The sequence below is a fragment of the Zalophus californianus genome, chromosome 5 (genome assembly GCF_009762305.2).
Source record: "Zalophus californianus isolate mZalCal1 chromosome 5, mZalCal1.pri.v2, whole genome shotgun sequence".
Taxonomy (NCBI): domain Eukaryota; kingdom Metazoa; phylum Chordata; class Mammalia; order Carnivora; family Otariidae; genus Zalophus; species Zalophus californianus.
In genome coordinates this window covers 21,398,504-21,686,861 of record NC_045599.1, presented here as the reverse complement: position 1 = coordinate 21,686,861, position 288,358 = coordinate 21,398,504, and the positions used below count along the sequence as shown (strand labels likewise).

Below are 288,358 nucleotides of genomic sequence, written 5' to 3'. Positions count from 1 at the left end.
GGGCCTGCCACGCTGTTACTCAGGCAACCCTGTTTGGGCGGAGTTGCCCTGCCCCCCTGTGGTGGGGGATGGGCTCAGTGGGAATCAGTTTTGGGGGCTTTTGTTCTCTGGCAGCTTTGCCTGGCGGCTTTCCGCGTCTCTTCCGTGAGTCAGAGCAGAAGAGACCGTTTCCAACCCTCTGCCTCAGGGCAGAGAGATCACAGTCTGTTCTTCAGTGAGCTCTCCAGGCCACACTGTCTCTGTTTCTGTCCGTGCTGCTATAAACTGCAGCGTCCCGGGCTGTGCGCCCCTCCGCAGCGCTCCCAGTCCTGCCTCCAGGTCGGGGCACGTCTCTGCCCTTTGTGCTTCTAAAACCGCCAGCTGCTCCCAGTTCACATGCGCGACAACCCCCTCCCCCCCCGGCTCTGGGTTTCTGCGCTGGGGGCTGCCCTAAAGTCCTTGCCCCGCCGCTACAGGTCTGCAAGTCTGTGCCCCGTCCCCAGCGCGCGAGGCTGTCGCTCACCGGCGGTGTAGGATCCCCACGGCCAGGCACCCTCCCGCTGCCGTTTATCCGATGTCTGCCCACGGAATCACAGCTCCCTGCTCTGTACCTCAAAACCAACTGCCTGTGATACTCTGTAGAGATCCAGATCTTCTTACATCTCGGGCTGGTTTCGTGGGTGCTCAGAGTGGTCTGGAAGATATCCAGCTCAATTCCGGGGACCAGCTGAAATAGGGTCCCCTACTCCTCCATCTTTCCTCTCCCCCTTCATGGACATCTTTACCTATACACTGTCTACTTCATTAGGTGTCTGAGGTTCTAATGTTTGATCAGTTGATTTTTGTGTTGATTTTCCAGCACATATATATTCTAATCAGCTAACAGTTAACAGCATGGTAGCTATTTCTAGCAAACACATTTCAATTCTATTGAAATCCTTTTTTCTCCTTTAATATGTTCATGTTTGAACTGCGTAAATTGGTGAGCTATTGCTTGAACCATCAGGCCGTTTCTGGGATAAACCAATCTTGGCCAGGCTGTTCTGTTCGTGATATTGTGATTTACAATTAAAAATACATACAACTGACCCTTGAACAATGTAGAGGTTAGGGAGAGTGACCACCTGGTGTAGTTGAAAATCCACACTATAACTTCTGACTCCCCCAAAACTTAATTACTAATAGCCTGCTGCTGACCAAAAGCCTTAGCGATAAGTCAATTAACACCCCCTTCGTATATGTATTATATACCATATTCTTAAAGTCAGCAAAGCTACAGAAAAAATGTTAGGAAAATCAAAGAGAGAAACTCAACTCCGCGACAGGAAGAGAGGCTGCAAGTTGATTAAATAACCAATGATGAATGACTGAATCGATCGTGACTATACAATGAAGCCTCCAAAAAAACCCCAAAAGGATGGAGTTGGGAGAGGTTCTGGGTTGGTGAACATGTGGAGGTTCAGGCAGAGTGGCAGGCTAGGACAGACACGGAAGTTCTGCACCCTTTCCTGGGACCCTGCCCTCCGCATCTCTTCCATCTGGCTGTTCCCAAGTTCTAGCTTTTCATAATAAGCAACCTAGGGAGTAGAGAGCCTTCCGGAGGAGGAGGGGGTTGTCAGAACCAGTCTGTAGAACCAGTTTATCACCTGGACTTGTCACTGGCATCTGCGATGGGGAGGGGGCAGTCTTGTAGGACGGAGTCCTTATTCTGTGGGATTGGATACTATCTCCAGGTGTAGAGTCAGAATTGAGATGAAATGTCTGACGCCAGCTGGTATCCTAAAATTCCTTGGTGGTGTGGAAAAACCCCTCCCATACATAGGAATTGGGTCCGAAACCTCAATAGTTGGTGTCAGAAGAGGTATTTGGCTAGACCAGCCCTGGCTCATTGAAAGGTGTAGCTTAGGAAGAGCAGGGAGGAAAGGATGAGGGCTGAAGAACCTTTGGTTGCTGGGTGGTCACTGCTGGAATGGAGCAGCATCGGGGCTGCACTCTGTCACTAAAGGTAAAGTTAACAATGGAAATCAGAGATGGAGCCATCTCTTGGAAAGTTGGTTTACTGAATACATAAAGAAATGCACACTATTAAGAAAAAAGGCAAAACAGTCCAACACTTGGTTGTTGTTATCTACCATAGCTAAAGTAAAAGTAAAAGACAATGCTGGTATGCTAGCAGGGACTAATTTTCTGGGCCATTGCCCCATGTGGAGCTTAACTGAGGAGTATGGCAAAAATCCGAGTGTGCCTGGTGACCTCTACTGGGGCTTGGGAGTAGAATATTTCCATCTGGAGGGCATTTACTAGTAGACATTATTAAAACTACCCCTTTCACTGAAGGACATAAAATGATTTTGAGATGTGAAATACCCATAATGTCTAGGATGCTGTTGGAGAAACATCCTAACAGGGATGGCAGTGGTTTATGTAGAGGGTCATGATGCCTAGGGAGACAATCATGAACAAGGCACCTCTTTTTCCTCTAGGACTCACTTTGAGGCCATGGGAAAAGCTGTAAGAACCAACTGCCATGTAGACAGTGCCCTGTGAACAACTCTCAACAACGCAGAGCTAGCTGCTCGGTTTGTGGACAGCAATTCCAAGGTGAGCGGACAACAGTGTATCTGGAAGGCCACCACCCTGATGGAGAAAGGTTAAAAATAATCAGCTCTGCATGCTGAAATGCACCCTATTTTCTCAGCAGTGACAGAGAAAATGCCCCATGTTTCGGTTTTTACTGACTCAGAGGCAGCGGCCAATGGTGTGGCCACACGGTGAGGCAGGAAGGTGTAATGGGAACATAACGTATTTAAACGATGCCCCTATGGGGCACAGGCCTCTGGAAATCACTCTGAGAATGTGAGGGTACAGGGAAGTAGGAGACGGTCCCACTGGCACTTCCGGGGTTGGAAGGGGAGCAGGACGGACAGGCCAATATCCCTGCCTGAGGTGGCCACCTGGCGCCACAATAAAAGAACCCAAATAGAAGGTGATATTGTACCAATTTGGATGGCTGAGCATCCTCTCTTCAGAGCAAGGAATACACCTGACAGCTCATTCTACTCTGACAGAGAATGGAACCGGGCAGTTGAAAGCCTGGTGGTCTAAAGTGGGGCCGAGAAAGGCATGAAGCTGCTGGCTTACATGACTTCAGGAGCGTGACACACAGCATGAGTGGGATGAAAAGGAGTGTCCCCACTGGACACACCCCTGTTTTCCTGTGGATCTGGGGCAGGGGGTGGTCAAGGATGATGGTAATGACTGTGCAATTCTGGCAAAGGGAGGAGGCCGCTGATAAAGTGACTTTTTTTTCCTTCCCCAGATCACGTCAACTTTTCATTCCCATGTGATGTTGCAAATCCAGATGTGGGAAACGGATGATTCCTAAGCAAGAAACGGTAAGTCTGTTTTTAACCTTTATGTTACACTTCCTAAGGGCCTGAGGGGCAGGATGTGCCTCTCTCTCTGGCAGAACTGGGGCCACAGCGCAGGTGGCGACACGGCCTGTGGCGGAGCTGGCTCACTACAGGCGTGCGTCCTTCCATCGCACCTTGCTTGAGTGGGCTTTGCAGAGACTGCATTTTTTACAGAGACCTGTGTCAACAGAGTTGCTACACACCTTTCCAACAGCATTTGTTCACTTCTGGTCATATCCAGGTTATTCTCAGAATATTTCAAACTTTTTCCTTATTACAGTGATCTGTGATTGGTAATTACAACTTGCTGAAAGCTCAGATGATGGTTAGAATTTTTAGCAATAACATTTTTTAATTAAAATGTGAACTTTTTAAAATATAATGCTATTTCAGATTTAACAGACTATAGTATAGTGTAAACATAACATATATGCACTGAGAAACCGAAAAACACACTTCATTGTGATACTGGCCTGATCTCCGCGGTTGGACCCAAACCTGCAGAGTCTGAGCTGTGCCTGCAGTTCGGCCAGAAGTGGACTGAGTGGGGAGGCACTTGCAGTCTAGACTAGTAGTGCTGCCTCCGGCAAGACCAACATAGACTAAAAGTAACGTGCGTCCAACAGGTAGAAAGTTTGGATATAGACTGAAAACAGGATAACCTGTAGCTGTGGGTAAAGGATTGAATTAATGGGTTATATAATGAGGGAAACGGAATGTTACGCTAACACCTCAAAAGAGACTCAGGATAAGAGATGACACAGTCTCTTCGCTCAATTACTCCACCTGTGTACAAGGGTGAAGCCATATCACTGATCCCACTCCTGTTTTAGGAACCTGACAAAATAGAACAGAAGGCTGCAAACCTGAGTGGCCTTTCCCTGGGACACATTCTGACAGGATGTGATGACAGTCTGGATAATTATCAATTACTGACTTAACGTGCAAGTTATCTTTTGACCTTTGTGATTATTCTGCTATAAGGAATCTGTTTGAAGACCAGGCCTGGTGTGTAATGCTATGGTTTATAGTAAGGAATACATATTTGATCCTGGACCCCAGTTTGTGGCACAGTACTCCTAACAACCTTGTAATTTTTTAAGCAGGAAGACAAAGGTGTCTTTTGTTAGAGATGACATCCTTAAGGATGAGTGCCAAGGAAGGCCACCATGTGATTAGAGGGCTAGAACTTTCTGTCTCATTCTCCCCAAGTCAGGGAGGGGTGTGCAAGAGAGGGTCTGGAGGTTGACCCAGTCAACAAATGCCACTGATTCAATCATGCCTATGTAACAAAGTCTCCATAAATCCCCAAAAGGATGGGGGATGGGTTTGGGAGAGCGTCTGAGTTAATGAACATGACAGATTTGCGAATAACGAAGGGGTCAGAGGGCATGGAAGCTCTGTCTCCCCTCCCCATACCTTGCCCTTTGCATCTCTTCCAATTGGCTATTATGAGCTGCTCTAGCAAATTAATTGAACCCAAGGAGAGAGGGTCATGAGAATTTCTGGTTTATAGCCAAACAGCTAACAACCTGAACTTATGATGTCTGAAGTGGGTGGCAGGGGAGACAGTCTTATACCTGTAGGATCGGATGCTATCTGTAGGTTAGGGTTAGAGATCCTACAGGTGTAAGACCGTTGAAATGCAGGACACCCAGCCAGTGTTGGAAAATTGCTTGGTGGCATTGGGGGGGGGCAACCCCCCATATTATAATTGGTTCTAGAACGCTTTGTAATGTTCTTGTAATACAATTTATAATTTTATCTATTAATTGTAGTATTAATTTTGACATTTAGGTCTGAAGTGATAGTATATTGTAATTTTTGGGGGGGGTAGTTTAGGCTAGTCTCATAAAATAAAATGGAAAACTTTGTCACTATTTTCAGAATGGAAGTAACTGACAGTATTTGCTGTCTCTGAAGTCAAAAAGTCAGTTTCATGTGGTTCATTCAACCTAATATTTGAATCAACTATGGCAATTTTTATTTTCCTAGAAAATCAGCCACTTCATCTAATTTCTTGATTTAACAGTCTGTATAGTATTCACTGAAAATCACCTTCATATTGGGATGAGTTTAATGTTACCATCTATAAATTTCTCTGAACTTTTGAAAGGAAATTAAGTAAGTAAAAGGTTCAGTAAAATTTAAAAATTCTTTGGCCTCATGAAAACTGTAAAGCCCTAAGAGAGCCACTGGTTGCTTTCAGGGATTCTATAAACATAAAAGCCAAATTTATACTTGAGAACATTCATGCATTTTCTTGGGAGAGAATCCAATAGCTTTTATCAGATTCTCAAATGCCTAAGACCCAAATCACTTTAAGAGACAGTTTTGAAATGACATTTAAGAACAAATGTGATGAAAATTTTATGAAATGGAAGGAAAACGTCAACAAAATGCCCTTTTACATGGAGTACTAAGTCTCCCACGTAAACCAATATTTACATTCTATTTTGTTCAAGAAAGGACGAAAGGTAAGGAACCAATCATTATACATCATGCTTCCATTCTTCTAAAATCTATGTGACAGGTAAACTAAGAGTTATGCTTTCAACAAACCTAAAGACACGTGCTTTTCACGTAAGGTTTCTAAACAGGTTTCCACTTGTTAACAAAAGACGAACAAATAGACAAAGACAAAAGATACGGAAGTAATGGGGGAACCAAAATGGTAGATAATGAAAAGTAAACAGACCACTAGCAGAAGACGTAAATCGTTTTTCTGCTCTTACAGTAGTGAACAGAATCATAAAAACAAGAGGAAAATAGTGATTAAGCCTGTCACATATTACCTTTTCAAAGACAGCTGGAAAAGAAAAGGAGGAAGGTAACAACATGAAAGAAATTGGAAACTGAAAAGCAAAGAGAAAAGGCTAAAAGTGAAAAGAAGCCGCAAAATCAAGAATACGTAAGGCCTATCTCACACAAACTTGTATTCTGAAAACAGTATTTCAAGTTTCTCTGGAGTATGATGTAAAAGGAGAAAACGAACCTGCTGTACAAATTCCAAAGGCACGGGTGTGGCCTGTGTAAAGGTCTCTAGGTGAATGCCATGGACGGGGTCCTCCACTATCAAACAGCCAATGTCAAACCACCTGCAACAGAATGATGAGGACTGAGTTGTTTACGTGCCAAATAAAGGTTACGGTGACCAAACAACAACTAGTATCATTCAGATAAAACATTGGAGTTCAAAAAGGAAGGGTTTTTTCTAATCAGTTTTCAAGAGGATAATCCATAAAAAGTATATATAAAATGACCTGCTGGCTTAATTCCAAGAGGAGGGAGGACAACAAAGAAAAAGCACCTGAAACTTATCCACGTAAAGTTTTCCTCGCTGAGACTAAGGGAGGATGGAAAGAGGAGGATTCAAAAAAGCAACAGACAGTCACTCATCTGAATATGCAAATACTTGATCATGGGTAACTTTTTAAAAATGTCACTTGCTAAAATACAGGAAATTTTATTTTACCATCTCTATGGTTACTATGTAGCCCACTTGCAAAGTTACTAGCAAGTTAAATAAGCTCATTCAGAGGAAATAACAAATCTTTATTCCTGATAATCTGTCTTTGAAAACACTTCATGAAATCAAGAAAACTTTCTTCCATTTAAAGTTACTCACAAATTATAAAAATACATTTTATAATTGCCTTAAGTCATCTGTAACGCCACCAGCATTTTAGATAACCAGAATTATGCAACCACCAGATGCCATGAAATCATGAGTTTGGATAACAAGAGGATATATAGAGCAAAAAAGTTCAGTCTATTTTTAAAAATATGTAGATCTAATGAAATGTGATAAAATACGAAATGAATTAGGTAACTTCTATTTACATATTCAAAGAAAGAGCAAAGTAAAATATAGAATAACAGTTTTGCTGAGAATTAAAGTAAACGTCTGTAGTATTCCTATCCTAAAACTTGGTTTCAAATAAACAACATTAAATAAGGACATGAATTTTATTTGGCATACTAATCAGTCAGATGCAGATTGTAGAGAACAATCGTGGTGATTAAGCTGTCAGGCATGGACTTCCTGAAAAGCAGACTCACGGAAGGTAAAAGTTCCTTCTGTGATGCTGGTGAATACACATTAGAAGAACTCTAAGGTCCTCCTTGTTATCTGAAATTGTCGTGCTCTTGGCCATATGAACTGGAATATCCCACTTAGTAGCTACAACCGCAACCACGGTCATGCCCAAGAAAACCTCTACCATTTCTCTCACTAATGCTGCTGGCTGGGGAAACACTGGGCTCGGCTCTCCTCTCCTCGTTACTGTCCTTCAACTCCACAGGCACGCCCCACCCCACCCCACATTCATGGACAGTCACTAAGGCTCTGTCTCCCTCCCTTTCCCTCTCAAAGCAGCTGCTGAAAGAACTCTTGACGGATCCTACAGGGGTCACTTTGACTAAAAAAGGGCTTAAGAAGAATTGTGGTTCCAAGATGCTTGGATTTCATTTACCAGCAAAAATCTCATTAACAGAACGTGGGAACTGCCACTCTGTTTTACAAAAGATAGACCATCTACCACCATCGGTCAATTCTCAGGAAAAAAAGGACATTTTAACACACCATGCACACAACCTAAGATTTTTTCAACTTGGTGGGTTAACCTGAGAATAAGGATAGTCCATGCTTACACAGGCTTTTGTCCAGGTAAGGTACACGTCATGTTAGTTTTTCTCATATAGCAGAATCTGAGGCAGAATTCAAAGACAGGCAGGTCTGTCCTAGCTCTATTCTTTGTTAGGGCTAAACCCATTTTGGGATCTCTTCTTTTGAATGTCTGGCTCTTCCTGGATTAGTTTCTTCTCCGTAGTAAGCATGTTTTTGACTTTATCTTCTGTGCACTTATTTCCCACAGGACCACGGCAGACAGAAGAGCCAAAGCAGGAACGATCAAGAGGTATGGATTCTGGCTTTGCTCTCCATTCACATGGCCTCACTCTTGCTCCTCTGTACCTTCCCGTCACAGCCCTTCCATTCTCTCCTCTTTAATCCGCACTAGACACCAGGCATTTCCTAATACTAGAGTTTACCCCTGAACCATGTGGAGGTTTAGGGTTGCTGTGACCCCCTGGTGCAGTTAAAAATCTAACAAAATTTTGACTCTCCAAAAACTTCTCTAACAGCCTACTTTTAACCAGAATTCTTACTGATAACAGTCTATTAATACATATTTTGTATGTAACATATATAATATACCGTATTCTTACAATAAAGTGAGCTAGAGAAAAGAAAACCACAGGAAGAAAAATACATTTTTAGTACTGAACTGTACCAGAAAAACCCAGGTGAGTGGATCTGTGCAGTTCAAATCCATAATTTTCAAGAGTCAACTGTTTTTTACTATCCCTAATCTTCCTAATATACTACTGTATTTGTCAGAAGGCATTTGGTAGGAAAAATACCACATACCACATCTAGGTATGATGGGACAGTTTATGGCAGACCAATGCTCCCCCAATGAAAACCTGGATGAGGTACACAGTTCCTGCACCTAATGGTGTCAAAGAGCCAACTGGGGCAGGAGGACAAAATGGAGTAACACTGGGGATGGGGAAAAGCTTTCGGAGTGAGGTGAAGACCTTCAGCTGGACCTGAGTGCCACCCAGCCTGAACTCAGCAACTAGACGAGAAGTGAAGGAAACCTACCACTAACACCTCCCTAAAGGTAGGGAAATGGTTAGAATTTTCTCTGGGGTTGGAGGTGCTCAGGAGCACCATGATGTACGTTCTCTTTCCACTCTGACAATACAGACAGGAGCAGAGTCAGGCATTCTAGCCGGCCGGCTACTTAGTGATCCCTGTGCCCCCAGTGCGCACACACCAGCTCAAGTCAGCCTGCCATGGCAGCTCCAGCACTGGGCACAGCGGGACATGCCAAGGCTCATTTATACACATCGGCACAGGGAACATCCCTACGAAAGGTCACCCTTTCAAGACTGGGAGAGGTAAGTGTTTTACCTAAATCACAAAGTCAAAATGAGGAGACAGGAATATGCTTAAATGAAACAGAGATTCAGTCTACTGGATAGAGTGCATAAATTCAGAAAATATAAAAAAGAGCCAATCAGAGTTAAATACAATGAGTGAAATGACAAATACACTGGAGGGAAGCAGCAGCAGAGGAGAGGACATGGCAGAGCAGTGATCTGGAAGACAGGGTATCATAAAGCAGCCAAGCCGAAGAGCAAAAAGAAAACCAAATGAAGATAGGTCACATGGTCTCTGGGACAACCTTAACCATACTATACATATACTCACATTATAGGGGTCCCAGAAAAGAGAGAGAAAGGAGCTAAAAATTTCCCTAACCCACGGAAGCAAACAGAGATCCAGGTCCGAGAATCACAACCCAAAGAAAGATGAACCCAAGGAAGCAAACAGAAATCCAGGTCCAAGAATCACAACCCAAAGTAAGATGAACCCAAGGAGGTCCACACCAGGAAACATAAACAGAGTATCAAAAATTAAAGAGGACCTTAAAGCCATCAAGAGGGAAGCACCTAGTTATAGACAATACAAGGGAAACCCCATAAAGCTACCAGCAGATTTCTTAACACAAATTTTGCAGAACAGAAGGGACTGGAATGATCTAGTCAAAGTAGAAAGAAGAAAAAACCTACAATCAGGAATACTCTACCTGATGAAGAGGTAAGTAATTGATCACCGCTAAACCAACCTTTTAAGAAATGTTAAAAAGACTTTTCTAAGAAAAGAAAAGGCCATGCCTAGAGGTGAAAACTAGAAAAGGAAAAAATTTCACAGGTAAAAGCAAACACACAGTAAAGGAAGTAGATCAATCACTTACACAGCTATTATGAACATTAAAAGGCAAAAGTAGTAAAATCAGGGGGGCGGAGCAAGATGGCGGAGGAGTAGGAGATCTGGATTTCGTCTGGTCTCAGGAATTCAGCTGGATAGGGATCAAACCATTCTGAACACCTACGAACTCAACAGGAGATCGAAGAGGAGAGTACCAACAACTCTCTGAACAGAGAAGCGACCACTTACTGGAAGGTAGGAAGTGCGGAGAAGTGAATCCGAGGCGATATTCGGGAGGATAGACGGCGGGGGAGGGGCCTCCGCCGGCCGCTTCTGGCAAGTGATAGAGCCGCGGAGCACAAAATCGGACCCTTTAGAAGTCGGCTCTGCTGAGGGACGTCGCTCCAGTGGCTAAGCGGGGGGAGGAACCCTCGCGGGACAGTGTGGTCTCAGGACCCTCGGGGTCACAGAAAGACCGGGGGTGCCTGAGTGCGGCAGAGCTCCCAGGTATCAGAACGGGGAAGCCGGCTGCAGAGACGGAGCCAAGGCACGGGCTCTCAGCTCGGGGTTGCCATAAACCGTGATCCGTGGCCCAGTCGGACCACTGCTCCTCCAGCAGGGACCCAACAAGCGGCAGAGCTGGGGACACTCCCCTTCCTTCCTGGGGAGGGGCGGCGCGGGAGCGCACCGCACGGATCTGCTGGGTTTGGAAACTCCACACGGGGTCGGGTGCCAGAGATAGCAACGCTGGTCATAGGCCGGGTGAGCACGGAGTGCGGCCGGAGACCAGGGAAACGGGAGTGACTGCTTTTCTCTGGGGGCACACTGAGGAGCGGGGCCCCGAGTTCTCGGCTCCTCCGGGTGGAGATTGGGAGGCCACCATTTTCACTCTGGTCCTCCAAGGCTGTACCGAGAGCTTGCAGGGAACAAAAGCTCCTGAGAGCAAACCCGAGCAGCTTGCTTAGCCCGGACCGACAAGGGCGGGGCAATTCCGCCTCCAGCAAAGACATTTGGGAACCACAGCAACAGGCCCCTCCCCCAGAAGATCAGCATGAACAGCCAGCAAGCCAAGACCAAGTTTACCGATCAAGGAGAACGGGAGAACTCCAGCGCTAGGGGAATACTGCACATAGAATTCATGGCTTTTTTTTACCATGATTCATTAGTTCATCAAAGTTAATTTTTGTTAACTGCTTTTTTTAATTTTTCTTTTTCCCTTTTTCAACCATCTTATCAATCCCTTTTTTAAAAAAAAATTTTTTATTTTTCATTTTTAGAGTCATATTTTATCCCTTCATGGTAGTTACCCTTATTTTTGGCATATATATAAGTTGTTCTCTCTTTAAAATTGAGATACAGTTTCTTCTAACAGATCAAAATATACCCTAAATCACTAGTGTATGGCTTTGTTCTAGTCTCCTGCCTGATCACATTCTCTCCCTTTTTTTTTCTTAAATCTTTTTTTCAAACAACTTCTTATCAAGTCCTTTTATAAAATCTTTTATAATTTTCATCTTTACAGTCATCTTCCATCCCTTCATTGTATCAACCCTTATTTTGTACATATATGTCTTTCTTCCTTTAAAATTTTAGGAGGCACTTTTTTCTAACAGACCAAAATACGCCCAAAATCTACTGTGGCACTGATCTATGCACTAGCCTGATCATATTTGATCATATTCTGCTTTTTTTGTATTCTGTTTTTGTTTTTATCTTTTTTTTTTTTCTCTTTTTTCTTTCTTTCCCTTTCTTTTCCCCTGGTTTCAGGTCTTTTCTGATTTGTATACAGTATATTTGCTGGGGACATTGTAAACCTGTTAGCATTTTGTTCTCTCATTCATCTATTCTCCTCTGGACAAAATGACAAGACGAAAAAAAATACCTCAGCAAAAAGAACAAGAGGTAGTACCGTCAGCCAGGGACCTACTCAATACGGACATTAGTACGATGTCGGACCTAGAGTTCAGAATCATGACTTTAAAGATACTAGCTGGGCTTGAAAAAAGCGTGGAAGTTATTAGAGAAACCCTTTCTGGAGAAATAAAAGAACTAAAATCTAACCAAGTCGAAATCAAAAAGGCTACTGATGAGGTGCAATCAAAAATGGGGGCACTAAATGCTAGGATAAATGAGGCAGAAGAGAGAATCAGTGATATAGAAGACCAAATGATGGAAAATAAAGAGGCTGAGAAAAAGAGAGAAACAACTACAGGATCACGAGGGCAGAATTCGAGAGATAAGTGATACGATAAGACAAAACAACATTAGAATAATTGGGATCCCAGAAGAAGAAGAGAGAGTGAGGTGGGCAGAAGGTATATTGGAGCAAATAATAGCAGAGAACTTCCCTAATGTGAGGAAGGAAACAGGCAAAAAAATCCAGGAGGCACAGAGAACCCCTCTCAAAATCAATAATAATAGGTCAACACCCCGACATCTAATAGTAAAACTTACGAGTCTCAGAGACAAAGAGAAAATCCTGAAAGCAGCTCGGGAGAAGAGATATGTAACCTACAATGGTAGAAACATTAGATTGGCAACAGACCTATCCACAGAGACCTGGCAGGCCAGAAAGGACTGGCAAGATATCTTCAGAGCACTAAACGAGAAAAATATGCAGCCAAGAATACTATATCCAGCTAGGCTATCATTGAAAATAGAAGGAGAGATAAAAAGCTTCCAGAACAAACAAAAACTAAAGGAATTTGCAAACACGAAACCAGCCCTCCAAGAAATATTGAGAGGGGTCCTCTAAGCAAAGAGAGAACCTAAAAGCAGCAAAGAGCAGAAACAAACACAGACAACAGACAGTTAACAGTCACCTTACAGGTAATACAATGGCACTAAATTCATACGTTTCAATAGTTACCCTGAATGTAAATGGGCTAAATGTCCCAATCAAAAGACACAGGCTATCAGATTGGATTAAAAAACAAGACCCATCAATATGCTGTCTGCAAGAGACTCATTTTAGACCCAAAGACACCCCCAGATTGAAAGTGAGGGGGTGGAAAACCATTTACCATGCTAATGGACACCAAAAGAAAGCTGGGGTGGCAATCCTTATATCAGACAAACTAGATTTTAAAACAAAGACTGTAATAAGAGATGAGGAAGGACACTATATCCTACTTAAAGGGTCTATCCAACAAGAAGATATAACAATTGTAAATATCTATGCCCCGAACATGGGAGCAGCCAATTATATAAGGCAATTAATAACAAAAGCAAAGAAACACATTGACAACAATACAATAATAGTGGGGGACTTTAACACCCCTCTGACTGAAATGGACAGATCATCTAAGCAAAAGATCAACAAGGAAATAAAGACTTTAAATGACACACTGGACCAAATGGACTTCACAGACATATTCAGAACATTCCATCCCAAAGCAACGGAATACACATTCTTCTCTAGTGCCCATGGAACATTCTCCAGAATTGATCACATCCTAGGTCACAAATCAGGCCTCAACCGGTACCAAAAGATTGGGATCATTCCCTGCATATTTTCAGACCACAATGCTTTGAAACTAGAACTCAATCACAAGAGGAAAGTCAGAAAGAACTCAAATACATGGAGGTTAAAGAGCATCCTACTAAAGAATGAATGGGTCAACCAGGAAATTAAAGAAGAATTAAAAAAATTCATGGAAACCAATGAAAATGGAAACACAACTGTTCAAAATCTTTGGGATACAGCAAAGGCAGTCCTGAGAGGAAAGTATATAGCAATACAAGCCCTTCTCAAGAAACAAGAAAGGTCTCAAATACACAACCTAACCCTACACCTAAAGGAGCTGGAGAAAGAACAGCAAATAAAGCCTAAACCCAGCAGGAGAAGAGAAATCATAAAGATCAGAGCAGAAATCAATGAACTAGAAACCAAAAGAACAGTAGAACAGATCCACGAAACTAGGAGCTGGTTCTTTGAAAGAATTAACAAGATGGATAAACCCCTGGCCAGACTGATCAAAAAGAAAAGAGAAATGACCCAAATCAACAAAATCATGAATGAAAGAGGAGAGATCACAACCAACACCAAAGAAATACAAACAATTATAAGAACATATTATGAGCAACTCTATGCCAGCAAATTAGATAACCTGGAAGAAATGGGTGCATTCCTAGAGATGTATCAACTACCAAAATTGAACCAGGAAGAAATGGAAAACCTGAACAGACCTATAACCACTAAGGAAATTGAAGCAGTCATCAAAAATCTCCCAAGAAACAAAAGCCCAGGGCCAGATGGCTTCCCAGGGGAATTCTATCAGACATTTCAAGAAGAATTAATACCTATTCTCCTGAAACTGTTCCAAAAAATAGAAATGGAAGGAAAACTTCCAAACTCATTTTATGAGGCCAGCATTACCTTGATCCCAAAACCAGACAAAGACCTCATCAAAAAGGAGAATTACAGACCAATATCCTTGATGAACATGGATGCAAAAATTCTCACCAAAATACTAGCCAATAGGATCCAACAGTACATTAAAAGGATTATTCACCATGAACAAGTGGGATTTATCCCTGGGCTGCAAGGCTGGTTCAACATCCGCAAATCAATCAACGTGATACAATACATTAACAAAAGAAAGAACAAGAATCATATGATCCTCTCAACAGATGCAGAAAAAGCATTTGACAAAGTACAGCATCCTTTCTTGATCAAAACTCTTCAGAGTACAGGGTTAGAGGGTACATACCTCAATATCATAAAAGCCATCTATGAAAAACCTACAGCGAATATCATTCTCAATGGGGAAAGGCTGAGAGCTTTTCCCCTAAGGTCAGGAACACGGCAGGGATGTCCACTCTCACCACTGCTATTCAACATAGTATTAGAAGTCCTAGCCACAGCAATCAGAAAACAAAAAGAAATCAAAGGCATCCAAATCGGCAAAGAGGAACTCAAACTCTCACTCTTTGCAGATGATATGATACTGTATCTGGAAAACCCAAAAGACTCCACCCCAAAACTGCTAGAACTCATACAGGAATTCAGTAAAGTAGCAGGATATAAAATCAATGCACAGAAATCAGTGGCATTCCTATACACCAACAACAAGACAGAAGAGAGACAAATCAAGGAGTCGATCCCATTTACAATTGCACCCAAAACCATTAGATACCTAGGAATAAATCTAACCAAAGAGGCAAAGGATCTGTACTCAGAAAACTGTAAAATACTCATGAAAGAAATTGAAAAAGACACAAAGAAATGGAAAAACGTTCCATGCTCATGGATTGGGAGAACCAACATTGTGAAGATGTCAATGCTACCTAGAGCAATCTACACATTCAATGCAATCCCCATCAAAATACCATCCACTTTTTTCAAAGAAATGGAACAAGTAATCCTAAAATCTGTATGGAACCAGAAGAGACCCCGAATAGCCAGAGGAATCTTGAAAAAGAAAAGCAAAACTGGCGGCATCACAATTCCGGACTTCCAGCTCTATTACAAAGCTGTCATCATCAAGACAGTATGGGGCGCCTCAGTGGCTCAGATGGTTAAGCGTCTGCCTTCGGCTCGGGTCACGATCCCCTCGAGTCCCGCATCGGGCTCCCTGCTCCGCGGGAGGCCTGCTTCTCCCTCTGCTTCTCTCTCTCTCTCTCTCTCTCTGTCTCTCATGAATAAATAAATAAAACTTTAAAAAAAAAAAAAAAGACAGTATGGTACTGGCACAAAAATAGACACATAGATCAATGGAATAGAATCGAGAGCCCAGAAACAGACCCTCAACTCTATGGTCAACTTATCTTTGACAAAGCAGGAAAGAATGTCCAATGGAAAAAAGACAGTCTCTTCAACAAATGGTGTTGGGAAAATTGGACAGCCACATGCAGAAGAATGAAACTGGACCATTTCCTTACACCACACACAAAAATAGACTCCAAATGGTTGAAAGACCTAAACGTGAGACAGGAGTCCATCCAAATCCTAAAGGAGAACACAGGTAGCAACCTGTTCGACCTCAGCCACAGCAACTTCTTCCTAGAAACATCGCCAAAGGCACGGGAAGCCAGGGCAAAAATGAACTATTGGGATTTCATCAAGATAAAAAGCTTTTGCACAGCAAAAGAAACAGTCCACAAAACCAAAAGACAACCGACAGAATGGGAGAAAATATTTCCAAATGACATATCAGATAAAGGGCTAGTATCCAAAATCTATAAAGAACTTATCAAACTCAACACCCAAAGAACAAATAATCCAATCAAGCAATGGGCAGAAGACATGAACAGACATTTTTCCAAAGAAGACATCCAAATGGCCAACAGGCACATGAAAAAGTGCTCAACATCGCTCGGCATCAGGGAAATCCAAATCAAAACCTCAATGAGATACTACCTCACACCCGTCAGAATGGCTAAAATTAACAAGTCAGGGCACGACAGATGTTGGCGGGGATGTGGAGAAAGGGGAACCCTCCTACACTGTTGGTGGGAATGCAAGCTGGTGCAACCACTCTGGAAAACAGTATGGAGGTTCCTCAAACAGTTGAAATTAGAGCTACCGTTCGATCCAGCCATTGCACTACTGGGTATTTAACACAAAGATACAAATGTAGGGACCCGAAGGGGTACGTGCACCCCAATGTTTATAGCAGCAATGTCCACAATAGCCAAACTGTGGAAAGAGCCAAGATGTCCATCGACAGATGAATGGATAAAGAAGAGGTGGTATGTATACACAATGGAAGATTATGCAGCCATCAAAAGGAATGAGATCTTGCCATTTGCAACGACGTGGATGGAACTGGGGGGTGTTATGCTTAGTGAAATAAGTCAATCAGAGAAAGACATGTATCATACGACCTCACTGATATGAGGAATTCTTACTCTCAGGAAAGAAACTGAGTGTTACTGGAGTGGTTGGGGGTGGGAGGGATGGGGTGGCTGGGTGATAGACATTGGGGAGGGTATGTGCTACGGTGAGCGCTGTGAATTGTGCAAGACTGTTGAATCACAGATCTGTACTTCTGAAACAAATAACGCAACATATTTTAAGAAAAAAGAAAAAGAAGAAGATAACAGGAGAGGAAAAATGAAGGGGAGTAAGTCAGAGGGGGAGACGAACCATGAGAGATGATGTACTCTGAAAAACAAACTGAGGGTTCTAGAGGGGAGGAGGGTAGGGGGATGGGTTAGCCTGATGATGGGTATTAAAGAGGGCACATTCTGCATGGAGCACTGGGTGTTATGAACAAACAATGAATCATGGAACACTACATCAAAAACTAATGATGTAATATATGGTGATTAACATAACAATAAAAATTAAAATAAAATAAAAACAATAGTAAAATCAATCATATCTACACTAATTAAGAGATCCAGAGATTCACAAAATAAAAAGATACAAAATATGACATCATACACATAAAAGAGGAATGAGTAAAGTTCTTTCTAAATGTGTCTGAACTTAACAGATCAACTTCATAGACTACATAACTTAAAATGTTGTATAGGAATCTCATGATAACTACAAACCCAAAGCCTATTATAAATAAACAAAAAATAAAACTACAACATAATACTACAGAAAGCCATCAGTCACAATAAAAGAGAAGGGAACATGGCAGAACTACAGAAACTACAAAACAATGAAATGGTGGTGAAGTCTGCACCTATCAGTAATTACTTCAAATGTAAATGTCTAAATGCTCCAATCAAAAGACATAGGGTGACTGGATAAAAAACAAGACCCATCTATATGCAGCCTAAAGGAGACTCACTTTATACCTACAGACACATGGAGACTTTTAAGTGAAGGGATGGAAAAAGGTATTTCATGCAAATGGAAGCAAAAAAAACCAAGAACTGGGAAGCATGTCATGTATCAGAGCAAACAGATTTTGAAACAAAGACTGTAATAAAAGACGAAGAAGGCATTACATAATAGTAATGGGATCAATCCAACAAGAGAGTAGAATAATGGCAATTATCTGTGTACCCAACACTAGAACATCTAAATATGCAAAACAAGTATTAGCAGATCTCAAGGGAGAAAGTGACAGTAAAACAATAACACTAAGGGATTTTACCCCTCCCCCACTTATATCAATGATCATCCACACAGAAAATCAGTAAGAAAATGGTAGCTTCCAACCAGATGGATTTATTAACACATCTATATGCAACATTCCTTCCAAAACCAACTGAAGACATTCTTTTCAACAGCAAATGGAATGTTCCCAGGATAAATCATATGTTAGGCCAAAAACAAGTCTCAATAAATGTCAGAGAATAAAATCCTATCAAGCACCCTTTCCTACCATAAGGCTATCAAACTGGAAATCAATTACAAGGGAAAAAAAACTAGGAAAAACAGGAATACATGGAGGCCAAACAATATGCTACTTATTAAACCAAAGGGTCAACACAGAAATCAAAGAGGAACTGAAAAAATCCTTGGAAACAATTGAAAATGGAAACCCAATGGCTGAAAATCTTTGGGACACAGCAAAAAGCCTACCTCAACTAAAAAGTTCCACCTTATATATAACCTAACGGACCTAGGAAAAGAACTAAGCTCAAAGATCATACAAGGAAAAAAATAATAAAGATCAGAGTGGAAAGAAAAACCAAAAAAAAAAAAAAAAAAGTCAAGAGCTACTTCTTTGAAACCATAAACAAAATCAACCTTTAGCCAGACTAATCAAGAAAAAAAAGTCAAAAAATTTTAGAGATACTTGTGACTACTATGAAAAATTATATGCCACCAAATTAGACAACCTGGAAGAAATATATACATTCCAAAAAACATACAAGACTGAATCAGGAAGAAACAGAAAATGTGAACAGATTATTTACTAGTAACAAAACTAAGTAATCAAAAAGCCCCCAACAAACAAAATCCAGGACCAGGCAGTTTCACAAGAGAATTCTGAGTTATTTAGAGGTCTATCCAGAAAAACAGAAAAGGAAGGAAAACTTCCAAATTCCAAATTCATTCCACAAGGCCAGCATTACCCTGATAGCAAAATTAGACATGAACACTACAAAAAAGAAAGTTATAGGCCAATATCCCTGATGAACACAGATGCAAAAATCCTCAAAACATTAGCAAACCAAATTCAACAATACATTAAAATAATCACAACTGAGTGGGACTTATTCCAGGGATGCAAGACTGGTTCAACATTTGCAAATCAATGTGATATATCACATTAACAAAACCTGGGATAAAAACCGTATGATCATTTCAGTAATTGCAGAAAGAGCACTTGATAAAATTCAACATCCGTTCATGATAAGAATTCCCAATAAAGTGGGTTTAGAGGGAAAACACCTCAACATAATAAAGACCATATATGACAAACCCACAGGTAACATCATAATGGTGAAAAACTAAAAGATTTTCCCCTAAGACTGAGACAAAGATGTCCACTCTGACCACTTTTATTCAACAGAGCACTAAGTTCTAGCCACAGAAACCAGACAAGAAAAAATAAATAAAAGGCAACCAAATTGGGTAAGGAAAAAGTCAAACCATCAATAATGAAAGAGAATATGATACTATGTATAGGAAAACTTAAAGATGCCACCAAAAAACTAAACTAATAAACTCAGTGAAGTTGCAAGATATAAAATCAACACATGGAAATCTGGTATATCTCTGTATACTAATAACAAAGTAGCAGAAAGAGAAATTAAGAAAACAGTCCCATTTACAAGTGCATCAAATGAATAAAATACCTAGGAATATATTTAGCAAAGAAGGTGAAAGATGCCGTACTCTTAAAACTGTAAGACAATGAAGAAAAAGGGAAGGTGACACAAATGGAAAGATATTCCATGCTTACGTAGTAAAATCAATAGCATTAAAATGTCCACACTACCCAAAACAATCTACAGATTCAATGCATCCCTATCAAAATACTGGTAGTATTCTTCACAGAACTAGAGCAAATAATACCAAAATATGTATAAAGCCACAAAAGACCTTGAATAGCCAAAGCAATCTGGAGAAAGCAGCTTTTCACCCTACCATTCAAAGCTCTTCACACATCTGTCTCCAAACCACTTCTTGATTTCCTAAATCCAACAAATGATCAGCAAAGCTAATGTAACCACTGACCCCAGAATCCTCTTCATCATCTTAAAGCTTTTCTTCCACTCAGAATGTCCTATTCCTGCCACTTATCCAAATTTTACCTACTCTTCACAATCCCGCACAAGTCCCAATCACTCACGAATCTCATCTGACGCTACCTCTACACTCAGTTATTTTTCCTCGAATTGTATATAACATTTCCTATCAGCAAAAAATTACACATTATTTTATGCACTTAAAACTGTTCATCTGTGTACATATTTTCTCCCAACTGGCCAACAGTATAACCTCAGAGTTGGAGAACGTTTTTAATATACTATAGCCATAAAGTACCAGGCACAATGCTACTCAATACTAAATAAACAAAAAATGTAACAAAACCAAATGTGATTACAAAAGTGACCAATTTCAACAGCTGGGAAGCTCTTTCAGTATAAATAAATTCAGCATGTTAAAAATAATTTCTTCCATAAAAAAGCCATCTAAAGTACAAAGCCCTTCAAGACCATAACGAATCCTATTCTCTGAATATTCTCCAAACTAAGTAGATAAGCATCATTGCTAGATTTCAAACCTGGTGACTGCCACCGGGCCCTGTTGCACATTCCATTATGCCGAGTAGCTGTGTGAATGACTATGTTGGTTACTGGTGATCAATTACCTCTAAGCCAATACAGAATTGTATCCTCTCAAATTTAGTGCTATCATATTCAGTGATTGTACACACAATCTTACAATGCAGGCATTACTATCTTCAGTTTATAATTAAAAAGGAGAAACCTGGGTAGAAATGTAAGCTGAGCTTTAGAGATCACACAGCTAGTTAAATGATATAGCTAGACCAGAATATAATTTTCTCTAAAATAGGATACATTTTTTTACTAGGTATTCAGTGTCAGCCCCCCAGGACCGATTGTATTTTGCTCATAAGACAAAAGGGTAAGCCTCTTACTGAATAATTATATGCCACCAAACTAGACAACCTAGAATACATGGATACATTTCTAGAAACATACTACCTACCAAGACTGAATCATGAAGAAATCGAAAATCTGAACAGAGATTTCTAGTGAGGAAATTCGAGTTAGTAATCAAAAACTTCCCAACAAACAAAAGTCAGGACCAGACACCTTCACTGGTGAACTCTACCACACATTTAAAGAAAAATCACTACCAATGCTTCTCAAAGTCTTCCAAAACAATAAGATAAGGGACATTTCCAAACTCATTTTACAAGGCCAGCATTACAGCATATTAAAATCAGACAAGGACACAACAGAAAAGAGAATCAAAGGCCAATTTCCATGAGAAACATATAAGTAAAAATTTTCAACAGAATATTAAACCAAATTCAACAATATATTAAAAGGATCATACACATGATTTAGGATTTATTCTACAGAGATGTAGAGATGTTTCCACATCCACATATCAATGTGATACAACACATTAACAAAATCAAGGGCAAAAATCATACGATCATCTCAACAGATGCAGAAAAAGTACGTGATAAAATTCAACACAACTGTTAATGATAAAAACTCTCCAAACAGGTTTAGAAGGAATGTACTCACAACAGTAAAGGCCACATATGACAAGCCCATAGCTAGTATCATATGCAACAATGAAAAGCTGAAAGTGTTTCCCCTAAGATCAGGAACAAGACAAGGCTGCCCATTCTTTCCACTTCCATTATTCAATATGGTATTGAAAATCCTTACCAGAGCAATTAATTAAGCAAGGAAAGCAAATAAAAGGCATCCAAATTGGAAAGGAAGAAGGAAAACCGTTGCCTATTTTCAGATGATGCTACATACAGGAAAACACTAAAAACTAAAAAAAAAAAAAAAAAAAAACAAAACTCATAAATGAATTCAGTAAAGTTGCAGAATAAAAAATCAATATGCCAAAATCTGCTGCAATATCTATATACTAATAAACTATCAAAAAGAAAAAAATGAAACAATACCACTTACAATCGCATCCAAAAGAACAAAACACTGAGGAATAGATTTAACCAAGAAGGTGAAAGATCTCTACTCTGAAAACTATGAGACATTGATGAAAAAAACTGAAAACTCAAATATATGGAAAAATATTCCAGACTCAGGGATTGGAAGAATTAAAATTGTTAAAATGGCCACACTATTCATAAAGCAATCTACAGATTCAAAGCAATTTCTATCAAAATTTCAACGGCAGGGCGCCTGGGTGGCTCAGTCATTAAGCAGCTGCCTTCGGCTCAGGTCATGATCCCAGGGTCCTGGGATCGAGCTCCGCATCAGGCTCCCTGCTCAGTGGGAAGCCTGCTTCTCCCTCTCCCACTCCCCCTGCTTGTGTTCCCTCTCTCGTTGTCTCTCTGTCAAATAAATAAAATCTTAAAAAAAAAAATTCCAACGGCATTTTTCACAGAAATAGAACAACCCTAAAGTTTGTATGGAACCACAAGACCCTGAATAGCCAAAGCCATCTTGAGAAAGCAGCAGCATCACTCTTTGATTTCAATCTATATTACAAAGCTATGCTCATCAAAATAGTATGGTATTGGCCTAAAAACAGACACAAAGATCAATCCAACAGAATAGAGAGCTGAGGGATAAACCCACACATATATGTTCAATTAAAGGAGCCAGGAATATACAATGGGAAGACAGCCTGTACAATAAATGGTGTTGGGGAAATTGGACTACTTACACCATACACAAAAAGTAACTCGAACGGATTCAAGACTTGAACTTAAGACTGGAAACCATAAAACTCCTAGAGGACAAGAGGGAGTAAGCTGCTTGGTATCAGTCTTGGTGATCATTTTTTGGATTTGACACCAAAAGCAAAGGCAACAAAAGCAAAAATCAGTAAGTAAGACTACATCAAACTAAAAAGGTTCTACACAGCAAAAGAAACCCATCAACAAAATGAAAAGGCAACCTACTAAAGGGGAAAAAACATTAACAAATCACATTCCTCATAAGGTGTTTAACATCTAAAATAGATTAAAAAACTCAAAGAACTCAAGAAAAAACAATCCAATTAAAAAATGGGCAGAGGCTCTGAATAGTTTCCCAAAGACATACAGATGACCAACATGTACATGAAAAGATGCTCAACATCACTCATCATCAGGGATATGCAAATCAAAACCATAACGGGACATCACCTTACACCTGTTAGGATGGCTATTACCAAAAAGTCAAAAAAGTAAGTATTGGAAAAGATATGGAGATAAAGCAAGCCCTTGATGAGAATGTCAACTGGTACAAAACAATATGGAGGTTCCTCAAAAAATTAAATGAGCCATATTGATCCAGCAATTCCACTTCTGTGTATTTATCTGAGGGAAATGAGAAACTACCTTGAAGAGATATATGCACCCCCCCAATCCATGTTCACTGCAGCATTATTTACAATAACTAAGACATGGAAACAATCTAAGTATCTGTCAATGGAAGAATGAATAAAGAAAATGTGTGTACACACGTATACACACACACACACACACACACACAATTATTCAGCCATGGAAAAAGAAGAAAATCTTGCCATTTGCAACAATATGAGTGGACCTTCAGGGCATAATACTAAGGGAAATAAGTCACAGAAAAATACTGTATGATCCCACTTTTACACAGAATAAAAAAATATGAACTCACAGATACAAAGAACAGACTGATGGTTGGAAGGGCGGTGGGTGGGTGGGGCAAGTAAAACGAGTGAAGGGGGTTGTTAAAAGAAACTTTCAGTTATAAAGTCAGTCATGAGGATAAAATGTACAGCACAGTGACTACACTTTATACTGTACTGTATATCTGAAAATTGCTAAGAGTCATTACAAGAAAACCAACTTGTAATTATGTTAAAAAAAAAAAAAAAGCCTCTTACTTGTCAGGTAGCAATTCCGCAATGAAGTTTTCTACTGACACTGCAGTCTGCTTTTCATGGATCACTCCAGTTCGACGCAAGCTGTCTATCCGTTCCTGGGCACCCTGAATGACAACCATGTAGGTTAGAAACCATTTCTAATTATTCAGTATTAAATATACTAATATGGTTATACAAGTAATAAACAAATATATTTACACACAAACACCTATATACCCATTGTAAACATTCAAACAGTGCAGAAATATAAAGAGTAAACAGTACAAAAGTCCAATCATGTTCCCCTCAGTATTAACAGTTTATAGAGCATATTCCAAGTTATTCCCACATACACTATTATTTTGGTTGCTACTACGAAATGGATTTTTTTTATATTAATGTTCTACTTGGTTATTACTAATAAAATGAAACTATGTACTTCTTAATGTTGATCTGCCAAGGGGATATCTTACTGATAAAAATCTTTTTTCAGTCCTAGTAGTTTTTAATTAATTTTTCCTTGAGGTATCTAGGTAGGCAATCGTATCAAAGTGAATGTTTTTTTTCTCTTGCTTCTGACTTGATTTAAATATAGCCTTAAAATATGCACCAAAATGGCAGCTGATTTATATTTAACTGCAAATGTATACATTGCACCAAAACTTATTTACCATTTATGCAACAAAACTGAGGGGCTGAGAATACTGTATAGATAACTCAAAATCATCAATACATTTCTTATGGTAGAAAACTACAAGTTTTTAGTAAAGTTGCTATTTACTACTTTATCTGAATCACTTCATAAACAGTGATCATAAGAGAAGTGACAGTAAGTGTTCAAAAAGCAAGACAAAATGCATTCGGTTTTTGAATAAAACTACCATGGATAATACATTAGTGTACTTTTCCTATGGACAGCAGAGAGAAGTAGTGAATGAGAAAAAGTAGTCAATTCTCATCAAATGAAAAATTTAAAAGCTAGGACACTTCTAAAGACAACTAGACTTACTTCAGAGACAACAGAAATAAAGAAGAGAAGGTGACCAGTGCATGAAAATGGGTAAACCAATTTAAGACACTGGCTTATAAAAGATTAAGGATGAAAGAAGGTATGCATTAAGCTATACTAATATCGACTGTATTTTTGCTCATTCTTATCTCTCTAGTACCACGCACAACTGTCTAACCCTAGAGACATTCAGTAAGAAAATACTACATGAAAAAACGAAGAAGGGAAGAAATAAGGGCCTTCTTAAAAATTTTTATTACTCATGTTAAGAATCTGAATGATGTAAATCTACTAACAGTGAATGAGGAGGCAGCTGATGAATTTGAAAGAAAACGTAACAGGTAAGATGTTATACTGGATAATGTAAATTTGCCTAAATCATTTTCCTCCCAAGAGGAAATCAGTTATGGTTGAATTTTGATTATGAGTAAGTTTAAATAAATGTTAATTCAGTAAAAACTATTAGGGAGTTAGTGGGATATTTAAGAGATTCATCCCTAACTCTTTGAAGATATCTAAGCTAAGCACTACAACAAAATATTCCTAGATTTGTTTCCAGGAAACTAAGTTTGTTCATTTTTTTACTATACTACAACTTAGGACTTTATATTTCATAAGGAAAATGAAGAGGGGGTTATAATGTGCCTCTTCTCCTCTGATGTTAATTAAGTGTGGCATCTTTTGGAATCACAAAAATAGACACTTTAAGATCAGCCCCTACCAATGTTTTGAGAATAAAATTTTAACTTTATTTTCAGAAGTGTAAGGAATCAAGAATCAGGTAGTTTTGAGGCCACACTGAAGTAATTATCTCAAACAGAAGATACAGAAAGGCCCCCAGAGCTTATCCTGTACTCTGAGAGTTTATACTAAGCAATTTGGTTTAATCAAAATTCCATGCTTCTTCTTACCTGCATATAAATATTACCTACATCTTTGGTAAAGTAAGTTGTTTTTTTTAAGATTTTATTTATTTATTTGAGAGAGAGAGCACGAGAGGGAAGAGGGTCAGAGGGAGAAGCAGACTCCCCGCTGAGCAGGGAGCCCGATGTGGGACTCGCTCCTGGGACTCCAGGATCATGACCTGAGCCGAAGGCAGTCGCTCAACCAACTGAGCCACCCAGGCGCCCAAAGTAAGTTATAAATCAGTGGTCATAACTATGACTGGCTCTGCAATGAAATTAATGGTTGGCACATAAGTTTCAGAAGCTCCCTAATGTTACCTATGGCAGATTTATTTCTTTAAATCTAAGTTTTCCTTCAGTCATTTACTTCAAATAAAGTCTGATGGGGAGTAAAACATCTGGGTTCAAATTTTAATACTGTAGGATTCTACATTACTTTTCTTCTCATTAGCTCCCTCTACTGCTTCTGAAAAAAACAGCTGATAAATTTGTAAATGATTTTCCCATGCATGCATCAGTTTCAGTGAATTTTGATTTTAAGCTTTTATTAAAAATTATAGAAAAGAAACCCGAATATTTGAATTTGAAGGGCAAAAACCAACAGCAAAAATGAATCTGTCAAACACTAATAAAACCACCACATAAACTAAAGTATTAATATTACCTAGAAGATGAGGTTTTTCTTTTAGAAAAAAATCTCAATCAGCCTTTTAAGAACAGCACCTAATGATTTTAAGTTATCTTCTATGTAATAATATTTAATGTAACAAAATATTTAAGACACGTTTTAAAAACCATGAAAATTTTGAGTTATATTCCAAATATCACATGGTGATTTATCATCAAAAATTAATGACCTATCAACTGACAACTCTGTCTGGTCCCTTTTCAGTTTTGATGGGAACAAACAACTGGAAACCACATGACTTGCAAAAGGGTTTTACCCAGTCATTATGTTATTTGTATTCCCAACATCAAAAACAATTTTGAATTGTCCCTTCAGATGACACTCAGGAGTCTTTTATGTTCGGAGGCAGTGCATCACATGACTATTTGGTGGGTAAGAGGTATGTTTCATTTCCCAAAAGGAGAGAATAGGGCTTCCTAAGAGGGAGATGGGAAAGGAGAACAAGTTGCCTTAATCACAGGTACATATTCAGGCAGAAAATTTTTAGGCAAGAGTATACATATGGAAGCTGAAGAAGCTGGGTTCCTTAAAACTCTCTGGGTCTCCTTAGATCTTGTAAAATTTTTGTGTATCAACAGAGGTTCCTCTAGACCTGTTTGAAGACCACTGTTTGATTGTGGAGGTTCGATCAAGGTACTGTAACAGGTGGGTCGCTGGAGTGCTATTAAGTGAAAAATCTTTATTCTTCTCGTGAAACTGATAGGGTGTTAAACCAAAATTGAAAGCAGATCCTACAATGAAAATGTTTTCTGTATTAGACTGCTAACTTGAGGAAATAAATGATTAATTTTAAAAACATACCCTTACACTTTTAATTCTGATGTTTACAGTTTAGACATTTTGATAAAACTGCTAGATACTCATTCTAAAGGACATCTAAGAGTTCACATCTGTGAACCAAACCAAAATTCCTGCTCTTAAGGACCTTAATTCTTGTGGGAAAACACTATAAAACACAATGACAGAGTGTAGGAGAAGGTGCTGAGTACTACAGGAAAGAAAACAGAGGCACAGAAGGGTGATCTTGGTACACAAGTGTGGAATGCAATACTAAACAGGCAGTCAGGACAGGCCGCGCCGTGCAAGGAAGATTGAAGACTTAAAGAAGGTTTAAGAGAGCCAACCAAGTACACATTTGAGGGAGATGTCCCCGAGAGAAGAAAGAGCTAGTGCAAAGGCTAAGCGAGGGCATGCCAGTCAAGCAGGAAGAGCTAGAAGGGAGCCAACGTGCCTGGCGCGAGTGAGCAAGGGGAAGACCAGCCGGAGAGGCAGCCAGACAGGGAACAAGCGCCACGTCAGCCAGACTGTGTGGGGCCGTGGAAGCCACCGTCAGGAATGTGGGTTTACAATGGGTAAAATATAAAGTGCTGAAACACAAGTGACACGCTCTGACCTGTGACCTGAAAGGATCACCTGGCTACTCCATTCAGAAGGACCTAGAGGGCCATAAGGTTACCCTATCAGACAACCCTAAAATCGGAGGGCCTAGTAGAAGGCAATGGCAAGGTTCCACCAAGACAGTGCAGTGGCGGTGGGCATGTGAGAAGCAGTCAGATGCTGGACACACTGTGAACAAGTGTGGAGGACAAACAAGATTTCTTAATGAACTGGACATAGGTAAAGAGAGGAGTCAAGGGTGACTCCAAGGTTTCTCACCTGAGAAAACGGAAGGAGAGTTCTGCCATCAACGAACGGAGATGGACAAGGCCAGAGGAGCAGGCTTAGAGGAAATTAAAGTAGATGGATGCTAAACATGGTTAAGTTTGAGCCATTCACGTTAAGGGGTTGAGAAGGCAACTTTTACATAAATCTAGTTGACATGAGAGGCCTGTGCTGGAGATAGAAACTTGAAACTGTCCAGACACAGATGGTATTTAAAGCCACCAGACACTATCAACTCACGAGGGAGGCAATGTAAGGACAAGATCATTAGGGGGAACCAGCAAAGGAGGCACAGGGGAGTGAACAAAGAGTGAGGCAAGGAAAAAAACAAAAGTATGGCACTTCAGAAGTCAAGTGAAAGAAACATTAAAGAATAATAACTGTCTCAAAAGCCAGTGACAAGCAAAACAAGATGGGAAACACTGCTGGCCTGCACAGCATTCTCTGGGGAGTCAGGCTAAGCACCTGACTGGGCCGGGTGTAAGAGAATATGAAGGAAACAATTAGAGATAAAATGTTGGCAATTCTTTGGAGGAGTTTTGCTGCAAAAAGCAGCAAAAAAATTAAGGTGGTAGATGATGAGAAGAGGAGGTTAAAAAAAATCTGTTCAAAATTTCTTTCATTTGCTTTAAGTGGGAGAAATATTTGTATGCTGATGACCTGTTCACTGTTCACTTGTTCTTGCGTGTCTATATGCTGGTGGTAAAAAAAATGTATGAGAGGGGCGCCTGGGTGGCTCAGTTGGTTAAGCGACTGCCTTCGGCTCAGGTCATGATCCTGGAGTCCCGGGATCGAGTCCCGCATCGGGCTTCCTGCTCAGCAGGGAGTCTGCTTCTCCCTCTGACCCTCTTCCCTCTCGTGCTTTCTATCTCTCATTCTCTCTCTCTCTCAAATAAATAAATAAAATCTTTAAAAAAAAAAAAAAAATGTATGAGAGGACAGGGTTCTTGGAACTTTAACCTTCCCTGGCTTGAGGGGCCAGACCTAGTTCACCGGGAATGGAACTGGTTTCACGCAGATGTGTGACAAGTTTTTTAATAGGAACAGGCCAGAAGATAAACTGTAATATTGAAGTGGTGGTGTATGTGGGTTGTATGAAATTTCTCTTTAAAATAAGTTACCCTATCATCTGTCCCTGTCATGGAGGATCTATTATCTATAGGCTTGATCAGAAGATCCTCTTCTCTCACTATGGAAAAACTAAGGAAGCCTCTTCCTATTGATGTTATTATTGATAATATTTAACAGGTCTCTATTAAAAGAGACCTTGGCAAACTCTGGTTATATAGAGGTGTTATACATACCCGTAAGGTGCCAGGCAGTCAGGTCCTTAAGGCAAGGGAATTAAAAGGATGGAGAAGGGTAAGAATCAAAGCAAGGGAAAGCTTTCTGGATGAATGCTGAGTCCCTTCACCAAGTACAAGAGAAAAGGAGAGGGTCAATCTAGAACCTGCCTACTGGAACCCCATTACTACTCTGGAAACTTTCAAATACGTTAGAGTCCCCAAAACCATGAAGAAATACGTAAGTGTAAAGTATTATTAATAGTGATAGTAACAAAAAGCTTAGAAAATTCTAATGGTACTGTAATTTCAGTACAAAAAAAAATTTTTTTTTTTTAAAGATTTTATTTATTTGAGAGAGAGAATGAGACAGAGAGCACATGAGAGGGGGGAGGGTCAGAGGGAGAAGCAGACTCTCTGCCAAGCAGGGAGCCCGATGCGGGACTCAATCCAGGGACTCCAGGATCATGACCTGAGCCGAAGGCAGTCGCTTAACCAACTGAGCCACCCAGGCGCCCTCAGTACAAAATTTTTAAATTCAGTAGGACTTAAAGGTTAGCACTAGATTAAGATTTCTTTTAGGACTAACTACTCTCTCTGTGTTCTCTGCAAGTGTTTCCTCCCCTGCCCAAGCATCAAAACCTACCCTGAGTTTCTTTAAATTAAAACTCCACTGTATCTTCATTACACAACAGTTGTCTAAATAAAAACCGAGATGATCAATACCTCAGAATGTAAAAACCCATTAGCTCCATAAAGAGCAAAAGATTATCAGAATTATGAAAAAATTAACTGCCAGTTTCTTTATGCTGAAAAATGGTGTTGTATTACTCACTTTTAATCCAGCTGCATAGCCCACTGGCTGTGGGGCAATATTGGACTGTCCAGCTTCCCCTATGACCACAGCTAAGCCAAAGACCTCCTGGAAAGCATCTCGGACGGCAGCAACTTTTACTTCTTTATTTGAGGTCACTACAATATCCAGTTCACCTCCAGATTCTACAAAGATCAGAAGAAAATTTCAATTCCAAATTAATATAATGAAATTCTCATAAGCAATACCATATGCTAACATTTTATTACATAATGATTACTGACCTCACAAAATACAGCAAGATACAGATGATGAACTTTTTTATAGGCTGAGGAAACTAAGATTGATAAGGCCTTGCCGAAGGTAACACAGCTACTTACTTAGCAATGATGTCGGGACTCAAACCTAGGTCTGTCACATACCAGAATCTTCTTTTCACTATACAGCTGATCCATCACACACGTTTTCATCTCCTCATCTAACAGCATCTTATTCCAAGTGCTTAGACCCAAACCACCACTTTTCCTGACTTAAAAATGAGCACTTAATGCATTATCTGAGGGAGTCTCATCTGCAAGCAGAAGATAGCACATATTTTCTAATGGTTCTGAGTATCCAATCTGCCACAGACAGAACACAACAGTTTTTTTTCTATGGACTACTGTTCCGGAATGTATTAGTAGCCCCACCTTAAAACAGCATTTTGTGGTCAAACAAGCTTGGGAAATACTTTACACACTTCTTTCTTAGAAATTCACAATGAACATTAACATCAAGATTCTGAGAAAACCAAAAGTTAAAATTCCTGACTTTAACCCAGTACTTTCCATACTTAATGTGTTCATGGAATATGTTAACATCTAATAACCACTCCCAAAAAGTTTTCCATAGATGTCAATTTGGGAAATAATGTTCCAACAGCTATGAAAAAAAGTTTCATTTTCTACTATATCACTCTATTAATTTCACAGGATCTCATTTTCTAGTAAGGTTAAACTTTGGATAAAACATTGCATTTTTTAAGGCTGCAAATTAAGATGGTTTTTCTGCTGTTGGTTAATAAAGACACACATCCATTATACACAAACTTCTAATACCATGGGGATGCTGGAGTTCCTAGGCCTTCAACTATTGAGCTATCACAGAAATGAACTATGTGGCTTGTGAAATACAAGTTACACATTGAGGATACACTAGAGAAAATGAAAATGAAGACTGTTATTGATGATTACAAGTAATTTGTCAGAGTTGTAAAGAAGCCTGCACTAAATGAGGACTGCCATGAAATGTGTTTATCTAGAAAACAGTTTAAATGTGGGAGTCAACTTTATCATACAACCACATCATTAAAAAAAAAAAAACAGCAGATGCCACAAATGGGATATTTAGTTATAAATTATACAACTATTACTGTCCTAATATGCAAGCATATAAGGAAATGGAAATACCAACATATATAAAACTTGAAATTTAAAAAGGCTAAGATGTGAAATATTTTTTAAAACCTTTTTATTTTCAATTATTTTTAAAACCTATGTACCATGTAGACAAAGTAATTTGATCAAATACACCTAATTTTTAAAAAAATCTTTATCTAACATTTCGTGACATACTGAGTTCAAAGACCTAGTTCTAAGCATAGTGTATTTTGCTACTTAGTATTAATGGCTATCACTAGTAAATAGATTTATCCAGAAAGCTGTTTGTATGGTAAACCATTTTGCCCCAGAAACAATGCTATGCTTTTCCCTAATATGTTGTGGAACAGCTGATAGTATCTTCAAAATACATGGGCTTTTTATCAAGTATCTTTTTTCCTAACAGGATGATCTATAGATCCCATCTTTACTAGAATTTCATAAGTTACGAAAACCTAAAAGCCACTGAATCCCATGGGAGAGAAGAGAATACACTTTTTACTCATTTTTTCCTCCTTGTGGGACATGTCTCTTGACCCTGAGTACCGTTCCACTGCACTTCAGCTCAAAAGGCTTTTTCAGCCTTTTTGTAATAAGTAGTACCACCTTTAATGATGATGGGAAAAGTAATTCTAAGAACAGAGGAAGCTAAACTGTGTTAAAATGCATTTCTAACAGTTCTTGTGCTTTCTTGATACATCTGAAACTGTTATAGTGATTTCTAGAATATTTCTGTAAAAATACCTTAAGCTTTAATTCAAGTTTTGTTACATCAGAATAGTTTTGCTTTTGCTGCCTGTCAATAAGGTGTCAACTTTTTCACATCAGTTTTATTGCTTTTTATAGCTAACTGATTAAGACTATATATTGTTATGATTTCGCTAACAGACATTTCATTTTCTATCTTCCCCTATAACCCCATCCCCTTCGTCTTTTGCCTTTTTCTCGATGTCAGGCTGACTACTGGCCTGAGAATAAGCCTTGGGTTTGAGTCCTGACTTCATTAGCTCTGTTACCTTGGGGAAGTGAATGAACTTGTTTCTTCACAGTAAAGTATCTGCCACCTCACAGGGTTTGTTCTAAGGATTAAGTAACTGCTTTCACAGTCTAACACAGTACCCGTTAAAGTAGCAAGGACTCCAAAAATACTAATCCCTTTCTTTCCCTCATTCAAAATACAAGCTTGTGAAGAAAAGAATATATACGACACATTAATTATGTCAAATTCAATTACTATGAACATGATAAAGCCATATCTAGGGCAGGGTCCAGTTTCTAAATCCTCTGGTAGTTATGAACACAAAAAACAATTCAAATGACTTAATACTTGATTCAATTTTATACTTTCAGGGAAGAAAAGTGGCTAAGTGCAAAAACAAACTGAATATGGGCCCAGTCTAGCTCCACCAAGCTGTGTGGCCTAGGATAATCATCTCTCTGAACCCAGGGGTTCCTCACCTCAAACTTGAGAAAAATACTTACCGTGCAGAGTTCCTAAGTACTGCCTGGCAGAGCAAGAACTTAGTAAATGGTACTTCTTACTAAGGTCTTATTCTTTGACATTTACTAAACTGTAAACCACCAACAGCATCAAGACTCCTGAAAGCTACTGACTTTTTATTGCTACTGAAAATCTCTGTTCTAGTACCTCTATTCTAGTGCACAGCTTTGGCTTCCAAGTTGTTATCTTTAACAGAATGACTAATAATTGCTCATTGATCCTGCTAAGCAATTGTTTCTTCACACACTGGGACACGTACATTTAAAATTAAATGGCAGACAGCATGTATGTCTATGTCATCTGTCCGGAGAATTCTTGGGAAGGAGGATTCAAAGGTGGTTAAAATAGCTTCCCCACCAAACTTACTAATCAGATATTATTATAAATAGATTAACTTCCTCTAAAAATATTATTCCCAGGTTAAGCATAATCACACTTAATTAAAACAGATAACTGGACAATTATCAAAATCAAATATAAACAAAGCGTCATTTCAAGTGTCCTTAGTGAATAAAGTAAAATACACACAAAGCAACACTAACTGTATTTATAATTGAAATGTATTACTTACAACTGAAGTATACTAATTAGTATACTAATGCATATTGGTTTTACTCCTCCCAAAGTTCATTCTGTGGAGTTTTCAAAATTTATTTGTGACTAAGAAAAAGATTAATTAATAATACCAACACTAAGACTCACCATCAACTTACAACATAAAAGGACTTCCACTGATTACAAGACTATGGAATCACAGTGAGAGGCTGACAAAGGCAAATACTTTAAAAACATACAGGAGATGCTGCTCCATCTTAAGTACATACTGATATACGGAGCCATGCCAGGGTCCAGCGTTGTAATCATGCTTTCTACTGAATGTTTTGTTTTATCAAGCACAGATTTCACCATAGGATTTCCGGCCACACCCTGCACAAGACAAATTAACATATAAATGCCCATTCTAAGCAAAGAACACCTGATGGTGAGAGAAAACTTTTTTAAAGTTTCTGATACATCGCAGACCTGTAATTTGTTAAAATGTAAGAAAAACAAGGCTACAGCAATGTCAAATTGCTCTTAAGTTTTCAAAATGCTCACTCTCACCTTCTCTCCTCATAGACCCATGCAGTCAGTCTGCAGATCACACTGTGAGGAGCACTGACCTGGGAAGTAGGTATGCACACACATTATGTGTGTTCATTTTATGGATGTATATATTTATATGTATCCATTTTATACATGTATACATATGCATTTTATTTCTCTGTGTATTTTATTTTTTTATTTTTTTTAAAGATTTTATTTATTTGAGACAGAGAGAATGAGAGAGAGAGAGAGAGAGAGAGCACAAGAGGGGGGAGGGTCAGAGGGAGAAGCAGACGCTCTGCTAAGCAGGGAGCCCGATGTGGGACTTGATCCCAGGACCCCAGGATCATGACCTGAGCTGAAGGCAGTCGCTTAACCAACTGAGCCACCCAGACGCCCTTTCTCTGTGTATTTCAATTTCATTTCACATCTACTTATTTCTATGAAAGACCAGGTAAAACTTATCCATCAAGGTCCCAAATAAAAACTATAATTAGTCGTCTCCAAAGACTCATACCTGGTTCCTTAAGAAAAAAATAAAAATATTAATATTTCTCATCCTTATTCCCCAGAAGTTACCTATTAATATATATTACTCTATCTTCTACTAATGTTTCTTTTTTCCTACTTCATATTTGTTAATTCCCAAATTCTCTTTTAACGCAGATCTATTCCTCTGAATTCTTAAAACCATACCATTAAACAGAAGGAATCAGGTCTGAGTCTTCCCTTAACATGCTATATTTCTCCAGTGGTAAAAAGGACTTCAAGGGAGCCGTGCCCCGTGAGATGGCCTCTGGCTAACAGGCCACCATTCCACCTCTTCCAACCTACCACTGAACCAAGGTGAGTCAGAAAAAAGCAGAGTCCGTAACGCCGGTATTTAAAACTGTCAACCAGGGCGCCTGGGTGGTTCAGTTGGTTAAGTGACTGCCTTCAGCTCAGGTCATGATCCTGGAGTCCCGGGAGCGAGTCCCGCATCGGGCTCCCTGCTCGGCGGGGAGTCTGCTTCTCCCTCTGACCCTCTCCCCTCTCATGCTCTCTCTCTCTCTCATTCTCTCTCTCAAACAAATAAATAAAATCTTTAAAAAAAAAATAAAAATAAAAAAAATAAAACTGTCAAACAATCTTACACGGGATATTAGAAGAATGATTTACAAGACATGTAGAGTTGAGCTGGGTACAAGTGCTAATGGACACACTGACACATGCTCTTAACCAGAGAAATAAGGAATAATCCCTGTATGAAGAAAACTTTAAAAAGTACAGAAGGATTAAAAAAAAGGAATCTTAGAAAAATACCATCTTTGTGAAACATAAAGCTCAAATGTAGTAAATTAGTTAGCCACCTACCAATTTAAAAATATTTAATATATAATTAAGTTGTAGCCAAACCCTCAGAATATTGGGAGGAATGTGACAGAGTAATCCCAAAATTCATTAAGAGAAATAAACAGAAAAGACCAGTAAAGAAAAATTCTAAGTAAAGAGAAACTGGCAAACTTATAAAACTAAATACTGATATATCGTTATGAACGCAGAGACTTGGAACTGACCTTTCTTTCTTTACTCATCAATGCATATTCCCCATCCCCACCTGAGCAGAGTATACTTTCAATAAGTATTAGTATAATAATAAACAGAGTTAACAATAACTAAAATAGTAGGGCACTACTGCAGGGACAGGCCAAACAGCAGAACAGAACACAGAGTCCAGAAACTGACGTTAACACACAACTGCATAACTCCGATAAAGATGACATATCAAAACACTGCGATATGATGCTGGAACAGCTGGGTAAGTGGCTGGAAGAAAATTAAGTTTGACTTCTACCTTATGTAATAAAGTTAAGTGTCAGAAACATTAAATTGGTAGGTATCAAAAAAAATGAAACCATAGAAGAAATCACAGAACATTTACCACATACTGTGGTGGGAAAAGGCCATTCCTAACATAAAAAAATGGAAAGAAAAAAAAGACTGAAAAAAAGACTACTGAAAATTTAGAAGCTTTTGTGTCACAAAAGGGTAATAAAATTTAAATGTATGATAAAAGAGAAAACGTCAATAAATGACAGCGTGTAATAAAATATTACTACATGAGGAGCTCTTACAAATTCATTTAGAAAGGAAAATCATCCCAATTCAGAGATGGGCAAAGAACACGACTAGAGACTTCACAAAGAAAAAATACAAACGACAAAAAAATCATATGAAGAAATGTTCAGATTTAGTAACCAAAAAAAGCAAATTAAAACGAGGTTATGTTTTTTTGACTATCAAATTAGAAAACGTTCTATTTCAAATTCATAATCAGTGCTGGCAAGTGAAAAATGCTGGGACAGTCTATTTTGGTATAACCCTCCTGGAGAGTCTTTTTTATCAGTAATTTTTAAAATGTTCACTCTGACATTCATCAGGAATTGACCTCAATAAAACAGAGATGGGCATAAAGATCTGCATACAAGAGTGCTCATCATAGTTGTATTTGTAAGAATTACTATTAGAGGATGCTAAAGTACATTAGTAAAATATGGGAAATAAATGCCCCATGGCATGGAGGGCAAAAACAGCCATAAAGAAAAAAAAATTTTCTGAAGAATATTTATGACTGGGAAGATGTTCCTGATATATGCTAGACAAAGACAAACAAAAGATACAAAATAGTGTCCACATGTTACTACCCCATTTTGACTTATCAAAAAAATTACACCTACACAGATATGCACATAAAAAAGACTGAGGAGAACTATAGAAAAATAGTAATAAGAACAAAAAGAATTATTTTTTCATTATACCATTCTATATTTTCAAAATCATTGGAATGACCATCTAATAGTTTCAAAATTAAAAAGTTCCGTATAACTTTCAAACTAAATACTCCTTACCTTAATAAAACCCCAGAGTCCACCAGCAGATGCCTCATCCTGACCTCTACCAACTCGAGGATCTTCTTGCTCCTCTGGAAAAGTAATGGCTGATGTGGTTCCCGGTCCCTGGGCCAGAGATGTCAAACTGGCTTGCTGAGTAATGGGAGTCGGCAACATACCTAGTAAATGGCAAAAATTTCTAATATATGTAATTTATTTCATAAACTATTTTCTATAAAAAGATACACTTTAGGAGATGAGTAGCTCAAAATAGCTTTAGTAACGTAAATATATACTCAGGCATTTCAAGACTGAATTATGCACTCTAAGAATCACCTAAACCTTCATAAAATACAAATGAAACAAAATTCTGAAGAAATTTCTTGCCCTTTTTGTAGGCTTTTTAACCAAACATTCTGAAAATGGACAAAATATCAAAAAGTATTTCCTGTTGGTCCTATTTAGCACCTGGATGTGGGCAACTGTAATTCTAATACCTTTGATGCATAAAAATAATTGATGTGAGCACCCAAGCCCATCATGTAACAATTAGTACTTATTTCATATGCCCTACTTTGACTCAAAAAATAAAATTCACATATTCAAAGACAGAGACATAATGCTTGTACTATGCAAAATATTTTATCTGTAAAAGTAGATTAGCAAAGTTGGATAATAAAAATCGGAACAAAGTTGCTTCTTTTCCTAAAATGAGAAGTAACAGGCAAAAGATGACGAGGATGAAGTTTTTTTTTTTTAATTTATTTATTCATGAGAGACAGAGGAGGGGAGAGAGAGAGAGAGAGAAGCAGAGGGAGAAGCAGGCTCCCAAGGAGCAGGGAGCCCGATGTGGGACTCGATCCCAGGACCCTGGGATCATGACCTGAGCCGAAGGCAGACACTCAACCATCTGAGCCACCCAGGCGCCTGAGGATGAAGTTTTGATACTAGTGTCCAACAACCATTCCAGGAAAGCCAAGAAGGTAGGTGTAACCGACTTAGAAAAGATGGCCCATTACCATAAACTTAAGGCACACATGAGCTTTTATTTGGTTTTAAATTTTTACCTGGCTAAATAAAACTACTCCCTACTCCCTGGACCATTCTTGTCCAGATAACCTTTTAAGTAAAGCTTTAAAAAAAGATTCTCAAATATCACCCTGGTGTCTCTCTATTAAGTATACAAAATATTAAAACAAGTATTTGGAATTTTATCTGACACTACATACACTATACATACTCTACATTTTACAACACACAAAATTTATCATTTACTAGTAACATCAGCTTTATTTTGATAATATAAATGACAAAACATGAGAACAGAAAACTCCAGAGATCAAAGACATGAGTTAAAGGTAATGTAGCAAAAAAGAAAAAAAGTTAAAAAAAAAAGTAATGCAGAAATACTGAAACACTCAAACAGTACTGATGAGAAAGTGAAATGGTGCAACTGCTTTGGAAAACAGTCTAGCAGTTTCTTGAAAGTGAACAATTCCATGCTAGTTATATACCCAAGAGACATGAAAATATGTCCTCACAAAAACCTGTACACAAATGTTCATAAAAGCAGTATGTGTAATACCAAAAAGTAGAAACAACACAAAAGTTCATCAATGGATGAGATGAATCAACAAAATTGGAAGGAAAATCCATACTATGGAATACGGAGCCATAAAAAAGAATACAGTCCCATGCTACAGCGTGGATGACCTTAAAAATATACCGAGGGGACCCCGGGGGGCTCAGTCGGTTAAGCGTCTGCCTTCGGCTCAGGTCATGATCCCAGGGTCCTGGGATGGAGCCCTGCATCGGGCTCCCTGCTCAGTGGGGAGTCTGCTTCTCCCTCTCCTCCCTCTGCCCCACCCCACACTCATGTGTTCGCTCACTCACTCTCTCAAATAAATAAAATCTTCAAAAAAAAAAAAAAAATACTAACTGAAAGAAGTTTGTCACAAAAGACTGACCATCATATGGTATGATTCCATTTATATGAAAGATCCAAAATAGGTATATTCAGACACATAAAACAGATGAATGATTGTTTGGGGCTGTGAACATCGGGAGCAAGTAGGGAGTGACTAACAGGTAGAGGGCTTCTTTTTGGGGATGATTAAAAGGTTCTATAACTGATGAGAGTGATGATTGCACAATTCTGTAAATACCGTGACAACTACTGAATCGTATACTTTAAAGGGGTAAATTGTATGATACGTAAATTATTTACCAATAAAGCAGTTACTAAAAAATGTATTTAAACATTAGCTGTAGTCATTTATTTCAAAGTATCAGTAAGAGAGAATTACCTGTTACCGGAGGTGCAGAGAATGACGGCATCAGGGGCGTCTGGGGAGCTCTTCCTGCGTGTCCCCTTGTAATGTCGTAAGCTGCCCCAACGGAAAATCCCGACGTGGGAGGACCGGAAGAGGGTGCAGATAAAAGAGTGCTTGGGGCAGACGATGTAGCCGGGAAGTGGGACAGAGGAGGATTACTGAAGGCAGCAGCAGGTGGTGGAGAGACAGGAGGTGGGATGGAAGTAGCAAGGGCTGGAACAGAAGGGACCGGTGAAGGTGGCACGAAGGGCAAGGGTGCCGAGGGCCTCACAGGAGGGAGGGACGGCTGAGGGGTGGAGTACGCGTGTGGCGGCAAGGACTGTATGGACGACACATTCGGAGAAGAGAAAGAACTGGTTGCAGCTAGAAGATGGGAAGGAAAAAAACCCACAAAATTGGAAATGCTTTTCACTTAGTTTTCAAAGTATCTCATTACTTTTTTATTGCAAAATTTAAAAATTTAATAGACCATAACCCAATAACTATTTTTTAATGTGTTATTTAAAATATACAACACATACGACTAAGTGCAAATGACTTTCGACTCCCGTAAGTAAAAGTAGCAGTTACATAAAATTAAGTTATAGTCCTGTTCGTAAGCAGATCTTTTTGTTTTCACTCATTTTGCTATTTTTTAAGAAAATAGAGTGGTTTTTCACGCCTGCTGCCTTCAGCATAAAAACCTACACAGTGACTCAAAAATTTTGGTCAGAAGGCTAATCATCACAAAGTCTTCGAACACAAGACAAAACTAACATATGCTTTTTAGGGTATTTTTGTCCTAAGAAGATGATTTACAGTCAGTATGAATATAGAGAACAAAAGTTTACCCAAAGCAAAATATACTTTTAGGCTTAAATAAAAAAGGTCACTTCCCTTCATCCTGGCAAAAGATCAGAGATGTTTTCATCTATGTATTTTTTCTTTTAATTGACTCTGAAAAAAGTTAACAGTGTCGCTCCTACCCTCCAGACACAGGAGGTGCTGGCACCGCCACATACCTAAAGGCAGAGGGGTGGAAGCCACAGCGGCTGCGGCCAGTCCCGCAGGGTGCGGTGGAGGGGTCCCCGGGGGGGTTGTCTCTATTCCGCTCTCTTCCATCATTTTTCTTCAGTTACGGTTTACTGTAAAAATAGAAAAATGTAACATATATTGCACAGTAATCAAGTGTATTTTTAAAGAACAATTTTAGAAAGAAATCATCAAGACACAGAGGTCTATACGATTTATAATACCACTTATTTCTGGGTAAAGGATCTGTCAAAATTCCTAGGAAAACATTGTCGTGACAATGTTTAATATGCACGTAATATGCACATAACATTTTCATACACATACTTTTATAATTGGGAAATAATTTTATGTTAACTATTTGTAAATTTCAAACAGTAACTCACTAATATAATTTTCTGCCACATGAATATACTTAGACTTTCGTCTACATTCCAGTTACTATTACATTTCAAATAAAAATATATTAAGTTTTTTTTTTTTTACTTCTTCTTTCCCCATTAAACATTATATATATGGGCTATTTCTGTTAACATGAAAAAAAAAAACTGAAATGTGCTCAATTCCCAGTGTCCCTGGTTCACATTTAAAATCATACTTAGTAATGGCTAAATGATATGTCTCATTTTTTAGAAATGTTAACTTCAGCAAAAATGTTATATGGTAACTAAACAGCAGAGTCCTAAGATAAAAATGGATTATAAAATGTGGGAAAACGTCCTTAAAAATTACAAACTTTCAAGTGTGTCTCAAGTATAGAATCAAAACTTCTAAATAAAACTTCTGTTTTTGACTTTGATGTGTTTAGTCATTTAACAAATACTCAGTGAAAGTCAGTTGCTTGATAAGCACTGTACTGGTGCCTCTGGACATACAATGTAAGCAAAAACAAACAGGAAACTTACAGTCCAGTACAGGAGAGGATCAAGTAATACCACTAATGTACAATGAACCGTAGCCTTAATTATGTGCTCTGAGGGTAAGAACACCATCCTATTTGAGAAGAATACGATTTTCAGTTGAGTGCGGAAAGGAAGTCACATATAAACAGAGATCTGAAAGATGTACAGAATTTAATTAGGCAAGGAAAAAGAAGTAAATAGGGAAGATTTCAGAAAAAGTGAATATAGGCTATGTATACCAGCCCTGTAAGGCAGAGGGGTCAAGACACATTCAAGAAAACCCATGTGGCAAGGAACAGGAAAAAAAGAATGAAGACTGGAGACACAGTCTTCACAACAGTCTTATAAACCACGTCAAGGAGTTGGGTTTTTTAAGAACAGAAAGGCACCATACAGCTTTCAAGCTGGGGATGACATATTTGTCTTTTAACTTTTTTGAAGAAATTTTAGATTCGTAAAAAGATGCAAAAATAGACCAGAGTTCCTGAGTATCCTACACCCAGCTTCTCCCACCAACAGCATCTTACCTAACTGCAGTAGGGTGATCACACCCAGGAAATTAACACTGGTGCAATACTAGTAACTAATGATTTTATCTGGATTTTCACCTGTTTCTACGTGTGTATGTTTCTGTGTGTGTGTAGTTCTATAAAGTTTCATCATATACAAAGACTCATATAACCAACACCACAATCAGGATTCAGAACGGTCCCATCACCCTAAAGAAACTCTTTCATGGTGCCCCTCTGTCACAGCCTCCCACTAACCGCAAGCTGTGACAACGGACTATTCTCTATCATTTTCTCATTTAATGAATGTTACCTAAATAGAATCATACAGCATATAACATTTTAAGATCGGCTTTTTTTTTTTTTAGTCTGTACAGTGCTGAGACCTATCCAAGTTGTTGGATGTATCATTTTTTTTTTAATTGCTGAATAGTATTCCATTTTATTGATGTGCCACAGTTTACTGGTCTGGTGAAGGGCATTTAGGCTAATTCCAGCTTTTGGCAAGTCATATTTGTGTTCTGAAAACATTCCTTTGACCACAGTATGCAGGTTGGGACATAGGGCAGTCAGAATAAATGCAGAGAGACTATTAAGAAGGATAGAGGTAATTCATACAGGAACTGAGAACTCCCAAAACAAGTGCCTCTCAAGTGCTGGAGGGGAGAAGAGTGATCTTGCCTCCCAGGGGTCACTGGGCAACGTCTGAGACATTTCTGGTTGTCAGAACTAGAGTGACTACCGGTACCTAGTAGGTAAAGGCTAGGAATACCACTAAAAATTGCACAATTTACAGAAAAACCCTCACAAGAAAGAATTATCTGGCCCCACATAGCAATAGTGCCAAGAGTGAGCAGCTTTGCCCCAGACTAGTGTGATGACAGGGGAGAGAGGGAAGAATGAGTAGATTCAAAAACTGGATATGGGGCATGACTTGCACAACTAACTGTATAGATGGCTATGCATTCACTAAGACAGGGAATATGGGAAAAGGTCAAGATGTCTGATGTCTTCTTTTTTGGGAAGGGGTATTATGCACTGTTTAAAATTGGACATACTGAGTTTAAGCTCCTTGAAACACCCAAATAGAGATACTGACGTGGTCTGCGGTTTAGCAGTAAGTGTAGGTTTCTTCAGTTTACTGACAAGTCTCTAAAGTCATGTTCTGGGATAAGGTTATCTAAGAAGAGAACACCACGTGAAAAAGAAAAGATGACCCAACTGATCCTTGAAAAAGTGCCTGGCAAAAGATGAGCTTGCAGAGAAGAGTGAGATGACCAAAGAGGGGAAAACCAGGAGAATGTGGTGTCCAAAAGCCAAAGAAGTTCCAAGGTGGGAATGGGCAGCAGGGTCAAATGCTGCAGAAATGCCAAAATAGGGTGATATCTGAAAAAATGCAGTCGATTTTCCAAAGTGAAGATATGAACACAGTGAGAGCAGTTTCCATGCAAAGAGCAGGGCTGGAAGCCAGTTTCCCCTGGACTGAGTAGGGGGGAGGTGAGGTAGAAATACACAACACTTTCAAAGAGTTTAGTTGTGAATGTAGAGGAAACATCTATGGCATTTAAATAGAGACCAGGGATCAGGGAGGCACCATCTTTTCACTCAGTACCTCTACACCAAAAGGAGATAACCTGGAACACAAACAGGGGACTTCTGGGGACCTCACTGCTTCCTGCCAAAGCTACCTCTTTTCATCTCCCCATTTTCCTCCTTACAGATGCTACCAAATCCTTACACTGGCCACTGGAAGTCACATTTAAAGATAATCTTGATCCCTAAAATTAATGAATGTGTTGGCAAAATAGCCTGTGCAATAAAAACAACTTATAACCTGCAATAAAGGGTCAGTTTCTTTCAGTCTTTTAAAAAGACACACTAGGAAATGGCTTAATTGACGTTATCAGGCAAATTTTGTGTGCATAAACATTATGCCTTCTTACTGAAGGAAAGCTACAGTGATAACAGTGAAGTGTCAGCTGGTAAAGGTTTTAGTGCATACCGCTCGGCAGCATAAAAAGTGTTACTAACGTATCAACATTAAAGAAAGTGACGAAAATGGCTTAGAAAATTGAGTCCTCAGGCTCTGGCTGACCCTCCTCTTCCAACTTGCTTCCATTATGGTTTTTCTGGTACAAAGTAAATGGCTACTTATGAGAATACAATAAAGAAATGGAATAATGCAGCTTTGATCAAAGTAAAAGCATTAAAAGCAATTATTATTGATGTTCTAACAGATAACGAACGCCAAAGCAGGATGTGAGTTTTGTCTCTACATTCTCAGCTCTGATCCCAAAATAAACTTCCATAAATGTTAACTGAATGAAATAGTGGCGTAAAGGAAAAAGACCGGAACGCCAAAATGTCATGCTGGCAAGCAAGTACATGGTGTCACTCAAAAATACCTACTCTGAATGGCAGAAATGGTTATAAATTTTGCCAATCTAGGACAGGACCTATCTTGCAAATTTGCCGGAAACCGGTCCCAAGAACGAACAAAGAGCAGAATGCAAAAGCTGGGGGAACCTAGGGGAAAATAAGCTACTTCCCACGGCCGTTCCCGGTGTGTGGACCCAGGAGTCGGGAGAAGGCGGGAACAGCCGAAATCCCGTGCCAGGAGATAGCGGCCTCCCCGCAAGCTCTGCCACGTCTCCAGGCCGGGCCGGGCCGGGCTAAGGTCAGCGGGCGCCAGCCGCCCGTCCCTCTCCGGCCGCCAGCGCGCTGGAAGGCGGAGCCAAACGGCCAGGGGCGCCGGTCTGTGTCCGCGCCCCGGAGCAACGGGCCGGAACCAGACCCACGACCCGCACCCACAGCGCTAAGCGCGGCAGGGACTGCTCGTCTGGCCAAGGGCCCCCGTGCCCCGGCCGCAGCATGCACGCTCACACGGCCCGCGCGCGGGACTCGACGAGTGCGGGCCTCCGACGCGACCCTGACCATCCCGCGGCGCCGGCCGGCCAGCCCGCCCACCTGGCAGGGACTGCGCCCGTTGGCGCCCGCATCCCATCGCGCCGCCCGCCAGCACCCGCGTCGCTGCCAGGCCGACGCTCACCTGGAGGCCCGAGGGAGTGTCTGCGTGGGAGCTGCAAGGTGCGGGACAGAGAGCCCAGGGTGCTAAGACTACGGCTCCGAGAAGACCACGAAGATGCCGGCAGGAGCTCGCCGCCGCGCGTCCCCGCCTCCAAAATGGCCACCGGAGGCGCACGCCCCTGCGGCTGCCACGTCGACCGCGCGCCACCCCGCCCCGCCCCGCCCCGCCCCGCCCCGCCCCGCGCCTCGCCCCGCCCCGCGCCTCGCCCCGCCCCGCCCCCTGGGAGCCTTGTCGCGCCCCGCCCCTCCCGGGAACGCAGGTTAAACTCGTCTGAGTACTTGTGACCTGAAGTCCTGGGCCCCGGCCCCTTCAAGAACATTTCCAGTAGCACGGTCGTGCTTCCCTCTCCACGACCCTACACGCGGGAACGGCACCCTCGTTACCTCCTGTCTCCCTAACTCTATCTGTAAGATGAGAATATTATCTACCATCTATAAGTCAGACACGTAAGAGTCAAAATGAGGAGTATGAAAGCACTTTTTTAAACTGCTGAGTGTTAAACACATGAAAAATTGTTTTTGTTGCTTCCAAATTCCTTTAGGAACCCATTTACAGATTTCACATTAATAGAGCTCTTGGACTTGACAGTTGTGAGCATTCTAAAATGCCTCATTAAAAAGTTGACAGTATTTAACGCTGCCCTGACTTCAGATCTTCCTTTGCAACTACAGTGGGTTGTTTCTTTTGGTGGTGACTCTTAATCCATCCACAGAGAATGTGTGTAGGTAGTTATCTAGGTTACTTTTCTAAAAGCGCTGTTTGGGTGGGGCTGAAAGTAGTTACCATCCCCATCTTCTTTGGTCGACACCCTTAATAGCTATAAGGTTTACTGGTTTCTTCATTCATTCAACAAATATTTATTAGTGGCAGCAATGTACTGAGCATTAATACTGGAAATGTAGAATGAACAAGACAGACAATGTCCTGACACTCACAGGGAGAGAGAGGCTATGAACAGGAAAATTGACTGTTTACGACGGGCACTTTCAGGATAATCAATAAACCGATATGTTATGGACGGTAATTGGCCACTTTGGATCGGATGGATGAGCAAGGCTTCTCTGAGGAGGTGGGATTTGAGCAGAGACCTGTCAGGAAGCAGGCCTGTGGTTATCTGGCTAGAAGGAAGGTCACACAAAGGCTCTAAGGGAGGGTGCTTGGCACCTTTGCAGAACAACAAGGAAACTGAGACTGGGTGGTAAGAAATGAGGTCAGAGAGAGAGCAGGGCCAGATCATATCAGCGTTGCAGGCCTGGTAAGACCTTTGGGTTATATTCTGAGAGAAATGGGAAGTGGAAAGTTTTGAGCAGAGGACTGGCAAGATTTGACTTCAGTGTAAAATCACTCTCTGATTGCTGTGACTCTAGCCGACAAAAGGACTAAAACAGGATGGCCAATAATACCACGTTGGTGGCTTGTGTAGCTCACTGGGCAGGAGGAGGTGATGCATGGTCTAGATACATTCTGAAGGTTGAGTTGTCATGATTTACTGATGGATGGAACATGAGCTGTGTCAGTTTCCCAAGACTGCCCAACAAATCACAACTGGTTAGATAAAAATAACAGTCACTTTTCTTCTCTCACAGTTCTAGGGGCCAGAAGTCCAAAATCAAGGGTCAGTGGGAACTCTCCAAAGGCTCCAAAGGCTCTGGGAGAGAATCCTTTCATGTCTCTCTAGTTTCTGGTGGATCCCGATGTTCCTTGGCTTGTACCAGCAAAACTGTAATCTCTTTCTTCACATGGCCTTCTCCCTAGTATATCTGTGTCTCAAACCTCTCTTGATCTAAGCATACCTATCATTGTATTGAGGGTCCATCCTAAATCCAGAATGGTCTCATTTCAAGATCCCACTTCAAGATCTTTGGGTCTAAACCCACCCAGGTCTAAACCCGACTCCCAAATAAGCTCACAGTCACAAGTTCCGGGTAGATGTATCTTTTGGGGAGGCCACTATTCTGCCCACTACATGGGCCATGAGAGACAGGAGTCTAGCAAATAAGCAAGATCATCACTTTGAATTACATTTAAAACATTTCATGTTTTACTTGCCACTTCTCATTTAAACTTCAAAAGAACTTTGTGTGGCAGGTAGTATTATTGTCCCAATATTAGAAATAAGGAAACTAAGGCTCTGAGAATCGTGTATAGATCTGGAACCGAAACCCAGAATTCTTTAGCTGCACCCCAACTGCTTGCCTGCCTTGGGGTAGTAAGAAAATGTGGTCTTAGATGGAGGGCAATGAAGGGCACTGATAGAAAATCACAGCCTAATGGCAGAAAAATGATCTGCTTAGTTTTTTTGGTTACTGCAAACAGACCTCACCAGGTTTTTTCCTTATAGGAAGTCCCTCATATATAATAGAGTCCATTTTTGAGCAATAATGAGGGATTCGGTATTATGGTGGAATTTTGATTTTATCACACACAGGCAAACAGAACTATTTTCCCACATGAGTTGAGGCTTTTTTTCTAGCTTAATTCAAAGTCTTTTCTTAAATATTATCAAAACAGTCCATAATATGTATAATATTCATATGAATACTGAAGCATGTATTTTCAGGTGGGAAGGAGAAGAGGCTGGGACTCTGGGCATCTACAGCATTAACCAGGAGTAAAGGCAGAACTGAACCCGGTCAGAAATACCACGGGCTCTGCTGAGAAAATGGTCCACGAGCTGCACAACCATGAAGGACACTTTAGTGGATGTACCAAGAGTACTGGCCAAAACCCAGAGACCAGGAGCCCACACCCATGCAAACAGGATATATAATTTCTTTCAGCAACTAGGAAGGAGAAGTGTTGACCCAAACATTTCATGGGACATACTTGTACTGAACAATTATTCATTGTTTATCTGGAATTCAAATTTAGAAGGCAAGCAAGGTGTGACTTAGAGTCTGCAAGGCAATGCAGTGGAGTTTAGGACATAAGTCTTGGTACCAGCCAACCTGGATTTGAATCCTGGCTCTAGTACCTGCTAGGTCAACAGCTAGCCTTGGGCATGTCACTTAAACTCTGCCTTGATTTCTTCACCTATATAATGAGAACTTATATTAATACTGACCTTGTAGTTTTTTGCTTGGGGTTAAATGACTTCGTACGTGTAAAGTGCTGACAACTGTGAACAGTGCCCCACACAGTGTTCTCTCTGTGTTAGTTTGCGTTCCTTCACTTATAAATTGTCTCCTGACAGTGACTTTTAAATCAAAAAGAATTTTATATAGGTGAGGTTGAGTTGTAAATTCCAAAGAAAGGTTTTATCTGCTTGTTTGTTGTCAACTAAAATTTTCCTTTAGTTATAAATAGAGTGGCTCTCAATTTGGCCAGGACACCCCCAATTTCTGACTGCTGCCCTAATAGAATTATTAAAAGTTCCCACCTTTTGTTCTCCAGAGTGTTCCAGTTTGGGCAGTATGTCTTATGGTCATTCTAGTTACAGATATATTGAGAAGTTACTCTTCTTTAAAAAGAGAAGTTTCTCTTCTTGCACAAGTGGGTTACAGTGTCAACGTTTCAATACCGGCCTCTCAGCCATACACATGTAATGGTTGTTACCAGAGTCCATTTCTATTTGCTACAAAGAAGAACTAACTTCTCTTTCTAAAATATATATTTATAAAAACATTCGAGGACTCCTCATTGCCTGAATGATAAAATTTTAAAAATCCAACTTACCTTTACTTACTAGATACTTTCCTCTTTCTGATTCTTCCTCCATATTCCCCAGCCACCAGCTGCACACATCTGCCCCCTCCAGAAACCATATAGAACGCTTAGCTTCTATCAGTCCCTCTGCCTGAAATGCTTCCCCCCACCACCCCGCTTCTACCTTCGACTAATAGATCTACCTCATCTTTTAAGGATCTGCTCAAAGTTTTCTTCCATCATAAAACCTTTCACACTGCATCTTTGTTGGCTGTGCATGTCTATAGCCCATCTTTGTTTAGGAGCTCCTTGATGGTAATAACTTTGTCTGTAGAATCCCAATACATCCACATTGTTACATAGAGTACTCTGTGAACATTTTATTGAATTGATTTGAACTTCCGACGAGGACCGATATATAGTATACACCCTGCAAAAAGTCTTCATAATGCTTTTTCTCCTCTACATATGATTTTACAAAAAAAAAATAATCTTGTAGGAAACAGAACACTTGTGTCTCCTTTGGAAAATTAGAAAATTCACTTTGAACAAGGAACCCTGCAACCAAAATGAGTTCTCTGCCCAAGGAAACACTGTTAATATGCAATAACATATTACAAAGGATTTAAAATTCTTTTCCAGACTTTCACATTTTTATGAAGTTAAAAAGTTTGCATAACTTCAACCCACAGTTCCCAGTACAAAATAACTCCTAAATATTTGTATCTTGTGGGAGTGTTTCTCCAGTCTTTGAATTCATAGAACACTTCACTTTTTCCCTGTAGGTTTTCCATCGCTTTAGAAAAGAATAGGGACCATAACACAGATGTTCTCTAGGAGAGGAACCGATCCAATCCCTGAAATTCACATGTCATCCCAGCTGCTTGTGTGCAGGCATCCGGTGTCCTCCTTCCTGGGGTCCTACAGACCCGCTTCTGAGTAGGTCATCAGGGTAAAGTGGAAAACACACTGGCCTGGGAAACCAATACTATCGCTAGTTAACAATGCAACTCTGGGGTTACCTTCTCCGAACTTTCATTTCCTCCCCTGACGAGTGAAGGATAGATAGCTAAGGGATTTCTGCAGGGCATGTTCATTATGGTTGGCTTCCTAATGAGACGAGCAGAGAAAATGCTAAGACATTTGTACTTACCAACAGAGATGGAAAATCCTAGACGAAATCTTAGAACCTGGAATTGAGGACTGGATGAGCAGGGGGATGATATATATTGTGATTAAGGAGGTTTTTTCCCCCCCAGGAATGGAAGGGTGGTTTCACTTCAGAAAAATGTTTAACCTGAGAAAGGGCATCTACGGAATAACACGGCAAATATCATACTTAATGGCAAGATATTAGAAGCATTTTCCCACACTTAGAGTTCCAGCCATAACAACACTCCTGAACTCTACGATTCAGTAGCTTTACTTTGGTGTCTAGTCAGGAGACTAATTAAAACTCTCAATGTTTAAAAACAAAACAACACTGTCCCATCTGCACTTCCCTGGTCAGCAAATGACAATTCTGCTTTTCCAGTAGCTCTTATACAAAAACCCTTTGGCTCACAGTCAACACCCACAGCGATAAGTCATGTGGATAGACTCTGCCCCTAATTTGCTGTGAGGAAAATGGCACTCTCCTCTCCCAAACCCACAATTCTGGTGTAAGCATGAGAATAGAGATGAATTCTACCACCTATCTGTCCAGTGTTCCTCCAAACTGTCAAGGTCAACCCCAGTAAGGAAAACCTGAGACACACACAGCCAGGAGGACTCGAGGCAAGACTACCAAATGCAATGCCCACCAAGTAAGAGTAAGAAAAGGCTCTTTATTCAGAGCTGAAGGGGAGTCAGCCACCACCACTTGTGTTTGGCAGAGACTCAAAGGCAGGCAGCGGGCTGGGAAAGCTTTAGAGAGGCGAGAAGGGAAAGCTTCAGGTACACCCTGATTACAGGTTGCCGGAGGAGGAGGCTGCCGACAGGCCAGCTAGAAGCACGGCATTCTGTGTGGCTGACTAGGGCTGTGTAGGTGGCCTTCTCTGGTTGGCCCTAAATCGGAAGCTGTCAATTATTAATCCAACCCTGGCCACTCGGGGGCTGATTGCTACAAGGGTGGCTTGTCTATACAGTCTGGCCACTGCCCATGTGTACATTTGGTCTCTCAGGGGTATCCTGGTTGAGATCCTGGAACTGAAAAGGACGTGAGGTTAAAAACCAAGGAAATCTGAATGCAAGTATGGACTTTAGTTAATAAGGGAGCAACAGTGTTTCATTCACTATAACACACGTGCCACACTCACGTCAGAGGTTAATAACAGAGGAAACTAGGTGTAGGTATAAGGGAACTCTCTGGACGATCTCCTCCATCTTTCTGTGAATCTAAAGCTGGTGTGAAAAGTAAAGTCTATTTCTAAAATCACCGACCCTGCACTTTCTCTCACCCTCCACACCTAATCCTTGGGCACATCCTTCGTCAGGATTTGACCACAGCCCCCGCTGCTGTCACCTGAGCCCCGACTTCCTCATCTGTCACCTGGAAGTCTTCACTAGCACCCTACAGGGGCCCACCTGTCTCCACTCCTGCCTCTACGGTACTTTTCCACAGAGCTGCACAGTGTGCAGCAGGATCCAGCCTCTAGAACCTCTCTGCGTCACCACCCACCAAACTTCCCCTTGCTCATCTGCTCCCACACTGGCCGTGGGGCTGTTTCTCAAGGGCACCCACGCCGCTCACACCTTGGGCCCTCCGCTTCCTCTTCCTGAGCACTGCTTTGCTTCCTCATGTCGTTTGAGTCCCAGAGAGACCCTTGCTCAACCCCTCACTTTATTTTCCTTCCTAAAGCTTAGCACTTTCTGACATTACCATATAAATGGAAATATTTCTTTGCATCTTGTTCACCACCTGCATTATAAACGTAAGTGTCTGTGAACTCAAGAACAACTTTCTGTTTTGTCACCACTGTGTCCGCAGTGCTGCCCTCAAGAACTTCGTAGGCAAGCGACAGTTGTTAAACGAATGAATACATTACGGGGATGTATTGAGGGTCAGATGTAATGAGGCAGAGGGCTCTTCTTCTTTCCTAAAGTCTCACAATTTGGATTCCATCAAATTAAAACTCTTCTTGCAGAGATGAAGTTCTTTGTTTACTTAGATATAAAATACATTTTATTTAGTGTGGGTCCGTTAAACGTGGCTTCAGAAACTCCATCTGAGGTGGGAGATCAGTCAGATTCCTCACATAATCTGTCAGCATAGGCACGTGGCAATGTCCGTGGCTTAACTTTCTAGATGTCACAATTCCTGGAAGCTTTTGCAGATATTCACTCAACCAGTGTTTACTGACTGAAACACTATGCCAGAAACCATGGGCCAAAAATAACATGAACTAATTCCTGCACTGAAAGAGATCACAGTCGGTAGGAAAGATAATGTACCCAGAGCATGAAAACACAGGGAAGAAAACTGGGGGTCTTCTAACCACTCTGCACAAAATGCCAGGGAGACCACAAACCGTGGGACAGTAACTACATGGTACTGTGGGAAACACCTGATCTTTTCCATACAGCTTTGGGGATAGGAGTCCTTGCTGCTGGCCCTCAGGAGACGGGTCTCCACGGTTTTGTCATGCACCATTACTTTTGGGACTAGGCCGTTCTATTTGGAGACTCTCTGTTCCCTTGGATCCATTAACTGCACTAATTGCTTCTCCTACTCCCTCCAACTGCAACTTCTGTCTTATAAAACTTATTCTTTTGTTTTAGTCCTCCTGCCTTCTTCTTTGAGAAATACCTATTTTGCATGCAGCTCGTGCACTGGAGTCACCGAACAAAGGTTTAAATCCCGGCTCGGTCACATTTTGTTCCTGCTCTCCCCAGACACACACTCATGAGAGCCAAGGGAGACACTCCTCTCACATTCCTGCTATGGAGACGGGCAGGAAACAGCACGGAGTTGACAAATCCTCACTCTCTAGCTTGCTGGAGTCACTGGGTACCACCCCTCAGGGCCCTCACTCCCTCCATCTTCCTCTATAGCTCCCCCGCCCCCCACAACCAACACATTCCACTTTTTTAAAGTCTGCCAGCCCCATGTGTGCACTCCCTATGTGTAGACAAGAGAAAGAATCTACTCCAAGAGCTTTAACAGAAACCCTCAGTCCTGCATGTCTGTCTCCAATGCTTCTTTAAAACCTCAGTTCCCATTTCTAGCCACCTAGAAAACTCACCATCTTCTCAAATTCAATCAGCTAAAAGATAAACTCATCCTATCCATGAAACTTTTTTAAGATTTTGCCTTTTCCATTTCATGAATACTTATCACTATTATCCAATACTCAGAAAGACTGTTTGACAGGTCTCTCTCTTCCACCAAGCATATTCATCAGGTCCCAGACCTGCTAAAGCTTTGACCACGGTGAAGCTCCATGGGCCCATAGGAAGGTAGGAAGACTTCCAGGTGAGCCATGATGAGGTCGGGGCTAAGATGGGAGCAGTGGCACAGTGGACCCGTGCTCAAACACTGACCCTACGTAAGTCGGCAATTTGCTCTTTCCAGAGACTGCATCCTAAAAGCACAGATCTCCCTTATTTAGTAAGCATAAGTCCAGATTTTTGCTTCACATGTTAAGCACTTTTTCAAAGTTTGATTTGATTTGGTATTGTTTTCATAGGTAATATATGGACAGAGCATAAAAATCAAAGGTTCAGAAAACTGTGTAGTGTTAAGTTTCTCCCACCAGCCTGTTCTCCAACCTCCTAGTTCCCTTCCTCAGAGACAATCACTGCTCTGTGTATCCTAAGCACACAGGTATGCTATTCTTTCTCTTGGGTTTTCTACACGACTGGAAATATTATACCTTAGTGCTTGGGGTGTGTGTGTGTGTGTGTGTGTGTGTGTGTGTGTGTGTGTGTGTGTGTGTAAAATACCACATCTCTCTCTACACACACACACACACACACACACACACTTGCACACACATATATAGATCTTGGAGCTCATCCACTATCACTATGTTTACAGCTATTTCATTTTAAACAGCTACATACCCTTCCATTAAATGGACTACATTTGTCAACAATTTCTTTAACTTGCACCAATTCCTGAACATAGTTGATTCCGATCTTTTGCTAATACCAGCAAATCTATATTGAGTCTACTTAGTTATGTGTCATTTTACATACATACAAGCATTTCTGTTGAATGAATTCCCATAAGTAGAATTACTTGATCAAATGGTATTTATATCTAGAATTTTGATAAATACTTCCAAATTGCTCTGCATTGAGAATTTATTAATTTATACTCTCACTGGCTAGGTATGAGGCCTGCTTCTCTAACTCTTCTCCAACTATACTTCGTTATCTAGTGTTTGAGTCTTTGCTGATTTCCAAGTGGAAAATGTATCTCTTTGCATTTATCTTGCGAAGAGTGAGACTAAGTATTGTATGCGATTGAAAGTCATTTGTATTTCTTTTGTTGATCTTTATCTTACATTATATCATTGATTTTTAAAAATAGATTATAGGAGGTGTTTATGCCATAAAAGAATTAGACCTATTATGAGAAACATTACAAATATCTTGCCTTCTTTGTAATTTGGATTTTGACTCTGTGGGGTTTTATGTGTGTGTTGCCATATAGAAATTTCTGCTCTTTCTAGAGTCAAAGTTATTAACTTTTTACAGCCAATTCATCTATATTAAAGTAAAAGATGACATTTTCACTAGAACCCTGTGTTATAAATAGATTGTGTTCGAGAAAATTGACCTCTTTATGATGCTTTGTCTTCCTATCTAATGGTCTTTTTATATGCCCCGATAGTGTTTGATTTTTTACAAAATACAGAACTTTAGTATTTAACTTTTTCTTAGGTATTTTACCTTTCAGCTCGCTGTTGCCAATAGTCTTTTCTTCTACTGCATTTCCTAATTGAGTATTACTTACACATAGGAAGGGCTATTCATTCTATCACATCAATTTTGTAGCCATTCACCTCATAGAACTGGCTTGTTTCCAATAGCCAATGAATTGATTTGCTTTTATTTACTCATCCTTTACCATATTTACACTTCTTAAAGTATTTTTTAAAGATTTTATTTATTTGTCAGAGAGAGGGAGCACAAGCAGAGCAAGGGGCAGGCAGAGGGAGAAGCAGACTCCCCACTGAGCAAGGAGCCTGATGTGCGACTTGATCCAAGGACCCTGGCATCATGACCTGAGCCGAAGGCAGATGCTTAACAGACTGAGCCACCCAGACATCCCCATATTTACACTTATTATTTCTCTCATCTAACTTTCTTAAACTAACCAAGATTTTGTTTGTTTGTGTCCTACAATATGGTCCGTTAACTCCAATATTTTATGGGTGCATGAAAATAACGTGAAGGTATGATAACTTAATTCTATGCAAAGCCAGTATACCTATTACTTTCATTATTTATATATCCCATGGACAAACACTTCTTCTTCCCTTGCTATGTCATGAACTGAGATGCAGGAATTAAAATCTTCGATACCTAATAGGTCTCTATTTCCTCTTGTGTTTCCTGAAATTTTTCTTTAACTATGCTCCTACGAGGTTATTTGATTCATGGTTCTCCATAATGGTGAGATCACCAAAATGGATTGTACCCTTTACCGTTTTCTTCACATTTGCCTGACAGGCCTTTGCTCATTCTTTAATTTTCAATTTTTAGGAGTTATTTTATTTTAGGTCTATCTCTTGAATTTTGGAAATATAATTAAATTTTGCTTTATGATTCAAATGTTGATTTTTTTCTTTCCATGAGGAGTTAATCAACTTACTTTTACTTATATGACATATATGTTTACTTTTTGTCTGACATCATATTATCTTTTGTTATATTTTTATAATATTTTCTTATATTATCTATAATGTAGTATATGTGTGTGTATTATCTGATAATTTAGAAAGTTCATATTTTGTTTTAATGATTACCCTTATAATTACTACTTTATGCAATATATTTGACTGCCTATAAAGCGTCTATGGAAGATGAAACCAGAATATGCCCATGGCCTTGCCTTACGGCTACCCACCCATTTTAGCTAGTTATATATTTTTGGTAGTATCTCCCCATATGTATGTATGTTTGTTTGTTTATTTATTTATTTGAGAGAGAGACAGAGACAGAGAGCATGAGTAGGGTTGGGGCGGGGCAGAGGGAGAGGGAGAAGCAGATTGCCCGCTGAGCAGGGAGCCCGACTTCGGGCTCGATCCCAGAACCCTGAGATCATGACCTGAGCTGAAGGCAGATGCCCAACCAACTGAGCCACCCAGGTGCCCCATCTACCCTTATGTTTTTAAATCAAACACCTGTGCTATTTGATTTCTTGGTTTAAAACCGTTCCCAAGAGTCTTCTTCATCTTCCAGGCTGTAACGCCAACCTTAAACCCTTACCTCATCCGAGAAGCAAAACCAGAGACTAGGACAAGCCAAAAACCCAGTCCCTGCAGCAGAAAATCTGACAGGGCAAATGCAAAAGTCAAATCAGCGGCAATTGGCCATTCTGAGATCTTAGAGTTTCAGAAATCTGGAGAGAGAGGAGCAGGGAGGTATGAAGGGAAGCAATGCTTTTCAGTTATGTTTGGAGAAGTAAAATAAAATGGACTTTGCTTTTAAGACTATTCACGAAAATGAAGTGCTCTGTGCCATTTTTCAAGTGGGAGCCTGTGAAGGAGGTCAGGGAAGAAAGGTCACGTTTTGAGCATGCAGGTTTGGCTGCTACTATCTATAGAAGCGAGGGTGCTTCTAGCCATAAAGCTCAATCCTATAATTGAAGATTAAGAGGTAAAATGGGCTTTGCTTCTTGGTAGTGCCCAAGGTCGATCTCGTTAGATCATCTCCTGCAACTTCAGCTCTACTTTGGATTCTGCCCTGCTCCTGGCAAGGACTTGCCCCATCCTGTCCTCTGACATTTAATACCAAGTATTCACATCCACAAAGAAAAGGAAAGCTAGAGAAGTTAGTAAATGTGGAGTGCCTGATGTGTACCAGGCTCTCTCTGGAGCTTTTCAGGTGTTAGCTCATTCAAACCCCCTCCTGTTACTATGTTTCTATTCAGGGAGTCTCTAAAAGGTAAGAGCCAAAGCCCACACACATTATAAGCGGTAGGATTCAAATCTTTGCCAGATTTCAAAACTCTCTCTCTCTTTTCCTTGTTAATTACAACTCTGTATCTTAAAGCAGTTTTAGGTTTATAGAAAAATTGAGTAGAAAGTACAGAGAGTTCCCATATACCACCCCCTAACCAAAGTTTCTCCGTATTAATATTTTGCATTAATGTAGTATGTTTGTTACAAGTGGTGAGCCAGTATTGATGACACAGTTTCACTGTCCTACAATTCCCCAGTGCTTCACCTGTTCATCTGTCCCTCCCTCACCCTGATCCCCTGGCAACCACTTATCCTTTTAATGACTCCACCAATTTTGCCTTCTCCGGGACATCATACAGTGAGAATCATACAGTACTTAGCCTCTTCAGACTGGTTTCTTTTACTTAGTATTGTGCATTTCAGTTCTTCCTTGCCCTTCCGTGGCTCGACGACTCATCTCTTTTTATCACTGAATAATATCCCGTCGTATGGGTGTTCCACAGTTTGCTTATCTATTCACCTATTGAAGAATACCTTAGCTGTTTCCAAGTTTTGACAACTATGAACAATGCCTCTATAAGCATTCATTTTTGTGTGGACAAAAGTTTTCAGCTCATTTGGGCAAATACCATGATTGCTGAATTGTAAGGCAAGAGCATGGTTAGCTTTGCAGGAAACCACCCAATTGTCTTCCAAAGTGGCTGCCATTTTGCCGTCCCACCAGCAATGAATCAGAGCTGCTGTGTTCTTCCACATCTTTGTCAGCATTTGGTGGTGTCAGTGTTGTGGACTTTAGCCATTCTAAGAGGTGTGTTGTGTGTAATGGATGTTTTAATTTGCAACTCCCTAATAACATGTGATGTTGAGCATCTCGTCAGATGCTTATTTTCTATCCGTATATCTTCTTTGGTGGTGCGCCTGTTCAGATCTTTTGGCAATTTTATTTTGTTTTTATTTTTTTTTCAGATCTTTTGGCAATTTTAAATATCAGGTTGCTTGTTCTCTCATTCTTGAATTTAGGGTTTAGATTTTTAAGAGGTGAATTTGGTCTTTCAGGAATTGTTCTATATCACCTAGGTTATCAAGGTTGTGGGCATAGAGTTGTCCCTAATACTTCTTTATTATCCTTTTAATGTCCCCGAGACTGTGGTGATAACCTTTATTTCATTCTGACATTAGTAATTTGTGTCATCTTTTAATCTTAGTTAGCCTTGCTAGAAGTTTATCATTTTATTGATTTTTGTCAAGGAAACAGCTTTTGATTTCATTAATGTTCTCTATTAATTTCTTTTTTTTTAAATTTTATTATGTTATGTTAGTCACCATACAATGCATCATTAGTTTATGATGTGGTGATCCATGATCCATCGTTTCTCTATTAATTTCTTGATCTCAATTTTATTGATTTCGGTTCTAATCTCTATTTTCATTTTCATCTAGTTCAACATATTTTAAATGTTTCTTAAGATTTCCTTGACCCTTGTGTTACTTAGAAGTGTGCTGCTTAATCTCAAGCAGAGTGGGATTTTACAGCTTCCCTTCTGTTACCGCTTTATTGATTTCTAGTTGAATTTCACTATGGGCTGAGTGATACATTTTATGATTTCTCTTCTTTTGAATTTGTTAAAGTGACTTTTGAGGCCCCGAATGTGGTCAGTCTTGGTAAATGTTCCATGTGAGCTCAAGAAGAATGCATATTCTGCTGAAGTATTCTGTAAATGTCAATTAAATTAATTTGATTGATGGTGCCGTTCAGTTCAACGGGGTCCTTGCTGATCTCCTGCCTGCTGGATGTGCCAGTTTACTGATAGAGGGCTATTGAAGTCACTAATTGTAATAGTGGATTCATTTATTTCTCCTTGCAGTTTTATCAGTTTTTGCCTTATGTATTTTGATGCTCTGTTGTTAGTTGCACACAGTAAAAACTTGATGAAGTGAACTTTTCATCACTATGACCTCTTTATCCCTGATAAGTTTTCTTGCTCTCAAGTCTGCTTTCTCGGAAATTAATAGAGTTACTCCCACATCAAGTTACTGATAAAGGAAGCACAGCTGATCACAGAAACATCCTGTAAAATATCATTTTTTCACCAACCTCTCAGCTTTCATGGCTTCTTTTTAAAAAAGACTATCTCTCTCTACTAGACTATAAGCTCCTTAAGAACAGGGCCTTTGCAGGTGCCTGGGTGGCTCAGTTGGTTAAGCGACTGCCTTTGGCTCAGGTCATGATCCTGGAGTCCTGGGATCGAGTCCCGCATCGGGCTGTCTGCTTCTCCCTCTGACCCTCTTCCCTCTCATGCTTTCTATCTCTCATTCTCTCTCTCTCTCAAATAAATAAATAAAATCTTTAAAAAAAAAAAGAACAGGGCCTTTGCTTTATTGTTGTAACTCAAGGGTCCGGGTACTCAATATAATAGTTGATGATTTGAACTGAATGAGATCATGACATTTTAGCAATAATTACACATTTTAAGAACATTAAAAGCACAATTTAACTCATTTTTTAATGAAATATGTGCAAATTCAAAAAGCAACCTGAAAGAATTGAGAAACATGAAAGTGTTATTTAACAATAAATATTCGTCAGCATATACACATGGAGAAGACATTCTCTTCCTGTTGTAAGTAAGCTGTTACTTCTCAAGCACATAATGACAGACTGGACTAAACAGTATTGAGAGCCAGTGCTTTCTAAATTCTATAATTGTAATAATTTAATCTATTAACTTGAAAATATCTTTGTGTCATTTTTGTAAATACCCACTAGGGGGCGAGATAATGTGCCCCGTGAGTAACATGGGTGAAAAGAATGGGCTTTTACCACAGCATCAAGAGGGTGCACGTGAATCCTTCGCACCATGGACACTCCACTTAAAGTGAAGGAGCCATCTGAATACTTAAAAATTTAAATAAATCTTACGTGAAATCGATACTTAATTTGTCTGTTTCTGGGAATATTCTCTTTGAGCCAGAAGAGGGAGCTCAAAGCTTATTTTTTTTTTTTCTTTTTGACTTTAGCCCTTGACTGCCTAGACTCTTCATCTTTTAAGACCCTGAATTTTCCTAGACGTTTTAAAAGATCATTTGAAGTTCAGGTAATGTGCCCTTATATACCTACTTGGTTAAAAAAAAAATAAATTGCCGTTAAGGAATTACTTATTATAATAATATGAAAATAATATGAAAGTATCACAGTATTTAGAGAATAATTTACTTGTTACCATTTTAACCATGCAAAGGATAAGAAATCACTTTAGGAGCGCCTGGCTGGCTCAGTCAGTGGAGCGTGCGACTCTTGATCTCAGGGTTATGCGTTCGAACTCCACTTTGGGGGCAGAGATTATTCAAAAATAAAATCTTAAAAAAAACGAAAAAGAAATAACTTTAGAGATCCTCAAATATTAAAATGAAAAAATAAGAATGAATCATTTCTCAAAATAAGCACAAGGAGTATATATATATATATATGATCTAATAGAATAAAAGCTATAAGCAACATCCTACTGGCCACTTGGTAAAGGTTAAAATCTTTATATGGGTTAATTTTTTCCTAGCGTATACAGATTTGCCTTTTTCTTTAAATTCCATTTTAATGCACAAATTTGGATACACAGGGATTTTCATGGCAATTCTAATTATTTTCTAATTTCATTATTTGTCTTGGACAATGACTTGTTGAGAATTGTGTCATATTTTCCTATATATGTGGATTTTGTTCATGTTTTTATTTACTGATCTCTAATTTTATTGCACTGAGATACAAGAATGTTGTCCTCCATATCCTGCCACTTCTCTGATGTTGAATGCTGAAACTTGCATTTTGGGTTTTTCTTTTTTTTTAGATTTTATTTATTTATCTGTCAGAGAGAGAGAGCACAAGCAGGGCGAGCGGCAGACGGAGAGGGAGAAGCAGGCTTCCAGCCGAGCAGGGAGCCCGATGCGGGGCTCCATCCCAGGACCTTGGATCATGACCTGAGCTGGAGGCAGCCGCTTAACCGACTGAGCCACCCGGGCGCCCCTGCACTGTGGTTTTATCTAAGGGTTTATATTGTGGGTGCAGGGTGGTGTGTGTATGTGACGCAAGATGTGACTTCTTTTGTTGTCTTAGTGTTGCGGCAGAAGTCACAGAGCTTGTCCACGTACATCTTTGCTAGGCATTGTGAGAGAAGGGGAAACTGGTTTTACTACCTGTAGGTCGTCACTCACTTCGAGGGGGTATGTGACCAGCCTAGGGGACTGGTTATGCGTTGATAAAGGGTCAGAAAGGAAATGTTTCTTTCAAGAGAGTAGGAGAGCCTCGGTGTTTCTCCTCTCTGTCCAGATGTGGTACAAATGCACTCTCATTTTAATCAAGGAGCACATCTCAAAGAACCAGTCAGAGAGCTAGACAACTACTCCCTAGAAATTGCAGACACAGTAATTGACACCTGACTCATGAATTCAAAAGGTATGAGCCCGGCTAAAGCGTCCATCTGAAGATGGAATGTACTTTCACAGTCTATCAAGGCAAAAGCAGATGCATAATACCTATGCATGAAATCTTTCAAGATTTTATAGATGCTTGAGAGGGAGACACCCCCAAGAGCATGACCTGAGGGGATGAGGTGACTACAACAGAAGGGTGAACTGTTAGAAGCTAATGGCCAGGCTGGGGGTTTAGAAGCATGTTTAAGGTTTTCTCTTAAAAAAAAAACCAATAATCTCATAGAAGTGCCTCTTAAGAGAAAGCGCCGGAATATGGGTGTGGCATACAGGGCAAAGTTTCATACCGGACTTTCTTTCCAAGATTGCTCCTCTTTCCTTAATCCCATTTTTATGCTCCTTCTCTCCCTCACTGGCCACAAACACATCCAGGAAGTGAGCAAGGGCGTGTACTGGGGAAGAAGCAAGAAGCCAACAACCATGTCCTCTTTCTCCAAGGAAGGCTTTTGACCCCGTGACTGCTGAGCTGAGGAAGAGAATCATCTATAATTGGGCGAGACTGTGCACTTGGTCATATTGGACTGGAGATTTATTAAGTGACTGGAAGGTCCGAACTAGTCAAGGTTACACTTAGGAGAGAGTCCTTAGAGGTGGAAAGATGAGCTGGTTTCTCCTTGCACTTTACAACAAGCTCGATAGTTCAATAAATCATATATAAAGACAAAAATACATCTGTATCTTTATCCATTTCTGTACCTATATTTATACCTACATGCACATGCTCATTTATGTTCATCCAAGGTTGTTAATTATGCTTTTAAAACATGTTCTACTTTGCCAAACTTTGACATTTTTCACTTTTCCTTAAAATTCTTTCAATTTTTTCTTTGTATATTTGGGGCTATATATTTAGGCTCAGAGGGATTCACAATTATGGTTTCCAGCTATATTATTTTATCTGTATGTAAAAATTAGTGTCCCTAAGAAATCTTTTGCCTTACAGTCTATTTGATTTGATATTAATCTCCTGATAGCAACTTTCCTTTGGTATTTGTTTTGTGTATCTTTTTCCCATATTTGAAATGTCTACTTTCCTGCATCATTATGCTTTAAATATGTCTTTTAAATAGCAAAGGGCTGGGTTTTACTATTTCATATATGACTCTCTGACTTTTATCTGACACGTTTAATCCATTTTATTGTTTTAATTTATATTTTAGATTTACTTCTGTGGTCTTACTTTGTGCTTTTATTTTTATGATTTTTAAAAGCTCTCTCTCTTTTTTTAATTAGATTAATAAACATTTCCATAATTCCCTTTTTCCACTTCACAGACTGCTCCCCACACTGACTTTATTTCTATACTTTGTAGGAACACTTGATTGAAAAAGTTAATTTTCTTAAAATAATACAAGAAATTTAAAACCCAAAGCTCTTACGTCTAAGGCTTATTATGTAAAGGAGTAGGCTGAGCCTACCTATTCTTAAATCTCACTCTCCAGAAGCATCTCCTTTGAACACCTTTAAGTCTTTCTTCTAATAATAGTTGAATCTCTAAACAACATTTACATTTTTCAATTTTAGACACTATCTATTGAATTACTGTTATGGCTATTTTCCTAGGATTTTCTCTTTACACTTATCCTGGTACTTGTATTGGGTTTCCTGCCCCTAGACCCCATGACCGTCCTAGCTCTTAGTTCACCCGTCTGTTTTGAGACAATGTATCTTTCTGTAGATTACTTAGAAAGGAAGTGCCCAGGAAGCAATTTTTTTCTGAACCTGCATGTCTGAAATAAATATATTTATCCTGCACTCATATTGATTCTTTGGCTAGGCATTCAGGTATGGAATTCTAAATTGAAAATCATTTTCCCTTGGAACCTCAAAAGCATTGCATCTTACTTTCCAATATTTCTATTGGGAGGTATAATGTCATTCTCTCGCTGATTGTGTGATTTGTCCTGGAAACCTTCAAGTTTGTCTCTTAATATATTGGTCTGATATTTCACAATGACCAGCATTCCTAAGAAACTATTTTCCCCACTCATTCTACTGTGTACTCACTGGGGCATTTCCAGTCTGGATTCCCGTGACATTTCATCCTCCAAGTTCTCTGTATTATACCTTTGATGTTTTCCTTTTCTAGATTTTCTATTCTCTCCTTCTAAACCCCCTGTTATTTGGATATTAGAGCTCTCTAACTGGTTCCTTAATTTTCTTATCTGTTCTCTCCTATTGCCAATATGTGCTTTTCATTCTACTTTCCGGAATATGTTTTCAACTTTGTATACTAACTCTTCTGTTAAAATTTGTTTCGATAATTCTGTTTTCCCTTTCCAAAGTTTTTTTTTATTATCATTCTCCTTTTTCTTTTCTTTTTTTTTTTAAAGATTTTATTTATTTATTTGAGAGACAGAGAATGAGAAATAGAGAGCACGAGAAGGAAGAGGGTCAGAGGGAGAAGCAGACTCCCCGCTGAGCAGGGAGCCCGATGCGGGACTCGATCCCGGGACTCCAGGATCATGACCCGAGCCGAAGGCAGTCGCCCAACCAACTGAGCCACCCAGGCGCCCCATCATTCTCCTTTTTCAATGAAAATTCTTGTTATTATTTCGAGGTTGTAGTAACTTTGGTGTTTCACAGAATATTAATCATAGTTACACTGAAAGATCTGCTTAATCTTCCAGGTTCCTTTTTTTCTCTTCAATGATTTTTATTTCTCCTTTTTTTTTTTATGATGGGGGTTTCCCTTTAATGTGTAGCAATCATGAGCTGTCTATTCATATTTAAGAACAAGGCCCTTAAAAGCAAACTAGAATTTCTATCACTCTGTTGTCCTCCCCAAATGATACAGAATGCCCAGTTTTTGTTCTTTTGGGTTGGTTAGTTCCATTAAAGGGGAGTCTTTTTATCTTCCATCAGAGAGGGTCAGCCTGGGCGGCTGAGGACTGAGCTTGCAGACCTTTACGGAACTGCCTGCAGTCATGTTAGCCCCGCACCTCTGCTCGTAGACACGCCCAGGACCTGCAACTCTACAACTTTTCTAGTCCAGTTACTTCAGAGAATAAACTCTAGTTCCCGCGGCAGTGAGGGAAGAGGAGTCAGCCTGTTTGCAGCACAGAGGCGTTTTGAGGTTCAGACTCTCTTTGTGCTGTTCTTCCATCTATCCTCTTTTCACTCATCCTCCAAACCCAACTTCAGCAACACCTGTTGCCCCCACTGCTTCTGCCTTTCCTGATGCTGTGGCAGGGGTCAGATGCTTTCTTACGGGCTTCACCTGTTAGGTGCTCCTGAATTTCTATTTTCCCCGCTCTGATACACTCTTCTAGGTCCTACACTTTATGTTGCCAATCGATTTCTTAAACACAAGGCTCTGTGCTATCATCCCCGCTGGTCCCTTTTTACTTGTGGTTCTTTCTTTCTTACTCATTTGTTGCCATTTTAGTGGGTGTTGGGGAATAAGTGGTGCTAAACACATATGTACAAACTGGCATGTTTATTTATTTATTTTTAAAGATTTTATTTATTTATTTGAGAGAGAGAGAGAACAAGAGATAGAAAGCACGAGAGGGAAGAGGGTCAGAGGGAGAAGCAGACTCCCTGCTGAGCAGGAAGCCCGATGTGGGACTCGATCCCGGGACTCCAGGATCATGACCTGAGCCGAAGGCAGTCACTTAACCGACTGAGCCACCCAGGCGCCCCAAACTGGCATGTTTAGTAAGCAATCCTACCTTCACTTTTGTATGCCTACTGGACTTAGGAAGGATACATTTATTCAAATAGATCTGTCCTCTTCCTGAATAATAATAGGTCCATAGAATGATTTAACTGTACCTCTTTGTCCATCTGCCAAGTTATTATGGCCTAGGATTTTGGTTGATTTTAAATATCACACTAATTGGGGTGCCTGGGTGGCTCGGTCAATTAAGTGTTTACCTTTGGCTCAGGTCATGATCCTGGGGTCCTGAGATCAAGCCCCACATCAGGCTCTCTGCTCAGTGGGGAGCCTGCTTCTCCTTCTCTCTGCAGCTCCCTCTGCTTGTTCTCTCTCTGTCTCTCTCTCTCTCTCTCTGGCAAATAAGTAAACAAAATCTTAAAATAAAATAAACATCCCACTAATTATATCATGTGTTGTGGCTGTTTTTAAATTTAATTCTACATTTTAAAATATCCACATTTTATCACTATTGCTTCTAGGGCCCATTCCTTCATTTTGGGTTCACCGGTTTTTATTCCTGCACTACATTAGCGAGGGTCTATGAGTAAAATGTCTTGTTTATAATGTCTTATCTTTGCCCTCAGTTTTAGATGGGAGTTCATAGCATGGTCTTGCCTTCTAGATGATTATTCTCAGATTTATATTGCAGATCCTGTTCTGCCTTTGCTTGGGACCCATAAGAAGCAGCCATCAAGACAGGATTAGAATACAAGGCATCTACTGAGTGCAATGACAATGAAGAAAAAAGGGAGGTGCTGAAGGAGAGGGGAGTTGACAGACCGGGCAGGTCTAACCCCTGGGAAAGAGGGAGGGAAAGAGGGAGTGTTGAGTAAGCAGTGTCTTAAGTAGCCTGAGAAAGTTTCCGCTGTACCAGTAGGAAGCCTTGGCATCAATTGGAGTCTTGAGAATCACAGGGCAAGGTCTGCCTCAGTTTCCCTAGTACACTCAGGCCCTGGCTGGAACCAGGCTGTTGGAAGCCTCGTCTTGGCATGAACAAAAGTAATGGCAGATTCAGGGTAAAAGAACTAGGCCACCCAACCCTTATTCCCCCTACAGCAGATCTGAGTGGCACAAAATCATGGCTGCCTCAGATTTCTTGCTCAACTGTGTATCATCTGCTGTTCAACCCTGACAATTTCAAGGACACTATGCTTCATTTCTAGAAATTTCTTTTTATTCTTTCTGAAATGTTTTGTCTCGATGTCTTTGTTTTCCTTGTGGATTCCATTCCTTTGTTTATCCCTCTATTTAATAAAAGCATCATTACTTTGTTCTTTCAGATTGCTTTATTACCTCAACTTCTTGGAGGTATTACTCTTCTGTTTACTTTAGGCTTGCTGGTTTTCACTCAGGGTGTATCATTTCCTGATGTTTTCTAATACTTATTGTGAGCTCATCTTTAGTAGGAACTATTTTATCTTTGATAATCCTAAGTGGCCTGGGTTGTAGAAATGACATCCCTGAACAGTATTAATTTTTTACAATATCTGATACCGTAGGGTTATCACTGCCCTCACAATGATTTTATACCAAATTTTCATCTTGAAGATTGTTTTACCAAGGGAGTTATTTCCTGGAGATTTTTTTCTTGCACATTGCTCAGGACATTCTTTATCATCCTTGGTCCTGAAGACGTGATTTTTCTAGCTTCCTCTCATGGTGTGAGCCACCCTTCCTATCTTCATGCAGAATTCCAGCTCTTATCTTCATGGCAGATGAAAGCTTTGACTTCTCTTTCTGTGTGGACATTAGGTCTTGAGCTTCAAAGTGTCTAAAACCTAATTGTGGGTCTGATATCATACCTCCTGACCACAGCAGTATCAGTCTCTACTGCCCCCTTTGTTCTGACACCAGGAGGATTGCCCCCTCCACTTTTTTTTTTCTTTTGCATCATCAGTCATGTATTTACATTATTTAAAAAATTTTTTCCCCCAGAATCTTCAGGTGTTTGTGGCAGGAGAGGTACCACATTAGCTGTGTCTACCGTGTTTTGGAAACTAGAGAAAGCCTTTTTTGATTATCCTTCTACCTGGAACAGTCTTCTGCATCTTGGTTTTTGGTTTTTTTTTTTTTTTTTTAAGTCTATGTTCTATTCTTCCTTGGGTCTTGCTTCCCACACCCTACTCCTTCATCCAGAAATCATCACTCTCTTCTCTGAACAATACTACATTATTTAATATCCATCTTATGGCATAGCAGGTCCCCATTCAATAATAGCTATTGGATTACTTAGAATTTTGAGGAAAATGACATGTATCCACAGCCAACCACGTAACAGTATTATCTATAAACACAGTGTGTGGGGGGAAAAATGCTACTTTGAGTGTTACATACCTAAGTGCCTTAACTTCATTTTACTTATCTATAATATGAAATACCACACCCACTCTACTTGCTTTGCAGAGTTGTAAAAACTGTTTATATAGAAGGGCTTTATTAATTTCAGTGAATCATACAAATCTAAAATATGTTTTATTCCACACTGCATCAATATTTGTTGAATCAATAGAAAACATTGGAAAGGGTGTCCTTTTATGATTTCATGGAAATGCAGTAAAGAACATTTGGAGAAGATGTGACTTGCATGCCAATTAAAGTGAATATTTCACTTAAAGAGAAATAAACTTAATGATGAAAATAGCAAAACTAAATTGCATGTGATGTTCTGAGAGAATTATAAACTGCAAGTATGTCAGGCACATGCAGAAGAAACGATTCCCTGGTATTTAAACGAGCATAAGATATTTTAGAAGGTGAGTGAGAGTGCAGTCTAGCTGCCCCACCTGCTGAGTTATCAGATCTCACTCAACCCTTCACCAGTATTTTGGTCCTGGAATCTGTGAAAGTACTCAACACAGTCAGTTCTGTGAAATTAGTATTGCTTGAGTATGTATAGCTCAGTGGTTATGAACACAGCATCTGGAGCCAGACTGCCGGAATGTAAGTTTCTAGTAAGATGACCTTGGACTATTATTTAAACTGTTTTGTCATCTGTAAAATGGTGATAATATTTCTTAACGTTAATACTCCTTGTTGTGAGTATTAAATGAGTTAATACATGTAGGGCTTGGAGCAACACCTGGCTTATATGTAGTAGCTACAAAGACAAGCATCTCCTACTGGCCAGGCCACAGGTTAAGTATCGGAAATATGAAGTTGAACGGGGTACTTCTAACAAATATGTGGGAAACTCATCTTGAGCTAAATATTTGTCAGACAGCAGAGATTAACGGCTAGATAGGAACAGAAACTAAGGACAACTTGGCAAAAATCTTGATGTAAACCATCAAATTACCTTTGATGCATTTAAGGGAGGTACATTTAGCTCTCATTCCCTGGAGTGATAAAAAGGAGTGGTGGTATCAATAATCACAAACAGAAGATGATCTGACAACATTTCCATTTGGCTTTTTTTTTTTTAAAAGATTTTATTTATATATTTATTTGAGAGAGAGAATGAGAGAGAGCATGAGAGGCAGGAGGGTCAGAGGGAGAAGCAGACTCCCCACTGAGCAGGGAGCCCGATGTGGGGCTCGATCCCGGGACTCCGGGATCATGACCTGAGCCGAAGGCAGTCGCTGAACCAACTGAGCCACCCAGGCGCCCTTCCATTTGGCTTTAAAGAGCATCATGTTATCTGTAGGTGGTCAGTTTGTCTTAGGGTAGCTTACTGAAGTCAGCATTAAAACGATCTTTCATTTTATGAAGACAACAGTCTATCATAGAATCAGTACATAGCTTGGTAAGGGAAAGCCAATCTGGATCACTTGGTCATAGAGAATTCACCAAGTATGTAAAGCAGAGGGAGGAATATCAGCATCAGTGAATGTTCTCAAATGAAACGAATTCAACATCAGTGTAAAATCATTTTTATAGAGGGAGGGGTTAAATCTAAGAGCCTGTTCTACTATTACATGAAACCTAAATTCTTTTTTTTTTAAGATTTTATTTTTATTTATTTTGAAAGAGAGAGAGAGCGAACGAGCTGGCAGGAGGGGGGTGGGAGGGCAGAAGCAGAGGGAGAAGCAGACTCCCTGCTGAGCCGGGAGCCCAACGCAGGGCTGGATCCCAGGACCCTGAGATCATGACCTGAGCCAAAGGCAGACGCTTAACTGAATGAGCCAACCAGGCGCCCCTAAACTAAATTCTAATGTACATGAAGTTAAAATTTATTTTTAACACACACAGGTTTGGTTATATTCTTTGTATTGTTGGAATTCGCCTTCTCAGAAGGTAGTTGCAATGATAAAACGATGTTACAGTAACTTGGTTTTTTAACACCATCTAAACTCTAACCCACAGTGGAACACAGAAGGAGCAAGGAGCTATAGTTTCATGTTGAAAAGGAAGCTTTCTAATATTAGAAAGATCAGAAACAAAAATAAAGTGTGGAATAATGAATAATTCTCAGTTGAGTTTAATTGTCATTTTTACAACCTTCATTTTAAGTGACACACGTCTTTGGAAGTGTGGAATACACTGCTGATAAATTCGAAGCTTCATTCAGAAGATTTCGAAGTCCCTGTTTACTTTGTTTCCCTTTCTCTTTTGTCTTCTGTTGCGAACCGGTTGCTCAATAATGCTGAAACATTATGAATTGCCCGCTCTAAGGTTTTGCCACTTTTACCACCTATAAAGCGTAAAGGGGTCGTGGGAGAATCCATTTATCAGACAGTGGGATAATTTCCCTATTCACTGACTAGATCAATTCACAAAATTATTTTTCTTAGTAACAATTGAGAAAAGCTCCAGGGACAGAAAATAAAATCACTCTCAAACATTTCTAAGGAAGCAGGAAAGAAAGAGGCATGCAGAGACAAAAACCAATCAAGCATCTTTTTGCGAGGATGCAAAAATGCATTGACTTTGGAATTGCTAGTACATTTCAGAATTAAAGGCCTTGAAGCTCAACATGACATTTCCAAAACTTTTGAGGGTTATCTGTCAAATGGGGGCCTGCACACACAGTGCTTCTACCCTTATGTAAGTTATTCTGTTTCACACATTTAAACATTCCTTTTTTTCTGCCCCAAGCATGGGATTCTGAACTCCAGCAGACAATGAACAGAAACGCAAAGATCAGTGTGTCTCTAAAGGATTATATTGCTGCCTTTGCTTCCCAGACTATTTGTTTATCATGCGAAACTTAACTCCTTCAAGCTTTTCAGTAATTCACTCCTTTTGTCCATGTCAAGATGAAGTGGTCCCTTGTTTCTAACAATGGGCCACATCATCAAAGCCCCAGGAAATGCACAGAGCAAGGAGGCAGGTCACATTGTGCCAACGGCCACAGCACGGTCACCACTGTGTCACATGCCAGCAAAGCCATTGCCACAGGGGACAGAGAGCCATTGGGCGGGGCCGCTGCCCTGGATGGGAGAATTCACTTCCCATACAAACGCAGTCCATGACCCAACTCTTGGGACAAACTTTACTTACTGATAGCAGCAAACCATGAACATGATTCTCAACTCTGCCTGCAAGATGGCTAGAAGTAAAAGGCAGGAATGGGGAAAAATAATCAGAGAAGACGTTATCGAAGAATGATCCTTCCCCATGGTGAGAATGGCATATTCTATTCAGAGATAATTCCTCTTGGGTTTTGTTTGCATTTGCTTCCTTTGTTCATGAGAATCTGGCACAACAGAATTCCATGTTTCAGACTGGCAAATGAGGCCTCTTTTGCAAAGAAGTTGGACGCAAACAATCGAAGAAGGAAAAAAAGGGGGGTACCATTATGCAATACTTTCTCCTATTTTTTTTTTTTTAAGAAAGTAGCTACTGCAGTTAGGCACTTCCTCTCTGCTCCATCTGCGAATCTATTTTATCACTGTTCACACTGCGTTGTAATTTTAAAGCCAATGTCTTGTCTCCTTCAGTAGCCTATAAGCTCCTCATGGGCACTATGAGGTCCCTCTTGTTTCTTTTTTTCTATTCTTTTAAAATTTGCAAACCTAATATTTGGACATGGTTAAAAAAAAAATCAGAGTAGAAGTATATATAATGAAAAACAACTTTCCTCCCTACTCCAGAACAACTCTGTCTGTTCACTGGAAGCAACCGTGATTGGTTTTTCTATGCACGTCCTTCAAGAGATTTTCTGTGCACACACACGTTTGTAATAAGGTGGCACTGTTACAAAACTTATTCTGAGCATTATTTATTTCCCTTGAACAGTATTTTCAACAGAGTTTTCCACATGACCCTATGATTAACCTCCTCCTTCTGAATAACAGCATGACATTCCTTTTTCTAGATAGGACATATTTATTTCACTGATATCTTAGGAACAGACATTTACATTGTTTCTGTTTTTGTTATAAACAAAACCTCAATAAACATCCTACTTGTTCCTTTGAGCATATATTTGAGTTTACCTATATGTTAAATTTCCAAAATCCATCAACAGTGCATAATACTTTTCCCCCATCTTAGTGCTGTATACCGCTATACATGATGACCTTTTCCAATCTGATAAATGAAACACAGCATCTTGTCTAAATCTGTGTTTTTTGGGGGCGCCTGGGTGGCTCAGTGTGCCTTCCGCTCAGGTCATGATCTCAGGGTCCTGGGATGGAGCCCCGTGTTGGGCTCCCTGCTCAGTGGGGAGCCTGCTTCTCCCTCTCCATCTGCCTCTCCCCCCGCTCATGCTCATACTTTCTCTCGCTCTCTCTTTCTCTCTAATAAATAAATAAAATCCTTTAAAAATAAATTTGTGTTTTTAAAAACTATGGATAAATTTGACCATTTAAAACTATGTTGTCTCAGTCAGCCTGGGCTGCTATCACAGAAATAACATGGACAGGGTGGCTTTAACCACATACATTTATTTCTCACGGTTCTGTAGGCTGAGAAGTCCAAGATCAGGGTGCCCACTGGTATGGTACCTGGGGGAGAGCCGCTTTCCCAGTTAGCAGACCGTCAACTTCTTGGTATATCCTTATGTGGTGGAGAGAGAGATCACCCACATCTCTCATCTCTCTTCTTATAAAGGCACTCAAGCTGTTCAAGAGGGCTCTACTCTCAATGACTTAATCACCCCCAAAGGCCCCACCTCCAAGTACTATCATTTTGGGAATTAGGGCTTCAACATATGAGTTTTGGTGGGACACAAACACTCACACCACAGCATATATATATATATATATATATATATATAATCCACTTGTATTTTATAAGGCATTTTGTAGAATAGCAAATAATTTTGTAAAATATTACAGGGGTAGAATTTAAGGTATGTTCTCCGCTTTTAGAGTACAGAGTTCAACGTGTCTTCTTATTCATTAAGTTCTTTAGGTCCTTTCTCTCCTTACATATTTGTCTATTTGGTCTGTCACAGACTGACTTGAAGAGTAGTCTCCTACTAATATTGTGGTTTCTTCCTTTTTCTTCTTTTATTTCTTATCATTTTGACTTATGAATTTTGATTGTATATATGTTTTGATAGTTTGTGGAAGCAGTTATTGATATAAATTCTTTCTTATCTCATTTAATGCCTACTACCCTAAAATAAGCATTTTCTGATATTAACATCAAAATTCCTGATTTTTATAATTTTTCTTGATGCGTATTTTGCTCATCCTTTTACTTTGAACATTTTGGAGTTACTTATGGTTAATATGCATTATGCATATCAAACACAGCTGGATTTTATTTTTTATTTGGTCCTAAAGTTTTATGTTTAACAAATACTTTAGACTGTTTACATTTGTATATGACATATATATTCAATCTTTTTTTCTGCCATTTTGTTTTACATGTCTTATTTTTAATAGTTCTTTAGATTTTAGTCTTTTGCTCTATAGAATGTGTTTTGTTTACTTTTGTGGGTCTTTATTTCCCTTCTAATAATTGAGAATTTGCTTTTTTCTCCATTGAATCATAACTTTTATAATTGGATATAATTTACTTAAGTCTTTATTTCTTGATTTGTCCCCTTCAGGCAGCATCTGCTAACTTTCCACTATGAAAATGAAGAACAGATATTCTATTCTCAACCTCCACTGAGATGAGACATTCCCCCAACTGCACCATCTGATTTTTGCTCATTATGTTACTTTCAGTTCTTCTCCCTTTTATCTTCAACATTTTATAATATTCTTTTCTTGAGCTATCACCTAGAGACAGTATCTTTTTAACACATCCCTCACTGTGAAAGATGTGTCAATCAATATACTTAAAGTTATTATGTCTCCTCTTTTCCTTCTCATGCTACCAACTGGTATCTGTTAGATCACTACTTCTACGTTGTTGTGGTTTATAACATTTATATTCTATCCAAAGACTTTAATTCCAAATATCACAAGGCCACATATCTGAGAAACTCTTCACACTCAATTATCTACAGATTTAATGCAATCCCTATCATAATACCAATGGCATTTTCACAGAAATAGAACAAACAGTCCTAAAATTTGTATGCAACTACAAAAGACTGAATAGCCAAAGCCATCCTGAGAAAAAAGAACAAAGCTAGAGGCATCACACTGGCTGATTTCAAACTATATTACAAAGCTATCATCATCAAAACAGTGTGGTATTAGCATAAAAACAACAGACAGATTAATATAATAGAAAAGAGAGGCCAGAAAGAAACACACACGTATGGCCAATTAATTTACAACAAAGGAGCCAAGCGTATACAATGGGGAAAGGACAGCCTCTTCAACACATGGTTTCAGGAACACTGGACAGCCACATGCAAAACAATGAAACTGGACTATTTTCTTACACCATACACAAAAATTAACTCAAAACGGATTAAAGACTTGAATGTTAGACCTGAAACCATAAAACTCCTAGAAGAAAACACAGGCAATAAGCTGCTCTTGACACCGGTCTTGGCAATAATTCTTTGGATTTGACACCAAAAACAAAGGCAACAAAAACAAAAATAAACAAGTGGAACTCCATCAAACTACTATGCCTCCATAAAGCAAGGACACCCTAAGAAAATGAAAAGGCAACTTACCAAGCAGAATAAAAATTTTTAAATCATATATTTGATAAGATGTTAATATCCAAAGTATATCAAGAACCCATACAACTCAATAGCAAAAAAAACAAAAACAAAACTTGATTTAAAAGAATGGGCAGAGGATCTCAACAAATATTTTTCCAAAGATGACTTTTAAATGGTCGACAGATGCACAAAAAGGTGCTCGACATCACTAATCATCAAGAAAATGCAAATCAAAACTACAATGAGATATCACCTCCCATCTGTCAGAATGGCTATTATCCAAAAGATAAGAAGTAAGGGTAGGCAAGGATGTGGAGAAAAGGGAGCCCTTGTGCATTGTTGGTGGGAATGTAAATGGGTGCAGCCACTATGAAAAGAGTGGGGAGCTTGCCCAAAAAATTAAAAATAGAAATGTGCACCCCATATTCAATGCAGCATTGTTTACCAAAGCCAGAACATGGAAACAATCTAAGTGTCAATTGATGGATGAATGACTTTTAAAATGTGGTATATATTCACAATGGATTATTACTCAGCCATTAAAAGAATAAGTCTTGTCATGTGTAACAAATTGCATCGAGGGCATTATACTAAGTGAAATAAACCAGAAAGAGAAAAATAAAAACCACATGATCTCACTTATATGTGGAATCTAACCCTCCACCATCACCACAAAAAAAAAAACAAGCTCATAAATACAGACACTAGATTGGGGATTGCCAAAACGGGGTCAAAAGGTACAAACTCCCAGTTATAAAATAAATGAGTCATGAGGATCTAATGTACAGCACGGTGAACTAGAGTATTGGTGAACACTGTATTGTGTATGTGACAGTTAAGAGAGTAGATCTTAAAAGTTATTGTAAAAAGTGTGATGGATGTTAACTAGACTCGTTATAGTGATCATTTCACAACATATACACTGAGTCATTATGTTGTATACCTGAAACTAATAAAATGTTATATGTCAATTATACCTCAATGAAAGGAATCTGGGAGGAAAAATGATTATCAGTATACCCAAATTATTTTTTCATAGTTAAGCCTGTAACCTATAAAAGCTGTCAAAAGTATATCTGTGTATACCTGATGAAACATTATAATGAAATTGGAAATTAATCCCGATGTATTGAATGCAATAAAAAAATGATGCATTTTTAGTTATATTAGCATTCGGGGCACTAAGAGAATAAACCATTCATTACTGATATTTTCACAAAGCCAGACATCTAAGAAACTCTTCAGATGGAAACGTCTCTTTACAATCCATTCCAGTTCAACCGTACATGCTTGTAGCTAAGCCAAAATTGGCCTGCTCAGGGCAAACTGCCTTTTCCCTCTCTGACACATCCCTGACAGGGACATCCACACATGTGAATGTTTGCTGGGTTACAGAACACGCTTTAGAGTTTCACAGGCTACCTCAGCAAACTGGGTTACTTATCCATGTGGAGTTTCCCCTTTGAACGCAAGTCTGTGCAGGAGCTCAGGTGCTTCATTGCAAACTTGGAAGAATTCCTGCTCCTTCCTGAGTTTGTACTGAGGCAGACTCCGCTTCCTGTGGAACTCATTTGGTTTCTGACTAAAGCTTTGATCTAGGAGAACTCAAAGCCCTCTATGGAAAATGTCAAGTTATCAAGCACTTGGACTCTCTGCATTTTGTATGGGCTGCCTCACAGAAATTTTATGAAGCTAAGAAAAAACAGATAGCAAAGCCATGGGGTGTTCTAGCTGTGCAGATGTGATAATGCATCACACTCCAAGGGTAAGTTCTGAGATGTGGACTGCTCGTTTCAAAGCCGAGCCCCATTGCACAGATGTGCTGAAGGGTTATGAACAAATCTTTAGCTTTCAAAAGTGATAAATGGCCGTACTCCACTTTCATTTAAGCCATGGACATACTTTAAAAAAAAAAAAAAAACTTAGGATAGATCACATATGATGTGGAATCGGGACAAAACATTTTCTGATAGCAGGAACAGAGACGTAACAAGTATTGAAAAGTAATGAGACCACTGAACGAGGGATCTGAAAATAATTGCAAAGAAATAAAAGGTTAACCGCAGGACCCAACCCTTATTTCTTTTAGGTTTGTCTTAGCAATTTATGCAACTATTTGGGTGCCTTGATGAGAGATAAATGAAATCACTTATTGCTTAAAATAGAAAGTGATTTATTGCCTAGCAAGGTCTTGACAGGAAAGGATTCAGCCATTAATCCATACATGTTTGGATGAGAAAAGCAGAAGGAAAAACAACAACAACATAGAATTGGGCAGTTTGAATGAATTTTAGATGCTTTTGAGCAAATAGGCAGCAATCAGACACGAACAGCGCAGAAATGCCTGCTTACACTGACTTTAAAGACTATTTTAATACCATGAAACTTGTTCTTAGGATGCATAGTTACATTTTAATATTTTAGAACTTTTCATGGATTCTAAGACTGGCAAGTACTGACGAAAGCTCTTCATACTTCTCCTCCTGGCTTTGCCATCACTCATGAGAAGAGTTGGTACATACAAGGAAGAGAGTTCAGTTTGGACTGGAGGCTCCCAAAGGGTAACAGTGGATTTTTACCACACAATAGTCCACACTGCGCCCTCTATAGGAAAAAGCATGATAGGAAGAAAAATGGAACTCTCAAAATGCGCATGTCTTCTATTATTACAAGAAAACAGCTGACATGCTCATCGTTGACTATTTCCAGTAATACAAAGTAAGGCCATCTAAGTGCAGTTTTGAACCAGGAGGTCAACATCTTTTGCTTAATCAAGAAGAAAGCAAGAATTTGGTATGGATTCTACAGCGCAATTTTGCACTCCTAATTTTCAGAAGTCATCATTTACTTGAAATAAAAATGATAGTTCAGACTTACAGTTTTGAGTCCAGCGTGTAAAGAGGTGAGACATCCCCACTCCACCCTAACGACCACTGAAAAGCGGACACACTCAGATCAACTCTTCTGAGATCCATCAGAGGAGGGAGGTGACAGGGCAAAGCACTGCTCCCCAAGCCGACAAGATGGGTGGATAAATATATAATCACAACTTCCCAGCGCAGACACCTGTGCAGGAACCTGTGCCAAGGTAAACACACCTGGATGGCAATGAGGGAATTGCTGCAGGCTCGGTGTGGCCAAGTCTGAGAGTTAAAAACTCCAGGGGATCCAGGCACACACAGTCCCCAAGCTTTGGTGAGTTTCGCCTCCAGGAGCTCAAACCAGTTTCTCTCAGGGAGCCTCAGAGGCAAATCCTCTCCTACTTATAGCAAATGAGGGGAAAAGGAGCCATTTTGAAACGTGCCAGAACGCTTCTTCTTAACAAGACCTGACCTCAGGGGTAACTCTAGTTAACCAGAGTCTAACCGGCTGGGCTTTTATCAGAGACTAACTGACTTGGGGGAAGGGACATACCCAACTCCACCCCCTTCTAGCCATCCTATCCCACCTAAAAGGAGGGGCAAGGACACTGAGAAGCACCTGTGAAGTGCACAGACCAAGGACACAGGCTCATGAAAAGCTGAGACCAATCACAGGACCACAGAACGCTTCCCTCCCCCACACTTACCACTACATTACTGACGGCCTATTTACCCTAGTTCCTTTTACCTAATGCATCACTTGCACCTTTCAACAAAAAAAAACATAGGGCACAGTAGGGAGCAACAACCAAGTTTGAAAAGACTGAGCAAACATCGGAACTAGAGTCAGGGCACGCATTTTGGAATTAACGGACCAGAAATGAAAAAGCTATGATTAACATGCTAAGGGATTTAACAGAACAGTAGACAAGATGCAAGAACAGGGGGAGAATGTTAAGCCGAGAGATGGAAATTCTAAGAAAGAACAGAAAAGAGGTGGCAAAGACCAAGAACACTATAAAAGAAATGAAATATGCATTTGATGGGCTCATGGTAGACTGGAGAAAGCTAGAAGAGAATCTCTGAGCTTGAGGACTGGACTATAGAAAATCCTAAAACTGAAAAGCAAAGAGAAAAAAGAGATAAAAGCCACAACAGGATATCCAAGAACTGTGGGGGAACTGTGAAAGTTGTAAATACTCACAATGGGAACAGCGGAAGACAAGGAAAGGAGAAAAGGGAACAAAACAATAGTCAAGCAATAATGACTGAGAATTTCCCCCAAATTAATGTCACACACTAAACCACAGATAAAACAGAAAAAGTTAATGGGACAATAGACAAGTCAATTGGAACAGAATAGAGATACCAGAAATACCCCACATAAATAGTCAACTGATCTTTGACGAAGGAACAAAGGGCAATATAATGGAGCAAAAAGAGTCTTCAACAAATTCTACTGGAAAAACTAGACAGTCATGTAAAGAGAATAAACAAATCTAGACACAGACCATATGCTCTTCACCAACATTAATCCAAAATGGATCACAGACCCAAATACAGAATGCAAGACTATAAAACTCCTAGAAGGGAACATAGGACAAACCCTGCATGACCATGGATGTGGTGAAGACTTCTTACCTACATCATCACCGTCTAATCTGTGAAAGCGATCACTGATAAAACACACAGCGGGCAAAGAACTGTCCCTCAAAACATACAAAGAACTCTTAAAACTAAACAGTAAGAAAACAAATGATTAAAAAATGGACCAAAGATCTTTTATTTTTTTAAAGATTTTAATTTTTTATTTGACAGAGAGAGAGACCGCAAGAGAGGGAACACAAGCAGGGGGTGCGGGAGAGGGAGAAGCAGGCTTCCCGCTGAGCAGGGAGCCCAATGCGGGGCTCGATCCCAGGACCCTGCGATCCTGACCTGAGCCGAAGGTAGACGCTTAATGACTGAGCCACCCAGGCGCCCCTGGACCAAAGATCTTAACAGACACCTCACCAAAGAAGATATGCAGATGGCAAATACGTGGATGAAAAGATGTTCCAATGTTTAATTACAGATTAAAGCAACAACCAGATAATTCTTCCCACCTATTAGAACGGCCCAAATCTGGAACACTGACAACATCAAATACCGGTGAGGATGTGGAGTAACAGGGACGTTCATTCACTGTTGGTGACAATGCCAAATGGCACAGCCACTTTCGAAGATAGTTTGGCGGTTTCTTACAAACTGAAACATATTTGCCATACAGTCCTGCGATTGCACTCCTTGGCTTTTACCCAGATGAATCAGGAACTTATTTCCACACAACAACCTGCACCACGGATATTTATTCATAACTGACAAAACTTGGAAGCAACCAAGATGTTCTTCAGCCAGAGAGTGGATAAACTGTGGTACAACCAGACAATGGACTATGATTCCGCACTAAAAGGAAATGAGCTATCAAGCCATGAAAAGAAATCTTAAATTCATATTACTAAGTGAAAGAAGCCAATCTGAGAAAGCTACACGCAGTATCGTTCCAGCTATATGATATTAGGGAAAGGGCAAAATGATAGACATTAAAAGGATCAGTGGTTTCCAGGGGTTAGAGGTGAAGGAGGATGACTAGGCAGAGCACAGAGGATTTTTAGGGCAGTAAAACTATTCTGTACGATACTACAATGATGGATACGTGTCATTAAACACTAGTCAAAACCCATAGAATGTACAGCACCGAGAGTGGACCCTAATGTACTCTACGGACTTTAGGTCATACCGATGTGTCATTGTAAGTTTGTCGATTGTAACAAATAAATCACTTTGGTGTGGGATGTCGATATTGGGATTGTGCGTGTTGGGGGGCAGGGAGTATATGGGAACTCTCTGTACTTTCTGCTCAGTTTTGCTGTCAACATAAAATTGCTCTAAGAAATAAAGTTCATTATTTATTAAAAATAATATTTTACTTCCATGAGATTATTCCTGTATTAAAAAATATTTGCCATTTTTATAGCAACATTATTCCAAAAAAGAGCTTTTCTGGAAATTATCTCATAAACATTTTTTTCCCATCGTTATTTCTCTGGTGCGGTCCTCTGCTGGAAACTCCAGATGTTACTCATACAGAAGAAGGTAAAGTGATTTAAACAGGGCTGCCCAGAAGCTTCATCAGCCGAGCAGGTTAAATCAGGATTTGAAATGACTAATTTACCCTTTCCATGGTTACACCCATGACCCTATCCTGTAAGAATCTACTGAATGGCCCAGCCATGTATTTTATGTCATTCTGCTAATTGTAGAAATTGCATCTATGTCTCTTCCTTCTGGATCCTTCTACAATGATAATTTTGGTAAATTCAAGCTTTGGCAAAATATTTCAATAACTTTTAAAGCTGTTTTATATTATTTTCCAATATTTGGACTTTTCAAATACTATACACATTACATGTTATGCCAATTCTATGGGAAAGAACAGTGTCGATATGTGTCAATATGTTTTCTTTTTGGTTGAATAAACTAGAGTCAAGTGAAATGAATTACCTTGACCAAGATCACACAAGGCGACAAAACTGGAAATCCGTCACCCATCCTGCCAACTCCATATTTCCTCTTGTTTCTATCATTCTCAAATGATATTGATTTAAAGGATGTTCCTCTCAATCCTACACAGAATTTATGGTCATAATAATAACCACTTCTACAGCACTGCAAAAATAAACAATGAAGATAGTAAGGTAGAAAGAGAGGAGGTAAAATAAATAACTATGGAGACAAATAATAACTGTGACTCACCATTAAACTGAGATCAGAATTCCTTAAAAATAATAGCAAAACGGTGTACCTGGGTGGCTCAGTCGGTTGAGCATCCAACTCCTGGTTTCGACTCGGGTCATGGTCCTGGGCTTGTGGGATCACGCCCTGCATCGGGGCTTCGTGTTCAGCGCGGTTTGCTTGAGATTCGCTCTCTCCCTCTCCCTCTGCCCCTCCTCCCACTCGCACGCTTTCTCAGACAAATAAATAAAATCTTTTTTAAAAAAATAGCAAAATCTTCTTTGCCTCATAAAGCAATATTACTTGGAAGAGATGGTGTGGTCTGCACGTGGTAGGATGTGGGGAAAGTGGGGGAGTTCAAGGAAACGGTGGGATGACCCCCACAGACCAGCAGAGAGAAATCAAATCAATGCCTTCACGTTCTATTAGGAGAGCTACGGGCCTTCTTCCCTCATGAACAAAGCAATGGCTGTTCACAAGCAACGGTCTCTCCACTTTGGCGGGCTTTAAGTAACAAGATGCTGTGAACAGCTGTGAGTCAAAATGTCGAGAAGAAATCCACCACGACCAGAGGATTTGGGTGCTGGCTGATCACACCCGTAAGAGCTGAGGTCACGGCCAGCTCTGTCATTGGATAAAGGGTCCATGCCCTCACCCCCTCGCAGGACACTTGGTGGTTTTCCCAGATTCCTTTGAGGTTTTCCTTGGAGAACTTCTTTTCCCTTAGCCTCTAAACCAATTTGTAACAATCTAAAAGCTCTATTAAGTGGTGAGTCTAGTTTCTAAAAAATTGACTAATTCAGGATGTAAACATCCAAGCAAATGTTTTCCTTGAAGTCATCAGCTTGGGTGGTGACAAGATTATTTTAAGAGAGGCTGTCTTGGATTAAGTCAGTCTGTCTATAGAACCAGTAAAAGCCAAAAAGGAAGTGTATTATTATCGTCTTGTATTATGTAATATACAGAGTGACATGACAATGTTTTAGTACATTATGCTTAGGCATTGAGCTTTTGTTTAACGGCACTGTGGCTTTGTATTAGGTGTGCCATTTAAAACTGACTTTTGCTTTGAAAGTGTTTAAAGCTTTTAATGAAGAACACAATGTTCTTGTATTTGTTCATTTAATCAAAATCATTTAATGGAAACCATTTAATGGAAATAGCCAGTTTTATATATACTAGGTGCTGAGCTCATCGAAGAATCAGATGCCTTCCTAAGAGAAAGGGCACTCTTTTAATAACCAAAAAGACATTTTTTAGCAATTAATTTGGCCACATGGTTCCCCATTCCAGGTTTAATGGTATTCCCTGCCTGTCACCTTATACTTTTCTCTATGCGGGGAAATAGCAATATTTTGAGCCTCTGCATCTTTTTTTCCTAGCCTTTCCCTTCTTTTCTCTACTCTTTAAATAATACATTCTCCCAGAGATCAACATTTCAGCGTAACCTGTCAAGGTTCTCTTTCAATATCTCAGGCAAGCACGGAAAACCCTGCCTTTCATCCTGCTCTTTTAAAATTACCTTTGTCAAGCGTCTCAACTCTAGTTTGTTTTCTGCCAGAAATAAAATCTACCTGCAGTACAAATAAAATATTCGGGGACTTTTTTTTTTTTAACTTAATTTGCAGCCACAATTCAAGCATAAAGTCCAGCAATTGCTATGTATCTGTCCCCCAGCTACTTAGTGAGCAGCAATATTAAAGCATTTCTTTTTAAAACTAGTTCTATATGAAGAAATCAGTCAAACCAGTTCTTATAACATAGTTGTCCCTTTCTAATGGCCTCAGTGAGTTGGGCGTGCATCCAGAAGCCTCACGTGGGCTCTGCTACCCACATACCGGGGTAAGGAAGCCTGTGTGTGTAGAGCTATAAACAATAGTAATGAAATAGCTTTGTGCATCAGTGCATTTTTCCTAAATGGCAATTCATAGATAGATCCTCATGTTTAGAGTTCATATATTACATGGAGCCTAGGACCCTTGAGTAAGGTCACCTGCCAATTCAGTGCTTCTCACAAAACCTGAGAGGACTCCTTCACAGCCAAATAATTAGCCTGAAAATCTCCTAAGGAAGAGGGAATCCAGTTCCTATTGTCTTTTTCTGGTAAAATGAGTACAACAGAAATATGTGTGTTGGAGGAGACCCAGCTTATTGTATTTTTAGTACACAGTGCTTACCTGAACGTATAAACTTGCTGGACTTTGGTTTTTCCAGATGTGAAATGAAAACGGGGGAGAGAAATGTGTTCTGAGCGACTCCCTTCCAGCTCCTACATTGTATGCACCAGTGTCAGTGTTTTGTCTAGAGCTTGTGGACCCCTTGCTTGGACAATTGGAAGTTGGGGTTGTGGTAATGCAGTGCTAAAGCATTTCATACAGGCTTGTAAGAGCCAGTTATTAGATTTTCCGGAATTTTGTGAGCCAGCTGTTAAACCCAGCCATTATTTTTTTAAAAGATTTTATTTATTCATTTCAGAGAGAGAGAGACAGAGAGACAGAGAGAGCACAAACAGGGGAGGGGCAGAGGGAGAAGCAAACTCCCCAATGAGCAAGGAGCCTGATGTGGGGCTCGATCCCAGGACCCTGGGATCATGACCTGAGCCGAAGGCAGATGCTTAACTGACTGAGCCACCCAGGCACCCCAAACCCAGCCATTATTAAAATTGAAGTATATAAGCTTACAATTCAATAATTTCTATTTTATAAGCACTAAATACTCAAAACTCAACAATTTTAATTATTTCACTACCTTTTACTATTAGTTATGATCTTGAGGTCATTGACATCTATTGTGCTTGTACTGTGGAAATACTATATGATTGTGTGATAATGAGTCTGGTCCTGTGAAGGAGAGAGAAGGAAGAATCTACAATGCAAGCACAATTCTAACAAAGTTTAGGTCAGGCCAGTAGGGATTCTTTGAGCCAAAATCACCTACCAAAGGAATCCCTCATGTCACAGGAAAAAAAGCTTTCTTTAACTGCCCTCCTACACTTAATCCCTGTGTGAGAGCAGCCTATTGGAAGCATGGCCTTGGGCCGATATCGTAGAGGTAGGCATGGGGACAAAGAGAGAGATGGGCAAGTGCAGGGGAAAAAAATGGTGGGAGCTGAGGAGGAGACCGGAGGCCAGCAAACAGAAATAACGCGGTTGTGATACAGGGTTCAATAGAAGCAAAGGGTGGGTGATGCTGATTATCACAGGTTTAATTAAAATCCACTCCTTCGAAACATCTATTCAAAAATACAATGGATATGCTCTTGACATCCAAAATCTCTGGAGCTGGTACTCTCAGCTTTGCGGGTGAAATATAAAAGAAAATATTTTGCTAGATAGACAAGCTCTTCTCCTACATCCCTTCAGGTTACCAGCTTCCTGAACTTGCAGCTGTCATCATGAATGAGTGCAATGGTAGGATGGGATGGAAGGAGCAACATTTCCAAGTCACCCAAGAAGAATGCTGAGGAAGAGCAAAGTCAAATCCACATTGTCCAAGTAAGCAGAAGCCATTTATTCATTTATTCAATCAATCATTTTTTAAAAGATTTATTTATTTATGAAAGAGAGAGAGAACGGGGGCGGGGGGGCTCAGAGCAGAGGGAGAGAGAGAGAAGCAGACTCCCATTGAGTGCAGAGCCCGACATGGGACTTGATCTCATGATCAAGAGATCATGACCTGAGCCGAAACCAAGAGTCAGACACTCAACCTACTGAGCCACTCAGGCGCCCCTCAATCAATCAATCTTTATTGTCATCAACTGTCATCAGCTAGACATTAGTGTTCTAGTGATACAGCAGTGAACCATTCAGAAAAGATCTTGCCCTCATGGAGCTTACGTTCCAGTTGAACAGACAAACAATAAAGGAATAAACAAAGAGATTGAATAATATGTAACTTCAGAGACCAACACTTGATGAAGGCAATCAAGCAGGGTCATGGGATACGGGATGATGATTTCATTCCACACAAGTGGTTAGGAAAGGTCTTTCTCAAGAAGTAATGATTGAGCAATAGCCATGATTAGAGTTTTCCCCTTTCCTGATGAAGAGTATAATTTGACTCCAGCTATTCTAGTTCCTCCTGGCTCAGAATAATTGCATGTCAAAACTAACACAACATCCCCTTGATATTGACCTCATTCTCTATCTACCACCTGCTCAAGAGCTAACAGATTACAGATAAATACATTGAAGCAGAATAGTCTATGCTAGTTTCTTTGTTCCAAGGGCAATTGTTATTAAAAAAAAAATCTCTGCAATATTTTTGGAGAAAATAGTAAATTTTTAAAAATATTGATAACTAGAATCCTATGAATATAAGCAAGACCACGGGGATTTTTAAAATTTTTTACTTTTTTTCTTTAAAAAAAACAGTTACTCCTTTTATTTTCTCTCAAGATACAAAATGTGCAAAATAAAAAAGTTCTTGCACATTTAGGTTTCTACAATTTAAGCATTACTATCTTGAGTTATTAAATTCTATCTGATTTTGGATAATAAGGTTGATAAGGTAGTTCATATACAAAATATGAGAGGCCCAGGAAGAACTAAAACCCTCTTCATTTTTGTTACACACAGGATTTATATATTTATTCTGAAGCAAAATAATTCATCATTTTGGCTTTGACATAGTGACTCAATTATTGTATCATATAAAAATATTATATTATTGTCAAGCCAGGTTTACCAGCCACCTATATGAAATACAGAATAAGAAAGATGATCTCTTTCCCATTAATTATAAAAATCAATTTTATAACATGACTCCAATCATTGGAACATGATGACAAATACTAGCTCTGCTTTCTTCGTAATCCTCTGTAGCATGTCATACTTCGTAGAAGTAAAGCACAAAGCCTCCAAACCTGCCTGTGATAGGTAATAGTCCTACTATGATGATCTACTTTGGCTTTGGTCTACAATCACTAAATTCTTCACCTTAATTTCAGGGTAGGTTCTACTGTAAACACTTGGGAAGCTATGTCTCAAATCCCTGATCATGGCTAGAACTGCAGAGAGGACACTGTTCCTGTCTGTTCTAAGTGTCCCCGTGTCCAAGCTGCCACTAAAATAAAAGGTTCAAATGTTAGTTAAGCAATATATTCTCTGCTCTGTGTTGTATTTAGGAGAGGTTACAAGAAATCTGCTTTTAGGTATTTCAAGATCACTTGTTCCAGAAGCGTCTCAATCCTCTGCTAATAATCAAGTAGACCAGGGCAGGTTGACCACTTTGTGGCATATGTGGATTTTTCTATTGCTTTGTCACCATTAAAGAAGTCCAGGCCACCAATATAGGAGGAAGAGCAGTCTTTCATAAGCCTACAGCCATGCAAGGCTTCTGATTTTCTTTCTGATCACACTTTGGCAATTCCTTCACAGCAAATTCAATGAAGGGTGGGAAACTGGTGCTTCAGTATTTCCAGCGAATCCTGTGCCAGTCTATCACACAAGCTCCTTTCCCAAATCCTGTGGCCCTGTCTCTTCCTGGCCCATGCTAGTCGGGGCAGAGGTTTCAAGCAGAAGGGAAGGCAGGCTATTAAACAATCTGCTGGCGGGTAGCCATGCTGTCCTAGGAGGACGGATGGGCAGCGGATGCTGCAGCCAGAGAATAGCAGGGAGCTACACAACCCTTTCCCTGCCCTTTTCTGTCCCCACCGGACACTTCCTCTGTTCAAAAGCATTCTCTTTCCCTTGTAACCAATCTACCACTTCTGCTCGTGCCATTTTAAGTTTGTTTTTCTAGCCTCAGAGTTTGGGAAGGTCACCAGGATTTCTCTCCCTCCATATTGTTTTTCATCAATTCCGTTTCATTAGCCCAGTAGGTCCTTTAACAACTGAAAGAAAGATCTAAAGATCTGAAAGATTCACATTATGGAAGGGCATAGTTTCTGGAAGTTTTCTTTGATTATTTTTTGATTACTACTCCGCCATGGCGCCTTTTTCCCCTTCTGTATTAGCAACCGCTCCAACGCTGGGTCTCCTGGATGAGTTTTCCTGTTTTCCTCATGGTTGTAGTTCATTCTCCAAAACCCAAATTCAGCCTCAGCTGAATCTCATGTTCCTCTATCGAATTTTTAAATTGGGGAACCACTGTTTTCAGTTCTAGGAAACTCTCTGGTCCTCTAATAATATTCCTACAAGAGTTTAAATCGTATTCTATCCAGGTTTTCCTCCATTTTCCATGTTGGCTCTGCCTCCATAACAGAGGTTTATTGTAGTTTTCCACGTCAGCCTCTTTTGCTTCCATCTGAGCTGCAATGTTCCCATGACGTGGTTGTGATGTTCCTCTGTCTCTTCACGTGATAGCATGCCGGCTTTTAACACCGGTGCGTCACTCTGGTTCTTTCCTGCATACTGACAGCCAGGGGAGGGATTTTTCCTTCGGTGGTTACCAGTGATCCCCATGGTCTCTTTGTGAAAGCCTCTCAGTTCGCAAATCCAAGGAGGGATAGGCTGACCTTAGCTCAACATGGAGACTACCCCTCCTAAGATGCTGTCAGGCAAGGGATAGCCTCTCACCGATGCATCCTGCAAACAGAAGAGATGTTCTTTCCTTCCCCCAGGTCAGCCAGCCCTTCCCATGCACCCCCTCCATAGTCCTCTCCCATCAAATCCAGCGACTCCCATTTACATTTTGCCCCCCATTTGCACCTTCTTTCAGGAACTTGATATCTCACTGTATGTGGAACCTCATTGGTTTGCCAAGGTCAGCCCCTGATCTTTTCTGGATGGCTGTATTCTCCAGGATGGCAATGTGAAGCCAGGTCACCATCTTTCCGGAAACCCACATCCACACATTTTAAAAGCATTCTGGAGAGAGCGGGAGCAAGATGGCGGAGGAGTAGGAGACCTAAATTTCGTCTGGTCTCAGGAATTCAGCTGAATAGGGATCAAACCATTCTGAACACCTACGAACTCAACAGGAGATTGAACAGGAGAGTAGCAACAACTCTCTGAACAGAGAAGCGACCACTTACTGGAAGGTAGGACGTGCGGAGAAGTGAATCCGAGGCGATATTCGGGAGGATAGACGGCGGGGAAGGGGCCTCCACCGGCCGCTTCTGGCAAGTGCTAGAGCCGCGGAGCACAAAATCGGACCTTTTAGAAGTTGGCTCGGCGGAGGGACGTCGCTGCAGTGGCTAAGCGGGGGGTGGAATCCTCCCGGGACAGTGTGGTCTCAGGACCCTTGGGGTCACAGAGAGACCGGGGGTGCCTGAGTGCGCCAGAGCTCCCAGGTATCAGAGCAGGGAAGCCGGCTGCAGAGACGGAGCAGAGTCGCGGGCTCTCAGCTCGGGGTGGCCATAAACTGTGATCTGCGGCCCAGTCGGGGCACGGCTCCCCCAGCAGGGACCCAACAAGCAGCAGATCCGGGGAGACTCCCCTTCCTTCCCGGGGAGGAGCGGTGCGGGAACGCACTGCAGGGATCTGCTGGGTTTGTTGACTCCACACGGGGTCGGGTGCCAGAGATAGAAACGCTCGATCACAGGCCGGGTGAGCACGGAGTGCGGCCGGAGACCGGGGACACGGAAGTGACTGCTTTTCTCTGGGGGCGCACTGAGGAGCGGGGCCCCGAGTTCTCAGCTCCTCCGAGTGGAGATTGGGAGGCCACCATTTCTGCCCTGGTCCTCCAAAGTTGTACCGAGAGCTTGCAGGGAACAAAAGCTCCTGAGAGCAAACCGGAGCAGCTTCCTTAGCCCGGACCGACCAGGGCGGGGCAATTCTGCCTCCGGCAAAGACATTTGGAAACCACAGCAACAGGCCCCTCCCCCAGAAGATCAACACAAACAGCCAGCAAGCCAAGACCAAGTTGATCGATCAAGGAGAATAGGAGAACTCCAGCGCTAGGGGAATACTGCACATAGATTCATGGCTTTTTTTTTTTTTTTTTTACCATGATTCATTATTTCATCAAAGTTAATTTTTGTTGACTGTTTTTTTTTTATTTTTCTTTTTCCCTTTTTCAACCAACATCTTATAAATCCCTTTTTAAAAAAAAAAAAAACATTTTTTATTTTTCATTTTTAGAGTCATATTTTATCCCTTAATAGTAGTTACCCTTATTTTTGGCATATATATATATAAGTTGTTCTCTCTTTAAAACTTTGAGGTACAGTTTCTTCTAACAGATCAAAATATACCCTAAATCACTAGTGTATGGCTTTGTTCTAGTCTCCTGCCTGATCACATTGTCTCCCTTTTTCCTTTTTTTTTTTTTCTTAAATCTTCTTTCTTTTTTCAAACAACTTATCTTACCAAGTCCTTTTATAAAATCTTTTATAATTTTCATCTTTACAGTCATCTTCCATCCCTTCATTGTATCAACCCTTATTTTGTACATATATGTCTTTCTTCCTTTAAAATTTTAGGAGGCACTTTTTTCTAACAGACCAAAATACACCCAAAATCTAGTGTGTGGCACTGATCTATGCACTAGCCTGATCATATTTGATCATATTCTGCCTTTTTTGTATTGTTTTGTTTTTGTTTTTATCTTTTTTTTTTCTTTATCTCTTTCTTTTTTCTTTCTTTCCCTTTCTTTTCCCCTGGTTTCAGGTCTTTTCTGATTTGTATACAGTATATTTGCTGGGGACGTTGTAAACCTGTTAGCATTTTGTTCTCTCATTCATCTATTCTCCTCTGGACAAAATGACAAGACGAAAGAAATCACCTCAGCAAAAAGAACAAGAGGTAGTACCGTCAGCCAGGGACCTACTCAATACGGACATTAGTACGATGTCGGACCTAGAGTTCAGAATCATGACTTTAAAGATACTAGCTGGGCTTGAAAAAAGCGTGGAAGTTATTAGAGAAACCCTTTCTGGAGAAATAAAAGAACTAAAATTTAACCAAATCGAAATCAAAAAGGCTATTGATGAGGTGCAATCAAAAATGGGGGCACTAAATGCTAGGATAAATGAGGCAGAAGAGAGAATCAGCGATATAGAAGACCAAATGATGGAAAATAAAGAGGCTGAGAAAAAGAGAGAGAAACAACTACAGGATCACGAGGGCAGAATTCGAGAGATAAGTGATATGATAAGACGAAACAACATTAGAATAATTGGGATCCCAGAAGAAGAAGAGAGAGAGAGGGGGGCAGAAGGTATATTGGAGCAAATTATAGCAGAGAACTTCCCTAATGTGAGGAAGGAAACAGGCATTAAAATCCAGGAGGCACAGAGAACCCCTCTCAAAATCAATAATAATAGGTCAACACCCCGACATCTAATAGTAAAACTTACCAGTCTCAGAGACAAAGAGAAAATCCTGAAAGCAGCTCGGGAGAAGAGATATGTAACCTACAATGGTAGAAACATTAGATTGGCAACAGACCTCTCCACAGAGACCTGGCAGGCCAGAAAGGACTGGCAAGATATCTTCAGAGCACTAAACGAGAAAAATATGCAGCCAAGAATACTATATCCAGCTAAGCTATCATTGAAGATAGAAGGAGAGATAAAAAGCTTCCAGAACAAACAAAAACTAAAGGAATTTGCAAACACGAAACCAGCCCTCCAAGAAATATTGAGAGGGGTCCTCTAAGCAAAGAGAGAACCTAAAAGCAGCAAAGAGCAGAAACGAACACAGACAACAGACAGTTAACAGTCACCTTACAGGTAATACAATGGCACTAAATTCATACGTTTCAATAGTTACCCTGAATGTAAATGGGCTAAATGCCCCAATCAAAAGACACAGGCTATCAGATTGGATTAAATAACAAGACCCATCAATATGCTGTCTGCAAGAGACTCATTTTAGACCCAAAGACACCCCCAGATTGAAAGTGAGGGGGTGGAAAACCATTTACCATGCTAATGGACACCAAAAGAAAGCTGGGGTGGCAATCCTTATATCAGACAAACTAGATTTTAAAACAAAGACTGTAATAAGAGATGAGGAAGGACACTATATCATACTTAAAGGGTCTATCCAACAAGAAGATCTAACAATTGTAAATATCTATGCCCCGAACATGGGAGCAGCCAATTATATAAGGCAATTAATAACAAAAGCAAAGAAACACATTGACAACAATACAATAATAGTGGGGGACTTTAACACCCCTCTGACTGAAATGGACAGATCATCTAAGCAAAAGATCAACAAGGAAATAAAGACTTTAAATGACACACTGGACCAAATGGACTTCACAGACATATTCAGAACATTCCATCCCAAAGCAAAGGAATACACATTCTTCTCTAGTGCCCATGGAACAGTCTCCAGAATTGATCACATCCTAGGTCACAAATCAGGTCTCAATCGGTACCAAAAGATTGGGATCATTCCCTGCATATTTTCAGACCACAATGCTTTGAAACTAGAACTCAACCACAAGAGGAAAGTCGGAAAGAACTCAAATACATGGAGGCTAAAGAGCATCCTACTAAAGAATGAATGGGTCAACCAAGAAATTAAAGAAGAATTAAAAACATTCATGGAAACCAATGAAAATGAAAACACAACTGTTCAAAATCTTTGGGATACAGCAAAGGCAGTCCTGAGAGGAAAGTATATAGCAATACAAGCCTTTCTCAAGAAACAAGAAAGGTCTCAAATACACAACCTAACCCTACACCTAAAGGAGCGGGAGAAAGAACAGCAAATAAAGCCTAAACCCAGCAGGAGAAGAGAAATCATAAAGATCAGAGCAGAAATTAATGAACTAGAAACCAAAAGAACAGTAGAACAGATCCACGAAACTAGGAGCTGGTTCTTTGAAAGAATTAACAAGATGGATAAACCCCTGGCCAGACTGATCAAAAAGAAAAGAGAAATGACCCAAATCAACAAAATCATGAATGAAAGAGGAGAGATCACAACCAACACCAAAGAAATACAAACAATTATAAGAACATATTATGAGCAACTCTATGCCAGCAAATTAGATAACCTGGAAGAAATGGGTGCATTCCTAGAGATGTATCAACTACCAAAATTGAACCAGGAAGAAATAGAAAACCTGAACAGACCTATAACCACTAAGGAAATTGAAGCAGTCATCAAAAATCTCCCAAGAAACAAAAGCCCAGGGCCAGATGGCTTCCCAGGGGAATTCTATCAGACATTTAAAGAAGAATTAATACCTATTCTCCTGAAACTGTTCCAAAAAATAGAAATGGAAGGGAAACTTCCAAACTCATTTTATGAGGCCAGCATTACCTTGATCCCAAAACCAGACAAAGATCCCATCAAAAAGGAGAATTACAGACCAATATCCTTGATGAACATGGATGCAAAAATTCTCACCAAAATACTAGCCAATAGGATCCAACAGTACATTAAAAGGATTATTCACCACGACCAAGTGGGATTTATCCCTGGGCTGCAAGGCTGGTTCAACATCCGCAAATCAATCAACGTGATACAATACATTAACAAAAGAAAGAACAAGAATCATATGATCCTCTCAATAGATGCAGAAAAAGCATTTGACAAAGTACAGCATCCTTTCTTGATCAAAACTCTTCAGAGTATAGGGATAGAGGGTACATACCTCAATATCATAAAAGCCATCTATGAAAAACCTACAGCGAATATCATTCTCAATGGGGAAAGGCTGAGAGCTTTTCCCCTAAGGTCAGGAACGCGGCAGGGATGTCCACTCTCACCACTGCTATTCAACATAGTATTAGAAGTCCGAGCCACAGCAATTAGACAACAAAAAGAAATCAAAGGCATCCAAATCGGCAAAGAGGAAGTCAAACTCTCACTCTTTGCAGATGATATGATACTGTATGTGGAAAACCCAAAAGACTCCACCCCAAAACTGCTAGAACTCATACAGGAATTCAGTAAAGTAGCAGGATATAAAATCAATGCACAGAAATCAGTGGCATTCCTATACACCAACAACAAGACAGAAGAGAGACAAATCAAGGAGTCGATCCCATTTACATTTGCACCCAAAACCATTAGATACCTAGGAATAAATCTAACCAAAGAGGCAAAGGATCTGTACTCAGAAAACTATAAAATACTCAGGAAAGAAATTGAAGAAGACACAAAGAAATGGAAAAACGTTCCATGCTCATGGATTGGGAGAATCAACATTGTGAAGATGTCAATGCTACCTAGAGCAATCTACACATTCAATGCAATCCCCATCAAAATACCATCCACTTTTTTCAAAGAAATGGAACAAATAATCCTAAAATTTCTATGGAACCAGAAGGGACCCAGAATAGCCAGAGGAATACTGAAAAAGAAAAGCAAAGCTGGCGGCATCACAATTCCGGACTTCCAGCTCTATTACAAAGCTGTCATCAAGACAGTATGGTACTGGCACAAAAACAGACACATCGATCAATGGAACAGAATCGAGAGCCCAGAAATGGACCCTCAACTCTATGGTCAACTTATCTTTGACAAAGCAGGAAAGAATGTCCAATGGAAAAGAGACAGTCTCTTCAACAAATGGTGTTGGGAAAATTGGACAGCCACATGCAGAAGAATGAAACTGGACCATTTCCTTACACCACACACAAAAATAGACTCCAAATGGTTGAAAGACCTAAACGTGAGACAGGAGTCCATCCAAATCCTAAAGGAGAACACAGGTAGCAACCTTTTCGACCTTAGCCGCAGCAACTTCTTCCTAGAAACATCGCCAAAGGCACGGGAAGCCAGGGCAAAAATGAACTATTGGGATTTCATCAAGATAAAAAGCTTTTGCACAGCAAAAGAAACAGTCCACAAAACCAAAAGACAACTGACAGAATGGGAGAAAATATTTGCAAATGACATATCAGATAAAGGGCTAGTATCCAAAATCTATAAAGAACTTATCAAACTCAACACCCAAAGAACAAATAATCCAATCAAGCAATGGGCAGAAGACATGAACAGACATTTTTCCAAAGAAGACATCCAAATGGCCAACAGGCACATGAAAAAGTGCTCAACATCGCTCGGCATCAGGGAAATCCAAATCAAAACCTCAATGAGATACCACCTTACACCCGTCAGAATGGCTAAAATTAACAAGTCAGGGAACGACAGATGTTGGCGGGGATGTGGAGAAAGGGGAACCCTCCTACACTGTTGGTGGGAATGCAAGCTGGTGCAACCCCTCTGGAAAACAGTATGGAGGTACCTCAAACAGTTGAAATTAGAGCTACCGTTCGATCCAGCAATTGCACTACTGGGTATTTACCACAAAGATACAAATGTAGGGACCCGAAGGGGTATGTGTACCCCAATGTTTATAGCAGCAATGTCCACCATAGCCAAACTGTGGAAAGAGCCAAGATGCCCATCGACAGATGAATGGATAAAGAAGAGGTGGTATATATACACAATGGAATATTATGCAGCCATCAAAAGGAATGAGATCTTGCCATTTGCAACGACGTGGATGGAACTGGAGGGTGTTAGGCTGAGTGAAATAAGTCAATCAGAGAAAGACATGTATCACATGACCTCACTGATATGAGGAATTCTTAATCTCAGGAAAGAAACTGAGTGTTACTGGAGTGGTTGGGGGTGGGAGGGATGGGGTGGCTGGGTGATAGACATTGGGGAGGGTATGTGCTACGGTGAGCGCTGTGAATTGTGCAAGACTGTTGAATCACAGTTCTGTACTTCTGAAACAAATAACGCAACATATTTTAAGAAAAAAGAAAAAGAAGAAGATAACAGGAGAGGAAGAAAAGGGGAGTATGTCAGAGGGGGAGACGAACCATGAGAGATGATGGACTCTGAAAAACAAACTGAGGGTTCTAGAGGGGAGGGGGGTAGGGGGATGGGTTAGCCTGGTGATGGGTATTGAGGAGGGCACGTTCTGCATGGAGCACTGGGTGTTATGAACAAACAATGAATCATGGAACACTGCACCAAAAACTAATGATGTAATATATGGTGATTAACATAACAATAAAAAAATTAAAAAAAAAAGCATTCTCAGTTCTTAGGAAGATAACACGCTGCTGGAAGATGAAATCATATTATTATTGCTTTCCTAAATCACCACTCTAGAAATAAAATATATATGGAATTGTGTGGTAGTACAAAAATAGATCGGGATAAGGTCACACAAATATGTAGCTTTTATAATATTCGTTAAATGCTCACTTTTGATTTACCAGCCTCATCACTCATCTGGTTACTATAAAATGGCTCCAGTTATTAGCTAATTTTTCATAATAGCATTGATAGCTAACATTTACCAGCTATCTACTATGTGTCAGGCCCTGAAGTAGGTGTGGTGTATGCATAAAGTTATTAAATTCTCACGAACCCCCTATGAAATAGGTACCATTCTTTCCAACATATTATAATATAGGAACAAAGGCTCTGGGAAGTTAAGTAACTTACCAAAGTCACACGGCTAGTAAAATGATTTATTTCCTTAATTAAATAATGAGCTACTTTAAAATAGCTCATGTATCATATTTTCTTGCATCCCCAACTGTGCTTGGCACGCAGGCCCTCAGTAAATAAACAATAACTGAGAGAAGAAGCAATGTTTTATTCATACTTGATCTCTGGAACACAGTGCTATAAAGTGGATGCTCCAGAAATGTTTTAATTATAAAATAAGGAATTAACAAGCTACCAAGATTTAAGAAACAAATTCAAGTAAGATGACCTAAAGTTATTTATACAGAAGACTTGACTCTCGGCTACTAACCGGGGTTGCTGGAATCCAAATATATACAAAATATTGCCTCTGTCCTTAAAGAACAAGCAGTCTGAAGGGAAAGCAGATATGTGAACAGTTAAATATAATAAAATGCAATTGTTTTTACGTGCCTATATAAAGTGCTACGGTGTTACACGTGAAAAAATATTAATTTTTCCAGTAAGATCATAAGGTTTTCACTTCTCATTAACAATTGAATCAGACGTACAAATAAACACTACTTTAAAGGTTTTTTTATTAGAAAGTTTATTGCATTAATCTATCCTCCTTTGGTGATAATAAATGACAACGTGAGCTAATACTGACCAAAGTTTACCATCTTTGGAAAATAGAGATATTTTCACACTGAAAGCATTTTTGTGTTTGCTACAATCAGGAAAATTCTTACGTATTTTGATTTTTTTTTCCTTTTAAAAATATATGTTGCGATTTCTTCATATCAAAAGGAAGCCTGGATTAAATACTGAATGAAAACAAGCAGACCCGGTGTTAGGTCACCACTGGTCAGAAGACCCTAAAAGGGTCGTTTGCTGTACATCTTTAGTGAAGAAATAAGCACTCATCCACACTATGTGACTCACACGGGCACATTTGTATACACTTCAATGACGTAAAGCCTTTAAGATCAAAATATCTATTAAATACTGAGTTGGAATAATAAAGACATTACTGAAGATAGGAGATTTGTTATTTTAAAAAACATAACCTTAAAATGCAATTTTTTTGACTTCGTCTTATTCTAAGTGGTAACTGGACTTCTAATGTTGACATGAGTTAGTAGTGTAATACTCCCATGCAACTTTTTCAATATTTATGGTTTAAAACCCCCCAATAATTGTGAAGTACTGCTGTAGCTCTTTGGAATGACCACATTTTCATAAAGTGGTTTGCATTTCTCACAGCACACAGTGGTTGTGCTAATAGAATTGGTTGGGATAGGTTATAACTATCTTATAAAATTCTACATTGGCTTTCCTAAAATTGGTGAATATAATTTACCATAGAGATAATGCTAAACACATTGCATGCTCTCTTGGTATAATGACTGTAGCATGTGAGAGGAAATTATAGCAAGCATTGTAAATAATTATGAAATATTCCTTATCATATAATTCACTATAAATAACATATTCTCCATATTACAGCAAGTACATAAGCTATTAGCTGGGCCACTTTTGATGTATTTATATATAAATACAAATAGTTTGTAAATTTCCTGACATATCATCCTCTAGGGAAAGAAGAGTTTGGCTGACATTCCTATGTGAATGGCTTTTCCTTGGTATTGCCAAGCTCATTCACTGCTCTGACCACTGTAGGATATGAGGAAGAAGTTAATTTTAGCGTCCCAATGAATGAGCTCAAAGGTCAAGAGAATAGAGTCACGGTGTATAAAGAATTACATCACCATTAAATTACATTAGACATATCTGGAAGGATCCAAAGGTGGCAATTTCAGGGGGCGGAAAACAAACTTGCCAGGTCCTTTTGTCTTTTAATTCCAACAGATGAATTTCTCTCTTTACCCAAACCTGGATCAAAATATCTAGGAAGCTTTGGCTTCTCAACTATACCTCTCCAAATACACTATGTCATTTTTACAATACCCAAAATGTTATATGTGTTCTCGTGTTTGAAAAATCTTGAGTGAACTCTGGTGAGCAACTGTATCGCCAAACTCTGTATCGCCTCTGATACAAATGTGGTGTCAGAACAGCATCAATCCTGAGCAACTGGTCTACCAGAGAGAATGCACAGGGAGGGATGTCAGTGCCCCTTCGGAATCCACATCTGCTGCTCAGGCTTTCTGCTTGAGATGCTCTTGTTTTTGCACAGGAAGCTTTCAGGGTTTCGGTGTTTTGTTTTGTTTTTTTTGTAGTGTAATGAGAAAAAAAATTTTTTTTAACTCTATCGGGGATGTTATGGGGAGACTCAAATGTATCATGGAACAGTAAAGAGATGATGCTTAAACGAGAAGAGGAAAAAGACTTTTTTTCTTACCAGAAAGGACTTTTCGTGGCTAGTGACCCACAAGTGTCTCAATTAGATGCCTACCCACCCCCTTAAGCCAAGGGTCAGCAAAAGGGTAACTGTTGGAATGAATCAATTGTTTCTAAGGTGTGTTCCAAGTAATTCCATATGTCCTTGAATTAACTATGGGGTTCTCAACAAGAAACAACCACCAAAGGAGTGAATGTTCGAGGTGGGTTTGTTCTATCATCTCCCTGACCAAATCACCACCATGGGGGCAGGTGTGTGATGTGAACTCACTGGATACCCCAACTTGATAACTGGCAGGGACAATGCCTTATGTATATATACTACCGGTGGAACGGGTGCACAATACATATATGTCAGCTGATTCACTGAGACACCACATAGGGTTTCCTGTCTTTAAAGATTCACAGCCACAGTTTTCTCTCATGAAGTTGCTTCCTCATGCAGCATTTCAGCCCTTCCGCTTGCTCAGGTAAGTCAAAGAGAAACTGGCTTTTTTGCATCAGGTTGGCATTCTCGAGACAACCACCTTGAAGTGAAAAACGTTAGTGCGTGACAGGTGTGCACAGGTTGAGTATCCATTCTGGTTTGCTTGGGACAGTCCAGATTTAAGCCCATGGCAGGTTAAATATTAATAATGCCCTCATTTACTCTCAAAAGTGTCCCAGTTTGGATGATCAGTTGTGGGATCATCCCAATGAAGGTCTTCAGTAAGACCAATCTGTGGTACTTGCTAATAACCAACAGCTCCTCACTCCCCTAACCCCCTGGCTTAGCCAAGACTCAGAACCCACAGATCAAAAGGAGCTCCATTTTGGAATATTAAAAAGCTTCTCTAGTTCAATTATAAGCCATTCACCTACGGTTACTTTACTATTTAAGTAATGACCGATTTTTAATAGATTTGATTTATATACTTATGTCTCCTCCCTCCAAAAGGAAAAAAGAACAATGAATTTTTATCAAGCAAAAAGATAAGTGGCAATAATACAAGAAACAATGGACATATAATATAATTTTTTTCATTAACAATCCAAGCACTACAAAACATAGAATATACAACTTAAAAATGGAAATACAAATTAATGAAAAATGGGGTACACGTCATATTAGCAATGCAAAAGACCAGCTTAAGCATAGTTTCTCTAAATCAACAATTAATAAAAGGAAAGTGCCCTTTTCTCAAATATGCACAAAAATATTCTGGTCACTTCTAGGGAAAAATTAATCAAAACTTTCTAATTCTATATTACAGCATGTGTTACTAATGGTTTACAAAACCGAAGCATCTTCTTACACTTAAAATTTACAACCTTTTCCAATCATTATACACTTGTTCAATCCAGTCTCTCAAAAATAAAACTATTTCATTTCCATATTTATGAAATAATTATTGATATGTTATGGACCTTAAGTGGTGAATATGTACGATGGGGACAGTGATCCGAATGACCTCATGGATCAAAAGTGGGCCAAGGGTCGAAGAAGACAACCCTCTGCCGGCCACACCTGTATACTGATTCCTGAAATAATTCTACTATTTCTAAAATAATTCTAATTTTTCATTTCTTCATCCTAAAAAAGGTCTAAAGTTTTCATATTTAAATGTGCTAACCAATTCTAGAGTTTACTCCAAGTCTCTCCAGGTATGCCACTTGACAGAACATTTCTTCCTGGGTTCATATTATCCCTATAATTCTGAGTCCAGCTGAAAAAAAATAAACATAAGTACTCGATAATATGCCCCTTCTCTTCTACACGCTTGGTGATTCACACTAGATTTTATGACAAACTGCACAATCCTCAGTACAGCTCTGCAATGCAAATGAGAAAGAAAATATTGAAATTGCACTCGTTCAAGCCATACTGTCAACAGCCACCGCACCCCATGACTCCCTCCCAAGGACTTCCGCATGTTCATGCTTTTAGCCCAGATTTTATAGGAAGTCGCGCTTCACGAGTGCAGTTCTAAAACTAAGAAGAAGAGGAAGTCACATTGATATCTCCTTCCGAGCCACCTGTATAAGGAGGACCTACGGTCAGTCAGCCTCAGCTTTGAGCTTTCTGGTTCATGTCCAACAGTTGCCTACCAAGTAGATTAACATTCACCTAAGGTGGCAAACTTGAGGATGGAGAAGAACCGAAGTGCAGTTCTGGAAACTGTTCCAGCGGCTACCGAGCCGTCCTTTGGTGTCATTCGCTGCTGATGCTGCTGCTGCTGTCACCGTCCTCTCGCTTGGGGGAGGAGGAACTGTCTCGGACTGGCAGCAGGTCATAATGGCAAGGGATGTGACTGTTCTTTGGGAGGTCGTATGGATCCTGGGTGAGATGCCCATTATTGCTGAATATTCCTTGGACAACACTCACTGTAGGTTCTGTGACAACCAGGGACACATTAATTTATCAGCAATGGAATATTTTAAACAGAATAGAATATGGCATTTCTTGTGAATCTCAAACATATAAGAGGAGCACTTCCAAAAATGTAAAGAAACACTATTTTAAGAAACAAAGGATGGTTTTATAATCACATGGAGGTGGCTACTCTATGGCTGTTAGACCAGCTGATGCACACAACGGCGTTCTGAACAACAATGTGACTGTAGGGTTGGGATGAAGACATCCAGGGACCAGACAGAAACCCTGGATGAGAATCATTGTCTGAAAAGCACCTTGTAGGTAATCTAGTCCAAATCCTTTATCCCGTAGGTGAGAAGACTGAGGTCCTTGCAGGGTAACTCAATTCATGGAAACACTTAACAAGTTCACTGTAGGACTCAGGACCCAGGCTTACAGTTGCGTGCCCACGTTAAAGTGTTGGGTTTACCAGATGGCTCAAAGGGGGATCGTGCCTGACTTTTAAAAATAAACTTAGGTCACTATACCTTCCATTTTTTTTTAAAAGCTGTCTTAATTCTTTAAGAATAGTTATTCATCTTTTCAGTGACATGTCTGTGGCATAAATTAATTACTAGTGACTAGAGTTAAATTAGCCACTTCATTTACAAGTAATAGAGAACTTTTTAAAGTTTAAATCATAAATTTGAGGAAGAGAGGAAAAATAAATTAAAATACATAGCCCTACTCTACCTACCCAGTGACAGCCCCAAATGGTATTTGTAAGGGGCAATCAAAACAATTCTAATTTTAAATTGAATTCTTATTAATTGCCATCCCATTCACATCCAAGAATATGAGCAACATATCATACAAATTTAAAAATAAAATGTTTCAATCCTGTAAAAGCATTATATTAACGTAATGAATATGCAACCAGGAAATGGAACCACCTGTTTCATGCCCTTGAACCATTTGTTTAGGCTAACTCAACACAAGAGCTAATGTGAGACATATGCTATTCCACAGGTGTGCTCAAATAGTCACTATGGTTACAAAACAAAAGGTGAACGGCCAGGTGAGAGATAAGGAAAATTTACTTTAAATTTTCTAAATGCCATTTTCCCTTAAAAATTTATTTGACACCAATTAATAGGGTCACTGAAAACACAGGTGGCACTGAAAATATGGACCTGTGTCTTCAATAATGTTTATACAAACTGTTATCGTATACTCAAGGACTTTTAAAACTGTTTAAAAAAATTCCTATATTAGGTTCTTCCTTTGGTTAGGGGAACTCACCAACTTCATAGACATTCTTGTTGGCTAAAGTTGAGTTATTGATCTCTGCATAGGGGGAATCTCTCCGTGCTGGCGACTTCATCTCCACATAGCCACACTCTGAGTTTTTCGGGATAAGTACAGGTGGGTCTTTAATAGTGGCATATGGGTTTTCAGAACTGCTTAGGGAGCAGTTACTTGAATTATATTCGGAATTCTTGCCCAAATCTGTAAAGAGAGATAGGGGAGAAAAGCAAATGCTATTTTATGGACATTAATTTTTTTCTTGGGGGTAATTTACTCGGACAGGTTACTTCTTTCTCTTTGTAGCTAGATTTCTATAATTACATATACCGACAACAACACCATACATTTCCACTTATTTTGGAGAGAATCTGCTATAAAATTACCCATCTTAAAGTAATTTTAGCTCCCCTCTCAGGTGAGTATCAATGTGAACATTGTGGATTTGATTTCATTTTGATTTTGTTTCACACACAAAATTAATTCCATTCCAATTTACTAATAGTCTCTGAATTCTCAGAGGTTTCAGTCAAGAAACCACCTGTGGATACCCCTGGGAGCACAAGAAAGTTCTATCATGGTGCTGAGGGAGGCTTTTGTGATGTGAGATTTCCTTGTAAAACCTCAGGACTGGGCACGTGAAGTTATTCATGTAACCATGCTGAGCTCTTGTTCTCCTGCTATTTCCTTTTGTGTGTGTGTGTATTTCTCTCTCTCCGTAAGTCCTACATCTTTTCAAAGAAATATGAGTGTTTCCCCAGCAAACAGAAATCTTTGTTCCCCTAGACTTATGCTCTAACACCATGCACCTATGGTCACGCTCTTGACCTCAGTCAAACATGTTTGTGTGTTTGGTGGGGTAATTAACCACACCAACAACTGTACATTTTCTCTACACTGCCACTCTTGCTTGTTTAGCCAATTATTTCTGAATAAATTGTTTTTAAAATTATGGTTCTGATAGATGTATTTCTTCCTTAAATTTACACCATACCTTTCAAGGATTTTCCCATATAACTTCTGTCAAGTCCAAAAGCTCCTGTGATAAAGAAGAAAAAAATCCCTAGTGAGATCTGGAAACAAGAGAAAACCCATCTAATATTCCAAGGTCATGGAGGAGGATGGTTTGGGCACCCACTATCTCCCCACTGCAGGAAATAACCAAGCCTGTTGCTTTTCAAACCTTTGCACCAGGTCGCTCATGCTTGATGTCTTCAGCACTTAGAATTTAAAGTACGTATATATATCATTCTGATCATCCTCCTGCTCATTTACAGTGACTTTGGGAAAGGCTGATCAGTACAGGTAGAAAACAAGGCATGGATGAATTGGTACACTTGATTCAAGGTCCCACTGTGGAAAGGACATAGCCAGGACTAGAACTGAGACAAAGGACTTCGATTTCATCACTCGCTCAGCACATGACTTTGGGCAAGATGTTCAACTCTCTCTGGGTCAATGTTCTTATCTCTAAAATGAAGAAAACAAAACCTGCCTTCCAAACTTTACAGGGCTGGTGTGATCCTTAAGTGAACTAGAGCGCACGAAAAGGCATGGTAAACTTTGAGGTGCTGTATAAATGAATGGTGTTTCAGTGACTGTAACACTAAAAGTGTCCTATGACCCCAGCTCCAGTCTACATGCAAGCATTCCAAGGCCTCTTCCATGATCTTTTAAATGGAATGTTATAGACTTACATTAGAAACAGAGAGTAAAGTAATGACTTTATTGTAAAATATTGAATATTTGATTCAATAAGTAGGAGAATGGTAAGAAGACGATCACCTGCCACTGTGCATGTGCCCCTTAGAGTGATAGTAGACTCAAGTTAGGATGTCCTGGGGGACATACTTTTGTGAAGGAAGAGGGAGCATCCCTTAAAGGGAGAGGGTGTGTCTAATATCGTGGGACAGGAAATAGGAATGTCCTCCTTTCTCTGAGAATGTTTTCCTGTCTTGGGTCTGCACTGTGAAGTCTAGCCAAGCTCCCAGCTGGTGGGAAAGGTGCCCTGTTATGCAGGGAGGCATGATAAGGATAAATAGTGAATTAACCTAATCAAAGTGCGGTCTGGCCCTTGCCCTTAGTTCCTGGGAGGTGATCTCTAAGTCCTTGGAATATCCCACCCAGTAAGAGTGTTTTTGTTTACCTGGGGCCTAGGGTTACATTGGATAATGTAACAAAGTGATTTATGAGAGGGGGTTTGGGCCACTTAGTGTCAGCTCCATCTCCAGATGGGCCGGTTGAAAGGTCAACCACACGGGTGGTCAACCATGTTGACCTAACCAAACTCTCATAAAAACTCTAGACACCAAGGCTGAAGCCAGCTTCCTTGGCTGGTAATACTTCATGCGTCTTGTCATATACTATAACCAGTAAAAGGTAGCACTTTCCATGATTCCACTGGAAAAGGACAACTGGAAGTTTCTGGCTTGGAACTTCCCTTGACTCTGCCCACTGTGTCTCTTCCCTTGGCTGATTTTCCTCTGTATCCTTTGGCTGTGATAAACTCTAACCATGAGTATGACAGCTTGCAGTGAGTTCTATGAGTCTTTCTGTGGAATTATGGATCCTGAGGGTAGTCTTAGGGATTCCCAGACTTTGGTAAAGGGACCACATGAAGGTGGGTAGGACCTGGGGGTTCTGAGAACTCCCTATCAGGGAACTCTGTCTTTGCTACTCTGCCAGATTCACTCAGCTGTCTCCAAACTGTAGCAAAATCTTGTTAATTGTCTGTCTTGGTCTTAACTGTGCAACGGCTAGCATTCCCCAAGAGGCTAAGGAGAGGAGCAGCCTGAGGTGGAGAGTAAATTAGGGAACAAGAGTGGCACTGTCATACCAGTACCCCTGCCAGGTTTTCTCTGTGGGCTGTTTTAATGAGGGAGCAGGCGGTTTTCCTCATATAAACTCCCATATGTTCCAGTCCCTGGATAGATGCTTTCAAATGCTTGGCTTAATCTAATTCGTACAATGAGTCACAACATGATCACTGTCTCTGTTTCACAAATGAACTGATCCGCTTCGTGGGGTTGATGAGCCCGGTGTCATAGAACAGAACCAGAAATCAACCTTAGGGCTTTTGTGTCAGGTTCAGAGCTCTTTCAGACAACATCCCAACAACTTTGCCATCATGTCAAACACCTACACATTTCAGCATCCATAGTGTGCCTTATCCATAGTGTGGTAGACAGAAACACTCTTACTGGCTGGGATATTCCAAGGACTTAGACATCCATAGTGTGTCCTTTGTAAAGGAAGACTTTCTGGGCAACAAATGTAAGGGGACATTACATGCAGAATTGCTCTTGGATGGAAACACATGAAGGAGACCCAGAATTTCCAATGAAGATTTTACATTCTCAACAATCAGTCTGGTGGTTCTTACTGAGACAAAAAGCAGAGAAGTTTATATGTGACCACTGCCATGACTGTGTTCTAGAGTCTGGACCAAGTGTAGCAGGTGAAGGTGGAAGAGGAGAACTTTGTTCTCATTAGTGCCAGGTAGTGCTTTTTTTTAAAAAATAATTTATTTATTTATTTGAGAGAGAGAATGAGACAGAGAGAGTACATGAGAGGGGGGAGGGTCAGAGGGAGAAGCAGACTCCCTGCTCAGCAGGGAGCCCGAAGCGGGACTCAATCCTGGGACCCCAGGATCATGACCTGAGCCAAAGGCAGTCGCCCAACCAACTGAGCCACCCAGGCACCCCAGGTAGTGCTTTACTAATATCAATTCATGTATTTCTTGGAGCTACATTACTAATGTAATGTAGACTTAAAAAAAAAATCTCTGATGTTAAATGATTTGACCTATAAGTATACTGTGAATCTGGTATCTAAATAATTTGACTGTGTTCAGAAATGCACAGCTATTTGATAATGTGGATATAGAATGCAGATAGAAGTTAAGAATTTGTATTCATTTTCCTACTTTAACATTTGCATTTCTATAGTAATAGGGGATTCCAGAGCCCATAAGGATTAGTTCCTACATCTGGCTCGGGTGATTCGGCATATATGGTATTCCCAGAAAGATCAGGGGAGGAGTAGTTGGAAGACGAACTTTGAGACCCGATTTTACCCTATTCCTTCCATGAAATCCTGGGCAACCTCTCTGTGCTTCCCAGTTTATTACTTTAAAAAACCAAGATTTATGGAAGGGTCCACCCGGTAGGGTTGTCAGATTCACCAAATAAAAACAAAGGAAGGAAATTTCAATTTGAATTTCAGAGAAACAACAAATAATTTTTAGGGTAAGTATGCCCCATGCAACTTTGGGATATATTTATACTAAAAATATTTGTTGCTTATCTGAAATTCAAATTTAAATGGGTTTCCCAGCCACCCTACCATCAAATAAATGCAAATGAAAGGGTCTGCTACCCATAAGGTAATGCACATATCAGTTACGGCATCATCAAGTGCCTCCCTGAAATCAGGGGCAACTGCTTGGCGATGGCACAGTTCACTTAGTGGGGTACCACAGCAGCTCTTTAAGGCTGGTCCAGGAGGTCCTGCCCCCTTTTCAGGAGGGCCACGAGATCAAAATTATTCTCCTAATAATACAATGACATTACTTGTCTCTTTCACTCTTGTTCTCGCTCAAGTGCGTGGTGGTTGTCTAAGAGCTGCACCAAGTGTGGGATCACCAATGACTGAATGGAGAAGCAGATATGAGAATCCATCTTCTCTGAAGCCAGATGTTAAAGAGATCCAACAAATGTAAAACAGTGCCACTCTTTTCACTAATTTGTTTTTGTTTTAGAAAATGTAGTTATTTTTTTCATAAAAATGTGTTTTACGTTATCATGATACTAGATTACTGTTATTATAAACAAAGCAATAGATAACTATTTCAAATGGTCTCAGTTTTAATTTGTAACATGGTATCAATAGGTATAACACATAATGAAAGAAGCTCTTCAGGATTCCTGATAACTTTCAAGAGTGTGAAGGGGTCCTGATTCCAAAATGTTCGAGAAGCCCCGACTTACTATCTTCCTGTTAATATCTTCAGGGAAGGGGCCCTCAAGTATGGGTGCCCGTATTAAAAGAGAGCAAAGGGGAATGCACACCCTGGTACCACCCTGACAGGATTCAGATCCCGGCTCTACCATTTAATAGGCTTTGAGACTTTTCTCAAGAGACTTACCCTCTTTGTGACTCAGTTTCTCAACTGTTACATGGACATCATGATGATGATAATTACAGTACCTACTTATCAGAGTACTTGTGAGAATCGTGTAAATTAATATTTGTAGAGTTAGAATGGGAGCTACAAGCAGGTAGAGATTCTCGTCTCTTTTTATCAATTCCTGGCACACCCTAGGACCTTAATAAATGTTTGTTGGATGAATAAAGCAAGTAGGACAGTAATAAGCCCCATATAGACATTAGGTATAATTCTATCATTCTGGTTTTTTTCATGCATATTTCCAATAGATCGCTTTGGCACATCATAAATCTATGACTATCTGAGGGGGCTACAAGATAAGGGAGCTTGTTGAAGACGGATGTTGGGAAAGAACTTGCCAAGCTCGTTGAGGTAGCCACCATGTTTCCAGTCCGCCGGCAGTGTGCCTGTGCAGTCTGCCACTGGGCCTCTCTTCCCAGGATTCACATTTTTCAGATTCGCAAACAGCTGATTGTTCTTCGACTGTTAAGAATATAAACCGTCAAAGATGTAAAAAGAGAACACAGTGTTACAGATGTGGGAAAGCTTGTCCGTAGCATGGATCAAGGGCTGGTTCTTCAACGAGGCCATGCGGGGGGGGGGGGGGGGGAGGGCAGAGGTGACTATCGGATGGGCCTTAAAGGGCAGCAGGAATACATGTCCCTTGGCCCCAACGATTCCCCTACTGCCTCAAATTCTTCATTTTGCTTAGTTGCTCTGTGCCCATTCAACTTTACTTGAGTTAACGTACGTGGAACTTTGAATTAAAAAAAGTTAAACTCTTGGTTTGAGCTCTCCTGTCAAACACTGTATGATTTTTTTATGAGTCACCAGTGACTCTGAGCAGTTTTCTTAGCAATAAACGTGAGGGTAAGATTATGTACTTTGCCTCCTTCCCTGAATATGTAGGAGAACAAACGCAATGATGGACACGAAAGTCTTTAGGGCATGGGAAGTGCTATTTAACTATTAGGCACTATAATTAAAATCCAGCTGCATTAGCTTAATTGCAACGGAATTAATTTGATTAGCTTGGTCTTCTTCTAGCAGAGAGCTAGAATGAGACAATGGAGATTGGAAATATATAATTTGGGACCATCGGAAGAAATGCTTAGGATTTCCGAGGATTCTCGAGGAGACGGGGGGTAAGGTGAGTGGTATGGGAGGAGTATCCCTGGGTGCCCACCCTCTCTGGGTGCCTATAAAACGAGGATAACAATCACTCTTGAGTCACAGGATCAGTGTGAAGGTTAGATGAATTTATATTTGCAGACTGGTTAGAAATGCTTGGCACATAGGTTCTGTTTGATCACTTTTGACCTACACAAAGTGTAGTTCAACCTAAACCTCACATGGAGTTTGTTTTTGGGAGGAAAGGACAGGTGGGCCCAAGAGGGCACTAGAAGTCAGGTGGTCAGAAAAGACAAAGGAAAAGACCCGGGATGGAGTCTGCTAAGGTTGGCTCTGAGACATCATTTTAAAAAACCTCAGGCAGTAATTAGAAACATTTTTCCAAAGAACTACGCCGGCACCAGTGCAAATTGGAGACAAGGAGACCGTGACTCGGACCGCAACCGCCTCCCTCACGAACTGGGCAGCTCTGTTTTGAAGTGAATGACGCTCCCCATTGCGCGGGTTTTTCACCAGTGAACTTGAGATTCTAATACGCAGTCAGCAAGATAAGAGATATAAAGGGCCGAGAGCCGCATCTGGCCCACAGCAGCTCTCCCTGCATGCTCCTTCCTGTCGGCTCTCTCCCCTGTGCACCTGCAGGGCCTGGGAGTCGCTTCCTCTCACCTTGGCGATGGTCATCCTGCCCCTGTTGTTGACATGAGGGGATGTGGCACACTGGGTGAGCGTGTGATAACTGGGGTTGGTGAAGTAATGGCTGTTCGCACTTCCCCCGTTGCTGTGGGGAAGGGTTTCTGTAAAGAAAAGAAGGAAACGGTGAAGGCGACAGGCTCCCCTAAGTCTGCATGGATAAAAGGGAAGCCAAATAACCAGAACAAATGTCTGTACCGCTTCCATATCACAGGCTGGGCAGAGTCCGCTCCTGCCCAGCATACTCAACAAAGCTTCTAGGAGCAGCAGGTGTCTGCCTCCCTACCTGCCTCCTAGAAAACTGCAAGTGTCCTCTTTGCTCTGGGGCTCATACACCTGGGAAGCCATCACTTTGAAGCTACTTCTGCCATAACCTGCCTCTTTTTTTTTTTTTTAGACACTTAAGCTCTCACCATAATATTCTGTGCTAGAAACACATTATTAAGCAAATCAGCTGCTTTAAGTATTCCCCTAGAATCTGTGTATTTATAAACATGTAACCCATCTGAAATCCTCCAGTAATTGCCCAAAATAATAAACACTGTGTACAAATTCCTTAGTTTAAGTAGTTTCTTCTTCTTCTACTCCTTCTTCTTCTTCTTTTGGAGGGAGTGAGCATGTGTGTGTGTGTGGGGGGGGGCGCAGAGAGAATCTTAAGCAGACTCCATGCTCCAATGTAGAACCTGATGTGGGGCTCGATCTCAAAACCCTGAGATCACAACCTGAGCCGAAATCAGGAGTCGGACGCTTAAACCGACTGAGCCACCCAAGCCCCCCTAAATGGTTACTTCCTCTGATGAAGGAGCATGTCGCTTAAAAATTTACATTTCTGGGGACATGTGACAGAAAGATTTTAAAGAGTTTTCTTAAAGAACAGCTTTGGTTCTTGCTAATACGACAAAACTGCTTCTTCCATAACTTTGCGCTTAATGATTTGTATGGGCCCAGGGGCAGGTTAGAAGGCACTCTGTTAAGAGCCCAAGGCCAGAGACAGAAGACCTGGTTCTCGTCCCTGATCTGCACCATGACCTTACCACACTTATGGGTGCCTCCTCCTCCCCGCTCCCAGTCCCCGACATATGACAAAAGCTTCGGTGCCCAGCAAATCTTCCTCCAGGCTGAAATTCCCCAAGTCTAAAGCAACCTCATAATGAATCCAGTTTAAAAACCCTCATGGAAGCGGCGCCTGGGTGGCTCAGTGGTTAAGCGTCTGCCTTCGGCTCAGGTCATGATCCCAGCGTCCTGGGATCGAGTCCCACATCGGGCTCCCTGCTCAGTGGGGAGTCTGCTTCTCCCTCTCCCACTCCCCCTGCTTGTGTTCCCTCTCTCTCGCTCTCTCTCTCTCTGTGTGTTGAAAAATAAATAAAATCTTTAAAAAAGAAAAAAACCCTCATGGAAGACAACAGTGATGATTTTGCTACTGTTGACCTATAAAGCACATCCATAACAATGTATCTTTTCCAAACATAAAATTTTCCTCAAGGCTAATGGATAGCAACAACGGACAGCCCAGCCACAAGCCCCAGTTTCAAAGAACCAGGATGAAACCTTCCTTCTCTAGGAGTAAGATGGCTCTAGGGAGCAGTCTTACCTGAAATGGCATAGTCTGCATTCATGACCCTCAGAGCAGGGGTGTATGTTACTGCTGGCATGCTCGATTCCTTTCCCTTCTGCTTTTGTCTATAAATAATGAACAAGGCCAGCAGGAAGAGAACCACCAGCACAAGAATGATGATGCCCACGATCGCGCCGATCTGGTAGGAATCAGCTGGGAGAGCCGTACTGGTCCTGCTCAAGCTGTTGAGATTTCCAACTATGATGACACCGGCTAGCAAAGGGAGAAGAGATCTGAGTAAGGACAACAGGGTGCCGGGTAAACGTCTGAACTCTATTTACGAAATTCTCCCACTGGGTTCCTGCTGGGATATTTTCAGTTCATGAAAGGTTAATTTGGAAACTTTTAGAAACTGCAGGAAGGAAAAACAAACATTCTTCATTTGCGGATGTTGTTGGCTCATCTGTGTCCAGAAAAAGGCTGCTCCAAGCCTCAAAAATGGGACTGGATTTCCTGAACCCAAAGACTTCATGGTAGGGTTTGGGAGCTTCTCGCATGAAAACACTAAATAAACACTTAGACCAGACCAGGAATTCATCGGAGGTAATGATTTATCTAGTTTTTACCATGCTTTATTTATTAAGCAGTAGTAAGCTTATGAAGGGCTAACTTCTAAATGCCTCAACTGCTTAACTTAATTTTATATCTATCTTTAGCATTTCTAAGAGTAATTGTCCTTCTAAGCAAGGATAACTCCATTGTAAATCTGGTCCAAGATGAGATGGGGCTGCCTTATCCTAATTTTAGTGGGCTTTTTACCCTGGGAGATATTGCTCTATGCAGTTATTTTCTATGACAGAAAGGTCTGTCCTAGTAACACCTGACAAGATCACCCAAAAAGCTTACTCATTAACATTTAAACTGTAGCTTTACATAATTCTTTCTCGCATTCCATCCAATGAGGACAGGAAAGATATGAACTGTGAGTCAAGAAACTGGGTGCCTAAAAAAATTGACCCAGAGATCCTGAATTTTCCTTTAAGCACTTAGCCTGGAGTTTCACCATCTATCTATAAGGGAGGAAACTGGCCTCCAACCAGGTGCTTCCAGCTCAAACGTCCCTGTGACTTTATGATTCTGAGGGTTAGACTTCCTTATTAGACAGCCTGCTCCGAAACACAGAGCATGGAGCCCAGTGCTGTGTGATCACAAGGCGTGTGTCATAATGATGTGATTGTGGAATATAACATCCTATTGTCAGGACAAATACAAATCACGAGAATGTAGAAGTTACTTAACGAAAGGAAATGAACTAGGTATGCCTCTATAGTGCACACTTTAAGGTGATGGCACCTACAACATTATATGAATTTTCTAAAGCCCCTAGAGCCTGTGTGAGTGTTACCTCCTGAGGAAAGCCCCACACACCAGGAGCTCTCTGGGAGCCATGCTCCAGAACTATCAGAAGAACTTTCTCAAAGGCCCCATCCACCCCAGAATCAGAATTGCCCATGTAGGATTATGTATAAGACAACTATTCTCAGGTTATTTTGATGCACACCCTAGTTAAAAACCATGGGCACAAGTTTTTTAAAAAGTTAAGCATATACCTAACCAGACGAGCCAATCATTCTACACCTATAAATTTACCCAAGACAGATGGCAGTATATCTCCATATAAAGACTTGATACACTATTCTTCATATGAGCTTTATCTATAATAGCCCCAAACTGGAAACAATCCAAATGTCCATCTAGAGGTAAATAAGTAAACAAATTTTGATATACCCATGCAATGGAATACTACCCAGCAATAAAAAGAACTGAACCATTGATATATACAACAATACGGTTCAGTCTCAAAATGATTATGCTGAGCAAACAAAACCAGACCAAAGAGAGCACAGTGTGATTCTATTTACATGAAATCCTAAGCAATACAAACTCATCCGGATTGACAGAAACTAGATCCGTGGTTGCCTGGGGCCTAGGGGGCAGTGGTGGCAGGGAAGGGTATGAGGTACCATTTGGGAGTGATGGCTGCATTCCCTATCTTTATTGTGGTTGGGGTTTCATGGGTATAAATGTCACATTTTATCAGGTTGTACACTTTACGTTATACGTGTCGTATATATATGTATGTGTGTGTGTGTGTGTGTGTGTGTGTCTATCTGTAGCACACCAACATACACGTGTTGCTTTTTATAGGTTAGTTATACCTCAATAAAGGTGAAAACATGTTTAGGCACATTGGAGAGCTCATGAGCTTTGGAATCGGACAAACCTGGCATCTAAGCCCTGACCTACACACAGCTATGTACTCCATATTAGCTGTGCAACCTTGGGCAAATCACTCAGCCTCTCTGAGCTTTCATTTCCTCACCCGAAGGACAGCAATGAGAAGGCATCCTTCTGGCAATTAAATAACCAGCTGTACCTTGCAGTGTCCTGAGGAGGATTACATCAGATACTGTAGGTGCAAATACTTAATGTTGGCTGGTACGTGGCGGTTACACAGTGCGAGGCATTCGTGTCCTTACCTTGATCACATCGTGCCCCCTTCCAGCCTGGGCTGCAGTAACAGGTGCCGGTGATGTGGTCACAGGTGGAGTTGTTCAGACAGTCACATATCTGGCGACAGCCATAGCCATACGTTCCTGCAGGGCACTCTGTGAAGGAGATGAAAGTCCAATGTAAGCTCGCCAGCCTTGGGTAGCTGGGCAAGGCCGTCTCTTACTATTTGACCTGGTGTGTCTAGAGGGCAGGCCTTCCACGGCATCCTTGTGCAGGCAGAAGCATTCAGGGAGTCCTAGAGCTGGCCAGAATTCCCCGACTCGTTGGTGGGCTCCCAGGCACAGGGCCAGAGACTGAGCTCCTGGCCACAGCTCCTGACTCCTTCAGCTTTTATGCACCCACTTCCCTGAGGGGTAAGTAGAGAGTCTGTAGAACCCAATGGGACGGATGAGGATCATCGGCAAGGGCAATCTGAGATGAGCCCACCAGGCAAAACGGTGGGACAGAAGACTGAAAAGTATAAACCAGAGCCGCATCCTTGAGAACATGAGCATTGTACTGAAGGCTCAGTGATCCTCCTACCGGCACATTCTGACTTGGATTAGCTGGGAGCAGGGGACAAGGGAGGTGCATGTTTTGTTAATGTTCTAGGTGAGAACTTCATTTACCATAGAATGGCTCAAAATTGGGAGGAGCAGGTTGAAGCCTGAGAGACTAAAATGGAGAGATTTTTATGATGCACTCTTCATAAGAGCTGGGTGTGGGTTTCAAAGAAGAGCATAGGCATGTCAAATCCAAAAATCATCCCCAAATACTGATGTTTTCTGCAAAGTGGGCAGCAGGGGGCAGTGTGCTATTATTATTGGAGTTCTCTGTCAAACCCAGTGTTTCTGTTTACAAATGAGCATCAGGAGGGGTCTACAAAAATAGGAGCATTTTGATTTGATGTTCAAAGTAATCAGGGAAGGACTTAAGCAGCTTTTATTTAATAAGACCATAACCGGTCTGGCCTCCAAGGGAAAGTCAGTTTAGAGTTTGTTCTGGTTTCTATGCATACATGTATGTGCACATATGTTTAGACATTTATACACACAGATGCACAATATTTACATACACAAGGGATGTGCAGGCAATTGTATGACTCAGTATGGGTTTCAGGATGAAATGAATACCAGTACAAAACTCAAATTGGGTCATCTCCGTCCAGGCGGATTCCTGGAGGTCAGTCCTGTTGTGTACTAGATAGGAACGTATGCAAAAATATTTCGAGAGTTCAGCACACAAAACCAAGACAACCTAGCTGTCTAGAGGTGCTGTGAGGTGCTGCTGGGGTGGAGAAGAGGGTGATCGTTTATTGCCAAGGTCCTGCTCTGCTGATTCACCTTTCCAGGCCACATTGCTCCTACAGCCATATAATCTTTGCTGCATCCTTCCCAGGAGCGCCCCCTCTGATAAGCAAGAAAGGTCCTGCCCCTTTCCTGCCATCTGTGATAAGAGGGTGAACCCCATACAGCTCTAAGACCCTACTTATTTATTCTGAATATTGAATGAAAGTCACAGAGGAAAGGAACAATAGACTACTTTGAAATACTCAGTCGAAACTAATTTTCTCATAACCCTACAGATGCATGGCTGTAGGGGATAAAATGGCAAGACAAAGATGCATAATTGCAACAGAGCATATTCTTCAGGAGTGCAATTCTTACAACAAAAAAACTTAAGGCAATATATTGTCTTGAAAGTTGTAAAGATTAAGATGTGAAGTTGCTAGGGGAAACAGTATAAAAGTACTATCTAGAGAAAGTTGTCAGAAGGGGGGCAAAGTTTGCATGGACCTGGTTCTACACCCACAGTGGGGCTGGGAGCCCGCTTGCCCCCACCCCCATGCACTCAGCCTGGCCCCAGAGAATGCACTTTCGTCCAGGGTGCACTCCGGGCTCTGTCTCTGCCACGAAGAAAACCTGCCTGGCTCGTAAAGCTCTGAGCAGCCCCATTCCAAAAATAAGCAGGAGAGTTAGAGAGAGCCAGGGTGAACAGATGGAAAACTTGAATTCTGTCTTCATCCTTGGAGCCACACCCCCTCCACCCAGAGCGCTGATTACTTACCCAGAAGAAGTTTGAGGGAAAAGACTGTCAGCAAGGACACCCAGGTGGCCAGGTCTCTGGGAGGGGAATGGGTCAGCTGTGCCGGGAAGTGACCGGCCATCAGTTCAAACAACTTAAAAGTTGCAGGTCCTGTCTTCATATTTTTCAGGCATGTAGGAAAACGGGTTCTAGGGGAAAATACCACCTCGATGTGTCACGCTCACATACTCACTCTGTTCGCAGTGCTTCCCCATGAAGCCAGTGCGGCAGGTGCACTGCCCCGAGATGTGGTCACAGTCAGCTCCATTTTGACACTGACATATCAACGCACAGTCCTTTCCATAAAACCCCAGAGGACATCCTGTGTTGGGGAGGGAAGGACAGCAGAGTCAGGAGGCTGCCGAGGGAACAAGAAAAACGCTCTTGCTTCCAACTGTTTGTGTTTAAACCTGAAGGACGCTGAGCCACTGGAGAGTGAATAAAGACAACAACGCAGATCTCAGCTTGTCACAAAGGCTTCTTTGAAGTCCCAGGATGGGGCTCCTGCAAGGAGGTCATAATTCATGAGCGGGAAGCAGAGCAGTTCTACACCTGACAGTTTAACCCTTGCTGGTGCTCCCAGAGACAAGACGAATATCTTCTAGCATAGCATGCCTTCGACCCCATAGAAGTATGGGGGCGTTTCCTTGTATTCTTTGACTCAACTACTAGACTCCAGGACTCAAGCGCCGTGGACCGAAATGAGTGCTTTATATTAAAATCACATGTATGCTTTTACTATAGTACAGAGCGTCTCTAAGTTCACTATAGCTCTGTCCCTGTATCTGTCGCTAACTTAGATAATATTGGCTCCTTCACCAAAGGTGTGTAGTAGGATGCTAAACTTACAAAACAAAAAACAAAAAACCCCTGCACTTCACAGGTGCTTTGTAAAAAAGCAACAAACCTTACACCACTGCATGATTTCCAAAACCCAGACAGACCTCTGGGGCCTTTGGGCTGAGGACGTGCATGAGGCCTGTGGGCTGTCACGGACCAGCAGTTGCCCAGCAAGGGTGTTCCAGGGCTCCCTGGGCTAATGCAAGCTTCAGTACGGCCTGCGTCTAGGGCCATTTCTAAGTATCACATGGGATTTTTACTTTCCCTTTTTCTTGGAGAGCTTTTAATGAAAGTTCAACTCTCAAGAAATAGACGTACAGCACAGAGATCAGCATGCATGGACAACTGCCATCGCCATGTTTTTATCCAGCACCTACTCCGTGCCAGGTGCTTTCCATGCGTCCTTTTACTGAATCTGCACAGTAGTCCTACCTGTAGACGGGAACTAAGCCCCGAGGGCCCCCTCAGTCACAGAGCCAGCAAGTGGCAGGCTGGCCATGATAAAAACGCGGGCAAGTCTGGCTCCAGACCCTGCGTTCTTCCCACCGTCTTCTGCTACGTCCACTTAAAAAGGTCCTCTGATTGAGGTAGACCCAAATTTTGGGATGATAAATAATAACTTATAAGCACTTTTCTCTAACGAGCTCGAAAACCTTTCTGCATGTACAATCTTGGCAGAATATGCTCGAGACAAGCTCTCTCTTAGCCAACTCTCCCTTTCGAATCATGGTTCAAGGTCTACACCCCCTTCCAGAAAGTTCCAAAATTCTTGTACAACCTCTTCTCTAATTATGTTCTCTAATTGGTATTCAACAAGAATTGTCTAATTCCTGATCCATCTTTCCTTCTCAGCTCATTTCTGTGACTTAAAATTATGTTATTATTAAAAATTTTTTTTAAGAATAAATTATAAATTTTCATTAGTAATAACCATAATTTGTGCTTTCTTGTCTTGTCTCCTTTATTCATTTGAAGACAAGAGGACAGAGAAGAATCTTTTTTCCTCCCAACAGTGCTGAGCTGTGGAGTACTTTGCACATTATATGCTATGATGGTAAAAACCTCATAGAAGAAGAAACGATTAGGACATTATGGGAAATAAAATGGAAAAAAGAACTAGTGGTTCTTAGGGCATGATCCCAGGCTGGCATCACCATGTGGAAAGTTGTCAGAAATGTGAAATCTCAGGTCCCACCCCAGCCCCAGTGAATCACTCTGGGAGTGGGGCCAGCTGACTGTGTGTATCGAGCCACCTGGTGATCCCGAAGCTCGCTCAAGTTTGAGGACCACAGAATGCACTCTTCTCTAAGAGCACGCATTAGGTTAGGGAGTGAGGCTTGTCATCTTCACTGCCTTCTAGTCACTGTCACTTACCCCAACCTTTGTGCTGTTAGAATAAATGACAGGGTGTACATCCACGTCACCACCACCCCAATTTGAAAAAATATATAGAACATTTTCATCATTCTCCATGCACCTTCCCAATCAATAATCTTAACAGATCGATTTGTTTTTGATCTTCATATAAAAGGAATCACATACTAAAAACAGTATGTATGTGTAATACATATATATGCACACACATAAACATGTACATATAAATGATAGGGAGTTGGGTGCATATAAACGGGGTCTGGTTAAAAAAAGAGTTAGGAGAGAAGCCGCACACCATCACATCTAGCACTGCTCCACCTCAGTGTCCTGATATGACATACAGACAGAAAACTTGGAACGTGACAGCTCGTAACCATACAGAGACATTTAAACGTCTAGCGGTCATCAGGGAGAGGAAAGGTTCCAATGCCAGGAGTCCTGGCTGAGCTCTGCTCGGGCATGCAAAGGGCGAGGTTGCATCCTTCTTGGCGGTGGCTCCCCTTGGTGAGCCTCAGAAGGCTGGTCGCTTACTCTGAGTGCAGTAGAGCCCCGTCCAGCCAGGAGTGCATTTACATTCCCCGTCGTAGGCGCTGCAGAAAGCCCCATTGTGGCAGTTGCACGTGTGGATGCAGTTTGGGCCCCAGTGAGCAGGTGGACAAGCTGAAATCACAGCACGCATGGAGAGTTCTGTTAGAGCCTGGAGGTCAGCACCCAGCAGAGAGAGCTCCGTCCTCCTGCCGCATCTCCTAGCACGTGAGAGGTTAGCAGTGTGCATCAGGACTAAGAAAGCATGGGGCTCCGAATCTGATCCCCAGATGGCAAGGCTGACTGCAACAGCAACCATCATTACAGACATTGTGTTCATTGACAGACTGCAGAGTAAGGTGCTCAGAGCAACAACCAACTCAAGTGTATCGATCTAGCTCCTTAACAACTGTACATTGAGGTCCTTTGTGCAGCACCGTTCTAGACACAGAAGGGATAGCAGAGGACAAGACAAGGTCCAGACCACTCTCTGAAACCTTATATTTTAGTAGGGGAGGCAGGCAGGCAAACCAGCCAACCAACCAGCCAGCCAGTCAACAGAGAACGTAGTGGCAACAAGTACTATGAGAAAAAATAAAACAGGGTAATGGGGGAAGAATGACCAGAGCTAATCCTTCAGGGAAGGCTTCTCTGAAGAGAGGGCATTTAAGCAGAGATCAGAGGGGCTAATGATGGGACTTGAGAGAAACTAAGGGACCAGTGTCACATAAAGTCATACTTTATTCCAGAGCTGTTACTGGAGACTTGTTTAAATTTTAAGGTTTCAATTATATGTAAGAATCGGTTTACTCATAAAAACTCTTAATTGGATGATGCAGAAAATAAGAAAACAGAATCGTTGGGGGTCACTGCCCAATGAAGAGCAATAACTTCAGATAAAGTGTCTGTGAAATTGTATAACATTATGGGGTAAAATGACCTGATTTACCAAAAGCAAACAAACAAACAAACAAATACAAAAAACCTATTTATTTATACTAATGCTTTAAGAATATCATTGCTTTAAGTGAGGACCACCATTGGATCTACATGAGACAACGGATGTTAGCTGAACTTACTGTGGTGATCATTTCACGATATATCCACATCAAATCATCATGCTGTACGCTTTAAGCTTATACAGTGATGTATGTCAATTACTTCTCAATAAAACCAGAGGGGGAAAAAAGGAGGACCATCTAGAATTTTCTATTTGGTTACCCAGTAGGGAATATGGCCCCATAAAGATAATACATCTGAAGGAATTTTAAAAAATGGAAAAAAAAATTCTCCCATGAGTGTGTGCACCATTTTTGCCCAAGAACAAGGGAAAATTAATAGCTGACACTTGAGGTCTGAAATAAAACTGAGAATGGACTTCCCTTATACTATACCCTCATTTTACAGACAAAGAAGCACTGAAAAGTGAATAAGCAAAATGTTACCTATCTAGGTTCTTTCTAAGACATACTTGGATTTAACATAGGAACATTGCATAGAGTTCTTAATGGGGAAAAAGCCGCTTAAAATTAAAATAATGTATATTATAATTATTCCTATATTATTTCCTGATTATAGAAACACTCATACTTCCATCCTAAGGAATATGAAAACAAACAAATGTACACAGCTGTTCTCAAAACAAGACTCACGTTGAGAGCAGTCACTGCCGATCCAGCCCGGGTAACACTGACAAGATCGGTCAATGGGGTTACAGGTTCCGTTGTTGGTACAGGTACAAACTCCTGCACAGTTTTTCCCAAATCTGCCACTGGGACACACTGTGAATAAGTTATATCGGTCAGTAATGCACAATTACATCTCAGCTCACGGAACTCTAGTCTTGGGGCAGGAAACGACTTTGAAAGCCATCCTCCCAGCAGCCCGTTCACTGACTGTCTCCACTCAACAGTATCCCTCATCTTGAGTGGGCTCATTTTTGCAGACACATGAAGCCAAAGATTCTCACGAAGGTATCCCAAACCAGGAGACATCATCACATTTCTAGAAATCTGACTTCATGGCCGCTCGCTCAGGGAGTCAAAACCCTTCTTCCCTCTATGGATTTTTCATGGGAGGCTGTTTCCAATTAATACCGAATGAAGAGATTCTGCTGGAGCAGCAAGCTAGCTTTTCGGAAGCTCCGAATCGTATCTGCAGAACTTGAAGACACAGTGCACCAGCAGGCCCCGAGAGCTGAGAGCGGAAAACATGTCCCCAGGGAAGCCCAAGGACAGACTGCGTGAGGTTCGCACATCACTGCACATCTCTCCAAAACACTTGCATGCCTCACCTTCATTGCAGAGGGCACCTGTGAAGCCAGGTAGGCAGTCACACAGGCCCGTGATGTGGTGGCAGGGCCCACTACTGTGCACACATTGTGGGCATGTCTGGCTGCAGCGATGCCCATAGAAACCAGGGGAGCAGACTGAAAATAGAATGGAAATCAACCGTTATCGTTCCTGGGATATGTGCCTCTCAAATTCCACATCAGCATCTAGTTCCAGTTTGGGGCAAAAAGAAAAATTTAACAATATTGAGAATTTTCCAAGTATAAAACGACCACCATGGAAGGAAGAAGGATACTCTTTAATAATGAAAAGAAACCGCTAGCCTGGATTGCTCGAGGGCAGGCAAATGTCTCGGTCCTCTCAATTTTCTCAGTTATGGTCCTAGTTAACTTGAGGCATGACACAGAATGGCGGCTTGAGGAATTTTTGTTGAAGAAACAAATGAAAGGAAATAAAATTCTAAAATCCCAAATAAATAACTCTCAAGCCATGTATCGATCCTTTATTCTTTAAGAGTCATTACTGGCTGTAAATAGATCTCCGGTCTGCATTTAAAGGATTGTTCCTCCTCAACGTGGTCCAGATAAATCATGGTGATTGGAAAGGGAGCAAGCAACAAAGCCTACATAATTAGGTCCTTCTCAAGCCATTCCTCAGATTTAAATACAGGATGAATGCATAGAACTTTTAATGAAAAAAAAAGTCATTTAAAAATTAGGATAAGATACCTTATAGCCATGTACTCTTTCCTTGATTACGTTTACTGAACATTTTAGTAAAATCTTATGGATCCCTTCCTAACTTCAAAGTCCTATTGACCCATGTCAACAGCCCCCATGTTTACCTCTGCAGGGCTATTTTCCCCACAGCACCGGCTGTAAGTCTACTAGCAGGATGTATGATTTGCCGCAAGGTTTGGCTGATGTTGACTTCTGGTAATTGAGGTAAGGCCAATGCCAAAATTGCTGAATCAAATATTTACAGGTCAATGGATTTCTGGAACACCATTTGTAAGATTTAAGGCAGGATCAAGAGACATAGCCTGATGATGATGCCAGGGAGGCATTGAAATCATTCCTGAGGAGGAATGGCTACAGGCCCATCTGTTAGGTTCGTCCTGCAGGTTGGAACGAGTAAAGCTCTTGGGGCAGTGCTATCAAGGACAGCTCTGCAAGGGACAGGGAGACCTAGTATCCTCCGCCCTCGACTGCAACAGAACAGCACCATGCGCCGAGGGGTGGACCGTGCCTGAGAAGGGAAGGCAGACATCTCCCTCTCATGAGATACTTACTTCTCTGACAAGTGGTGCCTCGGAACCCGGGTGCACACTCACAGATGCCGTCGTCCGGGGAGCACGAAGCTCCGTTTTTACAGTAGCAGGGCAGAGAGCAGTTGGGGCCCCAGCGCCCCTCAGCACACACGCTGTCACAGTGGACACCTGAAACAATGCATACGAGCAAGGCTGAGTGAGAGGCAGCGCCTCTGGGGTGCGAAGTCCCAGATGAGGACCACAGTCATGGTCCCCAAGCTGAGTGATCCCAGGCAACAGTGAGCAGAGGTGGCATAAGGTTTAAAATTCACTTACAGATGTCAGTACATCATCATATATGGTGTAGTCATGTATTGTGTCATCACAACATTAAAATAATCCCAGAATGGTTTTCTATGGAGTCACAAAAGAGCAGGAATAAAACACTTTTATTATACTGATTGTCCTTTTTTTAGAAGGAGGGAGCAAATGGGAAGCCCAAAGGCTCTTTCTATTAAAGGCAAAATTTATCAAAACATATTTTATCATTGAGCCCTCAGCAACTTCCTTCTCCCCCCCCCACCATCCTTTATCTTTACAGAGAAATGAACAAAGCATAAAAAGATACAGAGAAGTAAAAAGTGGTTAAATTGTTTTACATAAAGAAAACCTTCCCCCTGGAGCAGACGCCATCGTATAACATTTTGATGATACATTGTATAGCATGGGAAGATATACTCCTTGGTGCCACTAAATTCCTCTTTAAAAATTTCATCTGACACTGGGCAGATAAAGGCAGAATATCACAACTGATGTTATTTATAGCTGTTGTCTAAGTTATTGATTATTAGCATACTATATGTAGGTTTTTAACTCTCACCCCGGGAACAGAAACTCTAGAGCTGGTTGTGAATGAACAAATGCCTAAAGAAAACATAAGGGAAAGGAAAAAAAAAACAAAGTCACAAAAATAAAAATAAAACCAGGTTTTTTTTGAGGTCAACAAAAGTCTCTTTGGTAAGTTTGCTTTTGAAATACAACAGGCACCACCTCTTTCTTGTAAGTCAGAATTCTCCGCAACTCAAAGACATGCTCTCTACATTGAGAAGCAATGAGTTGTAACTGGTAGTGAACTGGCGATGGCTGGCTTCAGATCAGGGGAAAACACAGGAAGAACAAGCATGCACACACTCAGGGATTCCAGAACGCTGTCACCACCCAGCACCAAGGAAGCTGAGAAAGGCATGTTTTGTATTAGTTTTTGCTTCTATGGCGCAAACCTTAAAACAGGAGCAGGCCCAAACTGTAACGTGAACATGGCTGATTGGTACGGTGTCATTTCTGCTGAGCTGTAACTCTGCTTTTGATGGTTCCCGGTTTTCTCCTCCCGAAAGTCTCCCACTTGGTAAAGGCTGTTAAGTAGGCATGAAAGCGCACAGACCTCATTGTGTCTAGCTGGAGCCAACAATAGACGATTATTTGAGCTTGCACTGCTGGCTGAAGGAGGAGATCAGACCTGTTACAAATTGACCTGGGTTTAAGGATTCCCTACAGAATAAAATACAGAATTATGGCCTACCACGATTTTTTTTTTTCTTGAGTTCACAAATATATGATCTTTTTTTTAAAAAAAAAAAAACCTCTTTTGAAAAGCTAAGTGGAATGGCATTCAAATGCTATCTATGCTCACCAAATGCGATTCGCCAGCTATAGAGCTGTATCCGGTGTTTTGGCTAGCACCTATACAAGGCAGAGCATCAAACATATTGAGGAATAAACTGCTTCCAAAGGAGGTTGCAAACCTAAATTTTGTTTTGTGAGTCTGAAGGAAGTTTCAACAAGGGTAACCTGTGACAGGCTTCACTCTGTTCAAATTCAGGTCCTGAGCTCTGACCACGAGCCAGGACTCCTATTTAAAGGCAGCTAAGATGGGGACACCCGCTTCACAGATACTCACACAGCCCTGGCCATTTGGGTTTGGAGCCATTCATGCAAATCCCAGTTAGGATTTTGGAGATGTGGAAGCTGAGTTAATCTGAAAATCATCCTGAAAATTAGTCCTCATTTTTGGCACATTTTTGTGGGGTGGGAGCTTGAGGAAGGGGGGATTTAGCCATTCATGGTGATTTGGTTATTAGCTTCTTGCCAAATCTCTCCTTCGCATTAAATAAATGCAGGGAAGTTGGAATGGAGCACACTTTAGGTCAAAATTCTCTGCTGCTTTTTTACATTATAGATTATCATAATTTATATATGACTTAGCACATTCTCAATCAGAGCGTGTTAAGAAAAATGACTCCAGGGCAGATTGGCAAATCTGAATAAAGTGATCTTTTATTTCGTATCTGACTCGTCTTCCCTAATAGGTTTGTCCAGCTGGATAACATAACCATCTGTCATAATCAACTTTATCGAGGTAATTTTCATAGAGTAACAGGACCCATGATATAGCAAAGAGATCCATTACAATGATATGCTTGTTTCACATGATTTACCCATGATTTCATTTCCAGAGAATCACTAGGAATTCTAGAGATCATCTATCAAATCTTCTGTCTCCAATCGTATAAGCATATTTCAGCTGAACTAAGCTTACTTTTAAAAATCTTTTATTTCAGGATTGCAAATAAGTCTTTCCTTAAAGAGTAAATTATAATAATTCTATTACCAACTTCCCCTAAAAATTCAATCCCTCTTCTTTTTCTCTACCATCAGTTAAAACGAGTCATCATTTTTCAGATATTAATGCTTAGTCGATTTGTAGACAAACATAAAGTATGAAGCTTCATTTTTTCCTCTTGCTGTCCCATTTTCTCCTATTGCTACTCCCCCCCTTCAGAGCGCTGTGGGGGAAGCTGTTATCTTTCCCCTCCTCTTAGAGTCAAGAAAAGATGAGATAAATTGATTATTATTGAGTTGTTACCTTCTCCAGAGAGTACTTATATTTTAAGGGAATAAGCATGTGAGGAGCCTAAGAAATAAATCTCTAATTGTGAAATACCAGGCAGTGAGGCTCACAGAGTGGGTAACTGGGTAATCACTTCTCCGGGTTACACTAGGTATATGGCTACGGATGTGACCTCTGTTGTAAGGCTAACCCTGCAGAACAATTTTTTTCAGGATAGGGAATTGTAAGATTGCTTTAACCATTTTTTTTTTAGTGTGTGTGTGTTATTCTTAAATTATTTCCACTGATGTCACCCCAATCTTTGCAAACTCGGCTGGAGGCCTACAAGACATTTTGCTGTTTCCTTTTTTAATCAAAGACAGAAAAAAGAATTCAACTTAATCAACATTCAAGAAGTCCAGCGGCTATTGGCTTCCTGGTGACAGGTTCTCTAAGAAAGACCTCCAACTGTAGAATGGTAATGGCCCAGGAATAAGCACCCCTAACTCTGTCTGGGGATCAGAGTCAGAAAAGGAAATAGCTTGTGAAGGTGGACAAGGGTTCCAAGCTAATGTAATGGTGGCTGTGAGACTCAGATGTCCAAAGAAATACAGGCAAGTTGAGGGCAGCTAAAACTGAGGTTGGGAAGGACAGGACAGATGTTTGGACAGCCGGGGCGTGGTACGTAAAGAAAGCCAAGAACGCCATGCTGTGGGGTGTGAGCTTCTCCCTTGGGGGTGACAGGGACCAAATGGACAATTAAGTAGGAAAAGCACATAATTAAATTTGCGGTTGGCAGGAGGGCAGAAGACAGTATGAGGAGGATGAGCCTGGAAGAGAGACCTGTGTTAGGTGGCTGCTGTAGGTTATTGCGGGTAAAAAAAAAAAAAAGATAAACATGATAGTCTTAAACTAAGTCATTGGCAGTTGGAATGCAAGGAGGATAAATTCCAGAGTAATGCAAGAGAGAATGGACATGAAAGATCTATACCTGCTCCCCCCCATATTCCACGCATTCATTGATGAATGAATTCTGTCAGCTCCCTGAAAGAGACATGGGGGTTTTGCTCACCACAGTGCCTAGCACATGGAGGGTGTTAAAGATTTGTTGAATGCATCAATAAGGACAGTCTCTCTTTCCAACATGATATTCAGAACCATTTCCCAACTGGATGGAGCAACCATATAATTCTCTCTTTCCCGAAAGAAGGGACGAGAAGCACATGCAAACCCGGGAACCCAGCATATTTCTATTTTGTGTGCCTAAAATGGTGACCCTTCCCATCTAAGGGGGTGGAAATGTCTGCCTTACAGATTTTGGAGAAGATATACCTTCGTGAGCTCAGGTCTGTGTTTTTTAACGCTAGCCCAGATTATAAAGCAATAGAAGAATTATGGAGGCATCTTGAAGAAATTCTTTTGGAATGTTTACCAAAGAACAGATAAAGGTTCTAATCGGAATTACTTCAGGAAGCAACTCCCTAACACATTTGGAAGAGGGGCAAAATGGGAAGGGGGTATCTTTAAATTTGAGGGGATCTCTGGTTCAATGGAAGCATTTTTTCCTGATAAACATTCTAACGCTGATAAGGCGATCTGTGAGGGACTGTTTTTGCCAGGACTGAGGACAAAGAGTTCTTTGATAGCCTTCCCAAGTTGCTAGGCAATGGCTGAATGATCGTGATAAACTTCAGCTAAGCAGCTCTAAAGAAATGTTCGTGCATTTCATGCCTGATGCATTATGCCAGCAGCCTCAATGTGAAACCAGCATTCACTAGGCATTTGTGATTGCATGAATACGGTAAAATAAATCATCTGGGGTGTCATTACTTCTCCCTCTCCGAGATAGAACCCAAACTCCTCATCTTGCTAATTGTTCATATTCCTTCTGAAATCTTTGGGGGCATTAGTGAACAGAGGACATGATTTCAATTCAATGTCTGGTTCCTGAGCAACAAGCTATTAAACATACATTAGAGCGAAGAGAGAGATTTGTTAATAATAATTGGGCTTGATGATTATAGAAGAGAAGAACCACAGTATAGAATCATAATACTTTTTCTGCTTTTCTAATCCTCTTGCTAACAAAGCAGCCGCTCACTGCTGGCGTAGAGACGGTATTCACTGGCGTATCCCCCTGTGCCCATGCAGGGTCTGCCCTGAGAGGACATGAGCTTCTGCAGGCCAGGGGCTGGCCACGCTTCACCCGTGTTCCTGGCACCACCCAGCACTGTGGCTGCACACAACTTGGGAGACACTCAACAAATGGTTGCTAAATCGTTCTATTTGGATGCTATGAATTTTAAAGATGAATTAAAAAGCGGATCTGCTTTCTAGTGATGACCAAGTTGGAAAAAAAAAAATCTTGATAAGTCATACAAATCAACAACGTTTGCATTTGCAGCTGCAAGACAAAAGTGCCAGAGAGCATGGCCTGCCTCAGTCGGACCTGGATAAAAGCAAACAGAACAGACTGCTAGGCAGATGGAGAACTCGGGGAACTCTGGTTGTTTGTGCAGGCTTTCTTTTCGGAACACAAGCCCCTTCCTCCGCCCTCACCTCATGGACCCCACATTCTGCTTTTGCAGAACTCCCTCCCCACAAAATCTCATAGACAGACCCACATGGGCTCCTGCATGAATGCTGTCCACCCTCCAATACCCTGGTCGATTGGGTGCACGCATGTTAATTAAAGCTCATTTGCACTTGAATTTGTACTTTTATGTCACTGCACGAAGAAAGGTCGGTCCTCCCTTACTATAACAATTCAGGCATCACTAAACCACATGAGAGATCACTTTGGGACAGATGAGTACCTACAGTAGTTCACTTGCTCACCTGGTCCAACTTGGAGTGTTGGGGAAATGCACAGAGGGGGCTGTCCCTTGGGAGAGGGGCTGGGACCACTGCAGGCCTAGCTGTGCTTGCTGGGAAGAGCAGAAAAGCTGGGCTCCTCTCAGAAACTTGCCTGCAGGCTTTCCTCCTTCTAATGTCCTCCCTCCTGGCTGGACTCAGAGAAGCACCCCACAGCTCTCCCTATTCTTGCCCCTGCTTACCCTCATCCGTGGTTGCTAGCTCCTCTCTCTTTCCCACACTCCTAGAGGTTGATTTGGTTTCCTAATCTCTTTTCTCTTAGTTTAACATTTAACATTTTTTTTCTTTATATGAGTGCAACCCTAAGCCTTCTGACACAGTCACAAGGCTTCTGTCATAGAAATGCTCCCTGGGAACCCCCACCTCTTCAATAACCAGAGTAAAAAGGCATAGCAGAGGCCAACCTACAGACTGGTAACTGCATGGGCCACCGGTGCAACTTTTGAAAAGACAAATGAGGACACCATGTAAGGCTGTGCAGGTTGTATTACTGCACAAGAGCCCCAGGCCGCAGGGCTGAGGGAGGGCAGAAATCCAGCTTGCTCTCGACCTGCCAAGAAGTGCAACCTAAAGGATTTCCAAACCTTCTTCAAATTTGCACAAAAGGTGCTTTATGGGCTGGTACTGGCTGCATCCCTCTCCTCACTCACCCTCCAGATTATCATTCAGTAGGTGGAAAGTGGGGACGGGGAATACACAAGTTAAAAAAGTTCCCAGGTGACAGTGATCTTAGCCAGCGCTGGGAACCGGGCTGAAGACGGCGTCTGTTCCCATACAGCTGGAATGAGATCTTGCTCAGCTCTAACGCTCAGTGAAGAGGTGTTCTGTCTGGCTGAAGTCAGGGCAGAAAGGAAGAAAGAAAGTCAGCATATTTCTACTGTTTCGGGAAAATACTTTATAAAGCATATTACTTCACTGCTCTGGAAATACACCCCGCCCCCCGCCCCAGACACAACTAATTCCATTTCATTGACATCTGAGACTTTAGAATAATCATTTTGAAAAGCCAGTCTCATTTTATAGCAGTGCGCATGTGTGCGCGTGTGCACACGTGTGGGCTCGTGTACGTGTGGAGAGGTGTGGGAGGAGGAGCCCAGGACGCAGCCTATATTTTGGGTGGTGTTTCATTCCCCCCCATTTTTTTTTAACTGCAATCTGCCTCTTTTTGATAAAGTAGTCGACAGGCTAAAAATATCCATATAGTAAGGTTTTAAATAACTATATACAATAAAAGTGCATGTCTTTTTTTTAATGGAACATTTCTTTTGGAAATAGTATCTAGGATATCAGATGCAACTTTTGCTTTGGGTAATCTGTATGGCAGTACTTTTTGAAAACCTGTTTTAGAACCAGGTAAAATGGAATGGTCAATGATAGCAATAGAGTCTCAGTTCCTTTAGGAGAAAAAGACAGTCCAATGCTAGAAAAAGGGTGAAACCATGAGGAGTGGTAGATGAGCCCCATGGTAAGAACGCAAGCTGATTTCCTTGGTATATCAGGTTAGCAGATGGTTTCCTCAATTTAGGTGTGTCATTTTCTTTGTAAAGAGGAATAAAGTTCTCCCACCTTTATCTTTGGCTCTAAACCCAGAGGCCTGATGAGCATCTCCCCCCACCCTCCCGCCCACTGTCCTCCATGATCTAGCATTGTTGGTGACTTTGTGCCTTCTTATTGATTTGGTCAAGGGAAGAGCCCAGGTCCCTGTGTTAGACTGCACCAAAACTTCAATGTTACCCCACACACTATTACCCTGTCCAGTGATACTTACATTTCACCTAGAGCACTCTCAGCAACAGGGAGGAGAGGAAACAGAATCCTTTACTTCCCCAGACTCATGCTATTTATCTGGCCCTGCATCTGGTTTCCAAATGAAAAGCAAGGCTTTCTTTATGTTGAGAAAGATTCTCACGAGGTACTTCCTCAAAAACATGTTTGTTGATGAAAAATTATGAGTCTATCCAATGTGGACAATGAAATGGTGCTCTACATTAATAACACAGAGTCTACTCTTCTTTCCTCTTGGAAAAATGAACCAATTCTTGGTCCAATTGTAGGGTGCTTTTTGGAACTTTCATAATCTTCCTTTCCTTTATGTACGTTTGCATATACCTAGTGTGTACTGTGAATGTAGGGGATGATTTCTCTTAAAAAAAAAAAAAACAGTCTCAGAGCAGTCTTAGATCCTCAAAGATCAACAGCCTCCACAGAAGACCCAGAGAAACGAGACAATGGGGCCACGAAGCAAAGAGACAGTGGGGTAATAAGAGCAGCATGAAGCAGCAGAGCTTCTTCCCCTTTGGAGAAACAGACCAGTCACAGATGGACAGAGTGTTACAAGATTATGCTGTGTGCATTCCCACAGGAGCTCCACAGGTCTCAGGCCAGATGGGATCATTTGTCTTACCCCATGACCCAGACTGTGGAATGTAACAAACACATTTTCTGTCTGGCTTCGGGCCAAATCATATCTCCTGCTTTTCTCGTGTAGACACGAGTATGTCTTTCACAGTCTGGCTCTAAATCGTCAAAGCAGGTAGATACTTGAGCAGTGACTGGTGTGTTCAGGAACACCTCACATTTCCTCTTATTCAGAAAATAAGAGGAGATCTGGTGGGGCATGGTCCAAAACAAACAATAGGGCTTCTCTGTTAGAAAAGTTCTGAGTTTGCCAGGGGGTTCAAAATGCTATTTCACTTCATTGTGGTCACGGCGAACTTGGTACTGGTCATTTTATTTGAGGAGTCCAAGCACGCTGAGGAAGTCACAAAATCTGTTTTACTCTTAGTGTAATGTGGTTTTAACATTTAGTAACTGAGAGCCACATGGAAACATGGGGAGGTGGAGTTTCACACTATGAGGTCAGAGTTATCTTAGCTTTTGCAAGTCAAGGAGAAACTAGAGGGCAAGAGAGTCCTTGTGTCTGTGGGTAACTCCTATTGACAGAAAATAAAGTCCATTACCCCAGCCTTGGTCTGTTTCCCAAGGTAGCTCTCAGACACTAGAAATCAAGCACATGACAGTTCATCTCAGTTTACTCCTGTCAGAAGCCAAAGCAGCTCTCAACAAATTCCAAAGGACCACGAGACACCGCTAAAGAGGTCACTGATGACACTTTCTGTTCAAGGATATGAAGACATGTATTGTCAAGTTAGCAGTACTCCCCATATTGATCTATAGACTCATTCTTCATTAAATCTACCTTGTTTCTTCACAGGAATTGATATGCTGACCCTAAAATTTGTATAGAAGTTCAAGGGACCCAGGATAGCCCAAACAATCTTGAAGAAGAAGACCAAAGGTGAAGGACTCACACTTCCCACATTTCAAAACTTTCTGCAAAGCTATAGTAATCAAAACAGTATGGTACTGGCATAAGGTTATAGATCAGTGGAACAGAAGTGAAAGTCCAGACATAAATGCTCTCACACTTATGGTCAGTTGATTTTTGGCAAAGGTATCAAGACAATACAAGTGATGGGCGGGGAGGGGATGAATGATCTTTTCAACACATGATGCTGGAACATATCATGCAAAAGAATGAAGTTGGACCCTTACCTCACACCATATATAAAACCAAACTCAAAATGGATCAAAGACCTACATGTAAAATCTAAAACTATAAAATGCTTAGAAGAATACACAGGTACAAATCTTTGTGACTGTGGACTAGCCAATGGTTTCATAGATTTGACACCAAAAACACAAGCAACAAAAGAAAAAAACTTTTTGAACTCCGTCAAAATAAAAACTTTTCTGCAGAAACAGACATCGTGAAGAGAGTGAAAAAGTAACATACAGAATGGGAGAAAATATTTGCAAATCATATATCTGATAAGGAACATAGATATAAAATACATAAAGAAATATTACAATTCAATTATAAAAACACAAAATGACCCAATTAAAAAATGAGCAAAGTATCTGAATAGATATCAGATATACAGATGGTTGGAAAAATATATACAGATGGCCGAATTAAATACAAAAGACACTTAACACTGTCATTTATTAGGAGAATGCAAATCAAAAACTCAATGAAATAACGTTTCACACCACTGGGATGGCTAGAATCAAAAAGACAGAGAGTAAAAATTTTTGGTGAAGAGGCAGACACCTCACACATTATTGGTGGGAGTGGAAAATGGTGTAACTGCTTTGGAGAACAGTGTAGCAATTCTTTAAAAGGTTAAACTTAGAGTTATCACACAACCCAGCAATTCCACACCTAACTTATATACCAAACATACACATCCACACAAAAACCTGTACATGAATGTTCTTAACAGCATTTTTCAAAATAGCCAAAAAGTGGAAACAACCCAAATGTCCATCAACTGATGAATGTGCAAATAAAATGTGGTTTACCCATACCATGGAATATTTGTCACCAGTCAAAAGGAATGAAGTACTGATATATGCTCCAAAAGGAATGAACCTTGAAAACAAACCAAGAGAAGGAAGCCAGTAGCCAAAGACCTCATATTGCATGAATCCACACAATATCAGAATAGGTAAATCTATAGAGACAGGAAGTAGGTTAGTGGTTGCCTAGGGTGGCGGGGGGGGGAGTTTGCCTAGTGTTGAGTTGGGGGTAAATGGAGAATAACTGCTAATAAGTACTACTGCAGTTTCTTTATGATGATGAAAATCTTCTAAAAATGGTAGTGATGATGGTTGTATAATTCTTTGACTATACTAAAAACCACTGGATTATACAATTTAAAGAGGTGAATTCTATGTTATATCTTCCTGTCTCTCTCTCTGCCTCTGTCTCTCTGTCTCTTTATATATAAATGCATACATATGAACATATGCATATATACTCTCTCTCTCTCTCCCTAGGTATGTATACACACACATATAAACATACACACACACGTGCACATATATGAAGAAGTTGCTGGTTATCAGCATTTATCACCACGGTCCTCTCATATAATTCTCAGAAGTCCTCATCCATGCTCAGAATTAATCTCAGCCCAACTGCCCCTTCCCCCAGCATATTCTGGAAGAAGTCTGTGTACGGCAGAGGGTGCAGTCATGAAGAGAGCTGGAGACGCAATAGGAGGGTATTAGTGCAAATCCTGTCTCTCACATTTACTGACCCTGGGGCCTTGATCAAGACACTCAACTTGTCCGTGCCTCAGTTTCTTCATCTATAAAAATGACAAAATGGTAGTTTCTACCTCACAGAGTTGCTGTGAGCCTGCCATAAGCATTCAATAAGCATTACTTATTATTATGTCTCCGTTCTTCTTTTTACACATTTTTGCTAAGAGGTAAGACCACCCTGACTCCATAATTTCCTAAATGTGACTTCTCTGGCATGGAGGTATTAGAGCCTCCTCTGAAAGATCCACCTTCTCAAAATATGAACCATCACTAAAGAGGACACTTGGCTTGTTACTACCAGTTTCTCTTTTAGAAGACAAGCTAAAAAACCATTTTGGAAGATAGTGAAGCATCATCAGTAGGGATACAGTTGTGTCCTACAAATCTCCTTCTCTTCTCTGAGAACAGATACACATATATTTAGATATAAATACAACATAAACAAATACACACGCAAACACACATATACACAAATGACTATGAATGAGAATTGTAAAAGAAAGTTTGGGTTCATTTAACCACCTCTAACACATACCCAAGTTCCACAGTACTTGACTCTCAATTGGCATATCAGCAGTCAACCTTTTATTTTACTTTCAGAAGAAATTGCTCATAAATATACCCAGTCCACTCATCCCAATGTTCAGTAACTTTCTTGGTGCATTTCCATTTGTGATTTTTCTAAATAAGCATTTAAAATTCCATTCATTTTGTAAGGTTTTGTTTTTGTTTTTTTAGAATAGGTTTGACCTCATGAAAGAAACAGAAAAGCAGGACCCCAATTTGCTTGGGCATTCAGTGCTCTCTCCCGAGTCCATTTATCAAGAGTAAAAACAGGGTTCATTTTCCAAGACCACTGGTAGTCTGATAAACTTCCTAGCTAGAACCGTGAATCCATATAAATAAGGAGAAACCTCCACCTTGTGGCTACAAAATTGGTACTCAATCGTATTATGAATTTTTATGACTTAAGTATTATTGTAAGAAAAAGCAAGTTTTATAACTTTCATGTCTAGCAATGAATATTTTAATACTTGCATATTAACCATATTAATATTAATATTGAATATTTTTGCCTCACCGAGGTGAACTCAGTTATATTCTTATGGTTTATTTCCATCATTCCTCCCTCGGTGCTCAAAAATGCCACAGAAGTCTTGCTAGACCCTTCATAGCAATTCACACGTCCCCTGCCTCTTGCTGGCCTGAATTGTGACAGCTGGACCTTCCAACAAGGCTCAAGACAACTGTTCCTGAATGCTTCAACAAAAAGTCATCCCCAGATGAATTAGGTCTCGCAGTAGTATCTCTTGGGTAAAAATGTGACTGTTGTTATTGGAGGTTTTATCATTTCTTCTCTGAAAAGGTGACCTGTGTTTATTTCTCTAAAGCAGCAAGGAACAGGGCTAGGTGTAAGTTGGCATGTTTCCCATTTCAAGCAGCGGTTCCTGGCTCACCTGACCATCCCGGGAGGCAGCGGCAGTGGCCCGTCGTGGGGTGACAGCCATCGGCGTGGCTACAGTCACAGCGCTCCGCACAGTTCAGCCCATACGTGCCATCCTGTGGGGAAGAGAGTGACAAGGTCATGGAAATCCACAGTGAGAGACAACAGGGACCTCAGGCAGGACCCTCCCCTCCCAAACATCTCTCAGCCACACACATGATAATCCCCTCTCCCCATGTCTGTTTAGTCCCCCAAATGCAGGAGGGGGTGTTTTAAAAATCACTCAAACTGTAGTTGGAATGTCTAACATAATGGTCAGTCCTATGAATGGTGAGACCAACTGATATGCATATATGCAAATATATGCATACATGCTCATTAATTAAGAGACTCCTTTGTACCTTATCATAAACCACCACTCATAAAGAAATTTTCTTTTGTTCCTAAGGATTTTTATAAAGTAGTTCAGCGTTCCTTACAAGGCATGCTACTCGTTCATGGAAAGGGAGTCCCTGACTCACATAAAGAAAGAGGCTCTACAATTAAAAGAAAATCATAGCACTAATCAAATGAAGTTCATTTCTGTAAAAAAGTTGGGAAATGGGTTGTGGCTTGATGAGGAGGAAGCCCAGGGGTAAAACTGCTCCCACCGCGAGGGGCCCAGTTCAGGGCGTCACAGGGTCATCTCGCCATCTCCCCTGGAGGCAGAGAACGCACATCCCTGAGAGAATGCTTAATGGTTCAGAAGGAAAGAAATGAGAGAGGAAGAAAAGGTCATGAAAAAGAGGGCAAGAAATGGGCCAAGGGCTTCAGAGGGAGAAAGGGAAATCAGCACGTTTACTATAGAACACATGTCCCATTTGCAACCTCTGCCTGCGGTAGGACGCGGTATGGGATTTGTAAGGACAACTACTTCCAAAGTAGGTCAGGGGAGTGGAGCCAGTGTTGAACGAGGGAAATCTTTGGAGATTCCTGTGACTCGAGACACACTTGTGTTTAACAGACGGCCATTTCTGAACCTCTCACCACCTTGATGGGCATTTCTGCGACACCCGTCCCCACTCCCTTTCAATCCTCTGCCACTTTCCACCAGAGATGGGAGGATTTCCGCGATAATGGAGACACAATATTTGGAGAGTTGACAGGCAGAGGCTGGGTGTTTGACAAATGCTGTCCATCGGTTGCCACAGAGAGAGGAGTGTATAGGAACGGAGACAACAGGAAGGGTGGCGGGGGGGTGGGGGGAGGGCGGCGCTGGCAGGGTGGGGAGCCTGGGCAGAGATGAAGGAGAAGAAGGGAGTGATTCTCGCAGAGCTACCTACCCATTTCCATGTCTATCCCTTTTCCGATCTTATCTCCAATGTGACTTCAAAAACCTCAGTTCTTCTAATAGTTTTGTTGGGTTCACACACGCATGCCTGACCCCAGGGACACAGCAGCAGTGAGCGGACACTGCCCCCAGCACCCCCCACCCATGTCTTCCCAGCTGGGGTGCCGGCTCAGTCGTACCTGGCAGGGGAGCTCACACTTCTCCCCGCGCCACCCGGGTGCGCACGTGCAGGTCCCATCTTGGGTGTTGCAGGCTCCCCCGTTGAGGCACTGGCAGGTCAGGTTACAGCTAAAGCCCCAAGTGCCGCTGGGGCAGCTGATGGAGCAGTCCACCCCGTGCCAGCCTGCCGTGACAAGAACGCCAGAGCATGCAGGAAACAAGCAGCACGGAGTTTCCGCCAGCCTCCCCAAGCCACGTTGCCCTTTGGAAACATTTTGGAGGTACACAGCGGGGTCCCCAGCCCCAGCACAGAGAGCAGTGGCGCTGCCGAGTGGAGCCTCCAGCAGCAACGGCCGAAGTACCCAGAATCTGTCTGTGCCGCATGATCGGACAAGGATGCCAGCAGCAAGAGACACCCCTGGGTTACTGGGACAAGTTATAGAGCGCGGCACCTCGAGTGTGCAGTGATAGGCAATGCAGAAATGCCGAGTGTGGCTCCGGTCGGGAAAGCACCATCTTTATACGGGAGGGTAAAGGAAGGTTTGTGTTTGGAAGAGTAACCCCCTCTTTAAAGCAAACCCAATGAACCGTGAACAGTGAGTTTCCAGGACCCTGCCTGTTGTAGCAACTACAGATAGACACATTTTGGCCTTTGCATAAAATCGGTGCTTGGCTGCATTTCTTGCTGCAACTCCAGGCCAATTTAGGGGTGTGGGTGTATGTCTGCTCGCTCACTTTTACCCAAAGCCCAGAGACTCCCAGACTTTGGGGGCTGGCAGCAACTTTGGAGATCCTACGTGAGCCCCCTTTCTTGGTTCACAGAAGCAGGAGAGCCCACCCTGGCCGAGGGGCTGGCCGAGTTTGGACGCTAAACTTTGGCACCGATGGAGCTAGAACCCTAGTCAAAGTTTCTTCCCTGGGACTTTAGGAGGTAACAGGATGAAGAGCAGATAAAACACTCATTCCCCCACTTACCTGCCTTGCAAGTACAAGACCCATCTACAGGTGAGCAGACAGCATCGTTCTTACAGCCACACAGAGAGGAGCAGTTTATTCCATAGGTTCCCAGCGGGCACGGGATAGAGCAGTCAATTCCCTAGGCGGGCACAGATAGGAAAATGCGTGCAATTTCACTGAATGAAATAAAGCCAACACAAACAAACAAAAATGCATCTTGGCAATGCTAATGATATTCCCTCTCTAATTTTAACACTTGTATTTTTTAAAGTCGCTAAATGTCCCCAGTATACAAATTTTAAAGATTCAAGGGCAATGTTAGCTTGCCTGTTTAGGATTCAGTATTAAATGGGAATCAAAAAAGCCTGCTGCCTTCATGAGCTTCCCTTCCTAGAAAACACACACAAAAAAACCCTTTTGTCCTTGCTCAGACAAGCAGATATAAAAAAATAAACTATCAATTACAGTCAATAAATGAATAAACATAAATATAAACTATACATTAAATTGTAATGCTTCTTAGCCTTCCTTGTATAATATATAATATGATTGGTGGCTGAAGCAAAGCAATGGGACGCACACTCTGCCTGCAGCATGATTCAATTTATTATCTGACAATAAGCCTAAAACACAGAAGTGGGCTATCAAGGATGGCTGGAGGTCATCGCCTTTAAAAACAGAAGAGACTTGGGGCGTCTGGGTGGCTTAGTCAGTTAAGCATCTGCCTTCGGCTCAGGTCATGGGGATCGACCCGCCTTGGGCTCCCTGATCAGCGGGGAGTCTGCTTCTCTTTCTGCCCTTCCCCCATGCTCATGCTCTCTCTCTCCCTCTCAAATAAATAAGGAAAATCTTTAAAAATAAATAAAAATAAAAACAGAAGAGACCTGAGACAGAGTAAATCAAGGGCTCCACCAAAGAATAGTGACATAGGTTAGAAAAACCTGTAAAGATCCCCTCAACTCTGAGTCTTTATCACCTACTCATCCCACATTACACGCTCTGGAATAATCATCAACATCTTCTTCGGTTAATCCTGTCCTCTTTCAAAGGAGAAAAAATAATCAGGACCAATCTGTTTTCCTTTAAAACAAGGATTCCTAATCTATAGCTAAGAAATCCTAGAAACTAGGCAAAATTCTGCTCGGTTGGCGCACGGGCATATTTGCAAGGTCCAGGTTCTCAAAGGCACTGAAAAACTTCCATAGTGCTAACCATCACATGTAAATATATAGTAAGTGCGAACTCGATACATGGTGTGCCTTCAAATTGCGTGGAGTTGAGACAAAAACTGTTAATAGTAATTACTTGGAAAAGTAATTTCTTTGTCGCCTACAGAATGTAGCAAAATGATTATGTAGGGAAAAAGTAATTATGTAAGGAATAATGAAAGTACATCATATTCCATGACACATATTAATTAAAAAATTAATATGAACACTACATTTATTGTTTTACCAGCCTTCCAGTTATCATCCTAAGATAATTCCTTCTGTTTCTTATTAGTACTTTTCATTCTCTTTCTTGTTAATGATGTGACAGATCTTAGCACATTCCCTGTACTTCAGGAAGGGTCCTATATTGTGCTCCACACGGTACCCCGCGGCTCCTTCCTCCAGAGCCACTCACTTTGAATCCTGGGGCACAGGTGCACTCCCCGGTCACACTGTCACAGTCAGCCCCGTTTTGGCAGCTGCAGATCTGTTGGCAAGCTTCCCCGAAGAATCCAGGAGAACACGTCTCATTGCAGTAGAGTCCCGACCAGCCCGGCTTGCAGGCACACTCTCCAGACATGGGGTGACAGCTGAGAGACACGGATGAAAGGAGAAAGTCACTCCCGGGTGAACATGACACCCAGGGCCCATGCAAATGTTGCTTCAGCCATGAGCAATGAATGGGTGGCTAATTCCATGCACAATAATTTAAACTTCGTTCCCAGGCTTGCTATGATTTAATTAATGGGCTGAAACCCGATAGGTACCACAGAAATGTGGTGTGAAATCAGCATCATGCTCCAACCGGAAGACGACCACAACCGCTTCCTTTTGTCTGAAACTCATTATAGTCTTCATAAGTCGAAAGCACTGTAATTCAGTGACAGGTCACCTCGATGAGAGGGTTTAAAGAACGACTCCGTCTGGTGCACAACACCAAATCAGTTAGCCAGGGTTAGGTCCAAGGCACTCCAAAAGCAGCGGAACTTCCTTGCCTGTTTCTGTTCTCGAATCTCCGTACCTGGTGGCCAAGCAACGGTCTCTACCTGAGGCAGCAGCTGCATGGACCGGCCAGGCAGCCAGCTGTCGTTCCCAAGCAAATGGACACATCAGCTGCGCCGAGGCACGCGCTAGGGAGTCTGACCCAATAGGGCACTCTGTGGCACGCAAAACACATGTGCTTCTCACCACAGGGACATGTCAACGATCAAACCAGCTCTGTTCACAGTCGGAAGGCTGTGAAAGACCATCTTCCTCCCCTGGTGGAGATAAACCCCTCCCAGTAACTACGACCAACAACAGAATCTGCTGTCTCACCCAGCCGTGTGCTAAGTGACTCTTGTCCAGAGACAATACACAGATTTTCTACTCTTGGAAAGAAGGATTTGCTGGGAGAGGGGAAGGCTGAGATGGAACAGCAGCTCTCCCACCACCTGGGTACCTTAGCAAAAGCACACAACCTCTCCGGCCCGACGTCCTAGTGTGTCACGGGCGGGTCTCAGCCACACCCCCGTGGGTGGCACGATTTGCGCCCTCGCTGCAACTGAGCACCCACAATCAATCGCCTAGGCATCCTGTGACGGATGTCACAAGCATTACTCAGGGAACACGCTATGAAGACATACCCAAGTACCACTCTACACTTAACATGGTTTCCTGGGTATAGAAGGTTTGGATTTGAGGGGCGCCTGGGTGGCTCAGTCGGTTAAGTGTCTGCCATCGGCTCAGGTCATGATCCCCGGGGTCCTGGGATGGAGCCCCATGTCAGGCTCCCTGCTCAGCGGGGAGTCTTCTTCTCTTTCTCCTTCTCCCTCTGCCCTTCCCCAGGCTTGTGCTCACTCTCTCAGGCTCTCTCTCTCTCTCTCAAATAAAATCTTAAAAAAAAAAAAGGTTTGGATTTAAAAGGCAAGGGTTTGAGTCTCCGATCTCCTTAGACCTACTCAGATCTACTCATCCGCTCCCTCTCCTTGAGCAAATACCCGGCACCTTCATCTCCAACTTAGGCATGTCAAATTCTGAGTCTTAGTTCTTTCCGGCCTTCATTCTTCAGTGTTTACTCTCAATCACCCCACTGGAGCACTAGCACCACGAGCCACTCAGCTGTTTAAACCAGAAACTTCAGAGTTATTCCCGGGAACGCCTCCCTCATTTCCCATATCTACTTCCTTGCTAGGACCTGATAGCCTGCCTCCAAAATATCCTGCCTCCACCCCATCTCTCCATCCTCACCGTCACCACGCTACCCGACGTCAAGGCCCTCTGACTCGGAAAACCGGGATAGCCTTCCGTCTTGCAACCTCTGCACTCACTCATGCCTTGTCACCTAAAAAGTAGATGCTAGCCTATCATTCTCCTTAAAGCTCTTCAAAAACTCCCCACTACACTGAGACTATAACCTGTGCTGTCTAAAACAGCTACAGGGACGGTGTTATTTACTGTCTAAACCAGGACATTTTCAAGAATGAAGAGGGAGTTATTAGGATCACTGTCCCTAATCCAAACCGTCCCTGTGACCCTAGACACAAAGTCACCCTAAATGCAGTCCACAGTCCATTGTTACCTGGCCACTGCCTACTTCCCAACCTCTTCTCTAATTGTTAGTCTCTCTTTGTTACTATGCTCAACTGCAATGGATTTCTTTTAGCTGGGAAAAGCACAGAGTGTTGCCAATACAAGGGCATCACATGGGCTATTCCATACGCCAGGAATACTGCTTCCCCATTCTGGGCCTCTGCATTTTACCCTTGTCTTCCTTCCCCTCTGGACCTCGAGCTCTGTGAAGGCAAGAATCTGGCACGTTTTGTTACCTGTCCCCGGCCCACAGTGGGCGCACAGCAAACACTGAGTGAGTGAGTTAGGGAAAACGGCATTTAAGGTACAGAGGGATCTGTCTCTGAAGTCCTGCTTTCCCACATGGATCTGCTTCGCCCCATATCGCTGAGTCATCCAGTGGCGCTGAATGATAATCTGTACATCTGCATGGAAAGGCAAGCTGTGCCCTAGAATTCGTTTTTAAAATGTCAAAAGCTGTGGCTGCACGGGAACCACTGTGAATTGCAGGGAATACTCTCTTACGTGACGTTTCTGGTGATAACTGTAAGTCAACCCACAGGCTCGCATAGCAGGTTGCGTCGACCGAGCACTGAATATGTGTTAACGTCATGCTCAGGAATCCGTGTGCACAGTATTTCATTTAATCCTCACAAGCCATTCCGAGTGTTGGGTATCGTCCCACTTTATAAATGAGGCAAGAGTGACCGAGAAAGAGTAATTTATTCAAAGCCCAACACAGGTAGTAGAGGAATCAAACCTGAACTTAGATTTATTTGCTTGTTTTTACACCAAAGAAAAAAAGGAAGCTTGGTCACAGCCTGCTGGGAGGGCTAGATATGAAAAAGAATGGCTAAAATGTAGGATTTAGCATTGGTTAGCAGGACCAATAAAAGCCTGTATTGTGCAAAAGCAGAGACAAATTTAAATTTACTTCAGAAAGGTCCTACATTTGAGAAAGGGAAAAGAAATATTTTAAGCATGGATTGGCTAAAGTAATTTGCCTTACTTTGACATACTATTAAAAAAGAACATCTTTTAGTAGAAAATATTACTTTACATTAAAAAGTAGAAAATCATATTCCTGGTGAAGACACAAATGTGAGACAAAATAGACAATCGGGCACAGGGAATTGACTGAGCTACAGGCAGACACAGAAATTGATATTCAATGCCCCCCAGTGAATATTAGTGCAACACACTGGTTCTCAGACTGATTGACACCGAAATTAGTATTCTGCAATTTGTAATTAGATATAGGAAGCCAGAGCACTTTGGAGGCATTTGATGGGTTCTCATGCAGGCAGCTTAATTGGTAATGAGATTTACGTGTTGATGTTAGAAGCAGCAGATTGGAGGTTGAAGGGTAACACACTCCTACTCATTTTCTTTCTGAAGAACAGGTTGCTTTGTGCATATGAAAATAGGATGATACCCACATAGGAATACCTATCACTTCATACACATATACAACTAGATATAAACATTTTAGTAAATTTTTCCATTTAAGAGTAAAATTATTATGAGTCCAATACAATATTGGCTAAAATAGAACGAGTCATCGAACTTCCTTTTATTCATTTCCTTAGGTGTTATTAATGCTCAAATGTAATGACAATTATGTGGCATTTGCAAATAGGCACATCCTGATTGCCCACAGCTATTAAATGTACTTGTTAACAAGAGCTAATATACATCTCCCATGTGGAATCTTAATAAATCTCGAATTTTATTTTGCTCCTCAAAACCATTTCCACCATAAAAGTTAGTTTTTGGCTGAAAAGTACAGGTCACAGTGAATGTCTTCAGGCTCTAAAATAGCACTATGATCGAATACACGAATATCCTTTAAATATATTTAAATTCATTTCAACCCTATGATAGATTGCAAAAGTAAAAATGGCTACAAATTCTTGGCAACTCCTACCAGGAGGTGGAATGTTTTGCACCTGTAGTTGGTTGTATGACCTGTTTCGTCTGCAGGGACAATAGCAAACACGACACAACCAAAGGTTTGTTTGCATGTTGGCGTTTTCTCTGTTTCTTGCTGCTTTTGGAAGCCAGTCATCATGAAAAGAAGCCCAGGCTAATGTGCTAGCTGCTAAAGGCATGTGGCTCAGGCACCCATCGACCGGCCAGATGCTGGACAAGTGAGGGAGGAATTCTAGAACCCGTCTACCTCTAGCTGATCTACTAGCTGAATACAGGGAGGAAAGCAGAAGAACTACCAAGCTTAGTCAAGCAAAAAACCAACTGCTAATAAATAATCATTGTTTTATACCACTGTTTGCAGTGGGTTTTTTTTAATGCAGCAAAAGCTAATGGATACAAACCCATAACCCAGATATGTGGCTGCAAAATATGTCAATATGTACATTCATATAACTCAACGTTTACCTAAAGACAATATAAACTAATAGTCTGCATTGCATAAGTTATCTCAGTAATTAGAATGAAAGGTGTTTTTTTTTTTTTTAGAATGAAAGGTTTTAGGAAAAACACATCATGAATTACATAATAGAAAGCTCTCCTTGCTCGATTAAATGGTAAAATGAACAAGCTAGATTTTTCAATTAATACAAAGATTCTATGCCTTTTGGTTCAAAGGAATCTTGTGTTTCTAGGAACTTCACATTGAAGTTTAAGGTACAAGAATCAGGGGGCTCCAATTGTGAATTCAACAAGACAGAGTGGTATCATCAACACTGAACTGGTTTTAAAAGAAATTTGCAAAAGCTAATTTTTATTTTTTAATTTTTAAATTTTATTTATTTATTTATTTATTTGCAAAAGCTACTTTTTAAAAACTAACTTTCAGGGAAGCACTTCCTAGGTCAATTGTTTTTAATCTGGTTATTTGTTATACATTATTAGACAGATTTTAGTGTTCTTTTGATCTATGTGATTGTCAATTTCCCATACTTCTTTGGTAAAGCATACATGCTTACATACATGTGACCTATGTCAAAATTATCATAGTATTGATGCCAGTCAAATAACTGTCCTCGGGGGGCACCTGGGTGGCTCAGTCGTTAAGCGTCTGCCTTCGGCTCAGGTCATGATCCCAGGGTCCTGGGATCGAGCCCCACATCGTGCTCCTGCTCGGCAGGAAGCCTGCTTCTCCCTCTCCCACTCCCCCTGCTTGTGTTCCCTCTCTCGCTGTGTCTCTCTCTGTCAAATAAATAAACAAAATCTTAAAAAAAAAAAAAACTGTCCTCGGGGACCTTGCCATTACGAACATGGTACACAATTCCAACCAACATTGTCTCTGCGTCTCCAGTTCTCGTAACACAACTCCTTTGCATAGGTTTATTAATCTATTTGATGTCAGGCTGCATACAATGAAACAGCACTCTGATATTAAAAAGTTTTTAGCTGTCACTACACGAGGCTTACCTTTTGCTGGGACAAGCCTTAAACACCGCAGGAAAAGTAGCCAAACTCGTGACTTGTTCCTAATCCTGCCAGCTCCTTAAACATCGGAGAGTTGAAAAACAAACAAAACCCTGCAGAGATGATTCATTTTCACGCCCCAAAGGTTTACTTAACCTTGTCATGTAAAGAGTGGCGATATTTTCCAATGAAGAAAACCAAAGTTGATTAAAGCAGCTTTGCAAAGTTGCTTGAGATACATTAAGAATGCACTTCTTTGATATATTCCAGTAAAATGTATTCCAAGTATGCATGCATGCATGCACACAAAGACACACACACACACACACACACACACACACACACACACATCCTCTCATGGTACAAAGTCCGTTCTTTTGTTCCTAAAAATGGCTTAAAAAAGAGACCAACCACAGGCTTTTGCTTACATTTAACTTTTGTGCTTTTGAGGATTTGAAGGGGCCACAAGTTATCTTTCAGAAGCATAAATGAAGTTAACAGCTGTGCTGAATGCAATTAAGTAATTCTTGTAACATGTGAACTGTGATACAATGCACTACCTTTTTGCCAGACCCAACTTTTCCTGGAGTCTGCAAATGGGGCCCAGAATTCTAAGTGATATGTATCTGGTCCTTGGGGGAGAGAGGGGAAGAAAGGGGGTGGAAAGGTATTTTCAGGGGCAGACAAGGTACAGTAGGGTGGGTGGGGACCATGGTTTCCTGTTCTTAAATTCTTTGAGAGATTTTTGGGCTAAAAGACCCCTGTGAGTTTTAGGTCAGAGTAATCAATTTTGAAAACATATTTCACATGTGACAGCCACATGTGAAACCCTTATATAAAACTTCCACCAGTACACTTCCTTTCTACACAGATGTGCTGTCAAGTCAAAGATGCTGCAGCGAGAATTGTTTTTGTGATATTTTCACACGCTAAACTGGGTTTAACTCATGTCTCTCGTTGTATCTTTGCTTCTAAGGGAATGCCACAGATCCCTCTCTTAGGGCAATGTTTTACTAACCCTAGCAAATTTAATGTTTGGCAATGGCCATTCATTAAGAACAGAATTTAATATCCACCCGTGACCATCTACCAATTCTAATGTGGACTGTCACCCACTAAAGAAAGAAGTTGTCCATGGACTTGGTGGTTCCTCCCCCAGGATGGCCCAGAGGCAGGAAGGCTCTCAGGGCGGGCATCTCTCTGGCAATCCGTCCTTCCAAACAGTGGACACTGCCGTTCAAACTTTAACAGGGCACATCCTTCCAAGGTGGCCAACCCTCACCTATGAGTGTTGTCCAGGTGGCAGGGACACCACTTGTCACATTTGATGCCGTAGAGCCCTTCTGGACACAGGCGTGCCTCACAGTGCTCACCAACAAAACCTGCTTCGCAGAGGCATGAGCCGCTCACGTGATAGCACTTCCCTCCGTTGACACACTGACACGTCTCAGCACAGCGAACTCCATATGTGCCAACGGGACACTCGTCCTGGCACCTACCAAGCAGGGAGCGGGAGCAGAAGATAGATTAGGTAATGTCATGTACAAAGACACAGTCCATTCAGATAGGCTTCGTGATGTATAAACTGAAAGTGTTTTTTGCATTGGCTGTATTTTTTAGTGAGGGTCCCATTTACGGGTATAAAAGCAGTAAAGCTGAATTACTCTGGCTACAGGTCGCAGTAATGGCAGTACGGCCTGTTCAAAGGAACAACAAAAACAAAACCAAAATAAAATTATGAACTTGGCACAGGAAGCATGTTTTACACCTAGTGCTTTGCTTGCTAAGGGTATACATACATGCTTGTATATACATACCAGAAAGATACCGGGGGATACCAGAAAAGGGAGAAGAGTGATGGCCCAAATGAGGAAATTAAAATAGACGCTTTCCCTGTTTCAAAGAGAAAAATTTGTAGCAAATTTCCAACAATGTTAATTCTCTTGGCTTTCATGGTGACTTTAATATTTAATCTCAGCCACGTGTCTGCTCTTTCCAAAGCTGAATGGCAAAAATTGCTCCTCATTTAGAAAGTTATGTATTTAATAAACAAAGTCCTCTTTAGATCTGGGAAGTCAGAACTATTGCAAGCAAGTTTCTTTGATTCCACCTGGGGAACTCTTGTCAGGGGGTATATGGACACGTGGAGTTTCCTAGCACAAAATTTTTTATTAAGGGGGATACTGACCTCTCTTTATAAGAAGGGCTGACAAATGGCAAGGAAAAAATATCAGGTCTCAAAAATTCACTTTATCTTTTAAAAAATGACATTAGAGTCTGGTCCCAGAGCAAGGACAGGCTCTGGATAAGTTGGATCAGGTGGGCAGCTAAGCGGCTGGGAGGAACTGTGATGGAGAAGAGAAAATTATCATCACTCCATAGAATGCATGACCAGTTGTCAGGCCAGCCAAGTTTCTTTTTGACCTGGCAAGGTGACTTCACGGAGCCTCCTGCAACAGAAGGAGCACTTCCTGCCAAGGGAGAGGGAGACGGGGTCTCGTCTAGCGGAGCGCCTGCCATTAGTACGATACAATGTGTGGATGGGAATCAGCAGACACTTCCCATGTGGCTCTCGAGTCACGCCAGACTCATGGTCGGTAATGTAGGTCAGCACTGCATTTTTTCAGATCAGTATAATGCAAGCAGCAAGTGCATAATAATGAATTCAAGGATACCTAAAGGCAGTAGCAAAGGGGCTAAAAAGCAAACATTTTCCAGAAGGCTTTGCATATTTTTAATAATAGGGTGTGATGAGTAACAATACCAAGTTTTTCTCCATTCTATTTAAATGGAGAAGCTGAATCTTGAGATCCCTTTGACTGTTCTCTGGTTAACCCTGGCTCTAGCATATAGACAAGGAAAGGGGCCTCTTGTAAACTTGGTTTCTCCCAATGCTTAAGACATCTTTACATGTGTTTGTCAATAGGCAAAATGTTCAAGTCAACTGCTCAACAAGCCATTAGCAAAGTTCTATAGTAACTGCCTACCATTTAGCATAAAATCAGATGTGTGCTTTAAAATTACACAGAAGTATACCTATTTTTAGACCAGAGTATTTTTAAAAGGCACTCTATTTTTAACTTGTAAGAAGTCTTAATAAGCCAAGTCACTTAGTTTATTCCTTAATTATGTAAACTTTAGAGAAAGAAATGCTGAGGTACAATCATTGGGCCTGGTCATGGCTCTGCTAAAGGCTGGTAAGATCTTTGCAGCCTGTCTGTCCAGATCTTCTCGTGATTCAGTACCAAAAAGGAAAAGGTAAACAAGGTAAAATAACATTGCTTTCTCTCTCTTGTATGGATTTGAAAACAAACCCAACCATTAAGCTTTGGGATCCATGATTTCAATTTAGTAAAAAGCTTAGCTCTAAAAGTGGGTGAACCGAGTATAGATCGGAAGCCTGGAAAAACGTCTGCTGCCAAATGACAGGCAAGCAGAGTGTCTATTTTATCCTATCTTGGCAGAGACTTCCTTTTCTTTGGGAAAACAAAATCCATAATAGCTGGTCCTGACCCATATTTACCTTTTGAACCTATAATAAAACATACTACTAGTTTGTATTGTATTATAAATGGCAAAAAGCCATTTGAATTTCCCTCACTAAAGTAGCCAGTGCATAAAGCTTGATTCATATTCTCATTTCCTTTTCACCAGAGTTGCGCATGTAAGAAAATCCTGTTAATAATAGTTACATCTACTTCCATCTACCAAGGTAGAAGATATCTTTCTAGAAAGAGACTTTTTCCATCTCGAAAATAAAAGCAGGGGTGCCTGGGTGGCTCAGTTGGTTAGGCATCTGCCTTTCGCTCAGGTCATGATCTCAGAGTCCTGGGATCGAGTCCCATGTTGGGCTCCCTGCTCAGCGGGGAGTCTGCTTCTCCCTCTCTCTTCCTCTGCCCTCCACCCCGAGCTCATGCTCTCTCTCTTGCACATGCACTATCTCTCTCTCTCTCAAATAAATAAAAAGAAAAAGTTTAAAAAAAACAGTAATTGTAAAGTAGCTTATACCTTTCAGGTTAGCAGAGTTAAAAGTCTTTGTCAAACAGACTTATCTCCCTTTTTGGCCCCTTTATCCAAAAGAGCATTATTTCTCAGTGAATTTTATGCCCTTAATGTTGTTTATGTGGTCCCAAGCAGAACAACAACAAAAAAGCTATCCTAGGAATTAGTAAAAGAGGTAATAGATTTTCTTATGAGAGAAGGCAGAGAGGCTAATAAAGATAGAGCAAAAAATATCAGCCACAGTGGAAATATACATATATATATATATATATATATATACACACACACACACATATATTTTTGTTTGTTTTTATTATTTTTTTATTTTTGTTTTTGAATAATGCTCTGGAATTGGAAAAAAATGGATAAGCTTTAAGTAGAGATAATAAAATATGACACCAATTCCCAAACCAATGAGGGTCACAGGCTTGTTTTAATACCATTTCGATTATTATGTTGCATCTTATTACAAATGGATGGAAAGGAAAGGGAGTTAGCATACAAAGGGTAGCAGCTCCTTTCTCCCTGGTCCTTTTGAGCATGTCCCTCCCCAGAGTGCCTGGAATAATTGGGCCAAACAAACTATGATTTAGTGTGAAAGAATCATATTCCTCATTAAACCTGGGCTCGATGGATCAGCTGCCCGCCTTTCAAGCATCTGGAACTGCTGCTCTGGGGGAAACAGAAAGAATGCTGGAAAATAGCCAACTTTTCCACAATCCTAGATTCAGGAAAGTTCCCCCATTGGAGACTAATGCTGCATCCCCCCAATTCCTGCCTGTCAGGTCTGACTTTACCTCCTTTGACACTCATTCCTTCTTTACTGCAGGTTCTATGGAACACAGGAATGGCCAGACCGTCCTGCCTTCACCTTAACAGGGAGCATGCCTGAGGCACAGATCTCTCCCTCCAGCTCACTCTTAGGGAGCACCAGTTATGTGCCCGGACCCCAAAGGCCTGAGCAATTCCATGGCAACCTATTAGCATGAAGAACACTCTGTTAACCCCTTCAGAGGAATTTCTGTGAGGCTCTGGAAACCACCCTCTCTTCCCTCTTGCTTGACCATGCCACATTACATTTCCCCACCACAATGTCCTCTCAACCTTTCCACAGACCCCCAAGACTGTTATTTGGGCATCCCATGAATTACTCTGACTGCCTACAAGGTGTCTGTTTTGTTTGTCCTGTCTTCACTCTGGCTGGGAGGGCCGTCCCCACATCCTGGGAATGCTTTGCTGGTAGCTGCCTGTGGTGGTACCTGCTCCTCCGGGGAGCAGTGCTCTGGTCTAACCTCAGGGATCGAGTTCCGCTGACTTCTCAAAACAGGGAAATGCCAAGACCCCAGGCCCTCAAAGCTTCCTTCACCACACCTCCTGCCACAAACTGCCCCATAGCTACTCATTTTTCCCTATCGTAGTGATGAATGTGCATGTTGTCAGTGTGTGTGTGTGTGTGTGTGTGTGTGTGTGTGTGTGTGTGTATGGTGTGTCTAGAACCCAGATGGGGATGGTATAATTGAAAACAGAAATCATGTCGTCAGTTCACTAGCAAAACAATAGTTATCAGAACAAAGACTCAAGGAGAAGTTTCCTCTTCACTTCCCTGTGTCTTTCTTTGGCTCCTTGCCCTCCTTGCCTTAATCTAAAATTCACCTGGAAATCAGCTGTTACTCTCCTTCCCCGCATTCTAAATCCGATGAGCATAAGCTTGCCTTACATGTTTGTTATTTTCTGTGTTGCCTCAAATTTGAGACTTAAACTGTGAGAGGACAAGAAAAACAGTTACAGATCTGATCCTCGAATAACACGGGTTTGGACTGTAAAAGTCCACTTGCGTGCAGATTTTTTTGATACATGCGGTACTGTAAATATGTTTTCTCTTCCTTATGATTCTCTTAACATTTTCTTTTCTCCAGCTCACTTTATTGTAAGAATACAGTATATAATACATATAACATACAAAATATGTGTTAATTGACTGTCTATATTATCAGGAAGGCTTCCTAAACAGTTTTGGGGGAGACAAAGTTACATGTGATTTTTGACTGCATGGGGGGTCAGTGCCCCAAACCCCGGAGTTTTTCAAGGGTCAACTGTATTTAATTTTTTGGTGCCCTAAAATATTAGACAAAGCTACTATTTGGGATTCTGCTTGGTCCCATGCCTCTCCTTTGCCGACCCATCTTTCTAAATAAGATAGTAAGTCCAGAACTCACCTAACAACATCTATCCAAAACACAACCATAAGCCAGGATGTAGGTCACAAAAACTTTCTGAGAAGCCCTATATTACAAAAACCAAGCTCTGAAGGGTGTTGATAATTTGTAACACCAAAAAATTAAATGTAAAATATATAACTATATTAACAAAAGACGAAACGCCTTTTAATGAAGTTTTTTTTTTAAAGATTTTATTTATTTATTTGAGAGAGAAAGAATGAGAGACAGAGAGCATGAGAGGTAGGAGGGTCAGAGGGAGAAGGAGACTCTCTGCCGAGCAGGGAGCCCGATGCGGGACTCGATCCCGGGACTCCAGGATCATGACCTGAGCCGAAGGCAGTCACTTAACCAACTGAGCCACCCAGGCGCCCTAATGAAGTTAAACAGATACTACTAACAGAAGTTCCTAATAAAAACAGGGATTTTAAAAAGCACTTAAGCACAAAGAAGTTTACTAAAAACCAGTAACAAACATGAAACTACACTGAAACCATTTTCAATACATTTAAGAGCAAGACAGGAATTTCTGCTTTGACCTCTATCTGTCTGCACTGATTTAAAGATTTAAATTAATGCAATCATTTCAGGAAATGAAATGATCATTATAAATACTGAAAAGTAGAGGCAAATATCTTTTTTTTGTAAATGATGCAATAACTTTGGTATTTGCTAAAAATAACATTAGAATTAATTTAAAATTTTGGTAGAGAGGCTAAATAAAAAACACTCACAATCAAGTTTTTCTTTATCCTGAAATAGCCAATTAGAAACAGAAATGAGATTTTCCAAAAAATACAAATTATTGAGAAATAAATTTAACAAGAAATTCTAAGCTGGGAGTGGGAGGAAGGTTGAAGAAATTCTTAGGTCATGGATCTCACTAAAAATTAATGATAACTAATTTTTATTCAGTTCCTAGACATCACTCAAATTGATAATTGCTGGTATTTATACAGTTCAGGGAAATCACTGAAGTCTAATAAGAAATAATGTTTGTAAGCTTCCACAGTTATAACTGCTTTAATGTACGTATTCAATCCTGATAACAACCCCAAAGGAGAGTAAAATTATTATTTGAATATTACCCATAAGGATGTGTCTAAGGACACAGGTTCCACAAATCTTTGTTTTGAGCCAGTATAGTCCCCTACCTCTCCAGTCTTTTTTCTTTAATTTTACACACACAGCCACTAAGCTGGGTTATCTGGTCTTTCAGGACGTAAGAAATGAAAGAGCAAATTAAAAGGTGTAAGGTGATCAAAGCCGTCTGTGGTAACACTTTACTATCTAATATGAAAAATGATAGTGGGTGGAAGAGTCACGTGAGCACAGCCACGCATTCGCTCTTATTTCATGTGGGACCAGTGAGCCCTAGAAATCCCATCGGATCTTCTTTGGTCACTACTGCATGGGAAAATGACTAATATTCTTCCCTTTTTTTTTAATTTTTTAAAATTTTATTATGTTATGTTAATGACCATACATTACAACATTAGTTTTTGATGTAGTGTTCCATGATTCATTGTTTGCGTATAACACCCAGTGCTCCATGCAGAACGTGCCCTCCTTAATACCCATCACCGGGCTAATCCATCCCCCCACACCCCTCCCCTCTAGAACCCTCAGTTTGTTTCTCAGGGTCCATAGTCTCTCATGGTTCGTCTCCCCCTCTGATTTCCCCCCCTTCATTTTACCCTTCCTATTATCTTCTTCTTTTTTTTAACATATAATGTATTCTTTGTTTCAGAGGTACAGGTCTGTGATTCAACAGTCTTACACAATTCACGGCGCTCTTAATAGAATACTGAATCATAAGATGGTAACTTTATGCCCCACATACTTGCTAAAGATAACCAGGTACACATCCACTTTTGAAATCTATCAAAAATTGTTTAACATATAAAAAGTTTTGGTCTTTGAAATGGCTGTCCAACCACTGGACTGTTGAGCCTGACATATTCATCATGGGTTCTGGATAGCTGATAGTTTATTTATTTTTTTGAATGCTTTCTCTGTATCTTCAATTCACCCTTGCTGTCTATGGTTCGCTTTCTACACACTGAGATGGAACATAATCTGTCAAACACACTGATACTTTATAGATACCTCTGGAATGTTACAGAACAGTCACAGACATGTGGTAGCAAAGGTGTTCCCTGGGCTCTTTGAGCTTTCCTTCCACGCCATTACAAGCAGTCAGAGAAAGACAAGACTCTCCCTTACCGTTCCCCTGAGTATCCTGGACTGCAATGACATTGGCCTGTGGCAGCATCACACGTCCCTCCATTATGGCACTGACATTCTTGTGAACAGTTCTTTCCGAAGCGACCCTCAGGGCAAGGCTGACCACACACTGTGCCCTGCATTCAAAGAGACTTGGAAAATTACATGGGCCTCCAGCCAGGGAAGGGCCAAAGGAGGAGGGAAAGAAGAGAGGAAACAGAAAGGGAGGAAGGTATAGGGGAACAGGGCTGCAAGAGAATCAGATGAAGGGGGTCTTAGAACACATGCACTCCGTTCATCATCTTAAAAATGTTAGAAATTTTAAATGGACTTATTTAATTGGAAAGCCTATATCTCAAGATACGTTCAAAGATGGCAGAATAATCTTAAGAAATACCCGTATTAAAAAACTGAAGTTTAAGATAAAGTTACATGAAATTATTATGGTAACCTAAGGAATTTATAAATCCTCCTAAGTGTTCTTCCGTGTGTCCTTACATGGACAATAAGCCAACAATACTTATTGAGCATCCATTACAGAAAGGGCAACGTCTGGTGCAAATGGAATATCCAAATGCTTTGCCATATGTTCTAAAGAAAATATACATTATCACTGTTTTTATTTCTTATAAGGCATAATGGAGCATGAGATGGAAATTTTGTGTACCTGAATTAACAGTAACATCGCCTAAGACAGTAGTCCTGTAAGAATGAACCTAGATGTTTTATTTCAGAAGAAAAACACTTTTATTTTCAGCAGGTTGAACAAACATTGCTGGGCCAAGATCAATAGGAAAGCTTCTTTCTTGGGAAGAAAAATCAAGAGCGTAACTTGGACATGTCTCCTCACCCTAGAGGCTGTCCATCTTGTCAGGCGCTGTCATATTTATTCCAATCCTATGTTTATAAGAATAAGTATCAATAAGTCAATGAAATACTCTATGATTTTCTACTTCACTTGGCTATATAACATGGGCTTGTAGCTTATCATCTGTTTATTGGAGTTATTGTTAGCACAAACAACATATCCCAAATAACAGGGATTTTTAAACTGTTTTTTTTAACTGTTGCAAGCTGTTGCTTTGTCCTTCTTCTCTCTAAAAAAAGGCAGACTGTGGGCACTCTGAAATTGGAGGCTAGCGAACACCAGATGGTTTTGTAAATGTTTATTCTGGATAGCGTAAGAAAATACATTTCCTCTAACTCCTGGCTACCCACAAAGGCAGTTGGTGTGCTAATTAAGTCTCCTCTGGTGATTTCTAGCTATCTACAAACAGGGAAAGTTCTTCCACAGACTCTTGGAACCGAAAAAGCCTTTGAGAGATGATTCAAATCAATGCCTCACTGAAAATCATCTATGTGTCAGGCATAGAGCTAAGCTCTGAGAATCAAAGATAAGGTCACAACCTTTAATTTGTTCACAATGTGGTGAGGGGAATAGATGCAAAAATAGCTCTGATCCCTCCATTCTAGCATAACTATCAAGATGCCTGAAAAAAATAGTATGCCAAGGGTCAATTTGTGGTAAGCAGGAGTTTGGGTGAAAATTCGCATTCTCTCAGGGACTGGCTCTAGCCACATTTATAATGGTCCCACATCAGCTTCAGAGATGCTGTTGAAATATTGTTTATGAATGAAGATTAATGTGAGCAAATAGCTTTAAATAATACATTGTTCTTATGAGTTGGAATACATACATGTGTATGTGTAAAAGGAATATATATTCATCTTTGAAAAGCACCTAGAGAGACAGCACAAATAGAATGTTGTAGAAAGAAGTATAAATTAGAAGCTAAGCTATGCAGATTGAGAAATGACCTGAAGCATTCAATAAGAAACTTCTGTCAAGGTAGGGGGCCCAGAGTATAGAGAAAGTGGTGGAGGGGAGGCACCACTTGGCTGATGGATCCTTCCACCCAGTTGCTGGAACTCACGGTCCAAGCCTGTGATTGCCACTATCCTACATCATAACCACCCCAATCAAGAAGAAAGCTTCAGTCTCAAGATGAGGCAACTCTACCAACAATGTCTATACAACAGTACCAAGAGTAGCATGCCTACAGCTCTTCATCCAAACAACATGGAGCTCTCTGGATACTCTGGACACTCTGTTGCCCCAACAAAATCCTTCCCTTGCCAAGGACCAAACAACGGCCAACATGGCAGAAGGTTGCACACAAGAAATGAAGAAGAGAATGAGTGAAAGATAATTCACTATTTCAAGTAACTAAGAAAGAAATGCCGGTTTTAACTAAGATTTTTAAAAATCCAAAAAGGAGTACCTTAAGAGAAGCTTGGGTGTATGACAAGTTTGCTTCTGTTAACACTGACTTTCATGGGCTTGCATTCCTCAACAGCTCCCTTGTTCACCCCCTCATCAGGCACTCAATAAAGGGCCCCCTCACTCTGACTCCATTGCTTCATGGAGTTTCTCCAGGTTCTGCCTCTAGAGCCAAATCTTGTCTCATTTGCTTACCTTTCTAACTCTCACCTTGGGTCTGATATTTCTTTTCTACTTGTCTCCGTGGCCTTCACATCTTGAGTTCTCCCTTTCTTCCCATGATTCTCACTAGGAAGTGGACTCCAGTTCTCCTTTGTTTCAGGACTACAACAAGGGCATTAGCGGACCCATTCCATCCCAGAGCTGGTTCCTAAGGCTCCAGCTTGGGTGTAGCCCCATCAGAGGGTGGCTTCATGTCTAGAGGTCATCTAGGATGAGCGTCTAATAGGATAGTGACAAATACATGTCTGGACTCAGGTGAGGGAAGGTCAAGATTTAGAAAAATCACAGGATGACCGTTAAAGCCATGGATCTGCGTGAGATTTCCAGACTAGATTTATAGTGAGAAAAGAGAAGACGAGTAAGACTGAAACCTAGGAAATACTGTAATAAAGCAGAATGTAGAAGAAGCGGGTTAGGAAAAGAGATCTTCAGTAACAGAGGTAGAGGGTTAGCAGAGACATGGACAAAAAGATTATGAAAGAGGGAGGTGGATGAGCAACAGGGTCATATGCTTTGGTGAAATCAAGCAGCATGAGAACAGAAGGGTCATCCCTGGATTTGGTAATTAGGAAGTCTGTTATGATCCTACAAACTCAGCTTCACTACAGCTCCTGGAGATAGCAGGTGATAGTGAAGTAAATTGCTCTCTTAAATTTTATTTGTTAATGAAGGAAACAGACATTGGTCATTCACTTTTGTGCCTTCAAGCACATGTACGTACAAGCCAATGCAGGTAAGGATCAGTATCATTCCCAGGTTTCGGAGAAATCTGGTTGGCGAACGAGCTTTGACATTGAGTGTGTCATGTAACACCAAACCTGTGACATACTACATGAAGAAGGTGTGACATGGTCAAAGTTTGGGAAATGTGGTGAGTTACAGCTCCTCTTGGATTTTCATACTAAAGGCTTTGAGAAGCTCTGCAATACTCGGTAAATGGGTTCACCTCAATGTGTCTCTGGATGTACATGACTAGATAATTTTCACATAACACTTACTCTGTTGAGAATAATGTTCTCAAAGAACAACAGTGATCCATGGAACTTAATTATATAAACAATATAATTATAGACATATTTCACTTTATTCTGCTTCACTGGTATATTGTTTTTTAAATAAATTGAGGGTCTGTGACAATCCTGCATTGAGCATGTCCACTAGTGCCATTTTCCTAACAACATTTATTCCTTTCGTGTATCTGAGTCGTATTTTGGTAATCCTTGCGATATGTGCAAAGCATTTTCATTATTATTATGTTCGTTGTGATCTCTGATGTTAACCCTGTAATTGTTTTGGTATGCACACTGGTTTTTTAGACATAATGTCATTATACTCTTCATAGACTACAGTACAGTATAAAACAATGTTTATGTGCAGGAGGAAACCAAAAAATTCATTTGACTCACTTTATTATGATATTCACTTTATTGCAGAGGTCTGGAACCAAACCCAAAGTATCTCCGAGGTACACCTATATTTAGATACTTTCAGTATTTGACAGCATTGTCTGTCACACATGTGATGAGATATTTCCCTTTTTTTGTCCTGAGGGAAAGTGCAGGACAGATGGCCACTATGTTTTCCATGAGGACCCTCAGTGCACATCAAGATTTAATTGCCTTCTGCCTGAAGATGGACTGAAGGACACCAGCTTTGAAAACGGTCAGCCATCTCCAATTTTGCAATCTTTAACCATCAGCGTAACTTTCCTTTGTGCTAAAGTCTTCCAAGTGTGTTTTCACTTGAGCATCCTGGAATAGGTGACTTTGGGAGGGGAGGAAGGGAACTTACCAGCCAGCCAGCAGGACAAGAGCATTCTCCAGTGACGTGATGACAGATTCCTCCATTTTGACAGGGACATCTCTGCTCGCACTGTGGCCCATGCTTGCCAGGGGGACAAAGATCCTCACAGCTGAGGAGTTGATGTGTGACAAAGGATATCATTATTTACCCAACCACACGACCCTCAGGTTCACAGACACAGTAGCACCCAGGGCCCTAAAACAGACAGCTTTCTCTGCTCAACATTCTTAATTTCATTAACATCAAAGCATTAGTCACATTGGCTAGAAAGGTCTTTGAGGGGTGGTCTAGGCCTTTCCTTTCTTTTGGGGTATTTTCTAATAAAACTGTTTCAATTTGAAGAGAATGTGTCCTATCTGAGAGCACCAAGGATGACTCTTTTCAGCCAAACACCAAGTTCCTTGGTGACAGGAACTTTCCATGTAACTATTATAAAGCTCCTGTGTTACATCTGAAGTCTGCTTTTGCTTGTGGGTTTGTTCCAGCCTCAGAGGAGACGGAAACGTTTGCACATCCCCTGCTTTGTACACATATTCTTCATAATCCATTTTCAACATTCTCTTCTTGACGCTCATCATTTTCCATGCCCTTAGCCCCCACCCTTTTCCTATGAATGAACCTTCTTCTCTAAGCCTTTAATTGTCTTGTTTGCGCTCCCATAAAACTGCTCCAAGTTTTCCAAAGCCCTATTCAATTGTGGCCTTGATAAAAACCCATAAAAGCAATATTAACAATTAAGTAGTTTGAGATGACCATTCATTCTTCTGAAAATGAGGGCTTTCTAGGCTAATGCAGTTTTTTTCTTTAGCTCTACTTTATAGCTGTTAATACTGTTGGCAGGAAGTACTTACTTAATCAGCCGCATTTTTTCAAGTTTTAGTTCTGTGATTTACAAGTGTAATTTTCTCAGTAAGGGAACAAGATTTTTCTATTTCCTATTTTTTTTTTTTTTTTGGCAAATTCTGCCTCTTACTCTGTTTGCTAATACAAGCCAACTGAAGAATGTCCTTCGCACAAAATAAAGTAGTGGAGGTTAAGAAGTTGCTTCAGTTGTATCCAGAAAGAATTAAACTATCTGTGTGCACATATCCTACACAGATGTGATACATTTCTTTTACGGTCACAAAGCAATGTATGTATCCACAGTCATTAAATAACCCAGTTAATCTTTTACCACGGACTGTCTCTAACATCTTCCCTTTTTTCTTTTTTGTATGGCACTGAACCCACACAGCTTTATCTGGTTAAATAGTCACCACACAAGAGCAGAACAACATGGACCATTAACAATAAACGCAATTGTGGGGCAATTGAAGCAGAACCTCAAATCTGCCCCCACAACCCCCCAATATTAGCACTTCAATGCAACAGTCTGGTCCTCTCTATCTCTGCCCTGCTCAAAAGAAAGCATGGAAGCTGGACCTTAGACTCTGGCTGGAGTCTGAGGTTCGAGAGCCAAACAGCAGGAGCATCTCGGGGCTGTCACTGCTGATCTCCCCGCTCTGTGCCCGGAGCCCCGCCCTTTCAGTGACTTCAGGCAGCAATAGGAACAGGAATATGATGGTGGCAGCAACATGAATGAAGAAAGGTGAGCGGACGTTGCCACGCTGCTCAGTAGCATGTCACTTACAAGGCTCCAGTGTAGCCTGGTGGACAGCGGCATTCCCCCGTGATGTGGTCACAGGTGGCTCCATTCTGACACTGGCATCTCTGGTGACAGTCATTACCGTAGGTGCCCTGCTCACAGCGGTCCTCACAACGCCAGCCCCGGAAGCCTGCTGCGCAGTGACAAGCCCCCGTGATGGGGTTGCACAGAGCCCCATTTTTGCACTGGCACCGGCTGCTGCAGTGGGGCCCCCAGTGATCACCATCACAGGCTGAAAGGGGGAGAAACAACAGAGAACATCAGAGTATGGATGTGGGCAATGGCAAGCTCTTCAGAACCAGCTTTCCTCTGCTCTTGACAAGAATGGCTTGATGATCCCTTCATCACCATTCCATAGCTGGACAGGGGGCTCTGGCACCAGCCCAGGGCAATGCCTCATAAACGTGATCAGCACTAAATGGGCCACTGTCAGTCAATCCATTGCTGAAGCAGGGCTACATTTTCCAGCTTCATGCCTTTGCTTAGCCTGTTTTCTGCCGCTGGAGTGTTGAGTCCGATGTGGCTATGGGAGGATGTAAGTAGTGCAGGGGGAGAGGGAGGCCAGATCCCCAGAAGGGAAGGTTCAGCTCAGGCATGGGCTTTAATGGACACACCGAGGAGTTGGATTGCATCCTGTGAATAAGGAATTGGTCGTAAAGGATTTTAAACAGGGAGAGACAAGGCAGGTTTGCATCCTAGTAAGGTCAGCGGGCTACAGTCTGAGGAAGGGGCAGGAAGGAGCTCACAATGAAAGGCAGGGGGACAGGGCAAGAAGAATGGCAGCAGATCAGGAAGTGAGTGAGATTCAGGGACCTGGCCTCTGGGCAGTGATGGCGAAGACCAAGAGGGGTCTGACAGGTTGACCTACTGCTAAGCGGACTGACCCTGCTATAGGTCTAGGCCAGAGCAGTCCAAAGCAAAAGTGCTGATCTGCTTTCAAGGTATCAGTCAAAAGATCATGGATTGGGAGGTAATCAGAAAAGACAGAAAGTAAGTGAGTCGAACCTGAAATTCACTGACTTACTTCAAAAATAAGACAAACATGAAACTGAAAATGGACAGCAAAGAAAAAACGACACTAGGCATGATTTCAGGGGTGTGAGATCCAGCCCTGTGTGGGGCTCTGCCCTTCTTCTCCCTCTCCCTCCCTGCTCCTCCCCACCCCTCCCACTAGCTGGCTCACACATGCAGGTATTCAAGCACTCTCTCTCCCAAAAAAACAAAAACAAAACAAACAAACAAAAAAACAACAGGCATATGAAACCAGTAATATGAACAGACTTTTAAAAATTAAGTAAAAATATTGGGGCACCTGGGTGGCTCAGTCGTTAAGTGTCTGCCTTTGGCTCAGGTCATGATCCAGTACATGATGACAGTAACAGAAAACAGCATTGGAGAGACAGATTTAAAAGTATAGTTCCAAAGAAAAGGAAGAGTGGCTGTAATTCAAGTTGATGAGCAGGAAGAAGGGAGCAGGAAAGGAAAAATCCTCAATCCCAAACATTCTAAAAATTATAAAGGGTGATGAAAAGCAAAACCAACTCTTAATATTCATTGCCTAGCCAGCTGCATATTTATTTATTAATTAGATGCTATAAAAATCACTAGGGAAGATGCGCTCTGCCTGGAGCTCTTAGGATAAACTGCTTTTATGATTTAAAAAACAGTTTCACGTCATAAAAATTCAGTAACTTCAACAGATCTAGGATAAACTATTGAAAAAAAGAAAAAAGAAACAAAACCAGGCACACAGCAAACAACTTATTAGACATGCAGGATTCATCTTCCAACAGTAGAACCTACCTTCCATTTCATGATATCAAAAGGTTAAATGAATAATTTTGTTTTTAATCAGTATGGCTTTGTTCTCATTAGTACTTTAATAAACATACTTTAACACATTAAAAACAATGAGAGGATTATGAAACCTAAAGCAGATGAAGAAAACAATTACCTAAGAACTCACAGTCTTCTTTCACAGAATAAGATTAGGTAGTAGTTTGAGATTTAAGCCTAATTGTTATTCATATAGTTGCTTCTTTATTGCCTATGGATGTGGTCAAAGAATTTTTTTTCAATTACAACTCTTTCAATCTAGGATCTATTCTTTTTTTAAAAAAATGTTTTATTTATTTATTCATGAGAGTCAGAGAGAAAGAGAGAGAGAGAGGGACAGAGGCAGAGGGAGAGGGAGAAGCAGGCTCTCCACTGAGCAGGGAGCCCGATGCGGGACTCGGTCCCAGGACCCTGGGATCATGACCTGAGCCGAAGGCAGACGCTTAACCATCTGAGCCACCCAGGTGCCCCTAGGATCTATTCTTTAAAAATAAAAACTTACACCGTATGCTTCTTTAAATGCCCTCAGGCATCCCAGGTAGAGAAGAATTTCTCCTGTTTTTAAGGTACGCCCAAGTAAGTATGTCCCCTGGTTCATCAAGCCTAAGAGTAAGGAAAGTCTTCATTCCATATAAGCCAAATCCGTTATCTTAGAATCTGATCCTTTTTTCTCCTGTGCTCATCATGATATATCTGATGTGGTTCATCACCATTGTCTGTAGTATAAGTGATCTTATTCCTGAAATGTGAATGCATTCTTGACCCTGCTTTTTGCAGGCTAAATATTCCAACACTCAATATTTTTACTTAATTTTTTTTTAAAGATTTTATTTATCCGAAAATGAGAGACACAGTGAGAGCAGGAACGCAAGCAGGGGGAGCGGGAGAGGGAGAAGCAGGCTTCCCGCCGAGCAGGGAGCCTGATGCGGGGCTCGATCCCAGGACCCCGGGATCATGACCTGAGCCGAAGGCAGACGCTTAACGACTTAGCCACCCAGGCGCCCCAATATTTTTACTTAATTTTTAAAAGTCTGTTCAATTTCACTCGTTTTCTTTGCTGAACCCTCCCTAAAGTTTTCATATGCCTCTCAACTTTTGGGAACCTCAGATACTAAATGAAATATTCATTTTTTTCTTAATGTATCATGGAAGATTAATTGATCAACACAAAACACAATCTTAGCTAATAAAACTACTTTGATAAGGATATCCAGATTGTGTCAGAAGCATTTAGAAAGCAACAACCATGATGGATTAGAGTTCTTTTTCCCCACTGTGACACTGGGATAAGCGTGGGCTGGAGCACATACATTTTATAGAATATGTTTTACAACAACAGGAAAGTGGTAGGAAGAAATCAAGGTCCTGAGGGGACAGAACTGGTCTCTCTTCTTCTTTGTGCCACATTTCCACATCCCATTCAACAATTTCTCTCCCAGAAGAGCATTCAGGCAGAGACCACTTCTATTTTTGGGGGGTGAGATAAATGCAAAAGACAAAAACAAAACACAAAACAAACAAAACCCTTAAGACACCTCCTCATGACACAAACAAGTTCATAGCAGAAATTGATAACTCTCGGCATCGAAGAAAGCATGTCAGGCTTTTAAGGAAATATTATCATGCCCGACATGGTTAATTTCCTGGTTCTATCTAAGCACTGTGGCATGCTTTGAAGTGACAGCTTCTCTCCTTGGGGCTGTGTTCCCCTAACAGACCACTGATACATGGGCCTCACAATGTGAATACTGGGCATCAACGTAAGTTGTGCTGAGGGAAAAATCCACATACAAAAGTGTATAGACAAATAAGCAGGAAGTAGAACAAGTGGGACATGGAAGCCTGGCTTCAATTTAGGCATCACTGGGACTTCCTTTCCCTTCTTCGTTTGTCATATTTAAATACTGCAACACATCCATTTTTATAGCTTATCACACAAAAGCCTGATTACTCCAAACACAAGGGTATGTTGACTGTCTAGACTAGAGGCAGAATTTGTTCCTTTTGAACACCAAGTTTGACCAGTTATCCTGAATTCAAGTACTGTGATTGGAAAGACAGTTTGGAGACTCCGAAGTCAAATCATTTCACAACTTTTACTTAATACCTCACTCTAATCTCAAGGGGCAAGTGGTTCACTCCTGAAGAAAAAGTGACTAGGTTGGTTACTGTCACTGACAACTTAAAAAAAAAAAAAGTAATTAACATTAATATGGCAATAGCTGGAATATTCTAATAGGAAAGGGTATATGAACCAACTTTTGTTTCAGATGAAACTGAAAAGAACCCTAATGCTCATAAGCAACTCATTTTCAGCTTCTGGTTTCATTTCTTGTTGAGATGTGCTAACAGCTAGAAATGGGCTCTAGACACAGTGTACCCGGATTCATGCAGCTCTTTCAGGGGGCAGCTTAATGAGGGTCTCAGGCAGCACAGATAGAGTGCTCTAATAAGCTCTCACAAGAAGGTGGAAATAAAAGGAAGGTTAAACTATTGTGTAATATCAGAAGTATAGGGTCCATGCTACAATCGTCAGTGACAACTACTGGAACACTGGATCCTCGCAAGACAATGGGCTGACCCTTATAGCTACAACTTCCAGGGACACCAGGAGCCACAGGTTACATCTATGGGCTGAGTACTGAAATTCACTCAATTTATCTCTCTCAAGGGCCCACCATGTGCCAACCATGGTACTAGGCTTAGAGCTCAAAGGAGAATGGTAGAATGCCTGCTAAGTTATTGGCAGAGGCCTTAAGTTATTAGACAATAAAATACCCTGTGATAAGCTGTAGGGTAAGGATATGGATAAGGTATGACAGAAAACACAGGGATGACCCCTAACTAGTGTTGCTGAATTATGAAAGGCTCTCCAGCTAAAATGATGTCTAGGCTGAGACCTAAAGACAGAGTGTGCCCTATTTAGGTAAAGGGTGGAGGATTTGTATATAGAAAGAGGGGAAATGGAAAGGAGGGGAACCTGCAGGAGGTACTATATTCAGAGAGAATGATAGGTAAAACAGTCACAAGGCTTTGAAATAGCAAATGCCCATGAATGCCTTCTTCTATTGCATCATGGCCACTGTCATCTTCCTGTGCTCAACAAAAGAAGGAAGTATAGAAATAAGTAGACATGGAGAGATGCCCTCTCCCTCCATCAGTTCTCCACAGTCTTCCAAGCTCAGCTCAGAGCTTCTCTGTCCCTCAGGTACATTTTTTTTCAGACCCAATCTGAGATGCTCTCTGAAAAAGACATCAGTATATATTTTTCATGAAACTCATCTTGCACTCAGATCACAATTTTTATGTATGTTTGCTTTGTTCCCTATCAAATAAACTTGAATTTACAGGTGTTAAGACACACTGACAGCCTTTCTTGATCTCAATCATTGTCGACAGAAGTTTTCACCCAATGTCATGGCAGCCACCCAGTAGACTCCGATGGTTAGAAGCATTCTGATTTCAGGGATATTAAACTGGGAAAAAACTGTGCACCCTCAGTCAGGAAGTAGGGTACTAACAATGATAAGCCTGATATTTACAGGGACAGTGATAACCTCTCTCTTTTCATGAAAACCAACACTTTGATGCACATCTATGGGAGAGCAGATTACCACATCTGTTTTAGACCTTAATATGGAATGGAGTATCAAAAGCTCTTTAGTCATAAATTCCTCTTCAGAAATTTTTCCAACACAAATAAACATATGGGTGTAAACACAGTAACAATTCACAATAGTTCACTCATTAAAAATATTTACAGTGTGCCCATGGACACCCCTCTAAGCCTGGAGACAGATGAACTCTCACAATGGCCCTGTGAAGTAGGTACTATTGTAGTCCCTATTTTATGGATGAAGAAACAGAGATCCAGGTGACTTTTGCTAAAGGTACATGGGCAGTAAGCAGTGAAGCCAGACCTCCTGTCTTCAGTCTGTTTTCTAAACCACTATATTTTACTCCCTCCAAAGCTATCATGATGTTTATCCCAGTACTGTTTATAGTAACAAAACTGACAAAGTCTAATTTTCTAGTAATAGAAGATAGGTAAAAAGGAATTGGTATAATCACGTAATGGAATATTATGCATCAACTAAAAGTGATATTAGAGAAGAATATTTAATGAACTTGAAAGACGTTAGCAATATCTTAATTGCAAAGTGTAGATTAAAAATATAGGCACAACACAATCCAATTTTAGTGATATATTAGAATGAACCAGATGAAACTGCTATTAATTTAGGTTTAAAAGAGGCCAAATATCAGAAATTGTATATGGCTGAACCTAATATCTGGGAAGGAGGTGAGAAGAAAGAGCATGACAAAAACAGAAAGAGAGGCAGACAGACAGACAGACATATTGAAAGGCTCTATGGTCAATGGTACCCTTGGGAATCTCTGGGTCTTAAGAATACGCTCGATTTTTCTTTTGCTCATTTAGATTAAACAGCTTTTCTAAATTTTTTGCAGTCATTGGATATCCTTTGGCAATAAGAGAAGAGCATGCAGAAAAATGTTTTTTTTTTTTTAAATGGTTCAATCTGCTGAGCATTTCTATTGTGCCAGGTTCTGTGATCCATGCTTTATACACCTCTTTCTAGTCATCACAGCAATTACAACAAGGTTGGTATCATTATCGCATTCAGCACGCAGAGGATATTTAGGATGAGACCATTTAGGTAAAATGTCCCCAAACTCCTGGCTGGTAAATGGTGGCATCAGTATTCAAACCCAAGGCTTTCTATGAACAGAAGTCCAAGCTTTTTTCATGTGGCCATCTGGCTCCTAAAGGAATGAAATCATATATTTTGGTCAAACAGAATGTCCCATGATTTCATCAGATATGATCCTCTGAGGCAGAGCAGCAAATGATAAGACCTTTCACTGAGCAAGCCTATGGGGTCAGCCAATGACTCAATATTTAGGGGCACTGAAAATAGGAAATTACCTCAGTCGTGAGAACATAGGGCATTTCTTGAAGAGAAAATAAAATTAAGATGTCAGATCTGAAGAGCTTCCATGAGTTGATAATGACTCTATGCAAACAGGAGAGCCAATAAACTCACTGTGAAAACAGCAATGATGTCATTAGCTTTAGGAGCACACCGAACTGAACACTAGAACCACATGGCACATGGCCAGAGTTCAAGGTCTGTTTGGTGAATGAATGAAAATGATGATGAATGCAAAGCACTATAGCTAACTTTCACAAGCAAACAAACCTGTTAAACCACTTTAACACTTCTAGGAACATTCTCCTCTCCTGACCCACTTTAAACCCTCAGTCCAATTTCCCATTCAAAGGATGGGAAGAGAGTGAAGGGGTTGTAAGACACATCAAGTTGCAAACACGTGTCAGCATTATGCAGCTATTTTCTTCAAATATCACAATAACTCAATGAGATAGCTATAATCATTCCCACATTTCATGTGCAAAATGGACTCAGTTGATAATTTGCTAAGTCACTTATCATTCAAGTGGCAAATGCAAGTGAATCACCCAAACCTGTTAATGCCTCTAAAGCTGTGATCTTGCCCCCACACCATGGTAGACCATCCCAAGCAACTGATGCCCTTCAATTACAAAATCCGGTATCAGTGCACATTCACTGCCTCTCCCTGATTTTCAAAGGAGACCATTCTAAGATAAAAATATCACAGGTGTTTGAAAAATATTTTTTTCTTGCCTAAAAGTGGTATTTCTCAGGCTTTAAAGTGTTAATAGCAGCGTCATCAGAATGGTTTTGATATGAAATGTCTCCACATGTCCACAGACACACGCACTGACAAAAACAAGGCATTGGAACATTCTTTGAACAAATGGCAGTTAGTTTAGTAAATCTTGTGTCTTTGTGTAGAGTAAGAATAAGAAAAGGAGCGCAATGAGAGATAAACAGAAATGCCAAACTGAGAGATGCTCTGGAGGAAAGAACAAGGGCACATTAATACATTGCCTCAACCTAAACACTCCTCAACAGCAACAACAAAAAGGAAAGGATGAAGTCATTTTTCCCTTAGATTAAGGAGTAACGTTTACCATTAAGTTCACCTTGTTATAAAAGTCATCAATCACTAGCTGGCTCAAGGAAGGGTATAATCATTTGGCATCAGACAGACCTGGACCCTAGCTGACCTGTCACTTCATAGCCATAGAACCTTGAGCAAGTCCCCAACCTTGGTTACACTTAATTTTCTCTTTGCCACAAAGGAATGGTAGAACATACTAATCACACAAAAAGTACTTGTTCGTATGTGTGACACAGCACATATCAGGTGTACCAGAAATTTTATTCTGGCACAGTAGAACATCCCACCCCAGGAAAAAAGAACACCCTAGAAAAACATCTTTCAGCTGTACATAAAGCAAGAATGACAGGCCTGTTGCTGGTTTGTATTATTTGTTTGTCTTGCATGAATCATTCATGACAAAAAGGACACTTTGGTTCTCACAATGTGATTTTCAAAAACAAATTGCCCACTAACTCCATAAAGTAAAAAACAAGCTCTGGTATCATCCCTTTCAACCGTTTCCATAAAGCCAACTGGAAAAAGCTCAGGCCCACAGTGAACCCCAGTTGTTATGTCACATCCTATTCTTAATTGCCAACCAAGAACTGGATTTAGAAATTTCCCCTGCTTGCAGATGATCAATGTGTCCAGAGGAGTAGGCTTGCACACGGAGCCCAGAAATGTAAAAGGAGGAATTTGGGAAAAAACATGTGAACTCTTTAGTAATCCTCCCGTTAGCATGAAGAAATAGGTGGTCATAAATAAAATCTGTAGTATCTTGCCATATTAGTAGGCACCCACCCCACAAATTTGATTTTGCTTCAGCTTATCTATGCCCACTAAGACAACAGAAGCAGCCTTCAAATGCACTTTGAACTTTAAGGTGCTTTTCTAAAGCAACTGGCTCTAAATTACAGAGAACCACAAAAGTGGCCAATTCTGTTGTACTTATGTTAGGTCTAAAGAAATCCTAGATGAAATGAGCAGTCCGTGTTTGGTTGTCATTTTATTTTGGTTTTGTTGGTCTTGGTTTAATATCTCTAGCATCTGAGGAGTCAAACTCTAGAATTACATGGGGTTCCAGAAGCTTGCGGATACATGTCTACCAAACACTTACAGCAGGATAGCACTGAATCTTGGAACTCAGCTTTATCAGAGGGAAAGTGATGTCAGCTTATAATACATAACTACCCTCACCAGGGTTGCTGTTCAAAGTAACTAAGACTCTTTAAGTGTCCTTAACATTTAAATGTCAAGTACCTGTTAGGATACAGCAGTCAGCCACACTGACTTGAAAATAGATTTTTATGTGCCATTTTGCTGTAATGTTCGCCATTGGCTTTAAACATAGGAAAATTTGGGACCACGAGAGAAATTAATAGGAAGGAAAATTCAGCCCTTCATATTCTAAAATACAGACAAAGCATAAGTAAGTCACTTTCAGGAAGATCTCTCTACAGAATGAGTATCTTTCAGAAGGGACCAAAATAATCTTCCACAGTCTCAAAGGATAGAAAAACATGGTTCTTCTTGAAATATACACCCTTTCTTCCTATGCTTTGGTGCCCTCGGGGTCTTTTATCTCCCTGTGATTTCATTCCTTGCGCTTCAGGCTGACAAGGGGTTGGTGTGTCATTCCCTTTGTCAATGTAGAAGAAAAGATCCTCATTCAAAACATCAAGTGCTTTAAAAATAAAACAACTTTGTAAAGCTTCTCCATCCATGAAGAAGAACAATAAAAATGTATTTTCCAGATCCTCTGAAAGCACTAAAACCTCATGTCCTTCACATGTCAAAAACCCCACTGGAGAGTTGACAGAGTGCCAACAGTCACTGTGGACAACCACCCAGCGCTGTTGATAGTAATATTATTCAGTGGCTGAGAGAAAACCTTTATTCTTCTTTTAAAAAAAAGTTTGTTAAATGAATTTTCAAAGCATGAAATGTCATTTTAGAACCTCAGTGTATGCTTATCTCAAATTATGAAGCAGAAAAAAGGGCGTGAAATGTTTATTCTTTAATGTGTCTAAATATAAATGTTGACGTCTCTCAATGAGAGCCTATTGATGACCCTATTCACAGTGCGGGAAAATCTCAAGGATATACATTGTAGGCTGAGATTAAGTAAAGGATTTGGGGGGACTACATTTATTCACTGATGTCAAAAGAATAATAAGAACCGGGAGCCACTGCGGGGTGTCTTGCTTTATCAAGCCTTGTCATGTTTTTGTTCTTTTGCTCATGTATTTTTTCATTAAGAATGTATTAAGTATTCTATGATTACTAAGTTCAGTTTGTTGAGCATGTACTACTTGCTCCTGCCTCACATGACCTACAGCCAGATTTCTTTCTCTCCCGGGAGAGACTGCTCCACAGTGAGACGTATCACAAAGCACCATGCTAAGTGTTGCAAGACACAGGATGCTCAAGGAACACAGAGGGTCTCTGTTAAGTGCACTGCACCTTTGGGCAGAGGAGAGAAGGGATGGGGAGAAGGCGAGGTGTGGCTTCAGGTGAGCATCGCAAGCTAAGTACTTGGGACCACCACTGTGCAACTAATTATCTTCATTCTGGACGTGGGGGGCCAAAGGGCGGAAACCTTAAATGTTTGCTTAAAATCCCACAGTAAAGAACCTAGGCCCCCAAACCCTCAATGCTACTTGGATGGTCTGAAAAATTGAATAGAGGTTTCTTGAAAAAAAAATTTTTAACTATAGAAAACTACAAGTAATACCATAATGAAAGCCCATGTACACACAACCTAGAGCTAAATGTTGTGAACACTGCATCACCTTTGCTTCATCATTTGATGCAAGAAATAAAACATGACAGACAAGTCCCCTTTGTCTTCTTGTGCCTGGCTCCCAGCTCTTTCCCTTACTCCTTCCTCAGAGGTAACCACCGTCATGATTTTAATGTGCATCCTGCTAGCCAGTGTATCATTTTACATATTCATTAGTTTAATATAAAATGTGTATATCACTGTGCATCTTGCTTTTCCACCCAATATTATGATATTGAGATCTATTACTATTGCTACATCTGCTAATATAGTGGAATGCTATATATCAATTTATAGGAATGAATGGCTACCCAGCATTCCTCTATATTTTAAACAGTCTCTAATAAATTTATCTTTTCCCTTATTCCTGGCCATCTTCAGTTGTTGCCAAATTTCCACTTGTACAAAGATGCAAACAATATATCCCCCAGTACCTGAAAGCAAAGGTTTCTGCAAGGTATATGGACAAATTATAAAGAAGTAGAAGAAAAATTACTGGATCACATGGTGTATGCAAATTAAAATTTTACTCTAGAGACAGGCAAATTGCTCTCTGATGTTACTCCGCCAATTTACCCTCATGAGAGCAGTGTATGGAATCTTCCTTTCACATCCTTGCCAATACGTGGGATTGTCAGAGTTCTTAACTTTTGCCAGTGTGATGGCAAAAAATGACATCTTGTTCATTCAGTATGCATGTCACTGATTATTACAAAGAGAAGTATTTTCTCATATGCTTATCAATCAGGTTTCCTTGCCTCTAAATTATTTTACTGCATCCTTTGCCTATTCTAAAGTTGAGGGGTTTTTTTTCTTATTGATTTGTGGAAATTCTTTATGAATTCTATATACTAATCATTTGTTTTATATATCGCAAAAATCTTTTCCCATTCTTGTTTCTCTTTTAACTTGACTTACAATATCTTCTGTCTTGAAGTTTTTAACTTTGATGTGATCTAATTATTTTAAGCACTGATTTATAATAATGGATAAATCTGATTTACATAATATTAATTTTATAACATAAAGTTCTTTTTTTTTAAGTGGCTGCTTTTCTTTAATGAACAAAACTCCACAGTTATATACCAACATCCAGTTCAAATCAGTTTCGTTAAAATTTAAACTTTGGCAGTTACTTCCACTAGCTCTGTGTAACAGTAGTGAGTTGAAACGTTAGGTTTTCATGGAATTTTAAGATGATCCCCTCATTTATGGTCCAAGAGCTAGGCTCTTGCAACCTCATTCTATTGGAATAGTCTTTATCATTTTATTACTTTCTACATTTTTTTAGTTTTATACATGGCAAACATGATTAATTTGCTCCAGTATACAGGTACAAATAGGGATTTGAAATTTTAAAAATCACTGAGGTTGTTCAGATACCTGGGTGGCTCAGTTGGTTAAGCGTCTGACTTCAGCTCAGGTCAGGATCCCAGGGTCCTGGGAATGAACCCCACGTCAGGCTCTCTGCTCAGTGGGGAGCCTGCTTCTTCCTCTGCCCCTCCCCCTGCTCCTACTCTCTCTCTCTCTCAAATAAATAAAACCTTTGAAAGAAGAAAAAAATAATAATAAAAATCACTGAGGTTGTTAACAAATTAAAAGATATTTTGACCAAAGAAGGAAAAACAGTGATTAGCCCTTTCTCTTGTGTGCCCTGAAGAAACTTTCAAGTGTTTTAAAAAATTCTCTGATACAATCACAAACATAAGAAATCAGATATAATTGTGAAAGATACCGGACTATATAATATACCATCCCACTTAATTTCATCCAATTAACAACACATGATGAAATGTCTGTAGCTCTACTAAAATCAGGTATTAGCCTACCCGATTTTACAGATCAGATAACAAATGAGCCTCCAGGACCACCTAATATATATCATTATTTCACTCTAAGCAGAACAGCCAGGAAACACATTTTTGCGGTCAGAAAATGGTTGCTATGTGATTTGGAATAATTTATAGTCTGAATTTCTTTGCCTAATTTCTTACTGCTCATACTCCTCTCTGATACAAATTTAACAGCTAAGTTCTACATTGTCATATAAAATTTCCGCCTTGAGAAGGAATATGTAGAAGTTCAGATGGCAGAACCATTAAGCATTCCCCATTCAAATGAGGGTTGACTTTCAAACACCTTTCTTAGTCTTGGGGCCACCATGTCAGAAGCTTCATCCTTCTACAATAACCTTGTATTTTATTACTATAACTTTCCCTCTCTTGAGGGTAAGGAGCTGCCACATCCACATTTCCTCATAGTTCATGGAAAACCCTATCTAACATAGCTCACCTGACTTCTAACAATTTCATTGCAGCTGCCCATTTATGGATGAAGAATCTTGTGCTAAGTCACCAAGGAAGAACGGGCCCCCAGTACACATGGCTAAGGTCAATCGGGGAGCCACATGAGACTGAGCTACCTCAAGGCCACTGAAGGAAAGACTTTAGGGCATACCCTTTCTCTAGAAAATCTATGACTACTTCCTCCACTTCTCTGGACACTTTCCTTCTATGTTTGTGCACATACTCCCAACCCCTCTGTTCAAAAGAAAGCTCCTTGACCAAAGAGGCAGAATCTTATTCATCTCTCATGTCTCATTTTTATATCCACAACTGTTCCTGAAACATTGATGTCTTCATTCTTTCCTTCCACAAGTATGTATTGAGCATTATGGTGTGCCCAGCACCGCGCTGGACATTAAGTGAATAAATTAGCTAGATAGCAGTGAAAAAAAAAAAAAAGCACGGACAAAATTTTATGGGCACTACATCCTAGAAGGAAAGACAGAGCAAAAGCAAAAGAAAAAAACCAAAATATTTTCATATAGTGCCAAAAAGAGCTTAAAAAAGAAATGCTGTCCAGAATAATGGAGAATACTCTTTATATATAAAGCTTAGAGCAAGAACCTCTCATGGTGGTGGTGGTTAAGCTGAGACTTGAGTGACCTAGAGAAGCCAGCCATGCCAAGATCTAGGGAGAAGAGTATTTCAGGCTGCAGAAAGATAAAGTGCAAAGACAGACATGAAACCAACATGTCCCATGAGAGGAAGGAGGAAGGAGGAAGGAGGAAGGTGGGCAGTGTGATACCCGGAACAGGAGTGGGATGACAGCATCGGGGAGATAGGACGGGCCAAGTCAAAAAGGGCTTTGGAGATTATTCTATCATGGGAAATACTGGGGCGTTCGGAAAAGGGAGCAGTGTTTACGGTTTTCAAGGGTCCCTCTGGTCTCACTGCAGAGAACGGATCCCAGTGCGGTCCAGTGAGATGTAGCAGCAAGGAGACTCTTGCGATCACCGACTAAAAGCGAGTTGTGATGGGGCTTGGAGAGGGAGCAGCAGAGATGGTGAAAAAAGCTTAGATTTTGTTCTATTTTGAGGTTGAACCAAGATTTTCTGATAAATAGATGCAGGCGGATATTACACGCAGTGACAGAAGAAAAAGGAAAGCAGACAAATGAATAAATGATGTGGAACGGAGTTAATGACGTGACAGCCCAGCCTGGTGTTTGCAGCCACTGCCCGAGAACTGACAGGCGCAAGGAACCGAAACGCCGATAGTGTTCTCGCTGTGCCAGAAGCAACATAAACCAGACATGAATCCATCTGGGAAGGACATCCAGGGTCGGAGGTTGGGAATAATGCAGAAAACTACACCAGGGCTCTGTCTGGGGAACCTCCTGCCAAGCAACTGTGGACAGAGGGGGGCTTCTGCTAAAGAAGGGGGTGGCCCCCAGGACTAAACAAGATGTCCACAATGAACCTTCCCATCCGCTGTCCGGTCCAAACACCGCACTGACTTGAAGAAGTCTGGGGGAAGCCACGTTTGTCACACAAGGAACTGCGAGGAAGGACCATTTACTGAGCCAGGCACGATGCTGAGCACTTCACGATCCTCATGAGCATATGAAGTTAGATACTCTTATCCTTACTGAAGCAGGAGGACAATGAGACCCAAGAAGAGCACAGAAAGGATTGCAGCCAGGACCCTTGCAATTCAGTTCCAGCCTGGCTTTTGGAGGAAGCAGGTGGAGAAGGTTCTCTGGCCCTCCAGAGAGAAACCAAGCACAGCCCAGATTTCAGACTCCTTCAGAAAGGCAACATCAGCAGCTTGTGTTTGCGACCTCTATCAAAATATTTGGGCAGTCCATCAGTGAAATTGCCTTCAGGCAGGTGTGATGAACCATCCCCAGCTCAGTCCTTCCCACCTATCAATGCCCTGCCCACCCCCCCGCCAGGGACCCCGAATGATTTTACTCTTATTCTTGCTGCTTCATCAACCTGATTTCTCAAGTAATTCTGACAGCGCAACGGGTATGTTAATGATTCGCTGTGAGGACTGGGTTCTGAGTGTCTTCTCTTGCCAGACACCATCGATCCGACTATTGTGTCCAGTCAATAGAGATTTACAGCAGACCTTGCCAGGGAATAAGTCAGCTTTTTGTGTCTTATGATTTCTGGCTTGTAATATCCTTCAAATGGATTCCCTGATTGGAATATCCCGCAGGCAAAGTCTTATTACTTACTTGGTGCTGCACAGCGTGCCTGCTTTATATAAAAGGTTATCAGTGCTCCTAATGTTGTACCTGAAAATGTTTCAACTTGTCTTGCCTCCCAGGCATATTTTTACTCCCTCCAAGTACATTTAACCAGAAATGCTACTGGTGACTAAAGAAGCCCCAGTTTGGAGTTTTTTTAAACCAAAATTAATTTCCATGTTTGCCTCTACTTGGTACTAAAGTCAAAAGCCTGCAGGACATGTTATTGAAAGCTATTTGCTGGCTCTGGTTGATTTAGGACTCCCCCTTGCATTCTGCAAGTGCCCTATAGCCAGAGGAGGAATACATTTCTTTATAGACGTTTAGAAAATCATAAACAGGATTATATAGGTTGAGAGAACAAATGTGTTACTGCTACTCATACAGAAGATTTAAAGGGTTTCCAACACAAAGAAAGGTCTCAGGGCTTGCGTGTATGTACCCACTAGAGTAAACCACACATAGACTCACAGGGTGGAAAGGGATTGCAAATATAATCTGCCCGACAGTCTTCATAGTACAAATGAGGAAATTAACTACAAATGAGTCCATCCCAATTGGTGCCATTTAAAATTCATCATTTCTGAGGGCATGTCCTCGATATCTCTCAGGATAGTCATTCTAACATTTGTCTGGGGCTCTCAGCCCCTGTCTCCTGCTCTTATCCCCCTCAGGACCATGGACCCTGGCCCCTTTCACCAAACATCCTTTCCTATTGCAGGAGGCACCATACCTTCATGGTTAAAATGACTGGCTATGAAGGGGATGTGGGTGTGTCTCCACCATTCAGTAGATGTTGAAATTCAGGCAAGTCATATAATTGTTCTGCACCTCTCTTTCCTCAACAATAAAATCGGATCAAGATTTACAACCATCTCACTGTGTGCCGGGAGTATTAAATGTAACCTCTATCAAACTCTTACAGTGATGCTAGGCACGTACTAAGAGCTCATCTGAGCAGAACTATTATTGTCATCGTCATCATCAACAGGACCCAACTCCTGCCCCCCTTCAGCTCAGCACACTGTCTCTGCTCCCAGTTTACCAAGAGAAGAAAGGTCATCAGATATGAACCTCCTCGAGTTCTCCTTGCCTTTGCCCACTAGCTCCCCGATACTAGAAACTTCTTGGCATCCTGCTGGCCACTCTTTCCTCCTCCTGCTATATCCAATTCTCACTCCCATGCCCAGCTCCATTTTTGGCTTTCTCCAACCACCTCTTCTGCCGAGACTGTTCTCTTCCTCAGGATGAGACATTTGTACTTCTGTCTACCTGTCTCCAAGCTGTGAGTTCTGTGAGGCCAGCCACGGCTCCTTACACGTTTCCTTATTGCCAGCATCCAATCCCGTTCCTGGCATCCAGTCATTACTCAGTGAAAGTTCACACCATGAACATGTGAATGACCTTCACGGAATCATACAGCTCATTCAATCTAATTAAATGGAGCAAGCATTTATTCTGCTCCAACCACATGCCAGCCACAATGGAGGCTAACGAGATTAATAACACAAAGCTCCTGCCTTCCGCGAGTGGTTTATCATCCCCTGAAGAAGGAAGAGGAATAGGGGATTGATGGAGGGACGGAGAGATTGATGGGGGGAGGAAGAGAGAGAGCAGGGAAGAGAAGGGAAGAGAGAGATGGAGGTAGGCTAGATTAATGGCATATAGGCTAGGGTATGCATTAGGCTGCCAATAAAAGTAAAATATGAGTGTGTGTTTTTAAAAAAATCATTTAATCAAATTTAAAAAGAAGCAATATGTCTGAGTTTAGAGAAATAAATCATGATTTCACTCCAGGGGAACAAACTTTGTACAGTCCTCTGACACACACCTGTTTTTTTTATACAGAGAATACATTGAGACCCAGGAAGACTGACTGTATATCAAACACAGGAATCCCTCCCTCCATGGACAAGGCAAACAGTCAGATCAAATCTCCAAGGGAAGTCTTTGTAACCCTGTACACATGAAGGGACCTGTTAGTCCATTTTTCTCCCATGTATATTAGGAAAGAAGAAAAACAAACAAACAGAGAGATAGCTGTGTGTGACGGTTAACGATTTATTGCCATCTGCTCATTTTAGGTTCTTAATGTAAATAAAAGGAGTTACTCTTCTGGCTGGAGTGAATGGTCCTGATTATCAGGCAGAAACTGGGCTGCTACTACACAACAGGAAAAAGGAGAACTATGTCTGAAAGCCAAGAGCCTCTGTGGGTTTCTAAGAAGTACTTCCATGCCCAGAAATAAAGGTCAACAGACAACAAAGTTGCAGCAAGGTTTTCCATGGTTCCAGTGCCAGCCGAAGTGACTGCTGCAGGGCAGGTGGCTTCTCCAGCCTCAGCTTCCTGCCCTGCAAGCACAGAGGGAGGGGCGTCTCCAGCACCCGGCTACGGAGCACCTCCATCTTGCATGGTGCCTAGTTCCTGCAACAGAACCAGCTTCTCCATCCCAGCTCCAGGCTCTTGTAGCATGGAAAGCTTCTCAGCACCAGGAAAGCAGAACAGTAGTGCCTAGCAGCACCCATCAGCCAGCAGCTTCCCCTGGCAACCCTCTGGGGCTTTTCTGTAGCACAGTACTTCTAATCAGACACTTCTCCATGAAGAGATTTCCCAAACACCCTATAGGGCAGATTTCTAGCAAGTTTCAGAGGGCAGATGTCCATCAAGTTCTGTTAGAATAGTACTATGCAGCCTCTCACCGTTCAGTGAGCTGTGGTGTGCCTTCTCTAATGAAGTCTGGATCACAGCCCCAGTGGGGATTCCTTTTGGGCATCCTGTCTCAGCCCTAGAAGTAGCCTGCTCCTTAAATCTGCTCTTCCTCTGTTCTTCCAAGTGCTACGAATTCTACTAACCAAGTCTTCATTACTCCAATCCCCGGTACAGTTAATAATTGTTCATCAACTTTTCCTGTCCAAGTTACTCTGTGTCCCAGAAGCAATGAGCATATCTGGCAAGATTCTCCTTTCCAAATGCCATATTCCAATGGCAGTCGAGGGCTGAGGCAGAAAAATACAACATGGCCTTGGAGTATCCTATAGTACCAGTAAGGAAGGAAGTGCTCAACAAACAAAACAAAAACCAAACAGACAAAAAAAGGATAGGGGCACATCAAAAGGACATGGGAGTGACCTGAAATAACTCCCAACCTCCAAAGCAGGAACAATTTGAACAACAAAATCACATAATATTGGCTTATAAAGCAAAACTCCATATAAATATCTAGAGTCCATATTGACACAAAGGTTGAATAAGTGGGAGAAAGACAAATCTTCCTGACAGAAGAATTCCAAAGAACATATATAGGGACTCCCCCTCAAAGACATGAACGTAATCCCTGCCCTTCACCCTTGAGGGTAGCCTAGACTTAGACTCATTTCCAAAGACTAGGAAAAGGGAAAATAGTAACTTTATGTGGAGAAACATGGTGTACACTATGCATCAGCAAATGATGAAGTTTAACCAAGTGATGACATCATCAGTGATGTCACATGAACCTTATGATACCCCTGATACGATGTGATGAGCAGGGTATTTCAGCTCTGGGGTATTCTTTTCAAAACCCATAACCCTAGTCTAATCATGAGAAAAAAACACTAGATAAACATAGACCAGGGGACAGTCCACAGGATACATGGCCAGCACTCTTCAAGATAGTCAAGGTTAGGAAAAGCCAAAGATGGCAATTGTCATAGACCGTAGGAGACCGGGCAGACATGAGAATGAAATGCAATATGGTGCCCTGGATCGGATCCTGGAACAGATAAAGGACATTAATAGAAAAAACAATGAAATCCAAAGTCTGAAGTTTAATTAATAGTAATGTACCAATGGTCAGTTTCTCAATTTGACAAACTAATGGTAAGATGTTAACAAGGGGAAAACTGGATGCAGGTACATGGTAACTCTCTGCTATCCTTGCAACTCTTCTGTAAATCTAAAATGGTCCCAAAATAAAAGGTTTGCCTTAAAAAAATTTATTGTGGTTTCTGTCTCCTGATGGGACCCTGACTGATGCAAGCATCCAGTCTGATTATCAAGGCAATCATTCTATGGACCTAACAAACATCATCCAATGTATTCATAACCATAACCAGAGAGGGAGGGAACAGGGAAATAGAATCCTTGGAAATGAGGTCGTTTATTTTTTTAAAAGATTTATTTATTTGAGAGAGAGAGAGTGCACGTGAGTGGGGGAAGGGGCAGAGGGAGAGAGAGAGAAAGAGAGAGAGAATCTCAGGCAGACTCCCCACTGAGCGTAGAGTCTGATGCCCAGCTGGATCCCAAGACCCGAGATCATGACCTGAGCCGAAATCAAGAGTCAGATGCTTAATGGACTGAGCCACCCAGGCCCCCAAAATGAGGTCATTTAAACTGTGCTACCTAGTAGATTACTCAAACCTGCATTTTGTTTCAAGAATTACTTGGCTTAGAATAATTAAATGACACACTTTCTAACAAGTGATATTGGAGGAACTGCTGCAGACAAAGCCCAGGTAAACCACACCCAGTGCTCCACCTCAGAACAGCATTTGCTCAGGTGTTTAAACAAAGGGTCAGAAATGTTTTTCTCAGAGCATCTTTAAAGACATCAGCTATGTACCAGTGTTTATTTATGCTTTTGGTCATTATAGAGCCAAAACAGAAGTTGTAAAGAAGAGACTAAAGATTGCATCAATATCATATTCTAGGATGGAAAGAATACGTGTCCTCAGAATTCTAGAGGCTTCATTCAAAAATCAGTAAACTCCAAAAGCAAGCAACAAGTTATTTTCTAGAAAGCCTAAACTCCAAAATAAAGCAACAGTTTGTTTTCTAGAAGGCCTGAATCAGTTCTGGAGAGCCTGAAACTCATGTAGCCTTTTGTTTTCTTCACACAAACACTCATCAGTCTGATCTCTCAGCTGGAGGCAGGCTGTGGGCTCCTTAGGACACTAACTCTGAATACGGCTGCAACTATTCTATCCCATGGCATACTTGCCCTGGAATTAGGAACAAACCTCACTTTTCAAACGAAGAATACATCCACTCATTTCATTCCTGCTACTTGATAGAATAATGTTATTTTTCTGCAAAATGTGTAGGCACAACTGATTTTTAAGCTGGAAAAGTTAATGAAAACAACATTGCATTTGAGGTCAGTGGGCAAGAAAAATGGCTGTGAGCCAAATCCCACATCCCAAACATTTTGCCTCTGCGGCATGTGAACAAAATGCCCACTCTCCTCCTGATCTCCAGCAGAAGCAAAACAAAACCCTGCAAGACAGTTATCCATTGGAATTGGAAGCTTTTCAGGGGCAGAAACACATACACACACACACACACACACACACACACACACACACTCCCTGTTTAAGACACAATAAAAAGGCTCTTTCACACAGAATGTTCTGTGCACAGGCAGCACAAGAACTACCCCTGGAGATGCTGTTTCAGGGACAGCCAAGAGATCACAAGCCTAAAACAAGCAGTTTTTACAAGATACACAGTAATCTCCCCAATTCCAAATACAAGCAAGAAAGAATTCTTAAGGCCGGTTTATCTAGTCGGCTTGAAATCCCTTTGGACTAGTTGCAGAAAATTGTGCAGTAGAAATGAGGATGAATTTGTGTTGTCATGAGATCCTGCTGATTTTTAAAACTATGATTTCCTTTCTCTCAATGTAAAATTTCATGCATTAGAATTCAGTTGCACTTGGACTCCCCCTCACATTTTTCAAAGCAAAAAAGCAGTACAAAGAAGCAGGAAGTATCCACAATTCCACGTGCAGCAACAAGTTAGCCAGAAAACTGAAAGTTTTAACTGTGAAATTTAGAAAAGCAACTGTATTACATGACATTCCACTGCTTAATCCTCTTAATAAAGAATACAAGGTTTTAAGTGCAAGCTGTTTACAGTCCAAAATATCATTATGTTAGAATTATATAAATTCTAACATAATGGCGACAAATTATATACCATATTACAATTTGACTTAATACCAAAATGTTCATAAATTTTCAGTTATTACCAATATTTATCCCCCATGTTTTCTGAATGAGTACTCATTACTTGCATCTCAGAATTCAAAGGTAAATAAATATATTAAGCATTGAAAATATCAATTTTACTTCTGACTTAAAGCCAACAGGTGATACATTTTAATCACCAAGGAAGAATGCGAGATAAATCAACCTGTAAACACAGCAGTTAGGATAGAATAGTTACGTAACCAGAAAACTGCTTTACTGAACTAAAGAACCTCAATCCTGGACCCTACTCTGGAAATCATATTCATATCTACAGATGTATCAGCATCAGATTATTGAAATCTCCTTCTTTCCAAGTACTTTTCTTTAACCTCAATTAACAACAGTTCTGTATATAACACATATACTGATTTAAAACAAACTGTATTCCTGAGCTGGACTGGGAATCCACACCATATTCTGTATAGAGAACAAGAGGGAAACCAGGGGTTCAGGATAATCTGCAGACAAGGGAGCCCATACAGCAAAAACACGCCGAGACAGACAAGAGCAGGTGGAAACTTACCACTGGAGCAGTTGATCCCACCCCAGCCAGGCTCACACTGACAGGTGTTTGGAGCAATGCAGCGACCGTGGACACATTTATCAGCACAGTGGGCTGTCAGAGAGAAAATCAATCAAATAAGGAAAGTTGGCACAAGAAAAAAAAAAAAAACAAACAACAAACCAACAACACAGCTGTTTCACATCCCAGTGTCAAGTATCACTTAAAAACAACATGCATGCTTGATAATTTCCTTCAGTCCATTCCTTGGCCCTCTTATGCTCTGCTGTGTGACCGAACAATTCCCCTTCTTATTTTGAGATCTCCAAATAAATTCCTTCATTTCTACTATTTAATTCTACTTCATGCCAAATTAGGAAAGAAGTTTCAAGGAAAACTGCCCAGCCCACATTTAAAAAAAAAAAAAAAAAAAAAAAGATCAATGACTACCCAAGAGTCAATTGTCAATGACTACCTGAACTCTTTGTTTCAGGAAGAGCATGTGTGGATACAGGGACCAAACCAAACCCAAAGCAAGATATGAGGACTCTGAACTGGCAGAGTAGAGGGAGGGGTGTTCCCCTCACATGATACCTTCACCGGAAACAAAAGTCAAATTTCTTTGGGCACATGTCATTCACAACTATGACACAGCAGAAACAGGCGCTCTTTTTCTATTGACAAAAATATTCAAAAACTGTCATCCAGGTCTTTAGGAAGTAGTCAATCCCGGTTCCTCTTTCATTAGTGAATACCTCAGGTGTGACCCACTCCGTGGAAGTCAGGGTTATCATTGCAAACATGAGTGGATGGGTCGTCTGAGGATTTCTAAAGCAAAGGCCCATGGCCCCATAGAAAGGAACATCAAATATATACTGTGCTAAATGTTAACATTGCCTTCAACGGTAGCGCCACTCACTTTGATTAAACATTCTTTAAAGTACCTTGAAATATGAGTAATTGTGAGAACCACATGGCATAGTTGGGGGTTCAGATATTCTAAAATTTTATGTAAGGATGGGATAAGCTATCCTATGCTTTACAGATGTTTTATTAATGCATATCTTATTACAAAAGTAAAACAGATTTACTGTCTACATGTGAAATACCAAAAAGCAAAATAAACCTATCTCTGGTCCCATCAACTCATAACATTTGTGTTTATGTAGATCCTTTCAGGAAATTTTCCCTATATTTTTCTCTCCTCAAGGAAAAAAAAAAGGATCATAATATTTTTCAATTTTCCTTTCCACTCAATATAATGGTAAAAATCTTTCCACGTCATTAAATATTATTTTATGTGATTTAAGCAGTGTTGTGTGATAATTTATATTGTGCATATATACTGTATATATAGTGTATATACCATGATATATATACATATATATTGTATATATATTTACATGTGTATATATATATGTGTGTGTGTGTGTGTGTGTGTATTTTATATATTATATATTTTCTGGACCAAAAACAACCACTTCTAAGGTATTTATCAAAAAAATTTAGACATGCGGAGATATAGGGGAAGGCATTTGAGATGAAAAGAAAGCAAAAGGAAGGGGTAGAAAGAAGTCAAATGGAAATGAGAAGATCTGCTTGGGTGCAATGTCAGGAGCAAAAGCTTTGGAAAGATACAGACTTTGAAAACCAAACTAAGGTGTTGTTAGGACTTTATTCTGAGAATTAACTGGGAATACTCTAATGAAATGTACAGAATTATTATAACAAACAATCAGGTAGAGGATATCACAAGGGAATACAGTGACCATAAACTTAAGGAACTAAAGGCTCACTTCCTTCACCAGAATAATTATTTAGCCCCCAGGCCACTGGGGAGGGATGCCAGGCCAAGGGAACTTGGGACCTTGGGCCAGAGTAGAGATATTGACACTAGCATTCCAAGGAGATGCTTAGCAACTCCCCAACACTTGATTCAGACAATCATATATTGGATTGTAAGTAAAAGTAAGATCAGCTTGTAACATATGAACACACATGCTGCCAGGTTAAGTCAATAGATGCCAACCTCAGGGTCCTCTGTCCCTTCCCATTTCCATGCCCATGTTTGATATTGTAGATGTGCCACTCCTTTGTAAGGTCATAGCTCCATACTGTTCTTTAAAGTGTAGCTATGTGGGGCGCCTGGGTGGCTCAGTTGTTAAGCGTCTGCCTTCAGCTCAGGTCATGATCCCAGGGTCCTGGGATCGAGTCCCACATCGGGATCCCTGCTCGGCGGGAAGCCTGCTTCTCCCTCTCCCACGCCCCCTGCTTGTGTTCCTGCTCTCGCTATCTCTCTCTCTCTGTCAAATAAATAAATAAAATCTTGAAAAAAATAAAAATTAAAAAATAAAGTGTAGCTATGCATATACAAGCCAGCAAACTACCATAATTGGAGTATGGAAGGGTCAATTAAATGCCACATAAAGCTCAGGTCTAACCGTGCCGTGGGCATATTCCGGATCACACTATGTGCTATGGTAGCACGTGCACCCCAGGACACTCCCACCTTACCGGGAACACTGGAGCCCACCGTAATATGTAAATATGAAAGTGCTTTGTCTCCCTTGACATCTCTGTTCGCAACATAATTGCAAACATCAGTCTTCAGACCCAAATTTACCAATTTCTCCTCATTTAAGGTACTAAAACTATTTAAAACTCCGTTTGCAAGTCTCGAGAAGTTTTAAAGATCCGATACTAGGCACCTCTACTATGAAAGAAGCGTTGTCTGGTATTGTGCATTTAAAAGAAAACACAGGGCGCCTGGGTGGCTCAGACGGTTAAGCGTCTGCCTTAGGCTCAGGTCACGATCCTGGGGTCCTGGGATCGAGTCCCACATCGGGCTCCCTGTTGAGCAGGGAGCCTGCTTCTCCCTCTGGCTCTGCCCCTCCCCCTGCTTGTACACTCTCTCTGTCAAAAATAAATAAAATCTTTAAAAAAAAGAAAAGAAAAGAAAACACAGAAATTGGCTATGGCAGTTGAAGAAAAAAATGTGTCACCCATCGCCTCAAATTTCAAATTTTTGAGATCGCTGAGTAAGCATACGAATGCTCTCATGTTTGATTCCTGATGGGACAAACTTGGTGTTTTATGAAATGAACACCAAGAAGTCCAGTCAGTTAGAATAGATAAAACAAAAATCCTGCGATGGTAATTGAAAAATCCAGATCACTTTTATAGAAGCCTCGAACTAACATTTGGCTAAAGTCTGGAGCAAACTGTCAATAGATAGTTAGCAGCAAACAAATTCATCTGTAAATTAATGAGAAACTGGAAGGGGGACTCTGCATTCCTAATGATTTTTTTTTCTTAATTAAAGCTAAAGCCAATGGAATCGCCTCTGAGCATTGAAGCCTCAAGTCAAGTAATTAACTAAGTAATGGGAAATATTGTTGGGCATAGATTCCAAATGGAAAGAACACAAATTCTATAGCCATAGTGCAGGATCTTCCCACAGCATTAGACTCTGTCACACAGTGCCATGTGTGTTCCATGTCCTTCCTTAACCCACTAGCTTGGACCCCCACATCTAGCAAGAAACTTCACACAGTAACAGCTAGCCCAGCAGGAGCAAAGGGAGACATCAGAAGAAAAGAGAGTAAGCCATAAAACTCTGTGTCCTCAAACGTCCCAATTTGCCAAATGGCAGGAACATTCACTATGGCATATGTATGGACAAACACAGACCCTCCCCCAAGGACATCAGCGGAGCTCGATCCCTACCCTAGTCTCATCTTTCCTCATTTAGCTTCAGATGCCACCTACTCTGGAAACCAAGCTTCCATAACTAACAAACTCCACGTGAGAAACCAAAGTAAGATAAAGACATCGATTTGTCCTGTAGAAAATCCCAAAGTGAACTAGAAAGAGAAAAGGAACAGAGGTCCCCCTTAGATTTCAAGAATAGGTACCAAAAAAAAAAAAAAAAAAAAGAATAGGTACAAAAGACCCACCATAAGTGTGGCTCTTGCAACAATGGAAAACAGTCATTTTATTCCCTATTCAGGTCCTTTCTTCTTTTTTTAGAAGGGCAATTACAATCAGGAAAATGCTAGCAAAGATGATCTATTCAATGATTTATTTTTCACACCTCCCTTTAAGAAAATCATCACATTTCACTGTCTGAGTTTTTAGCTGTCTTTTTCAGAGACCAGATGTAAGCTGGATCTCTGCACCCCACTAAATGCACTGGTGCAGACTCATGACTTGTGAGGGGCAGCCAAGGCATCTTCCACCTCAAGAACTGGCAGGCAAGAGACACTGATGAGAAGAACATGCCACATCTTTGAAGTGAAAGCTGTGGACAGTCTGTCTGCCCGACAGACAGGTGAAGACTGACATGATGACCCTAGGATCTTCTCTAATTAGGATCCTATTTCAGCCTTAGTTCCTAAATCCATTTAAATCCCATTTACCAGTGTCATGGACCTCATTCCGTTCACTTGTAAATACTTGGCTTTAATACCAAGAGCCACTAACTATACTCAATAGTTTTCTCTTCTGCCACATACATTTCACTTTGGATTTACACCTAGGGTATGGGAAAAAAAAAAAAAGAGAGTGGGCAGACTAAAGATTCCTTTATAAACCAATTATATCTCCTAATACAGTACTTACTGTTATTCTAATGGACATACTTTAATCAATTCACTTAATTTGAAAAATGTTTCCATGATCCAAGTATCTCTTGAAAATAACTATCCAGAAGAAATACAAACCTTCCTGCTAACCCATCTTTCCTCAGAAATTCCTTTTATTCTGATATTATAAATGAATAGCATAGGTCACAAATCTTGTTTTCACTCTTTATGCTGAGTTGCTATAGAGGAATATCTATTTTTAGAGTTAAAGGTGCCTTTACTGAACATAATTGCCACATTTTTTTCAGACAAGGAAACCGAGGGTAGGTACATGGGATGGTTTTCCCAACACTCATAGCTGGTGTTAGAGGCAAACGTAGGATTAAACTCTAGCACCTGACTCGCAGTAGGCCAAAACTTACGATGGGTTTTAAGAGAGGTGGGGGGCAGGGTGAAAAGGATGGTAGAGGTGATGCTGGGTCCCATACTAGGGTAGGTGAACTAGATGGCTAGGAGTCATAAGTTAGACGATTCAAACGAGGAAGAGAGAGAAAGCAGAGAGTTGACTTCTAAGATAAACTGTATCCACACCATACTTTTGTTTGGGGCCAACTATATAGTCATTACAAAATTCTAATTGCTATTACAGTGTTCAGGTGCAGACAAGAATAATCTTGTTTTCCTATACCTATATTACACCGCAGCTTACCCCACTGTGTTTCTTTAGAAAGGGGAAGGGAATTCTCTTTCCTTCAACGTAATGTTTACTGATGTTAGCAGAAACATTGTTAGGCACTACTGTGGATACAGAGACAGCAGACCGGGAATTCTCCCTCTTCACAGAAAGTCAAATACAAGCTCCTCAAATTCAACGGACCCAGAGCAGAATGCAGGGGTATGAACAAAATACTGTGAGAGCATATTCAACAATTCCATTCCCATGAAATGTCCAAAAGGTGAATCTATAAAGACAGACAGTGCATCAGTCATCTAGGACTTGGAGGGACTAGGTGTGGATGTGGTTAATGGTTACAGGGTTTTTCTGAGGGGATAAAAACTACCCCCTCTCGTGCTTTCTCTCTACCTCATTCTCTCTCTCAAATAAATAAAATCTTTAGAACAGAAATTGATTGTGTGATAGTTGCACAACTCTGTGAATATACTAAGAACCACTAAATTGTATACTTTCAAGGGATGAATTGTAAGGTATGAGAATTATATCTCAATAAAGCTGTCAAAAAATACTGCGAGGGCTGCAGGAAAGAGCAGTTAATTGCAACTGAAGTGAGATCAAGGAGGTTCTCATGAAAAGAACATCTGAACGGAGGAAGTGGACACGTTTGTAATAGAGTTGCAGGAAAGAGTGGCCAACAGCTGAGTTTCATACTCCTTTCTCCTTCCATCCCATTCCCAAAGTTGCAAAACCCACCATTTGGGGTCAGGGCTCTTGCCCCCCACCAGTCACCAGTGGTCCATAGATGACCTGCAGAGATGGCCGATCAGTCATGGAAGGTGAGAGAACATGGGGAGCCTAGAAATCTGCTTTTAATAAACGTCATTAAAAAAATATTTATCTCAAATTCCTTTTCCCTACATTCCTAATAGAGGTTTCATGGCTCTTTTTTTTTTTTAAAGATTTTATTTATTTACTTGAGAGAGAGAATGAGATAGAGAGAAAGCACGAGAGGGGGGAGTCAGAGGGAGAAGCAGACTCCCTGCTGAGCAGGGAGCCTGATGCGGGACTCGATCCCGGGGCTCCAGGATCATGACCTAAGCCGAAGGCAGTTGCTTAACCAACTGAGCCAGCCAGGCTCCCGCTTTCATGGCTCTTAAGGACAAGGACAAAGAGTGCCTACTAGTAGTGTCTTTGGCAAACATCTCAAGTTGTATACCTCATGTCTATTCTTCCTTCCATCCCACTTTCACCAGGGACAATAATGTGACCAGTAATTAACTACATTTCCCAGCTCTCTTTCTGGATTGAAGCGTCCAGGTGGAAGACAGTATAGGGGACAGACTTAATTAGAGTCATTCCCCTTCTCTTTCTCCGTTCTGATGTCTGGTGTGTTGACAAAATGGTTGAGTCTGCAAATACTATCATGACTTTGAAGGAAGGGCCCAGAGAATCATGGAACCCTTTGCTCCAGATTCCTTATATGGATGAATGCATGCCACAAATCAACCACTTCCAGACTTCTCGTTACATAACGACAATAAACCCCTGTACATGTTTCTGTTTTTCAAGTACCTATTTATTGTAGCCAAACATGATCCCTAACTAAAACTGCCCTTTTGGGAGATCTGTCAAGCGAGTCAGTTCCTCAATTAAAAAAAATAAAATAAGAGCAGAAAATGATTATCTCAAAAAAAGCTGAGAAAGCATTTGGCAAAATCCACTATCCATTTCTGATAAAAATTTTCTGTGAACTAGGAACAAAAAAGGTGCCTTCTCAACCTGATAAAAGGCAAATATGAAAAACCTACTACTAATACAGTAAAATAATAGTAAAAGGATGAATGTTCTACCCCCCACACACATCCACAAGATTAAGAAGACAAGGAAGCCTGCTCTTACAATTTCTATTCAGCATTACACTAGAGACTCTAGCAAGTATAATAACACAATAATAAAAGAAATAAAAGATATCCAGACTGGGAAGAGAGAGGTAAATCTGCCTTTATTTATTGATTACATAAATATATCTATGTATATAGAATATTTGATGGAATCTACAAAAAAGAGTTTTACAAAGTTGCAGATAAAAAAACCAATATACAAAAAATACATTTCTATATACTAGCAATGGACAAGCAGACACTGAAATTTTATTTTATTTTATTTTTTTAATAATTTTTTATTGTTATGTTAATCACCATACATTACATCATTAGTTTTTGATGTAGTGTTCCATGATTCATTGTTTGTGCATAACACCCAGTGCTCCACACAGAACGTGCCCTCTTTAATACCCATCACCAGGCTAACCCATCCCCCCACCCCCCCTCCCCTCTAGAACCCTCAGTTTGTTTCTCAGAGTCCATTGTCTCTAATGGTTTGTCTCCCCCTCCGACTTACTCCCCTTCATTCTTCCCCTATCTTCTTCTTCTTTTTTTTTTTCTTAACATATATTGCATTATTTGTTTCAGAGGTACAGATCTGTGATTCAACAGTCTTGCACAATTCACAGTGCTCACCATAGCACATACCCTCCCCAATGTCTATCACCCAGCCCCCCATCCCTCCCACCACCCCCCCACTCCAGCAACCCTCAGTTTGTTTCCTGAGATTAAGAATTCCTCATATCAGTGAGGTCATATGATACATGTCTTTCTCTGACTGACTTATTTCACGCAGCATAACACCCTCCAGTTCCTTCCACGTCGTTGCAAATGGCAAGATCTCATTCTTTTTGATGGCTGCATAATACTCGATTGTGTATATATACCACATCTTCTTTATCCAGTCATCTGTCGATGGACATCTTGGCTCTTTCCACAGTTTGGCTATTGTGGACATTGCTGCTGTAAACATTGGGGTGCGCGTACCCCTTCGGATCCCTACATTTGTATCTTTGTGGTAAATACCCAGTAGTGCAGCAGACACTGAAATTTTATTTTATTTTATTTTATTTATTTATTTATTTTAAGATTTTATTTATTTATTTGACAGAGAGAGACACAGCGAGAGAGGGAACACAAGCAGGGGGCATGGGAGAGGAAGAAGCAGGCTTCCCGTGGAGCAGAAAGCCCGATGTGGGGCTCGATCCCAGGACCCTGGGATCATGACCTGAGCCGAAGGCAGACACTTAACGACTGAGCCACCCAGGCGCCCCCAAACACTGAAATTTTAAAAGCCAACTACAATAGCATCAAAAAAAGGGTGAGTCTGACCAAAAATGTGAAAGACGTATACACTAAGAATTAACATCACTCTGAAAGTAAAGAATTGAACAAAACTATCAATCAATTTGACTTATTTGACACGTACAGAACTCATTCCACGCCACAGCAGAACATATATACCCTCTCCAAACAGAGATAGACCTTGTTTATAAGTCAGATGATTCAATATTGTTAAGATATCAGTTCTCTTCCAAATAGATCACAGATTCAACACAGTCAAAATCCCGGCAGTTTTTCCTATAAATATTGACAAGCTGATTTAAAATTTATATGTTAATGCAAAGTGCCTACAAGGGCCAAAACAACTTTGAAAAAGAAATACAAATACTACTTGCTTTAAAGACCTACAATGCTTACAAAGACATCTGATGTTGGTGTAAATATAGACAAATAGATCAGTGGAATGGAAAAGAGGGTCCAGAAATTGATTTACACATGTATGGACAATTATCCTTTTACAGAGGTACAAAGGCCTTTTAAAAAAGGCCTTATTGAAGAAATAAACAACGCTGGAAAAATTAAATATCCATATACAAATAAATTAATGTGGGAAATTGCACACCGTATACAAAAATTAACTCAAAATGAATCATAGACCTAAACCTAAAACCTAAAAGTATAAAACCTATAGAAGGAAACAGAGGAGAAAACCTTGGTGACCTTGAGCTGGACAAAGGGTTCTCAGATACAACACCAAAAACACAATTTGCAAAAGAACAGATTCATGAATTTGTCCAACAAAATTAAAATTTTTGCTCTTCAAAAAAGCATTATGAGAATGAAAAGATAAGTCACAGGATGAAACTAATTTTTCCAAAAAATATTTTCCGATAAAGAACTTGTATCCAGAATACACAAAGAGTACTAGGAAAATAATCAGTGCAATTACAAATAAATAAATAGGCAAAAGATTTGAACACTTCATCACAGAAGATGTACTAATGGCAAATAAGCTCATGAAAAGATGCTCATTAACATTAATCACCAGAACAGCGCAAATTAAAATGACAAGATAATACTGCATAGCTATTCAAATGACTGAAATTAAGAGGACTGTGTTAACAGATGGCACAGAGGTGGAAGAACTACAACTTGCCTACATTGCTAGTGAGAATGTAAAATGGACAACCACTCTGGAAAAGTCTGGCAGTTCCTTAAAATGTTTATATGGCTGTTTGGATTGTTTGCAGTGTTCGGCTATTACAAATAAAGCATCTCTGAACACTTGTGTATAAGAACAAAATGATGCACCCACTCCACTCCTAGGTTTAAGACAAGAGAAATAAAGGCCTATGTCCACCCATACCAAGAACTTGTGTTCTTTGTAATTGCCCAAAATGGTCCATAAATACATGAAAGAATACATAAATGGTGGTACATCCACACAGTACAATACTTACTCAGCAATAAGAAGGAATGAACTAACGATACACAAGACAATATGGATGAGTCCCAATGTGATTATGCTGAGTGTAAGAGACTAGACATAAGACAAAACATACCGTATGATTCTATTTATATAAATCGCTAGAAAATACAAACTAATCTCGGGTGACAGAAAGCAGATCAGTGGGTACCCAAGGCAGTGGGGGGTGGGCAGAAGTGGATGGAAGGAATTACCAAGGCACGTGAGGAAATGTTTGTATGTGATGCATATGTTCACTATCAGAACTGAGATGGATGGTTTCACGGTTGTAGACATGAAATGCATGCCGAAATCTATCATACATACGCTTCAGCTTGTAGTTATTTTCTGTCAATTTTACCTCAGTAAAGCTGTTAAAAACAACAACAAAACTAGAGAGTGAGGAGAGCTACCGAAGAAGGACAAAAAGAACTCTCTAGAAGAGAACAGATTTTTAAAAGTCTGAAGGAACACTAAAATAGTGTACATGTTTGGCAATTTCCATAAGAATCTATGGTCTGCAAATACTTATGAAGGTACTGGCTTAGAAGCTCCCAAGAAATAAATATTTGGGGAACTGCTTATACTAAAAACTCATAATGTAATATTCTACTAAACTGTTCCTCTACAATGTGAATAACTTCTACAGGAAAAAAAAAAAGTTTGTGTTGAAATTCACTATTGTAATGGATCCCACACAAGGGACTGAAACACCATCTGTGGAGCACATAATCCTATTCATTTGTTTGAAAATGGAAAGAGTTTTTAGCTTAATTCCACACATATACAGGCCTTATCTATTTTGGCCATGGACTCTCCCATTGTCTCTTTAGGTTAAATCAGATTTAAGTCGCATAAGTAACATGATCCTAATGGATCATACTTTCAAAAAGTTAATAAGCACTGGAATAAACTCTAATTTTCCAAAGCACGAATTTATCACAACCCAGCCTATAACCAGTCTGATGAGACAACTCCAAACTGGTTCAGTTTGAGAAGGATTTCAAAATCATCAGTATACAGTTTAGAGAAGAAACCAGAAGGAAAGCCCCTTCGTTTGTGATCAATCATTTCCCTCCTGGTCCTGTCATGTTGATGTCTGCGAGGAGAGCAAGATGATTCTACAGGAAGTGCCATACCAGGCTCTTCTGTTTTTAGAAAGGCATTCCTCTTGCTTCAACCGCTCTCTGTGGAGCCATGGAATTCTTGCACAAATACTCTTTCCCACAGCATGTTTTCCACCACATGGCATTTCCCCCAGTCTGCCCTATTTCATCTCAATGACACTTGGTTCCAGACACTTTGCTTCCAGCTAGCTCATACATCCGAATCACACATTCCCAGTAAAGGCCAGCTCGAGGCAGTTAAGAGGGCAGTGGGTGTCTGAGTTATGGTTACCCTTTCTCCCATTCAGTGTCTTCACCCCTCCTCCCTCCTTGGTGGCAGTCCCTGGATACTTCCTTTCGGACTCTGGTGCCCTCATGTTCCTTCTACAGCCCTGTCTCCACTAGCTTGACAATAAATGGAGTCCTCATAGCCAAGGGCCCATGATTAATAATAACAGCCAAGGTTATCTCCTTGTCAGGGACGTACTTGCATTTTAGGATCGAAGACTTAAGCCAAATATATAAATTAAGTGGTAGAACTTCAAAGAGGGGAAAATCAAGGGTCCAAGAGAAAACCAGCAACCGGACCTTTGCTACTAGAATGCGCCACAAAAACCAGGGAACACGAACTCAATGCCTCCAGAAGCCACATGAGATCAATGAGGAGAGTAGGCAGGTCAAGGAAGGCCTGAGAAAACGCAGAGAGCATTTGCTCATGTAAAAGGGACAGCTCCAGGAGGTCAAAAGGAACAAACTTCCCATTATAAAATAAGTAAGTGACAGCATGGTCATACTAATAATACTGTATTGCATGTTTGAAGGTTGCTAAGAGTAGATCTTAGAAGTTCTCATCACTAGGAAAAAAATATTTTGCAACTATGTGTGGTGATGGATGTTAACTAGACTTACTGTGGGGATCATTTCACAACATATACATATATTGAATTGTGGTGTTGTATGCCTGAAACTAATATAATGTTATATGTCAATTATATCTCAATTACAAATAAATAAATAGAAGGGACAGCTCCCCTTCAATGCCTCTAGTCTCCTGCCACATAATAATATCAAGCCAATGTTACCAATTGCCTGGTTTTTCCATGGAAGAGGAAAGTCCTAAGTTTTACGTTAAATTAAAAAAAGAAAAGTAAAACACTCCGTGGACCAAATCAAACATGATTATACATCAAGTCATCTAGCCTGTTAGTCTGCCACCTCTGGCATAGACTACTGACTTGCTTTATGAAAAGATCAGTGCTGGTCCTAAAAGTGTTCAGAATAAACAACTTTTAAGTTCTCTAAGAGATGGCATTTTTAACTTAACTGTCCTTTTTTCTTAGTTTTTGTTTTTGCCCTTGAGTCAAATCTATCATTTACATAGCTATTTTGAATTTAATATCAAGATCAGCTTCATAGGCATACTCACTGATGACTTTATGTTTGGTGAACAACTGTTTGCCATGAAATATCTCTGTTAATAATCTTCAGAGCCTGGAGGAGAGGCGCCACCAATGCTGGCCCAGGTGGTAAAGCCAGTAAATAGGTACAGCTTCTATGCCATGGTGAAGGGTAGAAGGTCTGCCATATCCTCTCATGACTCAACTAAGTATTTCCCTTTCTTGAGTTGTTAAAACAGATATTATGATTGTACTCCCCCTCAACAACCATTCGGCATCTCCCCATGGACATAAAAAGTGTCTTTATGGGAGCTGTGGGATTCGGCGCCATGCTCCAAATGGCCCAGGAGTCTTGCCTACCCACGCATCAGGGAATAGACACACAGACCTCAGCCCCAGCTACGGACCCTGCAGTGGCCCATGAACTGCCTCCAGTCCATCTTGGCCATGGTCCAGGAGCCCCTGAAGAACTGTTTTAAACAATCACCCGTGGACGAGAGAGCCTTTGTGCGAGACCAGGTTTCCAGTGGAGAAGCTCCAGCACATCACTGGAGCAAAAAAAATGTAAGTGTAGACACACTGGGGAGGCTAGGAGGAACAGTTGTATTTTACGCATCCTCCCTCCCCCAGGGCAGCACAGCTCAGTGCCAAAAGAGCCCTTCTCTGCCTGTGATTTCTCATGCCAGGGAAAGAGAGAGTGTGGGAGTGAGCGCGCATTTCCCCCAAATGTGTAGAACTTTGTCAGAGAGGCTCATTTCTCTCTTGTCACATCCAGATTATAGAGTTGGGAGCTACATGACTGGGAAAAGGGAAGAGGCTGGGAGAGTAGCAGATAGGAATCTTGGAGGGCATTAAAGGAATGTGGATCCTATCTGCGGTTCAGAGTGCACCAAGAAGTCCACCCATGAGCCACTGGGAATGTCCAGCCTGTGGATTCTCCTAACTGGCCCATGAACACTCCCAGTATTTCATGTTCCTTAAACCACCCCCCACACAAACTCTGTGTCCAGCTCTCTGTGCATGCTCCCAACGGTGGTAAGAATGAGCTTTGGCAGCTGCTTAGTAAACATGTCCAGGAAGTTAGCCCAGATCCGTGGGCCAAGGAGAGACTGCAAGCTCAAGCTTTAGCTCTGCCCTTGGGAAAGCAAAGGGGAGGCTGTCAGCACAGCACCGGGCCTGGTGTGTTCCAGAATAGAAGGCATGCAAGTTTAAGAATTCTGCCACAAGAGGGAGCAAGAAGCGAGAAACAAATCAACAGAGGATCTGAGAAAGCCTCAGAATCCCTAGCAGAGCTGACAGAAGGTGTTTGGCTTCTAAAGTCAGTGAGTAAAGACTGGAGAAGGTGTCTGTTATTACAAATGGGAAGATCTAACAGCAACAAAAGACTCCAAGGAACATTAAATATCAAGGGAACATGACGCCACCAAGGGAATACAGGAATCTTCCAGTAACCAACCTCAAAGACACGAAGAGCTGTGACTTACCCAATAAAGAATTCAAAATATCTGTAAAGGAAGCTCAATGAGCTACACAAAAAAAGAAGAACAATTCACTAAGATTAGGAAAACGATATACGAACAAAATGAGTTTTACAAAAAATAATTGAAAAGAACCAAATAGAAATTCTGACTCTAAAGAATACAATGAATGAAATGAAAAATGCAAGAGGGCATAAAAAGATGATTAGACCTATAATATGTTTTATATAAGCCTTATGGTAATCACAGAGCAAAAACCGACAGTAGATACACAAAGGAGGACAGAATCAAAGGATACCACTATGAAAAATCATCAATTCACAAAGGAAGGCAGCAACAGAGGGACAAAGGGAAGCGGAGCTACCAAACAGTCAGAAAACAACAAGATGGCATTATTAAGTCCTCACCTACTGAAAGGGACTCTAAATGTAATGGATGAATTCTCCAATCAAAAGGCACAGAGTAGCTGGATTGATTTTATAAAAAAGCAAGATCAAACTATATGCTGCCCAGAACAGACTCACTTCAGCTTTATGCATACACACGGGCTCAAAGAGAAGGGATGAAAAAAGATATTCCAGCCAAATGGAAACCAAAACAAAATAGGGGTACCTACCTATACTTCTCTCTGAGAAAAGAGACTGTAAGCCAAAAAGGGTAGTAAGAGAGAAAGAAGATTACTATATAATGTCAAAGGGGTCAGTTCTTCAAGAGAATATACAATTGTTAAGTATATATGCACCCAAAATAGGAGCAATTAAATATATCAGTCATATGCCAACAGATCTGAAGGAAGAAGTAGACAATAATATCATAATAGTAGAGGACTTTAATATCCTACTTTCACTGGTGGATAGATCATTCACCCTGAAAATCAATAAGGAAATGCTGGACTTGAACTTTACTTTAGAGCAAGCGGACTTCAAACAGACATATAAGACATATTTGGTCCAAAAGCAGCAGAATACATGTTCTTCTCAACTGCATATGGAACATTCTTCAGGATATCATGTGATAGGATTACAAAACAAATCTTAGCAAATTTAAGAAGACTGGGATCATATCAAGTATCTTTTCCAACTACAGTGGGTTGAAACTGGAAATCACTAACAGGAGAAAAGGTAGAAAATTGACAAATATATGGAAGTATCACAATACAGTTCTGAACAACAAATGGGTCAAAGAAATTTTAACGACTGAGCCACCCAGGTGCCCCTGGGTCAAAGAAATTTTAAAAAATTACAGACAAAAGAGGGAACAAAACACACCAACACTTATGGGATATAGCAAAGGGTGTTCTAAAAGGTAAGTTCATAGTAATAAACGCAGACATTAATAGAATATCTCAAAAAACAACCTAACTCTACACATCAAGGAACTAGGGAACTAGAAAAAAACAAAACAAAACAAAACAACAACAAAAAGAAGCAACTAAGCTCAAAGTTAACACAAGGAAGGAAATGACAAAGAGCAGAAATAAAAGAAATAGAGACTGAAACACAGTAAAATAGACCAACAAAGCTAAGAGCTGGTTTTTTGAAAAGATTATCAAAATTGACAAATCTTTAGCTAGACTACCTATGGAAAAAAAGAGAGAGGACTAAACAAATAAAGTTAGAAATGAAAGAGGAGATGTTACAACTGGTAACACTGAAATAAAAAAATATTGTAGGACACTATTATGAACACTTAGAGATCAACCAGTTGGAGAACTGAGAAGAAATGGATAAATTTCTAGAAACATAAAACCTACCAAAAGTGAATCATGAAGAAATAGAAAATCTCAACAAAGCCATAAGGAGTAAGGAGATAGAAAACTTTCCAACAAAGAAAAACCCAGGACCAAAATGTTGCCCTGGTGAATTTACGAGACATTTAAAGAAGAATTCATGCCAATTTTTCTCAAACTCTTCCCCAAAACTGAAGAAAACACTCCCAAACTCATTTTACAAAGCCAGCATTATCCTGATATCAAAACCAGTAAGGACACTCCAAGAAAAGTAAATTATCTATCAATATCCTTGATGAATATAGAAACAAAAATTCTCAGCAAAATATTAGCAAAGCAAATTCAGGAGCACACTACAAGGATCACATACACTATGCAAGAGGGATTTATCCTTGGGATGCAAAGATGGTTCCACATAAAATGTGATACACCACATTAATCTAATCAAAGATAAGTTGAATGATCATCTCAATAGGTGCAGAAAGAGCATTTGCCAAAATAAAGTCATCCTTTCATGATGTGAACTCTCAAACAATTGGGCATGTAAGGAATGTAGGTCAACTTAAGAAAGCCCACGGCTAAGCATCATGCTCAATGGTAAAAAGTGAAAGCTTTTCCTCTAAGATCTGGAACGAGACAAGGGCACCCACTCTTACCACTTCTATTCAACTTAGTCCTGGAAGTCCCATCCAGAGCAATCAGGTAAGGAAAAGAAAAAAAGGCATCAGTATTAGAAAGGAAGAAGTAAAATTTTCTCTGTACATAATATAACCTTACATAGAGAAAATCCTGAAGACTCCACCAAAAACAGTTAGAGCTAATCAACAAATTTGGTAAAGCTACAGGATACAAAAATCAACATACAAAAATCAGTTTCAATTCTATACAGTAATGACAAAATATATGAAAAAGAAATGAAACAGCTTTGTTCACAATAGCATCAAAAACAATAAAGTACTTAAGAATAAATTTAACCAAGGAGGTGAAACTTTTGTACGCTGAAAACTACAAAACTTTGATGAAAATAATTTAAAAAGACACAAATAAATGGAAAGATGTCGTGTTCATGGATTGGAAGGATTAATATTGTTAAAATGTCCATAGTTCCCAAAGCCTATTCAAAGCCATCCCTATAGATTTCCAATAGCTTTGGGATTTTAATAGCATTTTTCACAGAAATAGAAACAACAATCCCAAAGTTCTTATAAAAACACAAACCACCCCTGAATAGCCAATGTAGTCTTAAGAAATAAACACAAATCTGGAGGCATCATTCTTGCTGATTTCAACCTATATATTCCATAGCTACCATAATGAAAACAGTATGGCACTGACACATAGACCATTGCAACAGGTTCGAGAGCTATAAATAAACCCCGGGCATAAATGATCAACTAATATTTGATGAGAGAGCCAAGAATACTCAATGGGGAGAGGAGAGTCTCTTAAATAAATGGTGTTAAGAAAGGTAGATAATCACATGCAGAAGAATGAAATTACCCCTCTCTTACACTACTTACAAAAATTAACTCAAAATGGATTAAAGACTTAAATATAAAACCTGAAACCATAAAACTCCTAGAAGAAAGCATAGGGAAAGAGTGCCGTGATTTTTTTGATAGGATGCCAAAAGCACAAACAATGAAAGCAAAAATAAGTAAGTGGGATTATACTGAAGTAAAATGCTTCTGCACAGCAAAAGAAACAACCAACAAAATGAAAGGTCAACCTACAGTGTGAAAGAAAATATTTGCAAATCTTATGTCTGATAAGGGGTTAATATCCAAAATATTTAAGAACTCAAACAACTCAATAGCAAAAACCAAACAATCCAAAGGGTACAAACTCGCAGTAATAAGTTCTGGGGCTCTCATGTACAGCATGTCAACTAGAGTTAATAATACTATATTATACACAGAAACTTGCTAAGAAAAGTAGGTCTTCAATGTTCTCACCATGTGCTCAAGTTGTGATCTCAGGGTCGTGAGACCAAGCCCCACATCAGCTCCGTGCTTAGCGCCGCGTCTGCTGGGGACTTTTTCTCTCTTCCCCCTGCACTCTCTCACTCTCTCGCAAATTAATAAATATTTAAAAAAATGTTCTCACCACAAACAAGAAATGGTAATTCTGTAAGATGATGGAGGTGTTAACTAACCCTATTATAATCATTTTGCAGTACATGTAAATGTGTCAAATTAAAATGTTGTACACCTTAAACTTGCATGTCATATGTCAATTATGGGGAGCTGGGAAGAAAACCCAAGAAATTAAAGATCCAAAGAGTCCCTGATAAGTTAAATATTTATAATTACCAGTCTTAAGTTTCTATAAAAGAACACCAAATCCCTTACAGCATTGTTTCCCAATAAGTAGATTCTGAGAACTATCAGTTCTATCATGCTCTTGGGGAAGAAAAGTGGGAGCAGAATTTCAGGGCCAAATAAATTTGAGACACACCCTTACTCCAAGCATTTCCAGAGCCTTTACAAGACAGCCATAAATCTTCGAGAAAGGGGACCAAGCACAAGGCATTTCCCAATCTCACTGGATAATGCAACAGTGAATTCCCTAGGATGGGTATTCAGTAGCTCCCACGAAGGGCATATAACTATAGATAATGCCCAGGGTCCAAGTTTCTAGAAAACTACTCTCCTCCTTGGATCAACAGATAGATTTCATTTGGGGTGGCAGAGTTCTTTTTTGTCCCCCAGTTACACGCTAAGTACAATAGATCAACCCAGTTGTTTTTGAGCTTAAACATCAGTTTGGGGGCTGTGTTTTTAGACTTGCCGCCACAACCACTGCCCCTCCAATGTGCCCAGGTGGCCAGGGAGGTCCACTTCAAATCATGGTGTCCTCTGTGGTCTGCCTAAGAAGGCTGCTTCTCTACAGAGTGGTTCTCTTGGAGCTCTAGCTGATTTCTTTCAACCCTTTTAGAATTATTCATCAAGACAAAAACCACCTCTGGAACTTGGGATATTGCTGCAGCTTATGGGAAGAATAGTGTCCGTGCAACCCTGCTGATATTACTACATGACTCCCCCCTCCTTTTGCAGCTCTGTGTGTGGCCCACAGGGATGTATTAGGATTTACCACTGGATTATCTGTGAAAGTGCTGATGGTCACCATCCTAGACGACAAAAAAATGCAAGTTCTGTCATCACCTGGCCAGGTCAATGTTTTGTGGTTGGTCATTAAAATCAAAATGTGTTTTCCCCATTATTTTAAAATGACTTCACTGTAAAAAGATCTGAGCCATAGTACAATAAAAATTGCTTCTCAGTTCTGAGATTTTTCTATTAACTATTATCTATCCCTGTAAGGAGACTGCATAAATTGTTAGACCTGTGAGAATTCCACCTGTCCTGCAAAGGCTAAAATTGCAGGAACTCATTTTCAGGAGATAAGGCAAGGATTTTTCATTGCTTCCCTTTGGCCCTGCCTCCATGGGACTCTAAAGTCAGGCTTTCTTAAGCAAAAAAAAAAAACAGGCAGTAGACATGATTTCCATCTGTTTGGACTAAGGCTATCCTGAATTCATGGTTTATTATTACTATTACTGTTATTATTAAATCCATGGTACCTATTTATGAAATCCTAACTGGTGAGCAAACACTGACCATCAGTAAATCAACAAAGATTTCTGGGCATTGTTTATCAGGTTTGCTATCTTACTACTAGCTGAGACCAAAGAGCAAAACTGGAAAACTGAAGTTTAGGTCCCAATAGATGTGTGGGAAAATTGGAATTTCTGCTGGTGAAGTATGGGGACAAAGGGCCTTTCCCAGTATTTAGTGATAGGTTCCTCTGCACCAAGTCGGGCTCCATAGCAACGGAATACAGGGTCCCTATGGAAACATGAAAAAATCCACTGCCAGTGGCAGAAAGGGCATCATGAGTAGGTATACTTAGAAACATACCATCTGACTGCTGTCAGTTCAAGGTCTCTTGGGCTAGCCTAACAGGATTGTCTCGCTTTTATCTGGACTCAAAAGAGTCTACCGGCCACAGTTGTTGGGAAATACTTGACAAGATCACAACTTTATTATTAACTGAGCCTGTGAGAGTCAAGCAAATCCAGAGCAGAAGGCGCAGATTGCCTTCAGCTTCAGGGAGATGCTCCTCTCTCCTTAAGGTCTCATTCTGCCTCCCTAAGTTCCCCCAGAGACATCCAGCTCAGCAATAAACAGCCTTCTGCCAAAGGTGGAAACTTCACAGCCTGAACGAGGCATTTTGCCCTGTGCTCCAGCTCTTCTCATCTTGAAAAATCTGAGCCCAAAACTTTGCCGCAGCAAAAGACCAAAATGACACGAAACCTGACTAAAGAATTTCCTGTGTTCGTCCATAAACTCCAGGTGAAGGAAATGAGTATCTGCAGGGCAGTTCTTCCCAAAAGCCTTGCCCATTAGGACAATTTGCCCGAGCCTGCACTCTCACTCCTCCCAGACCCTCCCACGGCTGACACCAGGCAAAATGTGGCTGTTGACGACGTCTCTTTTTCAATTCCCTAAATTAAATTGCTGACAATATAATCCTGAGTTAGTTTGGCAGATATTCCAGCTCACGAAGAGAGAGCTCGATTTTCCTGGGGACAATAGCAGAAACAAGGGCATATGACTTCACGGTTAAAGGGGGAAGGTGGGTATAACAGGGGTTGACCAGCTGCATGATTCAGGAACCGCAAATGATATCTCCCTGACTCAAGAGGTCCAAAATGCTACAGGACGCCTCCTAGAGTCTCCTACAGGGATGGCAAGTACGGCACTCAGGCCACCCCAATGACAATGACAGACATCACTGATAAGTCACTCTGTTCTCTCTCTTAGCACACCCATGGCCTCGGAATCCTTCTGGTTGTTTTTTGTTTTTTGTAAGATCGTATTTATTTATTTGACAGAGAGAGAGAGACACACACAGAGAGAGGGAACATAAGCAGGGGGAGTGGGAGAGGGAGAAGCAGGCTCCCAGCTGAGCAGGGAGCCCGATGCGGGGCTTGATCCCAGGACCCTGGGATCGTGACCTGAGCCGAAGGCAGACACCTAACGACTGAGCCACCCAGGCGGCCCTCCTCCTGGTTTTTTAAAGATTTATTTATTTATTTATTTTAGAGAGAGAGGTGGGGGGGAGGGGCAGAGGGAGAGAGAATCTCAAGCCGACTCCTTGCTGAGCTCAGAGCCCACGTGGGGTTTGATCTCACAACTCTGAGATCATGCCCTGAGCTGAAACCAAGAGTTGGATGCTTCACTGACTTGAGCCACCCAAGCACCCCCCTCAGAATCCTTCTAAACACAAGGTGCCAGGTCACTGCTTCTAAAGGATGGTGCTCTCTCTCCCCAAAGGGAAGCTTTTTGTTAATTCCAGTTTAGCATCACATAATATTCTAGTACAAAATAAATAGATAGATAGATAGATAGATAGATAAATAGTGTCCCCTTAAAGTGCCATCTATGTGGTCTATCTGCCTCTTGGAAGAAAAATAGTCCTGTGTAAGTGAGCTACAGATGTCTTTAAGCCCTTAACCCAATATCTGGGTTTAAAAACCATCGCTTACCGAAGCATGACATTCAAACAAGAATAAAGTGCCTGTGCAATAATTATTTTTTATATAAACAGCAACCCCAGTTCTAGCTCCTTATTTCCCTATGACCAGTTCTGTTTTTCAAAAAATTGGCCAAGTTAAAAATCAGCTGTGAATATTCATTCACTGCTACGGTAATCAATTGTCACACTCGTCTCTGCTAAGAACAGGAAATCATATATTGTTCAGTGTGTGGGAGCTAAGACTTCTTGTTTACAGTTCCAGAATTCTCTTAATGAATGCCAAAGACAGGCAGGGCACATCCATGGGAACTGATCTTCCGTCATTGCGGCTGCCCTACAAGGCAATAGAGTGGGTGACCCAGACCCCAAACCTCTTCCTATACCTTCCTCGCAAGCCACACTGCCTGCAATGCCCCCCCTTACAGCTTTAATTTGAAGTAAGCACTTGACCTTCCCCATCTAACAAAAACAGGGAGGCAGAGTTAAGTCCACCACAAAGGAAACATTTCTCAGAATGGTCCCTTCCTGTGCAGCAGCATCCAGCCGGAGACTGAGCATCTGGGGCAAAATGATGGGAGCCAGCCTGGAGAAGGAGCCCCCGGCTGCGTCTTTTGTCCATTCTGATGCTGCCCCAAGCAGCCCGGCTTACGTCTGTAGTCCCTGTCCATCAGCCAAGGTGAGACCTAGGACATGGGAGTGAGAACATATGGCCAGCCTTGTCCCAGGATTAACCAGTCCTTCCCACAGAGGGAGAGGCGCCAACTTCCCACTCCACAGCTGCTTTTCCTGTGAGCTTTTCCTAGTCCTGTGAATGCAAATCTATAGGAGATTCCTACTTGCTAAGAAGTCGGTTTCAAGTATGTGTTTGGAAATCAGCTGTGTGTACTCTGAACACATCTTTCTGAAGTTCTGATCTTGTAGATAATGGTGAGGCCACTCAGAGCTGCCTCAAACACTCATATACTCCACAACTGCAGCGCCATAATGATCATGGTCTCAGCTCCTTTCCATGGACCAGGGCACCTTTGTGTTTCAGCTTGAACGGCTTCAAACTGTGCTCCCTACCAGGGGACCAGAGACTATTCCTCTCTCCTCAGTGCTCATGGAGGAAGCTGTGGGAGAAGGTAAGAGGCTGCCCTGGCTCCACACCATCCCCAGAGCTGCAAACATTTGAGGTCTTGGGAGAGGGGGACCTGGGAAACTCTGCAGTGAGGAGGGAACGGACCCCAGCAACACAGTTGAAGGTCAGAGGCTCTGAAGGGCCTGGGCCTTCGGCCTTTGACCTTCGCATTTGTTATTCAAGTCCCGGTGCCAGACTGTCTCCCTTTTCTTCTCCACTGTCGCCTCTTCCTCCTAGTCAGCATTTCCGTGACTCTCTGAAGAACAAAGCAGTCTCACTGTACCCCCCAGACTATCCTCATCCTTGGAACCAAGGCTAATAAATGTATGTTTTTGGAGAGAATATCTTCACTAGTAATTAAGGGAACGCATAGTAAGGCAGGTACCCTTTTCCCGCATAGGTTGAAAGCAATAGTAATACTTAGTGTTGGTGAAGATATGGAGAAGTGGGAACCCTCATATACTTTTAGTGGACAAGCAAGTTGTTACAACCTGTTTGGACAGCAATTTGGCAATTTGTATCAAAAAAATCTTAAAATGTGGCTCAGAGGGCTCCTGTCTCCTCATATCCATTATTTCCTTCCCATAAAAAATATATTTTTACTGGGCCCTTGACCATTCAGAATTCAGATGCTCTTGCAGGTTAGGGAGTCCTGTGACTAAGTTCGGGCCAAGTGGAAATGGAATGTGATCACTTCCATTTAAAAGAACTTTCTTTAGGGGCGCCTGGGTGCCTCAGTCGGTAAACGTCTGCCTTCAGCTCAGGTCATGGTCCCAGGGTCCTGGGATCGAGCCCTGCATCGGGCTCCCTGCTCAGCAGGAAGCCTGCTTCTCCTTCACCCTCTCCCCCTGCTTGTGTTCCCTCTCTTGCTGTCTCTCTTTCTGTCAAATAAATAAATAAAAATCTTTAAAAAAAATTAAAATTAAAAAAAATAAAAGAACTTTCTTTAAAAGACAGCCGGGGGCAGTGGGTGGCTCAGTCCATTAAGCATCTGCCTTCAGCTCAGGTCATGATTCCAGGGTCCTTGGATTGAGCTCCGCGTTCGGTTTCCTGCTCAGCAGGGGCATCTGCTTCTCCCTCTCCCTCTGCCCCTCCCCCCACTCATTCTCTCTCTCAAGTAAATAAAATCTTAAATAAATAAAAAAAAAGACACCTGGCATTGCCATTTGCCTCTTTCTCCCACCTCTTCCAACCATTTCTTGGGACCAGGATTGATATGTGGAGATCCATAATGGTATATGAAGATGAAGGCTGCACCTTAGAGGCGGTGGAGCGAAAGGTAGAAATTGTCTGGGTCCCCTACTGGGTTACCCAACTCTTGGCTCCAATGTGAGAAAGAAACAAACTTTTATCTCATAGCTGAAACTGATCCTTCATGATACAGCAGGCATGCCCTTCGTCCCAGAATCCCATCTAATTTATCTTATGAATCACTCATATGCACAAAGTGAGATACAAAATGATGCTCATGCATCCACTAAACTATTCAAGTGTCTAATAATTGGATGAGTGAATTGGCAGGTAGGTCGTTAGGAAGGAAGGGAGGAAGGATCAGTGAGGGAGGCAAAACGATGAGGGAGAAATGGATGTTAATATATAATCTTGGAACACAGTACATTTAGGCCAATTTGTGTTACGCATCTTTTCATGGAATATATATATTTATGGGGTGGGGTGTTTGAGAAGATGGAAGATGCGAAGTATCTGGAGACTGCTGATCCTATAGAGAAAATTAATACATTGGAGGAAGAGCCACACACCTGTCACTCTTGCAAGCTTCAGACAATACACGGGACCAGCATCAAGGCAAGGTGGAAGAGCATCAACAAGATGACCGTAGAGGTTATGATTTCACATTTGAACACAGCCGTGAGATTTGCAAGAGGCAATCAGATATCATTTTAATATTTACAAGAGATGTGCGTCATAAAATATAAGAATTACATGAAAAGAAATCATAATTGTAGCAATTACCACAGTAAAGTTAGGCAAAAAAAATACATTTATATATTTTAATGACTAAAAGTTATGTCAGATTGAATCAAACAGGGACACTAACCGGGTTGATGGTTCTAACCTAACCTGAAAAATAGGACTAAGACAGGATAGGTCTCAAATTTCAGGAATATGGAATACAACATCCACAGTAGACAATGGGCTCAGTATCTTCCATCAAGGTAGTAATCAAGGACCATGTTGCCTGCTATTTTAAAAACATCAGAAAACAATACAAAGGAATATTATGTAGGCTTAAGAAAAGAATTTCTAGCAAAGGGTATAACGTGGATGAAGCTCGAGGACATGATACTAAGCGAAATAAGTCTGTCATAAAAGGACAAAGACTATATGATTTCACTCACATAAAGTCTCTAAAGTAGCAAAACCCCAGAAACAGAAAGAAGAAGTTAAAAGGTGATGGCCAAGGGCTGGGGTAAGGGAAGAAGGGGAATTAAGATTTAATAAGTATAGAGTTCCAGTTTTAAAAGATGAAAAAGTTCTAGGGATCGGTTGCACAACAAAGTGAATACACTTAATACCACTGAATAATACACTTAAAAATTAGGAAGATGGGAAATTTCATGCCATGTATTTCTTTACTACAATCAAAAGAAACAAATTAATTAATTAAAAACTTCAGCAAACTGAAAAGATACACCAAATTTTTTTTTACAGTAAAGCAAAAACATGAGATGACATAATTATTTTCTTACAGGGTAACTATCTTTCAGCCTTGTGAAAATTTTGAATTTAATATGGAAATGTGCGAGACAATCAAACTCTATAATGTTTATTCCATTTTAAAAGCATAAATTCCATTTTAAAAACTTGATGGTGTTTAAATTTGTAAAACATGAGTTAGAAACCCTTCAAGGTGTTTAGTAGAGTTTGTTAGACCGATGAATGAAACATCTATAAGCTGAATTTGGCATAAGAAACACCAGGTTTTTATATTCCTAACTTCAATATATCAGATATCCCACACTATGGATTAGAAAAATTAATATTGTTAAAAAGCCCATACCACCCAATGCCACCTACGGATTCAACACAATCCCTATCAAAATTCCAATGACATTTTTCACGGAAACAGAACAATCCTGAAATTTGTGTGAAACCACAAAAAACCCCAAACAGCCAAAGCAAGCTTGAGAAATAAGAACAAAGCTGGAGTCAGTATGATTCCTGATTTCAAACTAGAGTAATCAAATCAGTAGGGCACTGGCATAAAAACAGACACAGAGATCAATGGAACAGAATAGAGAGCCCAGAAATAAACCCAGGCATACACGGTCAATTAATTTATGACAAAGGAGCCACAAATGTACAATGAGGAAAAGACATTGTCTTCAATAAACAGTGTTGGGAACACTGGACAGTCACATGCAAAAGAATGAAACTAGACAACTGTCTTTTACCACACACAAAAACGAACTCAAAATGGATTAAAGATTTGACCACAAGACCTGAAAGCATAAAACTCCCAGAGGAAAACATAGGCAGTAAGCTTCTTAACATCAATCTTAGCGATAAGTTTACGGCTATGACACCAAAAACAAAGGCAACAAAAATTAAAATAAACAAGTGGGACTCCATCAAACTAAAAAGCCTCTGCACTATAAAGGAAATCATCAAGAAAATGAAAAGCAACCTACCAATATAAAAGAAAACATTTGCAAATCATTGCAAATCACATATCTGATAAGGGGTTAATATCCCAAGTATATAAAAAACTCATACAACTCAATAGCAAAAAAAAAAAAAAAAAAATCTAATTAAAAAGTGGGCAGAGGATCTGAATAGACATTTTTCCAAAGAAGACATACAGATGGCCAATAGGTATACGAAAAAGCGCTCATCATCACTAATCAGTGGGGAAACACATATCAAAACCACAAAAAGATATCATCTCCACCTGTTAAAACAGCTATTATGCAAAAGACAAGAAATAACAAGTGTTGGCAAGGATGTGGAGAAAAGGGAAGCCAGTGTACTGTTGGTGGGAATGCAAGCTGGTACAGGCACTGGGAAAAACAGCATGGAGGTTCCTCACAAAATTAAAAATAGAACTACCATATGATTCAGCAATTCCACTTCTGGGTATTTATCTGAAGGCAACAAAAACATTACCTCGTAAAGGTATCTACATCCCTATGTATATAGCAGCACATTTTATAAAAGCCAGGAGACAGAAACAACCTAGTGTCCACCGATGGATAAGTGGATAAAAGAAATGTGGTATATGTACACAATGGAATATTACTGAGCCATAAAAAGAATGAAATCTTAACAAAAAGAATGGATAAAGAAGATGTGCGCGTGCATGTGTGTGTACACGTGCACACACACACACACACACATACACACACACACACAATGGAATATCATACAGCCAAAGGAAAGGATGAGATTTTGCCATTTATGACAACATGGATGGCCCTCCAGAGTACTACGCTCAGCGAAATAAGTCAGAGAAAGACAAATGCCATGTGATTTCACTCACGTGTGGTATCTAAAAAACAAAATGAGTGAATAAACAACAAAAAAGCAGAATTAGACCTATAAATACCGAGAACAAACTGATGGTTGCCAAAGGGAAGTGGGGGGGAAAGACGGGCAAAGCGGCAAAGGGGAGAGAGACACACAGGCTGCCAGTTATGGAATGAATCAGCCACAGGAACAAAAGGCGCAGCATAGGAAATGTAGCCAATGATACCAGAATAGCATTCTATGGTGACAGATGGTGGCTATGCTTGTGGTGAGCAGAGCATTACATATAGAGAAGTTGAATCACTATGTGAATCACCCCTGAAAGTAACATAACACTGTGTGTCAACTATACTCAAATGAAAAAAAAATGTTAATAACTAAAAAAAAAAATCATGTATACACATACAAATGTACAAACACACACACACTAAATCCATTTCATTCCTCCGGGCGTTTCTTCATTAATATTTTAATTTCTCCAAATCAAAAGTAATTAGACACAAGATTAGGCAAGAATAGTAACCCTGAAAGATGAATAAATGTAAAAGTTTAATTATTTTTAGGAACAGGTGAAAACCTCATCAAGAAATCATAGACATCTTCAGGTGTAATAATATTTTCCTTATGGAAAATTTTCCAACCATTCTTTTTTTCCCTACCCAGATTCCAATGCCATACCCTGTATTTTCTGTTTTGGTTCTTCCTGTCTGATGACATAATCTGTCTTCTGGACATAGAGCCTGGCCACTCAGCTTGTGCTCTACGGACCAGCAGCTTCTGCACAGTCTGAGTCTAGGAGAAATGCATCATCATTGGCACGATGAAGCAGGGGTAGGTGGAGATGGGAGGATGGAGCTTGCTCTCCAGAAGGAGCTACTCCAGCTACCTGAAGGGAACTTTTTTTCAAATACAGGTATGTATGTGCATGAAATCGCCCTTTTTTGCCTTCTAGGAAAACTCACTACCAAAAATTAAACTAAAATTATAACCGATTCCTGTGTTTCCATTCCTTCTGGTAACTGGAAACAGTTAACAATGGTGACTATGCTAGGTGCCTGGCAGCAAAACCTAATTGAAAAAAGAGATTCTGAAAGCAGAACCAAGAATCACGTGTTCTCTCTTCCTTCCCTATCCACAGGGGTGCCTCACTGGTGCCGGCTGGGGAGGGCAGAGAAGATTGACTTGGAGGCATCTCCAAGAACAAGGAAGTAAGGGAAGCTTGATTGTTCTCTGGGGTTAAGCTATGAAATCAACACATCAGAGTGGAGAGATGCAAAATACCCTTAAAGAGACCAAATAGCTCCCAGGCCTCTGAGACTAGACAGAGAGCTGATTAAATCTATTAACATATCTAAAGGAAAAATGTTTCAGTCTCTAAGGGCAGTTGGTCAGATGGAAGGCTTAGAAAAAGGAGAATTTTAGAGGCAAATGCTAGAGATACCCATCCAAGAAGTCAGGGGGACAACTTGCAACCTGTCTAGTGTAAAATCAAGGCAAAGTTATTTTTCCCATTATAATATTCAGGTATGATGGGGTCGTGGGATTGCCCAGCATCCTGAGATGGGCCACAGTACTGAATGAAATGACAGAGGTGCTGGGTTCTGGAAGGCTGGGACCATGAAGAACTAAACACCGACTGACCCTGCTTGGATCCACAGTCCTCACACCAGCTTGCCGGTAAAATCTAGCTTCCCATGTGCAAGGCCTTCAAGGAGAGAAGGTATGACCAGAAGATAGCCCTCCAGGCTCTGTGTCACCTCAGGAAATAGCATCGTGACTTTATATATAATTTCTGTCACTTGGGTAATAGAAATGAACCTTGGGAGATAACACCACTCCCTTACCGTACTGACCATTGTTCCTGTAAGTGTGAGCCCTCCCTAGCATGGTCACCAAGATAATGTTACCCTGAAGCTTCTGGGAAGTGGCTGGCCCAGACAGCCGGGGTCCACCCCCATCCCTCTGCCCCTGTGTGCACTCAGGGCTTTCCTTGGAAAATTCCCATCAGCCTGGGCCACAGAGATCAGTTGGTGATTATCCTCTAAGATGTTTGATTATAAACATGTAATTTTTCTTATTTGGCATCCTTATTAATCAAAGGCATTCAAATTAAGAAAAAAATTAGTAAAGGGAAAATTGGCACAGGGTATAAGCAAAAAAGCATTCCCACATACTGCAGGTGGGAGCATAAAGTGGAAACACATCAAACATCTGAAAAATACGTGTAAACCTCTGACCCAACAATTTTACTTCCAGGAATTTATCCTTACCTACTAATTAAGGGGATGAACAAAGATTTAACCACAATGATGTCTTCTACAGCAGTTCATAATAGGTAAAACATGGAAATCACGTATATATTCAACAGCTGAAATTTCTTAAATATCTATAATGCAACAACACACTTACATTTGTAGTATGTTACAAAAGTACATTTACTAACCAGGAAAGATATTCACACTGTATTTTTCTTTTCTTTTCCTTTCCTTTCCTTTCTTTTCTTTCGTGTCCTTTTCTTTTGTTACATTTTCTAATTTTTTCAACGAACATTTATTACTACATATAGCCCTAGTTCTGAATCAAAGTCGAGGAACTGCCCCCTGTTCCTATAAAGAATAGAACCCAGGGGCTCCTGGGTGGCTCAGCCAGTTAAGGGGCCAACTCTTGATTTCAGCTGGGCTCATTATCTCAGGGTCCTGGGATCAAGCCCAGAGTTGAGCCCTGCATTAGGCTCCACGCTCAGCGGGGAGTCTGCTTGAGGATTCTCTCTCCCTCTGCCCCTCCCCCCCGGTCTCTCTCGCTCTCTCTAAAATAAATAAATCTTAAAAAAAAAAAAAAAAGAATCCAGTCATTGGAAGAGGACACATACAATATCCATTATATCCATTTAAGTCCTTTCTCCACTTGAGATCAAAGGAGACTCAAAGAGGTATAAGGCTTCTCCGAGGTCACCCAGTGCTATTACCCAGCCCTGCAGATCCTTAAGCCAGCGTGTGTCCAGTCATTTCTAATGCCTTCAGTTTAGAGCAGAACCTTGTCTCTCTCGATGCTACTCAACACCAGTGTCTCAGCTCGGAAAGCAATGTTGCCCCTCTTAGCTGTGTGTAGAGCCAAAATAGTTGAATACACCCCCTTTTTAATGATCTCTCTTCTCTACGTCCTCAACACAGTAGTCAGAAACCTCAACTGCAAACTTAATCGCACATGATACTCCAAAATTTTCCAAAGTGAATTGTAAAATATCCAGCTTCCCTTGAGACATTTCAGAATGAATTGGTGAGATGGGGAGGGGAGACAGAAAGTGACAAAGAAGGTGTGCTTTGTGACCCAGGCTTAGAGTGGTTTCTCAGTGTGAAAACTCCTTTGCGTTTTGCAAGCCTCATCCTTCTGTGCACCAGGAAAGAACACACTGGCCTCTCAGAGGCTGCCTCGGGACTCTGGTCAGCTGCGGCGGAAAAGTCCTGCCTCTGTTCTCTTCTGTGACCTGGGTCTAGTGACTCCTTGACCAGTTTCCAAAGAGACATTTATTGCAAAACGGTAATTAACACTGCCACATCCGGCCTTAAATTATCCTTCTATAACATCTGTTTTCTCCTCAAGTGACATTCATGTGGAGATTTTTGATAGGACACAGGGACAGAGCAACACTTCCATCATTCCACAGACCAGGAAAGCAGCAGCCCAGGGTGACAGGGAATGGTCCAAGCTGCCCCACCTCCCTGGGCCTCCATCTCGGCTGCCATTCACACGTGCAAACCAGCGCTGGGAAACACAAGCGGCCCACAAAGGGATGGAGGTCTTACTTACGGACACACATTTCCCTGCTTTCATAAAATCCAGGACAACACTGGGATTTGCGCCTATACATAGTCTTCTCCCCATGCCGATAGGCTGTCCGATAACTGATTCTGCACAGAAGGAAAAGTCACATTGTTACTTCTTTTGACCGGCAATTTGATCAGAAATAAAGAATTTATATTTTGATATTTATTTTATTTTCATACCTTTATTATATTTAATAAAGGTATGAAAAGCAAAGTACTCTAAAATAGGTGAGAAGGAACATGGACTATATGTCTTTTTTTATATATATAATGTATTATTTGTTTCAGTCTTGAACAATATTATGCTAACTCTTATCTTCTTGCTTAAGAATATATATATATATGTATATTTTTTAAAGGGGTAGTTTATTTTTTTTAAGATTTTATTTATTTATTTGACAGAGAGAAACACAGTGAGAGAGGGAACACAGCAGAGGGGAGTGGGAGAGGGAGAAGCAGGCTTCCCGCTGAGCAGGGAGCCCGATGCGGGGCTTGATTTGAGGACCCTGGGATCATGACCTGAGCCAAAGACAGACGCTTAACAACTGAGCCACCCAGGTGCCCCTTTGCTTAAGAATATATTAAAATTGCCCATTTAGGCCAACCTATACTTTATTGCAAGGGATCAGAAGTTTCATGACTTTCCTATTTCACTTATCTTGAGATACCTCGGGAAGTATCAATTAATTTCCGATATGAGGGGCTCCTTCTGCTTCTCCCTCTCCCACTCCCCCTCCTCCTGCTCATGCTCTCGTTCTGTCTCTCTCAAATAAATAAAATCTTTTAAAAAGTTTTCAGATATGACACTGATCTAATTATCATTTACTTACATGTTTTAAAAGAAGAATTCAGAGAATTCCTTGAAAAACCTATGACAATACAGTCTCATCCCACTATAAAATAGGTTATATATAGACAAATGACCCTCATTTAACTAAAGTTTCATTGATTGATTGATTGATTTATACAACACATGTTTACTGAGCACTTACTATATTCCAGGCACGGCTTTAAGCATTGGGAAAACAACCCACAGTGAGCAAAACAATATAAAGCCTTGCCCTCAAGAAATGTATATTCTACTGGGGAAGACAGACCTATAGAATTTAAGTACAGATCCACATTAAACGAATAAATATGTCATATAATTACTGGTAACGATTATATGTTGTAATGAAAAATAAGGCCGGAGTAAGGGAAGAGAGTGTGACAGTTTATTGATTAGATGGAGTGGACAATGAAAGCTTGTCTGAAGAAAGAATATTGAGCATAACATTTAGTGCAGCATAAATCAACAGATGTCACATTTAGACCCATCACTCACACCACTATAAATATTTTACAAATAAAAGTAAGGTATCAAGGTTCCCTTCCATATTAACGTTAATATTTAAGATATTTTTCTTTTCTGTTTTCACATTTATAGAAAAAAAAATATGTGTCTTAAGTTGAGGTCAAATTTAAGTTAGTCTAGGGGTGCCTGGGTAACTCCGTTAATACTTGATTTCGGCTCAGGTCATGATCTCAGGGTCATGAGATCAAGCCCCACATCAGGCTCTGCACTGGATGTGGAGCCTGCTTAAGATTCTCTCTCTCCCGGGCGCCTGGGTGGCTCAGTTGGTGACCCTTACATATGTAAGGGTCCTGGGATCAAGCCCCGCATCGGGTTCCCTGCACAGCGGGAAGCCTGTTTCTCCCTCTCCCACTCCCCCTGCTTGTGTTCCCTCTCTCGCTGTCTCTGTCAAATAAATAAATAAATAAAATCTTTTAAAAAAATAAAAAAATAAAAAATAATAATAAAAAAAAGATTCTCTCTCTCCCTCTCCCTTTTCCCTCTGCCCCCACCCCCCTGACCCTGTGCACATGCGTGTATGTGCTCTCTCACTCTAAAAAAAAAAAAAATTAAGTTAGTCTAAATTGAGTCAGATATTCAAGTAGAAACATACGCTGGAATATGAGTCTCTCGATACCTAGTGATGTCCATATTCAAGAGCGTCTCCCCAGTTTATGCACCACACACAAGTTGCATGAATTCTTGCTAACCAAATGATGGTAACGAGTAGACCCTTTCTCTGTAAGCTCCTCAAGGGCACAGGCAGCAGTTTTGCTCTTCCGTATCTCCTATGGTTTGGAACAAGGCTAGGATGATAGCAAGCACTCAGTAACTACTCATGAGATGAATGGATGCATCTTCTCAAATGTTTAATGTCTCTGCATTAAAGGACTTCCCACTTAGCCAAACTCATAAATATATCTGAGCTTCGATTACCTGTGCCGTGTGCATTTAAACCAGTTCAGAATGTCAGTGCAGCTGGTGTAGTAGATTTGATCAAAGGGATGTGGGTATGACTCTTGCACAGTCACTGAGTAGCTGAAAAAGAAGAAGGATAAGGAATCAATATTTCTGATTCTTACGTTCATGATATACCACGTATATAAAAAAAATCAGAGGCTAAATTATCTTCATTGGCAACTCCATGCTGACTTTTAATAGAGAATCTCCATGTTTTTATATGACCCAGAGCACCAAAAGGACCAATATTAATAATACATTTAAAAGACAAGAGTTCATGTTCTGAATTTCATAAAAGAATTCTCTTTACCATTCACCATAAATTCTGATAATCCTAAATTTACAAACATGATCACCATATACTGCTCTGTATTTAATTCCATCCCCTCATCTCAGGGGTGCAGGGTTAACTCAGACCTTTCACAAGAAGTTTTCGATCTAAATCTGTATGCAAATAATAAGTACAGAGACCATGTGAATATTCATAACAGTACATTTTGGTACAGATTCTGGAAAATCAGAAAGAACATATTTCTCAGGTTGGAACTTGAATTAATTTGGTTTTGTGCGCCTGCCCTACTTCTCAGGCACTGGGAGGATATATACAAGCTCTAAATAAAAACTACAAAGTCTCTAAACATATCGCTGAAACAATTAGCCTGAAATATACATATCCAGAGCCTGCTGCTGCTTAGCCTGGTTTCCAATACATTTTCACTAACAGCTTCTTGTTAAAGTAAAAGTATGCAATCCTAAGGGCCTGAGAATGTAGGTGGAAAACATCCATAAAACATAAAGAGCATTCAATGTTCAATGTCATAGTTCTTCATTTTAAAGCATCCATTACATGCTCAAGAGCTTAGAGTTCCTACCTACAGGAAAACCCGGAGAATCCTCGTGGCGGAACAAGTTAATCTTCTTCTCTTTAACAATCTCAAAGATTTTCACTAAAATCTTTAATTCACACTAGCAAACAAAACAGGCCACAATTATGGACTCACTTGCAGCAAATCAATAGACCAACTTCATTATTAGGAACTATCGACTAGAGAAGGTACAGAAGGAATGAGGCTGAAATGTCAGCATGAAGAATTCAGGTTAGAAATAGGGTAGAACCTTCTCATTTGAAAAGCTATGTGGTGTTGGGCTCCCCAACAGTGGGATTTCTTTCTCCAAGTAGCCTCTATTAGCTATTATGTGCCTTGGCTTCAATAGGAAATCTATAAAATAATCAAACTGTTCACACTATTGTGTATCTCATTCTTTGGGTCATTGCAACTTGATTCCTAGGTATTTTTAGTGATCCTCCACAAATCTTAGGCAGATGCAATAGGCCCTACTGAAAAGATCACTGATTAGCGGAAGACAGGGTTATCCTGATCCGACGCTGAGAAACTAGACGGTCATTAGCAGATAATCTTCCTTCCCTCGGTTTTGAGTATAACATTTTAAAACCAAAGAATCATGGATGGTCTTGAAGATTCCTTCCCACTTGGCATTCTGAATTTCTTACATACATTTTAGGTGACTATTTCCTTCTCTATTGTATGCCACCGGAGGCTACCCACAAGAGCAGGTTCAGATGAGTGTAGGGGATGCAAACCCCCACGTCTGTGATATAACTCCTTTAAGGGAAAAGAGGCCACTGTTAAAATATAAAGATTCTTGGGATGAAATATCACAATAAGGTATTAATGTCTTCTGACCTCTAGCACTGTTCTGAGGTTCAGGTTAACGCAAATTCCAAGACTTCCTCAGCAATTTTTTCCCCGCCTATCCAGCTGCTTGTAAATAGCTGAACCTTGAGGCCTGCAGCATTATTTCTCTATCCCATTTTCAGTGCAGAGCAAAGCGAATGAATGTCCTCTGCTTATAGGTGCAGTCCTGTATTACCCATGAGCAAAACACAGCTATTGCCCACACGTGCTAGAGGAGTAAAAAAGAAACCACTCTAAATCAAGGCCGATTGTGGATGACAAAAATGTTCTACAAGGCTCTACAGCACTAATTTAACAGAACTAAATTGGTTCGTTGGAACTAAACTTGATGCATCATTGCCATAAAATTTCAAAGGCCATGTTATGATGGTTAAGGTCTGTCTGCCTTGGTGAGCAGAAGAGATAATCAATGAAGGGATCCCGGCCAAACACATCCCATTTAATGTGGATGGGAGAACAGATTCCATAGGCAAACACGAGAAATGTTTTCACTAATTTCTAGCAGTCTGGAGGATTGCTTAAATGAGAGAAAGTGCTCAAGTATATGAATTTTCTCTCTTGCCACTTGCCGTTCGCCAATAGCACACATTTGAGGGACGCTTCTCTGGCTTTCGGATAGAAAAAAGGCTCTTGGTAATCAAACCATTTAGGATTCCAATTCAACAAACAGTTATTTGAACATCTCTGCAATTTCTGCCCCCAAAGAGCTCTCAAGAGGGGCCAGCATGTGATGCTAGAAATAACACAACAGGGCTCTAACGGAGAAATACGTACAGTTGTGGGGAAACACGGACACAAAAGGTACTATGCCCTCTTCCACCTTGACTCTTCTGATTAAAATTATTCAGAGCCTCAAATTCAGTTCAGAAGTGACTGAAAACAAATTACTTTGCACACTGATCACAAATAGGCTTCTGGTGAAGTCTATGGGAGAAGGGCTCTAAGCCTCTTCACACCAAATTTCCTTTCTGTTGGTTTTTATACATTCTTTTTCTTTTCCATACAATCTTGCTCTTCTCTCCCCCCCCATTTTTTTTTTATTTTTTTAAAAAAGGTTTATTTATAAATTTGAGAGAGAGAGAGAGCATGGGGAAGGGCAGAAGGAGAGGGAGAGAGAAACTTTACCAGACTCCTTCCTGAGCCTGATGTTCCCCCCCCATTTTTAATGGTATTCTAATCACACGACAAAATTTGGAAAACATTAACATTAATGAGAATTCTCTAACTCTTACACAACCACCAATAGCATCTGGCTGACTTTTTACAGTCCTCAGGGGTTTTTTAGCTTTTTGTGTTAGGTTAGTTTTTTGGCTTTCTTATAATATAATCACACTACACACATAATTCTGAAAATTACTTTTAAACTTGAATGTATCATAAGCAGGTTAGTAAATCGTGAATATTCTTCAAATTACGACAGCCAAATACTCCGTAACTGACTATACCTAATTTGCTCAATACCCACCTACGGTTGAAGAAATAACTTGTTCACTTTTCAAGGGGCCACTTTGTGGAGGCTGTGTGCTTGCATCACAAAGGGAAAGATCTCTGAGAACAGGCCAGCCTCCTCTGGGTCTTTTTTTTTTTTTTAATTTTATTTTATTATGTTATGTTAGTCACCATACAGTACATCATTAGTTTTTGATGCAGTGATCCATGATTCATTGTTTGTGCATAACACCCAGTGCTCCACGCAGAATGTGACCTCTTTAATACCCATCACCAGGCTAACCCATCCCCTGGGTCTGTATCCCCGCTTCCAGGCCTCTGCTAACTGTTCACACCTCCATGTTCCTCAGCAGCTGCTCTTAAGTCAGAGCAGGAAGGAACCTCCTTGACTGCCTTGTCCAATCCTGTTTTTATCACAAATGAGCAACACTGAGCTCCCTGTGCTAGGGGTCAGCCTAGAGCCAGCACTAACCCTGGGGCCCCCAGACACCATCCTGTCCCATGCCACCTCTCAGATGTCATTAGAACATCTAAAGCTTCTAAAGCAGACAACGGGTGCCAAACTGTGGTATAAAGGGAATCTGATCTCAATTCTACACTATTTTCACCACAGAGATGCGTAACTCTTCACCTCCTGCTTGTGTGTTTAATCTTCTCAAAGACACTGAAAACATATCATCACTGGGACTTTAACCTATTAAATATCATCCAGGGAGAAATCCCAGCAAGATTTAATTTAAGGTCAAAGAATGGGGGGTGGGGTGGGGAAGCCATCATCACTTGGACACATTCCAAAGTGGTTCATTACATTCTATCTGCCAAAATGATCTTGTTACTTTAATCAGATATGATAATAATCATCATTCCTTATCTCTGCTCACTTCAGGACTCACTGCTTCAATTACTACCACTTCTGTGTTCCACCCCAAGGGGATGGGCAAAGAATGGCTTCTCTTCCTTGGTGTCCTCTTTAGCAGAATTCCCAGCAGAAGCCAACATGTAAACTCACAGACCAGGGAAAGGTGATATGAAGAAGGAACAGATAATTCATGGAATTATCCATTTCCAAAAGGTTGATGCACGGGATTCCTTTAATAGCAAGCACCCCTTGTGTATTTTAAATGATTTCATTTTCCTTAATTTTATTTTCTGTATGACTTCTCAGAAGCACAATGGCTGCATTAAAATGAGGCCTCCTTTTATTTGAAAACTAATGATTCAGCAGGCCTGGGGCAGGGCCTGAGAGTCTGCATTTCTGGCAGGTGCCCAGGCCAGGGCTCAAGTCACAGCCCCACAGACTGCCACTGTGAGACACAAGGCTCCGGCTGAGTCCATTTGGTACAGGTGGGGTTGAGATAAGGCAAGCCTCCAATGAGCCCTACTCAGCCTTACCACCAGGAATTCTGTCCTTGACTCTCATGTTCCTCTCCCCATTTCCATTCAAGCAGGTTTTGAAAATACAGAACGTGTCACCTGCACCCTTGTTGGATCACTTTAGTTTATATTCCTTTCTCTGTTCTTGTCACAACTATTGCACTTTCTTTTACCTTTCCTCCAAGAATCATTATCTGGCGTTAAAACTTGGAATGTACCAATAAGAAGATTATGGCTGTCAATCCTTCTTTCTAGAAGGTCATGGGAAAAAAAAATATACAGTTGGGAGAAAAAAATTCTCCGTCATGTTCCTTCTCTTTCGCTCTCCTTTTCCCTCCTCATTAGCAAGTCTTTTAGAGGTTACTCTAATCACTTCTCTTTTTTTTTAAAGAGTTTATTTGAGAAAGAGAGAGAAGAGGGCCAGAGGGAGAAGCAGACCCCCCGCTGAGCAGGGAGCCCAAGGATCCCTGGACGCCAGGACCATGACCTGAGCTGAAGGCAGTCGCTTAACCAACTGAGCCACCGAGGCGCCCTGTTTTATTTATTTTTTTAAAGACATTTGACAGAGAGACACACAGCGAGAGAGGGAACACCAGCAGGCAGAGTGGGAGAGGAAGAAGCAGGCTTCCTGCTGAGCAGGGAGCCCGAGGCGGGACTCGATCCTAGGACTCCGGTATCCGGAGGCAGTCGCTCAACCACTGAGCCACCCAGGTGCCCTGCTCTCATCACTTCTGCAGCAGCTGAACTGCATTAGGTTTAGAGACAAACGTGCCCTGTGCCTGTCCCTCCGTCCGCTCTCCCCGCTCCCTCACTGATGTCCGTATTTAGCCATTTCATTTCCTGTCAGGTGAGTGTACTCAATCAACAGTCATTTATCCAGCACATGCCCTAAGCAAGGCAGGGTTTTAGACCCTGGGAATTATCCATAGCGAACAAAACACACAATTATGTGTTGCCAAGTTTCATCAAATAATAAGGAAAGAATCAGGACAAAATGTACATGTATGAGAGGGTGCTGGGTTACCTGAAGGCTGGTTTCTTTTCTCTTTACAGCCTTTCCCTCAGAGAGTTCACCTCTTCACGTCTCGTCATGCTGGAGACTCCTGATTCCGCGCTCCCAAACACCACCAGGCCCATTTCTCAAACTGATCTTAGGAACACGATGGGGTAACCACACTAATCTCTTCCCTCTCAAATCAATTCTCTTCCTTTTCTTTTTCATAGGTGCAATGACACCTCCAATGCTTTCACAGAGCAGGTTCTAAATCTCACCTTCGCTGCCTCCTGCAAATCCTACAATCCATGTATGACCAAGATGTGTTGATTCTTATTTCACAGTATCTTACGAATTTGATTTTTTCCTTCCATTCCAAAGCTCTCATGCTCCCACAAGTTCAACCACCAGTGGCTTCTCCCTCTTTCCGATGTGATATGTACCCATTCTTGTATTCACTGATTCATCTTTATGGCTTTAATGGATATTTATCATGCGCTTTGTAGCTGAAACGTTTATGGGAGGTGCTGTGACGATTATAAAGATAATTAACAGGAGGTCCTTCCCCTTTAATTCTATATAATACAGTTAATAACACAGATACATAGAACTTGATTACATACACATATTTCCTCTACAGCTTAAAGTTTCATAATGATACATAACTCCATGGATTGACCAGGGCAGTACGTTTCTGTTACCCTGATTGTAATACCGCGCATAGACATGGGGAAGCCCTCACTGAAAAAAATAATGCTGTGAGTGAGAGACCAGGATGCCCCCACAGTAACACAGCTGCTGTGCCTGAAGGGCTCGAGCTGTGCTCATTTTGACCTGTGCTGACAGTCGTGGCTGGATGTGTCCCCCGTCGTGTGCTACTCATGGTGCTGGGTGCTGAGAACAGGGAAAAACGACGGAGAGTTCGATGAAATAGCGCCTACAGTTATCAAAATGACCTATTACTCTGGAGTGCTTGAGCGGACTAGAAGGGTGTCACCTTCTCTCTGGAAAGCTGACACTCGCAATGTGACTTGTAGCTAAAGATGCTTTTGTAGAAATGCAAGTAGCACAGTAGAGTGGTGTAGACTACATTTGACTATTCCGCTGTAGCACTAGATGGTTTGTACTATTTTTGTGTTCCAAAAAGGACTCTAAGCTCTCTGACAATGACCTGTTGTGTTGTCCCTTCCTCTGCATCTCCTACTGTACATTGCCCTAATCTGTATACATCATCTGCTTTGGTGTAATCTAGTCAATCTTGCCCTCTTTCAGGACCGTACTGACTCTAGTTTTGCTGCTCAAGACCCTCAGCGGTCTGCATGGCACTGGTTTCAAGCCACCTTCCATGCCTAGAACTCTACTCAATCACTGCTATCCACTCGTCTTATTCAGGTCTTTGAGAGCATCTCAGCTGACACTATGTCCATGTACCCTCTCCAGTGCCTCCAGAAATCACATCGCCCTTTTCAGGCCACATACAGCCCAATTTTTTTGTACCATATTTGGCCACCCTTCAGTACATTATTCCATATTGTCCTTCGCCGCTCACCCATTGGTTCCCATGCACAAGTCCAGCTCCCCCAGATTACTGCAAAATAGACTGAGAGCAGGGAGAAGATGTTTGGGAGATCATATGAATGGAGCTAGTAATATTTTCCCTGCAGGATATGATTGCTCCTGTGTTAGAATCAATAGACCAGAGTTTTTTCACTTTATATTCTATAAGACCAAGGTGAAGAGTACTAATTTATTAATATAACCACTGGTTTCTACATAAAAGTAATTTCATAATCTCTTCTCAAAGTCTAATTTTATATATCAGGCTGATAATGATAATATATTAAAAAAACCATCAGAAACTACTTTTCAGACTACTCTCAAAATGATTACCTTTCCCAGTGGCTGCACACATTAGGGTCTTCAAGATTCAGGGATGATGCTGTTCTGCTCCAGAGGCATAACGAGAAACAGATAAAGCTCAGGCATGAGTTCAAAGAGATAACCATTTTTTTCGGAAGAACAACCTACAAGAAAACAAAAATCCAAATTAGAGAAGCATTAAAATGACCCAAACAGAATTCTTTTCAGTACAACAACCATTTGGGACCAGTTGTCAGTAGGGCTGAACCACGCATAACAAGCCATGTGTTTAAATAGACGGGTCACCAGATTTCATGGTCCAAGAGAGAGGTATTTCTTGTGTTGTGCAGGGTGGTCACCATTTTGTAAATTACTAAAATGTGCAAATCATCATTAATTGCCACCACAACAAAAGGCCTTCTCATCCAGGCCAGCCGACATTAAAGGAATCTACCCGAACAACTCAGAGCAACACAGACTTCCAGATTCTCTCACCAGGCATATTTCCCTTCTGGAAGAAGAGGGCTCACAGAGGAATCTGGCCTCATTTGTCCTGGAGGGTAAACGATGAAACAGAAGCTCCATTGACTCAAGAGAGAGGCACCTCAGGCTCAAACTGAGATTCATTCAATAATTCACTCAATGGCCATGGAACGTCTGCTAGGTCTGCTCTATCCTAGGCACCGTGCAAAAACTGGACATCAAATACAGACACAGTTTCTGTCCCTGGCCATTAAGATGCCTATAATTTAATAATCATGACATACATTTCTTATATTTAGTGCTTCCGTTTCCCTGTCTGCTCAACAGAAACAAAACCAGCCATCTTACAGAGGTTTGTTCATAGGTGTACAGAAAAAGGTGTAAGGCTGTTTAGAGGTCGGTGTTAGAGAAAACCAACCTGGTGTTCTTGAGAGGAAGAATGAACACAACGGAAAAACAAACAGCAGCTTATTTGCAAAAGAGGCCCGCAAAGCAGATACAAGAGGAAAGAGAATGTTCCATGCAGGCAGAACCAGAGGGGAGGGAAGGTCAGGCACACTTTGGGGAGCTCAAATTAATTCAGCTGAGAAAGAGACAGGGGCATAGCACAAAGGGTTTTGTACCCCATTGCCAAGTCTGAGAACTTCACTGGTGAATGATGCCGACCTTGCAGGAAAGTGACCAAATCTGAGAGACTTTTAGGACTTGGAATCAGTAGAACTTGGTGGGTGACTGAATGTGAGAGTAAGAGAGAGGAATGCTCTCCGGAAGAGCCCCATGGGTAGATGGCGTGCCCTTCACTAAGATGAGAAGCACAGACACCCTCTCCTTCTGGGAGGAAGAAGCTTTAGTTCAGGTTCAGATACGTCAAGTTTGAGGTTCCTAGGAGGTACTCACATGAAGTCATCGGCAGGCATTTATTGAACACCTACTATGTGCCAGGCACTCACCAGCTCGGGTGTGTAATAACAGCATGGCCTGCACCTGGAACTCACGCCCAGCTCCTCACCTCCAGGAACATATCCCTTAGTCAGAAGGAAACGTTTAATTGGCACACTTATAAAATGATTTTATATAATTATTGCAAAAATGGACACGGAACTATAAATAGCTGATCCATTTACTACTTAAAAAGAGAACAGGTATTGACCTGCCTGTTGGTAAACTAGGGAAACTAGTAACAATAGGCCAGATTATGTGACCGAAGCAGTTATTTTCCGGGTGAAAGCTGGCATTTTGAGAAGTTATACTAACTTTCTATACCACAAAGTGCAGAACCAAATGGGAACAAAATTTATTGAATAATGACCTTGTGGTTTAAAAAGATAAGTTTATTGAGATGCCAGGCTGGTCAGTTGGTGGAGCATGGGACTCCTATTTAAAAAAAAAAAAAAAAAAAAGATTGATTTATTTATTTGAGAGAAAGAGAACACGAGCTCCTGGGCATGAGTCAGGGAAGTGGCAGAAGGAGAGAATCTCAGGCTGACTCCCCACTGAGCATGGAGCCGCCTCAGGGCTCAGTCTGAGGACCCTGAGATCATGAGCTGAGCCAAAACCAAGAGTCAGACACTCAACTGACTGAGCCACCCAGGCTCCCTGGAGTGTGGGACTCTTGATCTTGGGCTCATGAGTTCAAGCCCCATGCAGGGTGTAGAGATTACTTCAAAAAAAAAAAAAAAAAGGTGGAGAGTAAGTTTATCTTCAAACAAACAATAAACAACAATACCAGCAAAAACCTAACCTTAGGAAATAGTTCATCCTTCAAAGTCAAGAGACTAGATCAAGGGAAGAAGTATTCAATCCTTCAAAATCAAGGCTGTTTATAAGGATAAGTGTATCAAGTATATCGTGACAAGTCACCTGTCTCTACCTGCACAAAGGCTAAAACTAAAGACAACATTTGATTTAGGATAAGGAAATAATACCATGAATGTGTAGGATAACGAGAAGATACTATAAGCCACTATGAGAGGCTGTGAAATCTTTAAAAGGGAAGTTTCCATCATCACAAAATATATTCTAACATAAAAAGCATAAATGGGTAGCCAAAATGGGGCTTATAAATTAATTCAAATTATCAGTGTCTGTCATGAAGTTGTAAAATCTGAAGCTCAACATTATATAACCAAAGAAGCTTTTCCACTTAACAAGAATGATGAACAGTGATGATGATGATAAGCAATAATTTCCCCACCGGCTCCCGGGGGCCAAGCCCAGGGCACGGAATCTTTTATGTGCATGATCTATCCAACCCTCACAGTCATTTACCTAAGAAAAAGGTGTTTTTATGATCCCCATTTCACAGTTGAAGACATGTAATACACTGCTAATGTTTTCCTCATTCATCAAAAAAAGCAAACCTCTAATATACTTAGTTGTAACAAACAAGCATGGCAAATACCTCCTGTCTCATTGCTTTATCTATGTCAGGGTAAGTGTTTTGTTTCAGGGAAGTGTGAAATATATATATTAACTTTCATTCTCTCCTCAAAGACAAAACGAGTGCTAGTCAGCAGTAATCTGCCGTCTTCTTACCAACAATTACCCCAAATTGGAAAGTTTATATCATGAGTCACCATCTTAGACTCAAACCATCCATTTTCCAATTAGAAATGTTTAGTCTGTAAAGTTAGAAATTGCTGGAAGCAATGAATCAAACTGCCAAGAAAAAGAAAAAGGCTGTGTGTTTTCCTTTAATGTAAAAATTTTAACGTTAATCTTTGGTAGCCCTTCTTGCTTTGCACTTGACGTGAAGCTTTATGAAGGCTTTAACCTCTCTATGCGGATGGCAGGGAAAAAAAAAAGCAAAATTTGGTTACCTCCCCTTTGCTTTTGAAATTTGGCATACAGAAAAATCTAACTGCATTGCCAAGCTGCTGGAGGTGTTTACAGAAGGGAAAATATAAAGAAATTTAAAAAAATGTATATATACATCCAGCGGGTCTCATTCCCCAAGGATTTTCCAAATTAAAATACAAAAAATTAACTGAGTTCTAGAATAACCTGCATTAGAGTATAAAACATCAAAAGCAAAAAGAATTGCTAGATCCAGATGCAAGGATCATGCAACCTCACATAAACAAGTTAAAACCCTTTGAGAAAATAATTCAAATGTTATATACCATGTGGGGAAAGGACATTTCACAGACATGTCAATGAGCTGTAAGAAACTACAGAAATACAACATTTCATTATATTCAGAAACACAGATGCTTCTTCCTTTTGTTCTGTCTTATTGAATAAAAGGCACTGAGAGAAAAAACCCAAATAAGAAATAGATAGGACACTCCATATACCATTTCCCTGCTTTATTTGTATTCTTCTATAGGTTTCGCTGAGTAAATGCGAGTACAGTTTTTCCTTTATATCTACCCTGAAGGAAGAAAGTTCAACATATTTTCCCCCCATTTCTCTCTTTTAAGCTGTGCCATCTTGTCTTACACTATAATCTTCCACTTTGGAGCACATATGAAAACAAAACACAATCTTTAAAAAATAGAATTATTTCAATTGGAAAAAAAGTAACACAGTGGTGATTTGCTTCATTAAAATAGACATTTGGAAAATATTCAAAACTCTAAATTAAGAGTTCTGCTACCCCCCACCCACTCAGTCTTCATCTTCAAATAACTTTCCTTATGGTTCCATTTAACAAAATTTAAAATGTAAAAAAAAAAAGAGAGAGTCATTTGCATGAACCCCCTAGTGCCAAACTTGATTGCATTTCATATCATTCACTTAATTATTATGGAAAAATCAAAACAGAAAATCAGTACAACTGATTAGCATTGCTAAAGTGCTCCTATTAGAAAAAAGAAACACAGCAGGTAGGATTAACTCTTGCTACCTACTAGGAAGGCAGGCTTTGCTTATTCTCACAAAAGCCTCAATAAATAATCAGGTTGAATACAATCCTTACAATGGATGAATCTAGGTTCTGATGATAGGGAGTAGTTTATCAGTGTATTAGGGAGAAATAAATAACAGGGCGTTGACTTGCTAATTTATTTTTGCAACAACAGAGGGATAAATGATGCCAGACAATCCTTTCTGCCTCTAAAATCTATTTCCTTCCCAGAATCATTAAGTGCATTCATAGAAATAACTTGGATGCCCTCAACCAGTTTTTCCTCAAGCTCATTTCCCTAAAATCATCTCACAGTTTTCTAAGTGAAAATAAATTTCATGATTAAGAATAGTCACATTCCAACAATCCCTACCCCCTCTCTGGGTACCAAAAGCCACCAATTTTCCTTGATCACTCTATCATGTTATCTGTAAATAACATACTAGGTTTTCCTCAGAAAGGCTGCCCAACTGGGACAGAAGGAGCATGCTGTGTTCTTCCTGGAGCTTCAGGCCTGTGAATAGAGTATCAAAGCTCCAGCTTGGGGGTATCAAAGATGTCAAAAGACACTCATGTGACACTTGATGTCAGGGTTCTGAGTTCAAGCCCCACATTGGCAGTAGAGCTTACTTTAAAAAAAAAAGAAAAAAAAAAAAAGAGTAACACCGGGCACAACCCCAGATGAGAATTTCCACAGAAATACTACTTTGCAGATAAAAAGAATCCAGGAGGCATTGTTGTGATTTCTGTTTTCATCATCCAAAGCTAGTTATTCTAGCAGCGTATGACTTCAACCAAGCATAACTCTTTATCTGAAGCAATGCAAGTACCATATATGTTGTGTGTGTGTAAAGCCTCATGTTATTTCACTCACATCAAACACCACAACAGAGATATTCTCCTGAGTCACATTAAATCATCTTATATGGGCAGTCACACGGCATTCTTTGGAAGACTCTGAGAATATAAGTTAAGTGAGTGCAGCTATTAACACCAAAAAAATTTATCAATTCCTATTCTACAAACTTATAATGGTTTTATAAGCAACCAAAAAAAAAAAAATCCCTACACATTAGCAGGAAGTGAGAGTTTCATACCAGTTTTGGCATTCACTGGACACTTCACACCAAACAAGAACGAGGCAAAGCCCTGAGGCTACCAGGCTCTGGGCCACCCTGAGGAAGCTCACCAGCTACATGAAGAATAGCCACAAACAGACCATTTCAATACAGCATGATGCAGGCATGGTTAAGCCCAGAAGAAGCTGTTGTGGGAACAGAGAGGTACAGTCTCATCGACTTAACCTACCAGCTCCGCACGTATTATCTAGGTGGCATTAAAGGGTAGTTTGGGGGGAGGGGGACCCTGATCACCCACACATCCTCAACTTTGGGAAGTACTCTAAAACACCCCTAGGTATCCCATGCACAGCACATGGAAAATTCCACAAACAGTACTCACTAAGGATCTAAGTCAAGCAACTATGGGGACCATGATGCCTTATAAGGCACAGTCTCAGCCTCAACAGGTTAAAATCTACTAGGGACAAAAATTCTAAATAAACTATTATTTGCCAAATGAGTCAACGTAGAAACAAAGGGCCAGAGTTTTAAGAGGAGGGAAAAACCAGTGTGAGCAGTAAAGTTTCATGAAAGAGGTTGAACATGAACAGGAGTGTTCAAAAGAAAAAGAACTAGAAATCACTGAGTATCTACCTCATGCCTTGCACCTCATGTACATAATCTCATTGGCTGAGATTAAATGTTTCACTTGAAAACAGACAATTAGAACAGCAGAGATTTGAACCAATCTGGCTGATGACTACAACATCTGTGGTCTGTTGTTGGCATCACATCCGGGTAAAAGGAAGCCTTGAGTAAATGAAAACCATGGCAAGGGGCCATGAGGCAAAGAGGGAAGTGGGAGCCAAGCCCTACGGGTGGAGAGCAGGAGGACTTGTAAGGAATCCTGAGAGGCAGTGCTAGAAAAGTAGGCAGAGCTCAGTGATAAAGTGTCTTGAGCACCAGGCTAAGGAGTTCATATGGTTTTATCTTGCCTGCAATGGGATACACTGAAGTCTTTGAGCAGGGTGCATTATTAGATGAAAGAGGTGTTTTGGAGATTAACACAGAGAGGGTGTGCAAAATCCAATGAAGGGAAAAGGGACTGGGGGCAAAGAAAGGGGTGGAAGTTCATGCATTCAGGTATGGGGTGGATCTGCCCTTGGGGGGTAGACTAAGGGAAGTATATGGGAAACCAGTGAAAGTAAGAATTGGTGAGACTGGCAGAAATCATAGAATATAGGGTCAATATCAGAGAACGCGGCAGCACCTGGGGGCCTCAATCAATTAAGCATCCAACTCTTGATCCCAGCTCAGGTCTTGATCTCAGGGTTGTGAGTTCAAGCCTCGTGTTCTCCTCCAGGCTGGGTGTGGAGCCTACTTAAAAAAAGAATAATAATAAAATAATACAAAATAAAAAACTAAGAAAACTAACTTCTGATGTTGATCATGAAAAAAAGAAAGTAAAAACACCCAGAATCAGAAAAACAAAGAGAGAGATGTAAGAACAGACTCATAAGGGACGTTGGGGTGCCTGGGTGGCTCAGTTAGGTAAGCAACTGACTCCTGATTTCAGCTCAGATCATGATCCCAAGGTCCTGAGATCAAGCCCCACATCAGGCTCTGTGCTAAGCATGGAGCCTGCTTAAGATTCTCTCTCTCTCTCTCTCTCTCTACTCCTCCCCACCTCCCAGCTCGGCTCTCTTTCTCTAAAAAAAAATAAAAAATAAAAAATAAGAACAGCTGTTGTGGCTTAAAACATTATGAATTGCAGTTTTATTTGCTCGGTTCAGTCTACTCATCTCCTTTTGGGGAAACAATACCTCTCTTTTTTATAAGAAAAAGAAACTTCAAGCACCACTTCTCATTCCAGGGTTCAGTGAATAAAATCATCTTGATCTTCCTAAACTTCTCATGACTTCATATTCCTCAATAACATTCCCACTCATTCTTCTCCATCTGGAGTCCTAATTTATTTGGCCTCCACCAAAAAGAAAAAAAAAAAAAAAGCTCTATTATCCCTTTTATAAAATTTACCCTTTCTTTCTTTTTTCAACAACTATGCTCTGGCAGCCCTAATTATACCCTAGGGTTGTAGGCAACCTCCAGGTTGACCTCCAATGATCCCTGCCTTGTGTCAGCCCCTTTCTCGATGAGTAGACTGTGCAACCAACAGGTTACAGCAAAAACGACAGAGTATAACTTCGAGAGCTACATCATCAGAGGCAACGCAGTTCCCATCTTGCTTTTTGGACCACCCTTCTTGCAGGCAGCTGGCTGCCATGTCATTAGGACACTCAAGCAGCAAAGTGAAGCCTCAGGGGAGGCTTCCCACCAACAGCCATGTGAGTGGATCCTCCAGCCCCTGTCAAGCCTTCAGGTGACTGCAGCCCCTGCTGATGTACTGAGCTCCTGAGCCAGAGCCATCAGCTGAGCTTCTCCCAAATTCCTGACACGCACCAAAACTGAGGTAATGCACGTTCACTGTTTTAAGCCACTAAGTTCTGAGGTAACTGAGCTGCCTCATGATAACCTAGAGAGTTCCCATGTGCTTGAGCCCTACTGGTCACTTACAAAATACTAAATGGGTGGATTCCAAACTTTTCTCTGGGTTGCTTTTTCATTTACAAATAAATGCTCTTTTTCCTTTCCTGCCTTTGAACTAGTTTTCTATGATGATCTCTGAAAATATATATAAATTGTATATGAAATAAATACATAAAAATTTCTGATAGAAATAAAATTTATATGTAAAATAAATAAAATTTAATTATTGTTTTGCTTTTAACTCTTTATTTCGAAATAATTTCAAAGTTATTTGAAAGCTATAAATATACAACAAAGAATGACCTTCACCCAGACTCACTAGCTGCTAACATTTTGCCACGTTTGCTTTATCACTATCCACTTACATACACATACACACCTTTAACCATTTGAGAGTAATGTATACTTTACCACTATCCATACACACACACACACACACACACACACACACACACATTTATCCATTTGAGAGTAATCTGTACATAAAATTATGCCCCTATGCCTTTAAATACTTTAATGTGCATTTCCTAACAGGGACCTTCACATATGTAACTATAGTACAATTACCGAAATGAAAATATTTAATACTGATGCAATATTACTATCTAATCTAGAGACCTGATTCAAATTTCATCAACTGTCCTAATCATGTCCTTATTTTAACCATCTTTTACATAGAAATTTTTCAAAGGCTTTGCTGAAAAACAAACAACTGTTCTTTCAATCAGCAAACCCTGGAGAAGGCAGAGTTTACAGTCGAACACAAGAGTGGTATCATGTCTATGGTAATGACAAAGCAATGTAAAATGGGATTAGGGTCAAAAGAGGGTTACCAAATAAATTTGAGAGTTGAGAAAATCTTCCCAACTGGTGAGTGGGCATAAAAGATCGCATTGTTGCAGATTTTGTTGGGTAGATGGAGCAGGGGAGGTTGTACCCAGAGGAACCACTGGGAGCAAAGGCAGAGAAAGAAATTTTGCAGAGGGAAAGGCAAATGGGCAAGACTGTCTGGAACACAGAGTGGAAAACCGAGTGAGTGAAGAGGAGTTTTAGAGACACGTCAGCACTGGGCGCTGAATATCATGGTTTATGATTGACTCGAGGTAAAACATCCAAATGCTCATGAGACCTCAGGCAAAGAATGAGTGGATTTGAGAAAAATGAACTAGAAAATAGGACTTGATCAGCCCAAGAAGAAAGGGAGACCTACTGCCTTTTTCTTTCTTTTAACCAACAATACTGATTGAAGAAGCTGATGGGTCAGGTTTGACCAATCCCCTGACACAATGCCAGCAAGAAAAAAATCCAGTTGCAATAAAATAAATGACAGAAGAAGGCAGTTTCCTTTAGACAAAAAAAAAAGTCAGATTATACTATAGTGGAAAAGGAGAAAATATATCTTTCTGACATACAGCAGGATACATGGGTATCATCAGAATCTTAAGTCTTTCCTTACACATGGGGTCAGAGGCAGACAGGGACAGGAATGGGAAGCCTATGTATTTGCACAGTCTCTTTCTCAGGAAGATCCTTTGCAGTGGTGCATACTGCTGTAAGTAGGAAGGATGATGACACTCATTCTGCCCCCACCACTGGCATGACAAGGGCCACCCATATGTCACCTGGTCTCTTAACTCTGGGTCATTGCACTAACCCTTAGTTTCTGAGATACTTACTATTAGGGCACAGCTGAGCAATCCAACTCAAGCCTTCCTTTCCCTGAAGATGATCTCTTACTTAAGAAAACACAGAAGAACAAAGATCTTATGCGGGAAAGAATTTCTAGGGGACCAAGATTTTAGAAAATTTTCTTATCAACTATCTGTCCAGATTCTATGAAGGACTCTCACACACACACACACACACACACACACACACACACACACACACAGAGCGTTCCTCTATTTTTTAATACTTCATAACAGGCCTTATAATTTAGGTTTGTAACACTCATTTGGTTCCTAAAAGTTTCCAGGGCACGACACATATCTCGGGGTCCAGAGAGCTTTTATACTAAAACACGGAAGAGAAAGTTAGAGTTTAAGGCGTTATGAGCTCCAATCAAAATCCTTTCATTTTTATGGAAGAAATAATTGGAGCCCCAAGTTATGGTGACTCAGCTATATCACAGAGCGAGTTTGTGGATGGTCAACACTAGAACCCAGAAGTCAGGGCTCCTAATTTCAGGCAAATCATCTTCACCCAGTGAAAAAGCCATAGTCTTTCTAAAATAACATTCCACCTCCATAATGGAGCAAGAAATGCTTCTTGAAATGCAAATTCATTAAAAGCTGGATTCTCCAAGTGACCAAGGTATGTCCTGGCCAAAACTGAGAATCTGAACTAGAATGTACAAAACATAGGGGCACCTGAGTGGCTCAGTCGGTTAAGTGTCTGACCCTTGATCTCAGTTCAGGTCTTGATCTCAGGGTCATGCGTTCAAGCCCCCTGTTGGGCTCCATGCTGGGCATGTCGCCTAATAAAAAAGAAGAAAGAAAGAAAGAAAGAAAGAAAGAAGGGAAAGAAAGGAAGGAGGGAAGGAAGGAAGGAAGGAAGGAAGGAAGGAAGGAAGGAAGGAAGGAAGGAAGAAAGAAAGAAAGAAAGAAAGAAAGAAAGAAAGAAAGAAAGAAAGAAAGAAAGAAAGAAAGAAAGAAAAAGAAGGAAAGAAAGAAAGAAAGAAAAGAAAAGAAAGGAAGGAAGGAAGGAAGAAAAGAAAAGAAAGGAAGGAAGGAAGGAAGGAAGGAAGGAAAGAAAGAAAGAAAGAAAGAAAGAAAGAAAGAAAGAAAGAAAGAAAGAAAAGAAAGAAAGAAAGGAGGAAAGAAAGAGCAAAAGGTATTTCCATATTTACACTGTACAGATGTTTCAAATAATCAGGGACAACGGGACTCAAATGCCATTCTTCCCAGGGTTGCTCAGTTCGGAACCACTAATCCAGACCAGGATGCAGAGTGACCACAGATATGGCTCGAAGCAGGCATGGCCACAAAAGAGTCTGGACACTTTCATCCTCATGGTTTTAAGCCCACATGGTCAAAGGCTTTGAAGATTTGAGGCAAAATGTGAACAAATTGCTGAAGAAATATAAGTAAGCGGAAGAACACGATTATTCGAAGTTGCATTTGGCCCGGACATTAAGGAGAAAATACTTGGGCAGCCTTCCCTCCCACCTCCGCTTCCTCACCAACTGCATATATATGCAAATATAAGAAGCCACAGCCCAAACCCCAACTTTATGACTCCTAAAATAGGGCTTTGTTTTAGTAGATAAAGTACCACATGCTGAAGTAGCAATACCACTTCCTGTGGTATCTAGACAGATCTTTTATTCACAAAGTGACCCTGTCTGACCCTGAATAATGGTTCAAGAACAATCTCATATTGATAGGAAATTAAGGGCCATTCTCCATTCTACTTCCTTCATTCACATTATCCATCATTCTCTCTTCTGATGTCCCTGCATCTCTCTGTACTTGTCTTCCTCTGCCATTTTTAGGGTAATTCAGGATCCGCATGCCATCCGCAGGACAGGGAAGTACGGCAACCAAGGAAAATTCTAGTGTGGCTCGGCATCAGACTCTGATCACTGTCAAGTCACTTATCTTCTCTCTGCTTTACTTCTCTTTCATAAATAACAGCCAGGAAAGCAGCTTGAATGGCAAGCAAACTTCTAAACTTACAAAGAGAGTTATAGTTTCCATTTGCCTTTCTTGTAAACTTCCAGAATGCCCAAGATTCATCAGCTTTTTGTATGAACATAGCCTGTAGCAGGAAGCTGGTCCAAGACTCTTAATTTTACAAATGGTGATACCGTGATCCAGAGAAATTCAGTGTATGCCCAAGGTCACAAAACTCTTTCATAAATAGATTCTCCTTAGGCTAATATTGGCCCCAAATTCAAGATCCTGTCAGTGTGTCTTGCACAATATTATGAATTGCTGCACCCAAAGATAATCAAGACAAAATTACATTTTTTTCCTGTGGCTGATGCCAGTCTTAATAGAATATAAATATGCAAATTAAAAGTCCTAGGGTTCTTCTAAAAGTTTAACACTAAAATATTGATGAAATGTCCAAGACTCATAAAGCAACTTGTGAATACTTATTTTCATATCAAGGAGGAGGAGCTCACAAGGAATTATGTCTACTCAGTCTGTGCATTGAAAGAGAAAATTAGACATGAGCCTATAGAAGTTTTATGGCTGTCACAAAGGAGCTGATAAAAGATAATTGGACACCCCCAATTTCTTCACTGCAATGATGCTTTTTGGTTTTCTGTGGGTATCTTTTGTACCTAGAGCAGCACTTAGCAGAGAGGAGGGTGACTGAATGGATGAATGAATGAATTTAATGAATAAAGTATAAAGAGGAGAAAAATATGAGGATTTTTTAAAAAGATTTTATTTATCTATGGGGAGGAATGAGCACGAGAGAAAGCACAAGCTGGGTGGGAGGGAGGGGCAGAGGGAGAAGCAGACTCCCTGCTGAGCAGGGAGCCTGATGCAGGGCTTGATCCCAGGACCCTGGGAGCATGGCCTGAGCCGAAGGCAGATGTTTAACTGACTGAGCCACCCAGGCACCTCAAATATGTGGATTTGAATGAAGAATTTAAAAAAAATCTTGGATCTAGTAAGACCTCTCTTGAGTCTAGCAAGATCTGGAATTGGTAAATGGGACAAATAAAAATCTGGTGAAAAATAGGTATTTCAAGTCATGAGTTTTCCAAGAATTAATAATTTTTATGTACCATGAGGTGGTTGTGCATCCCTGTGAACCTTAAATTACCCTAAAAATACTTGTCTTTTTTGTGTTTTACAAGTTTTGGGGTGGGGGGACTTTGACCTTGTTAGTTTGAAATAAGGCAAGTTTCACAACTTTTATGGGCATTTTAGTTTTTTCTCTCTTATTCTCAGACAATTATGCTTGATCTGCTTATTGGAAATGTTTTTCATTAATTTATTTTTCATAATTTTTCAGGCATCAGTCAATGCTCCAGTGGCAAAATTATTGCAAGAACTGTCATCTCTTATCTCATTTATTTATTTACTTGTTTTAAAGATTTGTTTGTCCATTTTAGAGATAGAAAGAGAGTGAGGTTAGGGCCAGCAAGAGAGGGAGAGAGAGAATATCAAAGAGACTCCTTGATGAGCATAGAGCCCGACAAGTGGCTCGATCCCATGACCCTGAGATTATGACCTAAGCCAAAATTAAGAGTCAGCCATTTAACCAACTAAGCCACCCCTCTTACCTCATGCATTTATAAGCTTTGTATATTCTAGGATGATTTTACTTTTTTGGACATATCATTTGACCACTTTATCTGCTTTCAAAAGTACTTTTAAAATCATTTTCAGTCTGTGATGCCAACTGTACCTACTAAGTATGATTGCATTCCTTTAAATTATCACCATTATAACTTCTATCAGCAAAACTTCTATTAGGAATGAAGAAATGGCCAATTTTTGGTTGACTATTCCTGAGAGGGTCATTAAGTTTTAAATTTCATTTTAACATGGAAATACAAAATAAAAAGTTGACAAATAATATGCCTCTGTCATTTATCATTCATCTACTTTATTCCCAGTTCTAACCACAGCAGTAAGCAGGGAGGTAGTATTGGTTCTTTAGTTTGACTTCTTATTGTAAAGATAAAGTAGGTTTTACTAATAGCAAATTTAAAGCCAAAGTCTAGAAACACTAACTTTTGAATAGCTTTTCAGTTTGATCCATTTATTCTTTTTACCAATCAACTTCCAACTGGTCCTCCAGGCTGCCCCCAATTCTGTCAAAACACAAATCAGAATATCACGCATCTATACTTAAAAGTTTTTTTTAAAGATTTATTTATTTATTTGAGAGAGAGAGCAAGAGCAGGGGTGGAGGGGTAGAAGGGCGGAGGAAGAAAGAATCTCAAGCAGCCCCACACTCAGCACAGAACCCAACGAGGGGCTCAATCTCCTGACCATGAGATCATGACCTGAGCTGAAACCAAGAGTCGGATGCTTAACTGACTGCGCCACCCAGGCGCCCCTATACTTAAAAGTTTTTGAGAGGTTTCCTTTTCAGTAAAGTTCAAACTGGCATTCCTTCACTCAAGATAATCTGAGCCCAACCTTATCATCTAGAAAGTTCTGGCATGCATGTATGATTTCTATCACCTGAGCAGTGGCTGCTACCTGACTTTACTGGTTATCCTTCAAGAAGCAAATGCTACTTCCTCTTAGAAGTGCTCCCAGGCCAATCTAAACAGCCTTCCTTGTTCCCATCCTCCTGGTGCATCCTGGGAGTAGATGACGTGGACTTTTGCAGACTAGAAAGGCACGATATTTTATTCACCATTGTCTCATTCATGTCTCTACCAGCTGGTAAATTCCTTCATGTCAAAACAGTACATTGTTCACCTCTACATGTTCCTGTTACATATGAGGGGCTCAATAACATCTCTTGACTATTGATTGACTGAATGAATGAATGAATGACCCATGGGAAAGACAAAGCTCAGAACACGTAAATCAGTTGTTTTGGGTTTTGAAATATTTTTCTCAATATATAGAGGAAGAAATGGAAGGTCAAGACTGTCCCATTTAATTGCTAAACTCTACCACTGCAAAGGAAAATCCCAGAGTTGAAACAAAATGATTACAACACTGGGAATTATAAATACAGAAAAACAATGAAAAGCTTTGCTGGAAAAATATGTAGTTCAGTTAGGGAAAATTTTATGTTGTTTTGTAAGAGAATTCTATGGATACTTTCAAGGGCTTAATTAGTAGTTATTCTGTAAATTCATTGAAAGGTTAAAGTTTTCTTTTCACTGGCACTCCTGTATTCTTAGTAAGTGGCTCTGCTCTGACATGGCTACATTTAGTCATGATTCTTACGGACCTGGTATTCATCTCAGCTACAGACACAATGAAGTGACCGTGAGCATACATCGGAAGCAGCAAAGGGACGGGCCAGGATGGGCTGGGAGTCGGGCAAAAGAAGTAACAAAGGAAGGTACCGGAGTCAGGGGCAAAGGAGCAATGGAACAAACCTCTCAATGGCAACCTTTTACTATGCTAAGAAGAACACTTGAGTCCTCATGGCTGAAAAGCACAATTCCTAGGGTGCACTGTGTATGCTGGTATAGGGACCCATCTCAGCAAACTTCACCAGTAAAACAATGTCTGGGAATACCCTAGAATGAACCCTCACTCATTACCAGATTATTATAGTCTACAGTAACTACAGGACTGCCCTGCTTCAATGTGTTCATGAAGTGTAATATAAATACAAGCTAGAAAGGAGCAAAGAATATATAAGGTGATTTAAAATATACATTAGAAATATAGACAAAAGGAAAAGGAAGGGGTTTATATAATTTTAAGGCTTAATTTTGAAAAGCAACTAAGGTCTCCGATGGTCTTTGATGAAGGTCACAACGTGACTGCAAGTGAAAGAACATTTCAATGGACCCCAAATGTACATAAGCATCTGTACATTACCTAAATAAGGCAAGGAAATGAAAAGCACAGGTGGGCATAAATACACACAAAGTATAATGTTCAGAATAAATAAATAACATTAACATTAAATATTAAACATTAATGTTAAATAGTAAACATTAATGTTAAAATAATATTAATTATTTACAACATTAATATTAAAGTAATTACAGGTTTCATGGTGAATAACACCTCTGCTTTTAAAAGCAAATCCTGATAACTCTTTAAGGGCAATCTGAACTAAAGAAGCTAAAGGTATTTGAACTAAAGGCGTGAGCTCTGAAGTCTGCAGGGACACAGGCCCAAATTTACAACATTTTGTTTAATTTCTTCCCTTCCATTCTTGCTCTTTTTAAAATGTCATTTCCCTTTTGCTTTTATTATAAATCCTCTTCCTTGACACTTTTTTTAAATTTCAAAATCTCTAATAGCAATGTCTTCACTTCATCATAAATGATGGAAACTACAGATAGCAGAAAGCTATCCAATTGAAGCTGACCCCATCACACTGAATACATTCACTTCCTTCTTATGAAGAATCAGTTCCTATAAACTGTATCACTGTCATTTGTTCAAGGTTTTAAACTCTCTAATCATTTCATTTAAAAAGGAAAACTAAAACCTAATGGATTTAAACTGCCCATGAAGACCATCTCAATTGAAGAATCTGTGGAGGATGGAAATGATTTCCTGCACAGATTATATTTTTCCTGCCCTGCTAATTTTCAAGGGTTTATGATTCATTTCTGTAATTCCCTCGGGTCAACGTGTAAGCCTCACTAAGTGTTTGAAATTCAAACCATTACATAAGCTTCCTGTCAACTTATTTCTCTCTCTGCAATAATTTATGTTCTCATTAAATATCCAGCTAATGATGTGTTGGGACCTAAATAAAAATATCCTTAATCCTCTCACTAAAAACTGCAATAGAAACCTCCGATGGAACCAATGCTGCACATCCTTCAACTGATACGTATTTGTTACCTGAGGCTGCGGGTTCGTCTTTTGACGTAGCCCATCTCACCTCCTCAACTCGACTAGAAACGCCTGGAAAGCAAAGCCCGCCCCTTGCTCTAGTCTTTCCCTGTACTTGTCCCTGATTTCCACTTCTCTCCACATTTGTAAGAATATAACAGATGCTCCATGAATGGTTGTTAACTGAGCTAGATCAAAACTTGGGGCTACAGTGCATAGAAGAATCACATCATGGCGGGCAGTGATCTGAGAGAGTGAAGGGCAACCCGGGATCGCACTCTATGAATCACGGGTAGTTGACATGAGTCCAGAGGCTTGAGGTGAGAGGTTGATAACTGAGAGTAGGAGGGGCAACGAACACCTCATTGGGAGCCCGGGTGACTTTGAGAAACCATGCCACCAAGAGATGGGGCTTCTGCCCAGGGCTGCTCTGGCTTGGCCAAGTCGCCATTTCATCTAAAAGGTCTGTTCATTAAGTTATAGAAATATTTCCCCAACAAGAGAACTGAAACTAACACCTGAGCTGTGTTAACCCAGAAGATCTTGCTGTTCTTAGGAAAAACAGAAGAAAACTAATCTGAATCTTATGTAAAGAAAAGCTTAGCTTGGCCTGCAACTGAATAATCCTGACCATAGCATCTTTGAACCACAGGTCTTTCCTACTGTATCTTTGTTGCTTTTTTGTTTTGGTTTTTTGGTGTCTTGGGTTTTTTTAGATTTTTATTTATTTATTTAGAGAGAGACAGAGAGAACGCAGGCGCGGGGAGAGGGAAAGAGAGAATCTCAAGCAGACTTGGAGCTGAGCGCAGAGCCTGAGGTGGGGCCCGATCTCACCACCCTGATATCATGACTTGAGCTAAAATCAAGAGTCCCATGCCCAACTGACTGAGCCACCCAGGCGTCCTGTATCTTTGTTTCTTAAAACAAATTTTAACGTGGTAAAAATCTGAGTCTAAACATGGCTGCTTTCATATTTGGCAAGAACATGTTTGACACCAATGATGGAAAATGTTGCCTATATGGATAAAGGTGGTAAAAAGTAAATTACAAACATTAGGTGTCAGATGAGTCAACAAATAGGGAGTAACATTAAGGCTGGTACACCTTTACATGCATGTGTATGTCCAAATGTTAAATATATACAAATTAGAAGTAGGACAAGTTTATGCTCCATGAATATAAGAATTGAGATTAAATCTTGATTATGCTCTACCAATCACCTGTTTCGTGTGAGTCAGATTAAGAGCCACATTTAAGAACATAGTCAACTAGAAATTCTCTTGGAAATATCCTGAAAAACTCAAAATTATGCATTAGGAGACAAGGAAATGAATCGATAACTTTATGAAGGGATCCAGAGCCTTTACAAAATATTCAAAACAAAATGTCTGCCCAAATCTCCATGCCTATGGCCACCCTGGATTAGAAACAAAAAAATTATCTCCATGATATAAATACAGCTTCCAAATTGACACTATCCAATAGGGCCAAGGCAGAAATGGGCAGAGCACTTGGCTCTTTCCCAAGAGCACCACAATCACACAGAACCAGCTCTGAACTATTCAGAAGAGCTCAAGAGAAGTTTCGAGCCATGTTCTCTTACTATTAAGGACATATATTTTTTTCTACCTGTCCCAGGTCATTAAACTCTTAGATTCATTTTCCTTAATGATGAGCCAGACTCATGTTCATCATTAAAAAAGAAAGAAGGAAAAACAACCTTAATGAAGACATTTGCCTTAGAAACTGCCACAAAGACAGACCTTTTCAGATGTAATTAAATGTTTTTTCCCAGATAATTTATCCTATTAAAATATGGTAATTTACCATGGTTTCAGGTTATCTGAAACCTTTCTAGGGTTGAAAACCAAAGTTAATTTCTTGCTATAAGCAGTATAATTTGAACCTAAGAGCATCAGGGAGCATTTTATATTCACACAAGCACGTAGACGCTAAAACTGTTTATATGGCAGTTACTTAAAGGAATCTGATTGTGCCCCTGGAATCTTCATATGCTTTGGTACTGGAGTGCACAGGGCACTACAGAAAGAACCGGATTGTCCTCCCCAACACTGATCCACCCTTCCCCTGGGGGCACCGTTGGCTGATAAGGACTTAGGAAGAAGGCCCTTGCAGCGATGTCATTTTTGACAATACCGGTGGGCCCAATTCAAAAATCAGCGTGATTGGAGGTTTAATGAGGCACTTTGTTATTCCCTGCAATAAAAACGGAAAAATAGAGACAGAGTTCTTCAGGCTTAATTACCACATCTGTTATTAGGCACTTTACCGTGATTGACTGGAGTGTATGTCGGACTCGGTGCCAAAAAAGCGTCCCCATGAAAGCAGCTTCCCGCTCGCTGCCTGAATGGCACCGGTCTCTGTTACCACCAGCATTTCCATGGCAAACAAGCAAAGCTGTGCCAGCTGAAGGCACTTTCTCCTGGTGCCAGGGAAGCCGGTTGCAGGGCCTGGTCGGCTTGCTCTGACTTCTGCTCCTCGCCCTCCTTCCCTCCACCCTACTTCCCTGCAGCCCATGACATATGGGGCACCGTTGGGGAGGCAAAGGAGCAAGGGGAGGCGATCAGGGGCTGGGCTGTGGTTTTGTTGGGATGCCTACTTGCAGACACTAAACTGGGGATGATCACTGAGTTTTGCTGCAGGTGGAAGGCATTTCCCAGCTTCTGAGGTCATGATGACATTAAAACACGCGGTGAACGGGCAACACCAAGGAGCGGGTTTCTCAGGATCCTGGGCCCTAGGAACAAACCACCAAACTTGACTTTCAGGAATGTAGCGTCTCGTTCTCTAGCGTGCATGTCAGAGAAACCCACTGCCCTCCTTCCTTGTCCTCAGGAAAGCTCATCACGGACACCTTCCAGCCTGGGCATGCAGGCAAGTGTGGATCTATGCATGAGGCCACAGCTCTTTTGAGAAGGGTTGCCTTTATAAAGTAAGCCACCGTTCCACTTTTTAACGGGGCAAAAATCCAGACACCCCCAACTCGAGTGACAGTGCAGCCAGCAGCGTGGGGACAGTGACTGGTATAGGGAACCACTCTTCAGACCAGACCCACCAGATAGCCAGGAATGTCAGCACAAGCTCAACCCTGAGCACACGCCAGGTAGGGACACACCACCATCACCAAAAGTAAACAACAGCCCAGGGCTCCAGAAGGTGTGACACGCGGTGGCAGCAGCAGTCAAGGGAAAATACTAAAACACAGATACCCTGTAAATACATTCTTCTGGAATAGTCCAGTGAAAAGGAGAAGGTCCTGGAGGCGTTCTCTCTCTGGCTGGAATTTGCTCCTCGAGGATGAGATTGTATACATGTTCGATGCACTCCTCAGTGGCTATTTCCTACCAAGCAAGATCCGTGGCGTTTTGGATGCGTGGCTCCTGTTAAGGGTGATTTGTGCACAGAATAGAATCCCGAAATCATAACGAGCTAAGTGCGAGAAATGAGCAAGCAGGGAAAGGATTTTTCTGAGCGATGAGAAGAGTCTTACCAGCATTTAATAAAAATGAAAGGAACATACGGTGTTTTCTAAAGAGGAACGAACATTGATAAAAGCCATTATCTATACACTTGGAGAAGGGTCTATGGAACAAGTCTTTCAGTCCTTGGGATGCAGACTGGACGCCAGTTCCCTAGAGGTTTTGTGCCTAGAGCCTGCCTCATTTTCACGAATCTTTCCAGCCTGAGGAGGGGAGAAAAGAGCTTTAGGAAATAGATGTCAGCCTTCTCAGACAAATGGCAGTCCAGTTCAGTGTCAGATACTTCCTGCCAGCCATGTCACCACAGGGCCCTCTCATACTCCCCAGACTTCTTCAATCTGGCCTTTCTCTCCTTGGCCCGTATAATGTACATGATTGAGGCTCTTTTCAAACTAAGCCTTTCCCTCACTCTCTCTTTTTTCTTTATCCACAAATGAGCCTTTGTGATCTTGAGAAGAGAAGAAAGATGGGTAGAGCATGGCGAAAGTGAAGTCAACCAATTCTGAAATTATATTAAGGCCCTCTGCAAACAAACAAACAAAAAAAGAGCCACTCCATAGCAAAATTCCCTCAAAAGGAACATTTCCACAAGTCACAGTTTTTGTGGTATTAGAGAGAAAGGAGCTATATGTTAAAATATTTAAAAGCAAACTGGCAACGATCTCTTGGGTAGGATACCAAAAGCACAAACAACAGAAGGAAAAAAAAACACCAGATACATCAGGCTTCATAAAAATAAAAACCTTTGTGTGTCAAAGGGCACTATCAATGGGGTGAAGAGGCAACCTACACAGTGGGAATCCATATTTGCCAATCATATACCTGATAAAAATCCAGAACATTAAAAAAAAAGACACCTATACTCAACAACAATAAACTAAGTGGCCTAATTAAAAAAAAAATAATGGGCAGAGGACTTGAACAGATATTTCTTTAAAGAAGATATAGGAATGGCCAACATACACAGGAAAAGATGTCCGGCATCACTAATCATTAGGGAAAGGCAACCAAAATCACAACGAGACAGCACAGCACTCCCATTCGGATGGCTATTATCAAAACACAAAGCAAACAAAACCCCCAAAATGACAGGTGGTGGTGAGGATGTGGAGAACTTGGAACCCTGTGCTTTGCTGGTGCACAAACAGCTGCTGCGGAAAACAGTATGGCGGGTCCTCAAAAAACTTAAAACATGGAATTACCACATGATGCAACAATTCTACTTCTGGGCGTATATTCACAAAGAATGGAAAGCAAGGACTCGAACAGATTTGTACATCAAGGCTCACAGCAGCATTATTCCTAATACCCCCAAAGTGGGAACAACACAAATGTCTATTAATGGATACATGGATAAATAAAATGTGGTATATACATATGAGGCAATATTATTGAGCATTAAAAAGGAAGGAGATTCTGACATGTGCTGCAACATGGATGGACCCTGAAGACATTATGCTAAGTGATGTCTTAGTCTAAACCACAAATATTGTGGTGCCCCTGGGTGGCTCTGTTGAGCCACTAACTCTTGATTTCAGCTCAGGTCATGATCTCAGGGCCATGAGGTGGAGCCCTGCAGCGGGCTCTGTGTTAGGGGTGGAGTCGGCTTGAGATTCTCCCTTTCCCTCTGCTCTCCCCCCTGCTCATGCTCTCTCTTTCTCTCTCAAAATGAATAAATAAAATCTTTAAAAAAAAACCCAACAAATATTGTATGATTCTACTTATACGAGGTATCTAGAATGGTCAGATTCATAGAGTCAGAAAATGGAAGGGTGGTTGCCAGGGGCGGGAAGCAAAGGGGAAAATGGAGAGTTGCTTTCTGCCGGGTACAGAGTTTCAGTGTGGGAAGATGAAAAAGTTCTGGAGAGGGAGGGTGGTGATGGTTGCACACCATGTGAATACATTTAATACCGCAAAACCCTACCCTTAAAAAAGGGTTACATGTTAATTTACCACAATAAAAAAAAGAAAGAAAGAAAGAAATATCTAGAGTAAGCCAAATTCTAAGAAGTAACAGATGACTGCCCAAGAGATAGGGGACTCCTGTTTGCTTCTTTTTATTACCCATCTGCATGATTAAAACAAACATTCACACATTCTTCCACGGCGCATGCACGGCCCTGTAATCGGGTAGCGAGAACCCGAGGCAAATGTCAGCAAGCATAATAACAACGATGTAATCCTCCGTTGGCCCCAGACCCATCACTGCCTCCTCCTGGGGGCCAGAATGTCTCCTCTCCTGCTCTCCCAGAGACGACAATTCCTTCAGAACCCAGACCCAGAAACGCAACAAAGCGCCATCTGACTATCCCTCAACTTGAAGCAAATGGAAACCAAAGGGCATCACACATTCCAAAGTCACTGTGCCAGGTTAGAATTCTGGCTCTCCGCTACTTGTTGGCCCGAATTCGGAGTCGATTGTTTGACTTGGAACAAAGGCACGTAGAGGGTTTGACTTGGGTGTGCTTCTTTACTTTCCTAGAGAAGTTCTAAGGAATTTGAGGTTTGGGAGGAACTTGCCTTCCTCGATTTCAATTCTGAATTCCTCACCTTGGATTTTCTGGGTCACAACAAAATGGCTTTGCTTTGGGGTTTGGGTCTCCCACCCCTCTCCCTGCTGAGGAAGTTAGGGTTACATGAAACAATGCCTTCTTGAGTACAGAATGCAGCTCTCAATCCCCCCCAGGGCAGGTAGTCCTGCGGACCAGTTGTTATTTACAAGACCTATAGGGAGAAAGGGGCTTAAAAGATCAAGTCACACTGCACTTCCCCACAAAGCAGGCCACAGCTGTACCCCGGCTTCTGAGCAACTGCTCTGCGAGCAGACAGCAAGACCTCTGTTGTCCTGCGGGGTCCGATCAGGTCACTGCATGTGGCGCGGATTAGAGAGTCCCGGTCCTCTGCTACCCAGCAGGCCAGAAACCTCCCCAACCACGGCTCTGTGCCATCACCTGACTCTCTTCGGGGTCTCTTGGGGAACAGGAGCAGATACCAGACGTCATGAAATGTGTAAAAGCTAACCGTTTCTTTCTTTCTTTTTTTATTTTTATTTTTTTAACATGTGTGTTAAGTTTTAAAAAGAGAGAAAGAGAACAGTTCATTTTTATCCGTTTTCCCAAAGATCTGTCATAATGGAGCGGAAGCAAATGTATCCATAGGAGAAGATTTGGACTTGGTCTGAAGTTAGCTAAATTTTGGGACTTCCCTGAAGTTACGCTCTAAGGGCAAGCGTCCCACATGTTGGTCACAGGCTGTGCCCTAACCAGGAGCCGACACAGAGGAAGAGCCCGCAGGAAAATAGCTGTCCCCAAAGCTTGTCCTCAGTTCCTGCAGTCCATAGAAGGGCGCAGAAAGAGTAAACTTTGTCTGTCACACAGTTGTGCTCCTTGCATTTGGTGTCTAGCTCCGTGGCAGGGCTGTGGCTCTGCTCTCGGGGAGGTGGGCAGTCAGCCCTCAGGACGCAGGAACACTGAAGGGAATCCATTTTAGAAAGTTCTGCTCCCATTTCAAGGGGACGCATGAAAGTTAATTATTCTCTGAGTTTTGTCCTAGGCTGCAAACACCTGGTAACACCCAAAAGCCAGATCCCAAATATGTTCTAGCACATTGACATCAAGAAACCTACCTTCGGTAATTCACAGAATAACACCTATTGTTCACCAGACACTCACCTTTGATTGGACCCTACCGTGGATGCTTGGAGGACCATGTACCCTAAATCCTTCTCTAATATAAACCCTGAACCTCAAGCAGGGACAAGACTCATCCTCTTTTCCTTTCTGAGTCTCCCAGAGACACCATCTGCTGTTCTCTGTCACTGACACTATTCAGTAAGCTCTGTTTCCATTTTCTCTGGCTTGCATCTGATTTCCATCCTGTGTGAAGCCAAGGACCCTCTTGGCTGGTCTTGGGGGAGCCTCCCCTGAGATCCCGGACCCAGCCTGCCTGCATCACTCACCTACCCTGTTCTTACCTGTCCACTGAGTGGCACCCACACGCTCCAGACATGGCCCCAGAGACTTCCTAGTCAAGTTCATGTGGTCGGAACAGGCCTTCCTAACTTCCTCATCTTATAAATAAGGAAACACACACAAAAGAGGTTTGTTTGTTTTTTTTTTTTTTAGCTGCCGAAGATCAAACCGAGGGACAAGATCTTTAATCTCCAGATGAGATACTCATTCTACCGCTTGAGGCTACCTAACAGAGTTCTCTACTGGGGAAGGTATGCTCCCTCACTCAAGAAATGTTTATTTGTTTCACTGAGGAGCACACTAAAATAATTAAAAATTTAACGGTTTAGTGACACTGACCTTAACGTCTGCTCACTTTTCATGCTTTTCATCGGCACCAGGATTGGAAAACACAAACATTTACCTCACACTGATAAAATTCTAAAAGTAGGCAGCTACACTCATGGGTAGCACTGGAATTTCATACTTGGGGGATTCCGCTGACCTCCCACAACTCAGCATAAAGCACACTGAAGGTAAAACTTGAACTGAATCAGGGGAACCTGCGTGGCTCAGTCATTAAGTGTCTGCCTTTGGTTCAGGTTATGATCCCAGGGTCGTGGGATTGAGCCCCGAGTCGGGCTCTCTGCTCAGCGGGGAGTCTGCTTCTCCCTCTCCCTCTGCCTCTATGCTCTCTCTCTCTCTCAAATAAATAAATAAAATCTTAAAAACAACAACAACAACAAAAAACCTTGAACTGACTCAGTGGAGTGAAACTTCCCAAAAGTCAATCTCTCCTTAAGTCATTTTCTTCATCTGGACCTCTTTGCTCTAACTGTCGGCTCTCCACTGGGCCCTTGGGGATCCCTCTGAGGTCTGACACTGACCGCCCACAAGCACCTTCACTTTCCCCCGCGGCTCAGCTGCCAACAACGGCTGCGCCTAAAAAAGAATGGGTGGACGGCCATTGCACATGCCTCATTTTCTGTGGGCACCATGGCCAGAACCAGGCAGAGGCCCGGTCATCTCCCCACGTATCGGGGAGCACACCATGGAAGAAATGGCCACAGTACACACTGAAGGCCGTTTGCTCTGCCTGGGATCTGACTTGTGATGGGTCCAGCTCCTAGGGCAGCCGTCTTTGTTTTAAAGAACTCGTTCTTAGAAGTCAATGACAAAACTTGCCTGGCTTCCACAGCCCTTTCTTTACTCACGAGTAAAGAATCTTCCTGTCAGGCCTTGGTTGCCCCCCTTCTCAGCAGCAGAGCCTGACGCACTCGCCATCAAAGGAAAGAGAGAGGCCACGTCAGCCCCTAACACAGAAAAACACTGTGGTCTCCCGTATGTGCCAGTGAATGAATCTACATGCCGCTGGACCCTAATCTCGTGGTTCCCTTTTTCCAAACAGTTACAACCTGGCCAAAAAAAAAAAAAAAAAAAATGAAGAACACTCTTCCAAATTCTCTGGCTAGACAGCAGTTCCCCTAGGTCAAGCTATGAGAAATCCTTCTTGGATAGAGAGTTGATATGTGTCCGTCTGAACACCTGAACTCCGGACAAGGTGAGAAAGATCAGAGTTTGGTCCTCTAGGAAGAGGGCTACGCGTAAGCACATGTTTGAAATTCTAAAAGCAAATTTATGGGATCGCTTTCAGAAGATCTCTGGACTTCGTAACCATACGATATCCTCAACTGAAGACAGTTATGCTGGGAGGTGACAATCGGACCCAGACGGTTAGCTTATAGGATGATCACCATCATAAAAATTAAACTCTCCAGAAGTGATGGGCTGGGGGGAGGCCCTCTGAATGGTCCCCAGAGGCTGCACAAACAAAACTACAAAGCGTCATTTACATACTGCCTTGAAAGAAAGGCAAGGATTTTTTTTCCCCCTAGCTCTAGCTTGGCAGAGTTCCACATCATAAGCTTTTTTGTTCTCGCTTTTGAATGGCAGAAGGAAAGTGCCTTTGCCCCAGGCGGGTCTTCACCAAAATAAAAGTGGGCCATCTAGCCAGCTCTCCTGAGGAACCCTCTGCACCTGAATCCATGACTGGGCTCAGAGGCAATCATGGCCCTTCCTGGAGGAGGACCTCCCCGCCTTGGTGTGAGGAACCATCTCGCCTCTCCCAGCCGAGGACAGGGGCTGCCTTGCTGGCATGGCCTCCGTTACTCACCCTCCCTCAGAGTCTCTCCCCTTCAGTCCTGCATTCTATGAAGGAGTAGCTAGGGCGTCGGTATTTCAAAGCCCGAAAATCCAAAGGAGAAACTGTGCGAGCTCTTCCTTTGCCTCCTGTCCTCCTAACAATAGCTTGCACTTCCCGTTGACTATTTCACTGTGCAGAAGCACCTCCACTAGAGGAAAGATTGGGTGTCTTGGGGAAGTTTGAGTCAGGCAGTGACGCTCCCTTGCTGGTATATGGCAGGTGACAAGGTCAAGATTATCCATTGGAGTGAAGATTGGGACTGAGGGTCAGGTTCACTTTTTCATGTGATTCTTACATCCCTGTAGTTCTGAATAATCTTGAAATTGATCAGGTCTATGAGGATTTAAGTACTTTGTCTATTTTTTTTTTTAAAGAAGAAAACAGAAAAAGTCAGCATGTCCTGGGTCTGCTCAGACTGCCTTAACAAAAACACCACAGACTGGGTGACTTAACAGAAATACATTTCTCACAGTTGTGCAGGCTGGGAAGTCCAAGGAGAAGGTGCTGGCCAGTTCAGTTTCTGGTGTGAGCTCCCCTCTGACTCACAGATGGCCTCTTCCCTGGGTTCTTAAGAGGATGGAAAGAATAAGCTCTGGTGTCTCTTCCTCTAAGGCCATCAGCTCTATTGAATGAGGGCCCCACATTATGCCCCATTTAGCCCTTTATCGCCCCCTCACAGGTCCTATGTCCAAAGACAGTCACAATGAAGGACAGGGCTTCCATATATGAATTTTGGGAGATACAATTCAGTCCATAGCAATATGTTTGACCATTTGGGGACTGAAAGGCAATAAATACAGGTCCTATGGGCTCAAGGAGCTTAAAAGCTAGAATCCATTTATTCTAGAAGTAGAAGGGCCCTCAAGGTCTATGCAGTCTCTTCCCGTAAGCTCCAAGGATTCCTTCCAGGCACATTCCAAAAATGTGCCTCCCGGAGAGGTGGTTGGCTATGTCACTGCTTCACAGAAGGGGACACAGAGTCACAGACATTTGAGGTTGTCTGTGGCACTTGTGAAATTAAATTCAAGCTCTGGCTGAGTCTCCAAAGGGAGACCTGAGGTGCTAAGGTCTGCAACGTCGACCACATTCCTCATCACCAGACTCCTAATGCTGACAGGGCAGTACTTCTCAGACCAGCACATTGATAAAGGCTTCCTGATTCAGAATGTAAGAGGAGCATTATCCGGAAGCTTGTGCCCAAGCCAAGATCAGGATTGTAGTTTGTCAGAGAGAGGAACTTTGTTGTTTTCCTGAAGTATGAAGGCAGAGTTTGTACGCTAAGTAATTTGACAAGGTCAACATCCAAAATAGTATGGCATCTTAAAGACCTTAGACCTGAGATGCCCCACAGCAGGTCTCTGCAGGAGCCTCCCTGGTATTAAAAAGATAAGTGACCTCAACAAATCCTTGAGTTGAAACTAATCAGATACAAATAAACAAATAAAACTTACTGAGCATTTACTATATGCCAGGTAGTGTCTTTTATATTCATCATACTAAATAATCCTCATAACGGGTCTATGAGACAGCTACCGTTATTACCCCCACTTAACTGATAAAGAAACTGAAGTCTGGAGTAACTGGTTCAGGGTCATACATCTAGCACACATTGGGACAAACCAGGACTTAAATCCAGGAAGTCTGGTTCTAGAACCCACACTCTAAACCACTACATGAGAGCACACCTGGGCATTAAATTTCCAAGTACATTTGTCCACTGGACATAGCAGTCAGGGCTTAAAATGTTGTACCAGAACGCAAATCCAAGAGGGCAAGGACCTTGTTTATCTTCGGTATCATCCCATTCCGACCAAGGGAAATCACATGGAAGGTGACAGGTGTTCAATAAATATTTACTGAATGAATGAAGAACAGATTATGTGAGAAAGTCATGAAATTACTGTACTATTCTCCTCATTGTCTTCCATTTTTATATGATTTTCTACTCCTATCATCACTGGTAACCTTTTGCTATCCACTGCCAGGTAAATTTAAGCAGCTTTCAAAGATTTTCCAACTTGCCTCCAACGTACACCTCTGACCTCCTGTGCTGATACTCCATTATAAAACACTCCCCTCTGGGCACCTCCGCCAGCCCTCACCCCTGCCCCTCCCACTCTCACCCTGGCCGTGTGCATTTCTACCAGCTGGGGTGCTCTCTCAGTCTTCGTCAATTATATGAAGCTCCCTTATCTTTCAAAGTCCAGTCTCTTCTAAGAAGCCTTCTCTCATCACCAGAGTCCCAGAGATCTCTCCCTCTCCTAAGAAGGATATTTGGAACATATCACCTGCTTCTTCATCCTTTCCTGTCTCACAAACAGATGGAGGGCAGGGGCCATGCCTTGTCATTTTTGGTATTCTCCCCAACATACAAAAGGCTTGGCCCAGGTACGCCTAGGTGGCTCAGTCGGTTAAGCATCAGCCTTTGGCTCAGGTCTTGATCCCAGGGTCTTGGCATTGAGCCCCACATCAGGCTCCCTGCTCAGTGGGGAGTCTGCTTCTCCCTCTCCCTCTGCCTGCCGCTCCCCCTGCTTGTGCTCTCTCTCTCTCTCTCTGTGTGTGTCTGACAAATAAATAGATAAAAATTCTAAAAAAAAAAGGCTTGGCTCAGACACATCAAGAGCAGAGACTGACTGATGCAGATACATCTCATCTAAATGCAAAACACCTACTGATGTAAATAAATAAAGGTCAAAATATTTCATTGAGGTAAAATACACACAACATAGAATTCATCATTCTAACCACACTGTGCAAATATCACCATTACCTAGTTCCAGAACATTTTCATCACCCCAGAAGGAAACCCCATGCCCATAATAAAATCACTGCCCATTTCCTCTTCCCCGGGCCCCTTGCAACCACTAACTTACTTTCTGTCTCTATGGATTTGCCAACTCTGGACATTTCATATAAATAGGATTATACCGTATGTGGTCATTTGTGTCTGGTGTCTTTCACTTAGCATCCTGTTTCCAAGGTTCATCCATGTCCTTGATAGCATGTATCATATTTCATTCCTCTTAAAGGAATGAGTAATATTCCACTGTATGCATATATGAAATTTTTTTCATCTAGTCTCCAGTCAGTAGTCAGTGGAAATTTGGGTTGTTTTCGTTTTAGTTACTGTGAATAATGATGATATGAACATTTGTGCACAAGTTTTTGTTGGAACACTTTTTTTTTTAAAGATTTATGTATTTATTTTAGAAAGAGAGCATGCGCCACGGGGAGCGGCAAAGGGAGAGGGACAGAGAATCTGAAGCAGACTCCTTCATAACCCTGAGATCACGACCTGAGCTGAAAGCAAGAGTCAGATGCTCAACCGACTCTGCCATCTAGGCGCCCCTGGAACACTGTCATTCGGCTGATATCCTACTAGGAAAGAACAAATTCATTAACTAAAAGCCTCATCCTGATTCTATAGTAGGTATGAAACTTTCCTTTTTTTTTTTTAAAAAAAGATTTTATTTATTTATTTGAGAGAGAGAGAATGAGAGACAGAGAGCACAAGAGGGAAGAGGGTCAGAGGGAGAAGCAGACTCCCTGCCGAGCAGGGAGCCCGATGAGGGACTCGATCCCGGGACTCCAGGATCATGACCTGAGCCGAAGACAGTCGCTTAACCAACTGAGCCACCCAGGCACCCGAAACTTTCCTTTTAGTATAATACTATCTTCATGAAAAAACACTGATGCCTGTGTGTAAATTTAACTGTTGTATTCCAGAGTATTTTAAATTTCTTATAGCTTATATTTTGTGTCAGAAACTATTTCTAATGTCCGTGTTTAATTAATGGGATCTGACTTAAGACCTTGGATGATTCTTTCATAAAAGGCATAAGCAATGGGGCTCCCGGGTGGCTCAGTCGTTAGGCGTCTGCCTTCAGCTCGGGTCATGGTCCCAGGGTCCTGGAATCAAGCCCCACATCGGGCTCCCTGCTCAGCGGGGAGCCTGCTTCTCCCTCTCCCACTCCCCCTGCTTGTGTTCCCTCTCTCGCTGTGTCTCTCTCTGTCAAATAGATAAAAAAATCTTAAAAAGGCATAAGCAAACCTTATTCCTATTATTCTTCCCTCTTTTAAGATTATTTGGTGTTCGGTAATGATAACTGATATTGATTGGGAGCATACTATGTGCCTACCACTATGCTAAACGTAACTCTCTTCAAAGTACATACTGTTCACATTTCCCAGGTGATGGAAGGAGGCTTGGAGAACTTAAGGAGCCTGCCCAAGGCCACAAAGGTTCAAGGGGTGGATGTGGGATCCTGAGCCAGGTTGTCACATGTCATATGGTAAATGAGAGGACCAGCCAGGACTAAACCCAGACCATCAAAATCTTGTCTCTTAACTCATGACTTTAATCCCATGTTTGTGTAAATCAACAATTAACCTTCTAGTCCAATACCTAAACGAAGTGTACAGAATGGATATGCAGACGTCTCACGGATGTCCTAGAGCCATTTCAAAGCCAAGAACTCCCAAGTTCTCCTTAAAAACAAAACAAACCCTCCTGTTCTCTCTGTTTGAGTCTACTAGCTCCACATTGTAACAGCAAACCTGGCTTTGATGACCCACACTGTGATGGCTGATGTCCTCTAGATAGAAAAAGACCACAGGCTGAGCTTATGCCGGGAGCATCCTCTTGCTTATGGTATTGCTCCTGGAGCTCACTGTGGTACTCAGGAAGTGACGGCTGAAATAAGCAAGAGAGAGGAGCCCAAGACCCCACACCTCCTACCGCTAAGTTGCAGTTAGCAAAATGGGAGAAAAAAGAAATAAAAGCATTCCAATATTAGACTTCAGGAAAGATGTTACCTAAAGACTCAGAAAAAAATAAATAATGTATAGAGTCTTTCTCTGATTTTTCCCGACAGATTACAATGAAGGAGGTGAGTAATGGGAATGAGATTTGCTAGTTGGCCAACTTGGAGGGATGCTTGTGTTTTAGATTCTCAAGAGGGGGGCTCTGCTGACACTGTTGATTTCTTAGGCACTGGATGTGCTGCCTAGAAAAGTAAAAACAATCAACTATGCTGGGGCTGGTCCATCGCTTTCTGACCCTGGGCTCTACCAACTATGGAAGGAAGGGCAAATTCATGGACATTTAAAGCTCCAGGCTTTCCCAGCTCCACCAAGATCCAAATTATATGACATTTGGGGTTCCCAAAGTTTACTGTTCTCTATCACTGCTACAGCTTAAATTCTATACTAAACATTATGCTTTAAAATTTTTTCGAGCGTTTTAAGTATAAAATCCATACAAAAAAGGACACAAACAGAATTGGACAGCTCAACACATTTTCCACCAAATGAACACACACATGTAACTGACGCCCAGATTAAACAGAACCATGTCTGCCTTTCAGGAGCCCTCCTCGGGGCAGGGCTCTAATTCTGACACAAAACGAAGTCCCCACAAACACCCTGTGCCTTAAAAAAAAGCATTTAGTGCTACTTGGGACATAACCACAATAAAAGACAACATATCACTTCCCTATTTTTTCAACAAAAGCTGCATCAACCCAGAAGTTCAAGCCGAGCACGGTACTCATCCCTCATAGCACCGAGCAACGAGCCTCTCCAAATTGCAGGAATGGAGCCAAATGAACAGCCTAATGACAACGAAGTGAAACTTAATTAACTCATCAGGAGCATGTTTAACACAATCCTTTTGCCACCTGCAAAGAATAGGCTTGTCTTCCCCTTCTCCACTTCACAGGCCCCTACATCACTGGTAAAAGCAAATATCCACTCAGTAAAGTATAAACAAACGGCAAGGAGTTGGGGGAAGCGGAGGTCTGATGAAGAAAATAAAGCCACTTGCCTTTCTGCAATCCACTTGCTTCTTCTTCTTTAATGGATTTACAATGATAGTCTATCATCAAGGTGCAATGGCAGACTTAATTACAAGGAGCCCTAAGTGACCTCGAGAAAATCAATAATTGCCCTCTCCTGGGTACAAACCTCCTTCAGCCTAATCCTCCCAGCTAGGAAACCTCTTATCTCAGAGACAAAAAGATTCCTACTGGCCAATGAGCACCAGCTGCCTGAATACTCTTTGTAAATGGTCTTTCTACATCCAGAAAAGGCTTTCCCCATTTTACCCCACTCAAGGCTGTATTCTGGGCCTAACTAAAAAAAAGAAAAAGAAAAAATAGCCACCTACAAATATCCACAGGAACCAGGGACTAAGTTTCCTTTTGAAGGAAACTCAGAGTCAAAGGCTGAATGAATGACATACTTTTTCATAAAGGGAGTAATCAGGCTAAACGAACAATCCTGTGCGAAAAGTCTGTGACCTTTGCTGAGGCTATGACCTTGAATTTGAATCCTGGGACACAAAGAATGTAGCTAATTGTTGAGCTCTGGATTAGATCTTTACAGGAAGTTTGCAAGCCTTTTCCTCAGGGCTAGAATCCAGTTTGGAAGTTGGGGTTGAGGGGTGGTATGGAAATGATTTCTAGGGAATCCCCCAACATCATAACTGTTAAATAGATCCATAATTTTCTACTGGAATTAACTGTATTTCAATCTTAAAAAAAACTTCTCAGTTTCAAATCTTAGATCTAAATCTAGATTTGGGAAGATTATGAACACGTCACGATATACACAGTAACCATACCCTGGAACGAAGAATCGTTCTATGAGGTCATAGGCCTTGATTTATACTTTCGGATCAAACACCTGACTTTGAGGGACCTAGGGAAAAGAGGCAGAGAGAATGTGCCTCCCCATGGACAGAGAGGTCTTTTTTATTTTTCAAATCAATAATAAAACGCTGCAATAAGTCAGTGAAACATACTCGGAAATAATTCTTCATTAGCCCAAGATCAACTAGGAGTTCTAACAGACTTGTTTCCCTAACGCCACATCTCACGGTCCCAAACCAGATTAATGATGCTTCCACAGAATTACTTTCCTCCTTCCCAAATCCTACCTCGGACACATTGCTGCAAGTAGTTTAACTGTGAAAGGCCTTGACCTCCTTTCTTTGTCTCTCCGATTCAAGTGTGTCTGTTTCCTTGGGGCTACCAAGCTCAGTTGGATGGCTAGCCGAAGCAGAATGTAGCATCAGCCAACCCCGGAACAATGGGCCCCTTTCTCTGCTGTCACATGAACAGCGTTGTGTTACAGCCATTGTCCCTGCAAGCAGAGAGGGAGAGGCATGGGTTCTCACAGACCAGCTATTCTCCCTGGCCCCCTCTGACCAAGTCACTAAAATATTTTACAAGAAGAAGAAAGAAAAAGCAAAAAGAGTTGTGCCTTCTGAATGCAGCAACAGAGCCCTAAAGAGGATTGCAGTGCATCCATGGACCACCTGCTTCAGAACACCTTGTCAAAAATACACACCCCAGGGCCCCACAACACACCTACTGAGTCCAAATCATGAGAAGGGAGCCAGGATCTGCTGGTGATTCTCAGGCCTCTGTTTGAAAACAGGCTGCATGGAGGCCTCAAGCCTTGCTAGGCTCACTCATGGCCTGAGTGTGCACATCTCTCTGTTCAAGAAAGGCACAGGAGATGGGGGGCTAGTTGATACCATGGGTACCAGATCCCAGTGTGGGGGACACACCAGGAGAAAACAGGTGAGAATGATCAGAATGATCAGGGCACCAAGGAACGTGGAGAATGAGACTGGAAATTAAAAAAAAAAAAAAATTGCTGGTCAAAAGGGAAAAGGAATTTGAGGGTTGGGCCAGCAACAAGAACAAAGAGGGAGGTACAGAAAAAATTGCAGGAAGACTCAGAAGTAACCTAGCAGAGGCTGGAGCCTTCAGAAAAAGATGGACAGGAAGAAAGCTCCATTGGTGGTGTGGACAGATGGCTTTTAAAAAACATACGGGTTTCATATTTTTCATTTTAAATAATTTAATTATTAAACAGTAACCATTAAAAATATATGAAATGATCATAGGTAATATATAACAATTATAACAATAATTAATAACATAAATGGTTTAATCGCTTTAAGATGTGAACTTCCTCCACAGTCCCAGGCCTTAAAAGCCAGCCACTCAGAGCTACACGTTGGATGATATTTTACAAAGTGAAAGAAAGAAGAAGTGATATCTGTGTGTCAGTGGACAACTTCAAGTCCAAAGAGACAGTACAGCAATGGGACATGATAATCTCTAAACGGAAGATCTTAAGGGAAACTATGAATTCAGATCCAGATGATGCTAGAGAAACCATGGCCCCTGACCCCACACCGCACCCCCAAGAAGCCCCAGAGATGTTGACTGAATTAACCGTTTCCTCATTTCACACCTTCTCCTGGAATGGGGCTCCATTTTTATGTGAAACCCAATGGATGCCCTAAAGCACATCTGATTTATATAATGAAATGGGGCTCCTCTTGTACCTTGTGCTATGGGAGCAGGCCAAATCTCGTCCTAGAGCTCCTGTGTGGCTACCATGAAATGATTCTCAAATGTTACCTCACCACTCCTATAGAATGCTTTAGCCACTATTGCTTGAAGATGTCTTGCAAATGTCTGTGGCCGCATGTTTGCAGAGCTCATTTCTCTGTCTAAAATGTGCCATAACCCAAATCCTCTCTCTTCGAGGCCTCACCATGCCAGGAAACATTTGGTGTGAGCACACCGAGCCCTCTCTCTCTCAACTGAACTTTCGAAGAAGCTCTCAGAACCGCCCACTGGCCCTTACTACACCCAGCCTTACCTAGTCAGTTGTATTTTTTTATCTTTATTTCTTAAGGCAAGAATTTCAGTAATTCCATATAATAATCGTCCCTATGCCCTATACCCCTAATAAATAATGGATGGGCAAAAATAAACTCAAACCCATTTCTTTTTTAAAGAACACCAAAGTCACATCTTGTCATTAATTCCTTGTCCAAAAACATAAAGTACCCTTCTGAAGATCTCAATGGAGGTAAAAATTTTAAATTTTTCATTTTCATTGCAGAATTAATCCCCTGGGCCCCAAACAAAGATTTTATACTTCCATTTTGCTCCAAAAGGAAAAAAGTAAATTTGTGTTTTGGCTTTCAATTTGCCATCAAAAAAAAATTTTTTTTAAAGAAGACAAACAGGATTCTTTACCAGAAGGTATTTAAAAGGTACATCGTGGGATAATCACCTGTGGCGAGGTCTGAGAACTAACCAGACCTGCGCAGCTCATCCAGATCGGCCAGGATGTTCATGACAAGGCACTCAGTCACCCTGTAGGATGGGGCCTCCTTGCTCTCGAAGATAAGATGTTTTTAACAGATGCTAATATCCCGCACATGTACCTATCAAGATGAGGCTTCCTGTGCTGAAATGGTGTTTTCTTTGTCTTCAAAGTGGGGGGGGGGGGGGAAGGGTACAATTTATTGCCCTCTGTGTTGGCAATTAAAATGAGGTGGTTAAAATGCTTTACAGAGTTTCTTTATCTAAGAGCATAAATCACTAGAAATGAAACAAGAGAGGAAATGACTAGAAATGAAGCTCCATAAGCAGGGTATGTGATCACATTCACACTTTCCAGACAGGCTAATGGCAGAGAACGCATTATCAAATGACATCCGCATGACGACCCACAGTTTTGCAAATAAAGTTGTATAAAGTAAAACAACACTGGTTTGTACTTATTTCTTCCCCATCGTATGAGAAATCTTCTCATCAAGTGTTATTAATGAATAACGGTTTTTAGAAGAGTTAGAACAACCACCGTGAAAAATCATCTTAAATTGTGAAGAAAGGAGAGACTAGAGATAAATACAAAATGTTGGGAAATTCAGACTGAATGAATGAAGAGATCAAGGGACCAGCTAAAAGACTTAGAAGTATATCCAGTCGCAAGCTTAAACTCAGGTTGAAAAAGTTCCCTTTGAAAATAGAACTGAAAAAGAAGACACATCAACAACATCCAGTGATTTTTAGCTCACTCTTAAAATTAAGCTAATTTTGAATACAGAATACTGGGTATACAACCTTGAGAAATGGAGAGCACGGGCAGTTCCTAATATTGCTTTATCTGAAGTCCAAACAATCCGGATGTTTGTACTCCACGTGCTGATACTGCTACCTTCCTGCCCTATGTCACTGGAACTTTCATGCATCAGCCTATGAATGAATACTTTTCGTGGTTTATTTTATGGTGAAGCTGTCCGTGAGCTAAAAGTTCAATTTTTGCAACATGACCATCTTAGTTGTTATCCTGTGATGTTTGTTCACTCATTCAAATGTTATTGCCTGTTTCTATTATCACAAAAATGAGTGGGAAATGAAACAACTAAAAACTTCAAGTAATAAAGAGAAGTTTTGGGTCTCATAAAACTTAATGTAAGTGAGACAAAAAAGCAGGTTATTAGGCATGCCAAAAATGGCAAATCTTTAATCTGAATCAAGACATTTATTGAACTTAAGCAGATCAACTGTTTTTTTTTTTTTTTAAAGATTTTATTTATTTATTTGAGAGAGAGAGAATGAGAGATAGAGAACATGAGAAGGAAGAGGGTCAGAGGGAGAAGCAGACTCCCTGCCGAGCAGGGAGCCCGATGCGGGACTCGATCCCGGGACTCCAGGATCATGACCTGAGCCGAAGGCAGTCGCTTAACCAACTGAGCCACCCAGGCGCCCGATCAACTGTTGTTCAAATGAGAAGGAAATCACCAAAATTACAAAAAGTTCAAAGAAAGAAAAATTAAAGAAAGGAGTGAACACTGAATGCAGTATATAAATGGCTAGATATAATGAGGTATTTCGTAATATACATAGCTCATAGGGTCAGCATTCCTTATAAAATGTAGGCTTTTGCACCATCAATATTTGGACCTGTTTTTAAGAGTGCATCCTGTACTAAAGTAGGAAAAACAGTACTAAGCCAGTCACCACATTTATGATCAAATATAAAAACAAATACAACGGTATGTATAAATTGACAAGCACAGGGCAAAAGTTCTTTATTTTTATTAACATTGGCGCTTCCACCCCAGTGCCCCCACACTGTCATGCACAACAAGAACCATCCCAAATGTATAATAAAATCAGCTCTTGGATCATAGTGCTCCCATAGTGTTGAACATGTAACATTAATTTGGTGGCACTGGGTGTTTCATAAGTCTTAGGATATTCTATCTTGCCCATTTAGCTCTCCAGGTTACTAACTTTGTACACAGTGTCTAGCCAAATTATAAATTCTTGACTGGCTTCTCCACCGCCCTGAGTGCACACATAGGGACCATCCCAAACCCTTTGTGCGCTAAGGAAAGTCAACGAGCATTCATTCATTGCATCTTCCCCCACGTTCTTTAGGCATTTATCATGTAACTATGATGTGCCAGTCATGCGGATAAAGGCTTAAAATAAGGAATGGTAAATTCATCAATCAGTTGCACAAACATCCAGATCACAAATACAGCTGACATAATATAATAGATGTCATATTAAAGTCATCTGCAAAGTAGACTAGCAATCACAAGAGATGTCACTAAGTTTATCAGAGAGAATTAGGAAAAGCTTCAGAGGGTGGGTCTTACTTGAATGTATCTTGGAAGGATAAATGGGTAGTGAGTTGATTGGACTGAAAAGAGGAGCAAAGATATCTCTGGCAGAGAAAACAGCATACACAGAGGAAGTAAAGGCAGGCAATGCATGCTCTTAGGAAGAGAAACCAGATCAAGGTTAGTGGGGCTGGAGGCCAGAGGAAGAGGAGAGCAGAAGAAACAACCCAGAGAAGACGTGCTAGGCTGGTCTTGTGCATCACGTTAAAGAGGTTAGGCTTTACGCTGTTAGTCCAACTGTGATCTTAGGTCACCTCCACCAGATTCATTTAGGGATCTGCTCCAATGCAGATGTCTGGCCCTTGCATCTCAGGTGAAGCCCTGAAATCCGTATTTTTAATAAGCACCCCTGACACTGATCTTACAATCTGGGGAGCTGCCAGAGATGTTTAAACAAGGTAAAGACATGATCAGATTTGTATTTTAGAAAGATGCTGTTAGATCAAGCAATCACAAGGAAGGTAAATTCACTGCTGCTACGTGAGCACGTGACTTGGGTTTGCAATAGGCAACTTGCTGTACTGCACACTTTCCCATATCCCCCAAGACTTCCTGTATCTGAATCAACGTGGAGGGCGCCAGGATTTATATTAGGTTGAGCTGTATGAAATCGCCGTTTTATGTAGGTCAAAAATGGTCAAATTTTGTCAATTTCTCACCATTTAATTTAGCTGAAAATAATGAAATATAAGCAGAGCTACTTTTCCTTTTTTACTAATTATCAGTGCCATTACTCATTTGATTAACATGCAATAATGGAAGTGACAGAATTTATGTACCTAAGACAAACGTTTAAAAAAAAAAAAAAGTTCAAAAGCAACGACTAATGAAGAAAAGCAGCTAATCTAAGGATTGTAGAGACAGAAGGAGCACTGGAGATTACCCAGCTCCTTCCCCACCTCCCTCCCTACAAATTTACGTATGACGAAGGTGATGGGAGAAGTAATGTGCTGGAGGTTATACTGAATATTTTGTTCAATTCCTCAGTGGTATGTCCTCCTCATTTTAACAGATCTTGAAATCATTATGGCTAAAAAGTATTTGGGACTTAGTTCATGGAGAGCTAGCATCATGTGATGCCCTCAAATGCTTGGAATGGGCAGGGGAAGGGGGGACATAAGGCAAACACTCATGCATTTTAAAAATGAAGCCAACGAACCTAAATAATATGGAACCTAGACCAGAGCTTGAAATGCCATAGATGCTTAATAAATATTTACTGAACGTATGAATGATGGACCTCTAAGAAATAGGTTAAAGGAAGTATATTAATATGTGGTGTTTCTAAGGCAGTATGCAGGGTGTAAAGTGAGTGTAGCTTTCCCACCTGCCAACCTGTGCCAAGCACCCTTTGGCACCCAACCATCACCCCTCCTGTAAAATCCCAGTACTGCCACATGCATCTTCCTTTCCTCTGGAAGTGTCCTAGCAGAGAGCAATACAAAGATGGTGTGTGAGATAAATCTGAACACATCTAGTCCTAGGTGGGACTGGAGCCTACATGAGCACAGCCTTCAAAGCTCATCCCAACACAAATGACAGCTAACACTTAGCTATAATATGGTGGTGATACAATGGTTAATAATGTTAGCTATATCCTCATCATAGTAATAGCTAATTACCTGCCAGGCTTAGCAGTCCATGGGCATTGACTCATTGAATCCTTTTCACAATTCTAACAATAAGAAGGATTATTATTATTATTCAGATTTTATAGCTGCAGAGAGAGAGAGAGAGAGATCAAGTGACTTGCCCCAAACCACACAACTGGAAAGTGGCAGGGTTGAGAGTTGACCTCAGGTTGCCTGGTCCCAGAGCCCACCCTCTGCAAAACTCTTTGATCTCAGAGCTGCAAAACAAAAAATACTCTGTAAGCTGACCCTTTGGAGCAGTCATGTCAGGAAGATGGCACTTCTGTATAAAAAGATCCGATTCTAATCTTCATCCATAAGGAATGAAGGATCACCTTTAGTTGAGAAGACCATATACAAAGTGAGACCCAGGATATAAAGGAGAAAGGCAAGAAGAATCAGCAAGGAATGTCATTCTCCTCTGCCTAGGAACAGCATGGATTTCACTGCCTAAGAACTTGTTGGCTAATAAAACCCCAAACTTAAACTTTCTCCTAAGAATTTGGGTCCTCCTAAGAGGATATTATCTAAAGAAACATCAAATAAATCACACTTCATGTACTTAGGGGTACCATCCTTAATTCCAGAAAGAAATATAAAGACAAAAGGTTTCTCTTAAGCCAGGGCTAGAAGTCCTGGATCAAAGTTATTTAAAGGACTAACACAAGATGGATCTTTCTATGTCTTGAAGAATGGCCCCTCCCAACATTCCCCGAGGAGTCTGGCATTGCAACCAGGAAGAGACCCCATCTGATCTAAATCACCAGGCTGTGATTCTGAAACCCCTGAAGGACGCTGAGAACACAGGAAGAGGGAGCATCCCAAGTCTGTGCACAACGTAAGTATCAAGTACTGGAAAAAGAAAAGTTTGGAAAACAAGTCAAGATCCCAGAGAAGTAAAGCTAGTCTGGAAGAAAGGGTCCTGCTGAAACCACTTTTTCATTCTCAGTCTGATTCAACTCCCCAAACCTCCCTACATCCTGCTTTGACACCCGTCAACAGAGAACAAACACAGACAAGCAATGCAAGGGCCGAAATTACGCAAAATAAAATGCGTAACGGAGGTGTCTCTCCAGGAAAAACACTCCAGGAAGTTCCTATTGGGTCCCAAATAACAAGACCAAATGTGAACAGTGACAATAAACCCTTGAGACAACGTAAACAACCCAAGCCTGAACCCATCCCGCCCCACCTCATGTTGCCCCCGCGTCTCCCAACCCAAAACAAACCATCCAGAGTCCGGCCAAGGTCCAGCGGCTTGCCGGAATGGAGTTTGCCCCACTCTTACCCAGGTCCCGGGATCCTGAGATTTGCAGCACAACCCTTTCTGACCGGTTTTCACCCCCACGCCAGTCAGGCCAGAAGCAAAATTTGCTCCAACAGCGCAGTTAGCCTCCAAAGTAGCGTCCCAGAGAAGAGCGATACCTGGGGGTCTCCGTTGAGGCTCCAAAGTGGACACGCGGGAAAGGAGGCCGGTCTCGGCGCGTTTCCAGACCCCTAGTTTTGCGCACGGGGAAAGTACTCGCCGCAAACTTGAACAAGGTTTTCCCGGTCTGGCCCGAGATGCTGGAGGAGGAGGGGAGTAACCCGAGCCGGGGCTGGGATGCGAGCAGTTGCCGCTGCCGCAGCTGCTGCCGCCGGGGCAGTGACCGCAGGGGGGTGTCGCTTGGCGCCGCGCACTCCCTAGTGCCACCGGCAGGATCCTACCCGCCCGGCTCCTGAGTCCCGATCGCGGGTCGCCGCTGCCCGGAGCGGCTTCCACCGCGCAGGAGTGACCCTAGCAAATAGTCAGGTCGCGAAGTTGGCAGACCGTGGGGTCACCGCAAGAAATGAACCAAGGGGGTAGTGGAGAGAGTGGCCGTCTGCCTTTAGTGAGAGCACCCGCGCCAAAGTCCCTGGGAGGTGTTCTAGACCCTCTCTAAGGACTTGGGGTGCTGGGGACAGCGCCGGGCGGCCCGCTGGATGGACGGCACGTCCCCAGTGGTGCCAGGGAAGGATCGCAAATGTGGGACGGAGAAGGGGTGGGTGACCTAGGCGTGCCGGAGTGTGCGATGCGGCAACAAAGTGGTTGGGGAGGTGGAGCGAGGAACTCGCGGGGCGGGGGCGGGGGGGGCGGGTGAGGGAGCCTGCTTTTCAGAGGCGGGGCAAAGAGAACTCCTGGGGCCCCGCAAGAGAATCTTCCCCGGCCCTGGGCCAGGCCTCGCGCGGAGATTTCTTGGGGAAGGGCTCCCTCTGCCGACTAGCCAAGGAGGCCCCGGGAGACAAATCACAGAAAAAATGACGAAAAGGTTTTTCTCCATTTGTGGGTTAGCCAAGAGGTGAATTCTGCAATCTGCTTCTCCAACTGTCCACCTTCTTCTTCCCTACCTAAGAATTTCCAGGCTTCCGAACAATGCAAGCAGACACAAACCTCAAACTGCTGGACAGTTCTTATATTCAGGTGGATTCTATCATCTCTCGCCACCACCACCCCTCCAAAAAAGTCCTGTGCTCCATACCCACGCCAGATGATCCTCTCCTACCAGGTTTCTCTTGCTTACGTGAATATGAACTCTTTCTTTTTGGAGACATCTCAAATGTATATGTGTCTCCAGTCAGTAACAGCTTCTGCAAATAGTCCATACTCAAAATTAACGCTTGAGTGAATGGAATGGATAAGTGTAGATCACCCTCCTCCCAGGTCACCCCTGGAAATTCCCAGGAGAAGAGTGCATTTGCTTGATTGTTTGTTTTCAAGACATCATTGCCCCATCTTCTGGTTAACAGCACGTCCATTTTTCCTTTGGGGGACCACTCCTGCCACACTTGGTTCAGTCAGGATGGGAAGGTCTGACAGAATGGTCCAGTTTTTCCAGGCCCAAGGGCAGGTATCTGACCTAAGCTGGTCCCTTTAGACCTTCTCTGCCAGGAATGTGAACTTTGATCAGAGCAGCACAAGGACCAATAAATCTAGAACTGATGGACTAGATGACACGGTTCTAAAGATTGGCCATTAGCTCTAGTCACTTAATCCCCAAAGCTACCCCGCTTTATGTTTTATGAAACCTCGTTGTTCCACCGCCTCTCATTTTTTTAATCAACTATATTGAGATATGATTTACATTCATTGTGTTGTGTTCATATTAAGTGTATGGTCTGATGAGTTTGGAGCAATGTGTACATGCATGGAACCACTACCCCAATCAAGATAATGAATGACTCCCTAATGCCAGAACATTCCTTTGCATCCTTTTGAAGTCAGTTTCCCACGCACCACATCATCTCAGCCCCCTGAGCTGCTTTCTGTGACTACACATTAAATCTGTCTTCCCTAGAGTTTCTAGAATGGAATCACATAATATGTATTTCTTTGTGTCTGGCTTCCTTCACGGAGCATATTGTTTCTGAGATTCATTGATCCTGATTAAATCAGCAGATTGTTTCTGTTTATCGCTGAGCATCATTCCATTGTGTGGCTATACCACAATTTGTTGTCCCATTCACCAAATGTTGATGGACGTTTGCATTGTTTCAAGCTTAGGATCATTATGAATAAAGCTGCTAGGAACACTGCTGTACAAGTCCTCTTGTGGACATATGCTCTTTTCCTTGTTTCACAGTACTGGAATTACTGGTTTATACAGTAAGCGTATGATTACATAATAGTTATCCAAGTTGTTTCACATCAACAGTTGGTACCGTCAGTCTTTTTATTTTAGCCATTCTCCTGGGTATACAGTAGTATCTCATTATGTTTTAATTTGCATGTCCCTGATGACTAATGGTGGAATATTGGTCTGGATTATTATTTTCCCATGATCACTTTGTCTGGCAGAAGGTTCATTAATTTTTTTCCCATCTATATAAGGATTTTGCAATCCTCTCAACAAAGAAACTAGTGCCCTGAAGGTCTTCGGCCCAAATCATCACTCCAAAGTCTCCTGCCCACACTGGCATTCCAGGTCCCTTTTTACCACCTCGGCCATAGCTTGTCTGCAGCCTGGAGGTTTCCCGTTGAGTCTCTGCACCCTTCTGCAAATCCCCACCCAGCTTGCCTGTGAACTAGAGGATGTCTACTGAGACTCTGCTCCTTCTCCAGGCCCCTCTGTGGCTCATCTGTGGTCCAGAGGATTCACACCGAGCTATTACTCTCTCTGCATGCTCACACTACCTGTTACTAGTCACCAGTGTTTTGCCTGCACTCCAGAGGGTTGCCTCCTGATGGCTAAGAGACTTCAGAGCAGCTCAAGCCTAGGCAAACCAGCAAACTTCTTTGCTATGCAGTATATATTGAACTATACCTTCTCCAATGAGGTCTAAACCCTTTCCAATTTTATCCTTTCTTAAGCACTTTCTTGGCCCTAGAGTCACAGGCAGAACTGTCATATCATCAGTTGCTTTTCATCAGAGTCAATAATCCTCTATATTAAAATACCCCTGTTTAACCGACAGTATGGCTTCTATCTTCGGATCAGACGCAGACTGATGCACTGTCATAAGGCATGACGAATTGGTTTTTGCTGCTTTCATCCAAAGACCTTCGAATGATACACATGCAGTACCCAGAATGAACACATGAAGCATTTCGGATCAAGCCTTGAATTCAACCTGGGTTATAGCGAGACTTTTACTAACCTTCATTCTGAACTCTATAGCATTATTAATATAAGGTTTTACAGGCTTTTGTTGGTGTTGGTGGTGGTAACTATACAATTCTGTTAGCATAGAATTTATAATCTACTAAAACTCCAATTACTATTCATATTTGCTATTAAGCCTGACTTTTAAAAATATTATTTATACAATTAGTTGGGACTTCCATAGTAATTTTACAAGACTATTCATTTAGGGCTTTGAAATTCTGTTTTTATATATGCTGTCAATCTTTAGAATTCAAGATCTTGCTGGAGCTAATTATTGTCCTAGTATGTTAGCTAGCCAGCTCAAAATCACGAAATTTGAAATTTAATCAGCAAACCACAATACCCTTCAGTAAATACTTATTAAACATATGAAAGCAGGTAAAATTCAAAGACATATTCTAACAGAGACGTTATTCTCTTTATATTTATTCTCATCTTGTAGTATGGTCATTCAACCACTTATAAACACTACAACTCTATTATATCCAGGCCACTTTCTTGATCTGATCCACAAGGACTTGATAGGATTTTTTTTCTATTACCATATAATTGCAGATGTATTCTCACCCCTTCAATTTATTTGTCTGGTAACGCTTCCAGTAAAGGAAATCAAGTCAGCCTAGTAGTTCTACCTCTTAGCAGACAAGATTAGCTTCTTATATTCATGACTTCTGGTCTGTAGTGCTCTCAATCTTGTCTTTAAGTCTATGATTAAGCTTGCTTAGTTACAGCAACAGACTAGAGTTCACAGAATTTACTTCCTTCCCATTAAAAAAAAGAAGAAGAAGAGGGCACGTTGCAGAGTGTTAATTTATAAACACAGCACAACGTTCACGTTTTTGACTTCACTCAATCCTAACAACAGGAAGTTTGTATCATTTTGCTGTCTACAGAAAATGAAGGCTCAGAAAGATCCATTAACTTACTCATGCTCACCTAGGTAGTAAGTGGCAAAAGCAGGTCTGATTTCAAACGCCATGCTCTCTCTACTGCTTCACCTGCCTTTGAACTACATTTACCTTTTCTAGTCTCCTGATAGCCCACTGCAGCTCTGTGTTTCACCAGTGTGCTATGTTTACTTACTTTTCTCCCCACGGACCTTGAAAAACTGCTTTGTAGGCTTGATTTAGAGTCTTTGCTCAGGAGTCTTAGAAGATCTTGGGTATAGACAGCTTCATTCCCCGCCCCCACCCCAGTACAAATACAAGCCAGATTGAAAAAGATTGTAACTTTAATCATAAGACTCAGCCAAAGGATGGGGAGAAATAGCAAGGTGGAGTTCTGGTCCGATGAGGGTTCCCCCAGACTCCCTCTCTTCAGTCTCTTCCTCTGCACCTAGATTTTCTTTACACTTCTTTCTCGAGGATGACCCTTGTTTACCTTTTTAAAAAGTTACTCTCTTAGGGCTCCTGGGTGGCTCAGTTGACTGAGTGACTCTTTTTTATTTTTTTAAAGATTTATTTATTTATTTATTTCACAGAAAGAGACACAGTGAGAGAGGGAACACAAGCAGGGTGAGTGGGAGAGGGAGAAGCAGGCCTCCCGCAGAGCAGGGAGCCCCATGTGGGGCTCGATCCCAGGACCCTGGGATCATGACCTGAGCCGAAGGCAGACGCTTAACGACTGAGCCACCCAGGAGCCCTGGTGTCTGACTCTTGAGTTCGGTTCAAGTCATGAGCTCAGGGTTGTGAGATCTAGCTCCGTACTGGGCTCCATGCTCAGCAGGGAGTCTGCTTGGGATTCTCTCTCTCTCCCTCTCCCTCTGTCCCTCTCCCCACTCACGTGTGCTCTGTTGCTCTTTCTAAAATGAATAAGTAAGAAGTGCCTGGGTGGCTCAGTCGGTTAAGCAACTGCCTTCGGCTCGGGGTCATGATCCCAGAGTCCTGGGATCGAGTCCCACGTTGGGTTCCTGGCTCTGCGGGGAGCCTGCTTCTCCCTCTGACCCTACCCCCTCTCATGCTCTCTCTCTCAAATAAATAAATAAAATCTTTAAAAAAAATAAAAAAATAAATAAAATCTTTAAAAATAAAATGAATAAATAAATCTTTTTAAAGATTACTCTCTTTTAAAGATATCCGTGGGAAGAAGGGAAGAGACAGGACAATGAACAGGAAAATTGTGTCTGCTGCCCATGACCGTGAATTAGAAGTTAGGAGCATTTTTCTGTCTCCCCTTATGTAAGATGTCTCCACAGATGTGAAGGATTTTGGTATTCTTGGGGAGATGGGGAACAATGGGATTAAAATCCACCTGTGTATTTCCCTTAGCTTAGTGTTTTTCAATTTTTTTGGTTTCATTTTTGTTGTGTTTTTTTTGTTTGTTTGTTTGTTTTTATTTAAGACCTTTATTAACGGGTGCTTGCCGTTTGTTGATTTTTTTGAAAAAATCAAGTTGTAAACTTTTTATTACAAATTAAAAATGAGGTTCTTAAAAATCTCAACTTGACCAGATATGAAACAATTTAAAAACCTTTAAAGGTGTATTGAGAAAAACCAGGTTTTTTTTTTTTTTAAAACACGTTTGTCATTACCAAAAAGAGGCGTCTCTAGGTAAAAATAATAAAAACCCCATGCTGCATAGATAATGCAGATAGTTCTATTTATCTGGTCAGTGGGCAAAAAGCAAGCACTTAAGGTCTTCAGCTCCAATCTTTTGTTCATTTCTTATTGCTGGAATTTCATCTTCATTTCTTCGTGTTGGATGACTAAACCGGATGATGGTAGAGATGGTAAGCCGGCATTTACTCAGCCCCGCCCTGCTCAGCCTCGGGAGCGGACGAATTCTCAGCTGGTGGATCGGCTGCTTTTGTCTCTTTGCCATCTTGTGGTTTAGGGTTTTCTGGGCGTCTGCGTCGGTAATTGAAGTTGCGGCGGTACCGACGTTGAGGTGGCTGCTGACCTTGGGTCTCAGCTCCTTGATTTTCCTTATCTTCCTCATTACCATCCTCTCTAGGCTGTCTTTGGCGAGGAGGACCCTGCGGAATCGTGGTCTATAACCCCGATACCTATTCTGTCTCACTGGTCTACCTTGTTCTCCTGCACCCTGGTTGTCAGCACCTTCCATCACTTCTCCCTGCACAGGAGGGTTGGAATACTGCGGTCGACGCCCATAGGGTCTCCGCATGTAGTAAGGTGGGAGCCGTCGCCTGCGGTAGGGCCGGCGCTGTTGGGCCTGGCCTTCGGGAGCACTTTCCGATCCCTCGTTCTTTTCCCCACTCTCACTATTCTGGTAATTCCGCTGGTAATTGCGTGGAGGACCCCTGCGACGTGGATAGCGTCTATACTGGTTACGATCTGCTGCATATTTACTGCCTTGCACTGGAACTCCACCAAGGCCTGTCACATTTGCTGCCTCCGCACCCTCTTCTCCTTCAACAACATCAAACTCCACAGTCTCTCCATCTCCTACACTGCGAAGGTACTTCCTGGGGTTATTCTTCTTTATGGCGGTCTGGTGTTCAAATACATCTTCCTTGGTGTCATTCCTGTTGATGAAACCATATCCGTTTCTTACATTGAACCATTTTACTGTTCCCAAAACCTTCGTTGCGATGACTTTCTTGTCCCCGCCGGCAGGCGCCGCCGATGTGAGGCCGCCCGGGCCGCCGCTCCCCGCGCCGCTGCCGGTGGTGCGGGGCTTGGTGTCGGCAGCGCTGAGGGCGGGGCGGCGGGCGGCTGCTGGGTCTCGGCCTCGCTGCTCATGGTTGCGGTGATGGTGACTGGGGCCGGCGGCGGCAGCTGCGGCTCCTCCCGGGGTGTGATGGTAACTAGGCCGGCGGCGGCGGTGGGGCTGCTCAGGGCTCTCTGGGGTCCGCTCTCCGCTCCCGCTACCGATCCAACTCTGGTTTGGTTTTAACGTTGGCTGTTATCTCTAAAAATTACTTTTTGGCTTTATTGAGTTATACAGGCCTATAACGTCCAAATTTAAGGTATATAACCTGATCGTTTGAGACACTTTTATATTGTAAAATGATCACCACAGTAGGGTTATTTAACACATCCACCATGTCACATAATTACCATTTCTTTTTTGTGGTGAGAACATTTTAAGATTTGCTCTTAGCAACTTTCAAGTATATAACACAGTATTGTTAATTTATACTCACCATGCTGTACATTAGTTCCCTAGAACTTATTCATATTATATTAACTCATATAATGTTAATTCATATTAACTGGAAGTTTGTTCCCTTTGACCATATATCCCCATTTCCCTTACCTCCTAGTCCTTGGCAACCACCATTCTACTGTCTGTTTCTGAGTTCGCCTTAATTAGAATCCACATATAAGTGATATCATACAGTATTTGTCTTTCTCTGACTTATTTCCTTAGCATAATGCCCTCTAGGTCCAACCATGTTGTGGCAATTGCCAGGATTTCCTTCTTCTTAGTGGCTAAATATTATTTCATTTTATAGATATACCACCTATTCTTTATCCATTCATTTCTCAAAGGACATTGAGGCTGGTTCCATCTTGGTTACTGTGACTAATGCTGCAATGAACATGGGCGTGCAGATATCACCTCAGGGTCCTGATATCACTTCCTCTGGATATAGACCCAGAAGTGAGTTTGATGGATCATATGTTAGCTCTACTTTTAATCTTTTGAGGGAACTCCTTACTATTTTCATAATGGCTGAACCAATTTACAGTCCCACCAATAGTGCACATGTCTTTCCTCCACATCCTCACCAATACTTGTTATGTTTTACCTTTATAATAAAAGCCATTCTAACAGGTATAAAGTGATAGTTCATTGTGGTTTTGAAATGCATTTGCATTTCACAGATAATTAGTGATTAGTAATACCTTTTCACGTACCTGTTGGCCATTTGTATGTCTTCTTTGGAAAAGTTTCTATTAAGGTCCTCTACTCACTTTTAATGAGATTATTTGGTTGTTTTTGTTGCTTGCTATTGAGCTGTGTAAGTTCCTTAAATATTTTGGACATTTTTTTAACTCTTTATGAGATATAAGTTTGCAAATGTTTTCTCACATTCTGTAGGTTGCCTTTTCATCTTGTTGACTGGTCCTTTTGCTGTGCAGATTTTTAGTTTGATGTAGTCCCCACTTATTTATTTTTGTTTTTGTTGCTTGTGCCTTTGGTGTCATATGAGAAAAATCATTGGCAAGACCAATGTCAAGGAGCCTTCCCTATGTTTTATTTTAGGAGTTTTATGGCTTTGGGTCTTATGGTCAAGGCTTTAATCCATTTTGAGGTAATTTTTGTGAGTAATCTATAATGGGAGTCCAGTTACATTCTTTTGTGTGTGATTATCCAGTTTTCCCAACACCATTTATTAAAGAGATTATTCCTTCCCCTTTGAGTACTTCTTGGCTCCTTTGTCAAATGTTAGTCAACCAAATATTCATGGATTTATCTCTGGTCTCTTCTGTTCCACTGGTTTATCTGTCTTTTTATGCCAATACTATACTGTTTTGATGACTTTATATAGATTGAAAAAAAATCAGTAAGTGTGATGTCTCGAGTTCTTTCTCAAGAATGCTTTGACTATTCGTGGTTTTTATGGTTCCATACAAATTTTAGGACTGTTTTTCTATTTCTTTGAAAAATTCCATAGAAATTTTGGTGGGGACTGCATTGAATCTAGATGGTTTGGGTGGTACAGACAGTTTAACAATATCAATTCTTCCAATCCACAAACATACATTTACTTGTACCTTCTTTAATTTCCTTCATCAGAGTCTTAGTTTTCAGTGAACCGATTTTTCACCTCTTTGGTTAAGTTTATTCTTAAGTATTTTATTGTTTTTAATGATGTTGTAAAGGTAATTATTTTTTCATTTCATTTCCAACTATTTCATCATTAGTGTATAGAGACACAAGTGATCTCTGTATGTTGCTTTTGTCTCCTGCAACTTTACTGAATTTGTTAATTGATTCTAACAGTTTTCTGATGGAGTCTTAAGGACTTTCAATATAAGATTATATTATCTGCAAACACATGAGTTTATTACTTTCTGACTGGATGTCTTTTATTTCTTTGTCTTACGTAACTACTCTAGCTAGAACTTCCAGTGTTATGTTGAATAGGAGTGGTAAGAGTAAGCACGTTTTTCTTGTTCCGGATCTTGGAGAAAAATCTTTCAACCTTTCAAACTTTCACCACTGAGTGTGATTTTAGCTGTGGGCTTGTGATATATGGTCTTTAGGTTGAGGTACATTCCTTCTATGCCAAACTTGTTGAGAAATTTTTATCATGAAAGATGTTGTATATTGTCAAACACCTTTCCTGTATCTACTGAGATGATCAAATATTTATCTTCATTCTATTAATGTGAGATATCACATTTATTAATTGCATATGTTGTAACCATCCTTGTATCCCAAGGATAAATCCCACTTGCTCATGGTGTATGGTCCCTTTAATGTGCTGCTGAATTCACTTTCATAATATTTTATTGGGAATGTTTGCATTTATATTCATCAGGAATATTGCTCTATAGTATTCTTGTCCTTATCTAACTTTGGTATCAGGGTAATGCTGGCCTTGTAAAATGAGTTTGAGAGTGTTCATCCTCTTCAATTTTTTTGAAAGAGTTTGAGAAGGATTGGAATTAATTCTTGAAATGTTTTGCTTAACTGTTTAGAAGAACTCACAAGATAGTCCTGGGCTTTTCTTTGTTTGGAAGTTTTGATTACTAAATCAATCTCCTTACAGGGTATTGGTCTAATCAGGGTTACTTCTTCATGTTTCAATCTAGGTAGGTTGTACGTTTTCGGAATTTATCCATTTTTTTCCAGGGAATCCCAATCGTTGGCATGTAATTTTTCATAGTACCCTCTTATGACCCTCTGTATTTTTGTGGTATCAGTTGTAATATCTCTTTTATTTCTAATTTTAATTAAGTCTTCTCTCATTTTTACACAGTATGCTAACTAAAAGCTTGTCAATTTTATCTTTTTAAAAAGCTCACTCTAGTTTCATTGGTCTTTTCTATTGTTTTCTGGTCTGTATTTTATTTATTTCTGCTCTGATATTTGTCATTTCCTTGCTTCCATTAACTTTGGGCTCAGTTTGTTCTTTTTTCCAGTTCCTTGAGATGAAAAGTTAGATTGAGATTTTTCTTTTTTCTTAATGTAAGCATCTATCACCATAAATTTCCCTTTAGGGCTGCTTTTGCTGCATCCCATAAAGTTTAGAATGATGTGTTTCCATTTTTATGTTTCAAGATATTTTCTTATTTCCCTTTTGATTTCTTCTTTGACCCATTGGTTATTCAGGAGTGTGTTGTTTGATTTCCACACACATGTGAATTTTCTAGTCTTCCTCCTGATACCGATTTCTACTTTCAAGCCACTGTGGTAGAAAAAGATATTTTCTATGATTTCAGTCTTCTTAAATTTGCCAAGACTTGCTTTGTCACCTATCATATGATCCATGTGCATTTAAGAAAAATATGTATTCATAGTTATTGGATAGTATGTTCTATACATGTGTCTATTAGGTCTATTTGACCTAAAGTATAATTCAAGTCCAATATTTCCTTATGATTTCCTGTCTGGATGATCTATCCATTGTTGAATGTGAGGGTATTGATGTCCCCAAATATTACTGTGTTATTATTTCTCCTTTCAGATCTGTATTTGCTTAATATATGTAGGTGCTCCAATGTTGGGAACACATATATTTACAAGTGTTTTATCCTTTTGATGAATTGACCTGTTTATCGTTATATGATGACTTTGTCTCTTGTTACACTTTTTGGCTTAATGTCTATTTTGTCTGACATAAATACAACCACCTCTGCTTTCTTTCAGTTTCCAGTTACACTGAATATCTTTCTCCATCCCTTCACTTTCAGCCTATCTGTGTCCCTAAAAATGAAGTGAATCTCCTGTAGACAGCATGTAGTTGGGTCTTCTTTTTTCTTTTAAATCCATTCAGCCATATTGGGGAAAAGATGGTGGAGGGGTAGGAGACCCTATTCCAACCAGTCCCCGGAATTGAGCTGGATATCTACCCGACCACTAGGAACACCCACGAAATCAGCCTGAGATGTAAAAAGATAGATCTGGATCTCTACAAACAGAATATTGCAGGCAGTTGGTTTTGAGGCATGAAGCAGGGAGCCATGATTACACAGGCACATATTGGAAGATAAATGGAATGGGGAGGGAGCCGTGGGGATCCTGCACCACCTGTGAGCAATAGCCTCCTGCACTGGGGACGGGGCACAGACTCACAGACCAGTAGCGACAGGGAAAGGACTTTAGGGCAGCCCGCCAGACTGAAACCTGGAGCAGCGGGGCCGACATGTGAACTGGGGGCGGCTGGTGGTTTTAGAAGCACAAAGGGCAGAGGCGTGCCCCGACCTGAAGGCGAGGACTGAGAGCCCCGCTGAGGGGCACACAACCCAGGATGCTGCAGTTTATAACAGCACAGACAGAAACGGAGATAGTGTGGCCTGGAGAGCTTACTGAAGAACAGACTGCGATCTCTCTGCTCTGAGGCAGAGGGTTGGAAACGGTCTCTTCTGCTCTGACTTTCGGAAGAGACACAGAAAGCTGCCAAGGAAAGCCGCCAGAGAACAAAAGCCCCCCAAAACCGGTTTTCACTGAGCCCATCCCCCCCCCACAGGGGGCAGGGCAACTCTGCCCAAAGAGGGTTGCTTGAGTAATGGTGTGGCAGGCCCCTCCCCCATAAGACAGGTTGGGAGAACAAGAGGCCAGCAACCTTAAGGTCCCTATAAAACAGGTGTATCTTTCTCGGGTTATGGTCAATAATCTGGACTCTGTACACTCCCTCAATCACCCCTCAACAGAATGACTAGGAGGAGGAACCCCCAAAATAAGAAAGACTCAGAGACTGTGACCTCTGCCACAGATTTACAAATGGATACAGATGTAACCAAGATGTCGGAAAGGGACTTCACGGTGACAGTTATGAAGACAATAGATAGGATGGAGAAAAAGATTAATGGCAACATAGAGTCTCTAAGGGCAGAAATGAAAGCTGAATTGGCAGATCTTAAAAATGCTGTCAATGAGATCCAATCTAATCTAGATACTCTAACAGCCAGGGTAAATGAGGCAGAAGAATGAATTGGTGATCTAGAAGACCAATTGATAGAAAAGAAGGATAAAAAGGAGGCCAGGGAGAAACAACTCAAAATCCATGAAAACAGAATCAGAGAAATAAGTGACACCATGAAACGTTCCAATGTCAGAATAAGTGGAATCCTGGAGGGAGTGGAGAGAGAGGACTAGAAGATATATTTGAGCAAATCGTAGCTGAGAACTTCCCTAATCTGGGGAATGAAACAAACATTCATGTCCTAGAGGCAGAGGACCCCTCCTAAGATCAAGGAAAACAGACCAATGCCCCGGCATGTAATAGTAAAACTTGCAAACCTTAGAACCAAGAAAACCATCTTAAGGGCAGTTAGGGGGAAGAGATTCCTTATGTACAGAGGGAGGAACATCAGAATAACGACAGACCTATCCACAGAGACCTGGCAAGCCAGAAAGGGCTGGCAAGACATAGTCAGGGTACTAAATGAGAAGAACATGCAGCCAAGAATACTCTATCCAGCAAGGCTGTCATTTAGAATGGATGGAGAGATGCAGAGTTTCCAAGACCGGCAGAAACTGAAAGAATATGTGACCACTAAGCCGGCCCTGCAAGAAATATTAAGGGGGGTTCTATAAAAGGAGAAAGACACCAAGAGTGATGCAGAACAGAAATTTACAGAGATAATCTATGGAAACAAGGACTTCACAGGCAACATGATGACAATAATTCATATCTTTCAATAATCACTCTTAACGTGAATGGCCTAAATGCTCCCATAAAATGGCACAGGGTTGAAGATTGGATAAAAAGGCAGTACTCATCCATATGCTGTCTACAAGAGACTCATTTTGAACCTAAAGATACATCCAGACTGAAAGTGAAGGGATGGAGATCCATCTTCCATGCCAACGGACCTCAAAAGAAAGCTGGGGTAGCAATTCTTATATCCGACAAATTAGATTTTAAGCTAAAGACTGTAGTTAGAAACACAGAAGGACACTATATCATTCTTTAAAGGTCTATCCAACAAGAAGATCTAACAATTGTAAATATCTATGCCCCCAACATGGGAGCAGCCAACTACATAAGCCAACTGTTAACCAAAATAAAGAGTCATATTGATAATAATGTTAATTGTAGGAGACTCAATACTCCACGCTCAGCAATAGACAGATCATCTAAGCAGAAAATCAACAAAGAAACAAGAGCTTTGAATGACACACTGGACCAGATGAACTTCATAGATATATACAGAACATTCCACCCTAAAACAACAGAATACTCATTCTTCTCAAACACACATGGAACTTTCTCCAGAATAGACCACATACTGGGTCACAAATCAGGGCTCAACTGATACCAATTGAGATTATTCCCTGCATATTCTCAGACCAACCATAATGCTTTAAAGCTGGAACTCAATCACAAGAAAAAATTTGGAAGAAACTCAAACTCTTGGAAGCTAAAGACCACTCTACTCAAGAATGTTTGAGTCAACCAGGAAATCAAAGAACTTAAACAATTCATGGAAACCAATGAGAATGAAAACACATTGGTCCAAAACCTACGGGATAATGCAAAGGCAGTCCTAAGCGGGAAATACAAAGCCATCCAAGCCTCACTCAAAAAAATAGAAAAGTCCCGAATTCACCAACTAACTTTACACCTTAAAGAACTGAAGAAAAAGCAACAAACGATGCCTAAGCCACGAATTAGAAGAGAAATAATTAAGGTTAGAGCAGAGATCAATGAATTAGAAACCAGAAACACAGATCAGATCAACGAAACTAGAAGCTGGTTCTTTGAAAGAATTAATAAGTTTGATAAACCACTGGCCAGACTTATCCAAAAGAAAAGAGGAAGGACTAAAATTAATAAAATTATGAGTGAAAGGGGAGAAATCACAACTAACATCAAGGAAATAGAAACAATTATTAGAAATTATTGTCAACAACTATATGCCAATAAATTAAGCAACCTGAAAGAAATGGATGCCTTCCTGGAAACCTATAAACTACCAAGACTGAAATAGGAAGAAACTGAAAACCTGAATAGGCCAATAACCACTAATGAGATTGAAGCAATGATCAAAAACCTCCCCAAAAACAAGAGTCCAGGCCTGATGGATTCCCTGGGGAATTCTACCAAACATTCAAAGAAGAAATAATACCTATTCTCCTGAAGCTGTTTCAAAAAATTGTAACAGAAGGAAAGCTTCCAGACTCAATCTTTGAGGCCAGCATTACCTTAATCGCTAAACCAGGCAAAGACCCCATCAAAAAGGAGAATTTCAGACCGATATCCCTGATGAATATGGATTAAAATTCTCAACAAAATCTTAGCTAATAGGATCCAACACTACATTAAAGGATCATCCACTGATTTATCCCCGGGGTACAAGGGTGGTTCAACATTTGCAAATCAATCAATGTGATGGAACACATTAATAAGAGGAGAGAGAAGAACCATATGGTCTTCTCAATTGATGCAGAAAAAGCATTTGACAACATACAGCATCCTTTCCTGATTAAAACTCTTCAGAGTATAGGGACAGAGGGAACATTCCTCAATTTCATAAAATCCATCTATGAAAAAACCACAGCAAATATCATGCTCACTGGGGAAAAGCTGAGAGACTCTCCCTTAAGATCAGGAACACGACAAGGATGCCCACTCTCGCCACTATGGTTCAACATAGTACTAGAAGTCCTAGCAACAGCAATCAGACAACAAAAAGAAATAAAGGGTATTCAAATTGGCAAAAAAGAAGTCAAACTCTCTCTCTTTTTATGTGGAAAACCCAAAATACTTCACCCCCAAATTACTAGAACTCATACAGCAATTCAGTAATGTGGCAGGATACAAAATCAATGCACAGAAATCAGTTGCTTTCTTATACATTAACAATGCAACTGTAGAAAGAGAAATTAGAGAATCGGTTCCATTTACAATAGCACCAAAAACCATAAGATACCTCAGAATAAACCTAACCAAAAGAGGTAAAGGACCTATACCATAGGAAATACAGAACACTCATGAAAGAATTGAAGAAGACACAAAAAGATGGAAAAACATTCCATGCTCATGGACTAGAAGAATAAACATTGTTAAAATGTCTATGCTACCCAGAGCAATCTATACCTTCAATGCCATGCCGATCAAAATTCCAATGATATTTTTCAAAGTGCTGGAACAAACAATCCTAAAATTTGTATGGAATCAGAAAAGACCCCAAACTGCCAAGGAAATGTTGAAAAAGAAAAACAAAGCTGGGGGCATCACGCTGCCTGATTTCAAACTATATTACAAAGCAGTGGTCACCAAGACAGCATGGTACTGGCACAAAAACAGACATATAGACCAATGGAAGAGAATAGAGAGCCCAGATATGGACCCTCAACTCTATGGTCAAATAATCTTCGACAAAGCAGAAAAAAATAGGCAATGGAGAAAAGACAGTCTCTTCAATAAACAGTCCTGGGAAAATTGGACAGCTATATAGAGAGGAATGAAACTCAACCATTCTCTAACACCATACACAAAGATAAACTCAAAATGGATGAAAGACCTCAATGTGAGACAGGAATCCATCAAAATCCTAGAGGAGAACATAGGCAATAACCTCTTCGACATCGATCACAGCAACTTCTTTCAAGATTCATCTCCAAAGACAAGTGAAACAGAAGCAAAATTGAACTTTTGGGACTTCACTAAGATAAAAAGCTTCTGCACAGCAAAGGAAACAGTCAACAAAACAAAGAAGCAACCCACAGAATGGGAGAAGATATTTGCAAATGACTACAGACAAAGGGCTGCTCCAAGATCTATAAAGAACTTCTCAAACTCAACACCCAAAAAACAAATAATCAAGTCAAAAAATGGGCAGAAGACATAAAGAGACACTTCTCAAAAGAAGACATACAAATAGCTAGCAGACACATGAAAAAATGTTCATCATCATTAACCAACAGGGAAATTCAAATCAGAAACCACCTTACACCAGTTAGAATGGAAAAAACTGACAAGGCAAGAAACAACAAATGTTGGAGAGGTTGTGGAGAAAGGGGAACGCTCTTACACTGTTGGTGGGAATGCAAGTTGGTACAGCTACTTTGGAAAACAGTGTGGAGGTGCCTCAAAAAATTAAAAATAGAGCTACCCTATGACCCAGCAATTGCACTACTGGGTATTTACCCCAAAGACACAGATGTAGTGAAAAGAAGGGCCATATGCACCCCACTGTTTATAGCAGCAATGTCCGCAATAGCCAAACTGTGGAAAGAGGCGAGATGCCCTTCAACAGATGAATGAATAAAGAAGATGTGGTCCGTATATACAATGGAATAATCCTCAGCCATCGGAAAGGATGAATACCCAACTTTTACATCAACATGGATGGGACTGGAGGAGATTGTGCTAAGTGAAATAAGTCAAGCAGAGAAAGTCAATTATCGTATGGTTTCACTTATTTGTGGAACCTAAGGAATATAATGGAGAACATGAGAGGGAGGAAGGGAAAAATGAAGGGGGTGAAATCAGAGGGGGAGATGAACCATGAGAGGTTATGGACCCCGAGAAACAAACTGAGGGTTTTAGAGGGGAGGGAGGGTGGGGGATGGGTTAGCCCAGTTTTGGGTATTAAGGAGGGCATGTACTGAATGGAGCGCTGAGTGTTATACGAAAACAATGAATCATGGAACACGACATCAAAAACTAATGATGTACTGTATGGTGACTAACATAACATAGTAAAAATAAAATTAAAAATAAAATTAAATAAATCCATTCAGCTACTTTATACCTTTTCAAAAAATGGTTCTCTTTGACCTCATTACGCATAGCTGGGGAAACTGGGTGCTTACTCATATGCTTGCATTTTCTCTGAGGAAGAAATGATTGTCTGAGAAAGTCTCTCTTGGTAGTAGTGAACTGAGCTACCTTGGGAGAGGGGTGACCTGGGTGAAGTCAAACTGTTCCTCTTACTATCTATAATACATCTAATCTTTATGTATATATTTTTTCTCTAACAGTATGCTGGAACTTCTCCAGTGTACTTCTGGACTTATCCAAGGACTCTCTCATCTATGGGTGACTGTCTAAGTCAGTGTTCTCCAGAAGATCCTGGACCGTGACTATGTGGGGCTAATACAAGTTCATGGGTCACCTGAGGGTCCACATTCAGGACCAAGGTCTGCCTATTACCTGATGCACAGGTGGGTGATACCCTTCATCCATCCTTTGAGATATGGTGTGGACCCTACAGCTCCTCCAAAGTCACTTTTTTCCACGGATTGATGCCAAATTTTTGGTGGTGGTGGGCACATAATGACGAGGATCATATTTGGCCCTCTTGCTGACATCCTGTGACCCACAGTCAGAAATACATTTTTCATCATGATCAAATTCATATTTTATATATAATTGGAACAAGTTTCATGAAACAACAGTGACTCTTACTGTATGTAAGGTCCTCTGATATTCTCGATTCTAGTACTTCTCAAACTTTAATGTGCATGTTAATCAGCTAGAGGTTCTGTTAATATATGATTCTGATTCAATATTTTGGGTGAGGCCTACATTTTAACCAACTCCTATGTGGATGTTTCTGTTTCTCAGACACACCTTGAGCAGCGAAATTCGATTTCATTTTATTTAAATGTGACATTACTTTTATGACTCTTGGATGTATCTGGGCTGCCTGTTTCTGAAAGCAGTGCTGGCCTATTTCCTGGTGTAATACTATGCTTGCAGAAGCTCTTGAAACAACAACTGACCTATCTGGGATATTTGTATAAAAGTAGACTTCGTGTGGGATGGTATCGTGCTTGGAAGCAGTTCAACAGGAAATCGGCTTCACCTTTCACACACCAAGATCAGAAAATGTTTAGAAGACATGGATATCTTTCCGACATTGCTTTTTAAAATTGTAACATTTGACACAATAAATACACCTAATTTGGAATAAATAAATCTATGCAATCTGCATAATGAGGACTCTCATCACTGTGTGCAAAAGGAAAGTTAGAGAAGATGACCAGAAGGGACTGTGGCAATGATAGGAGTATTTTTTAAAAACCCACTATTTCCTGTGGTGTGATCTCCTTTTGTCCACAATATGAATGCTTGCTGTGTCAGACAAGGTTCTTTTCCTCGAGCAATAAAAGTCAACTCTGACTAACCTCATAAAACGAAACTGGGGGAGGCCATTAAGGGGGTCCAAAACAGATGGGAAACTGTGAGACCAAATGTCAGAGGCCTGGGCAACTGGGGCCCCAGCAAGACCTCCGGAAGAGCCCACCCTTGCCCTGCCACTCAGCAGCAGGCACATATCCCCTCTTCAGCCAGAATTGGCCATCCAGCATGGAACCCAGCAGCAACCGCTAAGCAGGATATGTTGGTCCTTACCTGATTCCTCCTTCGGGACCCCAACACTCTAGACAAGATAGAAAAGATGGACCCTAAAGATGAAGGAAGAAAAAGTAGAGGAGGAAGAAGAAAGCAAAGCACACCAAATTCTTCAAGGCAGGACCATTTGCACTACTGGTCAGACCTGGTCCGGGTGAGGGGAAGGGCGTCACAATGGATTTGAGATTCAAGCTGTAAACTGGATCACTTTGGCCTTGATGTTGTGAAACCTCAAAGCGTCTGGGATGTGACAAGAGCTACCCAAGATGTTGTGAAGGGGCAGAAAACAGCTCTTCATCAAAACACACCTGAAAACAGTGTTGGAAAAATAAAATAGAAGGGTTTCATGTTAATATCCTGCTGAGTTCAGACTCTCCAATAAAAGAAACAGACTTGGAGTAGTTTAAATAGAAAGGGAATTCACTAAGAAGCTACTGGGTGTTCACAGTAAAACACTAGGAAGGCTGGAGGGAAAGGTAGGGAAGGGATTTAGGGACAGAGTGAGGTTCTGCACCCAGAGCGAAAATCACTCCTCAGAGCTGGTCTGGGGAAGCCCTGCTCCACCATGGATGACCAGATGCTGGAGGTCTTAGCACAAACACCTCCAGCCCTGGATCCTGACCAGGCAACTACCACTCCAATGTGGATGGGATGTTGCTGCTTCCCCTGAGCTGCAAAAAGAAATCTCTATTGTCCCAGTTCCCAAATCAAAGACTAGGGCACATGTAACTCATTGGCTGAACCTAAAGTCACATGTCCAAGGCCCAGTTGCAAAAGTGTCTGAAACAGTAAGTGGTTATCCTTTGTGTTTCTATCTTGAAAGGAAGCCTCTTCCTGTAATCAAGTCTGCCAAGCAGGATTACTATTAGCGTCTCTGATGCTTTGTGCAACTGAGGGAAATGCCCACCTCTGGTTGACAAAATTATTCTTTCCCTTCTCCAGTGATTCCAGGCCACTGTCAGGATTTGGGAGCAGAGCATACTTGACTTTTAGCTCCACCTGACCACTCTGCTGGAGTCTTTGTGCAGAGCACACATCCAACAGCTGTATGCAGTAGCCCTGCTGTTAAGGTGAATGTTTATCCAACACAGAAAGGGGGTGTATTTTTTTTTATTTTTTTTATTTTTTTTTATTGCTATGTTAATCACCATATATTACATAATTTGTTTTGGTGTAGTGTTCCATGATTCATTGTTTGTTCATAACACCCAGTGCTCCATGCAGAATGTGCCCTCTTTAATACCCATCACCAGGCTAACCCATCCCCCTACCCCCCTCCCCTCTAGAACCCTCAGTTTGTTTTTCAGAGTCCATCATCTCTCCTGGTTCGTCTCCCCCTCTGACTTACTCCCCTTCATTCTTCCTCTCCTGCTATCTTCTTCTTTTTCTTTTTTCTTAAAATATGTTGCGTTATTTGTTTCAGAAGTACACATCTGTGATTCAACAGTCTTGCACAATTCACAGCGCTCATTGTAGCACATATCTTCCCCAATGTCTATCACCCAGCCACCCCATCCCTCCCACCCCCGACCACTCCAGCAACCCTTAGTTTGTTCCTGAGATTAAGAATTCCTCATATCAGTGAGGTCATATGATACATGTCTTTCTCTGATTGACTTATTTCACTCAGCATAACACCCTCCAGTTCCATCCACGTCATTGCAAATGGCAAGATCTCATTCCTTTTGATGGCTGCATAATATTCCATTGTGTATATATACCACACCTTCTTTATCCATTCATCTGTCGATGGACATCTTGGCTCTTTCCACAGTTTGGCTATTGTGGACATTGCTGCTATAAACATTGGGGTGCACGTACCCCTTCGGGTCCCTACATTTGTATCTTTGGGGTAAATACCCAGGAGTGCAATTGCTGGATCGAATGGTAGCTCTAATTTCAACTGTTTGAAGAACCTCCATACTGTTTTCCAGAGTGGTTGCACCAGCTTGCATTCCCAACAACAGTGTAGGAGGGTTCGAAAGGGGGTGTATATTAAGGAAGATACCCAGCTTAGAAATATGGTTAACTGGTAATGTGCATGTAGCTTGATAAAGACCAGTGGATAAAGACCAGTTTCATGAGAGCTTGATAAAGACCAATGCTCTCATGAAACCAAGGCAAGTGAACAAAAGCTAGGCAAAAATTGGACTGTGGTAAGTCATCATTTAATGTGAAATTGAATCACCATCACTAGGAGAGTCTCTCTTCACCATGTATGGAATTTGGCCTCCAATGAATGGAAACACAAAGTGATATTGGCCCAGGGTGGGCATATCTGAATCATCATGCACAATTACTTGGGACCATTAAAAATTTAAATCGGTATAGTATATTGACATCAACTCCCCCACCTGGTTCATGAAATGACTATCTCATGCTTAACAAAAGGGGAGAAGATTTATGGGGAAAAGTTACATATTTTCATGTTAAAACAAATAATCATTTGTTCACAATTACAATAATTTAAGTATCTGCAAGAAAAGGTATGTATTATTTTAATACTGTATAATAATCTATATAAAAACTTTTTGGCCAAGTTCCATTATGAAATTAAAAGTAGACACTCTTAAGTTATTCCCATTTTTATCCTGAAAATTGTAGAAATAGTAAAGATAAGCAAATTGATCAGATCATTCCATACTGATTAGTCAGGCCAGGGGGAAGTAGATGTGATTCAATAAAACCCTCCTAATCAGATCAATTCCACATGCATGTATTACACAGTGAGTGCAGCTAGGTTGGTAGATTTTATACATACTATGTCTGGAGTATCCTTCTACAGCGGAGTAGTGGATTGAAAGTCCATTTGGAGGCAAGTGAAGGCAGAATGGAAAAAGGCATTTGACACAGAGTATTGACAACTTTTCCAAATTGTGTTCTAAACTGCAACAGAAAAATGAGACCGTAATCATGGAGGATCAAAGAAAGGTTTTCTAAAGTGGGAGGTATTACTGTTTTTGTACCTTGTTGGCAATCACCCAGTGGAGAGCTGTGTAGGTAGGAAAGTGGCTCACTATCACTCTAACACTACTGAGAGTTCCCGGCTATTTTATTTTTCTTATTTACTTTTTTTAGAGAGAAAGTGTGTGCGAGTGGGGGGTAGGGGGTGAGGGGCAGAGAGAGAGAGAAATCTTAAGCAGGCTCCACATCCAGCGCAGGCAGGGCTCCACGCTGGGCTCCATCTCACAACTCTGACATAATGACCTGATTGTCGGAGCCTTAACCAACTGAGCCACCTAGGTGCCCCTAGCTATTTTTGCCACCATCCATCATGAGAACGCTTCATCTTGCAAAAGTGAGACTCTGTACCCATTAAATATGAACTACCCCATTTCCCTTTCTCCTAGCCTCTGGCAACCACCATTCTATTTTCTCTCTATGAATGTAACCATTCTCGATACACAGGTGGAATCATACAGTACTTGTCTTTGGGGGATTGGTGTATTTCACTTAGCCTAATGTCCTCAAGGTTCATTCATATTGTGGGATGTGTCAGGATTTCCTTCCTTTTTAAGGCTGAATGGTATTGCACTGTATGTATATCCATACCTTGAAAACCATTCATCTGTGGATGGAAACTTGGATGAATTCCGCCTTTTAGCTCTTTTATATAACACTACTATGAGCATAGGTTTACACATATTTTTTAGAGACTCTGCTTTCAATTTTTCAGGATAAATACCCAAAGGTAGAATTGCTAGATTATATGGTAATTCTGTTTTTACTTTTTCTAAGAACAGCAACACTGTTTTCCATGTGACTGCACCATTTTACACCCCCACCAATGGTCCACAAGGCTTCCAATATCTCCACATCCTGCCGACACTTGGTATTCCTGCCCCACCCATTTTTTGCTATTAGCTACTCTATAGGTGTGAGGTGGTTTGTCATTGTGCTTTTGATTTGCATTTTTTCACGTTGGGCATCTCTTCATGTGCTGTTGGTAATTTGTATCTTCTTTGGAGAAATGTCTATTCAAGTTCTTCACCCATTTTTTTTTTAATTTGATTGTTCTTGTTAAGTTATAAGAGTTCTTTATATATTCTGCTCTCCTCTTGCTCACTCCAGCCCGGACACACTGATCTCCTTTCTTTTCTTCAAAAACACCAGGGATTATTCTCCCTTAGGCTCCATGCTATTCCCTCTCCCTGGCATGTACAGCTTCTCTCTTTCATCTCTTTCATTTCTAACTCAAATAGTGCCTTCTCAGTGAGACTTCCTATCAAATATTGCAACTCATCTCTGCTCCCCCAACATACCTAATCCCCTTTAAAATGCTCCATATTTTGGAGCACCTGGGTGGTTCAGTTGGTTAAGCGTCTGACTTGGGCACAGGTCATGATCTCAGGGTCCTGGGATTGAGCCCCGCATCAGGTTCCCTGCTCAGTGGAAAGCCTGCTTCTCCCTCTCCCTGCTGCTCCTCTTCCCCCTGCTTGTTCTCTCTCTGTCAAATAGATAAATAAAATCTTTAAAAAAATACTCTACATTTTTATATTGCTTTCACCTTATAATATCCTATATAATCTACTTACTCATTATGTTTATTTTTTGCTATCTGTCTTTTCCCCATCAGAATATAAGCTTTTCAAGGGCAGGGATCTCTATTTGGTTTACTGATATATCTCAAGCACCAAGCAATGTCCTTGTGCATACTAATGTCTCAAAAATAGTGAATACATTTTAAACACAGTTTTATAACTTAGTAGAGCGTTTTTATTTTCCACTTGGAAGTTATCTTTTTTAAGTAGAAAATTATCTTAAAAGCATAGCATTCTCAACATGAATTTCTTTCAATCATTTAACACATTTGCCCAAACCACAGAGTTGCACAAATATGGCTCTCAGTAAATTCTGTTTCATCTCTCAGATTATAACGATCTCACTCTTACTATAAAAGAAAAGGAGGAGGAGATGAAGATAAAGAATTAATTAATCAAAGCCTTTAACTTTTCTGAAAACCCAGGGAATTTTTATCAGCCTCCTTTGTTATTTATCTAACCTACCTCTCTGGAATATTAATATTAAATCCTGAGATCTGCCACTTTACATGGCCATGATGTATTCACACACGTGAAGAGGAAGTGCCCCCCAAAGAGTCTTTCCTGATACTTCTTGTACACTAATTCACTTTGTGTGAAGCTTGGAGCTTTCACATTCGGGAACAACATTCACATTAAATCAAGAGAAGATGGTTTCACTAAAATGTAGCGCTTCATAGCTTTTTTTCATAATACATTAAGAGGATAGTTATGTTTATATGACATATTGGGACCAATAAGGGAATTGGAGCCCTTTGCAAGGCTCCTCTGGTGACCCCCAGCCTGCTCAGCCACCCTTAGGTCATCGGGTGACCCACCGGGTGGGGAGCTCTACTGCGCAACATGATATCAAAGGAAGTCAATTCTTAGCAATGGTAGGTGAAACCAATCTTCTATGATAGACATGGGTTACAACTTCAAATTGTTTCCTTCACCAGATACTCTAACAAACATACCTCCTCTCAAACTTTCAAATCAACAATCCTTTGAATCTTGAAAATAAACATTTGAATCTTGTGGGAAAGCTTCTCACCTCTTCTGCGGTGTTTATGTCTGGTGACACTCAGCCCACCACCCAGCTTTAAAAACTTTTCTATCTCCCTTATATTGCAGAAGCTGGAAGCCTCAGAGGTAGATTTCTCTGACACCCTAGCCAGCAGAGTTCTGAATGCATGTTTAGGCTCCGTCTTACAAATAAACTCACATAATACCTGAAAGACAGCAGGGAGGCCCAAGTCATTTTTCTTCTTTCTCTGGGAGCTGTAGAAGGCATAGCATGGGCCTTTCAAATGTGAGTTTCTGGAGTGGCTTCTGCTTCCCTTCCCATTCTCCCCATCTTGGAGCTATGAACTACCAGGAGATGTACAGGAGTTTCCTGCATGTTCATGACTCTGGCAAACAGAGGCTCTCTGATCTTCCATGGTGATGTGCCAAAAAGTTAGTGATGGCCCCTTGCCTAACCCTTCTTCAGCCCCCGGAATGGGGCTGTGAGCACCTGAGTCCTTGTATTAAGACCTCAAAATACACCGTTTTATGTTCTTGTCTGAGCCGTCAATGAAACATTCTCCTGAGGAAATAAATCTAGAACCTCCACTTTTTGATAGAAGACATTTAACAAACATACAACTTTCACTTTTGTTTTATGGTAACAGGTATGTTAATATTCTCTAAACTTTTCTCTGATCTATTAAATACGATGTAATGGCTAGCAAAGTGTTCTCGGCTCATGTTTTAACAGGCTCCCATTATTTAAATTGCCTATGATACTACCAAAAGGACTATGGTTTCTGCCCCAGGGGCTTTTTAGCTGAGAGTAAATTAAAGAATCCCAGGCTTTTAATGTTCTGTTTCTGCACTACCCCAAACACACGAGCAAAAAGTGAAAGGGAGGTGGATCTCTAAATGAAAATCAAGGGCTGTTTCTAGAAAAAAAATTGTGAATGAATTTAGGAAAGCAAATATTCACTACCACTTAAGTACTTAAAAATAAAAGTAATCTTTAATGTGTCCATTACATCAAAACAAATTACAAAGAGATAAAAGATTTAAGCGTTAAAAGAAATGACCCATTAAGATTCTAGAAGATTGTCTCAGTAACTATTTTTTTAAAAGTCTAATTTAAGAAAACATTTTCTGAGTGTGACATCAAAGGCAAAAACTGCTAAAAGAAAGTTAGGTTTTTCAAAACTATTTTCATTTTGTGAGCTTTAAAATACATCAAAATTAGAAACAATAGCACTGATTAGCTAGATTTAACTATTGTTTACATTGTGCCACTGTTACTTCATCTCTGTTTTTTATTCTTTCATTCCAGAGTAAATGAAAAACGTCAAGATTTTCCTTCTAAATGCTTCAGCACACATCTCCAAAGAGTTAGAACATAGTCTGACAAAACCACAATACCTTGCTCACACCTAACAAAATTGACAATAATTCCATTATGTCATTTAATATCTAGTACCTAATATCTCTCCCCCTACTTTTTTTGGCCCATGACACCAACTTTTCTAAGAGTTCAGAGTGGTTTTCTTACAGAAGATACACATTCTACACCGATTATTTCGTTATAGTCTTATCTCATATAACTTAAGATTGTTAGTTTCTGTTCTGACAAAAAGGGGAAAATTGAGACAGATATCCAGAGCTGTCTCATAGAACTTCCTACAATGATGGACATGTTCTATGGCTACGCTGTTCATCATGGAAACCACTGTCACATGGTTATTCAGCACTGGAAGTACAGTTCCTATGACGGAGGAACTAAATTTTAATTTAATTTAATTACTTTAAGCTTTAAATTTAAGTAGCCACATGTGGCTAGTACCCACTGGATCATATGTCTAACATGAAAGTGGATATAATATGAGGCACCCGGTGACACAGTCAGTTGGGCATCTGACTCTTGATTTCGGCTCAGGTCTGATCTCGTGGTCATGAGATCGAGCACAGAGTCTGCTTGGGTTTCTCTCTCCATCTCCCTCTGCCCTCCCCCCACACCCTCTCTCTAAAATAAATAAATAAATCTTTTTTAAAAAGTAGATATAATGTACCTATGTTTTGCCTGTACATAGCAGGTATTTGATAAATATTGGTCTTCCTCCCTTTCAAATACATACTTTTGAACATGCTATGTAATATATTTTCATAGAGACTTGAATGAGACTGTATGTTTGACTTTAGTGTGACTAAAACCTTATCAACAGCAGAGAAGTAAAGGCCTTTGTTCACCTCAGGAAGCTTCATGATCAGCACCAATTGCTATAGTTATCTGGTTATATTCATGATCCACATTTTTAAAAACCTCATATAGTGGAGTCATTCTACCATCTGTATCTGCATCTTTAACATATATACATAAGCTTAAGAGTTACAAGTCACATTTCCTGATATAGCCAACCTTGTACATTCACTTTCCTTTCAAATTGTTTATAGTATGTGGTTAAGGCTGGTTAGATGAAATGAGGACAGTAAAATTCAATCCTGGAACTCTTATTCCAACTTAGAAGAAAGATCTCTTTTCCCACGGGCTTAAAGCTTTAAAAGATTGAAACTGGAGCTCCTGAGAGCCTGCCTGAAAGCAAGTACAACACAGAAAAAAAGTAGAAATGAGACTTAGAGAGAAAGAGTTCCTCTCGGCCCCTGGATCCAACCATCTCTGCAGCAGACAATGCTGAATGAGGAGGATCCGGTCTCTATGTGTCAATTTTATAAGCTGACAAATTCCTTGGTTTTCCTAAGCCAGTTAGAATAGTATTTCTTTCTGTGTTTTGTACCTGAAAGCTTGCTGTCAAAATTTAACAACCAAGAGAGCACAGATTTTGGAATCAGACAAACTGGATTCTAATACATCTGTGATCCAGTGTCTACATCTAGAGATACTGGGATAATTATGCCTTCCTCTCAGGCCTGTCATGAAGACTAGATGAGATAGTATGATGTGCATGGGAGAGACATTCTGAATGTGCTAGTTCCCATTTTTAAATTTCCCCAGAGCTGTAACGATGTCATACTCTTGAGTCCTCAAACACTGTTTTCCTTTTCTATCCATCACTTAAAAGTTTTCCATTTATACCCAGATATAATGTGAACCTTAATTAAAAGTTAATTTTAATTTAATTAAAAATTGAGAGAGGCATTTTCTACAACAGGTGATGGAATGTTCCCCATCTAGTTTTATAAGGCAATCAGTTCAGGGAGCAATCATAATTGTCTTTTCAGGTAAGATGGACTCAAAATGATGGCTGTGAATTTGTGTTGCTCTTCACACTCTATTCCTTTCGAGTTTCTGTCATCCAGATAATGGGGATTTAATCTTGCACAGGCTTTGGTCATACAGTGCAGTTTCCCTTACCTTCTTAAATGTAACCATGTGTAGAATCTCCTCTATTGGCACGGAAGATTTACTCACCTTTTATAATCATACTGGATTTAAGTTAAGTAGCTTGATAATCAGAAAGAATGTAATTAGCTAATCATTTACAGGATTACCTAGGCTAAAAATAGACACAGTAAAATACAGTAAGTATGTTTATGCCCACCTAATTCTGTGCATTAATAAAGGTGATCAGATTATACAAATCAAATGAATTTCCAACAAAATATCCCTGACATGGAGGATTAGAAATATATTTAAGCTAAATTTAGAATTCAGGAAAAGCAATCCCACAGCTTAGTTTCCATTATTATTTTTTCCGTTCAACTAAGCTCTTAAGCTGAATAAATTAAAGTCTCCAAGATGTTTAAACTGTTCAGTCCATATTTGTATGCTATGGTTTATTACAGAATACAGTTGTAAAACCATTGCCAAGTTGCCCCTAATACCTGTATGGTTATAACTGGAAATCTCTAGCAAAGGCATCAATGTCCTGCTTACCTATTAATTTTAGCTCCTTATCTATAATTATTCATCTCCTCCTTCAGAATCTGTCTCCCTTCCCCAAAGTTTCATCCCTGTCTCTGGAGCTCTGCATCACATTCATGAAACAATATTCCCAATCTGTCAGGCAAAATGCTGCTTTCTATGGTCTAATAGTGTACCTAAAATAATCTCTTGTACCTTTAAGATTTTTTTCATTCTTTTAAAAAGCAAGATATAGCTCTTCAGAACAAAAGCACATGAAACAGAACTATCTGGAAAAATGTACGGCTAAGTTTCTCTTACACTCAATTTTAGAATTGTGTGGACTGGGAAGAAAGAAGAACACAGAAGAGAAAAATAGAATAAAGTGAGTTGGGCCCTATATTGTCTACACCTCTCAAGTTATAAGGGTGACAAAATGATTCTAGACAGGTTTAGGATCTTTGAATAAAAGGAAATTTGTAGCCTGCTTTCCATCTAGACACCAAAGAGACAGCAAATCCTTACAAAGGCTGATGTTTAGTTATTTGCTGCATACTGTGGGTTAGTTCCCACCCCTCTAAGTTCTCCCTATCACAGGGGCTATGTTTCCCAGTCTCCTCTGGTAGGAAGGTTTCAGTTCAAGACCTGCCAGTAGAAAGAATCTGTGCAAGATTAAAGTAAAATGTTGGGACAACTGGGTAGTCACGTGCAAGAGAATGAAGTTGGACCCCTACCTCATACCATACACCAAAATTAACTCAAAATTGATGTAAAGACATAAGTCTATGAACTAAAACTATAAAATTCTTAGAAGACTACACAGGGGTAAATCATCATGATCTCAAATTCCATAATGCGTTTTTAGATATGACACCAAAAGCACAAGGGGCAAAAGAAAAAAAAAAACAGATAAATTAGACTTCATCAAAATTTAAAACCCTTATGTACCAATGAACGTTATCAAAAAGTGAAAATACAATCCACAATATGAGTGAAAACATTTGCAAATTATATGTCTCTTAAGAGACTTGTATCTAGAATATATTGAA

At 40.9% G+C, this 288,358-nt stretch overlaps 2 protein-coding genes, 1 long non-coding RNA gene and 1 pseudogene across 10 annotated transcripts in view; 1 reads left to right on the top strand and 3 right to left on the bottom strand.

Annotated features, from left to right (window-relative positions):
- The window catches only part of PRRC1 (proline rich coiled-coil 1), an 84,165-nt gene extending 38,884 nt beyond the window's left edge, over positions 1 to 45,281 (bottom strand). For 3 of the 4 annotated variants that reach the window (XM_027606250.1, XM_027606251.2, XM_027606252.2), the window contains exons 1-8: positions 45,141 to 45,281; positions 40,671 to 40,793; positions 39,643 to 40,032; positions 37,355 to 37,515; positions 34,205 to 34,307; positions 30,483 to 30,646; positions 24,122 to 24,225; positions 6,388 to 6,490 (exon numbers count right to left, since the gene is read on the bottom strand). In XM_027606250.1, coding sequence (XP_027462051.1) covers positions 6,388 to 6,490; positions 24,122 to 24,225; positions 30,483 to 30,646; positions 34,205 to 34,307; positions 37,355 to 37,515; positions 39,643 to 40,032; positions 40,671 to 40,773 — 1,128 coding nt within the window. In that variant the 5' untranslated portion in view covers positions 40,774 to 40,793; positions 45,141 to 45,281. Of the gene's footprint in view, positions 1 to 3,495; positions 4,061 to 6,387; positions 6,491 to 24,121; positions 24,226 to 30,482; positions 30,647 to 34,204; positions 34,308 to 37,354; positions 37,516 to 39,642; positions 40,033 to 40,670; positions 40,794 to 45,140 lie in introns of those variants that run through there. The other variant, XM_027606253.2, reaches the window with a different exon arrangement.
- LOC113929383 lies at positions 2,482 to 8,300 on the top strand. The gene is made up of 3 exons (XR_003522176.1): positions 2,482 to 2,580; positions 3,299 to 3,374; positions 8,270 to 8,300. It is a non-coding gene; the product is annotated as an uncharacterized LOC113929383 (long non-coding RNA).
- A 49,958-nt stretch (positions 45,282 to 95,239) lies between the features above and the next one.
- MEGF10 (multiple EGF like domains 10) lies at positions 95,240 to 259,879 on the bottom strand. 5 transcript variants are annotated; one of them, XM_027607064.2, is made up of 26 exons: positions 259,287 to 259,879; positions 220,052 to 220,179; positions 218,702 to 218,835; positions 211,253 to 211,354; positions 208,967 to 209,067; positions 178,431 to 178,523; positions 156,719 to 156,965; positions 155,077 to 155,197; positions 150,783 to 150,919; positions 143,621 to 143,833; positions 136,811 to 136,985; positions 135,203 to 135,323; positions 134,248 to 134,411; positions 132,752 to 132,854; positions 120,464 to 120,610; positions 119,175 to 119,309; positions 118,534 to 118,662; positions 116,888 to 117,016; positions 114,336 to 114,464; positions 112,045 to 112,173; positions 109,541 to 109,777; positions 107,926 to 108,053; positions 106,488 to 106,611; positions 101,956 to 102,000; positions 100,959 to 101,165; positions 95,240 to 99,694 (listed from the first exon to the last, which is right to left on the bottom strand). In XM_027607064.2, exons 3-26 carry the CDS (start codon positions 218,815 to 218,817, stop codon positions 99,513 to 99,515), a joined length of 3,414 nt encoding a protein of 1,137 aa, XP_027462865.2. In that variant the 5' UTR covers positions 218,818 to 218,835; positions 220,052 to 220,179; positions 259,287 to 259,879; the 3' UTR covers positions 95,240 to 99,512. The 5 variants fall into 5 exon arrangements, with proteins under 5 accessions (XP_027462865.2, XP_027462862.2, XP_027462864.2 ...); XM_027607061.2 differs by lacking the exon at positions 220,052 to 220,179; XM_027607063.2 differs by lacking the exons at positions 220,052 to 220,179; positions 259,287 to 259,879 and adding an exon at positions 259,150 to 259,253.
- Positions 259,880 to 265,082: 5,203 nt separating this feature from the next.
- LOC113929277 lies at positions 265,083 to 266,305 on the bottom strand (annotated as a pseudogene).
- Positions 266,306 to 288,358: the final 22,053 nt, after the last annotated feature.

What these genes read in the sequence shown, in the direction of transcription:
- MEGF10 (XM_027607064.2), bottom strand. Translation starts at nt 218,817, where the DNA reads ATGGTTATCTCTTTGAACTCATGCCTGAGCTTTATCTGTTTCTCGTTA. An exon ending in GTGTGCAGCCACTGGGAAAG is followed by an intron (nt 211,355 to 218,701) that starts GTAATCATTTTG and finishes CTTCTTTTTCAG; the next exon opens with CTACTCAGTGACTGTGCAAG. An exon ending in GCAGGATGACCATCGCCAAG is followed by an intron (nt 106,612 to 107,925) that starts GTGAGAGGAAGC and finishes TATTCTTAACAG; the next exon opens with TCGAAGAACAATCAGCTGTT.